At 47.9% G+C, this 283,680-nt stretch overlaps 4 protein-coding genes and 1 long non-coding RNA gene across 6 annotated transcripts; 2 read left to right on the forward strand and 3 right to left on the reverse strand.

Annotated features, from left to right (window-relative positions):
- The first annotated feature begins 11,216 nt into the window (after window positions 1-11,216).
- Window positions 11,217-139,403, forward strand: LOC122389299 (receptor-type tyrosine-protein phosphatase S-like). Its single transcript, XM_043381182.1, has 37 exons — window positions 11,217-11,468; window positions 16,783-16,888; window positions 17,007-17,100; window positions 18,198-18,408; window positions 19,082-19,252; window positions 27,273-27,383; window positions 27,800-27,908; window positions 29,617-29,759; window positions 30,283-30,414; window positions 30,773-30,916; window positions 33,089-33,226; window positions 34,201-34,437; window positions 34,746-34,883; window positions 36,637-36,704; window positions 37,038-37,263; window positions 37,475-37,593; window positions 37,791-37,980; window positions 38,556-38,670; window positions 48,054-48,256; window positions 48,504-48,748; window positions 68,689-68,830; window positions 71,435-71,617; window positions 74,006-74,376; window positions 76,102-76,303; window positions 76,937-77,012; window positions 77,689-77,747; window positions 88,659-88,789; window positions 89,451-89,625; window positions 99,101-99,177; window positions 103,576-103,848; window positions 104,170-104,297; window positions 114,562-114,932; window positions 115,156-115,358; window positions 118,083-118,205; window positions 118,437-118,588; window positions 132,587-132,722; window positions 138,561-139,403. The coding sequence occupies exons 1-37, from the start codon at window positions 11,384-11,386 to the stop codon at window positions 138,633-138,635; spliced, it is 5,862 nt and encodes a 1,953-aa protein (XP_043237117.1). The 5' UTR covers window positions 11,217-11,383; the 3' UTR covers window positions 138,636-139,403.
- LOC122389297 lies at window positions 81,875-85,765 on the reverse strand. The gene is made up of 3 exons (XR_006257954.1): window positions 85,694-85,765; window positions 82,991-83,087; window positions 81,875-81,943 (listed from the first exon to the last, which is right to left on the reverse strand). It is a non-coding gene; the product is annotated as an uncharacterized LOC122389297 (long non-coding RNA).
- A 9,846-nt stretch (window positions 139,404-149,249) lies between the features above and the next one.
- Window positions 149,250-236,059, forward strand: LOC122389298 (receptor-type tyrosine-protein phosphatase mu-like). 2 transcript variants are annotated; one of them, XM_043381179.1, is made up of 37 exons: window positions 149,250-149,494; window positions 155,310-155,415; window positions 155,536-155,629; window positions 156,716-156,926; window positions 157,525-157,692; window positions 169,572-169,682; window positions 170,090-170,198; window positions 170,497-170,639; window positions 171,040-171,171; window positions 171,686-171,829; window positions 191,423-191,560; window positions 192,536-192,736; window positions 193,045-193,182; window positions 194,943-195,010; window positions 195,353-195,578; window positions 195,785-195,903; window positions 196,084-196,273; window positions 198,001-198,115; window positions 202,466-202,668; window positions 202,916-203,160; window positions 214,572-214,644; window positions 215,341-215,523; window positions 216,096-216,466; window positions 216,806-217,007; window positions 217,180-217,255; window positions 219,440-219,498; window positions 224,176-224,264; window positions 224,659-224,833; window positions 228,519-228,595; window positions 228,902-229,174; window positions 229,484-229,611; window positions 229,911-230,281; window positions 230,499-230,701; window positions 230,861-230,983; window positions 231,215-231,366; window positions 233,944-234,079; window positions 234,948-236,059. In XM_043381179.1, exons 1-37 carry the CDS (start codon window positions 149,410-149,412, stop codon window positions 235,020-235,022), a joined length of 5,712 nt encoding a protein of 1,903 aa, XP_043237114.1. In that variant the 5' UTR covers window positions 149,250-149,409; the 3' UTR covers window positions 235,023-236,059. The 2 variants fall into 2 exon arrangements, with proteins under 2 accessions (XP_043237114.1, XP_043237115.1); XM_043381180.1 differs by having other exon boundaries at window positions 149,267-149,494; window positions 216,809-217,007.
- A 20,103-nt stretch (window positions 236,060-256,162) lies between these two features.
- On the reverse strand, window positions 256,163-260,318 carry LOC122389303 (2-hydroxy-3-oxopropionate reductase-like). The gene is made up of 7 exons (XM_043381185.1): window positions 259,849-260,318; window positions 259,136-259,288; window positions 258,348-258,481; window positions 257,926-258,057; window positions 257,647-257,764; window positions 257,069-257,250; window positions 256,163-256,681 (listed from the first exon to the last, which is right to left on the reverse strand). The coding sequence occupies exons 1-7, from the start codon at window positions 259,994-259,996 to the stop codon at window positions 256,463-256,465; spliced, it is 1,086 nt and encodes a 361-aa protein (XP_043237120.1). The 5' UTR covers window positions 259,997-260,318; the 3' UTR covers window positions 256,163-256,462.
- Window positions 260,319-265,661: 5,343 nt separating this feature from the next.
- LOC122389304 (gamma-butyrobetaine dioxygenase-like) lies at window positions 265,662-278,564 on the reverse strand. The gene is made up of 9 exons (XM_043381186.1): window positions 278,424-278,564; window positions 274,984-275,111; window positions 274,513-274,643; window positions 272,222-272,406; window positions 269,859-270,096; window positions 269,443-269,631; window positions 268,805-269,053; window positions 267,814-267,986; window positions 265,662-267,205 (listed from the first exon to the last, which is right to left on the reverse strand). Exons 2-9 carry the CDS (start codon window positions 275,102-275,104, stop codon window positions 267,121-267,123), a joined length of 1,371 nt encoding a protein of 456 aa, XP_043237121.1. The 5' UTR covers window positions 275,105-275,111; window positions 278,424-278,564; the 3' UTR covers window positions 265,662-267,120.
- Between the last annotated feature and the right edge of the window lie 5,116 nt (window positions 278,565-283,680).

The raw sequence follows: 283,680 nt of genomic DNA on the forward strand, positions 1-283,680 counted from the left end.
CATCCGGCTCTTGTTACGGCCGGGCCACCGCCCGGGCGTGAAAAATGAACCATTTATTCAGGCGAGTCCCTGACATTAGTGTAGGTTTAGCTGACCATGTACAGCCCTCAGCAGACTGCGTGGTAGGCAAGGCTATATAAACCAGGTAGAACGCTCCGGGAAAAAAGTTGGAAACAATAAATTAGTTGCGGCATTCCCTGATGACGCGAATGTGGGTCAGCGGCCGGCGGCCGGCCGCCGCTAACACTGTATGAGGAGGGATGCGCGGAACTTTTGCTTGTTGGTGATTGCGCTAGGCAGTTAAATGGTAATGTTAGGATATGTTTCGAAAGTAAATTGAACGACGCTTCGAACGCCGTCAATGAATTTGCGATACGACGACTATTTGTTTAGTTAGAGCCGGCGAACTTTTACCTTCCAACCGCGCGCGGAGGCGATATGGTGCCACACTGGCGGTTTTTACGATAGCTCAAAATTCTTTTGAGATAAAGAGATGAAATTTGACATGTCCTATCTTTTGATCAAGCTGGATCTTATGGTACAAGTCGAATATTTAAGGTAGGTCAGGTTGTTGACCTATGTTGTCGCTCGTGAGCCTCTGCACAGTCCAAAAACTACGCAATTTCTGAACACTCAGTGCCAAGAAATCCTTCATAGAAAGATGACACTTGGCAGAAAGAAGAGTTGTCGGTTTCTTACCGTTCGTATGTGTCGTGTTTTCACAAGAGTTTAGTAAGGTCAGGTCCGTCACGTGACCTCCCCTCATAACTCAATAGGTTTACTATCATAGAAGCGTTTATCAATCGCCGGAAATCTTAGCCAATCCCACTGGACACTGGATCCATACCCACATGGGGCCCTCCTGACTGGCCACTCCCTCTGAAATCCACAATAACATTGGGCTGCGGCCACGGTTATGTATTAATGCTTTTCACTAACAGAAATACAACTTCAACCAGCACAGTGCACGCCGCCACAACAGTCCGACCCACGTCCCTGATATCGACTAGCTCCCGGCCGGATGCACATACGCGGAGCCAATCAGTCCGAATGTGACCTGCAGCTTACAATTGCTGTGTCGCATGGCGCATGGCACAGGACGATTCCTTGCAGCTGTCGGCTGGAGTGGAGAAACAGCACGTTGCGACACACCGCGCCGGCGACAGAGCTCAGCAGGGCTGGTTGGAGGCTGGAGCCGGAGGTAAGGGCGGACACAGGCACAGACATTGCAGGACAAAGAACAGGATGTCAGTTAGGGATATAATTCAAGACGAATGATTCAAGACGGACTGAAATAATATACATTTTGCTCACTTGGATACCAACTTCAAACTTGACGTTTATGTATAGCACCATGGAAACAATGGGCACACAGGAAAGAAACAAAAGATGAGGCATGGATGAAGGAGAACCTGGATTGGAAACTAACAGCTGATTGCGTTCCCTTCGGTAAGTGCCCGAGGGCACGCGCGGCGGCAGCGGGAGCCGCGTCTACCGCGCATTCACTGGCGCCGCGTAAGCGTTCACCGGCGCCGCGGAAGACAAAAACACTAGAAATGGCCCTCTTTTTCAAGGTCGCCTGTATTCGGCCCTCGTGTACGACTTTTGTGCGGAACGGACAATAATAGTTTTGGTCTCATTCGATAGCCTGATCAATTTTGTCTGTCGTAAATAGCTTCTAAACCTAAAAATAAATCCGCATTGCGGTCTAACACCCGTTTCAAAACATGCCGCCCCGCGTCCACCATAGCGATACTTACCGAACGCTAGGTGGCAGGTCGATCGCCCGGAACGCTGCCCGTAATGTTGAAGGAATAGGAGTTTCCTATCCAGGTTCTTTCATCCATGGATGAGGGTTTTTTAACTCAAGGAAGTAAAACAGCCCGAAGTGCAGACAAGCACATACTTTTGGTAATAGCTATCAGCTGTCCTACTCCTCTTCTCCCTTCATCAACTACTGGACACATTTGAAGCATCATATATAGCACCAATGTCCATAACCAAAGCTTGCAAGTATGTTTTAACTTCTATGAAGCCAAGGGAAATGTGCCTACATTATGCATGTAAACTCAAAATTACACATGCATGACAAAGGAAGCTTATGTAAAGAGAATAGTTGACAAAAGCATCTCATGGTTAAAATTATTCAAAACTGCACACAGGGCAAACATAAAAAGCAGCAAGTGTACTGTTCTGTTATGCTAAGAAATAGTCCAAAACAAAATACAATCTTTTCATGTTTGAACTGGTTGTTCTTCTATGCCCCTTCATCCATATCTTGATTACAGATGGGCTGTTACTGTAGGCTGATGAAGTGACACTTGATTGCCTTTGTGCGAGTTTCAGTTGCAGCCTCCTTGGTACTGCACTGGAAAGCAGATTGAATTGAATGCCTCTGAAAGATAGGAATACAGGCAAAGTTAGCTGTAGTAGTGTCAATGATAATAGACATGACATTTTTGTCCTTTGACATACATTTTTTGAAGTACAAAAAGGTACAAAATAAATTGGTTTGTTTCAAGACACGCACACTGCACAAAGCCGCACAGACATTACACAGGCATATGAAATTGGTACACATAAAAATTGATGATTGAAAAGGTCAAAAATTGCAATAATAATTGAAGTAAAAGTTACAATCACAATCATTTGATTTAAAATGACTTGGCATAAGTCACAAGACGCAGCGCTTCTATTCTTTTATGCTTTCATTATCCTCCACATATCAACCAGCTTGATACCAGGCTGTGCAATAGTGTGTACATAACCCCATGTTGCCATTTTATTAGAGCAAGTGGGGTTACAACAACAATGCTAATGTCAAACCCACATCTGCAACCCGTACTGCAGTTTCAATCACCTTACAAGCACACCTTCTGGCAGTTTGATAGGCAGAATGGTCGTTACTACTTTCCCCTCATATTCAACACATATTCCCTTTATACAAATACAGTTTAGACCTGGTTATGGCAAGCACTTTCGAGAAAAGATATGATTAAAGTCCAAGACAAAGGTCGAGAGAAACAACACCAACATAAAACACCGACTATGTAGCACTAATACTGTCAAATTCATAAAAATATATACATGAGTCGATCAGAAATTCACTGTAGATTTCGAAAATGGTGTCAAATGCCACTCAAACACCCCCATTCGCATGTACGAAGCAATAAAACACTGACCTTCAATTCCGCGTGCCATTCTCCATAGGCCACTGTGTATTAAATAACCCGTTCACTGATAGCAAAAAAAGAGACCCACATATGACGCGTTTGCTACCAGCCAATCAGCGCTCGAGTTACCGTGCGCTGATTGGTGGAGAGGGCCGTCGTCAGCAGCTAATTATACGTTGTTTTCCTTGAACATGTACGTGAGCGCTGATGCTGCTCACGGGCTGTTGCCATTTTTCGTAATGCTGAAGGCACGGGAGCGAACCCCCCTGGTGGTAGGTATTCTTTTTTCGACAAAACCGATAATAACTCAAAGGCTATGTTATCAGTCGGTCGGAACTCACAACAAATAGTTGCGTCATGCTCCACTCCTTCGATTGGGTATGTCCCTAAACGAAGTATACGCCCTATGTGGCAACAAAATGCAAAAGTTTGTTTTGTGGGCCAATATAAATTTTTGGGTTTTGTTGCCAAACTGGATGGAAAATGAATGCGAAGATAATGCCAATCTACAGGGTGTCTCAAAAGTTCGTTGACACATTTCCCATGTCAATAAAGCATATAAGAACCGGCCAAAAATCTAAGGTTTTGGTGTCCGTGTGTACACTAGACAAATATGCATGCTTTGACAACTGATTCTGCTGCTAAATGCTGCTAAAACACAGATGCTTGTGATCGGTACCCCAGCGATGCTTCGCAATTTGCCGCCTGTCACGCTGACTTTCTGCTCTACCACCATTACAGAGTCAGAAACTGTTAAAAATATAAGTGACGATCGACCGTCACCTCAGCTTTGTGTCCCATGTAGACGGTGTGGCGCGGAAATGTACCGGGATGCTGACAGCGCTACTGCACGCTCGTCACGTTATACCGCGGTCAGCACTGAAGCCGATAGTTGAAGCCCTGGTTGTATCTGTGCTGCGGTACTGTCTGTCGGTGTACGGCTCGTGTGGTGAGGTGCAGTTAGGACGGCTGCAAAAAGTTATAAACTTTTGTGCACGCGTTGTGTCCGGTCGGCGACGACGTGATAGCGTGGCGGCTGTCATCAAGCAGCTGAGGTGGTTGACTGCCAAGGATTTGGTAACATACCACACAGTGAGTGCCGTCGAGCGTATCTTTGTGTCGGAGCAGCCGGAGTACCTCAAAGGTACGCTGGGGCAGCGGCCAGCGGGCTAGCCAGCGGCACCGGCACAACACTAGGCAGGCCAGCTACCTCACCCTCCCCTTCATTCGAACGGAGTCGGGAAGACGTAGATTGTGCTACCGAGGTGTTGCTCGTATGAACGAACTTGGAGTAGAACCAGGGACATTGTCGTACCGGGCGAACATCCGAAAGGTGCTGCTGTCTAAGCAACAGACATGAGCAATAGCATGTAGGTATGGGGGCGTGTGTGGGAATTATGCGTGCTGCACACTGTTCCTCGTTTTGTATCACACTATCATGACGTGGACATGTGAAAAGCCTCACTATTGAGAGGACCTTGTCTGAATATATCTGTAATCTGCAATCTGTAATTCGGAAGGTTGGAAACCAAACCCCTTGCTGTATCTCCAAAAATATTTGCCCATACCGATTTTCGTCGCTCCGTCAGCTGCCGGAGGCTGATAAAAGGTTACCAGCTTTCAAGCTCTTGTAGGGGAATCCCCTGCAGTTTCTGCGTCGGATTTAGGTTTGACGAGCTCCCCGGCAACATCCGCTTCTCCCTGAAAGCCGACAGCTTGCATCGACACCATCCGTGAGTATTTTGTAGGTCTTCTCTGGCGCTAACTCCTTCATGAATGACTGGCGCCGACCTCCCAAGCACCATTTTCCTTTTCAAAACAACCCCATTCCTGAACAAATGGGAAGTGCCAGGGGCAAATTTTTCGCAGCATATCGTAGCAGAATGTGTCGGCCATCTGTTTCTTAGACACATTTTGCAAATTTTGCAAATCCCGAACTCTCGTCATTCCCAATGCCAAGACCTTCGCTGGGTTCCGGAGTGTTTTCCTCAGGAGAGGTTCTGCTTTGTAAACGGCCAAAACCTGTCCATCGTGCGGTTTTGTCCGGATTTTGTGTGTAAAAGAAAGCTATTTGCTCTAGATCTGCCTCTTGAAACTTCGTTAGATAAAACTTTACATTAATTGACACTTTTGGAGGGTCACTTGTCCTCGGCATTGACGATTTTCGCATGATTTTCCCTCAAAATTTAGCGTTATAGATATTATAAACAATTTTAAATGATATTTTGTCTTTATTTTATGATGACCTGCAATTTTTGAAACTGGGTAAACTCTGTCTGTGAGCTTCTAGTCAGTTTTCAATAGTTATGACTGCATTTTCAGCTGCTTTCCGGAGCACGAGTCTGCTGCGGTACAAGGGTCGTTCAAAACGCTGTTAGGCTCGCATGGTTTTGTCCTTCAAAAATTTTAGCCACCGTTTTTATTAGATGACCATCATGTTGTACTCATCCTCGCCGACACTTTGCCATGTGTCATGTCCGACCTAACCATTCCCATTATTAGTCCTGAAGCAGAGAGTTTCTCAGCCGACCCGAGTATGCGACCTCCATTTTCATGCCTGATCCATGGTCAGAGGTGAACCCTTTTTGTGAGCTCATGAAGGGTCGAATGCGCTTGAAAACAATGAAGCAGCTTGAGGAAAGTTGTTACCAATGCCCATGCAAAATTTCGACTGTTAATTTCTTGTTGATTCAGAATTATTGACAAAAAAGCATGGCTGGTACCTGTAAACGAACTTTTGAGACACCCTGTAAGGTGCGGAGTCTCGCGCGCCTAATGTTACAATTTCCGAGTGACCAATAGTATAGTATTCGCGCTATTCTCGGTTTTGCCGAAAAAAAAGAATACCTACCACGCAGTTTGGAGAAGACTGTACATTGAGTCGTTACACGAAGTTCTTATGACGACATAGTTCATAGTTCATAGTTCATAGTTTATTCGTGGTTGCATCCACTGAGAAGTGGCTCTTCCAGCGCCCGAGTCACACATACAAGTCATAAGATATAAAACAGTGATGACATAAAATGAAGAGGAGAAACACGCGATAAGACATGGCACTCCGCGAACCTATCCTGCCTCCCGAAGCAGCAGAAGTCTCAGCTGTCGTTTGAAGGCAGGTCGCGACAGAGACTGCAGCTCATTGGGCAGTCTGTTAAATAGCGCACTGGCATGAGATAGACGCCTAGCACCAGAGCATGTCTTTGCACGTGGGCACTGTAACTGGCCAGACTGCCGAGTGTGATGGGGTGTCGACACATATGAGAGCATCGCTGCAATATCCGCTGGCAACTGGGTATCTAGCGCAGTCTTGATCAGACACAGCCTATGATAGCTGACGAGCTGCCTCGCTGAGAGCCACCCTAGCTGCCGAAGTACATCGGATACCCGATCATACTTGCGCCGACCACTAATGACACGTGCGCAGAAATTCAAGAGTTTCTGCACACGGTGCAACTGGGAATCATTGCATGAGCCATACACAGACACACAATAGCGTATTGAACTGACCACAAGAGCATTCACCTGATACGCGACAGTCCAAGAAGGCAGCACGTGTCTAGAGTGAGCTAAAGAGATGAGGATGCCAGTTGATTTCGCGACAAGGTGAGTGATGTGATCATCAAAACTCAGGCAGCGATCCATGGTAAGTCCGAGATTTTTCACAGTTTGACTTTCAGTGATGAACGATGAACCAAACTTAATCGTAACAGGTGGGATGCTTTGCAAAGTTCTTTTTGTGCCATGAACGATGAGCTGTGTCTTAGAATGGTTAATTTTCATCCTGTGAGAGCTGAACCAGTCAGCGAGACCACCAAGGTGATTCTCCATGGTAGCAATGAGCTCAGGTAAGTGGCTTTTTTTACCGCGTACAGCGATTTGCACGTCATCAGCGTACTGAATGATGGTTGCATCAGAAGCATGTAGAGCCAGGTCGTTGCAGAAAATTGAAAACAGAATTGGACCCAGAGCTGTACCCTGATACACACCCATCGTGATGGGCAGTGAATCGGAGCAGACCAGCTGGCCGTCCGCACCGCGATAGCCGATACTGCACCTGCTGACTGTGATCAGAAAGATACGATTCGAACCATGTGGTGTCAATGTTGTATAGCTTAAGCTTAGCGAGTAGGAGATCATGGTCAACTAAATCAAAGCCCTTCGACAGATCGCAAAGAACAACAAGTACGATCTCAGAAGCGTCCATAGCCGAAAGAATAAAATCTGACAGAACGGTGAGAGCTGTCTCAGTGGAGTGCAGCTTTCGGTAACCGTGTTGGGTAGCCGACCAAAGTCGATGTTCGTCAAAATATTCACTGAGTTGCAGATAAACAATGCGCTCAACGATCTTGGACACACCAGGAACGACAGTGATTGGTCTAAATTTAGTGACGTCTGTGAGGTCATCAGATTTGGGCAGAGGCGTAACGAGACCATGTTTCCATGCAGATGGCACGCAACCCGTGGTCAAACACGAATTGACAATATCGTGGAGAACGTGTCCTAAGCCATAAAAACATTTTTGGAACATGTGAACACTAATGCCATCAGTTCCGCAAGATTTAGAAGCATTTAAACTACCGAGTGTGTACATGAGAGACTCCAGTGAGACGGGACTGACGCTGAAAGAGCAGGTAAGTACCCGGGGCAGCAGCGACGGCACAGCACGACAGGGCGGAGGAACAGTTCGCGCAGTAGCCGGTCCAACATTCACAAAGTGGCTGTTCAGAGCGTTACAGCAGACTGCAGGAATGGCATGAGCACGTGAGTCACCACCTCCTATCACCGGCTTCAGGCATCGCCACATACTACCCCTCCCCGCCTCAGTAATGCGGCGGTGGATGTCATCACGACAGTCGCGTCTAATGGCTGCTTTAGTAAGGCGGTTGAGTTGTTTGTAACGAGCACGGTCGCAAGATGCTAGAGCTGCACGCCGTTCACTCATCAGCGCACGAGTAGCCTCAGACACCGGTGCGGCAGCAGGATTGCGCAATCTAACGCGACGGATAGGTGCGGTCAAATCCAGTAGGGAGGTGAACAAAGATGTGTGAACATAAGATGTGACCTTTTGCTATATTCTTCACCGTCATTTCTAACATCAGAACAAAGCCATCGTCATTCGCAATTACTTTCGATTCAAGACTACGGTCCACCCACCCAGCCAACGCTCTACTAGACAGTACTAGTAGTGCAGCTTCTCATCTGTAACGTGCCAATGGGATTGGATCAGTTGCTGCCTGTGGCGCACCATTTTGTCATGGTCGGCATAGCCCAAATCTCCCTCGCTTCCTCTCATTTCATTGCCATTGAATGGTTTGAGGTGACGACCGGCCTAGGCCAACAAAGAAAATTAGGTAAACAAATAGCATTACTGCCACTGACCCTTAACCCTCGCATGTGTAGGGGGGGGGGGGGTCGGATGGACCCCCCCCCCCATGGTTTTTCGCAAATAACTCGCGTAAAAAGCGGCCGATCGCAACGAAACTTTCAGTACCCTCGCATTGATCAATTTTACACCTACCCTGAAAATTTCATGACCCTGACCCAAATGACCTTTGACCTGTGACCTCTTTTCCGAGACCATGTTTGGCCGGAATCGCGATTTCGCGTATGTCGGCTCGCACTAGCCGCGTGTTTGCAAGCTTTTCGTGGTTTCAAACGTTCAAACATGTGATTTGATGTTACTCCCGTGTGTGTCAAGGTCATCTGAAGGTCAGGTCAGGTCATTGACCTTTGGTGACCTCGGGTGACCTCGGGTCACTTTTTCGAGTTTTACATGTTTCTAGGCTAGTTTTTGGAGCTGAATTCGAATTTAGCAACCATTTGAACATTTACGAAGTAGTTTTGGTGACTTTGTAACATGTTACGAAGCTGTCAGAGGCGGTTGACACGTACTACGAATACCCGTCACGACGCCTACTGGTTGACCTGACCTGACCTGACCCGACCTGGTCTAAATGCTTCAAGACATCATCTGTGATCAAAACTAACACGATATTCGTGATCAGCACCCCGAAAAACCCCTTAGCAGCCACACTTTACGACTTTCTAACAGGTCCCGATTTTCCCGACTTTGGGTCATTGACCTGACCTGGAAGGTCAACCAATGACCTAGGACCTTAAAATTGGGTATCATCGGCTTCCTCTCGTCACGGGCAACACGCTCGTTTTTTCCGCGAAGCTCTAGCTCGATCAGGGGCCAAACGGCAAGGGGGGGGTCCAACCGACCCCCCCCCCTACACATTAGAAGCTGGCAAACGCCGCACACATGCGAGGGTTAACCCTCGCCCGCACATGGGGGGGGGGGTTGCAACCCCTCCCCAGGTAGTTTTTCTGTTCTGCACTGAACATTTTTAAAGCTAGAAGCCTGATTTTTCGTATAGCTGCTACTGTCCTTTCTCAGCGTCCACTGAAAATGTCCAGTTTCTGTGGATTCTTTGGTTTCGGAGATATGATACCCGTCGTGGCACGTGCCACGTGAAAAGCCAAGGGTGTCCAAGCTGTTCTGCTGAAGTGGCGATTTTGAGAGGCCCATATCTCGGCCAAATCTCGGCAACCGCTGGGGCGATTGACTTGCGATATTTTTTGTAGGGTAGTTGCATCTCTTCTAGCAAAGATCGGGTACTCCTAATGCATGTGGGTCACCCCCACTGAACATGCAAAATGCAACAGAGGTGTCAAGTTTGTTCCCATTGCAATAACTCTGGGAATTACTGGGCCGATTTGATTTCGCTGAAACCTTGCATGAAGATAGGCACCCACCAGTCAATGCATTCTCATGTGTTATCGGTTAGGGTGCTACTGCACGTGCGCACATGCGGGGGCGCTTCCAGAATCCTGATCTCTAGAACGGCTGGGCCGATTGCGCTCAAATTTAGTATGCAGTTAGGCACCGGTTGGTATGGTGCCGTGCAAAAGTCACTTTGGACCCAGTTTACACGTGCGCACGTGCAGGGGCCGCTATTAGATCTCAGTAACGGCTGTGCCGATTGCCTCCAAATTCGGCACACCGCTAGTGATTGGTAGGGTGCTGTGCACAAGCCAGTAAGAAGCACCCTCTCACCCTTTCGCACGTGCAGGGTTCACTCTCTCGCTGCTCGTTCTTCGCCCTAAAGGCGTTTTACTGTGCACATAAATATTACTGGTTCATATCTCCAATACAATGTGCGCTAACCAGTTTTCACAGTAACTCAGCCAGCATTTCTGGTGCTGTGTTGAAGAGATGTTTACAATGAGGGTCAAACTTAAGGAAAACGAACTATAGTTTGTCTTTGGTGAACCTACGTGACCTTGTTTACATTGTACCTACTCTGCCTGGAAGTCTAAGAAAGCGTTCTGTGTGATCATTATGATCAATCTCAGTCCATTCTTCGCCAACTGGGCTCCAAATCCAGTAATGTAAAGACTTACAGCTTGTGCCCTTGCCATGACCTTGACCTGACCTGTGACCTAGCTAGGAAACGCTGGTTAGCTCTTCATCGGAGGCCACCTTCAAAAAGTCAAAATTTTATAGTTGATTTATCGACCAATTAAGTGGGTATTAGCTGGAGGACATCCGTCCAATAGCTCCTCGCCATGATTCTGTTCGGAGCCAGAGATTGGGGCCGAACAGCGCCGCCGATGTGTGGAGGTGCAGTGTTCCTCAGATTGAGTTGTACTGCGAGTGCAATAAGCAAAACAGGTCAAAGATGACTCCGGTGTCTTCGGTCGGAATTCACAGAGACTCAAACATGTTCAGAAGGCAGGCAATGAAGTAGAGTGTTGTTGAGACGGTACGGTAGGTTTTGTACTCAAAACGACGGCAGTCACAAATCACTGCTAACAGTCGCCACATGTAAGTACTAACATAAACGTCCTGCGGCGCGCACGCCTATCACACACCATGACACTGAGGAAAGCGGATGTGACTCGGCGGACCGAGCTATCAGAAAACTGGGATGTGGTGTGGAGCTAATGCAGCCCCGTCTCTGTCCCGACTATTACAAACCGAGAACACGGCTACGGATGCCACTATCTGAATCCGGTGGCAATGGTTCAGCGACGCTCAGTGCCGACTTTGGCAGTGAGGAGCCGGCCGGCCGGCCGTCTGTCCCGGCCCCAGGGCGGAGTGACCCGCAACTCGAGAGAGTCACTAACTACTGACTCCACGCCTCGAGGCGGAGCGACCCCGTGCACCGAGCCAGGACGGCCAGGCCCGCCCTGTGCCCGTGGCAATGGGCGGGACCTCGCCTCCGATGGCCACAGCCCTGTCTCGGGCCAGGCCACTGCTGCTGCTTCTTCTGATATTCGCCTGGACGGGTATGTGAGTCTGAAAGTAGGGCTGATAATTGCTCAGATGAATCGGGATGAATATGCACTTTGCAGCGCATGAAACACGTGTGCTATCGGTTTAAAACATAAATGCATTCTTTCTTTTTCCTTTTCCAAGGACTTTTCTCTTTTTATTAACTGCTTGGTTATACCATTCAAATATTTTTGGGTAGTTTCATAGTCACAGGATGAGAGGATAAGGGATACTTTGTGCGGATGTAATCAGCGGCTGGTGATCCACCGGACAGCGCTATGCTAAAGCTTTGATATAGCTTATATACTATCACGGCTTCGACTCCGAGTGAAATAAAAATGTTTCGGCTTCTCCAGCATGCAGTGTAAAATGCTTCAGATTCCAGCTCCGCCTCGGCATAGACTCGCTCTAATTTGAAAATAGTGAAACAATAACAATGCAAGCGCCAATACGGCTATCGCGGGTCGGAAACTGTTCCTTGTAAACCAACAAATGGCCGGAACCGAAGCAATAGAAAGTGAAAGACAACGCTCAAAATGTCATCGGTTCACGATATATTTCGGTGTGTTACCCCATTTTGATAATCTGAGATGGCTGTTTCATCGTCCTTGTTTAATCTGTATCATTTTCATGCAAAATAATTTGTTTGAGTTAAAATACTGGGCTCTTAACCCGCGCACCGACGGGGGAGGGGAGGGGGAGGGGCGGTCAAGTCAACCACCCCCTGAGGTTTTTCAAGAATAGCGGAAAAACCGCGTCACCACATGCCGCGAAATTTTGACTGCTTATTCTCTTATTAATTTTACACATGGTGTGCAAGTTTCAACCTCCTATCGTTCAAGGTCAGGTCACCAGGTCACTTCGAATGGCCCAGCCTCAAACCTTTTTTTTTGCAATTTTGTCGCCATGTCAGGGCTACATTAGATGATGGAGGCTTTTGAAAGTCGCAGGATGTAATGAGGTAATTAGTAGCTACAATTAGTATATCTCGGAATTTTGATATCGATGACCTAAGGTCAGGTCAATTTCTTGACCTCCCCATTTATATGTCAGTGGGGGAAAATCAATCCCCTGATTTTCCACTAAAACGCGTCGGAATGGCCCAAAATACCATAAATGACTTCAGATACGATCAACCTTGACTACCTTGAGGCCTGTTTTGCTATTGAGCGACTGTAAGGTCATGTGACGTCATCAAAGGTCACCAAAGTTTTTTGCTAATAACTCCTTACAAGAACGAGAAACAGCCACGCGGATGGTCTCATTATGTTCATCATAGCCCAAGACAGTGTGTTCATCTCGTCAAGGCGCATCGAATGATATACATGATGACCTTGAGGTCACGTGACCTGAGGTCAATCTTTGACCTTGACCTTTCGAGGTCAACACATACATATACCTATGTTTCGATGCGGATTGACAAGAGACTCACGACGGTGTCATTGGTTTGTTCCTAGCTTCGCTATTTCGAAAGTTATTCGAGAAAAACTCTCCTCATATCTAGCGCCGCCTTTTGACTTTTTGACCCCTGTGACGTCATCTTTGACCTGATCTGAAAATGACCTCAGTAAAAATTTACTGATCGTCGCTATCTTGCTTCGTTCTCGATATCTCAGGGGAGGGGGTGGTTAACCACCCCTCACGTCGGTTCTAAGTTGGCGCGCACCCCCGTCGGTGCGCGGTTAAGGGCGATTGCGGTAATGCCATGCTTTGCATCAAAATCGGCGGAACGTGACGTTACTCTGACGTAATTTCCTAGCGACCTTTAGTAGCTAAAGTGATGATGAAATAGCCTTTGCTCATACTCAATCAAAGATGACGAAAAACAAAATATATATAAAGAGACTGGACTATGTATATAAAGAGACTAAACAGTTTCTTTATATATATTTTGTTTTTCGTCATTTTTTGATTAAGTATGAGCAAAGGGTATTTCATCATCACTACAACTATAATACTAATAATGCTCATCACAGCCATCAATCACATATGTTCTTTAGTAGCTACCGTAAAGTGGGGCTATTTGCAGGGGCGTAGCCAAGGGGGGGCCCATAGGGGCCATGGCCCCCCCCCCCTGGAGCCCAAAAGGGCCCCCATCGCGGTGTCATAAGTACGGTTTTTTTCATTTTTTAAATATATTTTTTTAATTTATTTGGGCCCCCTCCAAAAAATAGTGGATGAAATCCGATGACTTTTTGGATTTTGAGGGGGTTTACCTTGGGCCCCTGTAAGTTTGGCCCCCTCCTGGAGGAAATCCTGGCTACGCCCCTGGCTATTTGAAACGGATTTCACAGTTTTTTTGCCTCTCCCTTCAAAACGGTTGATATCTCTTATAGCACGTAAATTGCAAAAACTTAGTTCTCCGTAACCGCTTTCAGATAGGTCCAGTTTAATTCAGTTAGTAACAACAAATAATGCTATATTTCTAATTGAAGCCTAAATAATAAAAATCGGTTTAAAATAGTCCCATAGTGTGAGACTATTTGAGCCAGTTTTAGTTGCAAGGAAGCAGAAGAAAATCGATCAAGCTAGGGATAATTCTTTTAACCCGGAAGTTGCTGGGGGTATTTCGCCACCCACCGTTTGCTGGGGGGGGGGGGGGGGCGTTAAACGCCCCCAGCCGATAACTCGAGAACCAATAGGCGCAGCGAAACGCACGAGGCGGCAAACGAAAGAACGCGACAAGACGCTTCAGATGAGTACTTTAAAGTTGAATTTTGAGGTCACAGGTGGGGTCAAGGTCAGGTCAAACACCTGAAATCGGGCTTTCAGTAGCATGGACTTCAGGACTTCGCAATTGGCGCCTCTTGTCATAAACTCTGTCAAAACGGTGCACAATCCATCATATAAGGCCTACAAGAGTGTCAGCTCCATGTAGAGGTCAGTCAAGCATTGGTCAGGGTCAAGGTCAGGTCAACCGGGTAGGCAAATATCCCCGAAAATCAAAACTGATATTCGCAGCCTGTGACACATGTTTTATGGGTAATTTGGGGCGTAGAACACGATGGTGACATTCATTTTATCATATGTGTACGTGTTTGGCTCAAAAAGTTAAATTTAAAAAATGCATGTATCATAGTGGTGAAGTAGTCACGAGAAATTGCCGAGATTCAGTTCAAGATTTTGGAACGATAATCAATAATCGAAGATAGCCATTTGATTGTTCATGGTATTGGCAGTCTAATGGCGTTTACGGCATGTCTGTATGTCTATTCTGTGATTTTATATGATTTTTTGAACATATGCCGTTTTCGGTCGAAAACTCAGAAATCATGACGTCACTAAAACCTCGATATCTCAAAAATTTTCCGATCAATTTTTTTTGAAACTTTGTCACAATAAACTCCAATCAATTCTCTACAGGTACCCAAAATTTGGCGCGCCTGCGGCGCGCCGTTTTTATGCTATGGCCCGGCGAAAAAAGTGGGGGCGTTTAACGCCCCCCCCCCAGCAAATCGCGGGTTAACCCTCGCCGGCAACCCCATCACCCGGAGGTTGATGCAACCCCCTAAGGGTTTTCACCAATAACTCACGTAAAAAGCGGCTGATTGCGACAAAGCTTTCAGTACCCTCGCATTGCTCAATTGTACACCTTTCCTGGATATTTCATGACCCTCACTCAAATGGCCTTTGACCTGTGACCTATTTTCCGAGACCATGTTTGGCCGGAATCGCGATTCGGCGTATGTCGGTTTGCCTTAGCCGCGCGTTTGCAAACTTTTCGTGGTTTCAAACGTTCAAGCATGCGGTATGATGTTGTTGTTGCTCCCATGCATTAGGGTGGGTGTCAAGGTCACCTGAAGGTCAGGTCAGGTCATTGACCTTTGATGACCTCGGCTCACTTTTTCGAGTTGTACATGTTTCTAGGCTAGTTTTTGGAGCTGAATTCGATTTTTGCAACCATTTGAACATTTACTTTGAACATTTACTTTACTTATGTCTTCATGAAAAATGTGCTTAGCCCAAAAGCAAAACAATAGTTACGATAGATGCAGTTGCAAAGTTTTTTTAACTTCAACCATGTTGAGCTGCAGGTAGGGCTGTTTTTGTATAACTTAACTTGTGTTTTTCTGTATTTCTCGTTCAATGTCAATTTTTTTTTTCTCAAAACTTTTCAACATTTTCAAAAAAAAAAAACTGTCCATGGATTGCATCGTTAAATTCAACATCACCGGTTTTAATTTTACAGCAACTTTACTAAACCACTACCGTAGGTACTGCCTCAAATAGCCCCACTTTACGGTACGCAATTTTCCTTTAGACTCAGGGTATTCAATTGATGTAGCCGAGGGTACTAAAAGTTACGCGTCTATACGTTTTTCAGTTTTAAAGATACGTATGATATGGAATAACGCTGTCTTTTGAATGTGTATCTTGAAATGGGAGGGAGGCTCTGCAGAGTCCCCACTCTCAGACATGCCCGGATCAACAAATGCAACCAATGACCAGCCAATACGAAGCAGAGTAAGTTTATTCAGCGCTTGGTTGAAACAAGACAGATCTACTTATATAAATCTCAACTGTCGTGCTAGCAGCCTGTACAGTAGGTATACCAGAGAGCATTGTGCAATAAAATTGCAGCCACTGTTTACTGTCAAACGCAAAACAAAGCACATCTACATGAGACAGAACAAACAAACCACACCTAAATATAAGAGTAAGTACATGTATCGGGTCATAGTGGGCGTCGTCCGCCTTGTCGCGGCGGTCCGCGGCGCTGGGTGCGGTCACCGCCGGATGGCTATCGGTGCTCGCTGTCACCCGGCCCGGGGGATCACCCAGCACCCCCGGCCGGACGCCGACCAAGCTACGTCGCTGTGCAGTGCTGTGCGCCAAACTGCGCGGGAAGGACCACTGATACCCCACCACAGCCTCCATACCCGTCCCCGACTGCTGCAGCCGGCTGCTCCAACTAACAGGGGCAGAATGTAGTGCTCAGTTGACGTGCACAAATTTATTACAATTCGGTCCGAGTGCAACTGGTGTTATTTCTCATGCTTTGACACATCGGGCATTGCGTGTATTGTACTTACAAATTGGTGACGTACAAATATTTGTGGCATCCTGACAGTCCTGATTGCGCTTCAGGAGCACGCAAAATATCGGAACAAGGACTATCAAGCAAGCAGGCGAGCGGTCTAAAAAAACAGCAAAAGATATACATCAATATACGAAAACTCTAAATACACGGGTTTGTTCTGTCTGACAAACTATACCGAGCATGGTTAAAACTGCCCTCGTAAGAAAATTTGATTGGCATTACTAGCGTGAGGCCGGAATGACGGCTCAGTAGGGGTGGAGCGGTCTGACACTGATCATTTATTTCAGATACCGGACAATGTCAGCGGACAATAAGAATCATTCAGGACAGGTCATCATGTCAGCTGACACCTCCTGAATGGAACACAACGATCACCACCGGCACCGAAATCAGGTAATGTGCCACTCCCATCGCCCTGAGACACGGCGCCGCCGTATGACTATAACTTACTCGTACAATGGCAGCTTTGGACCAAACTATACAGTCGCTGTCACGGATCGTATGTTGACAGGGCCACATGTGACAGACAGTGCACAAGTGATGCAGTGGAAAGGAATCAAAACTCCTTGGAAAGAAGTGTTCGAGGAACATATGTCTACAGCCTGGTAAAAAAGGGATGATTGTAATATAACCGTAAGAATATATTAGCCGTTTTCACTACGGGTTGTCTGGTGAATGCACTAAACTTGACCAAATCTGCACCAAATCTCTTATAACAAATATTTTCCAGATTCAGAATTTATTTCAGCCAAGTGTTTTTTCGAAAATAACGTCTGAGAATGTAAAAAAAAAACAGGCATTTAAGAAGCTAGTACACCCCTAACCGATAACTTCTAAGAACCACAATGAACCTAATTTGACCAAATCTGCATCACATCTGCACCAAACGTGTAACAAACGTTGCAGATAGCCGTCGTAAAAACGGCTATTGATAACCAAAATGGTCTGCATATTTGCTTTTTTCGTGAAAAAAAATCATGTTGAACAAGTTTGGATGACAAGAAGATAAATGTTTCATTATCTATGTCACGACACATGCACTCAGCCGGCCCATTTGGTGAGCTCAAAAAGAAATTTGTCGTGAAAAGTTTGGATATTTTAAGTAAAAAATGTTGCCGTGAATATCGCTTGAATATTCAGGCCGAATTACAAGTAGCTCACTGTTACTACAATGGTGGTGTTTTATGTCACACTGACGTCACGAAGAAGGCGCCTTGCAAAATCGAATAATATTCATTTACAATGTTTCGCCATAAGGTAGTCTTTTGTTGTAGACTGACAGCCAAATCCATAGAGATATACAACGGTTGGTAGGACGGTGTTGGCAGTGAGTGAAACATCGCTTTTGCAATGCAATGAGAAAAACACATGCATAATATATGCATGCGACCTCCCGCACACCGGCGCATCGTCACACATGCCAGTTTACCCCTCCCCTTTCCCCCTTCCACTTTCTCTAATTTTCTCTTATTCAGTTCTCAAAACATTTTCTGATTCCTCTATAGGTACCCCTATCATTGGCAAACTCTTGACACCTCATAAGAACTTGTATCTCAGTTCGGTCTTAATGTGTGTGAGTTATGAGCGTGCACACTGCACAGTGCACACGCCGTCCCTTCCATAGAGATGTCCCTTCGTGCAATGTAGCCGGTCCAATCGGACCGGCGCTGTGGACCGACCGCTGGTCCGCTGTGATCCGCAGGACTCTGACCTGTGTCTGGCCGCGATCCACGACGCTCGCCTGGCTTACCCGTCCCGATGGAGCCAAGAGTCCGCCAGAGTCCGTCTCAGAGTACTGCGGCACCAGGGTCCGTTCGTCCCCAGCTTCCGGCGCGGCATCATCACACCACGTCCGAAAAAAGTGACCAATGAAACGACATTGGGAGTAGAGTTCACCAGCAGCAAAGTCTCCGGTGAGTCGCCGGTGTCGAGAGGCGAGGATAAAGGTAGCAAGTACTTTCTGCAGGCCCAGCAGGTCATGTAGGTAGGTTGAAAATGGACGCGAAATTGATTACATTTTCGTACTGTCTTTATAGCTTTGGCGTAGTTAATCAAAATGAAATTTTAAAATACGCGTGTCAAGCTGACACCTAGGCCACGGCGGCCTTAGCTGTGGCGTTATTAGCTGAACATCTTGATGACAAGTGCGTTTCTATGCTAACAATTGTTTGTTTTTTGTGAATAACTATTTCGTTGAATAGATGTTTTTGGTTCAGCTACTATTTTTGTTTGTTATCATTCGTTTTGTTTTAAAACGCGCCCAATGACTGCAATTTTACAACTTATTCCGACAAGGTGCCCATAAAAATTTCGCATCATAAAACGTGTACATTCGGATTGCAGCCACGCTTAATCGTCTGATATGGACATGGTCCCTCTAACTGCATTTTGATATTTGTATGCCTATTTTACGTGCTGTTTCAAAACCTTTTCGATGGCAAATGACACTTTTCGTATACCACCATCACCAGAATCTTTAATAAGCAGGTCCCAAGAAATTCTGAAAAGACAGTTTTTTTTTGTATAATATGATAGTTATCAGACTATTTTAGTAGAAAATTGTCCATAATCTGATGTTCTTTTTAGAGCCTGTTCCGGAGATAACTGTGGTCTTCGACACCTTCCGGTTCCGTGAGAGAGACCCACAGCAAACAGTACAGTGCCACGTTCCGATGTCAGTGAATTCGTCCGACTTCCAACTGTTCAGACTTACCGGGTCTGTAATAACTTCAATGGAAAAAAGGAAACATGAAAATGGTAAGTTAAAAATGTAGAAACAATGCAAACTCATCTGTCATCTCTTAGTGCCTAGCAATTAGCATGGTTGATGCCGATGGTGTCAACAAGAGTGCCGTTGTGATCAGCGCTGTATAATTTATATGTGTTTGTCATGTACGGGTGTCCCAAAAGTTTCTTTACACCTATTTTTTATATTATTGGTCACTTTTAGAACAGAGAGAAACATGATATTGCTGTTGGCATGATGCTTAGTATGTCTCGAATAAGAGGGAACCCCTTTCACCGCGTCAGGCTATCTCAGAGATGGCACAGGGTTATCAATCCCGCACCCGCGCCCTGATGGGGGCCATTTTAGCCCCCTCCTGTGGTTTTTCTTAAATAGCGAGAAAACGGCGGCGCACAGCGCCGCCAAAAACCTTACCGGGCATCAATTTGACACCTTCACACAAAATTTCAAGTCACAGGTCACCTCGCGGGTCAGGAGTTATTGAAATCAAACTGAGGTCATGTTCGAGTAAAAATGAGCAAAAAACATGACATCTTGAAACGCTCACCAATTCTACAGTTAACAAGCAATTTTAAAGTTCTTTATGTGGTGGTGTAAAAAAAAGACGGCGCTACGAAATTGTTATCTCGGATTTTCGAAATTTTGGGATTTCAACCTCCCAAAAAAAATGATTTGTTTTTAGAAAAACTCCAAAAATTTCCATTTTTTTTCGAATTTCGAAAAAACCGGAATACATGTGATAGTCCCTGCGCTCTTCGATATACATACCAAATTTTAGATCGATACCTCTTTTTTTTGGCTATGTTATAGCGAAAAAACTGTTAAAAATTGATGATGTCAAACTTTTGAACTCGATTTTTAGCAATTCTAGACCATGTCGCGCAAAACGGAGACCACCATTGAATTACCCGTGACGAGCTGCATCGAATCAATATCCATTTTATGCAAAAATATCAACTTTAAAATTTGACCTTATTTGACCTGACCTTGACCTGAGCTTCGCCAAAACATAATCTCAACTGACCCCAAGGGCTGCCTGTCCCACATAATCACATTTGGCATATAAAATGGACCATAAAACATGCATCACATGATATTTTTAATTTGTGACCCTCAGTGACCTGACCTCTGTGACCTGATCTGGTATCAGTGACCTCAAGTAGCAAAATATGTGTTTGAAAAACGTTTCCGCATCGATGATTTTCAATGAAATGCATTTCACTCGATCTTACAACGCATTTCTTGAAATGCCTGTAAACGGTGAAATTTCGACCTTTGACCTGATCTGTGACGTCATCGGTTTGACCGGGGTCAATGAAATTGGAAGTGACCCAATTTCATTGACATGGTAGTTCCCCGTTGAGGCTATCCAACGCTGTTTGCCGCTTGTCGCTATGTTGCGTGGTTCTCGAGATCTTAGGGGGGGGGGGGGCAAAATGCCCCCCCCCCATCAGACCGCGTTGCTCGGCAGACCCCATCAGGGCGCGGGTTAATCGTAGCATGAAGGTACCGAGGAAGGTCACAATAGGAGAAGTATGCTGACTACTTCTAGTTTGGTCAATTGAGGGTGGTAAGGGACAGAGGCTAGTTGCAAAGACGTTTGATGTAAGTACATACTCCAAATCACGGTTAGTATTGGTGGAAACGACATTCTTGCACAATTAAACTTGAAAAGAAAATGTCGGTCCGGCCGGCCATCTGTGGTTGTAAATATCGTGAAAGTCGTTTCTTCGGAGGCTAAAGGCAAGCGGGGCTGCATTGTGCAAAAGTTTACAATGCGACTATCAGGGAAGGGATCACAAGTTTGCAGGCTATATGCATACAGGTTTTTATTATATTAATTGATTTTGGAACCAAACATATCGTCGCGTTTTTATCCCAAACCCCACATCTATCTCCCGTGAATTTCCCACAAGTTGGATAGAAACTTTCAAAAAAGTTACAGTTACTTAGTTTTTCTCAAAATTGTCTGTCGTGACAGATCAAGAATGCCAGAACAAGCTTTCGAACGCACATAATTAATGAGAATCGGACGATTGGAAACTTTTTAAAGGGGATCTTTTGTGGTTCCCGGAAATTCACGGTCGAGAACAGATGTGGGACTTGGAAAAAAACGTATCCATATGGCTCCATGAAAAAAAAAAAACAGAACATCACCAGCATTTGCAGATTGCAGGCCCTGCAAAATAGAGTAAAAGTGGACTTCTTACGAATAAAAATGGGTAATTTGGAATAATGATTCAGCATTGAAATATCACCATTAAACCTCGCCGGCACAGAAGGGTGGAGTTGATGCAACCCCCTAAGGTTTTTCGCAAATAACTCGCGTAAAAGCGGTTGATCGCAACGAAACTTTCAGTACCCTCGCGTTGATCAATTTTACACTAACCCTGAAAATTTCATGACCCTGACCCAAAAGACCTTTGACATGTGACCTATTTTCCGAGACCATGTTTGGCCAGAATCGCGATTCGGCTTATGTCGGCTCGCATTTGCCGCGCGTTTGCATTCGTTTCGTGGTTTTGGGCGTTCAACTATGTATGCGATTCGATGTTACTTCCATGTATAAGGGTGGATTTCAAGGACCCCTGAAGGTCAGGTCAGGTCATTGACTTTTGATGACCCCTGTCCACGTTTTCGAGTTTTACATGTTTCCAGGCTAGTTTTTGGAGCTGCATTCGAATTTAGCAGCCATTTCAACATTAACGAAGTAGTTTTGGTGCCTTTGTAACATGTTACGAAGCTGTCAGAGGCGGTTGACACGTACTACGAATACCCGGCAGGACCCCTACTGGTTAACCTGACCTGACTTGACCTGACCTGGCCTAAATGAATAAAGACATCATCTGTGATCAAAACTAACATGATATGCGTGATCAGCACCCCGAAAACCCATAGCAGACACATTTTACGACGTTCTATAAACAGGTCCCGAGTTTCCCGACTTGTGGGTCATTGACCTGACCTTAAAGGTCAACTGATGACCTAGGACCCTAAAATCGGGTATCATCCGCTTCCTCTTGTCACGGGTAGCACGCTCTTTTTCTGCGAAGCTCAAGCTCGATCAGGGAATAAACGCGAGGGGGTGTTCGTACCTTGTGCCGTCGAGGGACGCAAAATGGCCTGTGCCGGCAGGGATTATACAGGGTGCGCAAAAAGTTCTGGCCCATTTCTGTACTTCGATAAACGAATGCAATCGGAGTGAATATTATCAACGCTAACACCAAATATTGGGTTGCATTATCAAACCAGATACGTTCACTCACCTCATGCGCGATATAACCCCCTTATCGGCAATGACCTTCTCCACACGTAGGCGGAAAGACTTGCATGTCTTGATGATGTAGGTGGGGTCCTTCGTCTCCCACATCTTCACGATGTGTGCCTTCAGGGCCTCCAAATTAGGATGGGACACTCCCTGGACCTCATCCTGCAAAACGCTTTAGATGCTTTAGTCAAGGGGTTCAGGTCGGGTGACTGAGGGGGCAATATGTCATTAAGCCAACAATGGGCTTCTCCCCCGAGCTCCTCCGTTTGCTTGTGCTGGATGAAACTTGCGTTGTTTGCGGGTGTAGTATCCTGCTGGAAAACAAAATCGACTTTCGGATACGTCTTCAGGATCCATGGGATGACGTCACTGTCAAGCAGACGCTCATACATCGTCCCATTTATCTTCTAATTGGCGTTAATGAAGACGGTTGGGCACTTTTTGCCGCCCGAGCCGTGGGCTGTCCTGGATTGCCTGAGACACGCCAGTCACATTCTCAGAGTTTTGACTGGACGTGACCGGTCTGACCCGGGGGCATCCTCCAGGACCTCCCCTATTCGTATTTGGCTTTGATACGCGTAATTGTTCGCAGGGGGCTCCAAATTTCATCGCAACCTGCTCAACAGTCATGCCAAAGTCGGCCGCGCCGCGCGCGGGTATCCAACGACAATGTAACGTTTAGCCTGCCTCCATGATTGGCCGTTAATGGTCTGCTTTGTTCGACATCTGGCTGTGTAGCAGAATCATTGAAGATATTGCGTGCAGCCGAAAAGCAACCGTAGCACGCGTAGGAGCGCTTACTGTAAGAGGGCCAGAACTTTTTGCGCACCCTGTACTTACTGCTAATTGTTCAGTATTGTTAGACACATTTATTAAGTCTGATGGCCAATAGTTGCAAAGCAAAATGATAATTAAAATGATAATTAAAAATATATTTTAATTATCATTTTGGTTTGCGACTATTGGCCATCAGACTTTATAAACTTACTGCTAAGTTCAATGGTTATTAGATCAACTAGCGCGACTAAATGTCCTCCGTCCACGCAGTAAGGAGCTGAGCAATGGTGAATGGTAATGGTCTGGGGCGCAATTTACGCTGATGCGTTGGCAGAATTTCATAGCATGCCAGTAAAACAGGTTGTGAAGGCCCAAAAGAGCGTCTCTCAAGTACTGTGAAGGTCACATATTGCAGCGGTTAACCGTTTCCCAGAAAACATGCGTATCACCGAGAAAAAAAAATGTTTGAAAGCAGGTCAGAAAGGTCAGAATGCAGGTATATAGCAGGTCAGAAAGCAGGTATTTGGCAGCACTAGGCGTCATCAGGCACGGGCCAAAACGTGCCCAAAGCTGGCACAAACACCACCCACTTTCCTGGCTAATAGGACGAAGAGACATGGTTTAAGGACTTATCCTATTAACCCTCGCCCGCACATGCCATTTTCCCATCCTAGAACGCACATGGGGGGGGGGGTGGTTGCCATCCCCCCCGCGCCATTTCGTTCCTGTTGGAGATAGAGCTTAGCGGTAAAGACCAAAAAGATTCTTTGGGAAGAGACGAATCCAATGATACCCAGTTTTACCTTCTCAGGTCAGTCATTGACCTTCCAGGTCAGGTCAAACTAAAAAATGTTGCTGTTTTTGGTCACCGTTGGATATCAAGTGCGCTGCTTATCAAATACCGATGACGATGCTGTTTTCTGGTGCCAAGCCAGCTAGAACCTCTTTGTCACACTACCCGACCAGAATTTTGCTGCTGAGGTCATTTCAGGTCAAGTTAGGTCAAGGTCAATTATATGTGTTTGTATGTCTGTGTGTGTCTGTGTGTATACTGATGTGTGCACCGATGGTTTTTGGGTCCATATTACATGAAATCATGATCTGAGAAGCTTTTACCAAAAATGCAATCAAAAAACTTCACAAAAAGTAAATTTGGCTTGCCTAAAACGCAAATTACTTAGATGACCTAGGTTGACCTTGACCCTGACCTTGACCCCTGTACATCGTCGAACAACATGTTCCATGATAGGTGGGAGGTAAGACTGGCAAAAAAGGCCGAAATCAGGGTGTCAAAAGCTCACAAGGCCCATGGCAAACGCAAGATGTTGAGAATTGGCCATTTGGGTCATGACATGACCTCAAAAACAAGGTCATATCTCCGAAACCAAAAATCACAGAAACTTGAAATTTTCAGTGGACATCAAGAAAGGATAGAGGAGCAGCTATACGAAAAATCAGCCTTCTAGCTCTAAAAATGTTGAGTGCAGAGCAGAAAGACTACCTGGGGGGGTGGCAACCACCCCCCCCCCATGTGCGGGCGAGGGTTAAAATACATAACAAATGTACGGTTTATCTTGTAGCCTGCACGACCCGAATGATCTGGGAACCGGCGGCCAGCCTGGTTGAGCTTGCTGTTCGGCTAAAATTGAATCGTCGAGCATGTTTGTTAACCCGCGCCCCGTTGGGGTCCGCCGAGCAACTGTTGGGGGGGGGGGGCAATTCCCCCCCTAAGATCTCGAGAACCACGCAACATAGCGACAAGCGGCAAACGGCGTTGGATAGCCCCAACAGGGGACTACCCCATTTCAACCCGCGCACCGACGGGGGTCTGCGCCAACTTAGAACCGACGGGGGGGGGGGGGGCGGATGACCGCACCCCCTGAGATCTCGAGAACGAAGCAAGATAGCGACAAGCGGTAAACGGCATGGGGTACGCACGGACAAGGTCTACAATTTTTGTTGAGGTCATTTTCGAGTCAGGTCAAATATGACGTCACAGGACTCAGGAGTCAAAAAAGTCAAAATGGCGGCGCTAGATATGGAGAGAGTATTTTTCGAACAGCTTTCGAATTAGTCAAGATAGGAACAAACTAAGGACATCATCGTGATCCTCTTGTCAATCCGCATCAAATGATATATATGTTGACCTCGAAAGGTCAAGGTCAAAGGTTGACCTCAGGTTACGTGACCTCGAGGTCATCATGGATATCATTCGATGCGCCGTGACGAGCTGAGCACAATGAGACCATCCGCGCGGCTGTATCTTGTTACTGTACGAAGTTATTGGCAAAAACCCTTTGGTGACCTTTGATATGACGTCACATGACCTTACAGCTGCCCAACAGCAAAAAAGACCTCAAGGTAGTGAAGGTTGATTGTATATGAAGTCATGTATATGGGCCATTCCGCCCGTTGTAGTGGTACAAACAGGAGTTGATTTATGGGGAGGTCGAGAAATTGACCTGACCTTAGGTCATCGATATCAAAATTCCGAGATAAAAATTTTTTAGCTACTAATGACCTAATGACATCCTGAGACTTCCAAAGGCCTCCGACATCTACTGTAGCTCTGGCACGGTGACAAAGTTGCAAAAAAGTGACTTGAGGTTGGGTCATTCAAAGTAACCTGGTGACCTGACCTTAAAAGTTAAGAGGTTCAAACTTGCACACCCTGTGTAAAATTGATGAGAGAATAGTTGTATTAAAATTTGCGGCGCTACGCGCCGCGGTTTTCCCGCTATTTGTGAAAAACTCAGGAGGGGGGGGGGGGGGCGGATAACCGCCCCCCGGCGGTGCGTGGGTCAAGAAATGCGTTGTAAAATCGAGTAAAATGCATTTCATTGAAAATCATCGATGGAAAAATGTTCGTCAAACACATATTTTATTATTTGAGGTCACTGATACCAGATCAGGTCCCAGAGGTCAGGTCACTGCAGGGGTCACAATATGAAAATATCATGTAATGCATGTTTTATGGTCCAGTTTATATGCCTAATGCGATTATGTGGGTCAGGCAGCCTTTGGGGTCAGTTAAACCAATGTTCTGGTGAAGGTCAGGTCAAGGTCAGGTCAAGGTCAGGTCAAGGGCAGGTCAAATTAGACCAAATTTCAAAGTTGATAGTTTTGCATAAAATGGGTATTGATGCGATGCAGCTCGTCACGGGGAGTTCAATAATGGTCTTTGTTTTGCGCTACGTGGTCTAGAATTGCTAAAAATTGAGTTCAAAAATTTGACGTAATTAATTTTGAACAGTATTTTCGCTATAACTTGGCCAAAAAAGGAGGTATCGATCTAAAATTTGGTATGTATATAGAAAATTGCAGGAGCTTTCATATATATTCCGTTTTTCGAAATTCGGGAAAATGTTGGGATTTTTTGCGTTTTTCTAAAAAAAAAATCAAGTTTTTTATTTTGTGGGGTCAAAATCCCGATATTTGGAAAATCCGAGATAGCAGTTTTTTAGCGCCACTTTTTTGTCCACATGAACATATAAAGAACTTTGAAATTGCTTGGTAACAGTAGCTTTTGTAAGCGTTTCAAGATTTCATGTTTTTGCTCATTTTTGCTCGAGCATGACCTCAGTTTGACCTCAATAACTCCTGACCTAAGGTGACATATGACTTGAAATTTTAGGTGAGGGTGTCAAATTGATGCCCGGGAAGGTACATTCAGGAAAAACCAGGGGGGAATCGCCCCCCCCCCCCCTAGCGGGGCGAGAGTTAATTGGCTGTATTTTTATTATTATCATCATCTTTTTTGAAAACATACTTTCGTGTTTCATGGTATATGCTAAATTGAACGGTGCTTCTTGTGAGGTGTGGACACCAGTACACTTATACTGATTTTATTGGACATAAAAGAGTGAAAAAAATCTTTGGGGCACCCTGTAGATTCAATTTTCTTGCATCCCTTCATGGTTCATGTTCTGTTCAAGCACTGAGTTCCTTGGTGTACTTTTGAAAGTTAGAGATGTGTGTGTCGATAGAATCTCAAAGCAGTTTTCGAGAGGCTCCGGTGACATCCGGCCTCAGGGTGCTATGCTCCATACAAGATAAACTCTACTCGGATGTAACCGCTTTCAGCTACATTCAGAACCGTAAGTATCACTAAGCCAAGTTGAAAGCTACTGCTAATAGACGCATGACCGACATTTCAACGTTTTAAATATTTTTTTCGCTCAGCCAGTTATAGGTTTCTAAATGTTTTCCTGTTATGTTGGGCTAGTTAAAAACTTATGCCTAATGCTACCGCGCTGGGTGGGAATTTAAGCAAATAATGGGCTTAGTTTTCCACGTGGAGCATTGAGATTTTTGGAGCTATAAGAGGTCAACAACTTAAGCCGTCGGGTTGACAGAGGCTCAAAGCCAAAAGCTTCAGATTCTTGTGATGAGACTTTTAGATCTATCTTCTTAGCAAAAGCGAGAATAGAGGCATTTCTTCTATTATTTTCTATTGTTTCTTAAAACAGTGCTGACACCTACATATTTAAGACTGAAAACATACTTATTTCAGCCTTCTACTTGCCTACTCGTCTCACGTATCGTGCCAGTCGTGGTGACGGAATGGATATCAGAGTGGACTCCACAGTAATTTCAAACGTCGTTTGGTATAAGGACGGAAGGTAAGTAAATAATTAGTCGTGCTCCTGTTCCTTTGTGTTTTATGCATAACTTTTTTCATTTCGCTTCAGTCACCAGGTACTATCTATTCTATGCGTTGCCTGAAACAGTTCAGCTGAAAATAGCCAGTCCCGTAGCTTAGTTGGTAGAGCGTTGGACTCCGCGTGGTGAGAGCGCGCGTTCCCGGTTAAAAGAGTCCGGGTTCGAAGCGCGACGGGCGCTTGACATTTATGGGCCTCCTGACAGGTATGGTTGCGGTTGGTGGCAGGCTGTAGCCAGGCGAAGTCAGTGAGGGGACCGGCCATGCGCAGCTATGTGCGTACGTTAAACTTTGGACTCTAAATTCTGCCATAGAACTGGAATTGCGCATCGGAGGGTAGAGGGCAGGGTCACCGCAACAAGCTTCGCGTAGCGGTGGCGCTGCCCTTGTGAATCCTTCCCATCAAAAGGTTCGGACTAAATTTATAAAAGATAAGGCCTAACTTTTGCCTGTTTTGTTATGCCAGGTGTTTTCTCTATTATTTTGCAAGTTGTGTTTTATATTTACTTACTAACCCAAAGGCTATCCTGGAGGGTGGTGTCGCTATTGTAGATTAACCCGCGCCCTGATGGGGTCTGCCGAGCAACGCGGTCTGATGGGGGGGGGGGGCATTTTGGCCCCCCCCCCTAAGATCTCGAGAACCACGCAACATAGCGACAAGCGGCAAACGGCGTTGGATAGCCCCAATGGGGAACTGCCTTGTGACCAAATTTCATTGACCTCGGTCAAACCGATGACGTCACAGGTCAGGTCAAAGGTCGAATTTTCACCGTTTACAGACACTTCAAGAAATGCGTTGTAAAATCGAGTAAAATGCATGTCATTGAAAATCATCGATAGGGAATTGTCCATAAAACACATATTTTGCTATCTGAGGTCACTGATACCAGGTCAGGTCACAGACGTCAGGTCACTGAGGGTCAAAATATGAAAATATCTTGTGATGCATGTTTTATGGTCCATTTTACATGACAAATTCGATTATGTGGGTCAGGCAGCCTTTAGGGCCAGTTAAGGTTATGTTCTGGTGAAGGTCAGGTCAAGGTCAGGTCAAATAAGGTCAAATTTTAAACTTGATATTTTTGCATAAAATTGGTATCGATTCGATGCAGCTCGTCACGGGGAGTCTAATGGTGGTCTTTGTTTTGCGCTACGTAGTCCAGAATTGAATTAGAAGAGCAAAGGGACTATCATATATATTCCGGTTTTTTCGAAACTCTAAAATTTTTTGAAAAATTTTTGAGTTTTTCTAAAAAAAATCAATTTTTTCAATTTTTGGGGGTCAAAATCCCAAAATTTTGAAAATCCGAGATAGCAGTTTTGTAGCGCCGTCTTTTCTCTGCACGACCACATAAAGAACTTTAAAATTGCTTGTAAACTGTAGATTTTGGTGAGCGTTTCAAGATGTCATGTTTTTTGCTCATTTTTGCTCGAACATGACCTCAGTTGGACCTCAATAACTCCTGACCCAAGGTGACCTGTGACTTGAAATTTTGTGTGAAGGTGTCAAATTGATGCCCGGGAAGGTACTGAAAATTTGGCGGCGCTGCGCGCTGCTGTTTTCTCGCTATTCAAGAAAAACCACAGGGGGGGGGCTAAAATGGCCCCCCCATCAGGGCGCGGGTTACAAATGTCTTGCATCATACGTTGCTGTATCTACTTGTCCCCAGCCGAACCCAAAGGATCACCCAGAAGTCACGCAGCCCCGGCAGCTACATGATTGAGAACGCCGAACCAGCAGACTCTGGAGTTTATGAAGCGCGGAATGGAGGATCCGATATCGGCAGATCTTCGTTCTCCGTTATTGTGAGAGGTAAGCACTGCCATAGGCGGCGGAACGGGGAGGGTACCGGGGCACCGTGCCCCCCTTTGATTTTGGCATTTTAACATAAGCCCTATGGGCGTTGCATGGAAAGAATGGGACCAAAAGTCGGCAGTGCCCCCCCCCCCTTAATTGAAGGTGTTCCACCGCTACTGAGCACTGCGTGTGTGCGCTGTTGAATGCATGATCTAAACTCAACTATTGTATGTCCAGCCAACAATCTCAACTAAAAATGGTTGATGCACCTTCCCCTTATATTTATTGAGTCTTTTGAATAAGATGCAGGCTTGGTCCCCTCGACCCCCTTGAGCACACCAGACTCAAAATTCGTAGCTGATTTTTTCTTTAGTCATCTGTGAAAAAACAGCGAGATTTTTGCCCTCTCCCAAATGGTTGCGTGTTGATGGTCTCTGAAAACGCACATGTTAGAAACGTCATGAGAACCACGGATGCGTCCACTTTGGAACTGAGTTGGGTCCTGCGGCGGTCACACTCGGGGAATGTTTGCCTGCAGGCTGCCCGGCGGGCCGGTTTGGGCCCGAATGTCGGGACCGCTGTCCCTACTGTCTTCACGGCGGCCAGTGCCACGACGTGACCGGTCAGTGCGTCTGCCCGCCCGGCTTCTACGGCGACCGCTGCCAGATCAGTGAGTTTCGCACTCTCAGTGACACGACCCAGGTCAACCGGACGAAACGGCACTGGTAGTATTGATCTAATAGAGAATAGGGAAATATCAATAACCTTAATTTTACACGAATTCAATTGCGTTGCAACCCTAAAACAACGTTTACGAATCTACTTACTTTGTGAATGCACTTAAAAAAGAATGTCAGTCAATAACCAGACTTGACAGCGCCTTAGCAATTGTTGGAATATGCAAGGGCTTCCAAGAATTGCATTCGGAAGCTTTCTATTTCTGAATTGAAAGCATCAGTTTTTTTTTCTCTCAACATGAGACGTCGCGCTGAACCCCGAGGAGTCTTGATAGTGTTCTTCACCTTCAGGCTGTGACAGAGGCCGGTTCGGGGACAGCTGTTCGTCGCTGTGCTTCGGGTCGGATGGTGGCTGCAGCAAACAACTGCTGTGTGTGCCAGAGCCATACGGCTGCGGGTGCGCGGCCGGCTACAAGGATACCTTCTGTAGCAAGCGTGAGCGATTTGAGACACATGAGCACATAACACACCAACAGTTTAGATGCAATGCACTAGGTAAAGTTCAAAGAGTTAATGTTTTTCGTTTTCCTTTCTAGTTGTCTGGTACTACGTGCACATTTTGACCGTTCCAACATTTATCTGTAAAGTAATGTATAGACAAATAGATATATATTGAGTAGAAAAAAACGTACAGCACATGGGTGCACATGTGCTGTATGTTTTTTTTTCTACTTAATATATATCTATTTATCTGTAAGACGGTTGGACCGTTTGCGTTCAACGCTGATTTCAGGTTACCCATTAAATTAGTCTGGGGGAGGGGGAGAGTGATTAGGGCCAAAACTTACACTAAGTGCACGTGCAGAGTCCAAATTAAGTGACTATCCCACCTTACCATTAGTTTGGGGTCCCTGGCCTGCAATTACCAGCTTGGGCACTCACAACAGCGAGAAATGTTTTAATCCGGTGATATTTACTGTCAAAGTATGCAGTTTTCGGATCCTAAAGAACTAATGCATTTGAATACCCCTTAGACTTTGAGAATTCCTTGCAGTTGTGGCGATTTTTAAATCTTATACTTAAAACTTGGTATGCTGTGGTGCGGCCTTGCGCGCAACATCTGTCGCACTTTTAATATACCAAATTATTGCTTCCAAATGACGTCGGAACAGCGGAGGCCCCGAAAATTTTACAAAAAATAAAAGTCTAATATCTAAAAAAAAAACAGTGAATATTTTTCGTTTAAATTAGGTAGCTATTCATTTTGCTCTTTCTGAACCGCGGTACATCACTTTAACCCGCGCCGGGCTGGTGCTCTGAGATTCCGCGCCGGGCCGGGGGGGGGGGGTGTCTGAACACCCCCCTTCTAACTCGGCTCCTGGGCCACGTAGCGACACGCGGTAAGCGGCAATCGAAAGAACGTCTAAAATAAGGACGAAAACACTCCTGTTATTTTTTGGGTGAGGTCAAAGGTCAGGTCACCAGAGGTAAAATGTTGACTTTTTCAACATTTTGGAAACTGCCTACGGCTATCTCGGGAACCGATAGAGCTACAGCGCTGCAGAAAAGCGCATTCGATAGCCCTTTTACAGAACTTTCTGAGTAATGTTCACAGATTTGACCTCAGGTCAACGGTTTAGCCTCCAGAGGGCAATAACTCCAAAAATAGCCGTTTTTACGAAAAACGTTTTTTCGGCAATAACTTTTGACTCAAAAGAGCCATGACATTACTTTTGCCAGCATCGTGTTCCTCTCGTCGAGACGCGTCGTATGAAATATAATTTGACCTTGAAAGGTCAACTTGAAAATTTGACTTCAGGTCAAGGTCATGACATGACCGGAAAAGGTCATGTTGCATATCAGTTGATCCGCATCGTCGAGCCGAATACATCTAAGACGTTTTTATCGCTCTAGCATGCCTCTATTAGAAGTTATTAGTGAAAAACTGTTAGATACTATTCGTGACCTGAGATGACCTCGGGGACATAACGAGGGGTTACAGTTGCCAGTTTCCGGTTCAGTGTGTCAATTTTACCTGCATCCCGATGTTGGGAGTGGATTGGCGTTCGTGCAAAACAGACGCTTTTCAATTTTCTCCCATTGACTTATAACGGAGAGGCCGTTAAATTGACCTGACCTTGGGTCACCGATATCAAAATTCCGAGATCAACGTTTTATAGATACTCTTACTCCTACCAATCGCTGACAGTTTCAAGACAATCGCTCAGTCGGTGTAGCTATGACGAGCATTCTTTTTTTTCTGAGGTGAGGTCACTTGGCGTGACCTGGTGACCTGACCTTGAGTGACCTGGGTCTTAAATTTTTACAACACGTGCGGGTAAAATGCACAAACAAGAGTGCCGCCGTTTTTGAGATATTTGCGAAAAACCACAGGGGTTGTTCAAACACCTCTCGGCCCGGCGCCGGTTAACTTTTTTGAGGGTGGGAACTGGGAGAGTCCCTATTAAAGGCATCACACTGTAGGTATCCAAACGTGTCTTATTGTCTCCGGACGCATTATTTTTGTCTCTGGATGTGTCATTCCTGTTTCTGCGTGTGCTAAGATTGTCTCTGGGTGTGGCATTAAAGTCTCTAAATGCTTGTTGAACGCCTGTTCATATTCTGTTCATCATTTGTCAGTTCTGACGGCATCCGCCCCGTGTGCAGCCTGTGACAGGGGAACGTACGGGCCCGACTGCAACTCGCGCTGTGGCCGGTGTCGAGAAGGCAGCAGCTGCGACGGCGCCAGTGGCAAGTGTGAGAGCGGCTGTGAGGACGGCTTCGAGCCGCCGCTTTGTCTAGACTGTGAGTTCTTAGTCGGGACTGTGAGCGCTCCCCCTGGACTGTGAGTTCTTAGTCAGGACTGTGAGCGCTCCCCCTGGACTGTGAGTTCTTAGTCGGGACTGTGAGCTCTCCCCTGGACTGTGAGGTCTCGGTCTGGACTGTGAGTCCTCGGCGGATAGTACTTGGAAAGGCTGTGCGGCGAGGGAGTGCAGAGGTAGAGATTTTTCATAATCCCAGGGGATGCTTTTCCAGTGCCTGGTGAGTGGCAGCGTCGAATTCTTGCGTATTGAAGCACATATAGGCACGTTTTTCCAACAGCATCACTATCATCGCGACTTGCGCAAAGCAGTTTGTGTCTCAGGTGAAATGCCAGCAACCACTGGAGCATTATTACATGGTTACCTTTAAATTTCAGGGGATGCTCGAGCATTCCCCGTCCCCCCAAACCTTCAATTCTCCACCTCTGAGGGAGAATGCACAAAGTGGCATTTTATTGCCTTGATCAGGAAGTCTTGAAATTGTTTCCTGTGAACGATAATTTATCTTAGCATATAAAAAGCTTTGAAATGCACGGTAGATAACAGCCATGTTTCCACGACAGCAATCTGGTACACATTTGGTGCACATTGGGTGCAGATTGGGTGCAGATTTGGCCAAATTAGGTTCAGTGTGTCTCAGTAGCTGTCAGCTGGGGTTGCACTAATTGCTTATATGCCTGCTTTGTCATATTATCAGAAAGTATCATCGAAACACTAAAATAAATTCATAAAGAGATTTGCTGTAAAAGAGATTAGGGACATATTTGGTCAAATTAGGTGCACTCGCCGGATAGCCCGTCGTGAAAACGGCTATTAACTCCGATTAAGTGACCGTCCAAAAATTATGTTATGAAATTTCGTTTATTGGACCCGTGAAACTGGCTTGAAGTCACCAAGCTCACAATAACTTAATATATGTGACATTTATTTTGATTCGTTTGCTGCTTCTACGAGCAGATGCGGCCAACTGCATACCCAACCTTGCCGTTCCAGTGCCGCCGTGGTTCCGCGACCCACCGGCGCTGGTGAATGTCGGCTTTATCGACCTCAGCATCACCCACGCGGTGTGGAGGGAGGACTACGATAACGGGTACGGTACCGGCGCCTACAGCTACACCATCCAGTACCGCAGGAGCGACGGCAGCGCGGCGGTCTGGACGAACGGCCAGACGGAGTGGCGGTCCCCGGCTACCGGTCAGTAGTCAGTACCTTCACCGGCTGACCGGGAGTAGCCAAGAGACCCCGGCTGCGAGGGACTAGTTGGGTCACCCCAGATCCAAACAGGGACTACACCAATAACCAAACAGCTACCCGAAAACACTGGTCGATCGCCCTAGTTACTCCGGCTTCTGATCTGACAATGCTATGACCTCAAAAAGATCGTTCAATTATAATTGTATCTGGTTCCAACAACAATGCGTGGAGTTGCTGAACAGCCTAGGGAATTACTATAGGTGTTTGGCATGACTGTTTTCCGGACCGCATATTCGCGCTGTTTTCAGGTAACGTTACCCTGACAGCCAGTGGGCTCAAAGCCGAGACGGCGTACCAGGTCAGGATGGTGATCACGGATGTACAACGCGGCACCAGCACCAACGACACCAAGGTGCTCACCGTCAGCGTCACCACCGACTGTCAAAGTAAGAACTAGAGCCACATGGCTTGATAATAGCTGCACTTCAGAAGTAAGTACGAGAGTCGCATGACCTTGATAATAGCTGCACTTCAGAAGGCATTGACAAACTGACTAGGTTCCTCCTCGAAGCAGCCATTCTTGAAGTGAAGGAGTGTATGTACCTATCAGAAATCTGGTACACTAACTTATGTAACCCTGTTTTTTTCGCAAATATCTCAAAAAATGGCGATTCGCTATTTTTGACACACTTTATCACGCATACATCTTTTCTACACATGTTAAAATTGCAGACCTAGTTCGTTTAACCTGCGCCCCGCTGGGGGTCCTGGATTTCCACTCCTTGCTGGGGGGGGGGGGGGTGTTTGAACACCCACCTTCTAAATCGGCTCCTTGGCCACCTAGCGATACACGGAGGGTGGCGTTCGAAAGAGCGTCAAAAATAGTTACGTAATAATTTTTGTCACTTTTTTGGTCAGGTCAAAGATCAGGTCACCAGAGGTCATTGAAGGCAAAATTTCGCCGATTTTCAGGTCGAATGTCGACAACTTCCCAGAAGCCAAAGCATAGCTCGGGAACCAATAGAGATACAGCGCCGCGGAAAAGCGCATTCGACATTCCTACTACCGCCCTTTCTGAATATTTATCTCAGATTTGACCTAACGCCAACGGCTTTGCTTGCAGGGGACAATTATCTGTCAAAATAGCCGACTTTTTGGGAAACAGTTTTTCTGCAATAACTTTTGACTTCAGCCTTGCACGAGTTTACTTTTACCGGCATCGTGTTCCTCTTGGCAAGACGCATCGAATGAACTATAATTTGACCTTGAAAGGTCAACTTGAAAATTTGACCTCAGGTCAAGGCCATGATCTGACCGGAAAGGGTCAACTTGTATATCAGTCGTTCAGTATCGTCGAGCTGAACACATCCAAGGTATTTTCATCGCTCTAGCATGCCTCCATAAAAAGTTATTCGCGAAAAACTGTTAGATACCATTCTCGACGTGAGATGACCTCAAGGGCATAAACAGGGGGTCACGGATACCATTTTCATGTTTAGTGTGTCTAAGTTACTTGTAAGTCAGTGATCGGATGTGTTTATAATGACTTTCATCCAAAAAAGGCGTCTTTAAATTTTTCCCATTGACTTCTTACAATTGGGAGGTCGCAAAATTGGCCTGATCTTAGGTCATTGAATTCAAAATTCTGAGATAAACATTTTGTACATGCTGTTGCACTAAGCAATCACCGAAAATTCAAAACGATCAGTCACTCGGTGTAGCTATGGCAGACATCGAAACTTTTTTATGAGGTGAGGTCATTTCAAGTGACCTGGTGACCTGAGCTTGAATGACCTTAGTCTGATATTTTTACAACACGTGTAGAATTGATGTATAATAAGGTGTGCCAAAAACGGCGGTGTTCCCCGCCTCCTTCTTTTTGAGATATTCGCGAAGAACACAGGGTGTTCAAACTTCACCTTTCAAACATCACATTAACCTCAGCAGGGCTCCGGTTAATTTTATGAAATCATTACAGTGTTTTTATCGATGATTATGTCTGATAGTATGACAAAGAAGGCATACAAGCACTTAGCAGCATGGTAGCCGAGCGCTACGAAGAAACACACTGAACCTAATTTGACCAAATCTGCACCAAATCTGACCAAATTTGTACCAAATGTGTACCTACCAGATGGCCCTCGTGAAAACAGGTATTGTGGGAAAACTTGAAAGATTGATAATTCGGCCATTTTTCAGAGCCAGGCAAGATCAGTACACCAACTGCCACAGACGTCACCAGCATTTCGGCCAGCATAATTATCGAGGTACTTTTATAATCATTCCGTTTTTTTTTACCAGCACATTTTTATGCTTGGTAAAGATCTCACATCATTCATGAGTTCAACTCAGGTTTGATTATCAGATTTGGATCTATATGTGAGCACTCACTCCTTACAAGCATACATGGTATTGTCGTCGTGTAGTGCTGTCGCGATTCTTGAGTTTGAGAGGGACAGTGTGCCTCTTTAACGCTTACCTATAATCTTCAATAGCGCTTTGCTGTTACAGCCTTTGCTGTTGTATTTAGGGCCTTGGTATACAGCCTTCTATTAAACCAATTTTTTTGACGTTCCCTCCTTGAACGTGCTCATTTCTAGCGTCTGAGCAATGCAGAGGAGGCGTGTGCATACGAGCTACAATGGACGCTCAGCTCTGGGCCGGCGGAAGTGAATCGTGGTAGCGTCCGTCCTGGAGGCGGCATTAGGGAGACGGTACGGCTAGACAGACTGTACCCCTTCACCAGCTACACCCTTGTGGCGGTGGCGGAAAACAGAAAGGGAACAAGTTCCACGTCTTCAGTGACTTTTCAGACAAATGAAGCCCGTGAGTAAATTGTTTGCACTGCTCTTCGCCTTTGCACGGCATCCGTCTTTCAAAGATCATCGTTTCCGTTACGTTTAGCTTCTTGGTTTACTTACAGAATGAGCTAATTGCTGCCACTAATTTGATGTAGCGCTTATGAAGTATTTTTTTCTCTTTTTTTTTTTTACTAAAACATCCTTCTGATGGTCACGGTGATCGATCTATACCGCAGCTCCGTCCCAAGTGCTGGACCTGGAAGTAAAGCCAGGTGTATCTGGAAACCACGTCGCCACCTGGAAAGAACCGAAATGGCCCAATGGACGAATCCGGCAATACACTTTGATACTGACGGTGAAGTTCTGCATGCCTCGGAGACAAAATAGTCCAGAGAACATTTTAGCTGTCAAAAAAGGGCATGACTAGTGTAAATGAAGCCATATTTTCATATAAGGATTATAAACGGGAAGGTGAATGAAAAGTAAGGTTAATTAAATTGGACACTCTCGGCTCTCTTATCATGACTCAGAGTGTTTATGTTTTTTTTTCAGCACTTACAATATAAGGCATGTCCTGAACAAAGCAAGAAAGCGGTTGATGAGGAATTCACTCAGAATGTCACCGGTACAACCGCCCAGCTTCCAGCTCGAGTGCCGTTCTCGCGCTATGTCGTGACGGTGTCTGCCGTCACCATAGCCCCAGGAAGGTCGTTAGACGTGCGTTTCGAGAGTTCGCCCCAAGGTAAGAGCTAACACTTCTTGACGTCTCCGAATGTTTTGCATGTTAGACAAGTAAAGCCAGCACACAGCTTTATTACTATTTCAGCGTCAGCTACAGGCAGCTTTTGCCAAATTGTCATGGAACTCAGATTTGTTTTTCAACAGAAAAACACAATTCTAAAGAATAGTGTTTTAACTATTGACAACAAACTTTCGGCTACACCTTTTTCCTTCAGTTTGAAAAAAAAACTGGAGTTCGGTTTAAAAAAAGGATATTTACCTAATTCAAATTGAATGGCACGTGTTTCAAATTGAAGTATACCTTTTCCAAATTGAACTCAAACTTTTTCAAACTGAAGGAAAAAGGTGTAGAAGGGGTGCCTGGTGGCTGGTGTAATGTTGACATAGGCAGTAGGCACTGACTCGCAAACTCTGAATGCCGATGGCTGTATGTACATTGTACAAGTATTCAATATTTATTATAAGCTTTCTGGCTCACATGTATGTGGCAGTCAAAATGCTCTCTGAAACGTAAATGTTCGTTGCTTGTTGCATTCTCCTTTGCAGTCATTTTGTCACCCCTCGTTTTTGTTGTAGCTCCATCCAAGGGCCCATCCGGTGTAAGAGCAGTCAATGCAGACGAGACCAGCGTCAATGTACGCTGGAGCTTTCCGGACTGCACAGCATGGAATGACTATTACGCCAATATCAGGTGCGGTGAGAACTATTCAATGGCTAATACTCGAAACAAATGCTTACACTTGGGCCCAATGATGTAAATCCCTTAACCGGGCCTGGCCCAACTTCGCACCTGCGGCGGTCATCCACCCCCCTCCCCCGAGATATCAAAAACCAAGCAAGCTAGCGACAAGCGTTAAACGGCATGGGATATAGGAAAACTAGGTCTATAATTCTCTGTATAGGTTATCTTTAGATCAGATCAAGAATGACGTCACAGTTGAAAAAATAGGCAAAACTGCGGCGCTAGAGTTAAAAAGGTTTTTTTTTCCGCGAATAACTTTTGAATTAAGCAAGATAAGGAAAACTAATGGTACCATCGATATTCACTCGTCAATTTGCAATGAAATATATATTTTTGGCCTCGAAAGGATAAGTTCACAAAAGTTGACGCATGGTTACGTGACCTCTAGGTTGACTTGCATACTACGCGGAGTACGGTAATAACCTGCGGTTATTATTAGGGGAGAGAGAGCTTATTTCTTTATCTTTTAAAGAAGACTTAATATAAGAGAGATGGTAGTATCGTCTTGGTGTCATATCTGATCAAAGCGACCATCCTCCAATGTCCCAACTTACCCCGCGGGCGGGGTGAGTCGGGCCAGGGGTTGGGGCAAGTTAGTGCACTAGGAAAAACAGTTTATCTAAACACATTTGTATTCATGTTTCACATGAACAGTCATCGCTAATCCATGCGGGCATGTTTATCAACATTTAATGACAAAACGCAAAAGTTCGCAGTACCCCTGCGGCAAACAAAAACGCACACACGGAAAATGTGTATGACCAGCTTCAGATGCTTTTACAAAATGCACCACCAACCTCACTCATTCGCTCTCCGAGTAACAGTTTTGACAGATGAAGACTCTGCTGCCCCCTGTGCATAGCGTATGTGCCCAATCTTCACACTGCAAGCATTGCTCCCTCGACTTGCTTTTGACAAACTTGCCCAACCTGCCCCACATCAACCTGGCCCAACTAACCCCGAAGCGCCATTCTTATTTTGGAACCACGTACGTGACCAATTCACAATGATTTGGCGAAGAACGGTTGAGAGTGTACTCGTATCCAAAATGTCCGCAGGTCTCTCAGGCGTAGCGGATTGGCAACGTGTCCACTATCAATGACACTAGAAAAGAATGTTTTCAAAGCAAGGAAATCACTTTTGGTACCTGAAAACACATTTTTAGCGATTAGTAACAGCACTTACCTCAGGACGCGCCGACACCACGTTGACAAACAGACGGCGTTACAGTGCATGCGCAAAATAAGTTTGAACGCCAACAGCCGAGAAGTATTGGAAATATCCCTTCCGTCCCAACTTACCCCTGGCACCAACTAGCCCCGGTCTCCCCTACGCGTCTTAACCCTCGCACGACCAGGCCATTTCTCATAACACGAACGACCAGGGGGGGGGGGAGGTTGTTACGACCCCCCCTGGCGTTTCGAAACGGAAGGTCGTAGAGCTTAGCGGAAAAAACCAACGGATTGGTCTCAACGAGATCTCGCGATTGGTGGTATATTTTTTGGTCCTAGGTCAACATTTGACCTATTTTTGACCGGTCAAAGGTCAAATTTTCGGAAAAATAGACTTTTGTCAACTTTCGGCGGCGATTGCGGCAGAACGGTGGGAGATATCGACTTGAAACCTTCACTATCGTATTCCTTGATCAATTCTCTATCGTTTGGTATGTATTTCGTTTCCCTAGCTCTAAAAATGGCGCGTTGGGAGCGCCGGAAGTCGGCAAGGTCACAGTCGGCGGCAGAAATTCGAAAAATCAAAATTTAAATTTTTGAAATCTGATTGTATTTTTGGATTTGGGAGGTCCATTTGCTCCCTATAGAAGCTAATATTGCTGCATATTCCCATTGAGGTGACAAGAATTAGCAAAATAGTGGTTCGGGCGCTTTTCAAAAATAGTACCGGACGCTGTTCCTCTTGTGACGTCATAGCTCCGTGACCTGACCTGACCCGGTCAAATTTCTTATACCATATGATCGCCAATGCTTGCCCCAACATGCATGGGAAGTTTCATCACGATCCATCAACCGATGTCCGTACCACCGGCAGGAAACCTCGGGCGTTGGCACTCAGTTTGTGAAAATCCGGCCGGAGGCTGTACCTCTTATGACGTCATAACTCCGTGACCTGACATGACCCGATCAATTTTTTCGGCAAAAGATGCGCAAAGGCTGCCCCAGAGGGTATTGAAAATTTCAGCCCGCTACGACAAGCCGTTTAGCGTGCACTTCGAAAAACCTCAGGGGGGGGGGGGGTTGATACAACCCCCCCCCCCCTAGGCGTTCTAGGGTTAACAAGCTGAATACAATGAGAATGTTTGCATGGACGTGTCTCTTTTCTGTAAAGAGTTATTATACAGGGTGTCCGGAAAAAAGTTTACCCATGAAAACTTTAATACAATCCGCAATTTTATGAATATCTTTACAATTCTCTCACATCATCACACGACCATGAGAAGTTAATGCTGTAATTTTCAAGAAAAATGGTTTACCCGTGCCCCACTGGGGTCTGCGTATAACACGGCCTGGGGGGGGGGGTCTCTCCATAGCCCCCCCCCTCCTTTCTCCGAAACTACTGGGCCGATCGTCAAAATTCAAACGGCATCTGATAGCCCCGGAAAAACTGTCGAGCAAAATGTAATTTCATTGACCTCGAGGTCACCGATGACGTCACAGGCCAGGTCAAAGTAAACATTATAAGCATTTTGGCTTGTTCACATTTTGGGCTCTGGCCGCCGTCTTACAAGTCAGATCAGGCTAATTTTTGGTTTATACACTCATGAACAGATGCTCTAGATACCCTGAGGGTACCAAACTTGTACTTTTGATTTTCAGGTCAGGGTCAGATCATCACAGGTCACGGAAATATTATATCATGCGTCGGTCACGTGACACATGTTTTATGGTCCATTTAGGTCATGGATTTCGAATTTGTTGTCGTCTGTGTCATTTGAGGTCATTTTGAGTCGAATTTAGCTTAGGTCAGGTCACTTTCAGGTCAAAAAAAGGTCAAATTTTGAAGCTATAATTTTTCAACAAAAAAGGTATCTATTGGATGCAGTTTGAGCTCAGGAACACGATGGTGCTATTTATATGGGTATACTATGTCAAATACGTACTGTAAAAATGATTTGAAAAATTAATAATTGTAAATGTTTTGCAATAATGCGTATAACTTGGCCATTTTTTAGAATATTTAGCTAAAACTTGCTGGAGTTAGTCATAAGCATGCGTTCTATCACATATATTCCGGTTGTTATCGAAAAGTCAAAAAATTTTTGAAAAAAATATAAAAATATAAATTTTGAATTTTATTATATAAAATTTTCAAAATTTTCAAAATTTTGAAAATCCGAGATTGCAGTTTGATAGCGCAGTCTATTCTGAGTCCTCTCATGCAAAGAAATTGGATTTAGGTTAAAACTGAGCTCTTGGGAGCGATTGCCGTGGTTCAATGTTTTGCGTTGAAATCGGCCGAATATGACGTCACTCTGACGTCATTTCCGGCTGACCTATGATAGCTACGAAGTTCATATTTTGACACAAATGCAGCCGAAGGTACTGAAAGTTTGGCGTCGATACCTCAAGCGGTTTGAAAGTTATTGCAGAAAAACGGGAGGGGGCTATGAATAGCCCCCCCCCCCCGCCCCAGTGGGGCGCGGGTTAATGTGATTGGAATTGCATTACGAAAAAACACGTGGAAAACGCACGCCATAGTGTATCTGTTACAGGCAATGTGTGGAATCAGGCATTCTATAGAATGCCTGACCGACCAGGCATTCTATAGAATCCCTAGGTATTCTATGGAATGCCTGACCCACCAGGGATTCTATAGAATCCCTGAGCATTCTATAGAATGCCTGATTTTCAGGCATTCATAGAATGCCTAGGAAATACACGAATCTTTCCAACATATAAGTGTATGTTGTATAAGATTATGAGCAGAGACCGACACGTAACATTATTATTTTCTGCCAGGCTACCTTGCGGTCAGCTATTCATGTTCATTCAGTCAAATGTTCATTCAGTCCTTTATGTTCATTCAGTCAAATTTTCCGGTCAGGTATTCAATCTGACCTTATTAGGTCAAATTGTATCAGGATTTCATTCTGAGAGTACAGAGTATCTTAACGCTAGAAAGACGATGGTGGTAATGTCAATATCGGAAACGCCTTTGGAAGGTAAAAAAAGTACTCAGAAAAAAGTCTGACAAATCGCCCATTCTTGGAGGTGTTTGCCTTCTAAGGAATTGATTTAACCCGGCAGGCGGTGGGCCTACCAGCCACCTTCCGCGCGGTGGGGGGGGGGGGCACTTTTTTGCCCCCCCCCGTATCTCCAAAACTACTGGACGGATCCGGTAAATTCAAACGGCGTTCGGTAGCCCTGTCAAATTTGTCAAGGGAAACCAAATTTCATTGACCTCGGGGTCACCGATGACGTCACAGGTCAGGTCAAAGATAAAATGTTTTACCGTTCACGGGGCTTCTAGGGAAAGCGCTATAACACCGAGTAAAACGCATTTTGTCGAAAATCAGCGATAAGCCGTCTGTTGTCTAGTACATATGTTGCTATTAGAGGTCACTGGTCATACCAGGTCAGGTCACAGGTCAGGTCACCAAAGGTCACCAAGGGTCACCACATGAGCCCAACTTTATTAAGGTTATGCGATGCATGTTTTATGGCCAGTTTTTCATTTCCAACTCAATGGTGTTGGTTATAAGACCATCAGGTACGGTTTAGGTCACTTTCTGGTGGAGGTCAGGTCAAGGTCAGGTCAAAAAAAGGTCAAATTTCAAAGTTGATATTTTTGCATTAAATGGGTATCGATTCGATGCAGCTCGTCACGGGGAGTCTAATGGTGGTCTTTGTTTTGCGCTACGAGGTCTAGAATTGCTAAAAATTGAGTTTGAAAATTTGACGTCATCAATTTTGAACAGTTTTTTCGCTATAACTTGGCCAAAAAAAGAGGTATCGATCTCAAATTTGGTATGTAGATAGAAGGTGGGAGGGGCTATCACATATATTCCGGTTTTTTCGAAATTCAAAAAACTTTTTGGATTTTTGGGCTATTATATAAAAAATCTATTTTTTTATTTTTGGGGGTCAAAATCCAAAAATTCGAAAAACCGAAATAGCAGTTTTGTAGCCCTTTTAATTTCACACCTTTTATGTTTGACACATTTTTCTGTACCTCTAAAGCTGTAGGCCTGACAGCTCTTCCCGCGAAACCTTTTTTTGGGTCGAAAATGGCAAAAATGACGTCACTCTGACGTCATTAGCGGCCAACCTATCATAGCCTTTGGAAAAATTTTTGGTCACCATGTGCGCTAGCTGCTCCCGGGAGGGTACTGAAAGTTTGGTGACGATCGGCGCAGCGGTTCTCGAGATATATCGAAAAAACTAAAGGGGGGGGGCAAAAAAATGCCCCCCCCCCACCGCCTGGAAGGTTAAAGTCAAACTGGAGAAAACGGCTACGAGCCAAAAATGGACAAAATTGGCCTGACCTAAAAATGGCTTAGCTATTTGTTTTATATATGTCATCCTTTTAACATTGCCAAAGAAGCACTGGAGTAAAATTTCATAAGTTTGACGACCTTTCGAATACCACATGGCCCAGAAGTCAAGCTGGAAGGGGAGATCGAACAACACCTAATCCGGCTCTACGGCCGGGCCACCGCCCGGACGTGGATTAATGAACCATTTATTCAGGTTACTCCCTGACATTACAGTGTAGGTTGAGCTGTCCAGTGTCCATGTATATTGAGAGTCGTTACACGAAGTGCTTATGACGACATAAAATGTGACCTTTGGTGTATTTTTTACCTTCATTTCTAACATCAGAACAAAGCCATTGTCATTCGCAATCACTTTCGATTCAAGCCGTACGGTCCACCCTCCCAGCCAACACTCTTCTAATGCAGCTTCGTATCTGTAGCAGCATAATCCTCCGAGGGTAACCGTTTAAGCGACTGGTTGGCCTGTAGCTCTCCCGCGTGCCTTGCGCCGTGGCTCTCCCGCGTGCCAACGGGATTGGATCAGTTGCTGCTTGCGGCGCACCATTTGGTGGTCGGCATAGCCCAATTTCTCCCTCGCTTCCTCTCAACTCATTGCCCTGAAATGGTGTGAGGTGACGACCGGCCTAGGCCAGCAATGAAAATTAGGTAAACAAATAGCATTACTGCCACTGACCCCTAATTTTCGAAGTGTGTTTCGCACAATCAAAATACTTAGGCATTCAATAGAATGCCTGGGAGCTTTAGCCAGGCATTCTATAGAATGCCTAAGCAGTCAGGGATTTTACAGAATACCTAGGGATTCTATAGAATGTCTGGTCGGTCAGGCATTCTATAGAATGGTATGGTATTTTTGGCTTACGGGCCACCACAGGGTCCTGTATTTGGGCCCGGTGAAAGACTAGGCATTCTATATAATGCCTGATTCCACACATTGCCTGTAACATATCTACCTACTTGAAAAATTCAGCTGAGTACTACCAAAATTGGTAATTTTATTAAAGATTCTTTGGGAAAGCTTTTTCCGGACACCCTGTAATTTTTTCAGGATTCTGGCTCCAAGTATGTTTTTTAATAAGCTCGTGTTTTAGCGAGCAAAACAGGCAAAAACGGAACCTGAGAAAACCGAACGTCGACTAATTTCTTAACATGTGATTTTTCCCCGAATAATTTCCATCCGTGCGTTCTGGGACTAGATATTAGACCAGTATAACGCCTTTGGGGGCGACTAGCGGAGCGAGCGAGAGGGTGAGCCTCGCACGTGCGAAATTGCGAGGGGGTACCTCCAACTGACTTGTGCACGGCACCCTACTAACCGGTCTCTAGCGATGTGCCAAATTTGGGCACAATCGGCCCAGCCGTTCTCGAGATCTGGAAGCGGCACCCTGCACGTGCGCACGTGCAAAATGGGTCCCAACTGACTTATGCACGGCACCCTACTAACCCGTCCCTAACTGTGTACCAAATTTGAGCGCAATCGGTCCAGCCGTTCTCGAGATCTGGAAACGGCCCCTGCACGTGCGCACGTGCAGCAGCACCCCAACTCTGGCACATGAATATGCATTATGCAGTGCCTAGTGGGTGCCTACCTACATACCAACTTTCAGCGCAATCGGCCAAGTAGTTACCAATATATTGTAACAATTACAAAACTGACACCTCTTCGTTTTGCACGTGGCACGTGCATAAGGGGTCACCCACATGCATCGGGAATAGTCCAATACTTGGTAGAAGGAATGAAGCTACCCTACAAAAATTACCGCATGTAAATCGGTCAAGTGGTTGCTGAGATATAAGCCTCGCAAAAGCGTCCGCACGGCCGGCCGGCCGGCCGGCCGGCCGCTCATACTCAGAAATTTCCGTTAATCTAAGGAAAGACTACGCTCGCTTCGCTCGCTCCGTAATCAGTTTTTACTCCGAGACCCATAACCTCATAACTATCCGTGATAAACTCATTATTTCCATACTATCTCCTTCCTTGATTCTTCTGCTTTTTTGAGCAAAGTAACTTTTCCGCTACCTCTACCAGTTTTTCTTCTACGGTCTGCCGAATAGAACAATGTTTTTGATACAACTTACCCCATGGCTTGGGTGAGTTGTATCACATGGTGGGGTAATTTGTATCACCATTTCACGTTTCAGGGAGTGTGCTTGCTACTGGTTTTGAACATAACAACAACATTAAATGGGGTTAATACAATGTATATGCTCAAAGGCTTCACTTTTATTAGACCAAACTTGGGTCAATCCGAACGAAACATCGAAACGAACGAAACATCAACAGACTAGGTGCAAAAGTGGCCCGTTAACAGCAAAGAAGAAAAACATTGTGCCGAAATGGAACGAGTATTGACTAGCTACCTACAAACGCGAGACAGGGCTTAGCTTTCGCGATCAAAAGCAACATACCCATACATACATACATACATACATACATACATGTTACAACATACCCCACCCGGCTCTGATACAACATGTACCTCGCCGCCATCTTGGAAAAACATCCTCGTGCTCAAAAACAGCGGACAGCTGGAGAAATCCATTTTCACTCACGCAGCCTTAGAACCTACCCTCACCACCGCTACGGAGATCTTTCAAATTCATGCACATCTAAATGCCCAAAACACACATTTTCTTGCAACTTATTTTTTAGAATGACATTAAAACATAAAATCGCCTGTCACCTCGAGACGCGTCCACCCAGCCACACGACAGAACAGGGAAAGATGGCGCCCGGAAAACCTCGTCGGCTGGTCGTGTCACGAGCGTCATCTATTGGATAAGTTTGGCACAATTCACCCTGATACAACTTGGACATGATACTCCCCTACGCTCGCTTCGCTCGCTCCGTAAACAGTGGTGCCGTCATGCTGTCAAACTTGTATTGCAATGTGACGTATAAATACCATGGACGGAACCGCTTACTCAATTATAAAATCGGCAACAGTGAAAAAACAAAGTTTCCCCAAATTCGTTAACACTTTGTCCCACCGCGGTACGGACATTAGGTGCTGCTGCAACCAGTGACGTCATCAACGTATGCTATTTTTTTAAGACACAATTTCCGGGTACTTACCGTGCACAATTTGAAATCGATTTTTTTTTTCGGTAAGAAATTATTGGCCAGACGCTGAAGTTGCTACAACTCACGTGAGAGCTTCGGTAATGAACTTGGAGCCAGCGTCCCTTTGGAAAACGAACTATAGGAAACAAAACTTTGGTTACCTTTGATGAGGTCACATGGCTTTGCAGTTGACAAATAGCAGTTGGTCATTACTACTCGTTCCAGTGAAAAATGAGGCATGTGATTTTTCCCAATTGACAATTATAATAGAAAGGTTAAGAATTTATCCCTTTGGTCATCGGTATAAATGGTCCAAAATTTAAAAAAAATTGTCGGCATCTACCTATGGCCTCATTCATCCTGCAACTTTGAAAGAGCTCGGTCATGTACTGTACGTATGTACGGCTCTGACACGGTGACATACTTGTATAGAAGTCATTTGAGGTTGGGTCATTAAAAGTGACACTGTGACCTGACCTTTGAAAAAGGGAAGTTATAACTTGCACACAATATGTGAAATTGTAAAAGAAACAGTGACGCAAAATTTCACGGCGTTACGCGTCGCGTTTTCCCGCCATTTACGAGCAGTCTTAGGTGGATAACTGCCCCCCCCCCCGCAGGTACGCAGACTAATTACATATTGCTTCTGAGTGTCATGGTTAACTATTGTTCATTTCTGGATTTCTTTCAACATTATGATATTCATTTTTATAATAAGCTGAATTGGATAAATATATTGATCGATCCTAATGTTCACAGGGTTAACGTCCTCGTACTAGGTGCAAGTGCATGGAACATGAATACAAGGTATGATAAGGTCGGCAAAACGTCACAAACTGAAATCGAAATCATCGAGCTTACACCATACTCCAACTACTTTGCTCAAGTTTCGATGAACAACAGCGTTGGTGTCTCGCCAGATCCGCAGACGACACGCTTCTCTACACGACAGAGCAGTTACGGTGCGGTATAAGATGAGCTCGACAAAGCATCGCATTTTTACTGTGGTATGACGAGCTAGTACGTAACTGTATAATGCATGAAACAGAATGCAGGAAGAGTTACACTCCTGCAACCGTTTCTTCTATAAGCTTGTAAGGTCCCTTTTAAACGTCGGTACCACACCACCTTTACCTAACTGAGCCGACAGCCTACCCAAGCGCTTTGCCGCCTCCCCCTGCTGACGTCCGTCCGTGTTTGGTGGGTCAGGTCCGGATCGGCCAGCCAATTTCACCGTGCTCACCGTAACGTCCACCAGCCTCACGGTCGGGTGGGACAGGCCGTCGCCGCCGCTCTGCCGAATCACCGAGTACCGGGTCCGGTGTCACGGTGACGGCTGCCCCGCTCTGCTGACGGTGCCCGCCGACGGGCCCGGCTGCCGGACAGCCCACCTCGGACGTCAGTGCGGCGCCACAGTGACCGGGCTGAAGGAGGTCACTTCATACACTCTGGAGGTGGGTCCTTCAGTCGACCTCTTATGACGCCCTTCGATCCTTGCTCTGGCCATTGCCTTGACCTTCTGAACTTGAGGCACACCTTTGGTTATAGTCTATCCTATAGTTGTGACCTGGGCCTCGTTTCACAAAGCGATTCCGTAACTTACGCCGTTTTTTGATCTTGTATTGCAAGTGCATGTGAAGCGATGGCGATAGTTTGAATCGTTGAATTTATTTATCTTGCAAGGAAGAACAGAAGGCAGAAGGAGAAATGAATTTATCGCTTCACATGCGCTTGTAATACAAGCCCAAAAATTGACGTAAGTTACGGACTCGCTTTATGAAACGAGGCCCTGATCTTTGACCTAACTTTTGACGTAATCTTTGAACCCTGGCCTGATCTTCCCGAGCGCGGAGCCCCGTCACTCGGTCCATGATCAAGCCAGACTTTTGCGGAAAAAAGCGAGCATGTTGCCCGTGACGAGAGAAAGCCGATGATAGGTATCAAATTTAAGATCCTTGCTTATTAGCTGACTTTACAAGTCAGCTACAATGAGCTGGCTTTACAAGTCAGCTACAATGAGCTGACTTTACAAGTCAGCTCATGATTCATGGATTGACCAGTTCATGAATCATGAATCGCAATGTGTGGGGAAAAGTCGGCAAATTCCGGACTTGCTAGAACTTATCAGTCATGGATAAAAATTGAAATGCTCTTTTTTTTAGCCGAAAACACGCTCAAACATCAGGACAGGGGTGAACATGACACACTTAACCGGAAAATTGTGCACCTGTGACCCCTTTTATGCCCCTGAGGTCATCTCAGATCATTAAACGTCTCCAACACTTTTTGACAATAACTTTAGATAAATACATGCCGTAGAGCACTAAAAACACCATGCATGTGTTCAGCTCAATAATACGAACTGAATGAAATGCAACATGGACTTCCGTGACCTTGACCTGAGGTCAAATTTTTAAGTTGACTTTTTAAGGTCAACTTATAGTTCATTCGACGCATCTCGACGAGACAAATGCGTTGCTGGTAAAATCAGCTTGATATGTGCTTGGAGTAAGGGGGTGTTCAAACACCCGCCCCCCCTCCCCAGTAGGGCGCGGGTTAAAAGAGCTATCGAATGCGCTTTCCGCAGCGCGATAGCTCTTTTGGTTCCCGACCTATGCGATGGTTTGTGAAAAGTTGTCAAAATCGGGAACAAAAATTTGCGAAAATTTAACCTTGGTGACCTTCAGTGACCTCAGAGATAACGTGATAAAAAATGATCTATGTAATTCTGAAAGTTTTGAAGCGAGCTATCTGTTGCTTTTTACTGTGTCTTTCTAGCGCTCTTACTTTCTGAGATAATCTGGTGCGGCCGAAAAGGCCCCCACCTGGCCAAGTTGGCTGAGAGGCCCACCCGGGCGCGGGTTAAAGACGATGAAGGTATGCATGCATTAGGGTTAGGTCCGATCTTGTCAGGCTAGGTCAACCAGAAGGCGTCCCACCAGCTATCCATAGTAGGCGTGAACCACCACTGCAGCTCCGTTATAATTATGTTGCATAGGCGCCAAATCTAATTGTTAAATGTTCAAATCAGTTCCAAATTCGAAATAAGCTCCAAAAACTACTCTTAAACGTCGTAAAACTCGAACAAGTCGGTTGAGGTCACCAAGGGTCAGTGACCATGACCTGACCTTCAGGTGACAGTCAACAACTAAGCGTCTCACGGTTCGTCGGAAACTCATTTCATCCAGAGAAGAAACGAAATATACCATTCGAAAGCTGACGGTGAGCTGATCTCAAAAATGTATTTTTTTTATCGAAATCGTTCGATGGCCTTTTTTTTTAAAAAAAAAATGCGTTTTTGTAAAAACGTAATATTTTTTTATTCAACAAGCTATCCAGGACAGTCTTGAAATCACAGGAATGTTTTTTCGTTTTCCAGTGAAAGCTGAATACCAAAGGAACAATGTGCAGCAATAAAATGTTCTCAAATATTAATATGCGCCTCTCACAGCCGGCAACAAGGCGCAATCACACAGCTGAGCAATATCACGATGGATCAAGCTCAGCCACACAGAAGCGTGAAATGACCCTTATCGACTCGCAGACACGGCGCTAGGCCCGGCCACGGAAGAAACGTTCGAGTCTCGTCCTGCTAAACAAGTGTTATATTTGTTTGTTTAACGATCCATATCGCTATCAATGTTATTCAGGGTATATGTGAAGACAGTTTGTGGTAACCACGTGTGTCGCCGGCCGGCACGGGAGTTCCCGGCGCAGACCGATTCGCGCGCCGACTTGTGACGTCGCTACCCCGCCCCGGCGCTGGGGGGGGGGGCGGCCCAGGACGTGTCTGTTAGTGAACTTTGTCCCATCACGATGCGACCGCGTGCCTGCGGCCTGCGCTGCCGCAGTGCGTCGGCCAGTGACCAATCCGCGCTCCGATCCGCAGCCACGTGGTGTCCGAGTGCTTCTGCGCATGTCTGGGGCCCGGCCCGCTGCGCGGGCTCCCCCGGCCATTCTAGGCCGAGCTCTTGACCCGAGCAGACGCGTCACGTCTGGCTCCATTAGGCCCGTTCTGTCCGGGATTTAGAACTTGTAGATTAGGCAGGGCATATATGGCAAACTTGGATTTCCTTGGAAGTGACAGCCACTACTCGGTAACGATTTTCTCGCTCACAACTCGTTGGTTGTCGATTGTGGTTCCCAAGTTCTCCGCGACTCCACCACTCTGCTCTCTGCTCCCGGTGTACCGACGACCGGGGGGTCTGTTCATTTGGTGATAAATGATCTCGCTCAGGTGCCTGAGGCAGTGCGGCCCATCCTAGAGGATCACCCCGCTGTTCTCAGCCCTAACCAGCCGGATTACACAGACTCGCCAATCAAAACCACTCACTTCATCGACACCGGCAGCGCTCCACCCACGTTCGCCAGCCCACGCAAGCTGCCGCCCGACAAACTAACCGCAGCAAAGCAAGCACTCGATGTGCTGCTCAAAACAGGAGTGATTCGTCCGTCTAGGTCCCCGTGGGCCTCACCCATTCACATGGTTCCGAAGAGTACCCCTGGTGAGTGGCGTGTCACCGGTGATTACCGCGCGCTCAACGCCGTAACCAAACCGGATCGCTACCCACTGCCGCACATTCAGAGCCTCTCAACCAAGCTCCACAACGCTCAGTGGTTCAGCAAAATCGATCTGCTCCGTGCATATCACCAGGTGCCTATGAACCCCGCTGACTCAGAGAAGACGGCCGTCACCACGCCCTTCGGCTTGTACGAATACGCCTTCATTCCAATGGGGCTTCGCAACGCAGGTGCCACATTCCAGAGGGTCATGGACGGCATCTTCCGAGACGTGCCGTGCGTATTCGTCTATCTCGACGATATTCTGGTATTTTCCGAGAACCACGAGCAGCATGAGAAAGATCTGCGCCTCGTGTTCAGCAAGCTGGCTGAGCACAAGCTTCGCATCTCACTGGAGAAATGCGAGTTCATGAAGAAGTCACTCATTTTCCTCGGTCATGACGTCACCAGCACAGGTGTCACACCTCCCAAGGCCAGAGTGAAGGAGATTCTGGACCTCCCTCTACCGCATGACTCAGAGTCACTGCGTCGCTATCTGGGACTCATCGGCTTCTACCGGCGTATGATTCCGCGATTTGCCCATGTCACGTTCCACCTGACCGAACTGATTCGACTCAATCCAAAAAGCAAAGAACTGACGTGGACAGAGGAACAGGCTCAGGCGTTCAGTGACAGTAAAGCAGCGCTGGCTGGCGCCTGCACTCTTCCACACCCAGTGCCACACTGCGAGCAGTACGAGCTCGTTACTGACGCATCACAAGTCGCGGTGGGTGCCGCGCTCCATCAGATTGTGGACGGAGTACCCGTTCCCATTGGCTTCTTCTCACGGAAGCTCAGTCAGGCCCAACAGAAGTACGCCGCGTATGACAGAGAGCTACTCGCGGCTTATCTGGCCACACTCAATTTTCGTGACATGATCGAAGGCCGCCACGTTACCCTGCGAACAGATCACAAACCACTCGTGCGCGCTTTTCACAGCCCGCACACGGCTAAGTCTGACCGCCAACAGCGCCACTGGTGTGTCGTCACGGAATACATCACGGAGGTCTCGTACATTCGTGGCAGTGACAACGTGGTGGCGGACTGCCTCAGTCGCCCGGTAAATGCAGTGTCCCTCGATGCATGTGACCTCCATTTTATCGCGGCGGCTCAGAAGCAGGAAAAGGAGAGAGACGCCGACAGTGCCGATTCAGAGCACCAGGATTCCGAGTCAGGTCCAGAATCGCGCTCAAACCCGCAGGACACCTCCCGATTGGAGCCAGTAACACTGTCTGGCGACGTCACAGTCCTGTGTGAAAACACTGGACCACATCCACGCCCGTACGTACCAGAGGCATGCAGGCGCGCCGTGTTTGATCGTTTCCACGGCCTGTCACACCCGGGTAGGAAAGGCACCACCCGCCTCATCAGCTCACGCTATTTCTGGCGTGACATGCGCCGCGACATTGCTCGATGGGTGAAGGAGTGTGAAGCATGCCAGGAAGCCAAGGTGCACAGGCACACTCGTTCTCCGCCCGGTCGATTCGACGTGCCCTCACAGCGGTTCGAAACTGTACATATAGACATAGTCGGGCCGCTGCCACCGTCAGTACCCCACAGACACCCCTTCACCGCGCCATTCCGTTATTTGTTGACATGCATCGATCGCGCCACGCGGTGGGTCGAGGCCGTGCCGTTGGTCTCGATCACCGCGGAAAGTGTAGCCTCTGCTTTCATCGACACTTGGGTGTCCCGGTTCGGAGTGCCACTGCATGTAGTCACGGACCGCGGTTCCCAATTCGAATCAGAACTGTTTTCACACTTGTCTTCAATGATAGGTTTCCATCGCCTCCGAACCACTGCTTATCATCCGACATGTAATGGGATGGTGGAAAGAGTCCACCGAACGCTCAAAGCCGCCATCCGGGCGCGCAGGCAAGAGTGGCTGCGCGCGCTACCCGTCGTTTTGCTAGGTTTGAGAGCCATGCCAGCAGAGTCGGGTTTTTCGGCATTCACTGCCGTCACAGGCGCGCAGGTGCTGTTTCCCCGCTGCGCCGTCGAGAAGGTCCCCGTCGGGACAAAGTACGTCCAAGAACTGGCAAAACGTATGTCAGAAATCGATTTCGTCACACTCTCACAGGGCTCGAACCACGCCCGCACACCACCGACGCACGTGCCACCCGATCTCATGACATGCACACACGTGTGGGTACGCGTTGACCGCGTGCGGCACTCTCTGGAGTCCCCGTACCGCGGCCCCATGCGAGTCATCAGACGCAGCCCTTAAGTGTTCACGTTGGAGCTGCCGACTGGCGCCCACGACACTGTAAGCGTCGACAGACTCAAACCGGCACACATGCCGCCACCTGAGGACACGCTTGGTCCGAGCAGTACCGAGCCTACGGCTCCGGAGCAGCAGCCGTCACCGTCGACCTCGCTCGGGCCCCTCGCCACTGGGGCGCCCGACGAGCCGGCACAGACGCCGACGACTACGAGACCGTCCATCAAGAGGACTTCAAGACCTGGAGTGACGTCTTCCGCATCGCCGGACGAGGACGACAAGCCGTCCGCGGCTGCGCCGGTGCACACCCGCAGCGGCCGCCGCGTGCAGTTCCGGCCGCAACCGGACTTCCGATACTTTTAAGTGCGCTCGCGTACGTGCGTTCGAGGACGATCCTGATCGCGTGGCGCCGACAGTGAAGTGATAACTGCGTCGCGCGGTGTAGTGATTCTTGCGTCGCGCAGGACCGTGCAGTGACAATTGCGTTGCGCCGTACCGTGTAGTGATTATTGCGTCGCGCAGTGAAGTGTCGATCGCGTCGCGCACCGAGTGATGTGAAAAGTGATTGTTTTGGCTTATCGTGTATGCGCTCCGCGCTGAGGCGGTGAGTGCTGTGGTAACCACGTGTGTCGCCGGCCGGCACGGGAGTTCCCGGCGCAGACCGATTCGCGCGCCGACTTGTGACGTCGCTACCCCGCCCCGGCGCTGGGGGGGGGGGGGCGGCCCAGGACGTGTCTGTTAGTGAACTTTGTCCCATCACGATGCGACCGCGTGCCTGCGGCCTGCGCTGCCGCAGTGCGTCGGCCAGTGACCAATCCGCGCTCCGATCCGCAGCCACGTGGTGTCCGAGTGCTTCTGCGCATGTCTGGGGCCCGGCCCGCTGCGCGGGCTCCCCCGGCCATTCTAGGCCGAGCTCTTGACCCGAGCAGACGCGTCACGTCTGGCTCCATTAGGCCCGTTCTGTCCGGGATTTAGAACTTGTAGATTAGGCAGGGCATATCTGGCAAACTTGGATTCCATTCTCATCTTTTCGTCACTCCACTGCATGATTCGTTGTTTCGGTTTTTGCCTTCGTTTTGGAACTTAAAATATAACAACCCGCTCTTTTAATTAATTCTTTTACTTGGGGCCGTTTGGATCGAACTGATTAAATTTTTGGAACACGCACCAGGTTGATATTCTCCATTTCTGATTAACGTAAAATCCAGTCACTGATATGTGGTGAACTGCCCCACAGCACCACAAGTTCATCGTTCTGCTAGATTTACAACATGAACTTACATTTTCTTATATAGGATTTGCTCCGTCCCACTGCGCCTAAAGCCCGCGCAGGGAAAGTTAGCGGGGTTTCACTGTCAGAGGCCGTACCAGTGACAGCTGTTTGACCCTGCGGCCGGTCAGCAAGTTCCCAATAATGCTAAACGCTACGCACCTCCAGTGCAGCGCTGACTGGCTGGTTGTCGCGGGAGATGACGTCATAGCCTGACGGCCACGCTCATTGGCCTGCGGGTTATGTGACGTCACATCCATCAGCCAAGCAATAGTCAGAGGAGGTGGGGTCGGGGTCTATTCGCGTCTAGATACAGGTTAAGGAAACTTAAGACACCTTTCCGTGCTTCTATCCTCAGGATACAGAAATCCTTCTCCTCCACGCCGCAACCCCCTTCCGGGCTGGACAGGCAACTTTATCTCATGCGGGCTGCTCCCTTGGAGCGGCACGGCTGCTCCGGAGGGAGCGCACCCCGTAGCCGGGTGCAGTGAGTGCCTTGGGGCTGGGTGGCCTGTCCTCTGGACGGGCTCAGCCCCGGCGACTCACTAGGGTGCCTGCCCAGACCAATGTCTCCCCCTAAATCCTATCATCCTTCCGGCTCTGCAATGGTCTTGTCGACCGAAAGGGCCTAACCCAACAAAACAAACAAACAAGGAAACTTAAGAGGACAATATTCCAGTCTACGCACGAACCACACGCGGACCAAAAGCGCGAATTCAAGGGGGCTAATGCTGGCGTTTGTTAGGTGCGTTGACTCAATCTATCGTCTGGATGAAGATAGGCCCCTCTTGCACGGAGACTAATCCCGAATTCGCAGTCTCCTTGGACGAATATGTCTATAAACTTGGCAACGTATAAAGATTAAGATTCATATTCGATACTGATGGTCTGCGGAGTGCCGACCATTTAGAATCACTTGAAAACGATTTTGAATTGTGTCTCCGTGCAAGAGGGGCCTATCTTCCTCCAGACGATAGAGCGAGTCGGTGCGCTGGGTGTTGAATTTGACCGTGTTGTTGTTAGACCTGTTAGACTGTAATTTGTGTTGGATTTGTGGGTAGTGTTGTTTCTGCACCTGTGGTGCACGATGGAAAAGGATGTTTTTTTCGGAAAAAAAATGAATCTTCGGGCATATTGAACATCCACGTAAACTGCAAAGATTTGGCTTTGAGATGTGACGTCAAAACCCGAGAATCAGAAACTGGCTGGAAATTTGCTGTTCTTCTACCTCAACTTACCTAAACCCAGGGACACCGCCGAACGCGTATATTCGAATCCAGTATGAGTAGAGCATGGGTCCCGAAAAATTCTTCAGAAACTAGAGAAATTCTCGCGGGGCAAGACGACTGTCAAACTAGCAGCGAGCAGCGAGCAGCGAGTCCAGCAGCGAGAAACGGGCCATCCCGATTTAGCCTAAAATTTGCTCACAGAGCCTTCTCAGCACGCTGATTCCGAAAATCATGGTCTCTAGGGTAGGAATCTTTACCGTTCTCGAGATAGAACCCTCGAAAGTTTTCGACACCCATGACCGGGCCATCCCGATTTGGCTGAAAATTTGCTCACAGAACCTTCTCAGTACGCTGATTCCGAAAATCATGGTCTCTAGGGTGGGAATCTTTACCGGTCTCGAGATAGAACCCTCTAAAGCTCTTACCACCCATGACCGGGCCATCCCGATTTGGCTAAAAATTGGCTCACAGAGCCTTCTCAGCACGCTGATCCCGAAAATCATGGTCTCTAGGGTGGGAATCTTTACCGTTCTCGAGATAGAACCCTCTAAAGTTATCGGCACTAAAGACCGGGCCATCCCGATTTGACTGAAAATTGGCTCACAGAGCCAATTCTCAGCAAGCTGATTCCGAAAATCATGGTCCCTAGGGTGAGAATCTTTACCGTTCTCGAGATAGAACCCTCTAAATTTCTTACCACCCATGACCGGGCCATCCCGATTTGGCTGAAAATTTGCTCACAGATCCTTCTCAGTTCTCAGCACACTGATTCCGAAAATCATGGTCTCTAGGAGTAGGGTGGGAATCTTAACCCGCGCACCGACGGGGGTCTGCGCCAACTTAGTACCGACGGGGGGGGGGGGGGCGGATGACCGCCCCCCCTGAGATCTCGAGAACGAAGCAAGATAGCGACAAGCGGTAAACGGCATCGGATACGCACGGTCAAGATCTACAATTTTTACTAAGGTCATTTTCAGGTCAGGTCAAAGATGACGTCACAGGGGTCGAAAAAGTCAAAATGGCGGCGCTAAATATGGAGAGAGTTTTTCTCGAATAACTTTCGAATTAGTCAAGATAGGAACAAACTAAGGGCATCATCGTGATCCTCTCGTCATTCCGCATCGAATGATATATATGTTGACCTCGAAAGGTCAAGGTCAAAGGTTGACCTCAGGTCACGTGACCTCGAGGTCATCATGTATATCATTCGATGCGTCTTGACGAGCTGAACACAATGAGACCATCCACGCGTCTGTATCTTGTTCCTGTACGGAGTTATTGGCCAAAAACCTTTGGTGACCTTTGATGACGTCACATGACCTCACAGCTGCCCAACAGCAAAACAGACCTCAAGGTAGTGAAGGTTGATCGTATATGAAGTCATGTATGGTATATGGGGCCATTCCGACCCGTTTTAGTGGTAAAAACAAGGAGTTGATTTTTCCCCCATTGACTTATAATGGGGAGGTCGCGAAATTGACCTGACCTTAGGTCACCGATATCAAAATTCCGAGATATACAAATTGTAGCTACTAATGACCTCATAACATCCTGCGACTTTCAAAGGCCTCCGACATCTACTGTAGCTCTGGCACGGTGACAAAGTTGCAAAAAAGTGACTTGAGGTTGGGTCATTCAAAGTGACCTGGTGACCTGACCTTGAAAGGTAGGAGGTTCAAACTTGCACACCATGTGTAAAATTGATAAGTGAATAGTTATACCAAATTTCGCGGCGCTACGCGCCGCGGTTTTCCCGCTATTCGCGAAAAACCTCAGGGGGGGGGGCGGATATCCGCCCCCCCCCGTCGGTGCGCGGGTTAACCGTTCTCGAGATAGAAACCTCCAAAAAATCTTCGACACCCATGACCGGGCCATCCCGATTTGGCTGAAAATTGGCTCACAGAGCCTTCTCAGCACGCTGATTCCGAAAATCAAGGTCTTTAGAGTGGGAATCCTTACCGTTCTCGAGATAGAACCCTCTAAAATTCTTACCACCCATGACCGGGCCATCCCGATTTGGCTGAAAATTTGCTCACAGAGCCTTCTCAGCACGCTGATTCCGAAAATCATGGTCTCTAGGGTGGGAATCTTCACCGTTCTCGAGATAGAACGCTCTAAAGTTTTCGACACCAAAGACCGGGCCATCCCGATTTGGCTGAAAATTTGCTCACAGAGCCTTCTAAGCACGCTGATTCCGAAAATCATATAGTCTCTAGGGTGGGAATCTTAACTGTTCTCGAGATAGAACCCTCTAAAAGTTTTCGACACCCATGACCAGGCCATCCTGATTTGGTTGAAAATTTTCTCATAGAGCTTTCTCAGCACGCTGTGGCTGATTCCGAAAATCATGGTCTGTCAAATCGACCGGGCCATCCCAGTCAAATCGGGATGGGTCGGTCATGGGTGGTAAGAGCTTTAGAGGGTTCTATCTCGAGGACGGTAAAGATTCCCACCCTAGAGATTTTCGGAATCAGCGTGCTGAGAAGGCTCTGTGAGCAAATTTTCAGCCAAATCGGGATGGCCCGGTCATGGGTGGTAAGAACTTTAGAGGGTTCTATCTCGAGAACGGTAAAGAGTTCGACCCTAGAGACCACGATTTTCGGAATCAGCGTGCTGAGAAGGGTCTGTGAGCCAATTTTCAGCCAAATCGGGATGGCCCGCGGTCATGGGTGTCGAAAAATTTAGAGGTTTCTATCTCGAGAACGGTTAAGATTTCCACCCTAGAGACCATGATTTTCGAAATCAGCGTGCTGAGAAGGCTCTGCGTGAGCCAATTTTTAGCCAAATCGGGATGGCCCAGTCATGGGTGGTAAGAGCTTTAGAGGGTTCTATCTCGAGAACGGTAAAGATTCCCACCCTAGAGACCATGATTTTCAGAATCAGCGTGCTGAGAAGGCTCTGTGAGCAAAGTTTCAGCCAAATCGGGATGGCCCGGTCATGGGTGGTAAGAACTATAGAGGGTTCTATCTCGAGAACGGTAAAGATTCCCACTCTAGAGACCATGATTTTCGGAGTCAGCGTGCTGAGAAGGCTCTGTGAGCCAATTTTCAGCCAAATCGGGATGGCCCGGTCGCGAGTTACCTAAGCGTGGAACTGTACGTCGACGTGCCGGCCGGATGACGTCACACCACGGCCAGTGCCGGCGCGGCGGCAGACTGGCCGAGATTGGCATGGTCTTAACTTGGCGAAGTGGCATCGGACGCCAAACTTCTGCTGCAGCTAGTTAATCGCGTTTAATTTTAGCGCCTTGTATTTCTAATCATCATTCATGTGTATCAGCTATCAAGTCCTTCAAATACCTAATGTGTAGGTGCTTGTACCTATATTTAGTGTATGCTATGCTATGTGGATTGAGAATGGGGGGGGGGGGCACATCTGACACGCTGCTCAATGGATTCTGCTATTGCTTGGTTGATTATGGCTGTGTGTCTTCGCGCAAACCATTGAAAGGGAGGACGTCATTTTTAAAGGTTGTTAGGTGCACTCAAACGCATAGGCGTCGCCAGACATTTTCGGTTGGGGGGGCAAAATCAAGTTTTGTGTTAAATCTTGCCTTTCCCCAGCCGTTACTCACTCGTTTTACAAATCATTCGACGCGCAATGGTGCGAGGAATCCGATGGTGACAAAGTTTTCCTTCTAGCTATAGCATGTATTTTTTTTACAAAAAAAAATCAAAATTTTGAAATTTCTGGACAAAAACGACCGTTAAAATTACAGTGGCTGCGATTGCCGACGCACTGCAGAGGGCCCCTGTGCAGACTCTCGTCGCTCATGATCATTACCCAGAAGAAGGTGAAAAACGCTCCATTTGAATCGGATCACCTCGCTAAAACCTCCATTCACGCATGCATGCCGAGGTTTTACGTGAAATGCATAGGGCTTATCCCAGCCGCCGATTGTAGCTAAGAATTGGGCATTCGGCGGAGACTGAGAGAGAATGTCGGAAGTGTGAATCGGAAGTACATCATTCATCCTTGCTGCAGTGAGAAGAAGTGTTTTGTTCACTCGAGTGTGAACAAAAAGTTTCTGGTTTTTCGAGTGAAGGGAAGCGTTGCAAACGCGACCAAAAATATTTAACGGAACCTAAAGTTACGCACGGCATAGCGGCAAGGGATCCCTTAGAGATAGGTTGCGACTTCCAGGCCATTTCAGGCCACTCAGGGTCAGTGTGGACTCTCAGAAGCCTGCTTAGAATCCCGGAGATCGGCGTGGGTCACCCCAAATATTTACGTGTATGTGGTGCTTTAGGGCTTTCCGAGCCTAAGGTGGGCCCGGAAAGCCCTTTAGGGCACACGAGCTTTCAGAAGCTAGTGTGGGCAGCGCGCGCTAAGAGACTAGGCCCAGGGTGAGCCTAGAGCCCTCGAATAACAGTGTGAACCTTCGGTGTCTGTGTCGAATCCTTAAGGACCCTACGTTGGTAGGGACATAAGAAACATGTGTTGCGGCCCTCAGAGGGACACGTGAGTTGTGACCCCTCAGATGCCGGGTTGGGGTTAGTAAAGTCTGTCGCCTCAAAAGTTCGGCTGAACTATCATAGGCCAGTTGAGGTTTTCAGAAATTTTCGAAGGCATCCTCAAAGATTCGTGTGGCCCTTCAGAGGTCTACGTATGTATAATGTCCTCAAAGATCCCTGTATGGGCCCTCTAGAGAACATGGACACCAGTGGGACTCTCAGAGGCCGGTTTGGACCCTCCGAAAGCTTCTTAGAGCTCAGTGGAGCTCCTTAGGAGCCTGTGTCAAAAGCAGGCTCATGAGCCCTGCGGCACTTAACGGTACTTGTGCCTGTCGTAGACATTTGACGAGAGTTGAGAAAGGCCCGAAGATTTCGTGTCACGCTTTGAACGAAAATTATGTGTCAGCACTCCAAAATTTATGAAAATCAGCTACAAAATGTAATAAAGAACCAACTAGGAAGTAGGAACATGGCATGAATCATGGCATTGACATTTCCGAGTCTGGAGTCGGAGTCTTGAAGATTTTGGCGACTGCGACTCTGACTTTGGTTTGAACTGCACGCTCCAACAGAGTCTGACCTCACAGGCATTCTCAGAAAGGTACCCCCATTTTTCCCCGACTCCAAAATCTCATCGGATCTGTATCGATCTCAGGGGGTGCCCGGTCCGAAGTTGGGGGGGCAAGCTGCCCCGCTTGCCCCCCCGTGGCGACGCTAATGCTCAAACGTTTAACCCTATTCCTGGCGGGCTCCGCCGGGACAAGAAACTGGCGGGGGGGGGCCGATTCGGCCCCCCCCCCTGAGATCTCGAGAACGAAGCAAGATAGCGACAAGCGGTTAACGGCATCGGATACGCATGGACAAGGTCTACAATTTTTACTAAGGTCATTTTCAGGTCAGGTCAAAGATGACGTCACAGGGGTCGAAAAAGTCAAAATGGCGGCGCTAGATATGGAGAGAGTTTTTCTCGAATAACTTTCGAATTAGTCAAGATAGGAACAAACTAAGGGCATCATCGTGATCCTCTCGTCAATCCGCATCGAATGATATATATGTTGACCTCGAAAGGTCAAGGTCAAAGGTTGACCTCAGGTCACGTGACCTCGAGGTCATCATGTATATCATTCGATGCGTCTTGACGAGCTGAACACAATGAGACCATCCACGCGTCTGTATCTTGTTCCTGTACGGAGTTATTGGCCAAAAACCTTTGGTGAACTTTGATGACGTCACATGACCTCACAGCTGCCCAACAGCAAAACAGACCTCAAGGTAGTGAAGGTTGATCGTATATGAAGTCATGTATGGTATATGGGGCCATTCCGACCCGTTTTAGTGGTAAAAACAGGGAGTTGATTTTTCCCCCATTGACTTATAATGGGGAGGTCGCGAAGCTGACCTGACCTTAGGTCACCGATATCAAAATTCCGAGATATACAAATTGCACATACTGGTACCCTAACTAAAGCCTGAAGAGAAGAAATTGATCGGTCAAAAACTCTAGCTTTGGCGTGATTGCAAACTTTTCTGAGGTAGGGTCACCAAACCGCCTCTGGTGACCTGACCTGAGGTCAGATCAACTCAAAATTTTCAGACATGTTGCGTAGAAGCCTTTTAGGAAAAGTCAGAAAATTTGAGCTTCCTAGCTCAACGCGTTTGGGAGAAATAACCAAAAAACCTCAGGGGGGGGGGCTCCTGAGGCCCCCCCCCCCGCCAGGAATAGGGTTAAGGATAAGCAACTGCTGTCTGCTCATTGAATTTCTGGCGAGTGGTGGTGGAACGTTCTGTTCACAAATGAGTACCTACCTAGTACCTACCCAGTGGCAAATAACTGGGTCGCGGTCAATAGGCATGATTCACGAAGTCCCTAATCTTTTATTAGACTTAAGCCCTGAAAAGAGCAACATTTGCGCATTTTTGCGTTGTATCGGTTAGCAAATGAGAAAATCTGCATCTTCTCGACAGCCCTCTATTCAGCAAACCTTTTCCACATCGCATCACTCCCGAACATAATTTTCAAACATGGGTATCCTCCCTACGAGTTACAGCAAATGAATTCACTGGTGTTTCGGACTAATAAACAGGCGGCGCAGCACAGTGCCTCTTAAAATGAATTAGTGGCGAATGCACGATGCAGAGAAGAAATAGATTGAGCAGATGCCCAACCACACTGAATAAACAATTACAACTTAACATTACGCTTTACATTTTCATTAGTGCATTCATGGAAACAAACGACTTGCGACCCTTCCGCCTTACATAACTCGGCAGAATACCCAAAGAATGCCCAGTGGTTCGGCTAAACTACGCTGCATTTCTTCCAAGCCTAAGCATTTAACAATTAATTACTCAGCTATGCACAAGCACAGGCTTATAATTCACTGCTGAACTCCTTTCTCCCTATCATCTTTCGGCACCGTCAATCGCCATCTGAGCTGTCGACTGTCCAGCGAATAAACCGCCGTTCTCCAGTTCTCCGGCAGGGGCTTCCAAACTCAGGCGAACTCGCCGAAGTTTCGCGATTCAATGCACAGAATCTGTACAATTGAGTTTGAGAGCCTCTGGATTGGCTCGGCGCGCCTGCGCTGCGCCGTTGGTCCAGCCGAGTACGTGAGTGACGTCATGCTATAAGCGTCAGCCCCCGAAGTCACCAATCAGAGCCCTAGAATCGACGGGTGAGTAAATGCAGTTCCACACTTAGGTAACTCGCGGCCCGGTCATGGGTGTCGAAAACTTTAGAGGGTTCTATCTCGAGAACGGTAAAGATTCCCGCCCTAGAGACCATGATTTTCGGAATCAGCGTGATGAGAAGGCTCTGTGAGCAAATTTTCAGCTAAATCGGGATGGCCCGTTTCTCGCTGCTGGACTCGCTGCTAGTTTGACAGACGTCCTGCCCCGCGAGAATTTCTCTAGTTTCTGAAGAATTTTTTTTCGGGACCCATGCTCTACTCATACTGGATTCGAATATACGCCCGCCGAACACTTAAACGGATCAGCTACTGCTGTCAAACTCGCAATTGATGCGAGTGCATCTCGGTTGCCTACGTTGCAATAACGTAGCATCTCGATATTGGGTGTCACTTGTTAGGTCATTTGCTTTGTCAAACATCTATCTCGTGGATAAATCTAATAAGAGCATCAGTGCAGCGGACTTCGAGCCCTCCCATGGGCTGGGCCGTGCACATCTCGCCCCCCCCCCCCATCGGCCGTGCAGATCTCTCTGAGCCGCCTACTTTTTTTTTGCTCCGCCAGCCTAAAGCCAGTCTGGAGCCGGGGGTCATTACATCTGGCAATTTTGGCCAGGAACAAAGTTTTACGCTAAGCCGGTTTATGTGAACCCGGAAGCAATAGCAACGTGGGAGCCTATCCTTAGCGTGTGTGAGCAAATCTAATGGGGAAACTTACTTTTGCCGAAGTGCCGAAAAAGCCGGAATAAAAAACACAGATGAAGAAACGGTAACATTTATTCACATCACATATTCATACACCTGTGCAAGGTGTCAGTGTACTGGTGTGGGGTGTATTGGTCAGGGAAAAAGTCCTAAATAACAAAAAACCTGACGCCTATTGCAAAGGGGAAAACCCCGCGCTGAAGCCAAAGAGCGCGGGGAAAAACCCCTACAGTTGTTTAATCTAATGTGTAGGAGGGAAAAGGGAAGGGATAATGACGGCCCCGTGCTGGGGAGGGGCGCCCGGCGACCACAGGCGTACTAACACCTTGGCCGCCAGTCGGCGTTGGCTCTCAACGACTCCGCCTTAGCGGGTCGGAGAGCGCAATAGGGGGCCGCCAGTTACACATGCCAGTTACACAATGCAAGAAACATCAATGGCTAGAGCGCGAGCACACGATGCAATCAAAAGGAAAATGTAAATAAACGACCGGGATTTAGATTGCACAAGGAACTGGGCGCCGCGTTACTATCGCCCCCACGGCGCCCACTCATGCCCATGTTCGGGGTTCCTTTTGTCTCAGTGAGGTGGTTTTTATATGCTGTTAATAAGACGTGCCTCCTGAAGAAAGATAAAAAGCAAATCATGAAGCTCTGGATGATCGTCGCCAAGAATAGTTGACAAAGCCAGACTGAGGCCATGTGTGGTAATGTGTCTTATAATGTGTCTTCTGTGGTGCTGTAGGCGTGGGCAGTGGAGTATGAAGTGTTGTATTGTGTATCTTGGATGTGTAGGGCAATAGTGACATATTGGAGGTGGTACATGGTCGTATATGTGCGAGTGTGTAAGATACGTGCGTCCTATAGCCTCAGTCTGGCCAGCACGGTTTCTTGTTGTCTTGTAGGTTGATTTGAAGAAGAGAAATGGGAAATTGATGGTTTAATCGGATAGAGATGTGGATGTTTGATTGTGTCCCAGTCTCTTTGTCGAAGTTGCATAAAGGAGACGTAAATATGGTTGATGAAATCAATAACTGGAAGAGAAAGATGATTTCGAGACGAGAAGAGAAGTCCAGTTTTGGCAAGGTTATCTGCCCGTTCGTTACCTTAGAACCCCATATGTGCAGGGATCCAGAGGATTCTTACTTCTTTATTTTCTTTCTGTAGAGCAATCAGCTGCTTTTTTATTTTGTATACCAAAGGATGTGTTTCCGTTTTTCTTGTTGTCAAAGTCCTAACAGAGGAAGCCGAGTCTGTGCATATCACTGCTTTCTAAAAATGTTTGCTTGCAATATATTTAAGAGCTGAACTAATCGCTATCAATTCAGCGCTGAATATGCTGTGCTTTCACTCAATCAACCGCGAACTGGCACACCATTTACGAACCACGAACTTACACATGCCATCTCGCGGTGTGGCAACACATCAGTAGGACCGGATCAGATTTATTACTCCTTTTTCAAAAATCTGACTGAATCCGGTCTCAGGCCTCCAGAGCCGAGCGGGCGCCCATGCGCAATGCGCATGCCCCGGACGCGAGTGACGACACCGTGACGTCACCCGCCTGGGCTGTGCGTAGCATGTAGCACTATTGGGAATTTGCGACCGGTCAAAGGTTACCCTGCCCCACCGGGCGCTACCCCCACTCCAGGCCAGCTGAGGCCGGTACAACCTATGACAGCTTAGCGTGGTCAGCTTTCCTGATGCCTAGCTGAGTTGAGCAAATTAGACATAAACAAATGCAAATTCATACATGATGTGAAAGTGACAGAGCAATGAATCTTCCTCTCAGGTATCCTGAACAACTGAAGTACCGACTTGAATCGTTAAACTAACAAATATGGCGTCCGTTTCGCAAGGCGACAGCCGAACGTCTCTTCCGTGGCCGGTCAGACGGGCATAGCGCCGGGTCTGCGCGTCGATAAGGGTCATTTCACGCTTTTGTGTGGCTTACTTTGATCCATTATGACACTGAATTGTGTAATTGCGCCTTGTTGCCGGCTGTGAGAGACGCATATTAATATTTGAGAATATTTTTTCGCGACATATTGTTCTTTTGGCATTCAGCTTTCAATGGAAAGCGAAAAAACATGCCTATGATTTCAAGAATGTCCGAGACAGCTCGTTAACCCGCGCCCGGCTGGGGGTCCTGGATTTCCACGCCCTGCTGGGGGGGGGGGGTGTTTGAACACCCCCCCTTGTAACTCGGCTCCTGGGCCACGTAGCGATACGCGGAAGGCGGCGTTCGAAAGAGCGTAAAAAATAATGACGAAATCACTTCGGTCAATTTTTTGGTCAGGTCAAAGGTCAGGTCACCAGAGGTCATTGAAGGCAAAATTTCGCCGATTTCCAGGTCGAATGTCGAAAATTTCCAAGAACCCAACGCATAACTCGGGAACCAATAGAGCTACAGCGCCGCAGAAAAGCGCATTCGATAGCCCTATTAACGCCCTTTCTGAGTAATTCTCTCAGATTTGACCTAACGTCAACGGTTTTGCCTGCAGGGGGCAAAAACTGCAAAAATAGCCGATTTTTTCGGAAACAGTTTTTCTGCAATAACTTTTGACCCAAGCCTTGTACGAGCTTACTTTTACCGGCATCGTGTTCCTCTCGTCAATACGCATCGAATGAACTATAACTTGACCTTGAAAGGTCAACTTGAAAATTTGACCTCAGGTCAAGGTCATGACCTGACCGGAAAGGGTCATGTTGCATATCAGTCGATCCGTATCGTCGAGCTGAACACATCTAAGGCGTTTTCATCGCTCTAGCATGCCTCTATCAAAAGTTATTTGCGAAAAACTGTTAGATACCATTCGTGACCTAAGATGACCTCAGGGCATAAACAAGGGTCACGGACACCATTTTCATGTTCTGTGTGTCTAAACCACTTGTAATTCGGTGTTTGGGAGTGTTTATAATGTCTTTCCTCCAAAAGAGGCGCATTTCAATTTTCTCCCATTGACTTATAATGGGGAGGTCGCAAAATTGACCTGACCTTAGGTCACCGATATCAAAATTCTGAGATATACATTTTGTACATGCTATTGCTCTTAGCAATCGCTGAAAGTTTCAAAGCGATCGGTCACTCGGTGTAGCTATGACAGACATTGAAACTTTTTATGAGGTGAGGTCACTTCAAGTGACCTGGTGACCTGACCTTGAATGACCTTGGTCTGAAATTTTCACAACATGTGTAGAATTGATGTATGATAAGGTGTACCAAAAACGGCGGCGCTCCGCGCCGCCGTTTTTGAGATATTCGCGAAAAACCACAAGGGGGGGTGTTCAAACACCCCCCCCCCAGCAGGGCGCGGGTTAAATAAAAAACTAGCACGCTTTAACAAAAACGCAATTTTTGAAAAAGGCCATCGAACGATTTCGGTAAAAAACACATTTTTGGAATCAGCTCACCGTCAGCTTTCGAATGGTACATTTCGTTTTTTTTTGTGGATGAAATGACTTTCCGACGAACCGTGGTCTGGAAACGCACGAACAATGTGCGCCGACATACGCCGAATCACGATTCCGGCCTGGCATGGTCTTAGGAAACAGGCTACAGGTCAAAGGGTATTTGGTTGAAGATCATGCCATTTTCAGGGTAGGTATGTGTTGAAGTAATAAAATCAAGGTTACTGAAAATTTTGTTACAATCGGCCGCTTATTTCGCGAGTTATTGACAAAAACAAACTAGGGATCCATCTGCTCCCCTCCCTTATGTGCGAAGTTAATTTCACAGGTACTGCGGCACTTACTCGATAGGCGTTATCACAAGTGTATTCGCGGCCATTGGGGCGACGTAAGAAAAGAATAAAACAACTGGCCCCAAGAACTTTAAATTATCAGTTAGCATGCACCTTTTCCTTGATATGTAGAGAATTTACCATTAGTTGTTAGAGAAAATTGCATTTAAAATCTTCCATTTATGCTTTTTTTCATCGTTTGCACAGTATGTTCTTTTACTAAGCTAGAAACACTAATAAGAAATAGTTCCCGCATCATCAAGAACAATAGGGAAGGCTTGAAGTGAATACAATAATCTAAACGGTTTTGTAATCCATGTGAAGACACTTCTAAAATTGCCTGTAGAAATATTAAAGGCAAAAGTTCAACTTTTTCACAAGACGGATGGCTATAAACCTATTCAACGTGTGACAACTCAGCCGGTATTTCGTCGCCTACAGCCCAGCTTTCCCTAGTGACCGATAGAGGCGCTGCTATCGATGTCCGCCCGTGCCGCCTAACGTGACACATCTGAATGTTTATTCAAGGTTTCTGCATTCTGCGCTGACGTAAGAAGGGAAGGTTCTCCGTCGTCTGTGATTGGAAGAACACAAGAAGGAAGTGAAAGAGACACGTTCCTGTGCCACATTTCCCATCACATAACAGCTCCCAAGTCTCGTTTGAGCATCGGTATGTATATCCAATATCCATGGCATTTGTGACGATACAGGGTGGATTCAAAAGCTTTGTTGAAAAAATGGCATAATATATTTATCAAAATGCGTTATCTCTTCCATGTCACTAAAGTTCGTTTTTTCTAAGTTCGACCCTCACTGTAAACGTCTCTTTGAACACAGCACGAGAATTGCTAGCTGAATTACTGAGAAAACTCATTGGCGCACAATGATTTCGCAGACGATCAATTGTATCAAAATTATTTCTACCTGGCTCCTTTTTCCCCCACTTGCAGCTCGGTATTTGCAACCTCACAAGGATCGAGGTCTTGTCAGGAAGTGTAACTAAACTAATTAACCCGCGAGTTGCTGGGGGGGGGGGCGTTAAACGCCCCCACTTTTTTCGCCGGGCCATAGCATAAAAACGGCACGCCGCAGGCGCGCCAAATTTTGGGTACCTGTAGGGAATTAATTGAAGTTTATCGTGACAAAGTTTCAAAAAAAATCGGTTGGAAAATTTTTGAGATATCGAGATTTTAGTGACGTCATGATTTCTGAGTTTTCGACCAAAAACGGCATATGTTCAAAAAATCATATAAAATCACAGAATAGACATACAGACATGCCGTAAACGCCATTAGACTGCCAATACCATTATCAATCAAATGGCTATCTTCGATTATTGATTATCGTTCCGCATTTTCCATAATCTTGAACTGAATCTTGGCAATTTTTCGTGACTACTTCACGACCATGATTCATGCATTTCTTAAATTGAACTTTTTGAGCCAAACACGTACACATATGATAAAATGAATGTCACCATCGTGTTCTACGCCCCAAATTACACATAAAACATGTGTCACAGGCTGCGAATATCAGTTTTGATTTTCGGGGATATGTGCCTACCCGGTTGACCTGACCTTGACCCTGACCTATGATTGACTGACCCCTACATGGAGCTGACACTCTTGTAGGCTTTATATGATGGATTGTGCACCGTTTTGACAGAGTTTATGACGAGAGGTGCCCATTGCGAAGTCCTGAAGTCCATGCTACTGAAAGCCCGATTTCAGGTGTTTGACCTGACCTTGACCCGACCTGTGACCTCAAAGTTCAACTTTAAAGTACTCATCTGAAGCGTCTCGTCGCGCTCTTTCGTTTGCCGCCGCGTGCGTTTCGCTGCGCCTATTGGTTCTCGAGTTATCGGCTGGGGGCGTTTAACGCCCCCCCCCCCCCCAGCAAACGGTGGGTGGCGAAATACCCCAGCAACTGCCGGGTTAATAAATCGCACGGCGCTTAACGTAACAGTGTATCATCGGTGTTAGAAACTTATTTTGAAAATATTAGTTCATATCTCCAATACTAAGTGCGCTAACCAGTTTTCTCAGTAATTCAGCTAGCAATTCTCGTGCTGTTTCCAAAAAGATGTTTACAGTGAGGGTCGAACTTAAAAAAAAACGATCTATAATAACCAGTATAGCGCCTTATGGGGCGACTAACGGAGCGAGCGAGAGGGTGGGCCTTGCACGTGCGAAATTGCGAGGGGGTACCTCCAACTGACTTGTGCACGGCACCCTACTAACCGGTCTCTAGCGATGTGCCGAACTTGAGCACAATCGGCCCAGCCGTTCTCGTGATCTGGAAGCGGCACCCTGCACGTGCGCACGTGCAAAATGGGTCCCAACTGACTTGTGCACGGCACCCTACTAACTGCTCCGTAACCGTGTACCAAATTTGAGCGCAATCGGTCCAGCCGTTCTCGAGATCTGGAATCGACCCCTGCACGTGCGCACGTGCAGCAGCACCCCAACTCTGGCACATGGATATGCATTGCCTAGTGGGTGCCTACCTACATGCCAACTTTCAGCGCAATCGGCCAAGTAGTTACCGAGATATTGCAACAATTACAAAAGTGACACCTCTTCGTTTTGCACGTGGCACGTGCATAAGGGGTCACCTACATGCATCGGGAATAGTCCAATACTTGGTAGAAGGAATGAAGCTACCCTACAAAAATTACCGCGTGTAAATCGGTCAAGTGGTTGCTGAGATATAAGCGTCGCAAAACCGTGACCACGGCCGGCCGGCCGCTCATACTCAGAAATTTCCGTTAATCTATAAGGAAAGACTCCGCTCGCTTCGCTCGCTCCGTAATAATATTGAATGCATTGCATCTCCGATTCGTGCAGCATGCACCAATGCACTGATGCACTGAAAAATATCGGTAAAATTAGACTTATATCGGTAAAAACAGACCTTTGTATTGTACATATAGCAAGAAATGAGAGCCATACGTGGTATGTACAAGTGAGTTTATAATCGGAATAGATGCGTTGCACAATGCACATGCTGGACGTATTGCTGGTAAACAGGTTTATATTTGTCTTTATATTTGTAACTCACAGTGGGCTGATAACTGAAAAGGTGATAGCAGTTGATAGAGCGCATCATCTGTTAAGGAGTAATAGCTAATAGGACTGTATTATGATAGGGCTGGTTGAGTTTCTGCGATGTTGTGTGACTCTGCTCCTTCCGGTGTGTAGGCAGCCGCCTGTGCTACGTTGGTGACCTGGTGTCCGACCGGTGTGCTACCGTGCGTCTCTGCCGTGACCGCCAGGGCCCGGGCCGCCGGGCGACGTGAGACAGCAGGGTCTGCAGCTGACCGAGCTCCACGTTTTCTGGACTACGCCCGTGCAGAGGAACGGACGCATCCTGCGCTATCAGGTGAACGTCTCGGAGTCAGAGGACGGCACTCCCCTCCAGAGCCACGAGATCAAGATCGGCCGCGACGACGAACAAGGTGAGTAGGTACCGGCCGCAATTGTAACGCAGAGCACAAAAGAGGATCTCCACTCTCCAGGACCAGGTAGTGCAAGTATGGGCGGTTACCCTCGCCCAAAGACATGAGTGGAGGGGCACCAGTCCAATACATTGACCCGTGACCACCAACGATGTCTTTGCGAGCGCAAGCGGACGGAGAAATGCACGTTTGGCTCGACTAGCCGCAACAGCGGCGGTCGGGCCAACGACCTTTCTCTGGCTGTGAGCGAGCGCTATCCAGCGCCATCTACGCAGCCGGGTGCGGCGCGCGTCAGTGTGCGTCAGCTCGCGTCGACGAGCGCACGCGAGTGTTTTACCGCCGCCACCCCGCCACCGCCGCGTTACATGTCCCATTTCTCCATGTGAGTGTTTCCCTTGGCTTTGTATTGGTCTCGTGAGTCGTGTGTACGGCGGTTACCCTCGCCCAAAGACATGAGTGGAGGGGCACCAGTCCAATACATTGACCCGTGACCACCAACGATGTCTTTGCGAGCGCAAGCGGACGGAGAAAAGAGGATCTCCAGGACCAGGTAGTGCAAGTAAAATCTGAAAGCACTATGTACAGTCTGTCTTAAAAGTACCGCGCAAAGTGACGGTGGATCCATCGAGCCTGACTGAGGAAGGGCGTGCTAAATTTGGGTCACCGAAGCAATTGACATCCTCGTCCATTCCTTAGGTCAATTGGTCGGTGACTTTCAAATTAACCCGCGCCCTGCTGGGGGGGGGGGGGTGTTTGAACACCCCACCTTGTGGTTTTTCGCGAATATCTCAAAAACGGCGGCGCTCCGCGCCGCCGTTTTTGGTACACCTTATCATACATCAATTCTACACATGTTGTGAAAATTTCAGACCAAGGTCATTCCAGGTCAGGTCACCAGGTCACTTGAAGTGACCTCACCTCATAAAAAGTTTCAATGTCTGTCATAGCTACACCGAGTGACCGATCGCGTTGAAACTTTCAGCGATTGCTAAGAGCAATACCATGTACAAAATGTTTATCTCAGAATTTTGATATCGATGACCTAAGGTCAGGTCAATTTTGCGACCTCCCCATTATAAGTCAACGGGAGAAAATTGAAATGCGCCTCTTTTGGACGAAAGACATTATAAACACTCCCAAACACCGAATTACAAGTGGTTTAGACACACAGAACAGGAAAATGGTGTCCGTGACCCTTGTTTATGCCCTGAGGTCATCTTAGGTCACGAATGGTATCTAACAGTTTTTCGCAAATAGCTTTTGATAGAGGCATGCTAGAGCGATGAAAACGCCTTAGATGTGTTCAGCTCGACGATACGGATCGACTGATATGCAACATGACCCTTTCCGGTCAGGTCATGACCTTGACCTGAGGTCAAATTTTCAAGTTGACCTTTCAAGGTCAAGTTAGGTATAGTTCATTCGATGCGTCTTGACGAGAGGAACACGATGCCGGTAAAAGTAAGCTCGTACAAGGCTTGGGTCAAAAGTTATTGCAGAAAAACTGTTTCCGAAAAAAATCGGCTATTTTTGCAGTTTTTGCCCCCTGCAGGCAAAACCGTTGACGTTAGGTCAAATCTGAGAGGATTACTCAGAAAGGGCGTTAATAGGGCTATCGAATGCGCTTTTCCGTGGCGCTGTAGCTCTATTGGTTCCCGAGTTATGCGTTGGCTTCTTGGAAATTTTTGACATGCGACCTGGAAATCGGCGAAATTTTGCCTTCAATGACCTCTGGTGACCTGACCTTTGACCTGACCAAAAAATTGACCGAAGTGATTTCGTCATTATTTTTGACGCTCTTTCGAACGCCGCCTTCTGCGTATCGCTACGTGGCCCAGGAGCCGAGTTACAAGGGGGGGGGGTGTTCAAACACCCCCCCCCCCCAGCAGGGCGTGGAAATCCAGGACCCCCAGCCGGGCGCGGGTTAAAACAGACCCTTTCTCGGTCAGGCTTGATGGATCCACCGCCACTTTGCGCGGTACTTTTAAGACAGACTGTACAGTCTGTCTTAAAAGTACCGCGCAAAGTAACGGTGGATCCATCAAGCCTGACCGAGGAAGGGCCTGCTAAATTTGAATCACCGAAGCAATTCGCATCCTCGTCCATTCCCCAGGTCAATTGGTTCGGTGACTTTCAAATTATAGGAGGCCCTTCCTCGGGCAGGCTTGATGGATCCACCATCACTTTGCGCGGTACTTTTAAGACAGACTGTACAGCTGATGCGTAGATACCTTTTACTTTCAACACGCGAACATCTGCAGGAACATGGAATGAGGCCACAAATTCATCAGCTCAGGTCACCCTACGTAGTGCAAACGTGTCTCATGTACTCATCACGTACAATCCAGATTCTCGTGGTAAACCTCTAAGCCGCCTGCGACCCGGCAGCACGCCACCACAGCCTGCTGGTGGAGGGCCTGGAGGCGGGTCACCGCTACCTGGTCCGGGTGGCCGCCAGCACGGCCGTCGGACAGGGCAACAGCGCCGCCGCCTGGCTGGAGACGCGCGTGCCGCCGCCGCAGCTGCCGGCCTCGCCCGAGGTGCGGCATGACCTGGTGACGGACAGCACGGTGCAGCTGCGGCTGCCGTCGGCCGCCGGCGCCGGCGGGCCGCCCGTCTCGCGCTACTACGTCATCGTCTCGGAAAACCTGGATCTGGACGGCGCAGCGGTGGAGGCGTACCCTGCCGACGACCTGCCCAACGCCGAGGAGGCCAGTCGCAGGGGCATCAGCTTCTACGTGGCCGCTGTGGCTGATCCGGTAGGTGCCGGAAATGGGAACGGACAGCGGACGACTGATAGACTGTTACAGTACGAGATACCCACTCGTACCCGTAAATGTCTTGGTTGATTAGGATGAAATTGCATATCGGCATTATACTAGTAGAAAGCAACTATCTTGATGGCAGAAAAAATTTACCGTTTGACGTGCACACTGTCTGCAGGTTAAGTATGGGCCTGTGGTCATCACGCCAATTCATTCGCCTAATCATTGTTGAAAAAGATGCATTGCATGAATGTTGCTTGCAACTTTGTCTTTTGTGTCTTTTTGTCTTCGGTGTCTTTTATGCTGATCCACATATGACCAGTATAACGCCTTTTGGGGCGACCAACGGAGCGAGCGAGAGGGTGGGCCTCGGACGTGACAAATCGCGAGGGGGTACATACCTCCAACTGACTTGTGCACGGCACCCTACTAACCGGTCTCTAGCGATGTGCCAAATTTGAGCACAATCGGCCCAGCCGTTCTCGAGATCTGGAAGCGACACCCTGCAAGTGCGCACATGCAAAATGGGTCCCATCTGACTTTTGCACGGCACCCTACTAACTGGTCCCTAACCGTGTACCAAATTTGAGCGCCATCGGTCTAGCCGTTCTCGAGATCTGGAAACGACCTCTGCACGTGCGCACATGCAGCAGCACCCCAACTCTGGCACATGGATATGCATTGCCTAGTGGGTGCCTACCTACATGCCAACTTTCGGCGCAATCGGCCAAGTAGTTACCGAGATAATGCAACTATTGCAAAACTGACGCCTCTTCGTTTTGCACGTGGCACGTGCATAAGGGGTCACCCACATGCATCGGGAATAGTCCAATACTTGTAGAAGGAATGAAGCTACCCTACAAAAATTACCGCATGTAAATCGGTCAAGTGGTTGCTGAGATATAAGCGTCGCAAAATCGTGACCACGGCCGGCCGGCCGGCCGGCCGCTCATACTCAGAAATTTCCGTTATTCTACGTAAGACTCCGCTTGCTTCGCTCGCTCTGTAACCAGTATAACGCCTTTTGGGGCGACTAACGGAGCGAGCGAGAGGGTGGGCCTTGCACGTGCGAAATTGCGAGGGGGTACCTCCAACTGGCTTATGCACTGCACCCTACTAACCGGGCTCTAGCGATGTGCCAAATTTGAGCGCAATCGGCCCAGCCGTTCTCGAGATCTGGAAGCGACACCCTGCACGTGCGCACGTGCAAAATGGGTCCCGACTGACTTTTGCACGGCACCCTACTAGCCGGTCCCTAATTGTGTATCAAATTTGAGCGCAATCGGTCCAGCCATTCTCGAGATCTGGAATCGACCCCTGCACGTGCGCACGTGCAGCAGCACCCCAACTCTGGCACACAGATATGCAGTGCCTAGTGGGTGCCCACCTACATGTCAACTTTCAGCGCAATCGGCCAAGTAGTTTCCGAGATATTGCTACTATTACAAAACTGACACCTCTTCGTTTTGCACGTGGCACGTGCATAAGGGGTCACCCACATGCATCGGGAATAGTTCAATACTTGGTAGAAGGAATGAAGCTACCCTACAAAAATTACCGCATGTAAATCGGTCAAGTGGTTGCTGAGATATAAGCGTCGTTGAATCGTGACGTGACCACGGCCGGCCGGCCGGCCGGCCGCTCATACTCAGAAATAGTTCCGTTATTCTACGTAAGACTCCGCTCGCTTCGCTCGCTCCGTAATCACGATTTCTTTAGGAGCACGTGGATACAAACGGGACGTTCGTTATTGGCGATGGAAAGTACTACAACACTTCTGAGAAGTCCTATTACAACCAACCTCTGAAGACCGACCATACCTACCGGATCGGCATGGCGGCGCTATCCAGGCTGTCAGCCGACAACATGGGACTCAGTTTTAGAGCCGTGGACGAGCCTATCACCGTCCGAGCTCCAAATGGTAATATTTTGCACGAAGTGCCTCCAGTTCTGTTATTTAGAAGCTATGTAGCCCGTAGCTATGTAGTAGAAGCTATGAGTAGTAAAGTAATCTTGATGTAGCCTCTGAAAGCTGAGACTTATGTTATTTGCTTTCGTGAGATGATGTTTTTCGTACTCCAGCGTAGATGGGTAGCCATACGGCTTCCACGGTTGACAGTGATAACATCCGTCATCTTTTGCAAGCTCGTTAAAGATTTGGGCTGTACGGGGACTCGAACCCCGGGCCTTTGGATTAGCGCTCCAATGCTCTATCTCTGAGCTATACAGACCAAGACTTGGTCTGTATAGCTCAGAGGTAGAGCATTGGAGCGCTAATCCAAAGGCCCGGGGTTCGAGTCCCCGTACAGCCCAAATCTTTAACGAGCTTGCAAAAGATGACGGATGTTATCACTGTCAACCGTGGAAGCCGTATGGCTACCCATCTACGCTGGAGTACGAAAAACATCATCTCACGCTCTCAGTCCCAGCGGGTAAAAACAACACCTAAGAGTTATTTGCTTTCATTTCAAGCTATTCTCATGCAATTCCTTGCCTTCTTATAACAGTTCTATTTGTGTCACTTTTAATCGTGGTTTTATGTGTTCCTTTTCAGCGACCGGTACTATACTGGGCAGTCTTTTCGGTATCATGCTGATTCTGCTCATCGTGATCGGGGCTTTGGCATTCAGGTAAACTAGCAGCGACCAGGGTTGTATACGACTCAATCAATAGCAATCAATTCAATCACGACAAAGTTGGGAAACCAATCAAATCAATCAAGTCAGAGCAGTTTTCGGAATTTGATTCAATCGACTCAAACGCGACAATGAAAGGAATCAATCAACTCAATCAAACGACTCAAACTCAAACTCAAACTCATCAAACAGTTGTAATGACAAGCAGTTTTCAGTGTAGTTTTGTAATCTTTGATGTCATCAATTGGTGTCATTATTTTTCGTCAACTAAAACTTATTTGAACTTTCCATTCAATCGACTCAATCATACGAGTCACTCTAATTTTCGGGAATCAAATCATTCAACCAGTCGCTAAAGTCAAACGAGTCAGTCAGCCAGTCATCTCGAAAAGTCAATCGACTAAATCCAATCAACTCAAAATACACGTTGAAACAAATCAATCAATTCAATCGACTTGATTGGTATACAACCCTGGCAGCGACAGCGACTGTTTTGGTTTATCGAACTTCATTAGGCCTTTTGTAACGTGCACGCTTTTTTGGCAGTGTTTTGCTATCATCCGCCAACTAACGGCAGTTTTCCGTTATGTGTAAGTGAAGTAAGGTGAGAAATGCGCATTTTTTTCCAATTCTTGAGACATGATACAGCAACTTCCATTTTTTTTTTCAGAAGGTCCCTGCTGGCTCAAAAGGCAGCCACCGTTAACAATCACGAGGAAGGAAGCCCTTGTAAGTGCGTAAGCAAAACTAGAACATCAAATGCTTTGAAAATTGAACGGGTAATTGACTTATCGTGTATCGATAAAAGCTAAGTTTCAAATCAACCGAAATATAATCGCGTTGGGGAACTTTTTCGGCTGGGGCCTGGGGCCATTCGGCATGGGGGGCCCCAGTTTGCAAGTCGTGCCTCCTCCGTTCAAAATTCCTGTGCGCGCGCCTTTTGAGAGATATGCACCACCTATGCTCATTGGAAGCGCCCTTATCCTCATTGAAGGTCGCCCCCTTCACCAAGTGCACCCCCACAACCAAAAAAATATTGACACCGTTAGCGATGTAATTGCACAGTACATATCTGAGCACTTGAGGAAGGATAATTTAGTCCCTTTGCCGCTTAAATTACACGCATTAGCTTCTAAATGAACACCAAGAAGAAGGTAATAGAATACTGTTAGGAGGGTTGGGTGTTTTACTACACCATGATATAACGTTAACGGTGTTAAATTACCCTGAAGCTCTTTTTAAAAGTATGCTATTATCCTTAAGTTACCCCATTTACGCGGTTAAAAACACCGTGGAAGACCTTTTCAACAAATAGTACATATCTGAGCAGTTGAAGGAGTTTTTTTACACCCATGGTATATCTACGAAAACACACTTAATCTACTAAAAATATAGTTCTACGATTCTATTAATGCAACGTTTTTACTTTTATAAACCATATTATAGGTATTAAAACACGTGCATATTAAAATAATACCGTTGGTTAATCTTAATATTTCAAGGTATATAACATCCGTAGCTTCTTGCAAATGTCCAAACAAAGTGCCTCAACGAATACAAAACATGTTTATTCGCATGTTTAAACACTGGCGTCGTAAACCAAGTAAAACGAAACCGAAAATCACCATTTACGGCTAAGTTAGCATTTTTGCATCTCGCGATTGTATTGTATTGTATTGACACTTGAAAACTCATTCATCATAACATGGCTATTCTAGAGTTCGAGTCAGATGAAGGGACATGATGAACAATCATTCAAAAACTACACAGACGTACGAGTACACACACTTCCTAACACTTGTTGTCTAAAAGTGGCCCAGGTCCTTTTTTACATGTACCTTAAAAGCACCCGGTGTCTTTAGTAACGGCCGCTGGCAGCTCGTTAAAAGTAGACACAGCCCGGTAGCGAAATCGCCTCCTGCCGGACTCGGATCGTATGTGAGGGAGGGAGAGGTTCGCATCCTGCCGCGTGCTCCGCTCTCTCCTCTGCCCCACCGAGACCAGCCCTTCGGCAATGTCGAGAGGTTCGCCGGTCACCATAATACGCTTGAGAAGGCACAGAGTGTGGTACATTGCCAACTCGCGCGCTGGAAGCGAGGCTAGATCTGTGAGCGCATCACTTATATGGTTGTGCTTACCATAGAGATCTTATATACATAGAGATGACACGCCTATGTTAAAGGGACCCTCCCACCTTCAAAAAAGTTAATGAATTGGCATGAAAGTGATGTCGCTCGGTTCAGAAAGAGCAAAAACGAATATCTACCAAATTTCATCGAAAAATATTCACCGGTTTTCAAGATATTAGACTTTTACTTTTGTTTACTTTTTGGGATCTCCGCTGTTCCTAGCGACTTTATTTGAAAGTGCGGCATTTGTTGCGCGCAAAGCAGCATATACCACCGCGTGCTACAAAACGTTTTAGTCAAACATTTAACGGACGTTCGAAAGCCTGATGACGTCATCAGATTCCCGTAATGGTTAAGAGATAGGGACCACGCTGGTCCCACCCTGCAAGTAAAGGGAAGAAATTTCTTGAACACCATAAAGCTGCGGGGGTTGCGACCAGGATAAATGGTGGTTTCTGAGCCTGGCCGCAAACTTGGCTATCTCAACTCAAAACTAATGTTAAGGTGGGAGGGTCCCTTTAAAGCACTTGATTTCGTGGCGATTCAGTGAATCTTTTTAAGCACGAGGTCGACACCTCAAGTTGACCTCACCCGAACAAAAAGTATACCATTCGACGCGCCTGAGCGAGGCGAACACGATGATGCCAAAATCGCGGCTCTCCGACCGTTTTTTGCGAAGTTTTGAAAAACTGAACCCTTGCCTTGAATCGCCGCCCACTGCTTTGGGGGCGGCGACACATCGGTCTTCAGGATCACGGCACACATCAGGTAGCCGGCCAGACGGATGGCTGGGCGGTTGAACGACTGCGCAAACACTGTGAACGCGGCCCCCCACGTCAGCAGCTTGTTCACCTTTGCCGTTAGCTCCTTAAACTGCACTGCTGGCACGCCCTTTATGGCGTGGAAGTCGTCCACCACATGAGGCCGTGGCTGCGGCGCCGATGTGAACACAACTTGGTGCTCTTTAGCACGGTGCAGAGAAGATGGTCGATCGCATCGTCTGCGACGGAAAAATTTACCTTCAGAAATCAAGGCCACGAACTGCAAACTTTAATTTGGTACAGTATGCCTCTCGCAATTTTAACCCACGTCTTGCTGGGGGAGGGGGAGGGTGTTTGAACACCCCTTCTGTGGATTTTCGCGAATATCTAAAAAAAAACGGCGGCTCTCCGGGTCACCTAAAGTCAGGTCGCCAGGTCAAGCCAAGTGACCTCACTACTTAAAAAGTTATAAAGCCTACCATAGCTACACCTAAGTGACCGATTGCTTTGAAACTTGCAGCGATTGATAAGAGCAACAGTTTGTACAAAATGTATATCTTAGCATTTTGATGTCGATGGCCTAAGGTCAGGTGCATTTTACGACCTCTCAGTTAAAGGTAAGTAAATTGGAGACAATCGAAAGGCGCCTCTTTTGGACGTAAGTCATATTGGCCGTTTTCACGACGGGCTACCCGGCGAGTGCACCTAATTTGACCAAATCTGACCTAATTTGATTGACCTAATTTGACCAAAGGCATATAAGCAATTAGTGCAACCACACTTAACATGAAAATGGCACCCGTGACCCCGTTTTATGCCCCTGATGACATCTCAGGTCACGAATGGTATCTGACAGTTTTTCGCGAAGAAATTTTGATAGAGGCATAGAACGATGAAAACACCTTCGTTGTGTTCATCTCGACGAACGGATCAACTGATATGCAACCTGACCCTTATCGGTCAGGTCATGACCTTGAACTGAGGTCAAATTTTTAAGTTAACCTTTCAAGGTCACATAATAGTTTATTCAATGCGTCTTGACGAGAGAAACACGATTCCGGTAAAAGAAAGTTCGTGAAAGGCTTAAGTCAAAAGTTTTTGCTGAAAAACTTTCAGAAAAATATATCTATTTTGGCAGTTTTTACCCCTCCCCCGCATGCAAAACCACTGACGGCAGGTCAAATCTGAGAGAATTAATCAGAAAGAGCGTTAATGGGCTATCAAAGGCGCTTTTCTGTGGTTTTGTAGCTCTATTAGTTTCCGAGCTATGCGTTGATCTGATCAAAATTTGAATGTTGTCAAAATTTGAAAATTATCAAAATTTAACCTGGAAATCGGCGAACTTTTGCATTCAATGACCTCTGTTGACCTGACCTTTGACCTGACCAAAAAGGTGACCGAAATAATTTCTTCCTTATTTTTGACGTGCTTTCGAACGCCGCCTTCGCCGTATCGCTACATGGCCCAGGAGCTAAGTTAAAAGATGGGTTCAAACGTTTCCTCCCTCCCCCCCCCCCCCAGCAGGGCCTGGAAATCTAGGAACTCCCGCGGGGTGCGGGTTAGAAGATGCTTGTGAGCATAACATTAAAATATGTTTAGAGTAAATAGTGCTCGCATATATTACTTTGAAATTGACGATAAAAATGTGTTAATCATACTCAATGTCTATAGGTATTGAGTATCCACTGTAGTTTACTACAGTGGATATAACGATGAACTTCTATGATCTCTTATAAGAAGCACGAATGAAATTCCACATTTTTCTGCTCTTTTTTAAATACTTTCCGTGTAAGTGTATACGGGTATATCAAACTGTTAACGGGACGTTCATAAATACATGAGCTTTTGGTACCTATTCGGTTACGGTTCCAACATTCCCGGGTAAAATGTTGTTAACTTACCATCTGTGAGGCATCCAGCTGCTCTTTCACCTTCGCCATTGGCCACAATCGGGGCCATGGCTTCCCGGGAGAGTTCCAACTCGTTGGTGTCCTGCAAGTCGGCATTTTTTTATCCGACTCAGCTCTTTCCAGACCTGAAAACAAAGGATTAATGACGCATGCTGAAGGACGACTATACCAGTAAGACGCCATCGATATTCGCATGGCCGGCTTAAATTCTTCTACTTCTTACTGCAGCGTCTGAAAATTAACTGCCAATCCAGTTCCGTTATCGGTGGTCATGCAAATGCGATGTCACACAAGCACATCTGTTTTACAGTAGCATTAGTAACTCTCGCAATCCCTACCGTGCGGCGGACATGACCTTGGGGTTATGCATGCATTGTCGGTATAAGTACAGACTTGTGCCTCAGCCAAAAATCAAGATCCAAGATCCGCAAGATCCCATGCAATGCCAGGATTTCAGAATACTGGATCTCCTTGATCTCATTGAAAAATATAATATAATTTTAGGATCCAAGATCCCCTGGAACGCACGTATAAATAACACTTTAGGATTCCGGACCCCACGCGAGAACGAAATGCCAGAGTTCAAATTTCCTGGATCCAACGTAAATGTCATGTCTGTAGACATAAAATTAAGCGTTAAGTTTGAAGTTTAGGGCCAGCGAAGCAGGTTGTGCACAAAGACTTATTAAACAACCTTGTACGCCTCGCTAAATGCAAAGCATTTTGAAATTTAGCAAGAAAAATGTGTTCTCAGAGACTAAATGTAGGATACAAGATCCCCAGAATCAATCCACAGAGCAAAAATGTAAGATTCAAGATCGCCGGTATTCATCGACAAAAGAAACATGTTGGATCAAGGACCAGCAGGGTCTCCAAAAAGTATTGATGAATTTATAATCAGATAGAAGAACTGCGCTCTTGGCTCCTGTGGATCGGATCATTTTCGGATATTGGCCCTAGTCTGTCGGTAACAAGGGAAACAAAATACACATGAGGGCGGGTGCAAAATGACTCAAGATGAGCTTCAGAAAGAAAACTGACTCTGAGAGCCGGTGAAGGCGCGTCTGCAGTTGCATGCACCAAACCACCTGACTCTGACTGCATAGGATCGCTAATTTACAACGCATCAGACCATGTACAGTGATTCATGTTATCTATGACAATGTACCTACTTTGTTTTCATCGACGACGGATGGTGGCCATCGGGATTTTCCTCTTGACGATGAGGTGTCGCCTCTCTGAGAAAGTGGCCTCCATGGCACCGTCCAGCTGAGGAGATGAGAACATCATGATAGAATCAATTCGACCATGCCTGGTATCTAGATCTCACTCTTTGGGGGTGCAGGGGTGGGCTTTTAGAAGAAGCACTTGGGGTGCTCATTTTTAGAAGGATTCGGCCAAATGATTCAATTAGGGGAGAGTGGTGCAGGAGGCCCCCCCCTTAAGCTCAGTTGCTATTTTTAGACAACTGATAATATTTAAGAGCTAACGTGTGCATGCGCTGTGAGCATGCATCATTTTCCCATACATATTTGCATTCAAAATGAATCTAGGGGGTACACAAACCGTAAACTTTAACATTTTGGAAAAATTTGCAAAAGGGCCTCTTACACTATGGGTATGGTAAGACCCCCCGGGCGTTTAACAAGGCAAGTCGACTTGTAAAAGACGCTTTGCGAACACAGCTGCAAGGCCTTTTATTTCGAAAAACTAAGCAAATACGGTGTTATCGAAACCAAAAACACTTCCAAAGCGCTCGAACAACGCGAAAACTAGCACAACCAAACGCTGATGACCAACGAAAATTGTACCTATTACCTCTTAGAAAAGAAACAGAAAAAAGAAACAAAAACAAACTCCTTGAAAAAAGAATGCCACGCCTGCCGCAGGTGCAGGCGTTTTATCATCGGGGGCGTTTTTTTATCGGGAGGCGTTTTATCATCCTCGAAGGGAGGGCCTCTTAACCCTCGCCCGTAAACGGCGATCTGCCACCTTCGCCCATGCAGGGGGGGGGGGGTGCGACCCCCCCCCTTGGCGTTTGAAAACGGAGCGTCGTAGAGCTTAGCGGAAAAGACCAACGGATTGCTCTCGCCGAGATCTCGCGATTGGTGGTATATTTTTTGGTCCTAGGTCAACATTTGACCTACTTTTGACCTGTCAAAGGTCAAATTTTCGGAAAAATAAACTTTTTTCAACTTTCCGCGGCGATTGCGGCAAAACGGTGGGAGATATCGACTTGAAATCTTCACTATCGTGTTCCTTGATCAATTCTCTATCGTTTGGTATGTATTTCGTTTCCCTAGCTCTAAAAATGGCGCGTTGGGAGCGCCGGAAGTCGGCAAGGTCACAGTCGGCGGCAGAAATTCGAAAAATCAAAATTTAAATTTTTGAAATCTGATTGTATTTTTGGATTTGGAAGGTCCATTTGCTCCCTATAGAAGCTAATATTGCTGCATATTCCCATTGAGCTGACAAGAATTAGCAAACTAGTGGTTCGGGCGCTTTTCAAAAATAGTACCGGACGCTGTTCCTCTTGTGACGTCATAGCTCCGTGACCTGACCTGACCCGGTCAAGTTTCTTATACCATATGATAGCCAATACTTGCCCCAACATGCATGGGAAGTTTCATCACGATCCATCAACCGATGTCCGTACCACCGGCAGGAAACCTCGGGCGTTGGCACTCAGTTTGTGAAAATCCGGCCGGAGGCTGTTCCCTTTGTGACGTCATAACTCCGTGACCTGACATGACCCGGTCAAATTTTTTTTTATCAAAAGATGCGCAAGGTTTGCCCCATAAGGTACCCAAAATTTGGCGGCGCTGCGCGCCGCCGTTTTTGCACTATTTCCGAAAAACCTCAGGGGGGGGGTTGCACCACCCCCCCCCCTACATGGGCGAGGGTTAAAAAAATGCAGTGTTCTAACGTCACAATATTTATGGTTTATGAGACATTTGCAGCGCACCAGAACAGGGTCTATTCTGAAGCTAACATGTGACAATTTCGATGAGATAAGATTGTATTTGATAGCCATTGTTTTTTCAGATATATAAGGGTGATAAAGATGCATATGTCTAGCAAGTAAAGGGGCAAAAACAGAAAAAGACTTACCAAAAGTCGCTGCGACGCACCTGATGCCTCAGGTTTCGTGAGTTGTTGTTTCAAGAGGGCTTCTGCTTTACAAGAACATTAAAAAATAAATAACATTATTGGTTTGGTAAAAAAAGCGATGGGGCCTCTTACCAACCCTGGGCGTCTTACACGGATCTCCCCTACAAGTCGTTTATTACAAAAATACTAGATGAACTACGAGGAAGATGAAAAACATGATGAAAAGCTGACCTAGCCTTACCTTATAACCTACTAACTAGACCTTACAACCTAAATAGGTACCTACAATCTACCAGCCTACATCTTACAACATACAACCTTCCACTGCCTACCACTCGAACTTCATTTGCACATATACCACCTATCCTAACCTATAGATGTTTGCACCAGGGTTTGAGCATTAAGGGCTGGCAGAAATAGATGCTACAGGCAAAGGCTTAAAGAAAATACTTGATGTTTTTAATTATTCTGTTAGGCTTCACGCTGGCAAAGCTGCCCGTAGAATAACATGTTAGGTTTCACTGTAGGGGCATGTTGAGCATGACTGAAATGATATTCCACATTTTGATGGATATTATGAACCCCTCAAAAAGGCTTTCATGTTATAGACAATACATAACTAGGAGGGTCAACCAACCCACAGGACAACCCAAGGTATCAGTAGTGTTGTGTGAGTGCACATGTAGGTACATTTTCAATGAAAATATGCATTTTGCACTTAAACATACCTACAGGCAATAAAATGCGTAACATTTAACACTCACCAGTCGCTCCAGCCTCCAATTCACTGCGTCCGCCGCGTCCCGTGCTGCACTTCCGTCACAAACATGCAAGATGGCGTCATGGCGGTAATATTAACGCGTAAGGCTTGTGTAAAGCAGCTCATGGATAATTCACGGTTGAACATATTTACCGGCGCATCATTGGTTTCCTTAAGCTGCGTTTGAAGAGTTAATGATTTCAAACTGGTTTTTGAACTCATTACTCACGAACAATGAGTTAGCAAGAATCCCTGTCCTCTTTTTCATGAGTTCTTAAACCCAAACGTTTAGTTTCACTAACTCACGGGTCGTGAGTACATTCCTTACTCGCCTTACATGAGTTTGCGAGACTCAACAGGGAGTTTTGATACCAATGTTTTGTGCGTCATGAGTCAGGCAACTCATAGGGAGAAGGTCATGCATTTGGGCAATTGAGTTTTCAAAACGAGTAAACTTTTACTCTTGAGTGTTAACGCTCCACGCATGAGTTACTCATCCAAATATACTCATGAATGGCGAGTCAAATATGAATTACTCTCCCCTCATGAGTAGATTTGTTTTCAGTGAAGGCATTCTTCTGGTCCAATGCACAACATTTTATGCTTGAGTCTCAGAGACACTCCCAAAGCGTCAGAATTTTGGCAGATGGTCCATCCAGTATTGATCCTGCTATTCGCACCATTTTTGTCCACCATTTTCACTGGGTGGCCTTTGCCCACCCAGTGAAAATTCGTTATCCGAGGCCCTGGCAATCGGAGGTCGTGACCGGGCGACCTTGGAGTGTTGCGCGGCTGGAGGTCAATAATAGTGACCCCAGGTGAATGGACGGCGATGGCGCGGCCGGAGGTCATGACCAGTGACCTCGGGAGAGTAGCCGGCCGGCCATGGCATGGCAGGCGGTCATGGGGTGACGGCGGGCGTACGATGAAATGGCTGAAGAAGGCCATAAACGGTGGCCTTAGGCAAGAGGTCGATTGGCATGGGGCGGTGCCTGGGTCATGAGTCGGACCACAGGTGTGTGGGCAGCTGAAGGTTATAAACAACCACGAGTGGTGACATCTGGGGACCTCAGGTGAGTACACAACCGAGGTTTTGGCGGCGCGTTGCCCAACGAGAGGTCACGACACGAGTGATGACCTAAGGTGAGTACTGTAGTCAGCCAAGGTCATAAGTGGCACCTCGGGTGTGTGGCGCGGCCAAAAGGTAGCAAACGGTGACCCAAGAGTGAGTCAGCCGGCGTGTGGGCGCCCAAAAAGGTCATGACCGGTGACGTTAGACGCGTGGCGCGTCGGTTGGTCATGTGCAGTGACCATACATATGTGTGAGTTTGACCGCCGACCTCAGGGGAGTGGCGCGGTGGAAGGTGATGAGCGGTGACCCGATACGTGCGTTCGGCGGGCGTGTGGCGCGTACATACATACAGGGGTCACTAGTAGTGCTCTTAGGCGCGTAGCCGGCTGAGGTCAGGACAGGTGACCTCAGGTGCATTACGCCGCTGAAGGTAAGGTGAAGGCGTCGTGAGATGAGACTTTTTTATTTCTTTCAGCTGGCGAGCGGGGCGGCCGGGGGTCATGACTTGCGACCACAGTGGGGGCGCAGCGGTGGCATGAACACCCTACCCTACCCGTCAGTCGGCTGGGGGGTCATGAGTGGTGAGCTCGGCGAGCGGCCGGCTGTCGACGGCGAGGCCGAAGATCACGACGATGATCAAGGCGTTAGTTTTCTTGGCTGGGGAGCTGGAGTTGGCCCGGCCTCGGAACAGGGGAGAATTCTGAATTACGAGTGGGGACCTCAGGTGAGTAGTCGGTCAGCGATGGCGCGGACGGAGGTGACAGGTGATGATCCCAGGCGGATGAAGCGGATGGGGTCACGGGACCCTAGTCGTGAGTTCTGCCGCCGATGGCACGGCTGGAGGCGTGAGCGGTGACCTCAGGTAGGTATGTATAGCGGTTGGGGTCGCGAGAGGCCTACTATGGATGCGCTTTGACGGAGGGGCGTGGCGACGGTCATGACCGATGACTTCAGATGGGCGACACGCCGGTACTTCCGGTGGATTGCGGGTTCCTCCGAATTGGCGGGTTTGGCGGCGGTTCTCTCGAGAGAACTACATCAGCCAACTATGTGAACGTGATGCCCGCGTGCAGAACGGACCGCGGACGTCAACAGCCACCTTAGCGGCGGAGAGGCTAAGGCCGGGGAGCGACACACGGCAAAGGGAGGGAGGGAGTGGGGTTGGAGGGGGGGGGGGGTAAATTAAGTGGAGATACGACACGGGGAGGGAGGGGGCGGCGCAGGACGCGGGGCGGGAGGGCAGGAGGCCGGCGCGCGGGTGTCAGTCGGCACAGGGCTGCGTGCGCGTCAACACACGCAGCAGTGATTTTTTATTAGCCAACTAGTTTTTTTTTTCTCGTCTAAGGGGGCACCGTTGTGAACCCGCGGCGGTGTGGTTCTCTCGACAGAACTCGTCAGCGGGGGATCGACCTTACATCAGCCAACTATGTGAACGTGATGCCCGTGCAGAACGGATCGCGAACGTCAACTTCTCATAAAGCCAGGAACCGTCGGGGCAGCTTGTCTTCCCTAAATTGGCTTTCGTGGGTCACAAAGGAAAACTGAGTGGAAGAAAACATTTAGATAGAAAAAATCCCCCTGTTTACCTGGCTTGACAGCTCATGTGGAAGATTTCTTCTTCCAGGTTACCAAAAGGTAGTTCCTTGGCTCAGATGAGACGGAATATCTCACTTTTTGCAAATGTTTTCGTTTCGTTTTTTTTTTCGTTGAAAAGGCCAAGGTGTGAAAAATAAGTCGCCAAAAACCGGTGAGAAAACTAGATTTGGGGGTACCCTATCTTCTAGAAAGTATCAGGTGTGCCCCCCTCCCAAGCTTGAAAGTAGTTCCCGCGCCACTGCTATTATTTCAACGATCCACATGCTAATGTTGATGATATTTTGGTTAACACCTACTCCAGCACAAGTGCCAATGGAAGAGCTCCACTCCAATCCGGGTGGAGAGGAATGCAACGAGGACCACCTCTACGAATGCATCACGGATCCGGATGGAGAGGAGGGAGACGAGAATTACACCTACGAATATATGGCGGTGCGTTGGATTTTGCGCATTTCAAAATGCTCGCGCGTGCGTGCGTGCGTGCGTGCGTGCGTGCGTGCGTGCGTGCGTGCGTGCGTGCGTGCGTGCGTGCGTGCGTGCGTGCGTGCGTGCGTTCGTGCGTGCGTGCGTGCGTGCGTGCGTGCGTGCGTGCGTGCGTGCATGCGTGCGTGCGTGTGTCTGTGTGTCTGTGTGTGGTGTGTGTGCGTGCGTGCGTGCGTGCGTGCGTGCGTGCGTGTGTGTGCGTTTGGAGAAGGGAGGGAGGGAGGGAGGGAGGGAGGGAGGGAGGGGGAGGGGAGAGGGAGAGGGAGAGGGAGAGGGAGAGGGAGAGGGAGAGGGAGAGGGAGAGGGAGAGGGAGAGGGAGAGGGAGAGGGAGAGGGAGAGGGAGAGGGAGAGGGAGAGGGAGAGAGAGAGAGAGAGAGAGAGAGAGAGAGAGAGAGAGAGAGAGAGAGAGAGAGAGAGAGAGAGAGAGAGAGAGAGAGAGAGAGAGAGAGAGAGAGAGAGAGAGAGAGAGAGAGAGAGAGAGAGTGACCAAATTGGCAACTTTTACTTACGTACCTATACCTAAGTTGAAGGACATGCCATGTTTAGAATACCCGTTCAGCCGGTGTAACTCTTACCGATTCTCTGCTGTACTTGTTTTCGCCACCGCAGCCGCAGTTCCTGAACAAGTCGCGGGTTCGCTTGTCGGAGCTGGTGGCAGTCGCTCGGAACACGGATCTGCTACAGTCGCAGTTCGCAAGCCTGCCGCTGGGTCTAACACAGCCCTGCCTCTACGGCAGTCTGCCGCAGAACCGGGCCAAGAACAGATACTGCAACCTGCTGCCGTGTGAGTGGGCCTGAGAGTCACCGTGGCCGGCGAGTGGGTCTTACGACAGTTTTTTTTTTGCGAATGGTTCATTAAGCGTTGAAGGTATTAAGGATTTCTTTTTTTTTGTGCAAAATATCAGATTTTTGTTTCAGTGTTATGTAGAGAGGAAGGTACTTGATGCCCCAATCCGAGGCCATTTATCCCAAATTTGCCTAATTTTCAAATGGTGGCTACTAAAAGTTGAAGCCTGCCTGCCATCCAACAACCTCTAGCGTACGAGTTTCAGGTGCTTGGATAATTTCACTGTGAGGTTGATATGTTTTTTTTTCTTGGGGGCTCTGATTTGTTAGTTTTTCAGTTTTGTTAATTTTAGTTTATTTTTATGATTGTCCATTTTGTTCAAAGATGATGTATTCATCCATTTACCCTCGCACGACTTGGGAGGGGAGGGGGGGGGGGTCTACAGAGCCTCCCTTCTAGTTCTCTGCAATATCTTCTAAACCGCTGATCATCACGAAACTTGCAGTATCTTTTGGCTGCATCAATTTAACGCCTAGTGTGCAAATAAAATTTCGTAGCAATCATAGGTCGATCGGAAATGACGTCATAGTGACGTCAAGTTTGGCCGATTTTGATGCAAAACATCGAACTGCGGCAATCGCTCTCAAGCAGTGGCGGTCGCAGGGGGGGGGGGGCATCAGGGCCATGGCTCCCCCAAAGGCAAATCAGGGGGCCATCATATCATTTGCCCCCCCCCCCCAAAAAAAAAAAACAACCGATGGGCCCCCATGGGCATATGGGGCCCAGGCCCGTATTCGATTGTCACGAGGCTCGGGAAAACCCACGCCAGCTATTAACAGCTCCCATACCGGTCTTTGTGGGTCCTACACTGACCTCTTATGGCCCTTCAGTAGCGGCCAAGCGCCCACAATTTGACCGCTGAGGACCCACATTGACCTCTGAGGGCACTCCACTGGCCTTTGAGGGCCCCTAAACCGGCCTCAGGGGCCCAACCAGCGGCTGAGGGCCTCACGCCGGCCTCTAATGGCCTCATTTCTGTCTTAACCCGCGCCCAGATGGGGTCTGCCGAGCAACGCGGTCTGATGGGGGGGGGGGCCATTTTGGCCCCCCCCCCCTCAGATCTCGAGAACCACGCAACATAGCGACAAGCGGTAAACGGTGTTGGATAGCCCCAGCGGGGAACTACCTTGTGACCCAATTTCATTGACCTCGGTCAAACCGATGACGTCACAGGTCAGGTCAAAGGTCGAATTTTCACCGTTTACAGGCATTTCAAGAAATGCGTTGTAAAATCGAGTAAAATGCATTTCATTGAAAATCATCGATGGAGAAATGTTCTTCAAACACATATTTTGCTATCTGAGGTCACTGATACCAGGTCAGGTCACAGAGGTCAGGTCACTGGGGGGGTCACAATATGAAAGTGTCGTGTGATACATGTTTTATGGTCCATTTTACATGACAAATGCGATTATGTGGGTCAGACAGACTTTAGGGCCAGCTTAGGTCACGTTTTGGTCAAGGTCAGGTCAAGGTCAGGTCAAGGTCAGGTCAAATTAGGTCAAATTTCAAAGTTTTTATTTTTGCATAAAATGGATATCGATTCGATGCAGCTCGTCACGGGGAGTTCAATGGTGGTCTCTGTTTTGCGTTACGAGGTCTAGAATTGCTAAAAATTAAGTTCAAAAATTTGACGTCATCAATTTTTAACAGTTTTTTCGCTATAACTTGGCCAAAAAAGAGGTATCGATCTAAAATTTGGTATGTATATCGAAGAGCGCAGGGACTATCACATATCTTCCGGTTTTTTCGAAATTCGAAAATATTTTGGAATTTTTTTGAGTTTTTCTAAAAAAAATCAATTTTTTTGATTTTTGGGGGTCAAAATCCCAAAATTTCGAAAATCCGAGATAGCAGTTTTGTAGCGCCGTCTTTTCTCTACACAACCACATAAAGAACTTTAAAATTGCTTGTTAACTGTAGAATTGGTGAGCGTTTCAAGATGTCATGTTTTTTGCTCATTTTTGCTCGAACATGACCTCAGTTTGACCTCAATAACTCCTGACCTGAGGTGACCTGTGACTTGAAATTTTGTGTGAAGGTGTCAAATTGATGCCCGGTAAGGAACCCAAAATTTGGCGGCGCTGCGCGCCGCCGTTTTTTCGCTATTTAAGAAAAAACACAGGGGGGGCCAAAATGGCCCCCCCCCATCAGGGCGCGGGTTAAGACTAGCCTTAAGTTAACCCGCGACCGCCTGGGGGGGGGGGGTCGGATCCGACCCCCTCCGTTTTTCTCGAATAACTCATGAACCGCTTCCGCTATCAACTTTAAAGGGACCCTCCCACCTTCAAAAAAGTTTATGAATTGGCATGAAAGTGATGTCGCTCGGTTCAGAAAGAGCGAAAACGAATATCTACCAAACTTCACCGAAAAATATTCACCGGTTTTCAAGATATTAGACTTTTACTTTTGTTTACTTTTTGGGATCTCCGCTGTTCCTAGCGACTTTATTTGGAAGCAATATTTTGGCAGCTGAAAGTGCGGCACTTGTTGCGCGCAAAGCAGCATATACCACCGCGTGCTACAAAACGTTTTAGTCAAACATTTAAAAATCGTTAGATATCTGCGCTGACGTCACACATTCAGAGGGGTATTCCTATGCATTAGCCCCTCTGAATCAAAAGCTGCAATTTTGAAATTCAATATTTCCGATTTAAGGCATTTCTCGATGTTGTGAGTGCCGAAACCGGTAATTGTGAGCCAGGGACCCCATTTTGGCTATCTCAACTCAAATCTAATGTTAAGGTGGGAGGGTCCCTTTAAACTTGGCGTACCTTCTCCCTCATCAATTTGACGTCTCCTGTGTAATTTTTAGGATTTTCCCCAAAACTTTTTGAGATATATTGATTTTAGTAATGTAACTACATGGCGTTTTCAGTCAAAAAGTGGTAAATGTTTAAAAAATCGCAAAAAATCAAGGTTTAAAGCAAATTGCAAATTAGGGACATGAATAGACGCAGCTCAACGGTTTCTTTAAAATGGTTATCTCGGATTTTTTTAAATAAAATGCGTTTTTACCCCTACAAATTAAAAAAAAACTATATTTTTTGGAAAACAGCTTATAAAATCCAAAATGTTCAGATTTTCCAATAATCCGGAATATATGTTATAGAGCTCCATTAGAACATTAGATGTCCCAAATTTCAACTTTCTATCTTGATTTTTCACCCCCAATTGTAAAAAATAGCTCCAACATGCATAGGGCATGGTGACGTCAGAAGCATTTTCGTGAATCAGAGGCACTTCTGAACATTCCATGTAAAAACAAATGGCACCACTAGATTCCTGGGACAAAAATCGCATAGAAAAGTGCATTTTTATGTCAAAAATAAAAAGTTGAAACTTGACTTTTTACTTAGCCCTTGTTTAGTTATGTATAGTATAAACGATTTTTTATGTTTTCAATGCACACTTATCTACAGAACAGTGACTTGGGGTCACATATAACCATTACCATCGGATTCGGCGTGAAAAATAAGCCATAAAACATGTGTCGCACGCCCATGTAGCAGAAAGTGAAAACCGTGACCTTTCGTGACCTGACCTGACCTTGACCCGTACTTAGTATGACCCCAAAACGCACATGGTACCTTCACTAGGTCTTTGAGGTTATTTTTGGTGAGTTTCGAGCAGCAGCTATCGATTCCGCTGTCCTGCCAGTCACTATCATGATGACCCCAATCATGCAAAACCCTAGAATTTGACCTTTGACCTGATTTTGACCCAAAAGTTGACCTCAATCCTAAAATCTTAAGAGTGCTTTGGGAAGGTCTTGTAGAGACCTTTCGAACGCCGCCTCGCGGGGCTCGATACGACCATTGGTTCTCGAGATAACAGGGGGGGGGGGTCGGATCCGACCCCCCCAGGCTGTCGTGGGTACGGAAATAGCCCAGGCGGTGCCGGGTTAAGTGCCTCTGGGGGCCCCGCACTGGATTCTGAAGACCCGATGTCGGTCTCTAAGAGCCCGGATTGGCCTCTGAGGGCCCATCTTGGCCTTTAAGGGCCCTCCACTGGTCCCTGGGGTCCAACGCCGGCCTATGCCGGTCTTTTAGGGCATGGGCGTAGGAACGGCTGGAACATTGTGGGTGCATGGGTGCAGAAATCCAGCCATGACCGGTGTGAAGCGGAGGGAGGGGGGTAGAGAGCGACACCCGAGCGAAGGCTCGTTACAAGCTTTGAGGGTGTACCATGTCGAAAAGGTACCGATAAGTGCATTTGGAAGCATTAACCCCCGCCGGACCTTTTGGTTTTCTACATACGCGACGGCCGAGTGGGGGGGGGGGGGGTATGCCCCCTCGCCGTTTCGCCCCTGGTGGAGCTAGCGCGTCGCGGAAAAAACGAGCGTATGCGCCGTTATGAGACGCAGAGATTGATACTCGAGTTTAAGGTCCTTTGTCAACCGCTGGCCTTTGAGGTCAGGTCAAGTGCCCCAAGGTACGGTTCAGTTTTTGGTGAATAACTTCGCAAAAACGGCCCCAGAACCGCGATTTTGGCATCATCGTGTTCGGCTCGCTCAGGCGCATCGAATGATGTACTTTTTGCTTGGGTGAGGTCACCTTAGGGTGTTCACCTCAGGTCACGGTCAGGTCATGGCGCCCCCAGGTCACGAAATTGGTCGAAGGAGGTCGTGTTGCATATCAATCGATTTGGCAGGTCTTCCTGAGTCCATTGGGAGCTTTCCCAACTCGCTAGCTCAATTTGATCGGGAGTTATTGACGAAAAACTAATATGACAATGATGACGTCATAAAATGACGTCACGCAAGGTCAGCATTGCAAAAGTGACGCATCTAACCTTGCAAGGAGTGCATCAAATCACGATTCTGTGTGTGAGTTAGTTGGAGATCGTTCCTGGCGCCAGAATAGCAGTTTTAATTTTTCCCCATTGACTTATAGGTAATGGTGAGGTCACGAAAATGACCTGACCTCATATGACCTTTAGGAAAATCTGAGATATACAAGTTGTGAGACTTGTAATGGATACTGGATCCTTCAAGTTTCATTTCTCTGTGAAAGCTCCTCTGGCAGTGAGGGCGTTGCGAAGTTGCGACATCTGAAGACCGTGCAGATATTCACTTACCTATGACGTCATAGGTCAGTGACCTTACCTGACCTGAAAACCTGCGGCTGGTTTCAAAAGATCCGGCTTGAATCAAATGTCAGGTTTGCCAAGTTTCAGCTCTCTATCGCCAGCGTGTTCAGAGCTATCGCGAAAAAGCCCTATGGGGGGGCAGCACCCGCCCCCCCCCCTCGGCCGGCGAGGGTTAACCCTCGCATGTGTAGGGGGTCGGATGTACCCTCTCATGGTTTTTCGCAAATAACTCGCGCAAAAAGCGGCCGATCGCGACGAAACTTTAACTATGTATCCTCGAGTTGATCAGTTTTACACCTACTCTGACCTGTGACCTGATTCTCGAGACCATGTTCGGCCGGAATCACGATTTGGCGTATGTCAGCTCACTTTATCCGCGCGTCTCCAGCCTTTTTGTGATTGTAGACGTCCAAACATGTGAAATGATGTTCGTCCCATGCATCATGGTGGGTGTGAAGGTCACCTGTAGGTCAGGTCAGGTCATTGACCTAATTGATGACCTCGGTTCACTTTTTCGAGTTTTACATGATTCTTAGGTAGTCTTTCGGGCTGATTTCGAATTTAGCATCCGTTTGAACATTTACGAAGTAGTTTTGGTGCCTTCGTAGCATGCTACGACGCCGTCAGTGGCAGTTGACACCTACTATAGATAGCATAGCCGGTAGGACGCCTAATGGTTGACCTGACCTGACCTGACCTGGCCTGGCCTGGCCTAAATGTATGAAGACATCATCTGTGATTAAAACTAACATGATATTCGTGATCAGCACCCCGAAAAACCCGATAACATCTTAACTTTACGCAGTTCTAGCAGGTCCCGATTTTCCCGACATTTGGAACATTGACCTGACCTGAAAGGTCACCTAATGACCTAGCCCTCGCATGTGTAGGGGGGGGGGGATCGGATGGACCCCCATGGATTTTCGCGAATAACTCGCGTAAAAAGCGGCCGATCGCGACGACACTTTCAGTAACCTCGAGTTGATCAATTTTAAACCTACTCTGAAAATTTCATGACCCTGACCCAAGTGACCTTTGACCTGTGACCTATTTCTCGAACCCATGTTTGGCCGGAATCGCGATTCGGCGTATGTCAGCTCACATAAGTCGCGCGTTTGCAAGCTTCTCGTGGTTTCAAACGTTCAAACATGTGATTTGATGATGCTCCCATGCATTTGGGTGGATGTCAAGGTCACCTGAAGGTAAGGTCAGGTCATTGACCTTTGGTAACCTCGGTTCACTTTTTTTAGCTTTACATGTTTCAAGGCTAGTTTTTGGAGCTGAATTCGAATTTAGAAACTATTTGAACATTAACCCTATTAGTGGCAGGCTCCTGGCTACCCCATATTAGTGGCAGGGGGGGGGGGGCTGTTTACGACCCCCCCTTGATATCTCGAGATCTAACCGGCCGATTTTCAAAATTCAAACGACATTCGATTTGGCTCAACGAGATCTACATTTCTAAAAAAAAAATAAAAAATGTCAATAGGGGGGTAGAGGGGGGTAAAAACGGGCAAATTGCAGATACATTTTAGACTGTTTATCACGGCCAGGTTTCTGAACCAATCTTAACGCAACTTTTGCCGATCGATAGAGAATGAACCAGGAATTCACATGGATCCTAAAAATATGCATTTTCAAAAATCATAGGCGGATACAGAACATTGAGATTGGGGGTACACAAAAAGTATAGTAAATAAGGCTTTTGTTGGTACTGTTTCTAAAAAGGGTGGCAATGGTCTTGTTATGTTACAATTTTCTTATGAGAGAACGACTAAAATTGTATTGGTCATGCATAGGCGGTGTCAGGGCACCTATGTTGGGAGGTGAAAAATAACCCCCCTTTTTGGACGCCTGGATCCGCCTATTATAGCAAAAACGTGTCAAAAGAGGATGCACAATAACTTTGTATATGTTATCACATGATACCTTTCATTCACTGTTCGTAAAACTGGTGCAGCATCGTGATCTTCGCCCAAATGACTCGCTTCACGAATAGGACCCCCAATTCCCAGTGCTCTGGAGCCGCCCCTGGTAAAGTTATGAACTTGAAATTTTCAGGGAATGTGCCCAATTTAGTTTTAGGAAAAGTCAGAAAATTTCAGCATCGTAGCTTTAGCGGTTTCGGAGATATTCCCGAAAAACCTGAGGGGTGGATAAAAACAACCCCCCTGCCACTAATAGGGTTAACGAAGTAGTTCTGGTGCCTTCGTAACATGCTACGAAGCTGCCAGAGGCGGTTGACACGTACTACGAATACCCGTCACAACCCCTACTGGTTGACCTGACCTGACCTCACCCGACCTGGTCTAAATGCTTAAAGACATCATCTGTGATCAAAACTAACACCATATTCCTGATCAGCACCCCGAAAAACCCCTAAGCAGCCACACTCTACGACTTTCTAACAGGTCCCGATTTTCCCGACTTTGGGTCATTGACCTGACCGGGAAGGTCAACCAATGACCTAGGACCTTGGTATCATCTGGGTAAAAAAACTGAAAACTGGGTATCATCGGCCTCCTCTCGTCACGGGCAACACGCTCGTTTTTTCCGTGAAGCTCTAGCTTAATCAGGGGCCAAACGGCAAGGGGGGGGGGGAGGGTCCAACCAACCCCCTACACATTAGAAGCTGGCAAACGCCGCACATATGCGAGGGTTAATGTCAGCGTTTTTGACAAATTTGATTTGTCAGTAGCAACATAATTTAACCTTTGCTTTCAAGAAAAGCAATTTAACCCGCGCCCCGTAGGGGAGGCCGAAACGGCCCCGCCTGTCCTTTTCCGTCGACATCTCCTAAACGGCTGGAGATATCGCCAGCAAACTTTCAGGACCCTTCCGGGCATCAATGGTACACATTGTGACCAAAAATTTTTCCAGAGGATATGATAGGTTGGCCACAAATGACAGAATGACATCATGTTCAGTCATTTTCGACCGAAAAAGACCTTCGCGAGAAGACCTGTCAGGCCTACAGCTTTGAAGAAACAGAAAATGATTAAAACTTATAAGGTGTAGAATTGACAGGGCTACAAAACTGCGATCTCGAATTTTTAACATTTTTGCGTTTTGACCCCAAAAAATAAAAAAAACATCTTTTATATTTGCCAAAAAATCCAAAAAGTTTTTTGAGTTTTGGAAAACCGAAATATAAGTATGTGATAGTACCTACCGTCTTCTATCTACATACCAAATTGCAGATCGATCCCTCTTTTTTTGGCCAAGTTATAGCGAAAAAAACTGTTCAAAAATGATGACGTCAAATTTTCAAACTCAATTTTTGGCAATTCTAGACCTCGTATAGCAAAACAAAGACCATTATTAGACTCCCCGTGACAAGGTGCATCGAAGCAATACCCATTTTATGCAAAAATATCAACTTTAAAATTTAACTTAATTTGACCTGACCTTGACCTGACCTTCACCAAAACGTGACTTAGACTGGCCCCAAGGGCTGCCTGACCCACATAATCGCATTTGTCATGTAAAATGGACCATAAAACATGCATCACACGACACTTTCATATTGTGACCCCCGGTGACCTGACCTCGCTGTGACCTGACCTGGTATCAGTGACCTCAGATAGCAAAGTATGTGTTTGACGGACAATGTACCATCGATAGTTTTCAATGAATTACCAATTTACTCGATTTCACAACACATTTCTTGAAATGCTTGTGAACGGTGAAAATCCGACCTTTGACCTGACCTGTGACGTCATCGGTTTGACCTAGGTCAATGGAATTTGGTCACAAGGTAGTTCCTCGCTGGGGCTATCGAACGCCGTTTGAATTTTGAAAATCGGCCGGTAAATTTCAGAGATCTTAGGGGGGGGGGGGCCGAAACGCCCCCCCCCCCTACGGGTGGTAGAGTCCGCCGATAGCCCTACGGGGCGCGGGTTAAGTATGTAACATTATTTCTCAGAAAATAGAGAAATGTCTTATTTTTACTCATCCAACGGTAGGCACTGCAAAAATCATGTTGAAGGGTGTTTACAAGTCCACGATCATCCTCAAACCTGGAAACTCTTGTATAATGAAAAATGGGAAAATTGCATTTTAGTGTTCTGTTATTTGAGTTTGTCATCAAGGAATAACAATTAGTCAAGGGGGCTCTAAGTTTCCGATGGGGGGCTCAATTTACCACGGGGGGGGGGGGGCTAAAGCCCCCCAAAGAGATATAAAGTTACGCCCCTGGTGACACCTGATGCGGTACGCACTACGCAGTGATTGGCTTGGAGGCAAGGCTCTAAAAAAGGAAGGGGGTCTAAGTGCTCACTGCTCTGGCTGTGTCTTTGACGTGATTAATGTGTATGGACAGACGACAGCAGCCGTGTGAAACTGAAAAAACTGGAAGCGAATGAGTTCTCAGATTACATCAACGCCAATTTCGTCGACGTAAGTAAGGAATTTTGACGTTAGCTTAGCGACTTCCTTTTGGAATCATTTGATTCTCACACGACGCATGGGCAACGTAAAGATAATTTTTATAGAAAATCACTGTTAAAATGACCAACCCATCTTATAGAACCCTACCACCTTCAAAAAAGTTAAAATGAATTGGCATTAAAGTGATGTCCCTTGGTTCAGAAAGATCAAAAATGAATATCCGCCAAATTTCACCGAAAAATATTCGCTGGTTTTCAAGTCATCAGACGTTTACTTTTGTTTACTTTTTGGGACCTCCGCTGTTCCTACGACGTCATTTGGAAGCATTAATTTGGCATCGTTAAAGTGCGGCAGATGTTGCGCGCTATGTAACATAGACCACCACGTGTTACCAAACGTTTTAGTAAAAGATCTAAAAAATTTATTTCTGCGCTGACGTCACACATTCAGAGGCAACTTTATGCACGTCATTCAGAGGGGGCATTCAAATACATTAACCCCTCTGAATCAAAGTGCTGCATCTTTGAGATCAACCATTTTCAATTTAAAGCATTTTTCGATGCTGTGAGTACCCAAACCGGTAATTGTAGGCCAGAGAATGGGTAGCTCAACAAAGAACTAATGTTACTTGGTCACTTTAACATTAGTTTTGAGTTGAGATAGCCCAATTCGCGGCCCAATAAGGTCCCTGGCTTGCAATTACAGGTTTGGGCACTCACAACATCTAGAAATGCTTTAATGCGGACATATTTAAATTTAAAGCAGTGTTCGCCATGGGCCGGGCCAGCCCAATGGGCCATGGGCTGGGCTGGGCTACGGGCTGGGCTGGGCCCTCAAATATGAAGGATCGATGGGCTCTGGATGGGCTGGGCCAAGAACTGTAAACTGGAGTCAGGGGTTCGCAACTGAGACAAAAGCTATAACTACATAGCTTATTACTGTACAAGACTAAAAACGAGTTAATAAAGCATGCATGCAATGTGCATTGTGCAATGTGCATGCTGCTCGCAAAGGATTGTTTCTTTGCTTCCTATGGGTACCTGTATGCTGTCAATAATTTTTAAACCATTCATTTTTGAGGGACTGGGCCGGGCTGGGCTTTGACTCTTTTGCCATGAATGGGCTCGGGCTGGGCCGGGCTGTGAACCCATGGGCTTGGGTATCAGCCTGGGCTGGGCTGGACTGGGATTTTGCGGCCCGTGGCGAACACTGATTCAAAGTCTGCAGTTTTCGGATACTAGGGGGCTAATGGATTTGAATGCAACCTTAGACTTTGTGACGTCAGCGCAGATCTAGCAATTTTTATGTCTTATACTAAAACCTTGGTAAAAGACAACTGCTGCCGTTTATTTCAATGTGTAAAGATATATCATAGATGCAGTTTTTACCCCCAAAAAAGTTATCATCATGGCGTCAGCATTCTCTCGTGAAGCCACCTAGTAGGTATTTATCTCCTTGGTATATACTGTCCTGCGCGCAACATCTGTCGCACTTTTAAGATACCAAATTATTTCTTCTAAATGACGTCATAGAAACAGCGCAGGACCCCTCCCTAAAAAATAAAAGTATAATATCTCAAAGACCGCTGAATATTTTTTTCGGTGAAGTTTGGTAGATATTCATTTCCGCTCTTTCTGAACCACGGTGCATCACTTCTTTGACAATGCATTAACTTTTATAAAGGTGGGATGGTCCCTTTAATTAATTTTTGTAATTTGTATCGTCGGTGGAAGGTAAGAACGGAAATCCTATACCAGTCGGGGGAGGTTTGGTCAATCGTTGTCATTTTTAGCACATGCCTTTTTTGGCAACCATGTGCCAAAAATGACAACGTTATCAGCTATTTTTGGCAACGATGAAGCCGATCATTCCTCAGCGAGGAAATCACGATTTTGGAAATACAAGTACTGATTTTGGAAACGAAGTGCTGCCTCCTGGTGCAAGAAGAAGAAACCAGCTTTAATATGGCCGCTGTTTGTATGATACAACGTTGAAGTATAGGTACCCTTTTTTGTGGCCTGACGTTGGAACTTCAATTTGCAGATCCGAAAATGATCAATATTGATCGAAAACATAATTTTGATGAAACAATGAATATGTTAAGTTGAAAGAGGAGGCGATTTCATCCAGATGCGGTGGTTTACTTATTGAAATTATTTTTGCTTATGACGACCGCCATGTAATGACGGATGAGTGGTGGGCACTCGTAACTTGACCGGGACTTCGATAACAATAATTCGATAACCTCTTTCGAGGTCAGCGACTTCGATAACGATAACTCGATAACCAAATCGGTCACTTCGATAACGCGATAACGATAACGATAACTTCAAAAAAGAATGAAAAGCGAAAGGATAAAATATTTGAAAGAAATAAGCTTCTAATGAATATTTAACCCATTCGCTCATACAACACCATTACAGGGTGTCCCAAAATTAATATCACACCCTCCCACAACCTTTGTTTTGCCTTCTACTGCGCAATATCAATATAATTTCACCGGCACTGGCCCCCAGACCATATTGGCTACATTCTAATCACGTGACCTTCGAATTTTTGTGACCCTGACCGGTCAAGGGGTGTACGGACTACGGAGGTCATTTCCGGGGCAGTACCCAGTGCGCGCGAACCAGTTGTCCAGGATGGCGAAACTGCAGAGCAAATCGTCCCGCAGCGGGGCAGTCGGCATGGCTGCCGGTGGCATGACCCACGGCCAGGTCGCCGAGGTACTGGGCATGAGTTGTCGCACGATTTGGCGCTGGTTATCACGCGACAGAAGCGGATAGACGCCTGGGAACAAGCTAGGTCGCGGCAGGAAGACTTCCGCCAGCCGGGTATAGCGCAGATCGTCATCGCGAAGTGCGGAGCTAAAGACGGGCTTATCCACAAGGAAACTGGCAAGGAGGCTGATTGCCAACGGTCATCTAGTCTCCAAGTCGACAATCCATCGGTACTGGAGGATGACTCTGAAGCTGAAGCCCACCAAGTCACGTTTTAGCCGAAAACTTCTGCTGAACATGTCCAGGGCCATCTTTCAACAAGTCGGTGCCCTGGCTCATCGAGCTAGAACGACGAAGGACTGGTACAGATCGAACTTCCCAGCATTCTGGGAGAAGGACAAATGGCCGGTGAATAGCCCCGACCTGTCGCCGATAGAAAATCTTTGGGCGATCGTCCTGTAAGAGATGAGCAAAACGGCGCCAGGATAACCTGAACGCACGCTGACCAGGAACGTTCGATCTGTCTGGCCCAAGGTCAGTATACAGAAGCTAGACATGTTGATGTCTGATGCCCCGGACCGCCTATGCTTGCCCGCATCAGGGAGAAGGTGGGATGCATGTGTAAGAAAAGCGCGCCTCTCATGTTTGTTATTTTCATGAAATTGACACTGGAAAGGTGTGACATTATTTTTGGGACACCCTGTATTACCCAGCTGCTTACACAAAAAGGAGGGCTTTGAACAGTGAAAATATTACTTTTCTGGTATAAACAAACAAACAAGCGTGCAAATAAAAATTTGAACGTCTTTGGCGACAGAGCTTGTTGCGCCGAAAGACATTCCAAATAGCATTTTTTTTCAGTGCTCAATCTACAAAACTGCTATCTCAGTTCAAAACCCCATGTTGAAGGTGAACTATTCCCTTTAATACGCTCGCGTCTATTTGATGAAGTTGTCGTTATCGATTGACCAAAACGGGGAGTTCAATAACGCTACTTCGATAACGATAATCAATAACGATTAACATGAAAAAACGTTATCGTCGATAACGACTTCGATAATCGTTATCGATGGGAGTTATCGAAGTGCCCACCACTGTGACGGATGATGCGCGGCCGTTATAAGCAAAAATAATTTCAAGAAGTTAACCACCGCACGACGCATCTGGATAAAATTGCCTCTTCTCTCAACTTAATACATTATTTTTTTTTTTCATCAACAACATGTTTTTGATCAATATCGATCATTTTCGGATGCTTCAATTTTAGGTTCCAACTTCAGGCCACAAAACAAACTACCATACAAACAACGGGCATGTTAAAGCTGGCTTCTTCTTGTACCAGGTGACAGCACTTATTTTCGAAAATCAGTGCTTATCTTTACAAAATCTTGATTTCCTTGCTGAGGAGTGAAATCGGCTTCATCGTTGTCAAAAATAGCAGAATCGTTGTCATTTTTGGTACGTGTGACAAAAATAGCATGTGCTAAAAATGACAACGATTGACCAAACCTCCCCCGACTGATACAGCTTCGTTGGATACCTACCCAGATAATTGAAGAACATGCCATCACACCATGTTGGTCTTTGGGCATTTGCTAAGCATGTTGATGCACTAAGTCTAATACTAAGACGTTTATCATTCTTAAACCGGTTTTCTAAGGCAGAACACGTGTTCTCCTCTCTGCAGGGCTACGAACGGCCAGGAGCGTATATCGCCACGCAGGGACCCAAGCCGGAGACCATTTTCGATTTCTGGCGGATGCTCTGGGAAAAGAAGGTGGCCAGAGTGGTAATGCTCACCAACCTTGTGGAGGGAGACAAGAAGAAATGCGACCTCTACTGGCCGGAGGAGAGGCCGCTACTGCTTCTGAACCTGAAGGTGGAGAAGGAGAGCAGTCGCATGTCCAACGACTACACCGTGCGGACGTTCGTCATGGTCCGAGGCCGGGAGAGGAGAACGGTGAGACAAGCCAGCAGTGGTGAGAGCGGTCGGTAGTGGGCTATTGGTCATGAACGGTCCTTTTCTCTGCAGACCTGACCCACAGATGATAATCACAGCTCTTCGGAACCCTGGTTGTCGAGCTAATGCTGAACAGTGGCTCTATAACAATAACATGCCAACAGTAACGGGCCACCTGGGGCGGATCCGAACAGTGTTTCAGTCCAGTTTCAGCCCGTTGTGCAAGGCCCTCCACTGTGTATGGGCTGCCGCACGTTTTGTGGCTAGCGGAGCCTTCTTGTGGCCCATTGAGTGTGACTGACAGTCCGGGACCCGTCTCAGGTGACTCAGCTGCACTACACCGCCTGGCCGGACCACAGCGTGCCCCTCTATCCGTCCTCGCTGGCCCGCTTCATCCGCGAGCTGGACGCCGTTCCCGACGGAGAAGGACCCACGGTCGTCCACTGCAGGTGGGTTTGCTTAGTGTGTGAGATCAGAGGAGTTAAATAATGTTGGTAACGTTTGTTCTTCATTGCCAGTAAGACACCCTTTGCGGCGACAAACGAGCGAGCACAGGAGCCAGCTCCGCGCGTGCGGAAGTGCGGGAGGTGCAGGGTGTCCCATAAGTTCGTTCTCACCTTATATTTGCATGTAAAACAGAGTATATTGCGTTTTGATATGTTTATGACTCCTCAATGTGCTCCCCATTTCATAGGCAAACACATGAATACATGCTGCGGCATGCCAACCGGCATGTTTGGCAGCATTGCAGGTCTAGCCGGGGGGATCCAGGGCGTCGCAAGTCCATCTACGACACGTCGCAAGTTACGACACATATGCCGTCGCAAGTTGTGTCGTAGCGGAAAAAGAGGGATTTTGAGGAAAGAGGGGTTTGTCGGAGGATACGACAGAACGTAGCTGCGACGAGGCTTAAATACCCGCTTTACTCGAGAATTTAAAAGGCTACACGATCAGCTGATCCCGTAGTAAACGTCAGTAAGGTCGAAAACTCTATCACGCATAAAGGAGCATTAGCCTTTCTGGTTTGCGAGCTTATGAGACAGCAAGGTCAAGCATGTTCTCTGATTCTGAAGCTTTGTATTAACTGGGTGACTTGTGGTTGCTAACGCTCACGTGATTTGCCATAAAATTTGGGATCGATCACAGGAGATTCGTGGCTATAGGGCATCTAGAATCGATGCTTTAGAAAAAATGAGTTCCGAGAGTTTGGGGTCACAGAGAGGTAAGAAATTTGTAGATATAGGTCACAATTGGAGGTTACAGAGGTCATCTGGGACACGTCAGGTCACAGAGGTCAACTTGGGGTCATCACAGAGCTCAATTGGAGACCACGGAGGTAATCTGAGACACGTCAGGTCACAGAGGGCAACTTGGGGGCACGTCAGGTCACAGACGTCAACCTAGGGTCATCACAGAGCTCAATTGGAGGTCACGGAGGTCATCTGGGACACATCAAGTCACAGAGGTCAACTTGGGGTCATCACAGAGCTCAATTGAAGGTCATTGGGGCCATCTGGGACACGTCAGGTCACAGAGGTCAGCTTCGTGCCATCAGAGAGGTCACTTAGAGGTCACAGAGGTCATATGGGACACGTCAGGTCACAGAGGTCAACTAAAGGTCATCAGAGAGCTTAATTGGAGGTCATCTGGGACACGTCAGGTCACAGAGGTCAGCTTGGAGTCATTAGAGAGCTCAATTGGAGGTCACGGAGGTCATCTGGGACACGTCAGGTAACAGAGGTCAACTTGGGGTCATCACAGAGCTCTATTGGAGGTCATGAGGGTCATCTGAGACACGTCAGGTCACAGAGGTCAGCTTCGTGCCATCAGAGAGGTCACTTAGAGGTCACAGAGGTCATATGGGACACGTCAGGTCACAGAGGTCAACTAAAGGTCATCAGAGAGCTCAATTGGAGGTCATCTGGGACACGTCAGGTCACAGAGGTCAGCTTGGAGTCATTAGAGAGCAGCTCAATTGGAGGTCACGGAGGTCATTTGCGACACGTCAGGTCACAAAGGTCATGTTGGGGTCATCACATAGCTCTATTGGAGGTCATAGGGGTCATCTGGGACACGTCAGGTCACAGAGGTCAGCTTGGAGTCATCAGAGAGCTCAATAGGATGTCACGGAGGTCATCTGGGACAGGTCAGGTCAAAAAGGTCAACTTGGGGTCATCGCACAGCTCATTGGAGGTCATCGGGGTCAGCTGGGACACGTCGTTTTTGGAATTGGGAGAATATTTTGGGGGATGCCCCTTGCAACGTCCAAGACCGCCTTTCTGGATTCGCCAGTAGTTGCTGGAATGGTGTAAGGCTACTTCATATCCCCGAATACCCCAATAAATGTGAATATACCATATTATGCACCATTTTCAACACTCTCGCTGGCACGGATTGAGGCCTCATAGACGACCCGTCAGTTCAAGCTCTATAACTCGCGTTAGCGTCAACGGATTGCAACCAAATTTTCAGGATCTAAAGTTTAAACAATTTTACACCTACCATGTAAATTTCGTGACCATGACCCGAATGACCTGTGACCTGTGACCTCTTCCTCAAGGCAATGACCTGTGACCTCTTCCTCAAGGCAAGGTCTACTTGCGACACAACTTACGACTGCTATTTCAAATTCGTAAGTTGTGTCGCAAATCAGGCTATTTGCGATAGACTTTACTACTTAAGTAACGCTACTCATCGATTGATCCCTTCAAAAACGACTTACTACACAACTTGCGACACGTCGCAGCTACGACGAGGCTTACGACGCTCTGGATCCCCCCTAAGTTGGCCCAGAATGACTTGACATGCGCCGTGAGCTCCTCGAAGCTGGAACAGCGGTTTGCTTCGACGAGCCTCGATTTTAACCCGCGCCCCAGTGGCGGTCTCAGCCAACTTCGCCCTAGTGGGGGGGGGGGGGCATATTATGTAACCACCCACCTCTAACTCAAAAACTAAGAGGGCTAGGAAGACGCGGTAAAAAGCAGTCGATAGCTCTCAATGCGTACGTTTGAAAGTACTTAGGTCATTTTCATCTTAGAACAATATTGGGGTCACTGGAGGTCATCAAAGGTCAAAATTTGCCAAATGTCATTATATTTCTCAGAAAACATGCATTTATCTCAGGAACTATGATAGCTAGAAAAACGAATGGCAAAGCAATCGATAGCTTTTAAACTCCTCTTATGAAAAGGCCATCATCAAAATTGACCTCAGGTCAACGGTTTAGCCTCCAGGGGGCAAAAACTCTAAAAATAGCTGTTTTTACGAAAAGTGTTTTTCGACAATAACTTTCGACTAAAAAAAGCCACGACATTTCTATTGCCAGAATCGTGTTCCTCTTGCCGAGACGCGTCGAATGAACTATAATTTGACCTTGAAAGGTCAACTTGAAAATTTGACCTCAGGTCAAGGTCATGACCTGACCGGAAAAAGGTCATGTTGCATATCAGTCGATGCGTCTCGGTAAGTCAAACACAATGAAGCCATCCCCAGCGTTCTATCTCTTTCCAATCGAGAGTTATTGGCAAAAATCTGTTTGTAGCCTCAAATGACCTCGGATGACCTTTCTAGAGGCTATGAGCAAAAATGACACCTTGGTCATCACGGGTGGTCCAAATCATTGTGATTCTGAAATATTTGGACTGTTCCTATGCGTACACACGGATCTAGAGACATTTTCATTTTTCTCCATTGCCTTATAATGGTAAGGTCACGACACCGACCTGACCTTAGGTCACAGATATAAAAAATCCGAGATATAAAAATTGTAGGCGTCTATAACATCATGCAATCCACCAAGTTTGAAACCTTTCTGACAAAAACTGCAGGCTGGACATGATCGCAAACTTTTTTTTAGGCTTGGTCAGTTAACTTGACCTGGTGACCTGACCTGACATGACCTGGGGTCAAAAATTTCACACATTGTCCAAAATTGATGTAACAAAAGCTACCTGAAGCGGCGCGGCGCTACGCGCCGCGGTTTTTTATTTACACGCAAAAAACGCGACAGGGTGGTAACATATGCCCCCCCCCCCACTGGGGCGAAGGTTAACCCGCGCGGGGCTGGGGTCTCCAGCCGAACGCGCGGGGCTGGGGGGGGGGGTAAATTTTACCCCCCCCTGTTATCTCCCGAACTAACGGTCCGATTTGGAAAATTCAAACGCCAATCGAAAGCTCTCATCACGAACTACTAAAAACATGTATTTAATTTAAAGTTTGAGGTCAAGGTCAAGGTCAGGTCAAGGGTACAAATTGCAAGATTCTACAGTATCGGCCTTGCACCGTAGTTGCCGAAGAATGGAGTCATGGACTGAGACTGATCGCCCAAAACGTGTTCTTAGGCTACCAAGACAATATTCGTTGCATACAATATCATTCAGAGGTCAAGGTCAAGGTCAGGTCAGGTCAGGTCAGGTCACCAAAAAACAAAATATAGAAAAGGGCATGTGCGACACATGTTTATGGGTCATTTTACTCATAGAATTCAATAGGCACACTCAATAAGTGATATGGACCACCTCTGGATGAATTTCAGGTCGAGGTCAGGTCAAGGTCAGGTCAAGTGAGGTCAAATTTTTAAGTTGGTTTTTAAGGCCTAAAAAGGTGTCTATCTGATGCAGTTTTTCACGGCAAATCGAATGGTGCTATTTTTGTTTCCGTACGAGGTCTAGAACTTCCAAAAAAGTCATTTTTCAAAAAATTTGTGTGTCGTGACGTCATAAAATTTTGAATAACTCCCACATTTTTGAACCGATTTTTCTAAAATTTGGTATGTAGGTGCACATAGACCACTTCTCTGATATATATTCCGGTTTTTTCGATAGACTAAAAATTTTGGATTTTATAATGATTTTCCCAAAAAAGTCAGTTTTTTGAAAAAAAATTAGGCCAAAATCCAAAATTTTCAAAAAACCGAGATAGCCATTTGATAGAGAAAGTAAAATTACGTATAACCTTTTTTGTTACGTCTTGATTCCTTTAAAAATGAAGATGTTAGCGGCGTTTGAACTTTTGCCGTTTTTTGAGGCGAAAATGACGAACATGACGTCACTAAAACGTCAATTTCTCAAAAATTTTCCGACGGATTTCGCTCAAATTTTCAGGGAACGTGTCAAATTGATGTAAGAAAAGGTACTGAAAGTTTGGCGGCGCTGCGCGCCGCCGTTTTTTAGATATCGCAAAAATTCGCGAGGGGGGGTAAAATTTACCCCCCCCCCAGCCCCGCGCGGGTTAATATTCCCAACACATTTTTATGAAATTTGGATCCGATGAGTTGCCTGGGATGTGATCTTGCCACAGACGCCTATCACAGCCTCCTGGCACTGCTTTTAACCCGCGCACCGACGAGGGTCTGCACTCTGCGCCAACTTAGAACCGACGGGGGGGGGGGCGGCGCCCCCTGAGATGTCGAGAACGAAGCAAGATAGCGACAAGCGGTAAACGGCATGGGATACGCATGGACAAGGTCTAGAATTTTTACTAGGTCATTTTAAGGTCAGGTCAAAGATGACGTCACAGGGGTCAAAAAGTCAAAATGGCGGCGCTAGATATGGAGAGTTTTTTCTCGAATAATTTCGAACTAGTCACGATAGGAACAACCTAAGGGCATCATCGTGATCCTCTCGTTAATCCGCATCGAATGATATATATGTTGACCTCGAAAGGTCAGGGTCAAAGGTTGACCTCAGGTCACGTGACCTTGATGTCATCATGTATATCATTCGATGCGCCTTGACGAGTTGAACATAATGAGACCATCCGCGCGGCTGTATCTTGTTCCTGTACGGAGTTATTGGCAAAAAAAAACTTTGGTGACCTTTGATGATGTCACATGACCTTACAGCTGCCCAACAGCAAAACAGACCTCAAGGTTGTGAAGGTTGATCGTATATGAGGTCATGTACCTATGGTTTATGGGGCCATTCCGACCCGTTTTAGTGGTAAAAACAGGGAGTTGATGTTTCCTCTTTGACTTATAATGGGGAGGTCGAGAAATTGACCTGACCTTAGGTCATCGATATCAAAATTCCGAGATATCAAAATTGTAGCTACTAATGACCTTATAACATCCTGCGACTTTCAAAGGTCTCCGACATCTACTGTAGCTCTGGCACGGTGACAAAGTTGAAAAAGAGTGACTTGAGGTTGGGTCATTCAACGTGACCTGGTGACCTGACCTTAGAAGTTAGGAGGTTCAAACTTGCACACCATGTGTAAAATTAATGAGAGAATAGTCGTACTAAATTTCCTGGCGCTACGCGCCGCGGTTTTTCCGCTATCTACGAAAAACCTCAGTGGGACGGATATCCGCCCCCCCCCCCCGTCGGTGCGCGGGTTAAGCTTTGCTTGACCTGTGCAGTGTGCACTGAACTGATGCACTGTCTTGCTTGAAGATGGGCTTACGACCTCCCGGATGCCATTTTCTCCCCCCAAAATGTGTTCATACTTTCGGTTCGAGTTAGGCTACATAGAAGGCTGAAACTGATATAAATGGGAAAGGCAATGGGAAGTGTTGTTTTTATATTAAAATTGGTTACACATGTGTTTCGGGAATAATCCCTTGATCACACCATATAAAAGTAGCTATATCCAAATACAATCGAGGTCGAACGGGGTCGAAACAATCCTCGATTGTATTTGGATATAGCTACTTTTATATGGTGTGATCAAGGGATTATTCCCGAAACACATGTGTAACCAATTTTAACCCTAGAACGCCTAGGGGGGGGGTTGTATCAACCCCCCCTGAGGTTTTTTCGAAGTGCACGCTAAACGGCTTGTCGTAGCGGGCTGAAATTTTCAGTACCCTCTGAGGCAACCTTTGCGCATCTTTTGCCGAAAAAATTGATCGGGTCATGTCAGGTCACGGAGTTATGACGTCATAAGAGGTACAGCCTCCGGCCGACAGTTACCAAACGTGTGCGCCGAATCCCTAGGTTTTCTGCCGGTGATACCCACATTGTTTGATGGATCATGATGAAACTTCCCATGCATGTTGGGGCAAGCATTGGCTATCGTGTGGTGCAAGAAAATTGACCGGGTCAGGTCAGGTCACGGAGTTATGACGTCATAAGAGGTACAGCCTCCGGCCGGATTTTCACGAAGTGTGTACCGAGTCCCGAGGTTTTCTGCTGATGCTATCCACATTGTTGGAAGTTGGAAATACACTTTTCTGAGTCGTTACCTACAGTATTTATAGCGGAGCAGTGGTCAACAGCCGACGAATCGGGATAAACACCGGAGGGTGATGTGACACCATATCACTCATCAGCAATAGGCCTCTTACTTTTATAGGGTAAATACACCAAAAACACCATATATGATGCAGAATTGAGTGGGGAATACGTTGTTGAAGGTTTGAAGTTAATATCTCTCACCGTGTTGCCGCAATCGTTGCGCAAAGTTGAAAAAGTTTGATTTTTTCGGAAAATTTGACCTTTGACCGGTCATAAGTAGGTCAAATGTTGACCTAGGACCAAAAAATATACCACCAATCGCGAGATCTCGTTGAGAGCAATCCGTTGGTTTTTTCCGCTAAGCTCTACGACCTTCCTTTTCGAAACGCCGGGGGGGGGGGTCGTAACAACCCCCCCCTGGTCGTTCGTGTTATGAGAAATGGCCTGGTCGTGCGAGGGTTAATATAAAAACAACACGTTCCCATTGCCTTTCCCATTTATATCAATACGTCTATGTAATAATAATAAAGGCTGAAACTCCTCCTAGATCTTCTTGGAGAAGCATTCTGCGTCCCAGCACTGATTCTGGAGTATCAATGGCGCAACCTGATCAGCGTCTGGGACGCATACCTATTACCCCACATTACCGTGACCCTGGCCTTTTGCATAGGAATAAAGCGGGATGACACGAAGGCCTTTTCCGTCGCCCATATGGGACCGTTTTGGGGTTTGGACGGGTGTTTTATCTCGAACACGGACTAGGTAGTCCAGATGACCACATTGATGTCATCGGCCCTCCATTTTTTTTAGCCTCAAGCATAACGAAACAAATGTTTGGCCATTTTAAGACATTTCCGACTGTTTTGCGTCCTCCGTTAAGTTTAAGCCCAACTGACCGTGAGTTATATACCCCAAAATAATACTATTGGACAGCTGGTAATCCATCCTGAAAAGCCTGCTTACCAACTTTCTAACGCTAGGACCTTTTTGACGGCCACTTCAGCGTCACACAGTTTTGGCCACATGGCTCACTCCTGAGAGCTGACAAAAAAGAGCATAAACTTGCAGCGATTGACTACCGAAAAATCATCGGGGTCACATGCTGACTGTGCGTCCAGTTAGCGACAGACATTGGCTACGGACTGGATGGCCTCAGTCACCCTCAACCGTCGCGAATGGCCCACGTACGGACTAAATACCGAGACGTACCCGTATCGGAGACCTCTATGTTGCGGCCACAGGAATTGAACTCTCTAGCATTTTTTTTTTTCTAGACGAATTAGTTACCGTGGAGCATATTCACAGTTGCCATGGCAACCCCAAAAAACTCAGTTACCAAATAAATTAAGCGTGACTTTAAATAAGAGAGCCTCTAAAAGAAAAATTTAGGTGAGAAGGAACTTATGGGACACCCTGTACTTCCAAGTATCGCCACGCACTTTGAGAATGTGGATCGCTCATGATTGTTCAATACAGTACGATACAATACAAGTTCCAACTGACTTGTGACGACGCCTTCTATAGAGACGCCACACAAAAAAAAAATTGACTCATCATGTTTTTTCTATTTATGAGGGACACCAGTTGACCTGAGGTCTTAAAATTTGGTACCAATGGCCGCGTCTCGAACGGAGCACACGCTTGTTTTTCCGCGAGGCTCCAACTCCATTAGAGACGAAACGGCGATGGGGTCGTACCCCCCCCCCCCATCGGCCGGGGCATATGTATCTACAGCCCTCTGCAGACTGCGTGGTAGATATTCTTTTTTCGACAAAACCGATGATAACTCAAAAGGCTAAGTTATCATTCGGTCGGATCTCATTGCATATCCCTCGCCGGCCGAGGGGGGGGCGGGTGCCGCCCCCCCCATAGGGTTTTTTCGCGATAGCTCCGAACACGCTGGCGATAGAGAGCTGAAACTTGGCATACCTGACCTTTGATCCAAGCCGCATCTTTTGACACCAACCGCATTTTTGGGTCAGGTCAGGTCACTGACCTATGACGTCATAAGTGAACCTCTGCACGGTCTTCAGATGTCGCAACTTCGCAACGCCCTCACTGCCAGAGGAGATGTCACAGGGAAATGAAACTTGCAGGATCTAGTATCCATTATGAGTCCCACAACTTGTATATCTCGGATTTTTCCTAAAGGTCATATGAGGTCAGGTCATTTTCGTGACCTCACCATTATAAGTCAATGGGGAAAAATTCAAATTGCTATTCTGGCGCCGGGAACGATCTCCAACTATCTCAAGCACACAGAATCGTGATTTGATGCACTCCTTGCAAGGTTAGATGCGTCACTTTTACAATGTTGACCTTGCGTGACGTCATTTATGACGTCATCAAGGTCATATTAGTTTTTCGTCAATAACTCTTGATCAAATTGAGCTAGCGAGTCGGGAAAGCCACCAATGGACTCAGGAAGACCTGCCGAATCGAATGATATGCGATATGACCTCTTTCGACCAACTTCGTGACCTGGGGGTGCTGACCTGACCTTGACCTGAGGTCAACACCCCAAGTTGACCTGACCCGGACAAAAAGTATATCATTCGACGCACCTGAGCGAGACGAACACGATGCTGCCAAAATCGGCGCTCTGCGGCCGTTTTTTGCGAAATTATTCACCAAAAACTGAACCGTACCTTGGGGCACTTGACCTGACCTCAGAGGTCACCGGTTGACCTAGGACCTTAAAATCGGGTACCAATCTCTGCGTCTCGTAACGGCGCACACGCTCGTTTTTTCCGCGACGCGCTAGCTCCACCAGGGGCGAAACGGCGAGGGGGGGGGGTCGTACCCGCCCCCCCCTCGGCCGGCGCGTATGTAGAAAACCAATAGGTCCGGCGAGGGATATATATAGATGCACTATCCTCCACTCCTTCGATTGGTTCTTTTCTATCACTGTACAAAGTATACGCCTAGTGTAGCAACAAAATGCAAAAGCTTGTTTTGGGGGCAGATATAAACTTTTGTGTGTTGTTGCCAAACTAGATGGAAAATGTATACCACAATAGGCCCAATCTAAGGTGCGGAGTCTCGAGCGTCTTGCTGTTACGATGTCCGAGTGACCGTTAGCATAGAATTTGCGTTATTCTCGGTTTTGTCGAAAAAAAAAGAATGCCTACGACGCCGTTTGCAGAGGGCTGTACTAAGAAAACCAATAATTCCGAAATGCTTGGTCTACTCTGTAAAACAGCCGCAAGTGAAACGGGCCGTGGATGCTGTGATATAGGCCTCGAGGAAGCGTGACTTTGGCTGATATTGATAAATTTCTATGTTACGAGAGTTGGCTTTTCTCGCTTCGCTCGCTCGCTCGTAATAATCATGGTGCACACTTTCTTTGGCTAATGTGGTCTCTAGAAATCCATGCCGTCGTGTAATAACCGACATGAGCGAATGAACTGCTAGAGGTTTATAAGGCAGTTGTTTCCTGTTCAGCTGATGGCCTATCATGTCTGTCTTATGTGCTGTTATACCCGGTGACGACATGCCTGACGCCGTGGGCCATCGCCCTTTTCCTTTTTGGTAATAGCGCTGGCGTGGCACAAACCGGCACGATGATTCTGATCGACGCTCTGCATAAGATGGGCCGCTGCGAGCAGGCGGTGGACGTGTACCGGCAGCTGACGGTGGTGCGCCAGCAGCGGGCCAACCTGTGCGCCAGCCTGGCCCAGTACCAGCTGGTGCACCAGGTTCTCGTCGAGCTGCTCGTGTCGCCGTCGGCGTCAGTGCCGGCCGCCCAGCTGGCCGTCCGGCTGCCGCAGCTCAAATCGGTGGCAGACGGTCCGTCTCAGCTGGAGCAGCAGCTCAGCTTCCTGGCATCCAACCCGCCGCCGGCCTCGTACGCCAGTGCACGCGCCGAGAACCTCGAGGGCAAGAACCGCTCGCCGGAAATTCTGCCAGGTGAGCGGTCTGTCATGCGTTCGGTAATAAAGCGACACGTGTTCACAGCGAACACGTTATAATTCGCCGCTTTCCAAAAGTGCGATCGCATATTTCAAGTAGGTTGTCAAGCGCATTGTCGAACAAACACTCTGTACTTATGGTTTCATATTCTGACTCCCCCCTCCCCCCTCCAAAAAAAGATAATACCATCCTCTGACTGAACCCCAAATGCTGCCGGCAGAGGACAAGAGTCGCGTCTTCCTCCATAGCTGCGGTCTGCGCGACAACTACGTCAACGCTGTCTTTGTGCAAGGCTTCAAGAAGCCGGACGCGTTCATTGCCACGGAGGCGCCTCTGCCGAAGCGACGCCACGTCTTCTGGAACATGGTGGTGGAGAAGCAGTCGCAGACGGTGGTGGTCATGAACGATCTGGAGCCTGATGACGTGAGTGGCTACAAGAAGCCATGCATTACTGTCGACATGCCGAGTTTCACTAGGGGTGTAACCACCTACATTAGCGGACAGTGCGGAAAGTCCGCACCATTTTTTTTTTTACGGGCGCCGAAGGCGCCCCCCCCCCCTCCGTCCCCTTTTCAGTATCTATACATTTGCCGCAGGCGGCGCACCACCCCTCCTTTATGGGCGCCCGTTTTTTTTTTTTGCATATGGGCGCCACTCCTACACTATACGCCTCACAGGTTCCCCTCTTTCGAATGCATGCGCCCCCTTTTTGCATGCAGGCGCTCCTGAGTTTCACAGGCGCCCCGCTTTCAGGACACCTTCAGAAATCATGTGCCATGGTGTCCTCAGAGACCATCACTGGTTGGCCTTTAAAAGTCACCGGTTTGTGGCCGTCAGATGCGCAGGTGTGGGACCCTCAGCGATGCCGGTGTTGGGCCCTCAGAGCCGCCGATATAGGGCGTTAAAAGGCACTGGTGTGGGATCCTCCGGGGTGCCAGTGTGGGGCTATCACAGTCGCTGGTGAGGGCCCTTACAGGCGCCGTTGTGAGGGCGCTCAAACACTAGTTAAGGGCCATCACAGGCGTGTGTGTGGCCTTTAGAGCTGCTGTTGCAACATGCAAACCATTCATATGCCGACAAGGTCGGTGGTGCATTCAGGGGCTCTGTAGGGTCCTTAAGAGACCGGCATGGTACTCTGAGGCCCGCTGAGGCCTAGTGAGTCCCCAGCGTAGGGGCCTCAGAATTGCTGATGTAGGAAGCGCTGGTGTATGCCATTGCTCTCAGAGTTTTGTGTATAGGCCTTCAGAGACGCCGGTGAGGGCCCTCACAGTCACCGTTATGGGGCACTCAGAGAAACTGATGTGAGGTCACCACAGACGGGCGTGGGATCCTTAGAGCTACTGGTCCCTAATTGGTCGGCAAGGGTCCTCAGTGCCTGGTAAGAGACCCTGGCTCAGATCCTGGCAAGGGGCCTCCAGAGGCCGCCAAGGGCCCTCAGTAGCCGGCATGGAGCCCTTATGGAGATTAGCGTGGCTACTTAGGAGCCCATGAGGTGCTCTTGCGAGCCTTGTGGGGCCCTTCTAGTTTAAATATGGCCGGCGTGGACCCTCAGCAGTCAGCGGCGTCACATGTCACATGGGGTCCGGGGCCCTTGAAATTGATGGGGGAACGTCCCCTGGCCCCCTAGCTACTCCACTGCCCGCTTTCCTATGAAGGATTGAGGCGCCCCTCCTTCGCACCTCGTTTCCCTTATAGGCGATGGCTCCCCTGCGAAGGATGGCGCCCCCTGAAATGATGGGGCCCCTTATGAGCCTTAACCCTCGCATGTGTGCGGCGTTTGCCAGCTTCTAATGTGTAGGGGGGGGGGGGGTCGGTTGGACCCCCCCCCTTGCCGTTTGGCCCCTGATCGAGCTAGAGCTTCGCGGAAAAAACGAGCGTGTTGCCCGTGACGAGAGGAAGCCGATGATACCCAATTTTAAGGTCCTAGGTCATTGGTTGACCTTGCAGGTCAGGTCAATGACCCCAAAGGCGAGAAAATCGGGACCTGTTAGAAAGTCGTAATGTGTGGCTGCTAAGGGGTTTTTCGGGGTGCTGATCACGAATATCGTGTTAGTTTTGATCACAGATGATGTCTTGAAGCATTTAGACCAGGTCGGGTCAGGTCAGGTCAGGTCAACCAGTAGGCGTCGTGACGGGTATTCGTAGTACGTGTCAACCGCCTCTGACAGCTTCGTAACATGTTACGAAGTCACCAAAACTACTTCGTAAATGTTCAAATGGTTGCTAAATTCGAATTCAGCTCCAAAAACTAGCCTAGAAACATGTAAAACTCGAAAAAGTGACCCGAGGTCACCCGAGGTCACCAAAGGTCAATGACCTGACCTGACCTTCAGGTGACCTTGACACACACGGGAGTAACATCAAATCACATGTTTGAACGTTTGAAACCACGAAAAGCTTGCAAACACGCGGCTAGTGCGAGCCGACATACGCGAAATCGCGATTCCGGCCAAACATGGTCTCGGAAAAGAGGTCACAGGTCAAAGGTCATTTGGGTCAGGGTCATGAAATTTTCAGGGTAGGTGTCAAATTGATCAATGCGAGGGTACTGAAAGTTTCGTTGCGATCGGCCGCTTTTTACGCGAGTTATTCGCGAAAAACCATGGGGGGGGTCCATCCGACCCCCCCCCCCTACACATGCGAGGGTTAAGGCATCTTTTTTTTCTAGTGTGGTTACGCCCCTGAGTTTCACAACGTAACTGCTGCCTTGGTACGCGATGCTCTGAGCTTTTCAACGATTGACTTCATGAGCCAGCCGAGTCCCATCCGACTGATGTTATTGCAGATGAGCATCGTGGCGAGACGCGGATACTTTGCCGCGTAGAAATGTTTTGTAAGCAATGAGATTCGATACCTAGTACGGCTCTCGCGGGCTTATGCGGTAATTTTTGCATTTCTGACTGTAGGTATCTCAGCAACTAATCGATATATACGATGAAGCCATTTTAGAAGATCATGGCAGCTATATGTATGAATAAATCGATCGCATCTTCAACCCTAAAAACTTTAGACGAAGAAGATATAGCCGGAATTTTACTAAATTTCATTGGGGAAACCCTACCGCTAAAACCCGCGAGACCCGTACGTTTTCATTTCGCCTTGACACAATCATGTGCTGAAACTAACGGCGCTGGTCGGGGTTGTCAGGTATTTTGGCCGACCACGGAGGAGCCTATCACGTTCGGTACCGTTGTGATTCAGCTGAGGAGCCGAATTGTCGAGCCAGTGGAGACGCTCGACCTCACCCTGAACGTCTATGTCAACGGAAAGGTAGGTGCCAGACTTGATTAAAGTCTGTCCCCTGCCGGTAGTCAGGTAACGCCTTAGCCTCCAGGCATGGCAGTCGGGTCACTCGCCATACCTAAACCTGTGACAGGCTACGACCAACAGGCAATTCTGTGATTGTGGTCCTGTAGCTCACTCAGAATGACCCCGTGACTGTGATTGTGAGTTGTGACACTTTCAGACTGTCACTCTGCGTTACTGTGACTGTGGCCACAGATGGAGACCTCCCAGGAGGTGCGTCTGTTCCTTCTGCCGTTCGGTGACCCGGCCGGAAGTCTGCCCTCGGCTGAACAGCTGGTGGTCCTGCACTCCGCCTACGAGCGGTCTCTGCCACACAGCTACGGAGGCGTCACCACCGTGGTCTGTAGGTACGTACATACGGGCGCAGTTGCCAACACCGTCATTCTACCTGCAGAGTATTTTGTTGCGATTTGCTGTAACAGATATGACACAGTGCACTGTGTCACTGCAGTGATGCGCTGAACAGACTGGTGTGGAAATGAGTTTAGTACGTTTTGTGACGGCACAACTGGCGTAACCACTAACCAGTAAAGTGATAGAATTTGCGGTGGAAGAACAGGCGTAGCAGTGAGAAAGTTTTGCGGCGGCAGCTGGCATGACCAGTGTGATACTGAGCACGTTTAGTGACGGCATGACCGGTGTAGCATGGAGTACCGAGCACGTTTGGTAGTGTCAATACTTAGCCATTTTCACGACGTGCTCATTTCGAATGCACCTAATTTGACCAAATCTGCAGCAAATCTTTTTTTTTTAATGCTCTCGCCAGCAAGTATTCGTCGCCAACGTTGCCACGGATTCAAAGCAACGGAGCACGGAGCCACGGAGCAAATCTTTTTTACTGGAAATATCTTCATATCATGAATGATGAATTTATTTCATTGTTCTGATAAGAAATAACGTCTGATAATTTGAAAAAATCAGGCCCAGGCATAGGCCAGGGCCTCGTCTAATAATTTTCACTGGGGGGCAGAGACTGAAGGAGCCAAACCTAGGGTACCCCAAAAACCTGTTTTCTCACCGGTTTTAGGCCACTTGTTTTTCGTCACAGCCCTGACACCATGATTAAAAAAAAAAAAAAACAGGCAGTCCGAGCCATGCATTATACCCCGCGCCTCGCTAGGGGAAAGGGTCCCGGATTTTCGTGATCATCCAAAGTCCAAAACCGTTGCAGATATCGCCACGAAGATTGGGGTACCTTATCCTACATCAATTTGACAAGGACTGCGCAAGTTCCATCGAAATGCTTTTTTTTAAAGAAAATTACGTTTTTGTGACATTTTTTTTGACAAGCCATTTTTGTTTTCGGTCTAAGCCGTCTAAATGTTTATAAATTCACAAAAATTACATTTTTGAAGTAAACCCCTCGAAAAAAGCCACGAAGTGTGTATATTGAAGCGCGCTACAAAGCACCTATCTCGGATTTTCAACACTTTGAGTTTTTGACTCCAAAATTTTCGAAAGCTTCTTTTTTTTGGAAAAACCTATAAAAAAGTTTTTTTTTGCATTTTCGATAACCGGAATAATTGTTATAAAGACCAGTATTTGCTATCCTCATACCAATTTTTGATGCAATCCGTCAGTTTTTGGTCACAGAATGGCCGAAAAACCGCAAAAACTACACATGACAAAATTTTTTATTGGAAATTTTGAAAGTTCTACATCACCTACAACAATGAAAATACCACCGATCGATTCGCCATCAAAAACTAAATCAGAGAGACACCAATTATGTTTGAAAAGATCAATTTCAAAATTTGACCTAGTTTGACCTGACTTGACCTGACCTAGCCCTCGCCCGCACATGGGGGGCGAGGTGGTTGCCACCCCCCCAGGTAGTCTTTCTGCTCTGCACTCGAAATTTTTAAAGCTAGAAGGCTGATTTTTCGTATAGCTGCTCCTCTATCCTTTCTTGATGTCCACTGAAAATTTCAAGTTTCTGTAATTTTTGGTTTCGGAGAAATGACCTTGTTTTTCAGGTCATGTCATGACCCAAATGGCCAATTCTCAACATCTTGCGTTTGCTATGGGCCTTGTGAGCTTTTGCACCTTGATTTCGGCCTTTTTGCCAGTCTTACCTCCCACCTATCATGGAACATGTTGTTCGACGATGTACAGGTGTCAAGGTCAGGGTCAAGGTCAACCTAGGTCATCTAAGATAATTGCGTTTTAGGCAAGCTGAATTTACTTTTGTGAAGTTTTTTTTACTGCATTTTTGGTAGGTCACTATAAGGTCAAGTTATAGTTCATTCGATGCGTCTTGACGAGAAGAACACGATGCCGGTAAAAGTAAGCTCGTACAAGGCTTGGGTCAAAAGTTATTGCAGAAAAACTGTTTCCGAAAAAAATCGGCTATTTTTGCAGTTTTTGCCCTCTGCAGGCAAAACCGTTGACGTTAGGTCAAATCTGAGAAGATTACTCAGAAAGGGCGTTAATAGGGCTATCGAATGCGCTTTTCCGCGGCGCTGTAGCTCTATTGGTTCCCGAGTTATGCGTTGGCTTCTTGGAAATTGTCGACATTCGACCTGGAAATCGGCGAAATTTTGCCTTCAATGACCTGTGGTGACCTGACCTTTGACCTGACCAAAAATTGACCGAAGTGATTTCCTCATTATTTTTAACGCTCTTTCGAACGCCGCCTTCCGCGTATCGTGGCCCAGGAGCCGAGTTAGAAGGGGGGGGGGTGTTCAAACACCCCCCTCCCCCTCCAGCAGGGCGTGGAAATCCAGGACCCCCAGCCGGGCGCGGGTTAAAATTGAGTATCATCGGCTTGCTCTCTGTTCTGGTCCGGGCCTCGCCTGTCAGCCTCCCTTCTTACCGGCTCGATCCGGTACGGGCGGCCGTGCGCTGCGTCACCCCATCTGACATCATGGTGTGCTCACCTGTGATTGGTTGTGAGTAGGTGGCGTGACCTGATCACCCCACCTGCCGATGTATGTATGTCAGCTCTGATTGGTTTGCGAGTGGAGTGCGTGCCAATGTGTGTTGTGAAGCGGAATGTGAGGGCAGTTCTGTTTTGGTGTCCACGGTGGCAATGCAGCTTTACCAGCTACTCCAGCTTCTGAACCTCACATGGAGCAGCCGACATGTGCGGACCTGCCACAGTGAGCCGAAGCAGTACCAGAGGACCTGACTGGTAGATCAGCGACTGCATGGCGTACAACTTACGTTCCAGTTCCAAGATGGATAATACCAGCGAACAAGAAGAGGACAGCTCGGCACGACCATGGCTAGCTCAGCTTCAGCAACAGCTTCAACTGCAGCTACAGCAACAGCACGAGCATCATCAACGAGACATCGAACTCCTTCGCCAGGAGCTACAGGAGCACCGTTCTATGGCTATTGCAGCTGACCGGAAGCCAGCGCCAACAGCGGTGGAACCCGAGGTCATCACGCGGTCAGCTGAAGCCAACGGCGCTGTTGAGCTGCCGACTCCTGCCGTTTCGGGGCACTCAGTGGAGGCATCCAGGACACCAGCACCTGGCGAGGCTAGCAGCCAGACACCACCTTTATTACTACCAGGCCCTGCTGCCGCATCATCTCCTGTAGCATCTCCTGCAGCTTCAGCCTCTGCACTGCTCCGATCAGACAACATGGTCAGGCGACCACCGGTAGCACCTCCTGCAAAGCTATCATCTTCCGCCAGTCTTCGTGAGTTTCGTCTATGGAGGCCGTCCTGGGATGATAACTATCGCCTTGGAAGCATCTTCACGCTTGGTCAGGCAGACCAACTCGCCTACCTGAGAGGTTGTTTCACCGAGGACATGCGCGCCACCAGTCTGCACGCGGTCGGCATCTGCCTCCACCTGGACGATGTCAACTCGTCCCTGGACAAGATTGAACAGTATCTGCGTGTTCAGCACAATGTAGCCATCGAGCGTGTGAAGTTTGAAGAACGTCAGCAAGATGAAGGAGAATCTTTGGACTCATTATTGATTGCAATCAAGGAACTGGCAGCGGATGCTGAGCTGTGTCCCTCCTGTGTGGATGAACGAGTCACCACGCGGATCATGTCGGGAATCCGTGACAAAGACACACGCCGCAAGCTGCTGGCTCTTCGGCCTTTCCCGTCACTGCTAAACGCAATCGACATCTGCCGGTCTGAGGAGGCCTCCAGGGCCAACAACGAGATATTGCAAGACATCAGTCAGAGTCATCACAATATCAGCCGAGTGTCACGTCAAAGCCAGCGGAGCCCAGCACGGGAACAGCCGTGCGAGGGCTGTGGTCGCACAGGACACCTCAGGAGAGCCTGCCCAGCTGCATACCAGACCTGCTACTCCTGCGGCATCAAGGGCCACCTGGCGGTGGTGTGTCGCAGGCGTCAACAGGGTCACCAACCATTCTGAGGGCCAGCGCTCCCGTAGAAAGCAGCGCCACCCGCCCCAGGCCTCGATTCCGCAAGTGGTCGTCAGCAGCCTGCACAGAAGTTTCCACGCACCGAAGATCGATGTCCAGCTCCATCTTCCGTCTGGGACTTCTCTCGGTACTGTGAATGCCACGCCTGATTCCGGTGCCGAAATCACGGTGATGAGCGCCGAAACAGCTCGTCTTCTCGGAGTGACGACGGATACTCTGTCACCTCCACCCACTCATCCAGATCTCTGCTGCCAATGGCCAACCAATGTGCTTCATCGGCACTTTCGACAGCTTCATCAGCCTTCAAGACAAAACGGCCCGGGACACCGTGTACGTCTTTCCCGAGTCCCGTGGGATGCTCTTGGCCTGGTATACCGCTAAGGCATTGGGTATTCTTCCTGCCCACTACCCTGAGCCGGCGAAGCAGCCGTCTGGCATTCACAGAGTCGCAGCATCCCCAACAGATGGAGCAAACAGTTCGCCATCGGCAGCTTCGAAGTCCAAGAACATGCTGCGCAGTACACTGCGGCAAGATTTGATCCAGGAATACCGCGATGTCTTCACGGATGACAGCGAGGGCTCACTCCAACCGATGTCTGGTGAACCCATGGTCATCCGTGTCACAGAGGATGCAGAGCCGTTTGCGGTCCGCTCAGCTCGCCCAGTCCCCTTCGCCTGGAGGGACGAGGTCAAAGCACAGCTGGACCAAATGGTCCTACAGGGCATCATCGCACCACTCGGTGCAGAGCCTGCTGACTGGTGTCATCCCCTCGTACTGGTTGCAAAGGCATCTGGTGTCCGCATCTGCATCGACCTTACCAAGTTGAACAAGATCGTCAAGCGGCCACTCCATCCACTCGTCACGCCTCGAGAAGCCGTCTCACAAGTGCCCACTGAAGCGAAGTTCTCGATTCTAGATGCGACGTCTGGCTACTGGCAACTACCACTGCACCCGGACAGCCAGCACCTGACCACCTTGATGACTCCCTGGGGTCGCTTCAAGTTCCTCCGAGCTCCCATGTGTCTTATCTCGACTGGGGACGAGTACTGCTGGCGAGGAGACCTCGCTCTCCAAGGTCTCGACAATTTCGTCAGGGTAGTCGATGACATCATGATATACAGCAAGATGTTGGAAGAACATGAGCACCATTTTCGAGCTCTTCTCGACCGTTGTCGTGAGAATGGCATCACCCTTAACGAGAAGAAGTTTAGTTGTGCTGAAGAAGAAGTCTCCTTCCGCGGATTCAAGCTCTCATCTGCCGGAAAGCAGGTTCAGCACGACAAGGTCGCTGCTATCACAGACTTCCCACCACCCACTAACCTCACAGAACTGCGATCCTTCATGGGTCTCTTCCAGCAGCTGGGTGATTTCTCCAAAGACATCTCGGCAACGGCTGAACCTCTTCGCAGCCTTCTGAAGCCAAGCAACAGCTTCATCTGGACTCCAGACCACCAAGCATCCTTCGACGCGGTGAAAGCGGCTCTGTCGTCACCACATGTGCTGGCACACTTCGGACCCTACTCTGCCAACGATGCTTCAAACTGACGCTGCAAGACGGAAGGGCCTGGGTTACGCTCTTCTGCAGCAGCATGGCGATCACTGGCGGATGGTGCAGTGTGGATCCAGATTTCTCTCCGACACAGAATCGCGGTACGCGACAGTAGAGCTGGAGCTTCTGGCGGTCGTCTGGGCACTGAAGAAGTGCCGCGTCGTTCTACAAGGACTGCTGCCGCTCTTCGAGGTCCTGGTCGATCATCGACCACTTCTACCTATACTCAACGACTTAACACTGGATGTCATCGAGAACTCGCGCCTGCAGAGGCTGAAAGAGAAGACATCCCTCTTCAACTTCACCACGAAGTGGATACACAGGAAAGAGCACGTGATCCCAGACGCTCTCGCGTGCCCCTGTTGCCGAGCCCACTGCTGAAGATGTCCAGCTGGCTCAGGCCGTGAAGAGCCATGTTCACCAAGTGTGCACGAGCACAGTGCAAGAAATATCCGACCTGTCCGATGATCATCTGTCTGATCTACGCCTGGAGGAACTCCTCGAAGTTGCCAGCTCGGACAACCAGTACCAACTACTTCTGCAGGCCATCGCCGAGGGCTTCCCCGCATCCAAGGAGCTCCTACCTCATTCTCTTCTTCCATTCTGGAGCATCCATCAGGAGCTATCCGTCCACAATGGTCTGATCCTTAAAGGCTCTCGCCTTGTTATCCCCACAGCATCACGGAAGAAGACGCTCGAAGCACTGTACGCCTCCCATCAAGGAATAGACAGAACCAAACGCAGAGCTCGTCAGACTGTATGGTGGCCAGGAATCAACAGCGACATCATCAACATCGTCAATTTCTGTGCTGCTTGTCAAGAGCGTCGACCGAGTCTGCCACCAGACCCTATGGCGACAGAACCACCTCCATCTCCGTCTTCGAAGATGTGTCGTCCGACATTTTCACTCTGGCAGGGCGAGACTTCTTGGTTTACGTGGACAGACTTTCCATCTGGCCTGTCATCTTCCAGTTCCCGCGTGGAGACACCACCAGCCGACAAGTCATCCAGTCGCTTCGAGAGGCGTTTGTCACGCTCGGCGTCCCAGTGAGACTCCGGACGGACGGTGGTCCCCAATTCAAGAGTCGAGATGTCGCAGCCTTCCTCAAGCGCTGGGGAGTGGTGCACGTCATGTCAACACCACGCTATGCCCAGTCGAACGGACATGCTGAAGCAGCGGTGAAGACGGTCAAACATCTCATCGCCAAGACAACCACCAACGGGTCCATTGACGACGAGCGACTTCATCGAGGTCTCCTTGAGCTGAGGAACACACCTGGTGCATGTGTACGCTCTCCGGCACAGATCGTCTTCGGCCATCCAATCCGATCGTGGGTCCCAGCACATCGGAGCGCGCTCGCTCCAGAATGGCAGTTGCAGGCTGAGGTGTGTGATGCCAAGGCTGCTCAGGACCGCCTCAATAGGGAGCAGCACTACAACAACTCCTCTCGTCAGCTGATGCCATTTAACCCGCGAGTTGCTGGGGGGGGGCGTTAAACGCCCCCACTTTTTTTCGCCGGGCCATAGCATAAAAATGGCGCGCCGCAGGCGCGCCAAATTTTGGGTACCTGTAGGGAATTGATTGAAGATTATTATGACAAAGTTTCAAAAAAAAAATCGGTCGGAAAATTTTTGAGATATCGAGGTTTTAGTGACGTCATGATTTCTGAGTTTTCGACAAAAAACGGCATATGTTCAAAAAATCATATAAAATCACAGAATAGACATACAGACATGCCGTAAACGCCATTAGAATGCCAATACCATAAACAATCAAATGGCTATCTTCGATTATTGATGATCTTTCCGCATTTTCCAAAATCTTGAACTGAATCTTGACAATTTCTCGTGACTTCTTCACGACCATGATACATGAATTTCTTAAATTGAACTTTTTGAGCCAAACACGTACACATATGATAAAATGAATGTGACCATCGTGTTCTACGGCCCAAATTACCCATAAAACATGTGTCATAGGCTGCGAATAACAGTTTTGATTTTCGGGGATACGTGCCTACCCGGTTGACCTGACCTTGACCCTGACCTATGCTTGACTGACCCCTACATGAAACTGACACTCTTGTAGGCCTTATATGATGGATTGTGCACCGTTTTGACAGAGTTTCTGACGAGAGGCGCCCATTGCGAAGTCCTGAAGTCCATGCTACTGACAGCCCGATTTCAGGTGTTTGACCTGACCTTGACCCGACCTGTGACCTCAAAATTCAACTTTAAAGAACTCATCTGAAGCGTCTCGTCGCGTTCTTTCGTTTGCCGCCTCGTGCGTTTCGCTGCGTCTATTGGTTCTCGAGTTATCGGCTGGGGGCGTTAAACGCCCCCCCCCCCCCCCCCAGCAAACGGTGGGTGGCGAAATACCCCAGCAACTGCCGGGTTAAGATCGGTGCCGATGTCCGCCTTCAGGATCCTATCAGCAAGCGATGGGATAAGGTGGGCGTCGTCGTCGGTGTGGGATACAGGCGCGACTACCACGTCAAACTACCCAGTGGTCAAGTCATGTGGAGGAACAGACGATTCCTCCGCGCATCACACCAGCCACCTGCAGAGGACGAGTCCTCGTTGGAGGAAGGAGAGCCTTCAGACTCTTCTGTCACCGTTCCAGAGCGACGGGTGCGGTTTCAGCTGCCCCCTGCGCGCCGGAGGCGCAGCTCACGGCAGCGACGTCTTCCAGACAGGCTCGGCTACCGCGACTAACTTCCTGATGGAAGTTCCGCGAAGGGGGAGATGTTCTGGTCCGGGCCTCGCCTGTCAGCCTCCCTTCTTACCAGCTCGATCCTGTACGGGTGGCCGGGCGCTGGGTCACCTCACCTGACATCATGGTGTCCGCCAGCTACAAGAACAGCGATCGGGCGGCGAGGGTTTGCGTACCGAGCAGCCTCGCTTTTAAACTCTATGCCCAGTGACGTGACACGGCTCGAGCCAGCGGCTTTTAAACCGGCAGCGAAACGTTTCTTTTATTTGGAGTGATTGTGCGTGCGTGTGTGTGCTGTTTCGGTGGATGATTGTTGTTTGCCGTGTACCTTTCGACTTCCCCAACCGTTTTATTCACTGACAATTGACACGTAATAGCCACCGTGTTGTGGAGTGTCTGCTGACGTAAATATATAAATATAAATCTGCAATAACTGCATAACGGTGAACCAAATGTGTACCAGATAGCCGTCGTGAAAACGGCTAATGTTAATGTGACAGTTAGTACTGAGCACGTTTTTTGGTGTCAGTGTTAATGTGACAGTGAGTACCGAGCACGTTTCTCAGCGGCAGGACCGGTGTGACAGTGAGTACTGAACATTTTTTGTGATGTCAGGACCGGTGTGATAGTGAGTACCGAGCACGTTTGGTGGTGTCAGTGTTAACCCGTCGGCTGCTGAGGGGAGGGGCATATACCGGGTGGCCCAGAAAAAACGTTCCGAACTTTGGAGGCCTATATATCAAATTCGAGTGCAAATAACGAGACAAAATTTTCAGCAAGTTTGCGTCATTTCTTTGCGCATTGGTATGCCAAATTATAACACTATACCATAATTTTCAAGCTATAGTCTGTTCCATATCAAGCTTGCAGTCGGATTTTCTTCGGCAGATCGCTACTCCGCTCAAGAATTTGCGTCTTATAATGTAAGAGCTGTATATACAGAAATCACGCACTGCTTTAAGCAGGGCACTTCGGCTGCAAACTTGAAACGGAACCACGGAACAGAGTATAGCAACCTTGAGTTGAATTAAGCAACACGTTTTTTTTTTTGCCGATGTCAAACGATAGTGATGATTGGGTTAGGCGCCCCATGTTATAAAAAAAAAAGAATAGAAAAATAGAGCATGTGAATGAAACCAACACGTATGTTCTTATTTTAAATATTTGTGTCTTACTTATGTGCCAAATATTCAAATACTGAGCCAAAATGGTGCTCATGGATGCCATTCGTTTTAACACCAAATCATGATTCGAGCAGGAGTGGCACGGTGCATGGATTACTGCTGATTACCCTCCTTTCAGTAGATCAAACAGTAAATCGACCGGATAAGGAAAACAAACTAAAACAGACTAGTTCCTGTGCCAGAAGACCACATCATATTTTATGAAAAACAACATTGCCAGCAGATGACAAAAAAGAAAACTGGTTGAAAAGCTACCTTTTCCCAGGAATGTCAGCCAGGAAAGCATTTGAGCCACAACTAACTTCTTCCGATGCCGCTGGCACAGAGCCATCGTGGTTGCCTGAGGGAATGTGTCATCCTGAGACCCGAACCATCAATGAGACTAGCTGCCAGTAGCAGTCATGGCTCTAGGCCGCGGTGCCGCGGGGTGAAAGTGACCCGTTCACTCACATTTTTGAGTAAACATCGGAGCAAAAAAGTAATTTTTGCATGGCATGCTTGAAACACAAACCGTTTAAAAAGTAATTTACCGAACACCATGAAAATCACACCCTTTACTGAAAATGTGTGCCACATTGACTATTCGAAGTTTCAATGTTGTATCGTTATCACTTTCTGAGAAATATAGATTTAAAGTTGGGAACGTTTTTTCTGGGCCACCCGGTAGTTGCCCCCCTCTTTACTTCTGCGACGATATCGTTGCAACACGAAGATATAGAAAAGTGAAACTTCGGACACAGCTTGTTTAATATCTAGCCGAGGTTGTGAGCAAATTTGGTGTTAATGTCATTTGAAATGACGTCAAAGTGACGTCAGAAGTCAAATTATAGATTTGTGACTCTTAGTTTCCTCACGATATATCCGATATATGGGACCGAATATAAAGGACCGATCAGAAACTAGATGGAAGTGTACTTAGATGCATCCTGTTGCTATTTAAAGTGACCATCCCACCTTATCATTAGTTTTGAGTTGAGATAGCCAAATTGGTGGCCATGGCCTGCAAATACCGGTTTGGGCACTCACAACATCGAAAAATGCTTGAATTCGGAGATATGGAATTTCAAACTTGCAGTTTTTGGATTCTGGGGCATTCCACGATAGATCGACCAAAGCCGTACACCCTCATATTTTATTTTTTGCTTAAAATTGGTCTAATGGGTTGTTATGGGCGGGGAAGCCAGCTGTGCCAAGGATTTTTTTTCGAACAACGGTTTCCGAGATAAAGCCTCAGGCAATTCCTGGAGGTCACGCTGCAACCCTATGTTTGGCGGCTTATAACTCAGAAACTATTGATTTTCTATGGTAAAAACTTAATATGGTTCAACTCGCAATCAACCAGCAAACGTTTTGGCTATCTCGGATTTTCGATTTTTGAAAATTTTGATCACGTGATATCTTGATCTTTTTTCAAAGAGTGACCTTGATATTTTCCCAACTGAAAGTCGCAATTTTGTCTGATGACGATTAAAGCCTTATCAATTGTCATTCATATGCGACAATAAAAAAGTGGCTTTCGGCCTGCATTGACCTGAGATCAGGTCATTTTTTGACTTGTCCTTTATAAGTCAATGGCAGAAATATCGGCTACCACCGAAACGCATCTGACCGGTTCAAACACTTTTGAATCATGTTGAGTTAGGCTATTATTGATGGCACTGGTGCAGCTTTGTATCAGTGACCCGCTGAAAGGTCATCCGAGGTCACGCGTTGAACACACAATAATTTTCCGTTTTTGGCTGTACCTTTTGATCTAATAAAGAAAGAGACGTAGAATAGGCACCAATCCGTTTGCTTTCACCTAGCGCCAGTTCGTTTTGAATTTCGATACCGATGACCTGAGGTCAGGTCAATTTCTTGACCACCCCATTATAAGTCAATTGGGGGAAAATCAGCTCCCTTATTTTTACACTAAAACGCGTCAGAATTGCCTAATATACCATGAGTGACTCCATATGCGACTAACTTTGACTACCTTGAGACCTTTTTTGCTCTTGGTCAACTGTGACGTTGCTCTTGGGTCATGTGACGTCATTAAAGGTCACCAGAAGTTTTTTTGCTAATAACTCCTTACAGGTTTGAGATACAGCTGCGCGGATAGGCCCATTGTGTTCAGCTCGTCAAGGCCCATCGAATGATATATATGATGACCTTAAGGTCACGTGACCTAAGGTCAACTTTTGACCTTGACCTTTCGAGGTCAACATACACATGTTTCGATGCGGATCGACGAGAGGATCACGATGGTGCTATTAGTTTGTTCCTAGCTGGGATACTTCGAATGTTATTCGAGAAAAACTTCATATATATTTAGTGCCGCCATTTAGACTTTCTTTTTACCCCTGTGACGTCATCTTTGACCTGACCTGAAAATGACCTGGGTAAAAATTGTAGACCTTATCCATGTGTCCCCTGTGCCGTTTACGCCTTGTCGCTATCTTGCTTTGTTCTCGAGATCTCGCTGTCGCTCCCGCTCGTAAGAATGGGAAGGTCATAAAAATTACCTGACTTAAGGTCAACGCAGGCCGAAAGCCATTCTTTTTATTATCGCATATGAATGACAATTGATAAGGCTTTAATCGTCATCAGACAAAATTGCGACTTTCAGTTGGGAAAATATCAAGGTCACTCTTTGAAAAATATCAAGATATCACGTGATCAAAATTTTCAAAAATCGAAAATCCGAGATAGCCAAAACGTTTGTTGGTTGATTGCGAGTTGAACCATATCAAGTTTTACTATAGAAAACCAATAGTTTCTGAGTTATAAGCCGCCAAAAATAGGGCTGCAGCGTGACCTCCAGGAAGTGCCCGAGGCTATATCTCACTAACCGTTGTTCGAAGAAAAAAAAACCTTGCCACAGCTGGGTTCCCCGCCCATCACAACCCATTAGACCAATTTTAAGCAAAAAATAAAATATGCGGGTGTAAATTTTAAGTTTTTTTGGTCGATCTATCGTGTGGGCTAATGAATTGTAATGCCCCCTTAGAATTTGTGACGTCAGCGGAGATCTAACGATTTAAAATCTTAGACTAAAGCCATCGTTAACACGTGGTGGTAGGTATACACTGCTTTGCGCGCAGCGTCTGCTGCACTTTGAGGCTGCCAAATTATTGCTTCCAAATAAGTTGCGAGGAACAGCGGAGATCCCAAAAAGTAACTAAAGTAAAAGCCTAATATCTTGAACACCAGTGAATATTTTTCGGTGAAATTTGGTAGATATTCATTTTTGATCGTTCCGAACCAAGGAACATCATTTTTATGGCAATTCATTAACTTTTTTGAAGGTGGGAGAGTCCCTTTAAGTATTTAGTTCATTTACAGTTGAGTTGCATGCTTAGCGACATCAGAAACGCTCCATGTCGGAAAATGACAAAACTTTATGACGTCATTGTGACGTCATCTTAGGTGCTACAACCACCAAACTTTCCTCAACACTGCCTAGGTATTCATTTGAAGCTATGCCGAGTTTCAAGTTCGTAGCTCATCAGGTTTCGGAGATATTCCACAAAACGTAAGGGGGGAACATTATGCCCCCCAAGCGGCTCGTGGGGTAACCCGCGCGGGGCTGGGGTCTCCAGCCGAACGCGTGGGGCTGCGGGGGGGGGGTAAATTTTACCCCCCCCCCCCCTGTTATCTCCCGAACTAATGGTCCGATTGGGAAAATTCAAACGCCAATCGAAAGATCTCATCATAAACAGCTAAAAACATGTACTTAATTTAAAGTTTGAGGTCAAGGTCAAGGTCAGGTCAAGTGAGGTCAAATTTTGAAGTTGGTTGTTAAGGCCTAAAAAGGTCTCTATCTGATGCAGTTTTTCACGGCGAATCGAATGATGCTATTTTTGCTTCCGTACAAGGTCTAGAACTTCCAAAAAATTTACTTTTCAAAAAATTGTTTGTCGTGACGTCATAAAATTTTGAATAACTTCCACATTTATGAACCGATTTTTCTCAAAATTGGTATGTAGGTGCACATATACCACTTCTCTGACATATATTCCGTTTTTTTCGATACACGCAAAATTTTGGATTTTTTAATTATTTTCTAAAAAAATCAGTTTTTTGAAAAAAATGGGCCAAAATCCAAAATTTTCAAAAAGTCGAGATAGCCATTTGATAGACAAAGTCGAATCACGTATAACCTTTTTGTTACGTTTTGATTCCTTTAAAAATGAAGATGTTAGCGGCGTTTGAAATTGTGCCGTTTTTGAGGCGAAAATGGCGAACATGACGTCACTAAAACGTCATTTTCTCCAAAAAAAAAATCCGTAGGATTTCGCTCAAATTTTCAGGGAACGTGTCAAATTGATGTAAAAAAAGGTACTGAAAGTTTGGCGGCGCTGCGTGCCACCGTTTTTGAGATATTGCAAAAATTTGCGAGGGGGTAAAATTTACCCCCCAAGCCCCGCGCGGGGTAATGTGACAGTGAGTAGGTACTGACCATGTTTTTGGGGGGTCAGTGGTGACAGTGAGTACCGAGCACGTATGTCGGCGGCAGGACCGGTGTGACAGTGAGTACTGAGCATTTTTTTGTGGTGTCAGGACCGGTGTGACCGGCTGCGGCCTGTTCATCGCCTCCTCGTTCGTCATGGACCAGCTGGCGGAGGAGCAGGAGATTGACGTGGCGATGGCCGTCTCCACGGTGCGCAAGAGCCGGCCGCAGTTCATCAGGACGCTGGTTAGTGCTCCTAGGGCCTTAATGAAGCCTGATTGGCCACAAGCTTCCTAAATCATTGGATGTTGATTTTTTTTTCAAATGCAGCATCACGGCTTGACATGGCGAACCACTGAACTCTTTGATGTGGAAAGCGCATCGGCCGCCAGATGGTGTCCAACGGTGCCGCCATATTGCGCACACCAGGAACCGGCCGCCGCCTGTGTTGGGGAATCGGGAATTCGGGACCTCGATTTAGGTTTGCGGCCGCTGCATCCGTTACGTTCAAGTTACGAAGACGCGGAACCCGGCATCTTACGCAGAATTGAGTGGAAAACACGATCAAATCTTCTAAAATCCTCAGTTACATGGAGCTTATACGTGAATCACTCGCCGGACCATCGTCTTTCCCCATTCGCCCCGGTTGATGGAGTTGATTGAACCCACTTCGCCAACGCGCCGCTAACTCAACTAGTATTTCGCGGTAAAGTGGTCGTATGCGCCGTTACAAGGAAGAGTGACTGTTATAAATCCACTTTTAAGGTCTCAGGTCAGGTCTCAGGTCAACCGGTGACACCGTAACGTCTGAGGTCAGGTCAAGTGACCTAAGGCACGAGGTCAGTTTTTGGTAAATAACTTCACCAAAAGCAGCTACAGAGCCGCGATTTTGGCATCAGCGTGTTCGCCTAGCTCAGGCGTGTCGAGTGGTATACTTTTTGTTCGGGTAAGGTCAATTTAAGGTGTTGACCCCGTCTCAAGGTCGGGTCAGACCCCTCAGGTCACGAAGCTGTTCGAATAAGGTCCTGTAGCATATCGTTCGATTTAGCAGGTAGAGAGCTGAAACATGGCATACCTGAACTTTGATTCAAGGCGGACCTTGTGACTTCAACCGCATTTTCAGGTCAGGTCAGGTCACTGACCTATGACGTCATAAGTGAACCTCTCCCCGGTCTCAAAATGTAGCAAATTCGTAACGCACTCAGTGCCAGAGAACTAGGGGTATAAGTTTTTCTTCAATAACTCCCGATCATATTGAGCTAGCAAATTGGAAAAGCCACAAATGGACTCAGAAAGACCTGCCGAATCGAATGCTATGCAACATGACCTAACTCGATCAGCTTCGTGACCTGAGAGCTCTGACCTGACCTTGTCACGAGGTCAATACCTTAAATTGACCTTACCCGAACAAAAAGTATACCACTCGACGCGCCTGAGCTAGGCGAACACGCTGATGCTAAAATGGCGTTTTTTTTTTTTTTTGGTGAAGTTATTTACCAAAACCTGAGCCCGTGTCTTAGGCCACTTGAGCTGACCTCAGAGGACACCGGTTGACCTTATACCTTTAACCCTCGCATGTGTAGGGGGGGGGGGTCGGATGGACCCCCCCATGTTTTTTCGCGAATAACTCGCGTAAAAAGCGGCCGATCGCGACGAAACTTTCAGTGTTCTCGCATTGATCAATTTGACACCTACCCTGAAAATTTCATGACCCTGACCCAAATGACCTTTGACCTGTGACCTCTTTTCCGAGACCATGTTTGGCCGGAATCGCGATTCGGCGTACGTCGGCTCGCATTAGCCGCGCGTTTGCAAGCTTTTCGTGGTTTCAAACGTTCAAACATGTGATTTGATGTTGCTCCCATGCATTAGGGTGGGTGTCAAGGTCACCTGAAGGTCAGGTCAGGTCATTGACCTTTGGTGACCTCGGGTGACCTCGGTTCACTTTTTCGAGTTTTACATGTTTCTAGGCTAGTTTTTGGAGCTGAATTCGAATTTAGCAGCCATTTGAACATTTACGAAGTAGTTTTGGTGCCTTCGTAACATGTTACGAAGCTGTCAGAGGCGGTTGACACGTACTACGAATACCCGTCACGACGCCTACTGATTGACCTGACCTGACCTGACCCGACCTGGTCTAAATGCTTAAAGACATCATCTGTGATAAAAACTAACACAATTTTCGTGATCAGCACCCCGAAAAACCCCTTAGCAGCCACACTTTACGACTTTCTAATAGGTCCCGATTTTCCCGACTTTGGGTCATTGACCTGACCTGGAAGGTCAACCAATGACCTAGGACCTTAAAATTGGGTATCATCGGCTTCCTCTCGTCACGGGCAACACGCTCGTTTTTTCCGCGAAGCTCTAGCTCGATCAGGGGCCAAACGGCAAGGGGGGTCCAACCGACCCCCCCCCCGGTCGCCCCCCCTACACATTAGAAGCTGGAAAACGCCGCACACATGCGAGGGTTAACACTCGCAGTGGAAGGGGGGATTTCGCCCACCCCTCCTGTTTCTCGCCAATAACTCGCGCTGTAAGCGTAATATTAATGTGAAGTTTTGGCTACCTGTCGAGAATTGAATTGAGGATCTTTTCGTGTGAGAAATAAGAAAATCGTTTCACAACTTTTCTAGTAATAGCGGTGTAAAGTCAAACATCCTGCCGCCGCGGCTGTGGGAGGGCGCGGCGGCCGGCGCTAGCCGTTGCCTGAATTGTAGACTGTGCCGGGGCGGGATGGTTCCGTCTTTACATCGCGCTCCTTACCGCTGATTATATTCGATTCGCGTCAAATTTTGTGAGAAGACTAAGAAATGTACGGGCAACCTTATGGTAAAATAATTTTGAAAATCGGCCGGTTAAGACTTGAGTTATGAGTGTATAAACACAAAATTGTGATTGCCGCGTTTTCCGCGTCGGCCGATCCCGCTTCAGCCGGCGACATCTTACCATTAGCAGGCTTCTAACTACCATATTTAATGTTAGATTAACTATAAATTCACCATACATACTCAGTACTCACAAATGTATGTTCTTTCGTATGGTGAAAGAAAAAGAAAATCGGCCGGTAACTTTTTGAGTTATTGGCGTGTAAACGCAAACAAGTTGCTCATATAGAAGATTGGACCACATTTGACCTACTTTGACCTTGAAGATATTGACCTACTATAGGGTCATGAAATTCACACACAACAGTGATCCCCAGGGCCTTCACCTACCCTCCAAATTTCGTTTTCTAACTAGCTCTAGTGGGAGCTGAGATCTTAGGGGGGGGGGGGCAACATCCGCCCCCCCCCCTTCCACTGGGCGTAGTACTCGCAACCCTTCCACTGCGCGTGTTAAAGTGGATTCCTACCAGTCATTCTGCCTTGTAATGGCGCATACCACCACTTTACCGCTAAATTCTAGTTGAATTAGCGGCGCATTAGTGAGATGGGTTCAATCAACCCCCTCGGCCGGGGCAAATGTAGAAAGACGATGGTCCGACGAGTGATAAACACATAAGTTCCCTGTATCTGAGGAATTCTGAAGATTTGATCGTGTTCCCCACTCAATTCCGCGTAAGATGCCGGGTCCCGTGTCTTCGTAACTTGAACGTAACGGATGCGGCGGCCGCAAACGTAAATCGAGGTCCCGAATTCCTTATTCCCCAACACAGGCGGCGGCCGGTTCTTGGTGTGCGCAATATGGGCGCCACCGTTGGACACTACGGCCAATAGGGTTGAAGCGGCAGTACTATCCTGTGTGGCAAACACTCAAATTTGTTGCGACTGGTATTTTGAATTATAATGCTGTTAAGTTCACAAAGTCCGATCAGCTCATAACATTGTTGTGTTTTGCCTCTCTCCTATAGCCAAAACTACTGTTTCTATTGTCGAAATTGCAAAAGGCATTTGAAATTGAAAACCTTCGACAGCCATTCCAAGGCCATTTTTGACGATTTTGAGCTAAACCCTTTTTGAGTAAATCATCGGTATATGGTAACATAAATATGTTCTATCACACATGGTATGTACTTTCACAAGGTCAAAAACTTGAAGGCCATAATTTAAAAAGTATATAAATTTTTTTAGATATATGTGCAACTCACAAAACATTCAGCCACTGTAGAAAATCAGAGATAGCAGTTTGATAGGCCTGGGTAATGTATATATTCTGTGTCCTTTCATGCAAGTAAATTGGTACTAGCTCAAAAGCTAGGTTCTTGAGAGCGATTGCCGTAGATCAATGTTTTGAATAAAACAGCTCGAACATAACGTCACTGTGACGTCCTTCTCGGCCATTTTATGGTACTTTGCATTATACTTAACCCGCGCCCCACTGGGCGGGGGGGGGGCTATTCATAGCCCCCTTCCGTTTTTCTGCAATAACTTCCAAACCGCTTGACGTATCGACCCCAAACTTTTAGTACCTTCGGCTGCATCAATTTGACACCTTCACTACGTTTCCATGACACGTCTAAATCGATTTAGCGAAATTTCACGTGCGTTTTTCTCGGAAACTATTTACCTTATGCAAAAAAATGAGCGTATATATGGTTATTGGTTTTAGCTAGCACCTAATCCTATATTTACATTGTAAAATTATGCCTAAATGCTATGATGGAGCAAATCCATTTTTCAAAATCGGCTTAGCTTGTGCCATGGAAACGTAGCCCTTGTGTCAAAACATAAGCTTCGTAGCTACCATAGGTTGTCCGGAAATGATGTCAGAGTGACGTCATGTTCGGCCGATTTCGACGCAAAACATTGAACCACGGCAATCGCTCCCAAGAGCTCAGTTTTTAAGCTAGATAGATCCAATTTCTTTGCATGAGAGGACTCAAAATAGACTGCGCTATCAAACTGCCATCTCGGATTTTCGAAAGTTGGAAAATTTTGAAAATTATATATAATAGAATTCAAAATTTATATTTTTATATTTATTTAAAAACTTTTTGACTTTCCGAAAAAAAGGAATAAATGTGATAGAACACATGCTTATGGCTTGCAATAGCAGGTTTTATCTAAATAACTTCAAATATGGCCAAGTTATACGCATTATTGCAAAAAATTCACAATTATAAATTTTTCAAGTCAATTTTTTTTTTTCAGTATGTTTTTGACATCGTACACCAATATAAATAGCACCATCGAGTTCCTGAGCTCAAACTGCATCCAAAAGACACCTTTTTTGTTGAAAAATTGTAACTTCTAAATTTGACCTTTTTGACCTTAAAGTGACCTGACCTAAGCTAAATTCAACTCAAAATGACCTCAAATGACACAAACGACATCAAATTAGAAATCTATGGCTTAAATGGACCATAAAAAATGTGTCACGTGACCGACGCATCATAAAATATTTCCGTGACCTGTAATGACCTGACCCCGACCTGAAAATCAAGTACAAGTTTTGTACCCTCAGGGTATCTAAAGCATTTGTTCACGAGTGTGTAAACCAAAAATGAGCCTAATCTGCCTAATCTGACTTGTAAGACGGCGGCCAGAGCCCAAAATGTGAACAAGCCAAAATGCTAATTATTTTTACTTTGACCTGACCTGTGACGTCATTGCTGACCTTGAAGTGAATGAAATTAGGTTTGTCTCGACAGGTTTTGCGGGGCTATCAGACGCCGTTTGAATTTTGACGATCGGTTCAGTAGTTTCGGAGTTAGGGGGTGGCTATGAAGAGCCCCCCCCCCCCCCCAGTAGGGCGTGTTATACGCAGACCCCAGTGGGGCGCGGGTTAAAACCTTAACTTTTTATAAAAAGCATTGTTAACAGCTACGAAGTTTTCTTTTGACGCAAGGAGTCAAATTGATGCAGCGAAGGTTACGAAAAGTTTCGTGTCGATACGTCCGGTGGTTTGGAAGATATTGCAGAAAAACGGGGGGCGCTCTGAAGAGTCCCCCTTACAGTCATGCGCGGGACGCGGCCCGGGTTAGGGTTTGGTATCGGAAAATGAAGTTTTATTCTAATAACGGTTACGCCCAGCACACATTTTCTCATTATCACACGAATTCAATGGAGCTGATTTGGTGCTGCCCCACTCCCAACCGAGACTCTAAGGTGACATTTGACATTGAACCTGTGGTGATTTCAGAAACAGTACGAACTCTGCTACGACGCGGCTCTGGCGTGGCTGAAGACCTTCGACATGTACTCAAACTTCCAGTAAATCTGCCGTCGATCGTTAAGGTGTCACGTGACGGGCTCTATTTCTTGAGCGAGAGCAATTCTTCACATGTTGTAGATGGTTAGAGATATTGTGCTATACTGAAACTACGGTCGGCAGTTTCCATACACCTTGGGGCTGACTCAGCGGGGAGTTGGACATTCGTGCTGCCTGTTGGGTTTACTAAAAACGCCTTTAGCTAGTCTGCCTTAGTGATGTATGTAAAAATCGATGTGGTTATTCCCTTAGACGTGGCGAAGAACCGCTAACTTAGTCCGTCATTGTGACTCGTCCCTTTGGCATATTGGAATATCGTACGCCTAGTCTGCCTTAGTGATGTGACTTACTTAGTGGGATCATATCAGACTGTTTCACCTTGTCGTTTTCAGTGACGGCAGTTACGCCCCTAAGTGACCTGTTACGCCCTGTGACCTGGGCCATGTCGGGTTTTGTGTATGCCGGCTTTGTTGCTTATGCCAGTGCCATGACACTTGTCAGTTCTGTCTTTTTTAGCCTTGGCTGATGCAGTCATCATTTGCGGTCAGTGCTTATAGTGGACTTTAAGATTTCTGGACAGTTTTTATTTCTGAGAAGATTTTTGCACCGTTAGACACAGTTATCATTAGGTTATGCTGCATGTGTTTTATTAGATAGCTAGCATGCTTAATAGCTTGTTCTTAGAGTGGTATTGTGATACTGGTGACTGGTACTGCCTATAGAGGCAGTATTGGTGTTGATATCAACGTTTGCCTAATATAATCCTCGCATGTGTGCGGCGTTTGCCAGCTTCTAATGTGTAGGGGGGGGGGTCGGATGGACCCCCCTTGCCGTTTGGCCCCTGATCGAGCTAGAGCTTCGCGGAAAAAACGAGCGTGTTTTCCGTGACGAGAGGAAGCCGATGATACCCGATTTTAAGGTCCTAGGTCATTGGTTGACCTTCCAGGTCAGGTCAACGACCCAAAGTCGGGAAAATCGGGACCTGTTAGAGAGTCGTTAAGTGTGACTGCTAAGGGGTTTTCGGTGTGCTGATCATGAATATTGTGTAAGTTTTGATCACAGATGATGTCTTCAAGCATTTAGACCAGGTCGGGTCAGGTCAGGTCAGGTCAACCAGTAGGCGTCGTGACGGGTACTCGTAGTACGTGCCTCTGACAGCTTCGTAACATGTTACGAAGGCACCAAAACTACTTCGTAAATGTTCAAATGGTTGGTAAATTCGAATTCAGCTAAAAAAAAAAAAACTAGCCTAGAAACATGTACGTACAGCTCGAAAAAGTGAACCGAGGTCACCAAAGGTCAATGACCTGACCTGACCTTCAGGTGACCTTGATATCCGCCCAAATGCATGGGAGCAGCATCAAATCTCATGTTTGAGCGTTTGAAACCACGAGAAACTTGCAAACGCGCGGCTAATGCGAGCCGACATACGCGGAATCGCGATTCCGGCCAAACATGGTCTCGGAAAAGAGGTCACAGGTCAAAGGTCATTTTGATCAGGGTCATGACGTTTTTAGGGTAGGTTCAAAAGTGATTAACGCGAGGGTTCTAGAAGTTTCGTCGCGATCGACCGCTTTTTACGCGAGTTATTCGCGAAAAACCGAGGGGGGTCCGTTCGACCCCCTATACGGGCTAGGGTTAACGCTAGAAAAACGATGGTGGTAATGTCAATATCGGAAACGCCTGTGGTAAGAAATTAACCCGCGCCCCGTTGGGCTCTGCCGAGCAACGCGCCCTGTTGGAGGGGGGGGGGCAATTTGCCCCCCCCCTAAGATCTCGAGAACCACGCAACCTAGCGACAAGCGGCAAACGGTGTTGGATAGCCCTATCAGGGAACTACCTTGTGACCCAATTTTATTGACCTAGGTCAAATCGATGACGTCACAGGTCAGGTCAAAGGTCGAATTTTCACCGTTTACAGGCATTTCAAGAAATGCGTTGTAAAATCGAGTAAAATGCATTTCATTGAAAATCATCGATGGGGAAATGTTCTTCAAACACATATTTTGCTATTTGAGGTCACTGATACCAGGTCAGGTCACTGAGGTCAGGTCACTAGGGGGTCACAATATGAAAGTGTCGTGTGATACATGTTTGTCCATTTCACATGGTCCATTTTACATGACAAATGCGATTATGTGGGTCATGCAGCCTTTGGGGCCAGCGTATAGGTCACGTTTTGGTCAAGGTCAGGTCAAGGTCAGGTCAAGGTCAGGTCAAGGTCAGGTGAAGGTCAGGTCAACTTAGGTCAAATTTCAAAGTTGATATTTTTGCATAAAATGGGTATCGAATCGATGCAGCTCGTCACGGGGAGTTCAATAATGGTTTTGGTTTTGCCCTACGTGGTCTAGAATCGCTAAAAATTGAGTTTAAAAATTTGACGTAATCATTTTTGAAGTTTTTTTTCGCTATAACTTGGCCAAAAAACGAGATATGGATCTGAAATCTGGTATACATATATAGAAGAGCGCAGGGAATACCACATATATTCTGTTTTTTTTCGAAATTTGGAAATTTTTTGGATTTTTTTTCTTCAGTTTTTCTTTAAAAAAATCAATTTTTTGAATTTTTAGGGGTCAAAAAACCCAAAATTTTGACAATCCGAGGGAGCAGTTTTGTAGCGCCGCTTTTTGTCTACTACACCATATAAAGAACTTTGAAATTGCTTGATAATTGTAGATTTGGTGAGCGTTTCAAGATTGCATGTTTTTTGCTCATTTTTGCTCGAACATGACCTCAGTTTGACCTCAATAACTCCTGACCTGAGGTGACCTAAGACTTGAAATTTGGTGTGAAGGTGTCAAATTGATGCTCGGGACGGTGCTAAAAATTTGGCGGCGCTGCGCGCCGCCGTTTTCCTGCTATTCAGGAAAAACCACAGGGGAGGGGGGCAAATTGCCCCCCCCCCAACGGGGCGAGGGTTAAGACAGAAAAAGTCTTCGTCCATTTTTTTAGGTTTTTGCCCTCTAAGGCATCGTTTTAAGGTCAAACTGGAGACAACAGCTACGAGCCAAAAATTGCCAAAAATTTGCCTGACCTAAAAATGGTTTAGCTATTTGTTTTAGATTTGGCATCCTTTCGAACATTGCCAAAGCATTACTGGAGTACAATTTCATAATTTTGACGACCTTTCGAACACCGCATGGCCCAGAAGTCAAGCTGGAAGGGGAGATCGAACAACACATCCGGCTCTTGTTACGGCCGGGCCACCGCCCGGGCGTGAAAAAATGAACCATTTATTCAGGTGAGTCCCTGAAATTAGAGTGTAGGTTGAGCTGTCCATGTACAGCCCTCAGCAGACTGTGTGGTAGGTATTCTTTTTTCGACAAAACCGATAATAACTCAAAGGCTATGTTATCAGTCGGTCGGAACTCACAACAAATAGGTAGTTGCGCCATGCTCCACTCCTTCGATTGGGTATGCCCCCAAACGAAGTATACCTACGCCCTATGTGGCAACAAAATGCAAAAGTTTGTTTTGTGGGCCAATATAAATTTTTGGGTTTTGTTGCCAAACTGGATGGAAAATGAATGCGATGACAATGCCAATCTAAGGTGCGGAGTCTCGCGCGTCTAATGTTACAATTTCCGAGTGACCAATAGCATAGTATTCACGCTATTCTGGGTTTTGCCGAAAAAAGAATACCTACCACGCAGTTTGGAGAAGGCTGTACATTGAGTCGTTACACGAAGTTCTTATGACGACATAAGATGTGACCTTTTGCTATATCATTCACCGTCATTTACGTACAGTCCGATAGTTACTGCAAAAAGGACTAATCAATTACCAAAAAGGAAATTGTGTAAGGCCGAAAAGACGTGCAAAAAAGGTTATATCCTAGATAAGTGATAACTACAAGTCTCAATGATTGTGTTTTGCATTCTGCAATATTCCCGTGTAAGTGCATCTTTCAAGCATCCAACACATTATAAAATTAAAAAATAATAATGGAACATTTATTAACACTTCATATCATCTGCATGAAAAACAAATGTAAATATATACACAAACAAACGCACGGAAAATAACGAAAGGTCGCTCATATACCTGCACACTCGCAGTGACCGACGATTAACGCGAGATCGACTGGGGGAGGCGGGGGGGGGGGTCGTTGAACCGACGTTCCGTTCATGGCCATAAGTTCGACCTCATCCACGACCAGACGGCGTTTAGTGATAGACGGAACCGGAGACCCCGTGTTGTTGTCGTAGTTGTCCTCCATTGTAAGTGGTAGTCGACGGAAGAACTGACCAGGCCCCATGCCTGGAGCAAAAAAAAAAAACTGGATCAGTTCCAAGATTTTTTTTCTGTTGGGAGCTATTTTCGCAAACAACACAACTTTCCTTCAGACCAAGAAGCGCGATTTGCCAAAGTCGGAATATGAAGCACTTAAACAATATAAGATAATGTCAAAAGATACAACGTGTCAGACTCACCAAAGTCGATCAACGTCGGTGTCGGTGGCATGTGTCGGTGGCAAATGCTCATGTACCACCCGGCCCCGGAGCACTTCACTTCACTTCACTGCACTGCTGCACTGCACTTCCCTCCACCTCACTGCCTCCCGGAGCAGGGGCACGCACTCCCATGCCACGCACGACGGATTCCACCGATAATAGCTGATTTAAGCTATCATTCCAGAGCTATCACTCGGTGGCATGTGCCCGGAGCACTTCACTTCACTTCATTTCCCTTCATATACCGGAGCACGTGCACACACTCCCACCACGACCAACGGACTCCACTAAAATGGCGCAACACGTGGCCGGAAACAGCTGGCACGCGCATGCGCATATCGCTCTGCGCCGTCAAAACGTGCTAAAGGGCTGGTGATAAGACTCCCAGAGATTTGTAAAGCAGGGCTTAGCTACTTTCTTTGGCGCCAATTTCAAATTTGTTTCCTCTGTAAACATGTCCGGTTCTATTGTGATACTAACGTAAGCACCATATTCAGCATTACCAACTTCTAAAACACTTAAAATGGTTCTAATTAGAAATCCAGCTTGAAAGAGCACTCACTGATGGACTGGGTACTAGCAGAAGTAGACGTTAAGCTCAGTAGAAGAATAGGTGATCTAAACTTATAATATTTGATGGGAATGTTAGCTATCATTAGCACAGTATTAGCACCATGCTTCTTTGTAAATACGTCGTAGGGTTCTTTTGACGCTAAAAGGTGCTACGAATAGCAGCCGTTAGTACCCCAAATGCTAAACTTTTTTTACAGTGTAGGGAGCAGTGCAACCGCTGATGTGACTTACGGTGTGGTACAGGGCAGCACTCTGGGCCCGATCATGTACAACCTCCTGACCAACGACTTACCATGTCACCTGTCGAACCAGGCATCCATTGTGTCTTACGCCGACGACTCTCAAATCATACACAGTGCACGGCCCACACCCTCGGACCTAGCTCAGCTGCGTTTCACTGTGGAAGCTGATCTGTCACATCTCTCCGCGTGGTTCACTTCGAACGGACTCAAAGCCAATCCCTCTAAAACAGAGCTGATTCTTTTCGGAACCGCGCCGTCGCTGAAAAAGGCGACAGGCTTCTCGAGTTCATTTGACGGACTAAGCCTGCAGCCAGCACAACACATCAAAATCCTCGGCGTGGTTCTTGACTCGGAACTGAGTATGCGCCCACAAGTCAGCAACGTAACGAGACGGTGCTACAACAGTCTCTTAACTATCAGCAAACTCAGAGACACTCTTCCGCGGAAAACACTGGTACGCCTAATTCAGTCGCTCGCTTTCACTCATATCACTTACTGTTGGCCGGCCTGGGCTCCACCGACACAGCAGCAGCGCCACCGCATAGACAAGGCCATCAACTTCGCTACCCGCATCGTGACCAGAAAGCATCGACACGAACGCATCTCAGCCGCCAGACGAGAGTTAGGGTGGCTGCAGTTCGATGCTGTGATCGATTATCGTGACTCCGTGCTGATGCATTCCATTGTACAGTCTGTCTTAAAAGTACCGCGCAAAGTGACGGTGGATCCATCGAGCCTGACTGAGGAAGGGCCTGCTAAATTTGGGTCACCGAAGCAATTGACATCCTCGTCCATTCCCTAGGTCAATTGGTCGGTGACTTTCAAATTAAAGCAGACCCTTTCTCGGTCAGGCTTGATGGATCCACCGCCACTTTGCGCGGTACACCAGACTGTACACCGGGACCAGGGGCCGCAGCGTCTGAAGGACTTTGTCTCGTACCGAGCCGACATATCTGAGCGAGAGACGCGTGCATCCAGTGCTGGGCTATTGCCTATTGGAGACTCGCCGCTGCCGCCTCGAAGCGACTAGAATGTCTGTGCCCGATCGAGCTGTTCGCACATGGAACCGGCTACCCGTCGCTGTCCGCGGAAGCACCGCCTGCGCATTTAAAAGAAATGTAAAACGTGCTCTGTTGGAGACCACCTAGCGTGCCAACTGTCTAGCAGCTCTCGTTGTACTCGTGTCTTGTATCTTTTACTCGTCTTTTAACCCGCGCCCGGCTGGGGGTCCTGGATTTCCACGCCCTGCTGGGGGAAGGGGTGTTTGAACACCCCCCCTTCTAACTCGGCTCTTGGGCCACGTAGCGATACGCGGAAGGCGGCGTTCGAAAGAGCGTCAAAAATAATGAGGAAATCACTTCGGTCAATTTTTTGGTCAGGTCAAAGGTCAGGTCACCAGAGGTCATTGAAGGCAAAATTTCGCCGATTTCCAGGTCGACTGTCGACAATTTCCAAGAAGCCAACGCATAACTCGGGAACCAATAGAGCTACAGCGCGGCGGAAAAGCGCATTCGATAGCCCTATTAACGCCCTTTCTGAGTAATTCTCTCAGATTTGACCTAACGTCAACGGTTTTGCCTGCAGGGGGCAAAAACTGCAAAAATAGCCGATTTTTTCGGAAACAGTTTTTCTGCAATAACTTTTGACCCAAGCCTTGTACGAGCTTACTTTTACCGGCATCGTGTTCCTCTCGTCAAGACGCATCGAATGAACTATAACTTGACCTTGAAAGGTCAACTTGAAAATTTGACCTCAGGTCAAGGTCATGACCTGACCGGAAAGGGTCATGTTGCATATCAGTCGATCCGTATCATCGAGCTGAACACATCTAAGGCGTTTTCATCGCTCTAGCATGTCTCTATCAAAAGTTATTTGCGAAAAACTATTAGATACCATTCGTGACCTAAGATGACCTCAGGGCATAAACAGGGGTCACGGACACCATTTTCATGTTCAGTGTGTCTAAACCACTTGTAATTCAGTGTTTGGGAGTGTTTATAATGTCTTCCCTCCAAAAGAGGCGCATTTCAATTTTCTCCCATTGACTTATAATGGGGAGGTCGCAAAATTGACCTGACCTTAGGTCATCGATATCAAAATTCTGAGATATACATTTTGTACATGCTAATGCTCTTAGCAATCGCTGAAAGTTTCAAAGCGATCGGTCACTCGGTGTAGCTATGACAGACATTGAAACTTTTTATGAGGTGAGGTCACTTCAAGTGACCTGGTGACCTGACCTTGAATGACCTTGGTCTGAAATTTTCACAACATGTGTAGAATTGATGTATGATAAGGTGTACCAAAAACGGCGGCGCGCCGTTTTTGAGATATTCGCGAAAAACCACAAGGGGGGGTGTTCAAACACCCCCCCCCCCCCCCAGCAGGGCGCGGGTTAGGGTTAGGCTATGGGTTAGGCTATGGCACACAATGTATGACGCTGTGGCGTAAAAGCCAAATCGTATGGATGCCACAAAGATTTGCAATAAATAAATAAATAAATTTCTAACATCAGAACAAAGCCATCGTCATTCGCAATTACTTTCGATTCAAGACTACGGTCCACCCACCCAGCCAACGCTCTACTAGACAGTACTAGTAATGCAGCTTCTCATCTGTAATAGCATAATCCTCCGAGGGTAACCGTTTGAGCGACTGGTTGGCCTGTCCCTTGCGCCGTGGCTCTCCCGTGCCAATGGGATTGGATCAGTTGCTGCCTGTGGCGCACCATTTGGTGGTCGGCATAGCCCAAATCTCCCTCGCTTAGCTCTCATCTCATTGCCATTGAATGGTTTGAGGTGACGACCGGCCTAGGCCAACAAAGAAAATTAGGTAAACAAATAGCATTACTGCCACTGACCCTTAACCCTCGCCCGCACATGGGGGGGGGGGGTTGCAACCCCTCCCCAGGTAGTTTTTCTGTTCTGCACTGAACATTTTTAAAGCTAGAAGCCTGATTTTTCGTATAGCTGTTTCTCTGTCCTTTCTCAGCGTCCACTGAAAATGTCCAGTTTCTGTGGTTTCTTTGGTTTCAGAGATATGATACCCGTCGTGGCACGTGCCACGTTAAAAGCCAAGGGTGTCCAAGCTGTTCTGCTGAAGTGGCGATTTTGAGAGGCCCATATCTCGGCCAAATCTCGGCAACCGCTGGGGCGATTGACTTGCGATATTTTTGTAGGGTAGTTGCATCTCTTCTAGCAAAGATCGGGTACTCCTGATGCATGTGGGTCACCCCCACTGAACATGCAAAATGTAACAGAGGTGTCAAGTTTGTTCCATTGCAATAACTCTGGGAATTACTGGGCCGATTTGATTTCGCTGAAACCTTGCATGAAGATAGGCACCCACCAGTCAATGCATTCTCATGTGTTATCGGTTAGGGTGCTACTGCACGTGCGCACATGCGGGGGCGCTTCCAGAATCCAGATCTCGAGAACGGCTGGGCCGATTGCGCTCAAATTTAGTATGCAGTTAGGCACCGGTTGGTATGGGGCCGTGCAAAAGTCACTTTGGACCCAGTTTACACGTGCGCACGTGTAGGGGCCGCTATTAGATCTCAGGAACGGCTGTGCCGATTGCCTCCAAATTCGGCACACCGCTAGTGATTGGTAGGGTGCCGTGCACAAGCCAGTAAGAAGCACCCTCTTACCCTTTCGCACGTACAGGGTTCACTCTCTCGCTCGCTCGTTCTTCGCCCTAAAGGCGTTTTACTGTGCACATAAATATTACTGGTTCATATCTCCAATACAATGTGCGCTAACCAGTTTTCACAGTAATTCAACCGGCAATTCTGGTGCTGTGTTGAAGAGATGTTTACAATGAGGGTCAAACGTAAGGAAAACGAACTATATATATCAGGGTATATAGAACAACGGGTACACCAACGACGCGGAAAGCGCCCATTTTACCTGGATGAGTTACATGGAAGGTAATATATTTTTTGAATATGGAATAAATAGAGTATTCCATTCTGACGAGTAAAGCCAAATTCATAAAGCAGTTATTTTTAAATTATATGAACCAGAAATAGCATACTAACCATAGTTTAAAACTTAGCATAAAGTTAGTTGAAAAGCCTATAGTTGATACTAAGATGGAAGGAATCTATGGAAGGCGGAAATGGCGCAGCTGTTTCATTCTTCAAATGTGTTCGCAAGCAGGAGTTACGTGATGCTAGCGGCATCTATTTATGTAATCGGGGACGCTCATTGGCTGATCGAGTCCGTGAGCAGTATCGCTAACTTACGCTAGTACAGGGCTGAGGCAATGTGCGCATGCGCAGGAACTAGTGCTCTCATGGAGGGGCTTTTGGTACCTCGGGCAGCGCCCAATGCTTTTTGTACCTGTTATGGCCTCCGCATCGAAAAACGCTAGATAAAAAGGTTGTAGAGGAAGCTTGAGGCTACCTTTCCCCACAATAATATTGGCACTTTATCCTTTAGCTTACGTGTGGGGCTCGCTTGAAAAAGGTCGATTTAACATGGAAACCCTATGGGGTAGTAGTTTTTGAGCGCCCATTTGGCCTAATGCTACCAACTGTTACTGGCTACCCCTGATATATATTGTCTTTGGTGAACTGACTTGACCTTGTTTACATTGTATGTACCTACTCTGCCTTGGAAGTCTAAGAACGCGTTCTGTGTGATCATTATGATCAATATCAGTCCATTTTTCGCCAACTGGGCTCCAAATCCAGTAATGTAAAGACTTACAGCTTGTGCCCTTGCCATGACCTTGACCTGACCTGTGACCTAGCTAGGAAACGCTGGTTAGCTCTTCATCGGAGGCCATCTTCAAAAAGTCAAAATTTTATAGTTGATTTATCGACCAATTAAGTCGGTCTGGAGGACATCCGTCCAATATCTCCTCGCCATGATTCTGTTCGGAGCCAGAGATTGGGGCCGAGCAGCGCTGCCGATGTGTGGAGTTGCAGTGTTCCTCAGATTGAGTTGTACTGCGAGTGCAATAAGCAAAACAGGTCAAAGATGACTCCGGTGTCTTCCGTCGGAATTCACAGAGACTCAAACATGTTCAGAAGGCAGGCAATGAAGTAGAGTGTTGTTGAGACGGTACGGTAGGTTTTGTACTAAAAACGACGGCAGTCACAAATCACTGCTAACAGTAGCCACATGTAAGTACTAACATAAACGTCCTGCTGCGCGCACGCCTATCACACACCATGACAATGAGGAAAGCGGATGTGACTCGGCGGACCGAGCTATCAGAAAACTGGGATGTGGTGTGTAGCTAATGCAGCCCCGTCTCTGTCCCGACAATTACAAACCGAGGATACGGCAACGGAAGCCACTATCTGAATCCGGTGACAATGGTGCGGCGACGCTCAGTGCCGACCGTGGCAGTGAGGAGCCGGCCGGCCGGCCGTCTGTCCCGGCCCCAGGGCGGAGTGACCCGCAACTCGAGAGAGTGTCACTACTGACTCCACGTCTCGAGGCGGAGCGACCCCGTGCACCGAGCCAGGACGGCCAGGCCCGACCTGTGCCCGTGGCAATGGGCGGGACCTCGCCTCCGATGGCCACAGCCCTGTCTCGGGCCAGGCCACTGCTGCTGCTTCTTCTGATATTCGCCTGGACGGGTATGTGAGTCTGAAAGTAGGGCTGATAATTGCTCAGATGAATCGGGATGAATATGCATTATGCAGCGCATGAAACACGTGTGCTATCGATTTAAAACATAAATGCATTCTTTCTTTTTCCTTTTCCAAGGACTAATTTCTCTTTTTATTAAGTGCTTGGTTATGTCATTTAAATATTTTTGGGTAGTTTCATAGTCACAGGATGAGAGGATAAGGGATACTTTGTGCGGATGTAATCAGCGGCTGGTGATCCACCGGATAGCGCTTTGCTAAAGCTTTGACATACTCGTAGCTTACATATACGTGTATACTATCACGGCTTCGACTCCGAGTGAAATACAAATGTTTCGGCTTCTCCAGCATGCAGTGTAAAATGCTTCAGATTCCAGCTCCGCCTCGGCATAGACTCGCTCTTTGAAAATAGTGAAACAATAACAATGCAAGCGCCAATACGGCTATCGCGGGTCGGAAACTGTTCCTTGTAAACCAACAAATGGCCGGAACCGAAGCAGTAGAAAGTGAAAGACAACGCTCAAAATGTCATCGGTTCACGATATATTTCGGTGTATGGGGTAGCTACATTTTGATAATCTGAGATGGCTGTTTCATCGTCCTGTTTAATCTGTATCATTTTCATGCAAAATAATTTGTTTGAGTTAAAATACTGGGCTCTTAACCCGCGCACCGACGGGGGAGGGGAGGGGGAGGGGCGGTCAAGTCAACCACCCCCTGAGGTTTTTCAAGAATAGCGGAAAAACCGCGGCACCACATGCCGCGAAATTTTGACTGCTTATTCTCTTATTAATTTTACACATGGTGTGCAAGTTTCAACCTCCTATCGTTCAAGGTCAGGTCACCAGGTCACTTCGAATGGCCCAGCCTCAAACCATTTTTTTTTTTTGCAGTTTTGTCGCCATGTCAGGGCTACATTAGATGATGGAGGCTTTTGAAAGTCGCAGGATGTAATGAGGTAATTAGTAGCTACAATTTGTATATCTCGGAATTTTGATATCGATGACCTAAGGTCAGGTCAATTTCTTGACCTCCCCATTATAAGTCAGTGGGGGAAAATCAATCCCCTGATTTTCCACTAAAATGCGTCGGAATGGCCCAAAATACCATAAATGACTTCAGATACGATCAACCTTGACTACCTTGAGGCCTGTTTTGCTATTGAGCGACTGTAAGGTCATGTGACGTCATCAAAGGTCACCAACATTTTTTTTGCTAATAACTCCTTACAAGAACGAGAAACAGCCACGTGGATGGTCTCATTATGTTCATCATAGCCCAAGACAGTATGTTCATCTCGTCAAGGCGCATCGAATGATATACATGATGACCTTGAGGTCACGTGACCTGAGGTCAATCTTTGACCTCGACCTTTCGAGGTCAACACATACATATATGTTTCGATGCGGATTGAAAAGAGACTCACGACGGTGTCATTGGTTTGTTCCTAGCTTCGCTATTACGAAAGCTATTCGAGAAAAACTCTCCTCATATCTAGCGCCGCCTTTTGACTTTTTGACCCCTGTGACGTCATCTTTGACCTGATCTGAAAATGACCTCGGTAAAAATTTACTGATCGTCGCTATCTTGCTTCGTTCTCGATATCTCAGGGGAGGGGGTGGTCAACCACCCCTCCCGTCGGTTCAAAGTAGGCGCGCACCCCCGTCGGTGCGCGGTTAAGAGCGATTGCGGTAATGCCATGCTTTGCATCAAAATCGGCGGAACGTGACGTTACTCTGACGTAATTTCCCAGCGACCTTTAGTAGCTAAAGTAATGATGAAATAGCCTTTGCTCATACTTAATCGAAAAATGACGAAAAACAAAATATATATAAAGAGACTGGACTATCTATATAAGGAGACTAAACAGTTTCTTTATATATATTTTGTTTTTCGTCATTTTTCGATTAAGTATGAGCAAAGGGTATTTCATCATCACTACAACTATAATACCTACTAATAATGCTCATCACAGCCATCAATCACATATGTTCTTTAGTAGCTACCGTAAAGTGGGGCTATTTGAAACGGATTTCACAGTTTTTTTTGCCTCTCCCTTCAAAACGGTTGATATCTCTTATAGCACGTAAACTGCAAAAACGTAGTTCTCCGTAACCGCTTTCAGATAGGTCCAGTTTAATTCAGTTAGTAACAACAAATAAAGCTTTATTTCTAATTGAAGCCTAAATAATAAAATCGGTTTAAAATAGCCCCATAGTGTGAGACTATTTGAGCCAGTTTTAGTTGCAAGGAAGCAGAAGAAAATCGATCAAGCTAGGGATAATTCTTTTAACCCTCGCCGGCAATCCCATCACCCGAAGGTTGATGCAACCCCTAAGGTTTTTCACCAATAACTCGCGTAAAAAGCGGCTGATTGCGACAAAACTTTCAGTACCCTCGCATTGCTCAATTGTACACCTTTCCTGAATATTTCATGACCCTCACCCCAAATGACCTTTGACCTGTGACCTATTTTCCGAGACCATGTTTGGTGGTTTGCCTTAGCCGCGCGTTTGCAAGCTTTTCGTGGTTTCAAACGCTGAAGCATGCGGTATGATGTTACTCCCATGCATTAGGGTGGGTGTCAAGGTCACCTGAAGGTCAGGTCAGGTCATTGACCTTTGGTGACCTCGGTTCACTTTTTTCGAGTTGTACATGTTTCTAGGCTAGTTTTTGGAGCTGAATTCGATTTTAGCAACCATTTGAACATTTACTTTGAACATTTACTTTACTTATGTCTTCATTTTTTTGTTTTTTTTTCCATATGTTTATTACATATATCCGAGAACACGGGTTACGAAATCGTCACACCGGTGTCCCCCAAACACGAACATACAGACATACACCATGTGAGACACAGCTTTCCACGCTTAGTCCCCTGTATGTACAGCTGGCAAGACGGGAGATAAGTAGCGGCATCGAGCACGGCAAACAACCCCCTCAACCCCACATGAGCATCAACATGACGTTGCGGTGTGCACCCGCCACATTTCATCTGCATTTTGACTGGGCGGCGGCCGAGCTATAAAAGTATAGCTCGTCACCACCACGCGACGTGGTGTGGCCCGCCTGCCATCAGCCACCGTGGGCCATCAGCCACCGCCCGCGCCGCCCGAGGGCTGTTCACGGGCCCTAGGGCTGTTCACGGGCCCTGTGTGCGGTCGGACCGCACACAGCCTCCAAGCTCCGCCCACTGCGTCCCTACGTCAGCCTTCCGTCACCGCACACAGCGACCGCTGTGGCCGGTCGGGACCGGCCACAGCGGACCGTCCACCGCACGCAGCCGTGACGTCAGAGCCGCCTACCCATCCCCTACCCCCACGCCTGCTGGACGCACCGCACACACCGCACGCAGCAGTGTGCGGTGCCCGTGAACACCCCTCCTGTGTGCGGTCGGACCGCACACAGCCTCGAAGCTCCGCCCACTTCGTCCCTACGTCAGCCTTCCGTCACCGCACACAGCGATCGCTGTGGCCGGTCGGGACTGGCCACAGCGGTCCGTCCACCGCACGCAGCCGTGACGTCAGAGCCGCCTACCCATCCCCTACCCCCACGCCTGCTGGACGCACCGCACACACCGCACGCAGCAGTGTGCGGTGCCCGTGAACACCCCTCCGGCGAAGGGGTATCGCGGGCGGCGCCCCCTATCCACCGGCCGGGCGTGCGAGCCGTCGACTTGTAGGGCCGGCGCGGCGCCCCGCACGCCCGGCCGGCCGACCGGCCCTAGTCAAAGAGGCCGGTCCCGGGTTGGCCCGGATGGGTCATGGGAGCGGTGGCTGATTTTTTGTTTGTACCTAGAACAGGAATCCCACTACATACACTCCTCCCCCCTCCAATCCTGAGCCCATGTCTGTCCATTGCACAATCAAGTATGTACTACTCGTACACAAGGCTTCCCACAGTAACCCAAAAGTTTCATCGAACCTTTTTCTTCCCCCTCTGCGTGCTACGATGCATTTCTCAACTGATATATACTTTGCAAGATACAAAGAAAACCGCTGTACGCTTTGCTCTTCACCAGACCATCGACATTGCCATATAAATTGTTTTCCTAATAGTACACACACGCGTAAGGGGGCTGCCGTCCATTTTCCTTTTCCAGTTAAGTTACCTAAAAGGATATCTTCTGGTGTGAAATTTTTCGGTAAAACAAGCGTATGTTTCAGTCTGATCCAAAATTTCTTTGCGTCCTTACAACCCCAAAAAACATGATATATATCTTCGTTGGGCTCAAAGCAACGATCACACATGCTACACTCTTTTATTTTCATCCAATTAAGTACTCTATTGGTAGGCAATATTCGATGCAGGATACGCAGTTGCAACCATTTCAGTTTAAAATCTTGTGTACTTTTATATAGTATCTTATAGGCTGATGGCCAAGAGCTTTGCACTTATGTCTACTTATGTCTTCATGAAAAATGTGCTTAGCCCAAAAACAAAACAATAGTTACGATAGATGCAGCTGCAAAGTTTTTTTTTTAACTTCAACCATGTTAAGCTGCAGGTAGGGCTGTTTTTGTATAACTTAACTTGTGTTTTTTCTGTATTTCTCGTTCAATGTCAATTTTTTTCTCAAAACTTTTCAACATTTTCAAAAAAAAAACTGTCCATGGATATCATCGTTAAATTCAACATCACCGGTTTTAATTTTACATCAACTTTACTAAACCACTACCGTAGGTACTGTCTCAAATAGCCCCACTTTACGGTACGCAATTTTCCTTTAGACTCAGGGTATTCAATTGATGTAGCCGAGGGTACTAAAAGTTACGCGTCTATACGTTTTTCAGTTTTAAAGATACGTATGATATGGAATAACGCTGTCTTTTGAATGTGTATCTTGAAATGGGAGGGAGGCTCTGCAGAGTCCCCACTCTCAGACATGCCCAGATCAACAAATGCAACCAATGACCAGCCAATACAAAGCAGAGTAAGTTCATTCAGCGCTTAGTTGAAACGAGACAGATCTACTTATATAAATCTCAACTATCGTGCTAGCAGCCTGTACAGTAAGTATACCAGAGAGCATTGTGCAATAAAATTGCAGCCACTGTTTACTGTCAAACGCAAAACAAAGCACATCTACATGAGACAGAACAAACAAACCACACCTAAATATAAGAGTAAGTACATGTATCGGGTCATAGTGAGCGTCGTCCGCCTTGTCGCGGCGGTCCGCGGCGCTAGGTGCGGTCACTGCCGGATGGCTATCGGTGCTCGCTGTCACCCGGCCCGGGGATCACCCAACTGACCCCCGGCCGGACGCCGACCAAGCTACGTCGCTGTGCAGTGTTGTGCGCCAAACCGCGCGGGAAGGACCACTGATACCCCACCACAGCCTCCATATCCGTCCCCGACTGCTGCAGCCGGCTGCTCCAACTGGCGGGGGCAGAATGTAGCGTTCAGTTGACGTGCACAAATTTATTATAATTCGGTCCGAGTGCAACTGGTGTCATTTCTCATGTTTTGACACATCGGGCATTGTGTGCATTGTACGAATTGGTGACGTAGGTACAAATAAATAAAACATTTGCATGGCATCCTGACTGCGCTTCAGGAGCGCGCAGAATATCATAACAGGGACTATTAAGCAAGCAGGCGAGCGGTATAAGAAAACAGCAAAAGATTTACATCAAGATACGAAAAATCTAAATACACGTGTTTGTTCTGACAAACTATACCAAGCATGGTTAAAACTCTCCTCGTAAAAAATCTTTGATTGACATCACTAGCGTGAGGCATGCCGGAATGACGGCTCAGTAGGGGTGAAGCGGTCTGACACTGATAATTTATTTGGCAGATACCGGACAATGTCAGCGGACAATAGGAATCATTCAGGACAGGTCATCATGTCAGCTGACACCTCCTGGATGGAACACAACGATCACCACCGGCACCGAAATCAGGTACTGTGTGCCACTCCCATCGCCCTGAGACACGGCGCCACCGTATGACTATAACTTACTCGTACAATGGCAGCGTTGAACTTAACTATACAGTCGCTGTCACGGATTGTATGTTGACAGGGCCACATGTGACAGACAGTGCACAAGTGATGCAGTGGAAAGGAATCAAAACCCCTTTGATAGAAGTGTTCGAGGAACATATGTCTACAGCCTGGTAAGAAAGGGATGATTGTAATATAACCGTAAGAATATATTAGCCGTTTTCACTACGGGTTGTCTGGCGAATGCACTAAACTGACCAAATCTGCACCAAATCCCTTTTATAACAAATATTTTCCAGATTATGAATTTATTTCAGCCAAGTGTTTTATTCGAAAATAACGTCTGATAATGTGAAAAAAAAAACAGGTATTTAAGAAGCTAGTACACCCCTAACCGATAACTTCTAAGAACCACAGTGAGCCTAATTTGACCAAATCTGCATCACATCTGCGCCAAACGTGTAAAAATGTTGGAGATAGCCGTCGTGAAAACGGCTATTGATAACCAAAATGATCTGCATATTTGCTTTTTTCGTGAAAAAAATCATGTTGAACAAATTTGGATGACAAGAAGATAAATGTTTCATTATCTATGGATACGACACATGCACTCAGCCGGCCCATTTGGTGAGCTCAAAAACAAGTTTGTCGTGAAAAGTTTGGATATTTTAAGTAAAAAATGTTGCCGTGAATATCGCTTGAATATTCAGGCCGAATTACAAATAGCTCACTGTTACTACAATGGTAGTGTTTTATGTCATGACTGACGTCACGAAGAAGGCGCCTTGCAAAATCGAATAATATTCATTTACAATGTTTCGACATAAGGTATAGTCTTTTGTTGTAGACTGACAACCAAATCCATAGAGATATACAACGGTTGGTAGGACGGTGTTGGCAGTGAGTGACTCATCGCTTTTGCAATGCAATGAGAAAAACACATGCATAATATATGCATGCGACCTCCCGCACACCGGCGCACCGGCACACATACCAGTTTTCTCCTCCCCTTATGCCCCCTTCCACTTTCTCTAATTTTCTCTTATTCTGTTCTCAAAACATTTTCTGATTCCTCTATACCCCTATCACTGGCAAACTCTTGACACCTTTAACACTTTCATAAGAACTTGTATCTCAGTTCGGTCTTCATGTGTGTGAATTATGAGCGTGCACAGTGCACACGCCGTCCCTTCGTGGTATGTAGCCGGTCCAATCGGACCGGTGCTGTGGACCGACCGTTGGACCGCTGTGATCCGCAGGACTCTGACCTGTGTCTGGCCGCCATCCACGACGCTCGCCTGGCTTACCCGTCCCAATGGAGCCAAGAGTCCGCCAGAGTCCGGCTCAGAGTACTGCAGCACCAGGGTCCGTTCGTACCCAGCTTCCGGCGCGGCATCATCACACCACGTCCGGAAAGACTCAGCAGTGAAGAGAGATTGGGAGTAGAGTTCACCAGCAACAAAGTCTCTGGTGAGTTGCCATGCGAGAGGCGACGGTAAAGGTAGAAGGCGCATTCTCGGCCAAGCATTTTACGTAAGTTAAAAATTGGCACGATTACGAATATCATGACAGTTGCATAAACGCCTTTAGGCATTTATGACGTATTTGATAACAAAATGAAACTCGTGTCAAAACTTACATATCTATGCCACGGTGGTCTCAGGTGTGACGTTATGTAGCTGAGCATCTTGATGGCAAGTGTCGTTTCTATGCTTACAATTGTTTTTTGTTAATTATTGTTTTGTTTAGTTGATAATGCTGGTTGAGCTGGTGTTGTTTGTTGTTATTTTGATTTATTTTAGACGCGCCCAATGACTGACACTTCTCTCGGCTCATTCGAACAGGGCGCCCATAATAGTTTTGCATCATGCAACCTGTACACTCGAATGGTAACCACGCGTCATTGTTTAATATGAACATGGTCCCTAACTTTATTTTGACATTGCATGTCTATCCTTAAGTTGCTTTAAAACTTTCTCGATAGCAAATGAGACTCTTTTACACATCATCAAAATGTTCGAGAAGCAGTGTACTTGAAGAGTTCTTATCCTGACGTTTTTTTTTTTAGAGCCTGTTCCGGAGATAACTGTGGTCTTCGACTTCCGGTTCCGTGAGGGAGACCCACAGCAAACAGTACAGTGCCACGTTCCGATGTCATTTAATTCGTCCGACTTCCAACTGTTCAGACTTACCGGGTCTGTAATAACTTCAATGGAAAAAAGGAAACATGAAAATGGTAAGTTTAGCATGGTTGATCCCGATGGTGTCAACAAGAGTGCCTTTGTGATCATCGCTGTATACTTTAATTGTTTGTCATATACAGATTACAGGGTGTCCCATAAGTTTCTTTACACCTTTTTTATATTATTGGTCATTAATGCCACTTTGAGAACAGGGAGAAACAAGATATTGCTATTGGCATAATGCTAAGTATGTCTCGAATAAGAGGGAACCCTTTTCACCGCGTCAAGCTATCTCAGAGATGGCCCAGGGTGGTCAATCCCGCACCCATTTTTAATCGTAGCATGAAGGTACCGAGGAAGGTCACAATAGGAGAAGCATGCTGACTACTTGGAATTTGGTCGTTTGAGGGTGGTAAGGGACAGAGGCTAGTTGTAAAGACGTTTGATGTACTTACATACTCCGAATCACGGTTATTATTGGTGGAAACGACATTCTCGCACAATTAAACTTGAAAAGAAAATGTCGGTCCGACCGGCCATCTGTGGTTGTAAATATCGCGAAAGTCGTTTGCTCGCAGGCTAAAGGCAAGCGGGGCTGCAGTGTGCGTACATTTACAATGCGACTATCAGTGAAGGGATCACAAGTATGAAGGCTATATACATACGAATTTCGATGATATTGATTGATTTTGGAACCACACATATCGTCGCGTTTTTTTCCCAAACCCCACATCTGTTCTCCCATAAATTTCCCACAAGTTGGATAGAAACTTTCAAAAAAGTTACTGTCACTCGGTTTTTCTCAAGGTGGTCTGTCGTGGCAGATCAAGCAATGCCATGAGAACAAGCTTTCGAACGCACATAATTAAATAGAATCGGACGATTGGAAACTTTTTAACCCGCGAGTTGCTGGGGGGGGCGTTAAACGCCCCCACTTTTTTCGCCGGGCCATAGCATAAAAACGGCGCGCCGCAGGCGCGCCAAATTTTGGGTACCTGTAGGGAATTAAGTGAAGTTTATTGTGACAAAGTTTCAAAAAAAAATCGGTAGGAAAATTTTGTGAGATATCGAGGTTTTAGTGACGTCATGATTTCTGAGTTTTCGACCAAAAACGGCATATGTTCAAAAAATCATATAAAATCACAGAATAGACATTCAGACATGCCGTAAACGCCATTAGACTGCCAATACCATGAACAATGAAATGGCTATCTTCGATTATTGATTATCGTTCCGCATTTTCCAAAATATTGCACTGAATCTTGGCAATTTCTCGTGACTACTTCACGACCATGATACATGCATTACTTAAATTGAACTTTTTTGCCAAACACGTACACATATAATAAAATGAATGTCACCATCGTGTTCTACGCCCCAAATTACCCATAAAACATGTGTCACAGGCTGCGAATATCAGTTTTTATTTTCGGGGATATGTGCCTGCCCGGTTGACCTGACCTTGACCCTGACCTATGCTTGACTGACCCCTGCATGGAGCTGACACTCTTGTAGGCCTTCTATGATGGATTGTGCACCGTTTTGACAGAGTATGACGAGAGGCGCCCATTGCGAAGTCTTTAAGTCCATGCTACTGAAAGCCCGATTTCAGGCGTTTTACCTGACCTTGACCTGACCTGTGACCTCAAAATTCAACTTTAAAGTACTCATCTGAAGCGTCTTGTCGCGTTCTTTCGTTTGCCGCCTCGTGCGTTTCGCTGCGCCTATTGGTTCTCGAGTTATCGGCTGGGGGGCGTTTAACGCCCCCCCTCCCCCCCCCCCCCAGCAAACGGTGGGTGGCGAAATTCCCCAGCAACTGCCGGGTTAACCCGGCACCGCCTGGGCTATTTCCGTACCCACATCAGCCTGGGGGGGTCGGATCCGAACCCACCCCCCTGTTATCTCGAGAACCAATGGTCGTATCGAGCCCCGCGAGGCGGCGTTCGAAAGGTCTCTACGAGACCTTCCCAAAGCACTCTTAAGATTTTAAGATTGAGGTCAACTTTCGGGTCAAGGTCAGGTCAAAGGTCAAATTCAGGGGTTTTGCATGATTAGGCTTACGGACAGCGGAATCGATAGCTGCTGCTAGAAACTCACCACAAATGACCTCAAAGACCTAGTGAAGGTACCATGTGCGTATAGGGGTCATACTAAGTACGGGTCAAGGTCAGGTCAGGTCACGAAAGGTCACGGTTTTCACTTTCTGCTACATGGGCGTGCGACACATGTTTTATGGCTTATTTTTCACGCCAAATCCGATGGTAATGGTTATATGTGACCCCAAGTCACTGTGCTGGTGATAAGTGTGCATTGAAAGCATAAAAAATCGTTTATACCATACATAACTAAACGAGGGCTAAGAAAAAAAGTCAATTTTTCAACTTTTTATTTTTGACATAAAATGCACTTTTCTAGACGAGCTATGTCCCAGGAATCTAGTGGTGCCATTTGTTTTCACATGCGATGTTCAGAAGTGCCTCTAATTCGCGAAAATGCTTATGACGTCACCATGCCCTATGCATGTTGGAGCTATTTTTTACAATTTGGGGGTCAAAAATCAAGATAAAAAGTTGAAATTTGGGACATCTAATGTTCTAATAGAGCTCTATAACATATATTCCGGTTTTTTGGAAATTCTCAAAATTTTGGATTTTATTAGCTGTTTTCCCAAAAATATAGTTTTTTGAATTTTTAGGGGTGAAAAACGCATTTTATGGAAAATCAGAGATAGCCATTTTAAAGAACTCGTTGAGGCTGCGTCTTTTCATGTCCTTAATTTGCAATTTGCTTAAAACCTCGATTTTTGGCGATTTTTTAAACATTTACCATTTTTTGACTGAAAACGCCATGTAGTTACATCACTAAAATCGATATATCTCAGAAATTTTTGAAAAATTTTTTCTTAAAAATTGCACAGGAGACGTCAAATTGATGGGGGAGAAGCTATACGAAGTTTCAAGTTGATAGCGCAAGCGGTTCATGAGTTATTCAAGAAAAACGGAGGGGGGGTCGGATCCGACCCCCCCAGGCGGTCGCGGGTTAAAGGGGATCTTTTGTGGTCCCCGGAAATTCACGGTCGAGAACAGAAGTGGGACTTGGAAAAAACGTATCCATATGGCCCCATAAAAAACAGAACATCACCAGCATTTGCAGATTGCAGGCCCTGCAAAATAAGTAAAAGTGGATTTCTTACGAATAAAAATGGGTAGGGGAAGCGGGGGTAACACCGCCACTGTGGGAAACACCGCCACCCCATCTGGCGGCGAAAGTATAAAATGTGAAGTGTAAAAATCCGTTATTTCCTTTTGACCGCACGAAGGTAAGCGTCTTCTGATTTGTGTTCCGGTGTTTCAGTGTAATCGAAGCTCAATGTGGGCATTTAAAGAAAAATGCACATTCTCTTATAAAAATTCGATGAGTTGGGAGCACTTTTGAATGTCTTTAAGTAGAGACTCATTTTGATTTACTTGATTACATCGAAAAATAACTGATCGGCTTTGTCCAGTAAGATAAGTTTGCTTGAACCGTGTAGTACATTCTTACCGCTGGCGATTTTTGCTTGTGATCACTTATTGGGGAACACCGCCACCCCGTGGCGGTGTTACCCCAATTGAGGTTGCGGTGTTTCCTGTTTGTAGCGTGATAAGTGATGAAACTCCAAAGACACGCTTTATTTATGTTCGTAGATGTTCCTAAGTCGGGAATAAGCAGCTTATTTGATTTTTTACTTTATATTTGTCATGCATCCCGACCAAGCACTTGCCAGCTGTATAAAACTGGCAAACAGCTGATGAACCTATACCTATTTAGGTGTCCATTACCGATTATTTGCGAAAATTACCACTTACCGACAGGAAACTCATCGCACACGATCTCTGAACAATTAAAAGCTTTCGTAGGAATGGGTTGGGTTAACATCAACACCGGTGGCGGGGTTACCCACACAATTTGTAGGCAGCAAATAGGTATGCAATTTAGGGTGTATCGTCGAATTTTGATTTTTTTTTAAATCGTCTTCACTACTAAATTTTATTGGTCCCTGGCATGTTTGAAGCCGTAGGATACCAATCAAAAAAATATGGGACGAAAACCTAGCCTGCTGCGAGCGGTTGAACGGAAGCCTGTCGGGGCGGCGCCAGGCGTTGAAGTCTCCCCGTTAGTTACGCGCACACTAGCACCACGCGGCGGCTGGAGCCAGTGGCGCGGGAACTTCTTCCAGACTGGGGGGGCTGAACCATAATAGAAATCAACCTAGGGTACCCCCAAATCTAGTTTTCTCACCGGTTTTAGGCCACTTATTTTTCAGACCTTGGCCTTTTCAACAACAAAAAAAAAAACGAAAATATTTTCAAAAAGTGAGGTATTCCGTCTCAGCTGAGTGAAGAAACTACCGTTTTGGCAACCTGGAGTAAAGGTTTTAATCTGCCAAATGAGTTGCCGAGCCAGTGAAATAGGTGGATTTTTCACTTACATGCTTTCTTCCTTTGTGACCCACAACCCCTAATTTGGGGAGGACAAGCTGCCCGACGGTTCCTGGCCTCATGAAACGTTGTGGGGCACCGCCCCCACGGCCGCAGAGTTGTGGGGGCAAGCTTCCCCCACTGCCCCCTCCCCCGGTTCCCACGCCTATGTATGAATCTATGAAATTATGTTAGTAGATTTCCGATTTCGATTCCTCCAGCTGGGGGGGCTCAAATACATTACGAGCCCCCCCAGCCGAAAAGCTGGGGGGGCTCAGCCCCCCCTAGCCCCCCCCCCCGGTTCCCGCGCCACTGGCTGGAGCCGTGCCGCCGCGTTCCCGGTCAGCCGTGTTTTAGCGTTCACTGACGGGTCGAGGTGATTATTCTAAGCTTTCCTAAGAAGCTTTCTGCCCCACAGCTCATTATTGAGCAAGAATATCGCACAAACTGCATAGAACATTGACATGCAGGTTGTCGGCACATAGGAGAAGGGGGATGTTTTGGTTAATGCCTCCTTTAATAGGAAGAGATTGTGGAAGAACAACACATTTCTTTTGGAAATTACTCATCCTCCTTCCTACGTGCCTGCTTTAGTAATCGAAGTACCCCTATTGACTCTACGTTCTTGATTCGGCTGTCGATTTTATGCATGGAATTCCGCTATATTATATTTTCTCGCTCAATGTCCCCTGAGCTATATTGAGGCGTCACGGGACAGCAATGCTCAGCTCACAACTGCAGAGAAAAAGTCAATGTGGTCATGCGTTTTGTATGCCAAAATGTGTGAGCCTTGGCGTGTACCAGCAGCCGTTGTCACCATTGTAATTTTTACGACTTTATTTTTATAAGGATGCAATTGCCCACTTCCCAGACTGGGTTCCCAGACTGGGTTTGGAGATATAGTTTTACAGAAACATTTAGGAATGTCTGTAATGTAAGTTAAAAGCTAATACCGAAAGGAATCCACATATTTTCGAATTTCCTGTTTGCTGTATTGCTTAGTAAATGCCAGACGTCATGATGGCATGGTTGCGATTGATGGTATGCCGGATGGCCAGGGTACGAACTCACGGTAAGTCAGCTTGGCCGGCAGGCATCAACAGGCACAATAGTCTTACACTGATATCGTCACCCTCAGTTATTCGTCACCATTCAGCAGCAGGCCCAGAGCTTCGGGCTTTGAACCGTAAGGCACAGGTGTAGGAGCAAGACATTGTGCCGATTCGAAGGGCTGGAAGGGCAGCATCGCGGGGGCTGGAATGCGCCTGAGCGGCTGAGACCATCCCATTGGGACGGGGGTGTTCTGGGTGCACTCAGCCGCTCATGCTGGGAAATGCATCCAATGGAGCTCTACCCCATCCCCACCCGTTTCGAATGATTAGGCTGACCTTTAGTCTAGAACAAAGAAGGATGGTGGTTGGCTGGTCCCGAGGATAGAAAGGACAGGTAATGACATCATATAATGAATCGAAGACGGCCCCGGCCCGATCCTCTGATAGAGGCTCATCAACACGTATCTCGTTGTGGACCATTTCGTTTTCCTCCACCGTGGTGTTTGCACCGACCTCAACGGGTTGGAAGATTACGATGTTCAGAAACCATTAAGGTCGTAATTGTATATTCGTTGAGTTAGGTTAGCCTTTCCATTCCATGAAGACTACTTTATAATTATTGGATGATAGGATGAGGTTTTGACTGTGTTGAACCTGTCCTACCTGTTCAGTGAACGAATATACAACGAATATACAATTACGATCTTAATGGTTTCTGAACATCGTTACCTTCCAACCCGTTCAGGTCGGTGCAAAAACTACGGTGGAGGAAAACGAAATGGTCCACAACGGGATACGTGTTGAACCCCTATCAGAGGATCGGACCGGGGCCGTCTTCGATTCATTATATGATGTCATTACCTGTCCTTTGTATCTATCCTCGGGACCAGCCAACAGTCATCCTGCCTTGTTCTAGACTAAAGGTCACCCTAATCATTCGAAACGGGGGGATGGGGGGAGAGCTCCATTGGATGCATTTCCCAGCATGAGCGGCTGAGTGCACTCAGAACACCCCCGTCCCAATGGGATGGTCTCAGCCGCTCAGGCGCATTCCAGCCCCCGCGATGCTGCCCTTCCAGCCCTTCGAATCGGCGCAATGTCTTGCTCCTACACCTGTACCTTACGTTTCAAAGCCCGAAGCTCTGGGCCTGCTGCTGAATGGTGACGAATAACTGAGGGTGACGATATCAGTGTAAGACTATTGTGCCTGTTGATGCCTGCCAGCCAAGCTGACTTACCGTGAGTTCGTACCCTGACCATCCGACATACCATCAATCGCAACCATGCCATCATGACGTCTGGCATGACGTAAGCAATACAGCATACAGGAAATCGAAAATATGTGGATTCCTTTCGGTATTCGCTTTAACCCGCGCCCGGCTGGGGGTCCTGGATTTCCACGCCCTGCTGGGGGGGGGGGGTGTTTGAACACCCCCCCTTCTAACTCGGCTCCTGGGCCACGTAGCGATACGCGGAAGGCGGCGTTCGAAAGAGCGTCAAAAATAATGACGAAATCACTTCGGTCAATTTTTTGGTCAGGTCAAAGGTCAGGTCACCAGAGGTCATTGAAGGCAAAATTTCGCCGATTTCCAGGTCGAATGTCGAAAATTTCCAAGAAGCCAACGCATAACTCGGGAACCAATAGAGCTACAGCGCCGCGGAAAAGCGCATTCGATAGCCCTATTAACCCGCGAGTTGCTGGGGGGGGGGCGTTAAACGCCCCCACTTTTTTCGCCGGGCCATAGCATAAAAACGGCGCGCCGCAGGCGCGCCAAATTTTGGGTACCTGTAGGGAATTGATTGAAGTTTATTGTGACAAAGTTTCAAAAAAATCGGTCGGAAAATTTTTGAGATATCGAGGTTTTAGTGACGTCATGATTTTTGAATTTTCGACCAAAAATGGCGTATGTTCAAAAAATCATATAAAATCACAGAATAGACATACAGACATGCCGTAAACGCCATTAGACTGCCAATACCATGAACAATCAAATGGCTATCTTCGATTGTTGATTATCGTTCCGCATTTTCCAAAATCTTCAACTGAATCTTGACAATTTCTCGTGACTACTTCACGACTATGATACATGCATTTCTTAAATTAAACTTTTTTAGCCAAACACGTACACATATGATAAAATGAATGTCACCATCGTGTTCTACGCCCCAAATTACCCATAAAACATGTGTCACGGGCTGCGAATATCAGTTTTGATTTTCGGGGATATGTGCCTACCCGGTTGACCTGACCTTGACCCTGACCTATGCTTGACTGACCCCTACATGGAGCTGACACTCTTGTAGGCCTTATACGATGGATTGTGCACCATTTTGACAGAGTTTATGACGAGAGGCGCCCATTGCGAAGTCCTGAAGTCCATGCTACTGAAAGGCCGATTTCAGGTGTTTGACCTGACCTTGACCCGACCTGTGACCTCAAAACTCAATTTTAAAGTACTCATCTGAAGCGTCTCGTCGCGCTCTTTCGTTTGCCGCCTCGTGCGTTTCGCTGCGCCTATTGGTTCTCGAGTTATCGGCTGGGGGCGTTTAACGCCCCCCCCCCCCAGCAAACGGTGGGTGGCGAAATACCCCAGCAACTGCCGGGTTAACGCCCTTTCTGAATAATTCTCTCAGATTTGACCTAACGTCAACGGTTTCGCCTGCAGGGGGCAAAAACTGCAAAAATAGCCGATTTTTTTCGGAAACAGTTTTTCTGCAATAACTTTTGACCCAAGCCTTGTACGAGCTTACTTTTACCGGCATCGTGTTCCTCTCGTCAAGACGCATCGAATGAACTATAACTTGACCTTGAAAGGTCAAGTTGAAAATTTGACCTCAGGTCAAGGTCATGACCTGACCGGAAAGGGTCATGCTGCATATCAGTCGATCCGTATCGTCGAGCTGAACACATCTAAGGTGTTTTCATCGCTCTAGCATGCCTCTATCAAAAGTTATTTGCGAAAAACTGTTAGATACCATTCATGACCTAAGATGACCTCAGGGCATAAACAGGGGTCACGGACACCATTTTCATGTTCAGTGTGTCTAAACCACTTGTAATTCAGTGTTTGGGAGTGTTTATAATGTCTTTCGTCCAAAAGAGACGCATTTCAATTTTCTCCTATTGACTTATAATGGGGAGGTCGCAAAATTGACCTGACCTTAGGTCATCGATATCAAAATTCTGAGATATACATTTTGTACATGCTATTGCTCTTAGCAATCGCTGAAAGTTTCAAAGCGATCGGTCACTCGGTGTAGCTATGACAGACATTGAAACTTTTTATGAGGTGAGGTCACTTCAAGTGACCTGGTGACCTGACCTTGAATGACCTTGGTCTGAAATTTTCACAACATGTGTAGAATTGATGCATGATAAGGTGTACCAAAAACGGCGGCGCTCCGCGCCGCCGTTTTTGAGATATTCGCGAAAAACCACAAGGGGGGGTGTTCAAACACCCCCCCCAGCAGGGCGCGGGTTAACTTACATTACAGACATTCCCAAATGTTTCTGTAAAACTATAATATCTCCAAACCCAGTCTGGGAACTAGGAAGTGGAAAATTGCATCCTTATAAAGATAAAGTCGTGAAAATTACAATGGTGACAACTGCTGCTGGTACACACCAAGGCTCACACATTTTGGCATACAAAACGCATGGCCACATTGACTTTTTCTCTGCGGTCGTGTGCTGAGCATTGCTGTCCCGTGACGCCTCAATATAGCTCAGGAGACATTTAGCGAGAAAATATAATATAGCGGAATTCCATGCATAAAATCCACAGCCGAATCAAGAACGTAGAGTCAATAGGGGTACTTCGATTACTAAAGCAGGCACGTAGGAAGAAGGAGGATGAGTAATTTCCAAAAGAAATGTGTTGTTCTTCCACAATCTCTTCCTATTAAAGGAGGCATTAACCAAAGCATCCCCTTCTCCGATGTGCCGACAACCTGCATGTCAATGTTCTATGCAGTTTGTGCGATATTCTTGCTCAATAATGAGCTGCAATAATGTGCAATAATGAGCTTGCTCAATAATGAGAAAGCTTCTTAGGAAAGCTTAGAATAATCACCTCGACCCGTCAGTGAACGCTAAAACACGGCTGACCGGGAACGCGGCGGCACGGCGCCAGCCGCCGCGTGGTGCTAGTGTGCGCGTAACTAACGGGGAGACTTCAACGCCTGGCGCCGCCCCGACAGGCTTCCGTTCAACCGCTCGCAGCAGGCTAGGTTTTCGTCCCAGATTTTTTTGACTGGTATCCTACGGCTTCAAACATGCCAGGGACCAATAAAATTTAGTAGTGAACACGATTTAAAAAAATCAAAATTCGACGATACACCCTAGATGCAAGGTATTTTTAAACGTCGTGATACATGAAAACCTTTTAGGAGCATGCAAAATAAGTACCTAAAACACGTGAGAAAATGTTTAAATATTGTAACCAAAACAATAACTACCAAGAGACTTCACACATATTCTCTCATTTTGGCGAAAAGCTTAGGGGGGCGGTGTTACCCCCGCTTCCCCTAATTTGGAATGATGAATCAGCATTGAAATATCACCATTAAACCTCGCCGGCACAGTTGATGCAAACTCCCTAAAGTTTTTCGCAAATAAATTGCGTAAAAGCGGCCGATCGCAACGAAACTTTCAGTACCCTCGCGTTGATCAATTTTACACCAACCCTGAATATTTCATGACCCTGACCCAAAAGACCTTTGACATGTGACCTATTTTCCGAGACCATGTTTGGCCGGAATCGCGATTCGGCTTGTCGGTTCGCAGCCGCGCGTTTGTATTCTTTTCGTGGTTTTAAACGTTCAACTATGTGATTTGATGTTGCTTCCATGTATTAGGGTGGATGTCAAGGTCACCTGAACTCTGAGGTCAGGTCAGGTCATTGACCGTTGATGACCTCTGTCCACTTTTTCGAGTTTTACATGTTTCCAGGCTAGTTTTGGGAGCTGAATTCGAATTTAGCAGCCATGTGAACATTTACGAAGTAGTTTTGGTGCTTTTGTAACATGTTACGAAGCTGTCAGAGGCGGTTGACACGTACTACGAATACCCGGCAGGACCCCCACTGGTTAATCTGACCTGACCTGTCCCGACCTGGCCTAAATGCATAAAGACATCATCTGTGATCAAAACTAACATGATAATCGTGATCAGCACCCCGAAAAATCCAAAGCATATACACTTTACGACGTTCTAACAGGTTCTAACTTTACGACGTTCTAACAGGTTCTAACTTTACGTTCTAACTTTACGACGTTCTATTTCCCGACTTTTGGGTCATTGACCTGACCTAAAAGATCAACTGATGACCTAGGACCTTAAAATCGGGTATCATCCGCTGCCTCTTGTCACGGGCAGCACGCTCGTTTTTTTTCTGCGAAGCTCAAGCTCGATCAGGGAATAAACGCGAGGGGTGTTCGTACCTTGTGCCGTCGAAGGACGCAAAATGACCTGTGCCGGCGAGGGTTATACTGACTGCTAATTGTTCAGTATTGTTAGACACATTTATAAAGTCTGATGGCCAATAGTTGCAAAGCAAAATGATAATTGAAATAATATTAAAAAATTATTTAGATTTTAATTATCATTTTGGTTTGCGACTATTGGCCATCATATTTTATAAACTTACTGCTAAGTTCAATGGTTATTAGGCCAAATAGCGCGACTAATGTCCTCCGTCCACGCAGTAAGGAACTGAGCAATGGTGAATGGTGATAGCCTGGGGCGCAAGTTACGCTGATGCGTTGACAGAACTTCATAGCATGCCAGTAAAACAGGTTGTGAAGGCCCAAAAGAGCGTCTCACTCAAATACTGTGAAGGTCACACATTGCAGCGGTTAACCGTTTCCCAGAAAACATGCGTATCACCGAGAAAAAATGTTTGAAAGCAGGTCAGAGGCCCTATTTGGCGGCACTAGGCGTCATCAGGCACGGCCAAAACGTGGCCAAAACTGGCACAAACACCACTTTCCTGGCTACTAGGACGAAGAGACATGGTTTAAGGACTAACCCGGCCTATTAAAATACATAACAAATGTACGGTTTATCTTGTAGCCTGCACGACCCGAATGATCTGAGAACCGGCGGCCAGCCTGGTTGAGCTTGCGGGTCGGCTAAAATTGAATCGTCGAGCATTTTTGTTAATTGGCTCTATTGTTATTATTATTTTTTTTTTTGAAAACCTACTTTCGTGTTTTATGGTAAATGCTAAATTGAACGGCGCTTCTTGTGAGGTGTGAACACCAGTACACTTATAGATTTTATTGGACGTAAAAGAATGTAAACAACTTTTGGGACACCCTGTAGATTCAGTTTTCTCGCATTCCTTCATGGTTCATGTTCTGTTCAGGCACTGAGTTTCTTGGTGTACTTTTGAAAGTTAGAGATGTGTGTGTCGATAGAATCTCAAAGCAGTTTTCGAGAGGCTCGGGTGGTATCCGGCAACAGGGTGCTATGCTCCATACAAGATAAACTCTACTCGGATGTAACCGCTTTCAGCTACATAGTGAACCGTAAGTATCACTAAGCCATGTTGAAAGCTACTGCTAATAGACGCATGACCGACATTGCAACGTTTTAAACATTTTTACGCTCAGCCAATTATAGGTTTCCAAATATTTTCCTGTTATGTTTGGCTAGCTAAAAACGTATGCCAAATGCTACCGCGCTGGGTGGGAAATTAAGCAAAGAATGGGCTTAGTTTTTCACGCGGAGCATTGAGATTCTTGGAGCTATAAGAGGTCACCCAAGCCGTCGGGTTGACAGAGGCTCAAAGCCAAAAGCTTCAGATTCTCGTGATTAGACTTTTAGATCTCTCTTCCCAGCAAAAGCGAGAATAGGGGCATTTCTTCTATTATTTTCTATTGTCTCTTAAAACAGTGCTGATACCTATTTATGACTGAAAACATACTTATTTCAGCCTTCTACTTGCCTACTCGTCTCACGTATCGTGCCAGTCGTGGTGACGGAATAGATATCAGAGTGGACTCCACAGTAACTTCAAACATCGTTTGGTATAAGGACGGAAGGTGAGTAAACAATTAGTCGTGCTCCTGTTCCTTTGTGCTTTATGCATAGTTTTCGCTTCAGTCACCAGGCACTATCTATTCTGTGCGTTTCCTGCAAGAGTTGAGCTGAAAATAGGGTCTAACTTTGGCCTGTTTTGTAATGCCAGGTGTTTTCTCTATTCTTTTGCAAATTGTTTTTTTATATTTATTTACAAACCCAAAGGCTAATAACGACAAGCTCTGGATGGTGGTGCCGCTATTGTAGGTGAGTACACATGTCTTGCATCATACCTTGCTGTATTTAACTACTTGTCCCCAGCCCAACCCAAAGGATCACCCAAAAGTCACACAGCCCCGGCAGCTACATGATTGAGAGCGCCGAACCAGCAGACTCTGGAGTTTACGAAGCGCGGAACAAAGGGTCCGATAGCGGCAGATCTTCGTTCTCCGTTCTTGTGAGAGGTAAGCACTGCGTGTGTGCGCTGATGAATGCATGATCTAAGTTCAACTATTGTATATCCAGCCAACAATCTCAACTAAAAATGGTTGATGCACCTTCCTCTTGTATTTATTGACATTTGACAGTCTTTTGAATAAGGTGCCGGCTTGGTCCCCTCATGGGCCCCTTGAGCACACCAGACTCAAAATTCGTAGCTGATTTTTTTAGTTATCTGCAAAAAAAAAACACGGAAGGTTTTTGCCCTCTCCCAAATGGTTGCGTGTTGATGGTCCCTGAAAAACGCACATGTTAGAAACGTCATGAGAACCACGGATGCGTCCACTTGGGAACTTGGGAGCTTGCGTCCCTCAGCAGCTGAGTTGGGTCCTGCGACGGTCACACTCGGGACATGTTTGCCTGCAGACTGCCCGGCGGGCCGGTTTGGGCCCGACTGTCGGGACCGCTGTCCCTACTGTCTTCACGGCGGCCAGTGCCACGACGTGACCGGTCAGTGCGTCTGCCCGCCCGGCTTCTACGGCGACCGCTGCCAGATCAGTGAGTTTCGCACTCTCAGTGACACGACTCAGGTCGACCGGACGAAACGGCACTGGTAGTATTGATCTAATAGAGAATAGATAAATATAACCTTAATTTTACACGAATTCATTCGCGTTATAGGTAACCCTAAAACAACGTTTACGAATCTATTGACTTTGAAAACGCAATTAAAGGAATGTCATTAAACAGACTTGAAAGAGCCTTAGGCCGGATTCGCAGTCTCCCGGACGACGAAGGTTCTACGTCGTCCGGCCAATGGCGTTTAGCTCCGGCGGGGGCTTGGCTGCGGTCCTCAAACGGGATTGGCCAGACGACGTAGAATCTTCGTCGTCCGGGACACTGCGAACTGCGAACACACCCTTAGCAGCTGTAGGAATTTATACATAGGGCTTCCAAAAATTTCATTCGAAAGTCTCTTATTTCTGAATTGCGAGCATCAGTTTTTTCCTCAACGTGAGACGTCGCGCTGAACCCCGCGGAACCTTACATTGATAGTGTTCTGTGCCTTCAGGCTGTGACAGAGGCCGGTTCGGGGACAGCTGTTCGTCGCTGTGCTTCGGGTCGGACGGTAGCTGCAGCAAACAACTGCTGTGTGTGCCAGAGCCATACGGCTGCGGGTGCGCGGCCGGCTACAAGGATACCTTCTGTAGCAAGCGTGAGCGATTTGAGACACATGAGCACATAACACACCAACAGTTTAGATGCAATGCACTAGGTAAAGTTAAAAGAGTTGATGTTTTTGTTTTTCTTTCTAGTTGTCTGGTACTACGTGCACATTTTGACCGTTCCAACATTTATCTGTAAGGTAATGTATAGACAAATAGATATATATTGAGTTAAAAAAATATACAGCACATGGGTGTACATGTGCTGTATGTTTTTTTCTACTCAATATATATCTATTTATCTGTAGGACGGTTAGACCGTTTGCGTTCAACGCTGATTTCAGGTTACCCATTTGTCTGGGGAAGGGGGAGAGTGATTAGGGCCATAACTTACACTAAGTGCACGTGCAGAGTTAAACTTACTGACATCCATTCCCAATCAGTGTATCTTCTGTTTTTCCCACCTTTTGTGTGGATCACTGCTAGTTTGCATAGTGTCATATGCAAATAGATCCATATGAACATATTCCACCTCTCCTTAATGACAAAGTCATTGATCCATTCAAAAATATCGGCCCATCAGGGCTCTCGTTTCAACATCAGAGGTTTGAGCAGCTCAGAAATGATTGTAAACATGTTGTATCCTCCAGTCCTGGATCATTCTTACATAAGCACAGCACTGAACTCCTCATCTTACATGTTAACACCAGATCTATCTTAACTAATGATAAGTTCGAGGAATTCCAAACTTTCCTCTACACTACAGGTAAACATTGCAGCATCATTTGCTTATCAGAAACTTGGCTGGACTCAAGCACCGAACAATATAGACATCTAGATGGCTACACATCTATATTCAACAGTCGCCAAGATAGAACTGGTGGAGGAGTAGCACTATATGTATGCAATGAATGCATAAATTCAACATCTCTCATGCAGCATATCAACATAGCTGGGGCTGAAGCTACATTTGTAGAATGTACTCTGCAGTCCATTAAGTTCATAATTGGGGTAGTGTATAGACCACCAAGAGTTAATTCAACACTATTTATAGAAAAAATGACAGTGGTATTAGAAGAAATTGGTCATACCTCAAAAAATGTTATAATTGCAGGGGATTTTAACTTTGACCTTTTTCACACATCAACAGAATCCTCTGTTGAGAGCTTTTTTAACATGTTTACTTCTCACGGCTATTTCCCTTGTATCTCAAGAACTACGAGGCTGGCTGCTGAAAGTGCTTCTCTCCTTGATAATTTCTTTTCCAACAATCTTGACATAATAGAAAGATCAGGTATTATCATAAGTGATATATCCGATCACTTTCCTATCCTTGTTGGTCTCACTCTTAAAAATGACAGACATAATCTTACAAAACAGACTGTTACCTCATTTAATTATCACAAGATACATGATTTACGATCTTACTTGCAGACGGAACTGTGTAGCACGCTACATCTTGAACATTTAACGTAGTATCTTTTCGGCACGGCTCGGTCCGGCAGTCCCTCTCCCTCGCAGTCATGCCACACGCCTAGCCTCGCTTTCCCACACCCAGTTCCCCCCCCCCCCCAGTTCCCTTAATCTATCACTGTCCGCACAGAATGGGCAGCCGTTAAACTCCCATTAAGACGCGCGCTTTTGGAGACAGCTACCGCAGGATGAACGATTCGAATCCCAACAAGTAACAGCTGGATCAGTAACACTGTCAACAGCTCGTGGACCCACGCCGAGGACAGATAACGGCTGGGAGCGCTGGATCAGCAAGATACGTCATCAGATCATGGAGCAGTGTAAATGATGGATGCCGGCTGGAGCACACAGCCTCCTTTGTCGGGGTACAACAACCCAGGGTGAGTGACCCGGCAGAACGCCTTGAAGGTGACCTGCACAGCAGCTGCAAGCAATGACCTGTAGTTCCAGATTTCGCCACTGAATAGAAGAGGCAGCACGCTACGGCCACACCACGCAACCACAAGGCCTGGCGGGCAAAGGTCAGCAGCGAAGCGGGGGGTGCTAGCCAGCTGACGATGGGGACACGCCCAAGGTACTAGTTGCCAGAGCTACCGCCAACCGAAGGGGGCAGCACTATCCAGACGCGAGAAAGGTTGATAACAAAGGATGTATGATTCTGGGAGATAAAACCATTTTGACGGAAGATCGGACGGAGGGGTAGCTCCTAAAGTAAACAGCCAATACAGTAGCCGCGGGAGAAATGACTGACAAATATGGGGCTTGTGGCAAATGCAGGCTTGAATTCCAAGGGCTAGAGTCACCGTCAGGTTAATAGCAAAATACAACCAAGAAAATGGAGCAGCCGGCCATGAACAATGTCTGCAAATCCCAAGCCTGGAGACTAAGCAAGAGGACGTCGGGAAAACAGTTATACCAGCTCAGCGCAACGGTCGTATCGGAAACAGCAATACGGAGTACACCGATTCGCCAAAATCTAAGATGAAGGCTAAGATACGAAGTGTCGTCTCCTGAGTACATTGTAAGTGGCTGGAACAAAGAAACGCTGTTGAGGCTAACTAAAGCTGTTATGGGATTCAACCCAATTCAAGCAAACAACGACGAGCTATATGGAAGGTGATAAGATGTTTAGCTACCGAGGTATTTGGATAACCAGAGGAAAAGAAGGCTGCTGCGGGCAGGTACGCAGTCGATATAAGAATGAAAGTGGTTGAGGATAAAGAAACGGCACGACAGAGCTAATTCACACTTTTATCAATGTTCTTATATCCTACACATCGATGAACCGACTGGTAAAACTCCCAATATGAAGATGGTGAGCGGCCAAGTGAAAACGCACGGGAGTAACAAAGACACCCTGGGTGCAATGACTCCGAGGTCGGCTCAGGGCGTGGCAGCCCCTCGAGCTATAAAAGGTGCGCGATTCACCCCGGGGGACAGTCTGCAGCCGGAGCCGGAGACGCCATCTGGAGGCCGCCGTCGGTCCGGGGTCACCCGCGAGAAGCCTCTTCAGTTCGACCGACCAGAGCCGGAGGACAACCGCCGACGCTTGTGACCACACTGAGAAGCGGAAGCGCAGAGAAACTCCAGAATGTGAGTGTTGTTGAAAAGTCTGCTCAATCCCTGATCCTTGCCCCCCCCCCCCTCTGCCCAGCTTGCCGTGCCGTGACGACTGCCAAACATTTTCGGTTGCCATAAAATGCACTCTCAATTGGAATTGGAAAACTTAAATTACTTTGAACTTATTGGTCCAGACACCCTAGTAGCATATTAGGATCTGAATTTCGAGGTCATGTCAGAGCCGCCAGCAAATACGTTATTGTCAGTTGGAGCCGGTATGTTTCGCGATTAGACCGAGAACGAGATGCTAAAATTTGAATAAGCAGGTCAGTGTCACGAACGCTGGAATTATTGACACGTTGCGCGTCAGCATTGAATATGCCCTTGTGTTTGGCCAAACTGGTTCGTTCATTTATTATCGGCGGTAGTCAGGTGCGATTAAGATTTGAGGTTGGGAAGTTTGTGAAATTAAGGGTGTAGATTCATGCTGTACTCATAAAGAGTTGCATTGCGGAATCATTGGTGATATTACTGTAGGAATTAATTGTGAAGTCAAAATCAATTATAGAACAGGTGAATACGGTGAAATAGGAATATAATGTTTTAAGGCGGCGACTGATTCATGCGATCGATCTACGAATATGGCTATGAGTTATGATTTTCGACAGATACGAATGCTTGAGCTTACGGCGGAATTTCTTCTGTTACTTAGGTGCAGAGTTGAGAGTAGTGGTCTGAGGTCGACGGTTTGACATTTTTGCGACTTTTAGCTGGTCCTTGTACTTTGCGTCATTGAAATTGCGAAATGTCGAGTAATAGGTAGATGTAGAATTGTTTGTGGTTAGAACTAATATGCGACTAATATAGGTACCGATCGTTGTGCTTCTATAGAATAAATACTAGAAGAGTTGTTCTTTGTTGGGAAACGATTAAATGGGAAAGAAGTTATTTAAAGAAAACTTACGTAGAACGGAACCGATGAGATGTCGAACGGGGAGATATTGCAGCGATATTTTACCAGATTCACACTCACTGACACATCCGGTGAATCTACCCGGCTAGAAGAGAAAACACGCACGAACACTGTACCGCGAGTGTTGACGCGCCCATAACGGCGTGACTGTGACTGACGGTGTCGACGCGGCGCCGGCCGGCGGCCGTGGCATTCGTCGTCCCCGACGCGGGCGTTGAGCCGCCAGAGGGCGCGAGGAGCAGCCACAACAGGGGCAGTGGGTTAGCCGTAATTGGGGCGCGTGCGGTCTGTGAAGGTCATCGTATAGAAACATGGTTAGTTGTGGAAAGTTGCAACGGGATAAGAACGTAAACAGTTAATGCATAATTTTAAATATGACATGCTATATGATATCTAGGACTGCAGTTCGTTTGATGTGCATTGGTTACTGCTAATAGGATGATTTGAATTAGATTTTCTATGAAGGCTAGGGATCCCTATGACAATGTTCTGGCACTCTATAAAGATAATTTGTATAGGTAACTAGTAGCCCATCAGAAGCTATCGAACGAGTTTCAAGGAGTCATTTCCGTTTGAGCATTCAGTAATTCACTATGATACGGTGGATCACAACCAGACGGCAGATCGGTGCGTTCTAATTGGTTCTAGATCATCTGATTAAATCAAGAGCGGTTCAAGGTCTACTAGGATTGTATACGAGAACTGATGGTTGGATTCACGTGTGCAGCAGAATTAGGACTTGAAATTACTATTAGGTTTGGACAAATAATGCGTTTCTGTTATTCGCGTTCTTGTGAGTTAGCGCCAATAATTACCCCACCAATATTGGCACAGGGCATTGTGAGGCACAGACGGCTTGTTTGCCCGTCTCCTATGGCGTAACGTTTACCAGCATGACTGTATGAGACACAGATGCACTTCTCTAAACCCACGTCCAGACCGGAATGTTAAGAGGGACACACCGTCACGTACGCAGGGCATATACACGTTTTCCGCCAGTGGTACCGGCCACTGTTAATTTTCCCGCTTAGGTAACACTGGGTGAGAAGGCAGTGAGAGGTTTCTACGGCAGGGGGAAGGGGAAGATTGGCACAGTGCAGTGGAGAGTAAGTTATGCCAAAGGCAAGAAGCCGAGGGTCAGGGGTGAGTCACCCAAAGGGCGGATAAGGCGAGCCGTAGTGTCCCGGATAAGTCCTCATACTTATTTCGTAAAGGTACTCTAATCGGTACTGGACAGCCTCAGGGGAGGGAAGCATGTACTCCAGGACACGTAAGGCCTTGAAGAGTAAATCCCATGGTTAAGGATAGTTCCAGGATATGAACTAGGGTCCCTGGGTCGTGAACGGGAATGTTGCACGCGGACCGGAAGAGGGCATAGGTAATCTCTCCCGGTAGAGAGATAAGTCGGATATAAATCGTGTATGTGTGTACCATAAGTCTATCGGACGTGTAGTGAATCCCATAAAATAGCAGGGTGGATATTTGTGCATAATTATTCTGGACGGCCCTGCGATTAGTATCTTTGTCGCCGGTTAGCGGAGCATGCATATGGATTTCGGAAAGAGACATTTATCTCGCCTGGGAGATCGCTATTAGTCAGGCACCTAACACCATCGGAGGGAATTCGAGGGGCGCTAAATAAATTTGGGGTGAATATATGACGAACGAACGTAGAGAGAGGATGAGAGTGAGAATGGTAAAGGATGAATCTTAGGATAAGGCCGATGGGAGTTTAGCGAAGCTCAGTTAGGACAGTCAAACTAATTAATCTCGAGGGCAACTTAAACTAGCAACGCTAATACGAATTAAGTGGGCAATTTTCTTAATGGGGAGGCCAGTGATATAGGAATAGGTGACTGGACGAATGATCACATTCAATTTATCAACGTAATTACCACCATATGTTTGGCAGTGGTTATCGGGACTTCGAATGCCCTGTCCTTCACCTACCCAACTGTGCCGCGAACCCAGCTGATCGGACCCCTCTATCCCTAATCCGAGCAGTGAAGAAGCATCTCGTGCATCATGGTCTATACAATGAACAGAATCATCAAGCCTCTAAATTAAAAAGCATCTTCCATCAGATGTATTTGTATGCAAGGAGGATCTATACCTACATCTCTCCCAGGTGGACGTCATCTCAAGATCTTTCTCAGGATCTAATCTCCATCTCAGGATCTCATCTCCCTCTCGGGATCTCTTCAACGACTCTCAAGCTCCCCTGTATCACAGCTTTACTATCGAGATCATTACGCAGCAATATGTTCTCTCTCTCTGCAACAATCCGCCGAACAATAGTGGACCGCGGTGCTGGGTCAACCGCAACGATGCAGCAGTGTTTACTCCGCCCCTTCTCTTAATTCCCTTGCTACAAATGGCGCCCAAAACGTGGGGATTTGATAATTCTCAAATTGTGAAGCTGGTAGACTGGCACAAGCCGCCGAACCCGAAGTTGATGAATTGAAAGTCAACCGTATGGAGAAGAAGAAGAAGTTGAAGAATAGAGCAGGTGTTCGAAATACTGGCAGCAGTGGAAATGAGCGTGCTGCAGGGGTCGACATGAAAGTAAAGGATGAGCTAAAGAAAACTATGTGAAGATGAAGCCTATGATGGCGGCTGATGAGAGGAAGTGGTTTTACGAATACTGAAAAGGACATAGAAGAAGTTGTTGAAGATAAGATAAGGAAATGAAGCTGTCTCATGAAACAATGGATCAGACTAATACAGAAGTCAGGCCAAAACTGAAACTTGACAATTGTTTTCATCAGCATATCAATTCTTCTACGCTCTGCTGTACAACAAGGACAAGTGAAGGTCAGCTACTGTGTTGTAAAGAAGATCGAACTTTTCTCGAAAATTGATGAACAAGAGAACAGGCAATATCAGAAACAGAAGAGGAAGAAGAACAGGCGGAATTCTCGGGTTTTACTCGATCAAAATCAAACACGGTCGTCTTCACCAAACAGCCAAGGCGATGATCAAGCTGGTGACCAAGGAGATGGTACCAGGATGCTACCAGACCACTGCCAAGCGTTCAGTTCAGATGGGCTGCCGCAGAGATCACCCACCTGGGCTGCCGAAAAGGTTGTCACCTGGTCCGCCGAAAGGTCGCTACCTGAACTGCCACGGAGGATGCATTGTCATCCCGTGCTGCCTCGGATGTCAACCACCTGAGCTGCCTCGGAAGTCGCCTACCTGAGCTACCACGGAGACTGTCACCGGGTCTGCCACGAGGGTCACCTACCTGGGCTGCCATGGAGGTCGCCCACCTGAGCTGCCACAGAGCCTGCCACCCGGGCGGCAACGGAGGTCGCGGCAGGGCCGGCCATGGAGGTCACCTACCCGGACTGCCACGGAGGTCATCCGCCTGAGCTGCCACGTAGGCTGCCCACGCGGGCCGCCGTGCAAGCTGCCCACCCGGGCTGCCATGGAGCCCGCCGTCCGGGCTGCTGTGGAAGCTTCCCACCCTGGCTGCCGTGGAGGCCGCCCCACCCAGGCTGCCATGGCAGGCTGCCACCCGGGCTGCCGTGAAGGCTGCCCACCCGGGCTGCCATGGAGGCTGCTACCCGAACTGCTGTGGAGGCCGCCCACCTGGGCTGCCACAGAGATCTTCACCCTCCTGAGAAGCCGCTTACCGGACGGCCACCGACGACATCGGGCTAACCAAAGTGGTTGGTGCCCGTGACCCGGATCTGGTGAACGACAAACTGAGGTGGGGACGAGGAACAACAGGTGCGTGTGTGTACTGTACTAGGTATACGATGTCATGTTGTAGGCGTTGCTGAAGATCAGATGATTGTGTAGATTTAGATGAGTAAGGGGTGTGACTTTTTCGTATGAGTTGCGAGGACGCAACTAGGGTTGTTTGGGCTGAAGATGTAGCACGCTACATCTTGAACATTTAACGTAGTATCTTTTCGGCACGGCTCGGTCCGGCAGTCCCTCTCCCTCGCAGTCATGCCACACGCCTAGCCTCGCTTTCCCACACCCAGTTCCCCCCCCCCCCCAGTTCCCTTAATCTATCACTGTCCGCACAGAATGGGCAGCCGTTAAACTCCCATTAAGACGCGCGCTTTTGGAGACAGCTACCGCAGGATGAACGATTCGAATCCCAACAAGTAACAGCTGGATCAGTAACACTGTCAACAGCTCGTGGACCCACGCCGAGGACAGATAACGGCTGGGAGCGCTGGATCAGCAAGATACGTCATCAGATCATGGAGCAGTGTAAATGATGGATGCCGGCTGGAGCACACAGCCTCCTTTGTCGGGGTACAACAACCCAGGGTGAGTGACCCGGCAGAACGCCTTGAAGGTGACCTGCACAGCAGCTGCAAGCAATGACCTGTAGTTCCAGATTTCGCCACTGAATAGAAGAGGCAGCACGCTACGGCCACACCACGCAACCACAAGGCCTGGCGGGCAAAGGTCAGCAGCGAAGCGGGGGGTGCTAGCCAGCTGACGATGGGGACACGCCCAAGGTACTAGTTGCCAGAGCTACCGCCAACCGAAGGGGGCAGCACTATCCAGACGCGAGAAAGGTTGATAACAAAGGATGTATGATTCTGGGAGATAAAACCATTTTGACGGAAGATCGGACGGAGGGGTAGCTCCTAAAGTAAACAGCCAATACAGTAGCCGCGGGAGAAATGACTGACAAATATGGGGCTTGTGGCAAATGCAGGCTTGAATTCCAAGGGCTAGAGTCACCGTCAGGTTAATAGCAAAATACAACCAAGAAAATGGAGCAGCCGGCCATGAACAATGTCTGCAAATCCCAAGCCTGGAGACTAAGCAAGAGGACGTCGGGAAAACAGTTATACCAGCTCAGCGCAACGGTCGTATCGGAAACAGCAATACGGAGTACACCGATTCGCCAAAATCTAAGATGAAGGCTAAGATACGAAGTGTCGTCTCCTGAGTACATTGTAAGTGGCTGGAACAAAGAAACGCTGTTGAGGCTAACTAAAGCTGTTATGGGATTCAACCCAATTCAAGCAAACAACGACGAGCTATATGGAAGGTGATAAGATGTTTAGCTACCGAGGTATTTGGATAACCAGAGGAAAAGAAGGCTGCTGCGGGCAGGTACGCAGTCGATATAAGAATGAAAGTGGTTGAGGATAAAGAAACGGCACGACAGAGCTAATTCACACTTTTATCAATGTTCTTATATCCTACACATCGATGAACCGACTGGTAAAACTCCCAATATGAAGATGGTGAGCGGCCAAGTGAAAACGCACGGGAGTAACAAAGACACCCTGGGTGCAATGACTCCGAGGTCGGCTCAGGGCGTGGCAGCCCCTCGAGCTATAAAAGGTGCGCGATTCACCCCGGGGGACAGTCTGCAGCCGGAGCCGGAGACGCCATCTGGAGGCCGCCGTCGGTCCGGGGTCACCCGCGAGAAGCCTCTTCAGTTCGACCGACCAGAGCCGGAGGACAACCGCCGACGCTTGTGACCACACTGAGAAGCGGAAGCGCAGAGAAACTCCAGAATGTGAGTGTTGTTGAAAAGTCTGCTCAATCCCTGATCCTTGCCCCCCCCCCTCTGCCCAGCTTGCCGTGCCGTGACGACTGCCAAACATTTTCGGTTGCCATAAAATGCACTCTCAATTGGAATTGGAAAACTTAAATTACTTTGAACTTATTGGTCCAGACACCCTAGTAGCATATTAGGATCTGAATTTCGAGGTCATGTCAGAGCCGCCAGCAAATACGTTATTGTCAGTTGGAGCCGGTATGTTTCGCGATTAGACCGAGAACGAGATGCTAAAATTTGAATAAGCAGGTCAGTGTCACGAACGCTGGAATTATTGACACGTTGCGCGTCAGCATTGAATATGCCCTTGTGTTTGGCCAAACTGGTTCGTTCATTTATTATCGGCGGTAGTCAGGTGCGATTAAGATTTGAGGTTGGGAAGTTTGTGAAATTAAGGGTGTAGATTCATGCTGTACTCATAAAGAGTTGCATTGCGGAATCATTGGTGATATTACTGTAGGAATTAATTGTGAAGTCAAAATCAATTATAGAACAGGTGAATACGGTGAAATAGGAATATAATGTTTTAAGGCGGCGACTGATTCATGCGATCGATCTACGAATATGGCTATGAGTTATGATTTTCGACAGATACGAATGCTTGAGCTTACGGCGGAATTTCTTCTGTTACTTAGGTGCAGAGTTGAGAGTAGTGGTCTGAGGTCGACGGTTTGACATTTTTGCGACTTTTAGCTGGTCCTTGTACTTTGCGTCATTGAAATTGCGAAATGTCGAGTAATAGGTAGATGTAGAATTGTTTGTGGTTAGAACTAATATGCGACTAATATAGGTACCGATCGTTGTGCTTCTATAGAATAAATACTAGAAGAGTTGTTCTTTGTTGGGAAACGATTAAATGGGAAAGAAGTTATTTAAAGAAAACTTACGTAGAACGGAACCGATGAGATGTCGAACGGGGAGATATTGCAGCGATATTTTACCAGATTCACACTCACTGACACATCCGGTGAATCTACCCGGCTAGAAGAGAAAACACGCACGAACACTGTACCGCGAGTGTTGACGCGCCCATAACGGCGTGACTGTGACTGACGGTGTCGACGCGGCGCCGGCCGGCGGCCGTGGCATTCGTCGTCCCCGACGCGGGCGTTGAGCCGCCAGAGGGCGCGAGGAGCAGCCACAACAGGGGCAGTGGGTTAGCCGTAATTGGGGCGCGTGCGGTCTGTGAAGGTCATCGTATAGAAACATGGTTAGTTGTGGAAAGTTGCAACGGGATAAGAACGTAAACAGTTAATGCATAATTTTAAATATGACATGCTATATGATATCTAGGACTGCAGTTCGTTTGATGTGCATTGGTTACTGCTAATAGGATGATTTGAATTAGATTTTCTATGAAGGCTAGGGATCCCTATGACAATGTTCTGGCACTCTATAAAGATAATTTGTATAGGTAACTAGTAGCCCATCAGAAGCTATCGAACGAGTTTCAAGGAGTCATTTCCGTTTGAGCATTCAGTAATTCACTATGATACGGTGGATCACAACCAGACGGCAGATCGGTGCGTTCTAATTGGTTCTAGATCATCTGATTAAATCAAGAGCGGTTCAAGGTCTACTAGGATTGTATACGAGAACTGATGGTTGGATTCACGTGTGCAGCAGAATTAGGACTTGAAATTACTATTAGGTTTGGACAAATAATGCGTTTCTGTTATTCGCGTTCTTGTGAGTTAGCGCCAATAATTACCCCACCAATATTGGCACAGGGCATTGTGAGGCACAGACGGCTTGTTTGCCCGTCTCCTATGGCGTAACGTTTACCAGCATGACTGTATGAGACACAGATGCACTTCTCTAAACCCACGTCCAGACCGGAATGTTAAGAGGGACACACCGTCACGTACGCAGGGCATATACACGTTTTCCGCCAGTGGTACCGGCCACTGTTAATTTTCCCGCTTAGGTAACACTGGGTGAGAAGGCAGTGAGAGGTTTCTACGGCAGGGGGAAGGGGAAGATTGGCACAGTGCAGTGGAGAGTAAGTTATGCCAAAGGCAAGAAGCCGAGGGTCAGGGGTGAGTCACCCAAAGGGCGGATAAGGCGAGCCGTAGTGTCCCGGATAAGTCCTCATACTTATTTCGTAAAGGTACTCTAATCGGTACTGGACAGCCTCAGGGGAGGGAAGCATGTACTCCAGGACACGTAAGGCCTTGAAGAGTAAATCCCATGGTTAAGGATAGTTCCAGGATATGAACTAGGGTCCCTGGGTCGTGAACGGGAATGTTGCACGCGGACCGGAAGAGGGCATAGGTAATCTCTCCCGGTAGAGAGATAAGTCGGATATAAATCGTGTATGTGTGTACCATAAGTCTATCGGACGTGTAGTGAATCCCATAAAATAGCAGGGTGGATATTTGTGCATAATTATTCTGGACGGCCCTGCGATTAGTATCTTTGTCGCCGGTTAGCGGAGCATGCATATGGATTTCGGAAAGAGACATTTATCTCGCCTGGGAGATCGCTATTAGTCAGGCACCTAACACCATCGGAGGGAATTCGAGGGGCGCTAAATAAATTTGGGGTGAATATATGACGAACGAACGTAGAGAGAGGATGAGAGTGAGAATGGTAAAGGATGAATCTTAGGATAAGGCCGATGGGAGTTTAGCGAAGCTCAGTTAGGACAGTCAAACTAATTAATCTCGAGGGCAACTTAAACTAGCAACGCTAATACGAATTAAGTGGGCAATTTTCTTAATGGGGAGGCCAGTGATATAGGAATAGGTGACTGGACGAATGATCACATTCAATTTATCAACGTAATTACCACCATATGTTTGGCAGTGGTTATCGGGACTTCGAATGCCCTGTCCTTCACCTACCCAACTGTGCCGCAAACCCAGCTGATCGGACCCCTCTATCCCTAATCCGAGCAGTGAAGAAGCATCTCGTGCATCATGGTCTATACAATGAACAGAATCATCAAGCCTCTAAATTAAAAAGCATCTTCCATCAGATGTATTTGTATGCAAGGAGGATCTATACCTACATCTCTCCCAGGTGGACGTCATCTCAAGATCTTTCTCAGGATCTAATCTCCATCTCAGGATCTCATCTCCCTCTCGGGATCTCTTCAACGACTCTCAAGCTCCCCTGTATCACAGCTTTACTATCGAGATCATTACGCAGCAATATGTTCTCTCTCTCTGCAACAATCCGCCGAACAATAGTGGACCGCGGTGCTGGGTCAACCGCAACGATGCAGCAGTGTTTACTCCGCCCCTTCTCTTAATTCCCTTGCTACAACTGACAGACTTCTTTCAGGAAACAAATGCAGAGAATGCGTGTAAAATTTTAATTGATGCGTATACGTCCGGGATTGCTAGGTACAGTAGTACCTATACACCTTCCCGCAAAAGTACGCCAATTAAGCCATGGATCACTCCTGGCCTACTCGCTTCAATTAATAAGAAAAATGAGCTGTTTCGTATCAAGTGCAAACATCCTACTACTAGTACTTATAACATAAGCAGTTATAAGAAATATAAGAACATGTTCACTAAAGTTTTACGGAATGCTAAAAAGATTTACTACCAAACTGCACTGCATGACTGTGGTCCTAAAGAAACCTGGCGAATACTTAATGAAATGACTAAAGGCAACGCGCCTGAAGGAAAAATATCTACCGCTTTTAAGATTGACAATGATATTGTCAAAGATCCAGAAAAGATTGCTAAATCTTTCAACTCGTACTTCTCACAGGTTGGAAAACAACTGGAGGAACTGATTCCCCCTAGTCATATCGACCCATTGGGAAGCTTTCCTAGTGAAATAGGAAATACACTATCATCTTTCACAGATACAAATGAAGTAGAACTTGAAGAAATCGTAAAAGGTACGAAAAATGTTGGCGCTGGGATCGACGGTATCAATGCACGCATATTTAAAGCAACTTTTCGTGTAATACGTAGACACCTTGTATATCTTATGAATCTTTGTTTACGACAAAATGTATTCCCTCTGCCCCTGAAAAGAGCTGTTATAAAGCCGATTTATAAATCCGGAGACAAACAGAGCTTTAACAATTATAGACCTATAAGTATACTGCCTTTTATCTCGAAGATACTGGAAAAACTGGTCTTTAATCGGCTCGATACTTTTTTTAACTTCAACGATACGTTATCTAAGTATCAGTTCGGTTTTAGGAGTAATAGAAGCACTTATATGCCTCTAATTTTGGTTCAGGAGAAGGTAAGCCAAGCTTTTGAGGCAGGCAATGTTGTATGTGGCCTATATCTTGATCTACGAAAAGCGTTTGACACGGTGGACCAAAATGTTTTACTAAAAAAACTATATGCTTATGGTATACGTGGAGATGCGCATAAAATGATGACTTCGTATTTGCAGGATCGTGCCCAATGCACACAAATAGATCATGTCCGATCTAGCTTCCTCCCAGTAGACATAGGCGTGCCACAGGGCTCCATTTTAGGACCTCTCCTTTTTCTTATATACATTAATGACTTTCCCACTATATCTGTCGATTTTACTGCGTATCTTTACGCAGATGACACGGCAATTTTTATAGAAGGCAAAGATGAAAACCATCTTCAAAGCATCATCAATGTCACCATGCCTAAAATCACAGACTGGTTTAAATCAAACAGTCTTTCACTAAACACTGACAAAACAGTTTGCCAATTGTATAATATTTCTAAAAGTGATATAAGTGTATCTGTTTCTCTCTCTGGTGTTAATCTCATCTGCGGCTGGCAGATGCGATGCGGCTCCCCCTGGATGGCGTCTTACTCTTGGGGGCCGCTCGGCTGTCGGCAGCGGCATCCTGACCCCTTGGGGCTGCTCGACTGCCAGCGGCGGCGGGCCTCCGCCTGCTGGGGAGTGCGGCGGCCTAGGACACACTACCCGTAGTCTGGATGGTATGCGACTACCGGCCCCCTGGTGCCGCTACGAGGAACAATGACGTTGCGCCTCTCAAACTAGGATTGGCCTGGGCCGGGCGTGACGGCCGGTCGAGTTCGGTGTCCGGTCGGCTGCGCCCGACCGGACCATTTGACTGTCGACGACGGGCCTACGCCGTCAGGGATAACATCGGGACTGGGCTATTGCGCCTGGACGTTGAACCGCTGGCCGCGGCCAGGATGGCGTGTGGTTGCGGGCGCTCATGGGCCACAATGATGGAATTTGTGTTGCGGCTGTCTCTGGTCCTGGACACGGGCCGATAACGGGTGTGATATCTGGTGCGTTCGGCTGTCTGAGGTGGTGGGCCTCGGCCTGTTGGGGGCTGAGATAGCCTTGTGGCGGGCCGAGCGATGGCGCCCAGATGTGGACCACCGACTGCGCTGGTTGTCATATTGATTGATTGATTGGCACCGACAAGCATTCCCTTACAAACCTTTAACACTAACTGTCCTCACTCTAACAATACTAACTTGCGAATCCTTTTCCAGCCATTCCTGCTTGGCGGTGCCACCGATCGGTGTATACCTACACGTGTGTTTGTATATGCACATTATCAGTTATTCGATGATTACCTAATACAATACCGGTGACTCCGGACATGCAAAAAAAAAAAATATCAAGTTCGTTAAAACTGTGAAATATTTGGGTATGTATGTGGATGATGATATGAGATGGAAATCCCATATTACTTATCTTGCTCATACGTTAGGTCGTAACGTAGGCTTGATAAGTCGAGTTAGGCATTTTCTTTTGCCTAAGCAGCTCATACTTTTGTACAATGCACTGTTCCAACCATATATTAACTACTGTTGTATGCTTTTTAGCAATACACATTTAACTTATATTGAGAAGCTTGAAAAACTACAAAAGCGTGTAGTAAGAATGATTGATGGACAAGACAGATTTGCCCACACTGCACCCATTTTTAAGAAGCTGAAGATCCTTCGTCTGAGAGACGTGGGCAAGCTACAAATGATGCTATTGATGCATAAAAAGTTGAATGGTACTTTGCCCACGCCTCTTGACGAACTTTTTACTGTTTTTGAACCGCTCCGAACCACCCGTTCACTTCATCACTTCCAGGAAACATTTACACACAAATTATACTGTACGCACACAGTACGTTGGGCTGGACCCAGGCTTTGGAACCAAGTTATGGGGCCAAAGTTCCCAAACCTACGAGACGTTCCAACCTCCAAGAGACATATCAAAGGTCTCTTAAAACAATTTTTCTTTGATTCTTACTGAACTGACACAATTGATCACGCATTTTATATTACAATAACTTTATACATTTTCATGCTGTCACAGTTCACCCCCGCACTGTTTTTGTCTGTATATTTGTATACAATGTGATATAATGAAGGAGACCCATAATGCCACTGCGTGTTTACAATAACATAGGTATTATGCATATATACCTAAACCAGAGCGAGAGGTGGTCTACTTCGATGAATCGTTATCTCACTATGTCATCATTGTATTTTGACCTCTTTAATATTTGTGCTTTCCATTTTTTTTCTTTAGTTACGCTACCGTGTATGTATTTTCCTTATATCTTTTTCGTGGAGTCACTCATGTATGTGTTGTGTTCGCATTCTCGAATTCATGTTTGTAACAACATGATATATTTCGACCGCTTATAAACTACGTAACAATACGTAACACTTCAAATAACGCCCTGACGTTTGCCCGCTGATTTGAGTTCGCTGAGCAACAAGCTTGCTTAGCTCGGCGGCTCTTTTCAGTGGGCATTTGACTCTGCCGAACCCAGACCAGATACTGTCCCCCCCCCGCAAAAATGTGTGAATGCGCTGCACGATTAACCTAACTAACCGATGGAATGACTGATCCTTTGGCTTATTCTTAAATGGGAAGGTGTAGTGGTCAGTCAAGCTACATTTAGCCTTGACTTCTTTGCTTCTCTTTTAAGCCATATACCATACTATCAAGGGCCTTACCGCGCTTATTCCAGCTTTGATTTTGTTTTCTTCATTCTCCTAGCAGGGAGTGTCGCGACTTGATGTATTATGTTTCGGGGTGGTGTTAACGTAAGGTTCTATGTGTCGCGCGGGTCAGTGGGTGGATACTCCTGGTCGTCTATTCATGGGCGGCGGCTTAGAAAAAAAAAGTCCAATTTAAGTGACTATCCCACCTTACCATTAGGCTGGGGTCCCTGGCCTGCAATTACCAGCTTGGGCACTCACAACATCGAGAAATGTTTTACTCCGGTAATATCCCGCGCCCTGCTGGCGGGGGGGGGGGTGTTTGAACACCCCCCCCCCCCCAGCAGAAACCCCCCCCCCACAAAAACGGCGGCGCTCCGCGCCGCCGTTTTTGGTACACCTTATCATACATCAATTCTACACATGTTGTGAAAATTTCAGACCAAGGTCATTCAAGGTCAGGTCACCAGGTCACTTGAAGTGACCTCACCTCATAAAAAGTTTCAATGTCTGTCATAGCTACACCGAGTGACCGATCGCTTTGAAACTTTCAGCGATTGCTAAGAGTAATAGCATGTACAAAATGTTTATCTCAGAATTTTGATATCGATGACCTAAGGTCAGGTCAATTTTGCGACCTCCCCATTATAAGTCAATGGGAGAAAATTGAAATGCGCCTCTTTTGGAAGAAAGACATTATAAACACTCCCAGACACCGAATTACATGTGGTTTAGACACACTGAACATGAAAATGGTGTCCGTGACCCTTGTTTATGCCCTGAGGTCATCTTAGGTCACGAATGGTATCTTACAGTTTTTTTGCAAATAACTTTTGATAGAGGCATGCTAGAGCGATGAAAACGCCTTAGATGTGTTCAGCTCGACGATACGGATCGACTGATATGCAACATGACCCTTTCCGGCCAGGTCATGACCTTGACCTGAGGTCAAATTTTCAAGTTGACCTTTCAAGGTCAAGGTATAGTTCATTCGATGCGTCTTGACAAGAGGAACACGATGCCTGTAAAAGTAATCTCGTACAGGGCTTGGGTCAAAAGATATTGCAGAAAAACTGTTGCCGCAAAAATTGGCTACTTTTTGCAGTTTTTGCCCCCTGCACTCTGCAGGCAAAACCGTTGACGTTAAGTCAAATCTGAGAGAATTACTGAGAAAGAGCGTTAATAGGGCTATCGAATGCGCTTTTCCGCGGCGTTGTAGCTCTATTGGTTCCCGAGTTATGCGTTGGCTTCTTGGAAATTTTCGACATTCGACCTGGAAATCGGCGAAATTTTGCCTTCAATGACCTTTGGTGACCTGACCTTTGACCTGACCAAAAAATTGACAAAAGTGATTTCGTCATTATTTTTGACGCTCTTTCGAATGCCGCCTTCCGCGTATCGCTACGTGGCCCAGGAGCCGAGTTACAAGGGGGGCGGTGTTTAAACACACTCCCCCCCCCAGCAGGGCGTGGAAATCCAGGACCCCCAGCCGGGCGCGGGATATTTACTGTCAAATTATGCAGTTTTCGGATCCTAAGGAACTAATGCATTTGAATACCCCCTTAGACTTTGAGACTTCCTTGCAGTTGTAGCGATTTTTAAATCTTATACTTAAAACTTGGTATGCTGTGGTGGTACATACGGCCTTGCGCGCAACATCTGTCGCACTTTTAATATACCAAACTATTGCTTCCAAATGACGTCGGAACAGCGGAGGCCCCGAAAATTTACAGAAAATAAAAGTCTAATATCTAAAAAAAAAACAGTGAATATTTTTCGTTTAAATTAGATAGCTATTCATTTTGCTCTTTCTGAACCACGGTACATCACTTTAATGCCAATTCATTAACCCGCGCCGGGCCGGTGCTCCGCGACTTCCGCGCCGGGCCGGGGGGGGGGGGGTCTGAACATCCCCATTCTCGGCTCCTGGGCCACGTAGCGACACGTGGTAAGTGGTATTCGAAAGAACGTCCAAAACAAAGACGAGAACACTTCGGTCATTTTTTAGATCAGGTCAAAGGTCAGGTCACCAGAGTCCAGAGGTCACGAAAGGTAAATTGTTGGATATTTCAACATTTTGGAAACTGCCAACGGCTAACTCGGGAACCGATAGAGCTAGGTACAGCGCCGCGGAAAAGCGCATTCGATTGCTCTTTTAACGCTCTTTCGCAAATATGTCCTCAAATTTGACCTCAGGTCAACGGTTCAGCCTCCAGAGGGCAAAAACTCCGGAAATATCCGAAAAGTGTTTTCGGCAATAATTTATGACTCAAAAGAGCTACATTTCTTTTGACAGCATCGTTTTCCTCTCGTCGAATGCACTATAATTTGACCTTGAAAGGTCAACTTGAAAATTTGACCTCAGGTCAAGGTCATGACCTGACCGGGGAAGGTTATGTTGCATGTCAGTCGATCCGCATTGTCGAGCCGAATACATCTAAGGTGTTTTTATCGCTCTAGCATGCCTCTATTAGAAGTTATTAGTGAAAAACTGTTAGATACTATTCGTGACCTGAGATGACCTCGGGAACATAACGAGGGGTCACAGTTGCCATTTTCCGGTTCAGTGTGTCAATTTTACCTGCATCCCAATGTTGGGAGTGGATTGGCGCTCGTGCAAAACAGACGCTTTTCAATTTTCTCCCATTGACTTATAACGGAGAGGCCGCAAAATTGACCTGACCTTAGGTCACCGATATCAAAATTCCGAGATCAACGTTTTATAGATACTCTTACTCCTATCAATCGCTGACAGTTTCAAGGCAATCGTTCAGTCGGTGTAGCTATGACACTTGGCGTGACCTGGTGACCTGACCTTGAGTGACCTGGGTCTTAAATTTTCACAACACGTGCGGGTAAAATGCATGAACAGTTGTGCCAAAAGCAGCGGCGCTCTGTGCCACCGTTTTTTGAGATATTTGCGAAAAACCACAGGGGTTGTTCAGACACCTCCCGGCCCGGCGCGGGTTAACTTTTTTGAGGGTGGGAACTGGGAGAGTCCCTATTAAAGGCATCACACTGTAGGTATCCAAACGTGTCTTATTGTCTCCGGACGCATTATTTTTGTCTCTCGATGTGTCACCTGTTTCTGCGTGTGCTAAGATTGTCTCTGAGTGTGGCATTAAAGTCTCTAAATGCTTGTTGAACGCCTGTTCATATCCTGTTCATCATTTGTCAGTTCTGACGGCATCCGCCCCGTGTGCAGCCTGCGACAGGGGAACGTACGGGCCCGACTGCAACTCGCGCTGCGGCCGGTGTCGAGAAGGCAGCAGCTGCGACGGCGCCAGTGGCAAGTGTGAGAGCGGCTGTGAGGACGGCTTCGAGCCGCCGCTCTGTCTGGACTGTGAGTTCTTAGTCAGGACTGTGAGCGCTCCCCCTGGACTGTGAGTTCTTAGTCGGGACTGTGAGCTCTCCCCTGGACTGTGAGTTCTCGGTGTGGACTGTGAGTCCTCGGCGGATAGTACTTGGAAAGGCTGTGCGGCGAGGGAGTGCAGAGGTAGAGATTTGTCATAATCCCAGGGGATGCTTTTCCAGTGCCTGGTGAGTGGCAGCGTCGAATTCCTGCGTATTGAAGGACATATAGGCACGTTTTTCCAACAGCATCACTATCATCGCGACTTGCGCAAAGCAGTTTGTGTCTCAGGTGAAATGCCAGCAACCACTGGAGCATCATTACATGGTTACCTTTAAATTTCAGGGGATGTTCGAGCATTCCCCGTCCCCCCAAACCTCTAATTCTCCAGCTCTGAGGGAGAATGCACAAAGTGGCATTTTATTGCCTTGATCAGGAAGTCTTGAAATTGTTTCCTGTGAACGATAATTTAGCTTAGCATATAAAAAGCTTTGAAATGCACGGTAGATAACAGCCATGTTTCCACGACGGCAATCTGGTACACATTTGGTGCACATTTGGTGCAGATTGGGTGCAGATTTGGCCAAATTAGGTTCAGTGTGTCTCAGTAGCTGTCAGCTAGGGTTGCACTAATTGCTTATATGCCTGCTTTGTCATATTATCAGATAGTATCATAGATTAAAACACTAAAATAAATTCATAGAGATATTTGCTGTAAAAGAGATTAGGTACAGATTTGGTCAAATTTCGTGCACTCGCCGGATAGCCCGTCGTGAAAACGGCTATTAACTCCGATTAAGTGACCGTCTAAAAAATTATGTTATGAAATTTGGTTTATTGGACCCGTGAAACTGGCTTGAAGTCACCAAGCTCACAATAACTTAATATATGTGACATTTATTTTGATTCGTTTGCTGCTTCTACGAGCAGATGCGGCCAATTGCATACCCAACCTTGCCGTTCCAGTGCCGCCGTGGTTCCGCGACCCACCGGCGCTGGTGAATGTCGGCTTCACCGACCTCAGCATCACCCATGCGGTGTGGAGGGAGGACTACGATAACGGGTACGGTACCGGCGCCTACAGCTACACCATCCAGTACCGCAGGAGCGACGGCAGCGCGGCGGTCTGGACGAACGGCCAGACGGAGTGGCGGTCCCCGGCTACCGGTCAGTAGTCAGCACCTTCACCGGCTGACCGGGAGTAGCCAAGAGACCCCGGCTGCAAGGGACTAGTTGGGTCACCCCAGGTCCAAACAGGGACCACACGATTAACCAAACAGCTACCCGAAAACAATGGTCGATCGCCCTAGTTAATCCGGCTTCTGATCTGACAATGCTATGACCCCAAAAAGATCGTTCAATTATAATTGTATCTGGTTCCAACAACAATGCGTGGAGTTGCTGAACAGCCTAGGGAATTACTAAAGGTGTTTGGCATGACTGTTTTCCGGACCGCATATTCGCGCTGTTTTCAGGTAACGTTACCCTGACAGCCAGTGGGCTCAAAGCCGAGACAGCGTACCAGGTCAGGATGGTGATCACGGATGAAGAACGCGGCACCAGCACCAACGACACCAAGGTGCTCACCGTCAACGTCACCACCGACTGTCAAAGTAAGTACTAGAGCCGCATGGCTTGATAATAGCTGCACTTCAGAAGTAAGTACGAGAGTCACATGACCTTGATAATAGCTGCACTTCAGAAAGCATTGACAAAATGACTAGGTTCCCCTCAAAGCAGCCATTCTTGAAGTAAAGGAGTGTACGTACCATAAATCTGGTACACTAACTTATGTAACCCTGTTTAGTTTTTTTCGCAAATATCTCAAAAAATGGTGATTCGCTAATCGCTATTTTTGACACACTTAATCACGCACACATCTTTTCTACACATGTTAAAATTGCAGACCTAGTTCGTTTAACCTGCGCCTCGCTGGGGGTCCTGGATTTCCACGCCTTGCTGGAGGGGGGGGGGTGTTTGAACACCCACCTTCTAAATCGGCTCCTGGGCCACCTAGCGATACACGGAAAGTGGCGTTCGAAAGAGCGTCAAAAATAGTGACGTAATATTTTTTTCTCACTTTTTTGGTCAGGTCAAACGTCAGGTCACCAGAGGTCATTGAAGGCAAAATTTCGCCGATTTTCAGGTCGAATGTCGACAACTTCCAAGAAGCCAAAGCATAGCTCGGGAACCAATAGAGATGCAGCGCCACGGAAAAGCGCATTCGACATTCCTATTACCGCCCTTTCTGAATATTTATCTCAGATTTGACCTAACGCCAACGGCTTTGCTTGCAGGGGACAAAAACTGCCAAAATAGCCGACTTTTTTGGGAAACAGATTTTCTGCAATAACTTTTGACTTCAGCCTTGCACGAGTTTACTTTTACCGGCATCGTGTTCCTCTTGGTAAGACGCATCGAATGAACTATAATTTGACCTTGAAAGGTCAACTTGAAAATTTGACCTCAGGTCAAGGTCATGATCTGACCGGAAAGGGTCAACTTGTATATCAGTCGATCAGTATCGTCGAGCTGAACACATCCAAGGTATTTTCATCGCTCTAGCATGCCTCCATAAAAAGTTATTCGCGAAAAACTGTTAGATACCATTCTCGACCTGAGATGATCTCAGGGGCATAAACAGGGGGTCACGGATACCATTTTCATGTTTAGTGTGTCTAAGTTAGTTGTAAGTCAGTGCTCGGGAGTGTTTATAATGACTTTCATCCAAAAAAGCGTCTTCAAGTTTTTCCCATTGACTTCTTACAATCGGGAGGTCGCAAAATTGGCCTGATCTTAGGTCATCGAATATTAAAATTCTGAGATAAACATTTTGTACATGCTGTTGCACTAAGCAATCACCGAAAATTCAAAACGATCAGTCACTCGGTGTAGCTATGGCAGACATCGAAACTTTTTATGAGGTGAGGTCATTTCAAGTGACCTGGTGACCTGAGCTTAAATGACCTTAGTCTGATATTTTTACAACACGTGCAGAATTGATGTATAATAAGGTGTGCCAAAAACGGCGGTGTTCCCCGCCTCCTTCTTTTTGAGATATTTGCGAAGAACACAGGGTGTTCACACTTCACCTTTCAAACATTACATTAACCCCAGCAGGGCGCGGGTTAATTTTATGACATCATTACAGTGTTTTTGTCGATGATAATGTCTGATAGTATGACAAAGAAGGCATACAAGCACTTGGCAGCATGGTAGCCGAGCGCTACGAAGAAACACACTGAACCTAATTTGACCAAATCTGCACCAAATCTGACCAAATTTGTACCAAATGTGTACCTACCAGATGGCCGTCGTGAAAACAGGTATTGTGGGAAAACTTGAAAGATTGATAATTCGGCTATTTTTTCAGAGCCAGGCAAGATCAGTACACCAACTGCCACAGACGTCACCAGCATTTCGGCCAGCATAATTATCGAGGTACTTTTATAATCATTCCGTTTTTTTTTTACCAGCGCATTTTTATGCTTGGTAAAGATCTCACATCATTTCTAAAGCTGACACGAGTTCGACTCAGGTTTGATTATCAGATTTGGATCTACATGTGAGCGCTCACTCCTACAAGCATACATGGTATTGTCGTCGTGTAGTGCTGTCGCGATTCTTGAGTTTGAGAGGGACAGTGTGCCTCTTTAACGCTTACCTATAATCTTCAATAGCGCTTTTCTGTTACAGCCTTTGCTGTTGTATTTAGGGCCTTGGTTACAGCCTTCTATTAAATCAATTTTTTGACGTTCCCTCCTTGAACGTGCTCATTTCTAGCGTCTGAGCAATGCAGAGGAGGCGTGTGCATACGAGCTACAATGGACGCTCAGCCCTGTGTCGGCGGGAATGAGTCGTGGTAGCGTCCGTCCTGGAGGCGGCATTAGGGAGACGGTACGGCTAGACAGACTGTACCCCTTCACCAGCTACACCCTTGTGGCGGTGGCGGAAAACAGAAAGGGAACAAGTTCCACGTCTTCAGTGACTTTTCAGACAAATGAAGCCCGTGAGTTAACTGTGTGCACTGTTCTTCGCCTTTGCACGGCATCCGTCTTTCAAAAGTCATCGTTTCCGTTGCGCGTAACTTCTTGATTTGCTTACACTTACAGCATGAGGTCCCTTCTTCCACCAATTTGACGTAGCTTATATGAAGCAAATTCTATCATACTAAAACATCCTTCTTATGGTCACGGTGATCGATCTATACCGCAGCTCCGTCCCAAGTGCTGGACCTGGAAGTAAAGCCAGATGAATCTGGAAACCACGTCGCCACCTGGAAAGAACCGAAACGGCCCAATGGACAAATCCGGCAATACACTGTGATACTGACGGTGAGATTGTCCATGCCCCGAAGACCAAAATAGTCCAGAGAACATTTTAGCTGTCAAAAGAAGGCAGGTGTTGTATCAATGAAGCCATATTTTCATGTAAATGTTATAAACGGGAAGGTGAAGGGATAAGGTGGTTAAATTACACGCCTTCTTACCTCTCACAGTGTTGATGTTTTTCAGCATTTACAATATTTAGCATGTCAGGGACAAGCAAGGAAAGCGGACAATGAGGACTTCACTCAGAATGTCACCAGTACATCCGCGCGGCTTCCAGCTCTAGTGCCGTTTTCTCGCTACGTCGTGACGGTTTCTGCTGTCACCATAGCCCCAGGAGTGTCGTCAGCTGTGCATTTTGATAGTCCGCTCCGAGGTAAGAACAAACGCCTTTCGTTTCCGAATGATTTTACACGCGTAGAAAATTGGCAGGCACACAACTCCATTTCTCTTTCAGCATGAACTATAAGAAGGGGTGCCTGCCGCCTGGTGACTGGTAAAATGGTGACTTATGTAGGTAGGGGAGACCCGGGAGGTATGGGCCGGTTTTGTTAAAAGGCAATTTTCTTCCAGTGGACAGTGGCTAGACCTGGTTTGTCACTCTGTGTACCTGAAATTGCCTTTCGCCTGTAAAGTGTGCCTGATATTAGACATCTCGGATCAACTATTTTGTCTCGAGATAATTTTAAATAAATCATGCGCTTTTTCGATCAATCAAACACCAAGAGGTATGGGCCATGGCCCTGGAGGTATGGGCCGGTGCCATGTTTCGTATTCTTCCCTCGATATTGAGATAATACGTGTAGCTGGGCTCTACCTTGAGCTCTCTTACAGCCCAGGTACCGCGCAAGCGGCCAACAGCTTACTTCATGGAGGTCACTTGGGCACATATGTATTTTGGTAAACTCTAATCATGTTCCATGAAATAAGACAAATTATATTTTTCTGTTCGAATGCAATTTGTACTTAAATTTTCGACCTTGTGCGACAAAAATAAAACTTATTGAAGAGGATATTCAATGAAAACATCATTTCATTGATTTAGGGGTGGGTGGCCCGAACCTCCCGGTTAGGACGCCAGAATGCGCGTAGCATCTCAGCTCATAATCTTGCAAGAAAGCTTCAAATTGTCTATCCAGTCATACTTTGCATGCTTTAATTTTTATGTTAGCGATGGCCTAACATAATAAAACGAGATTGGTGCGGGAGGTCGTTGGATCAAAGCTGACCTCTGGCAGCGTTTTCCTCGGCCGGCTCCTAGGAGATGGCATGGTAACTGGGAAGTGTTCGCTCGGTCGTGGGGATTACCGCTGTGCCAGCCAGCGCCCCCCGGCCGGGCCAGGAACACGGGCCTGATCCGCCTTTAAACAGATCCTTCGGTCCGGTGACATGTCCCGAGGGCACGGCCTCGCTTCATGTCCCGGAGCAGCCCTCTGACCTGCCGGGCCCGAGAAATCGGGATAGCCCCAGAGTGCGCACCAGTGCGGTGCCACCTGGGGTGCGTGACAGGAAGCGTGCGGTCAAGGCTGTCGCGCGTAGCGGGTGCCGAAAACGGTAATTTCGTACCACTGCCGTGTATATAGTGTACGTACTAACCAAGTATGAAGGTGTGCCACTAACGACAAAAGCCCGGGTCGGGCACAAAAAAAAATATTAAAGAAAAGCCTGGTTCAAATTTATCACGAATTTTCTGTATGTACTTACCGTGTTTTACTCGAAGAGGACACAAGCGCATTATCACCGCTCATTGCCGAAGAAGACTGCAAGGAAAATTTTGGAAATCACGTGGGTTGTGTAACGAAATGGCTGCTACCAGTTTACGTGGTCAAATGTGTAAAAATTCGCAGCACTTCTTCAAAACTGCTATGGCCCATACCTCCCGGGGGCCATACCTCCCGGGTCTCCCCTATACCCACACGCAGGCTATTCGTATTACCCTGATGACCTTATATAAAAATATTGAATAAGAGCTCAACATTAATTAACTTTAGGAATTTACGCTCACATCTATTTGGCTGTCAAAATGATCTATTGAAACGTAAGTGTTCATTGGGTGCTGTTTTTCACTTTGCAGTCATTTGCTCACACATTGTTTTGTTGTAGCTCCGTCCGAGGGTCCGGCCGATATAGCAGCGTTCGATCTGGACGAGACCGGGGTCAATCTGCGCTGGAGCTTTCCAGACTGCACAACATGGAATGACAATTACACCAATATCAGGTGCGGCGAGAACTAGTAAACTGCTTATACTAGAAATAAATGCCTACACGTGGGCCCAATGTGGTATAAATCCCTTAACCCTCGCCGGCACAGGGGGGGGGGTTGATGCTACCCCCCTATGGTTTTTCGCGAATACTCGCGTAAAAAGCGGCCGATCGCGACGAAACTATCAGTACCCTCGCATTGATCAATTTTACACCTACCCTGACAATTTCATGACCCTGACCCAAATGACCTTTGACCTGTGACCTCTTTTCCGAGACCATGTTTGGCCGGAATCGCGATTCGGCGTACCTATGTCGGCTCGCATTAGCCGCGCGTTTGCAAGCTTTTCGTGGTTTCAAACGTTCAAACATGTGATTTGATGGTGCTTCCATACATTAGAGTGGGTGTCAAGGTCACCTGAAGGTCAGGTCAGGTCATTGACCTTTGGTGACCTCGGTTCACTTTTTCGAGTTTTACATGTTTCTAGGCTAGTTTTTGGAGCTGAATTCGAATTTAGCAACCATTTGAACATTTACGAAGTAGTTTTGGTGCCTTCGTAGCATGTTACGAAGCTGTCCGAGGCGGTTGACACGTACTACGAATACCCGTCACAACCCCTACCGGTTGACCTGACCTGACCTGACCCGACCTGGTCTAAATGCTTAAAGACATCATGTCTGATCAAAACTAACACGATATTCGTGATCAGCACCCCGGAAAACCACATAGCAGCCACACTTTACGACTTTCTAACAGGTCCCGATTTTCCCGGTTTTCGGGTCATTGACCACACTCGATAACCTAGGACCACGCGCACTGCAGGGGGGGGGGGGCTGAACCCCCCTCTGGTTTTTTCGCTGTAACTCAAAAACCAGTGAAGCTACCACTTTGAAACTTTGTATAGCTGTTCATCAAACAATTTTACATCACCTCTGAAAAAATTAGTGTTAGGTCATGCAAGGTCAGGTCACCAGGTCACGATAAGTGACCTCACCTCATAAAAAGTTTGACGCTGTGCTACATCCACACCATTTGACTGAATGCTATCAAACTTTCAGAAACATATTAGGAGACCAGAAGGAACATTTTGTATATTTTGAAATTTTATTTCTTTGACCTTAGGTCAGGTCACTTTTTGGGGCCCGGCATGCAATTTCGGACATAACTCGAGAAGTATGGGACATAGAAACGTCATTCTTTCACCATCCCGCTTATTTTATCAAGACGCGTCGATCAAAATGCAACTTGACCTAGTTTGGTCAATGTTTGACCTAACATGACCTCGATCTCAGGTCACCTGAGGTCACCAACGGTTTTTCTTCTATAACTTTTAATTGATTAGAGAACGACTCCGTTCGACGTTTATCGTCCTCCATTTCACCTCTGCGCACCCCATGTCTACGAAAAGAGCAGTGCTAAACTCAAAAGTCCAGCGAGCCATGCGGGTGTCATCGGATCTACAAACAATGGAGCGTAGCCTCAACGCTATTACGACATTATTCAGGGAAAACGGCTATCCAGACAGTATGATTAGGAGCACTATCAAAAATAACAGAAATAACAGTCACAAACAAACACATAAAGAAAAACGCAACACAGCACAGCACAACTCACAAGTCTACATGAGGCTACCGTACATTAACGAGACAATAGTCCGCCGCGTCAATCATTTTGACCCCAGGTCATGTCAGGTCAGGTCACCAGTTCAAGTTAACTGACCAGGCCTAAAAAAGTTTGCAGTCATGTCCAGCCTGCAGTGTTTGTCAGAAAGGTTTTAACTTGGTGGATTGCATGATGTTATGGGCGCCTACAATTTGTATATCTCGGATTTTTTATATCCGTGACCTAAGGTCAGGTCAGTGGCGTGACCTTACCATTATGTATAAGTCAATGGAGAAAAATTGAAATGCCTCTAGATTCGTGTGTACGCATAGGAACAGTCCAAATATTTCAGAATCACAATGATTTGGACCATCCGTGACGACCAAGGTGTCTTTTTTGCTGATAGCCTCTAGGAAGGTCATCCGAGGTCATTTGAGGCTACAAACAGATTTTTGCCAATAACTCTCGATTGGAAAGAGATAGGACGCTGGGGATGACCTCATTGTGTTTGCCTTGTTGAGACGCATCGAATGATATGCAACATGACCTTTTCCGGTCAGGTCATGACCTTGACCTGAGGTCAAATTTTTAAGTTGACCTTTCAAGGTCAAATTATAGTTTATTCGACGCGTCTCGACAAGAGGAACACGAATCTGGCAATAGAAATGTCATGGCTTTTTCTAGTCAAAAGTAATTGTCGAAAAACACTTTGCGAAAAACAGCTATTTTTTAGTTTTTGCCCTCTGGAAGCTAAACCGTTGACCAGAGGTCAATTTTGATGATTACCTTATCAAAAGAAGAGTTTAAAAGCTATCGATTGCTTTTCCATGCGTTTTTCTAGCTGTCATAGTTCCTGAGATAAATGCATGTTTTCTGAGAAATATAATGACATTTGGCAAATTTTGACCTTTGATGACCTCCAGTGACCCCAATATTGCTCTAAGGTGAAAAATGACCGAAATACTTTCAAACGTACGCATTGAGAGCTATCGACTGCTTTTTACCGCGTCTTTCTAGCCCTCTTAGTTTTTGAGTTAGAGGTGGGTGGTAACATATGCCCCCCCCCCGCTAGGGCGATGTTGGCTGAGACCGCCACTGGGGCGCGGGTTAAAATTTACTTAAAAATTAAGAAAAACTTTAAGTACACTTAAGCAAGCTAAGAAGTATATCATTGGACGCGCCTTGACGTGCTGAGTTCACTGGTGCTTTTCTTTTTCTCTATCTTAATTAGATCAAAATTTATAAACGAAAACTTTTGACCTGTTTTTAGCGAAATTTTTGCATTTATACCCCCAAAACCCCCCTACATATTGACCTAGAGCAACCAAATTTGCACAGGGGCGAGAAATTCAGGGGGCCCACCTACCTACCAAATTTGGTGTTTCTTGGTGCCATAGGAGCCAATCGCGAGAGGGAGGTTCCCTGCCAGACCGTGCTAAAAATGCCCTGCCAGGGCGAGGGTTAACCCTCGCCGGCCGAGGGGGGGGGGGGGGCGGTGCCGCCCCCCATAGGGTTTTTTCGCGATAGCTCCAAACACGCTGGCGATAGAGAGCTGAAATTTGGCATACCTGATCTTTGATTCAAGCCGGATCTTTTGACACCAACCGCATTTTTGGGTCAGGTCAGGTCACTGACCTATGACGTCATAAGTGAACCTCTGCACGGTCTTCAGATGTCGCAACTTCGCAACGCCCTCACTGCCAGAGGAGATGTCACAGGGATGTGAAACTTGCAGGATCTAGTATCCATTATGAGTCTCACAACTTGTATATCTCGGATGTTTCCTAAAGGTCATATGAGGTCAGGTCAGTTTCGTGACCTCACCATCATAAGTCAATGGGGAAAAATGAAAACCGCTTTTCTGGCACCGGGAACGATCTCCAACTATCTCAAGCACACAGAATCGTGATTTGATGCACTCCTTGCAAGGTTAGATGCGTCACTTTTGCAATGTTGATCTTGCGTGACGTCATTTATGACGTCATCAAGGTCATATCAGTTTTTCGTCAATAACTCTTGATCAAATTGAGCTAGCGAGTCGGAAAAGCCACCACTGGACTCAGAAAGACCTGCCGAATCGAATGATGTGCGACATGACCTCTTTCGACCCACTTTGTGACCTGGGGGTGCTGACCTGGCCTTGACGTGAGGTCAACACCCTAAGTTGACCTGACCCGAACAAAAAGTATATTATTCGATGCGCCTGAGCGAGGCGAACACGATGCTGCCAAAATCGCGGCTCTGCGGCCGTTTTTTGCGAAGTTATTCACCAAAAACTGAATCGTGCCTTAGGGCACTTGACCTGACCTCAGAGGTCACCGATTGACCTAGGACTTTAAAATCGAGTATCAATCTCTGCGTCTCGTAACGGCGCACACGCTCGTTTATTTCCGCGACGCGCTAGCTCCACCAGGGGCGAAACGGCGAGGGGGGTCGTACCCGCCCCCCCCCCCCCCCCCGCCCCCCCCCCCCCTCGGCCGGCGCGTATGTACATAGAAAACCAATACCAAACAATTTGTGAAATTGTTAAAGCAACATTGACGCAAAAGTTCACGGCGCTACGCGTCGCGTTTTTTTTTTTTTGCCATTTATGAGCAGCCTCAGGCAGATACTCCCCGCAGGTCATACGCGGGCTAATTACATATTGCTTTTGAGTGTCATGGTTAACTATTGTTCATTTCTGGATCGTTTCAACATTACGATATTCATTTTTATAATGCTACTGACTTGGATGAATGCATTACTCGATCCTAATGTTCACAGGGTTAACGTCCTTGTACTAAGTGCAAGTGCATGGAACATGAATACAAGGTATGATAAGGTCGGCAAAACGTCACAAACTGAAATCGAAATCATCGAGCTTACACCATACTCCAGCTACTTTGCTCAAGTTTCGATGAACAACAGCGTTGGTGTCTCGCCAGATCCGCAGACGATACGCTTCTCTACACGACAGAGCAGTTACGGTGCGGTATAAGATGAGCTCGACAAAGCATCGCATTTTTACTGTGGTATGACGAGCTAGTACGTAACTGTATAATGCATGAAACAGAATGCAGGAAGAGTTACACTCCTGCAACCGTTTCTTCTATAAGCTTGTAAGGTCCCTTTTAAACGTCGGTACCACACCACCTTTACCTAACTGAGCCGACAGCCTACCCAAGCGCTTTGCCGCCTCCCCCTGCTGACGTCCGTCCGTGTTTGGTGGGTCAGGTCCGGATCGGCCAGCCAATTTCACCGTGCTCACCGTCACGTCCACCAGCCTCACGGTCGGGTGGGACAGGCCGTCGCCGCCGCTCTGCCGAATCACCGAGTACCGGGTCCGGTGTCACGGTGACGGCTGCCCCGCTCTGCTGACGGTGCCCGCCGACGGGCCCGGCTGCCGGACAGCCCACCTCGGACGTCAGTGCGGCCCCACAGTGACCGGGCTGAAGGAGGTCACTTCATACACTCTGGAGGTGGGTGGGTCCTTCAGTCGACCTCTTATGACGCCCTTCGATCCTTGCTCTGGCCATTGCCTTGACCTTCTGAAGTTGAGGCACACCTTTGGTTATACCTAATCTATCCATAGTTGTGACCTGATCTTTGACCTAACTTTTGACGTAATCTTTGAACCCTGGCCTGATCTTCCCGATCGCGGAGCCCCGTCACTCGGTCCATGATCAAGCCAGACTTTTGCGGAAAAAAGCGAGCATGTTGCCCGTGACGAGAGAAAGTTGATGATAGGTATCCAATTTAACCCTCGCCCGTATTGGTGTTTTTCCAGCCGCGAACGTATAAGGGGGGGGGGTCCGTTGGACCCCCCCCCCCTTGCCGTTTCGCCCCCATGATCAAGCTAGAGCTTCGCGGAAAAAACGAGCGTGTTGCCCGTGACGAGAGGAAGCCGATGATACCCAATTTTAAGGTCCTAGGTCATTGGTTGACCTTGCAGGTCAGGTCAATGACCCCAAAGGCGGGAAAATCGGGACCTGTTAGAACGTCGTAAAGTGTGGCTGCTATGGGGTTTTCGGGGTGCAGATCACGAATATCATGTTAGTTTTGATCACCGATGATGTCTTCGTGTATTTAGGCCAGGTCGGGTCAGGTCAGGTCAGGTCAACCAGTAAGGGTATTCGTAGTAGGTGGCAACCGCCTCTGACAGCTTCGTAACATGTTACGAAGGCATCAAAACTACTTCGTAAATGTTCATATGGTTGCTAAATTCGAATTCAGCTCCAAAAACTGGCCTAGAAACATGTAAAACTCGAAAAAGTGAACCAAGGTCACCAAAGGTCAATGACCTGACCTGACCTTCAGGTGACCTTGACACCCACCCTAATGCATGGGGGCAACATCATATCACATGTTTGAACGCTTGAAACCACGAAAAGACTGCAAACGCGCGGCTAATGCGAGCCGACATACGCCGAATCGCGATTCCAGCCAAACATGGTCTCGAAAAGTAGGTCACAGGTCAAAGGTCATTTTGGTCAGGGTCATGAAATTTTCAGGGTAGGTGTGAAATTGATGAACGCGAGGGTACTGAAAGTTTCGTCGCGATCGGCCGCTTTTTACGCGAGTTATTCGCGAAAAACCATGGGGGGGGTCCGTTCGACCCCCCCCCCCCCCCTATACGGGCGAGGGTTAAGATCCTTGCTTATTAGCTGACTTTACAAGTCAGCTACAATGAGTTGGCTTTACAAGTCAGCTACAATGAGCTGACTTTACAAATCAGCTCATGATTCATGGATTGACCAGTTCATGAATCATGAATCGCAATGTGTGGGGAAAAGTCGGCAAATTCGGGACTTGCTAGAACTTATAAGTCATGGATAAAAATTGAAATGCTCTTTTTTAGCCGAAAACACGCTCAAACATCAGGACAGGGGTGAACATGACACACTTAAAGGTAGTGTGCCACCTTTGAAAGATTTCCCATTTTATTTTTCCTAGGATAAGAAGCTTCTGTTTTTACCTAATATCGCAAAACAAAAATCAAAAATGGGCCTGGAATAGTGCCTTTTTCGCCTAAAAGTTTTTCGGTTTTTAGATATGTATAACAACTGTAGTGGGCTCACCTGCAAACAGGCGTCGGGCAACAATCGCGAATGCGGCGCACTTGTGACAATAAGCAAAGGTCATTATAGTGTTACGACCATACGACGTACGGGAATGAGTTATCAGCTGTCTAATCGTAGACAACACAATGTCGAGCCTTAAACTGTAAGCCCGTATTGTATTGTTTCTTTTATTTGGCTGTCGAACATTATTTATGGTTTGAAATATGATTTTATGTAAAATAATTGATATGAAAAAGCCGTCTTATAAGTTATGACCCCATTTCACCACACGCAAGTGGCAGAAATGACAATGATCAGCTGACGCATTTTTCTTGGCCGAAGTCAGAGCGCGCGGCCCGACGCACCACGCGTATTTGAAAATTCCGACCTCGACGAGCATCAGAAGCCACCTAACAGGCGTGTTCGAAACCGCAGGAGATGATGATGAACGGGTTTATCGAAACTTGATTGGATGAGCATATCGGTAATAGCGATTTCAGTGTGTGCATTTATTGTTCATAGTGGTGTGAAATGTGGTTGGGGTACGACCGACAACCCGTCGGGGCGAATTTCGCACTGGGGTACTCAAAATTTGAAGAATTTAAGACGTTTCCATGAGTTTTGAAGGTATGGATAAGTTCTAAAAATCCGGTTCTCCTTATCTGGGCCATTAACTCCATACGGTCTAAGAAAGCTGGCACACTACCTTTAACCCGCGAGTTGCTGGGGGGGGGGGGCGTTAAACGCCCCCACTTTTTTCGCCGGGCCATAGCATAAAAACGGCGCGCCGCAGGCGCGCCAAATTTTGGATACCTGTAGGGAATTGATTGAAGTCTATTGTGACAAACTTTTAAAAAAATCGGTCGGAAAAAATTTGAGATAACGAGGTTTTAGTGACGTCATGATTTCTGAGTTTTCGACCAAAAAGGCATATGTTCAAAAAATCATATAAAATCACAGAATAGACATACAGACATGCCGTAAACGGCATTAAACTGCCAATACCATGAACAATCAAATGGCTATCTTCGATTATTGATTATCGTTTCGCATTTGCCAAAATCTTGATCTGAATCTTGGCAATTTCTCGTGACTACTTCACGACCATGATACATACATTTCTTAAATTGAGCTTTTTTAGCCAAACACGTACACATATGGTAAAATGAATGTCACCATCGTGTTCTACGCCCCAAATTACCCATAAAACATGTGTCACAGGCTGCGAATATCAGTTTTGATTTTCGGGTATGTGTGCCTGCCCGGTTGACCTGACCTTGACCCTGACCTATGCTTGACTGACCCCTACATGGAGCTGACACTCTTGTAGACCTTATATGATGGATTGTGCACCGTTTTGACAGAGTTTATGACGAGAGGCGCCCTTTGCGAAGTCCTGAAGTCCATGCTACTGAAAGCCCGATTTCAGGTGTTTGACCTGACCTTGACCTGACCTGTGACCTCAAAATTCAACTTTAAAGTACTCATCTGAAGCGTCTCGTCGCGTTCTGTCGTTTGCCGCCTCGTGCGTTTCGCTGCGCCTATTGGTTCTCGAGTTATCGGCTGGGGGCGTTTAACGCCCCCCCCCCCCAGCAAACGGTGGGTGGCGAAATACCCCAGCAACTGCCGGGTTAACCGGAAAATTGTGCACCTGTGACCCCTTTATGCCCCTGAGGTCATCTCAGATCATTAAACGTCTCCAACACTTTTTGACAACCAGTAAAACGCCTTATGGGCGAAGAACGAGCGAGCGAGATAGTGAGCTCTGCACGTGCGGAACGGCGAGAGGGTACTTCCAACGGACTCAGCAAAGCACTCTTCTAACCGGTCGCTAGCGGTGTGCCAAATTTGAACGCAATCGGCCCAGCCGTTCCTGAGATCTGGAAGCGGCATTCTGCACGTGCGCACGTGCAAACGGGGTCCAAAATGACTTTTGCACGGCACCCTTCTAACCGGTCCCCAACCGTGCACCAAATTTGAGCGCAATCGGCCCAGCCGTTCTCGAGATCTGGAAACGCCCCCTGCACGTGCGCACGTGCAGTAGCACCCTAACCGCAACACATGGGAATGCATTGCCTCGTGGGTGCCTACCCGTATGCTAAGTTTCAGCGAAATCGCCCCAGTAATTACCGAGTTACTGAAGTGGGAACAAATTTGGCACCTCTTCTTTTTGTATTTTGCACGTGCAGTGGGGGTCACTCACATAGATCAAGAGTATCCGACCTTTGGTAGCAGGGATGCAGCTACCCTATAAAAATTACCGCAAGACAATCGCTCAAGCCGCTGCTGAGATATGGGCCTCTCAAAATCATTACTTTTGCAAAACTGCCTGAACAGGTGGCACTTAAAAATCAATTTTTGATTTTAAATGCGTGCGGGTGGTGTTCCAGTTCCTTTCCCGTAAAAAATAAGGGACGCAAATTTTTATGGGAAAATATTGATGTTTAGAGGTCGCGAATCAAGGTCAAAATTCGGATTTTGGTGGCAGATTTCAATATAATTAAAATCGTTTCTGACTTTCCTATTACGCTGTAATCGGGATGATAATGAGGCATTTCCTAGTCATTTTCATATTATAAAAAATATCATTCATTTCAATATCAAATATCATAATCATTTTCATATTATAAAAAAGATGACTGATGTCATCACTGTCAACCGTGGAAGCCGTATGGCTACCCATCTACGCTGGAGTACGAAAAACATCATCTCACTCATTTTCATATTGTTTATTGATATTTCATGCAGCTTCGGTCACACCAGAACGCTGGTCTATGTACTCCACTACTCAAGTTCCTCCTCTTTAGTAGATTATTGGCGCCTCATTGGAGGGAGGGGTATCATGGGCAACAGTCACCCATATCACTTTGTAGCCTGGTTAGCAATTTCAGTCGATCTTCGTGTGTCAGGTTAGCGTTTTCTGTGATCTTTTCAACGGCATGGAGGAAGAAATGGCGCTAATCTTTGTCTTTCATGAGCGCCAGTCCTACATCAGCGCCATGCCGCGGCTGGTGAAGTCATTCACCACCCGCAGCTCCCGGACTACACGAGCTGCGGTTTGGTAGCTGCTGTCCTTCCAGTGGCCTTGGTCATTGATGATGAGCCCCGCGTCCAGGTCGTGGATCCTTGAGAGCTTTTTGAAAGAAGATGTGAGGAAGCTCACCAAGGTCTCGGTCGCGAGAGCGGCGTTCATAGTGTCCACTAAGGACTTATGGGGAGGGTCCTCCCTCTCCTACAAGTCTATTGCCCGCACCATGTCTTGATTGAGCCCGAGGGTCGGGGTCTAAAAGCTCCAGAGTCACCAGGCAGCCGATCACTCAAGTACTACACGTGACGGCCGAAGACCGGGACTGTCGCCTTCGACAGCTCCTTGTCGGGGTAGGTGCAGAACGAGTTCACGAAGGTCAAGTCCAGAGCCGGCGCAGTGGCAATAGAGTCCCAAACCATGCGGCGGCGGCGGCGGCAAACTTGCAGGCAACGGACAGCGCACAGCGTTTGATGACCTGGGCCTCGGCCGCCGTCAGCCGGAGCCGCTCCCTGAAGAGGAAGGCATCCACAGTGCAGATGGTCTTTGCCATCCACCTAACTCAGCGGAGTACTCTGAGGCGGAGAAACGGATGCCGTGCTTGGAACTCCACCGAGAGCAATTACGCAGAGCTTCAGAAGTTTTCGGTAGTCTTCCCGGAGCTAGGCATAGTCCAGCGATGGAAGCGATGGAAGCTGACCAGCAGCTCGTCCCACTCCGGAACGTCGTCGACGGCGAACGCCACCGGTGTGATCCTGTCAATGAAGTATGAACTCCCACCCGCCTTTGAACCTCTTAAACAGCCGGATGTAGAGGCCGCTCGAGATTCTAGGGCAGGTGGAGAAGGCCTTCTCTAGGTCCAGCTCTTACACGTGGTGCCGGCAGGCCAGCTGAAGGACGGGCCGATCCAGCTTCTGCTCGATAAGGGCTAAAGTACCGTTCACCAGCATGCTGTTCGCTGTTGTGGCGTCGAAGCAAAACGCCGCAGTTCCGCTTCTCCAGCTCCTAGTCCCCCAGAGCTGTGAGCATGGGCTCCTGTGCTTGGATGGAGGGGAGGTTGGGAACGGCGAGGAGCTTGGCCACCCCAATCCCTCCCCCCATCACCAGGACCTAGAGTCGGTCGACGCTCCTTCTCTCGCGGTTCAGGATTCGCGGTTCAGCCGGAGTCGTATCTTAAGTTCCATGCCGCAGTTGATAACAGGCTCACGTGTTCTTCACACATTACGGTTGGGCAGTTTGGCCCGGTCGAAGCCAGTTCACTGTTAGAGACGTCCGCTCGCCCGCATGCGCTTGGGAGTGTGCGTCGACGTTTCTCTCTCATGGTAGCCATCGTCAAAGACGTTCCCTCCGTGTGTGCGCCGCAACGACCGGGTAAGTCTGTTGCTGGCACTGACACTAGAGTCGGAAGAACCGCCCACGGAAGAACATCCCGAAAGCACAATAAACCAGTGCAGCTCAATGCACACTCTCGCCTCTGCTTTCGCCCGCCGACGATAGGCTGACTCCAACTTCTTCACATTCTCTTCGACAGAAAAGGAGCATGTCTCAAGAACCGATAGAACCGTGGGGCTCGTCCTCCCTTTGGAACAAGGGAGACCGGTCACTCCTCACACTAATCAGAGGATATATATGATGGATAATCAGAGGATATATGGAGGATATGACCTCCACTGTGAGAAGGCACCGGTCGCAGGCCAAAACAGGCCTGACATGGGTAAAACAGCCCAGATCAGACCTGTCTTGGCCTGACCTGGACTGGCTACGATCGGCCGGAAGTGATGGGATAAACAATTGTTATACAAATAAAGGTCAAAATACGTCGGAAATGACGCTTAATGACCACATATGTCATTCCAAATAGGTTTAAAGCAGTTTCCAAAAAGTTGACTTTCCCCAAAAAAATGTCAACTTTGACCTCAATTCGCGACCCCTAAATATCAATATTTTTCAAAATCATTTTGCACACATTATTTTTTACGGGAATGGAACCAGAAAACTACCCGCACGCCTAAAAATCGGAAAACATAAAATTCACCCTATTGCTAAGTGCCACCCTACTGAACACCCTTGACTTTTCACGTGGCACGTGCCACGACGGTCACTGAGATGCATCAAAAATAGTCAATTACGGGGTAGAAGGGATGGGGCTACCCAGCAAAAAAGACCGCAGGCCAATCGGTCCAGCGGTTGCTGAGATATAAGCCTCTCAAAAGCGTTACAGGCCGGGCCGGGCCGGGCCGGGCCGCTCATACTGAGATTTTTCCGTTATATTGAAAAGACTTCGCTTCGCTCGCTGCGCTCGCTCGCTCGTAATAACTTTAGATAAAAACATGCCGTAGAGCACTGAAAACACCATGCATGTGTTCAGCTCAATAATACGAATTGAATGAAATGCAGCATGGCCCTTTCCGTGACCTTGACCTGAGGTCAAATTTTTAAGTTGACTTTTTAAGGCCAACTTATAGTTCATTCGACGCATCTCGACGAGACAAATGCGTTGCTGGTAAAATCAGCTTGATATGCGCTTGGAGTAAAAAGTTATACAAAAACTTTTCCGCAAAAACGTCAAATTTTGATAGTTTTTGCCCTCTGGAGACTAAACCTTGACTTAAAGTCAAATGTGAGAGCAATACTAAGAAAGCCATTTAAAAGAGCTATCGAATGCGCTTTCCGCAGCGCGATAGCTCTGTTGGTTCCTGACCTATGCGATGGTTTGTGAAAAGTTGTCAAAATCGGGAACAAAAATTTGCGAAAACTTAACCTTGGTGACCTTCAGTGACCTCAGCGATAAAGTGATAAAAAATGATCTATGTAATTCTGAAAGTTTTGTAGTGAGCTATCTGTTGCTTTCTACTGTGTCTTTCTAGCTCTCTTACTTTCCGAGATAATCTGGTGCGGCCAAAAAGGCCCCCACCATGGCGAAGTTGGCTGAGAGGCCCACCCGGGCGCGGGTTAAAGACGATGAAGGTATGCATGCATTAGGGTTAGGTCCGATCTTGTCAGGCTAGGTCAACCAGAAGGCGTCCCACCAGCTATCCATAGTAGGCGTAAACCACCACTGCAGCTCCGTTATAATTATGTTGCATAGGCGCCAAAACTAATTGTTAAATGTTCAAATCAGTTCCAAATTCGAAATAAGCTCCAAAAACTACTCTTAAACGTCGTAAACTCGAAAAAGTCGGTTGAGGTCACCAAAGTTCAGTGACCATGACCTGACCTTCAGGTGACAGTCAACAACTAAGCGTCTCACGGTTCGTCGGAAACTCATTTCATCCAGAGAAGAAACGAAATATACCATTCAAAAGCTGACGGTGAGCTGATCTAAAAAAATGTATTTTTTTATCGAAATCGTTCGATGGCCTTTTTCAAAACTTGCGTTTTTGTAAAAACGTAATATCTTTTATTCAACAAGCTGTCCAGGACAGTCTTGAAATCACAGGAATGTTTTTTTCGTTTTCCAGTGAAAGCTGAATACCAAAGGAACAATGTGCAACAATAAAATGTTCTCAAATATTAATATGCGCCTCTCACAGCCGGCAACAAGGCGCAATCACACATCTGAGCAATATCACGATGGATCAAGCTCAGCCACACAGAAGCGTGAAATGACCCTTATCGACTCGCAGACCCGGCGCTAGGCCCGTCTGACCGGCCACGGAAGAAACGTTCGAGTCTCGTCCTGCTAAACAAGTGTTACCTACATTTGTTTGTTTAACGATCCATATCGCTATCAAAATTATTCAGGATATATGTGAAGACAGTTCATTGTTCTGCTAGATTTACAACATGCTTTAACTTACATTTTCTTATATAGGTTTTGCTCCGTCCCGCTGCGCCTAAAGCCCGCGCAGGGAAAGTTAGCTGGGTTTCACTGTCAGAGGCCGTACCAGTGACAGCTGTTTGGCCCTGCGACCGGTCAAAGGTTACCCTGCCCCACCGGGCGCTACCCCCACTCTAGGCCAGCTGAGGCCGGTACAACCTATGACAGCTCAGCGCGGTCAGCTTTCCTGATGCCTAGCTGAGTTGAGCAAATTAGACATAAACAAATGCAAATTCATACATGATGTGAAAGTGACAGAGCAATGAATCTTCCTCTCAGGTGTCCTGAACAACTGAAGTACCGACTTGAATCGTTAAACTAACACATATTGATATGGCGTCCGTTTCGCAAGGCGACAGCCGAACGTCTCTTCCGTGGCCCGTCAGACGGGCCTAGCGCCGGGTGTGCGCGTCGATAAGGGTCATTTCACGCTTTTGTGTGGCTTACTTTGATCCATTATGACACTGAATTGTGTAATTGCGCCTTGTTGCCGGCTGTGAGAGACGCATATTAACCCGCGCACCGACGGGGGTCTGGGCCAACTTCGTACCGACGGGGGGGGGGGCGGATGACCGCCCCCCCTGAGATCTCGAGAACGAAGCAAGATAGCGACAAGCGGTAAACGGCATCGGATACGCACGGTCAAGATCTACAATTTTTACTAAGGTCATTTTCAGGTCAGGTCAAAGATGACGTCACAGGGGTCGAAAAAGTCAAAATGGCGGCGCTGGATATGGAGAGAGTTTTTCTCGAATAACTTTCGAATTAGTCAAGATAGGAACAAACTAAGGGCAGCATCGTGATCCTCTCGTCAATCCGCATCGAATGGTATATATGTTGACCTCGAAAGGTCAAGGTCAAAGGTTGACCTCAGGTCACGTGACCTCGAGGTCATCATATATATCATTCGATGCGTCTTGACGAGCTGAACACAATGAGACCATCCACGCGTCTGTATCTTGTTCCTGTACGGAGTTATTGGCCAAAAACCTTTGGTGACCTTTGATGACGTCACATGACCTCACAGCTGCCCAACAGCAAAACAGACCTCAAGGTAGTGAAGGTTGATCGTATATGAAGTCATGTATGGTATATGGGGCCATTCCGACCCGTTTTAGTGGTAAAAACAGGGAGTTAATTTTTCCCCCATTGACTTATAATGGGGAGGTCGCGAAATTGACCTGACCTTAGGTCACCGATATCAAAATTCCGAGATAAACAAATTGTAGCTACTAATGACCTTATAACATCCTGCGACTTTCAAAGGCCTCCGACATCTACTGTAGCTCTGGCACGGTGACAAAGTTGCAAAAAAGTGACTTGAGGTTGGGTCATTCAAAGTGACCTGGTGACCTGACCTTGAAAGGTAGGAGGTTCAAACTTGCACACCATGTGTAAAATTGATGAGGGAATAGTCATACCAAATTTCGCGGCGCTACGCGCCGCGGTTTTTCCGCTATTCGCGAAAAACCTCAGGGGGGGCGGATATCCGCCCCCCCCCCCGTCGGTGCGCGGGTTAACCCTCGCATGTGTAGGGGCGGGGTCGGATGGACCCCCCCCATGGTTTTTCGCGAATAACTCGCGTAAAAAGCGGCCGATCGCGACGAAACTTTCAGTACCCTCGCATTGATCAATTTTACACCTACCCTGAAAATTTCATGACCCTGACCTAAATGACCTTTGACCTGTGACCTCTTTTCCGAGACCATGTTTGGCCGGAATCGCGATTTCGCGTATGTCGGCTGACGGCTCGCACTAGCCGCGTGTTTGCAAGCTTTTCGTGGTTTCAAACGTTCAAACATGTGATTTGATGTTACTCCCGTGTGTGTCAAGGTCACCTGAAGGTCAGGTCAGGTCATTGACCTTTGGTGACCTCGGGTGACCTCGGTTCACTTTTTCGAGTTTTACATGTTTCTAGGCTAGTTTTTGGAGCTGAATTCGAATTTAGCAACCATTTGAACATTTACGAAGCAGTTTTGGTGACTTCGTAACATGTTACGAAGCTGTCAGAGGCGGTTGACACGTACTACGAATACCCGTCACGACGCCTACTGGTTGACCTGACCTGACCTGACCCGACCTGGTCTAAATGCTTCAAGACATCATCTGTGATCAAAACTAACACGATATTCGTGATCAGCACCCCGAAAACCCCTTAGCAGCCACGCTTTACGACTTTCTAACAGGTCCCGATTTTCCCGACTTTGGGTCATTGACCTGACCTGGAAGGTCAACCAATGACCTAGGACCTTAAAATTGGGTATCATCGGCTTCCTCTCGTCACGGGCAACACGCTCGTTTTTTTTCGCGAAGCTCTAGCTCGATCAGGGGCCAAACGGCAAGGAGGGGGTCCAACCGACCCCCCCCCCCCCTACACATTAGAAGCTGGCAAACGCCGCACACATGCGAGGGTTAATATTTGAGAATATCTTTTCGCGACATATTGTTCTTTTTGCATTCAGCTTTCACTGGAAAACGAAAAAAAAAACATGCCTATGATTTCAAGAATGTCCTAGACAGCTCGTTGAATAAAAAACTAGCACGCTTTAACAAAAACGCAATTTTTTTAAAAAGACCATCGAACAATTTCGGTAAAAAACACATTTTTGAATCAGATCACCGTCAGCTTTCGAATGGTACATTTCGTTTCTTTTGTGGATGAAATGACTTTCCGACGAACCGTGGTCTGGAAACGCACGAACAATGTGCGCCGACATACGCCGAATCGCGATTCCGGCCTGGCATGGTCTTAGGAAACAGGCTACAGGTCAAAGGGTATTTGGTTGAGGATCATGCCATTTTCAGGGTAGGTATGTGTTAAATTAATAAAATCAAGGTTACTGAAAATTTTGTTACAATCGGCCGCTTATTTCGCGAGTTATTGACAAAAACAAACTAGGGGTCCATCTGCTCCCCTCCCTTATGTGCGAAGTTAATTTCACAGGTACTGCGGCACTTACTGACACATCTGTATGTTTATTCAAGGTTTCTGCATTCTGCGCTGACGTAAGAAGGGAAGGTTCTCCGTCGTCTGTGATTGGAAAAACAGAAGAAGGAAGTGAGTGAGACACGTTCCTGTGCCACATTTCCCATCACAGTAACAGCTCCCAAGTCTCGTTTGAACATCGGTGTGTATATCCAATATCCATGACATTTGTGACGATACAGGGTAGATTCAAAAGCTTTGTTGAAAAAATGGCATAATATATTTATCAAAATGCGTTATCTCTTCCATGTCACTAATAATAACATTGAATGCATTGCATCTCCGACTCGTCCAGCATGCACCAGTGCACTGATGCACTGAAAAAATATCGATAGAATTAGACTTATATCGGTGAAAACAGACCTTTGTACATATAGCAAGAAATGAGAGCCATACGTGGTATGTACAAGTGAGTTTATAATCGGGATAGATGCGTGGACAATGCACATGCTGGACGATATTGCTGGTAAACAGGTATGTGTCTTTATATTTGTAACTCACAGTGGGCTGATAACTGAAAAGGTGATAGCAGTTGATAGAGCGCATCATCATCTGAATGAATGAATGAATGAATGAATGAATGAATGAATGAATGAATGAATCTGTTTAGGAGTAATAGCTAATAGGACTGTATTATGATAGGGCTGGTTGAGTTTCTGCGATGTTGTGTGACTCTGCTCCTTCCGGTGTGTAGGCAGCCGCCTGTGCTACGTTGGTGACCTGGTGTCCGACCGGTGTGCTACCGTGCGTCTCTGCCGTGACCGCCAGGGCCCGGGCCACCGGGCGACGTGAGACAGCAGGGTCTGCAGCTGACCGAGCTCCACGTTCGCTGGACTACGCCCGTCCAGAGGAACGGACGCATCCTGCGCTATCAGGTGAACGTCTCGGAGTCAGAGGACGGCCCCCCGCTGCACCGCCAAGTGATCGAAGTTGACCCTGAAGAGGACCATGGTGAGCCCGCGGCCGCTATGGCATTTATAGATGTCAATCGGATACCAACTTTTTTGTATACCGATACCAGAGCGATATCAGCTTAGTATTTGGTATTTTAATCCTAATGTTATCGGTATTTTGTCGGTATTATGAATTCTCATTAGAGTAAAAGAGCCAGTTAATTTGGTAAAAAGTTGGCATTTCTTTCACCTTTCCAAGCTGGTTCGGTTTTTGGCATTTTCCCATAGTTTTGGTTGAAATTTGTTTGGTATCGGTATCCGATTTTCTGTGATCGACGTCACTAATGGCCCCGCAGAGTCAAAAACAGGATCTCCAGGGCCCTATAATGTCTGGAAGTGTAAGTGAAATCTAAGAACACTATACAGCTGATGCGTAGCTACCTTTTCACTGTCTACACGCGAACATCTCACCAGGAACATGGGATGGAGCCACAAAGTCATCGGGCCTTACGTAGTACACACGTTCACAACGTACTTGTACATACATACTCATACGTGTCCATGTGCTCACGTACAATCCAGATGCCCATGGTATGCCTAGGTATCTCTAAGCCGCCTGCGACCCGGCAGCACGCCAGCACAGCCTGCTGGTGGAGGGCCTGGAGGCGGGTCACCGCTACCTGGTCCGGGTAGCCGCCAGCACGGCCGTCGGACAGGGCAACAGCACCGCCGCCTGGCTGGAGACGCGCGTGCCGCCGCCGCAGCTGCCGGCCTCGCCCGAGGTGCAGCATGACCTGGTGACGGACAGCACGGTGCAGCTGCGCCTGCCGTCGGCCGCCGGCGCCGGCGGGCCGCCCGTCTCGCGCTACTACGTCATCGTCTCGGAAGACCTGGATCTGGACGGCGCAGCGGTGGAGGCGTACCCGGCCGACGACCTGCCAAACGCCGAGGAGGCCAGTCGCAGGGGCATCAGCTTCTACGTGGCCGCTGTGGCTGATCCGGTAGGTGCCGGAAATGGGAACACGGACAGCGGGCGACTGACAGACTGTTACAGTCAAGTTTGCTATGCGAGTACTCGTACTCGTAAATGTCTTGGTTGATTAGGATGAAATAGGATATCAGCATTATAGAAAGCAATTATCTTGATGGCAGAAAAATTTACCGTTTGACGTGCAGACTGTCTGCAGGTTTTAAAGATGGACCTGAGGTCATCACGCCAATTTATTGGCCTAATCATTGTTGAAAAAAATGATTTGCTGGAATGTTGCAACTTTGTCTCTCGTGTCTTTTTGTTTTCTGTGTCTTTTATGCTGATCTACATATGATCACGATTTCTTTAGGAGCACGTGGATACAAACGGGACGTTCGTTATTGGCGATGGAAAGTACTACAACACTTCTGAGAAGTCCTATTACAACCAACCTCTGAAGACCGACCATGCCTACCGGATCGGCATGGCGGCGCTATCCAGGCTGTCAGCCGACAACATGGGACTCAGTTTTAGAGCCGTGGACGAGCCTATCACCGTCCGAGCTCCAAATGGTAATAATGTGCACGAAAAGCCTCCAGTTCTGTTATTTAGGGGCTATGTAGCCTCTGAAAGCTGAGACTTTTGTCATTTGCTTTGATTTGAAGCTATCCTCATGCAATTCCTTGCCTTCTATAACAGTTCTATTTGTGTCACATTTACTCGTGGAGTTGTGTTCCTTTTCAGCAACCGGTACTATACTGGGCAGTCTGTTCGGTATAATGCTGATTCTGCTCATCGTGATCGGGGCTTTGGCATTCAGGTAAACTAGAAGCGACAGCGACTGTTCTGGTTTATCTGGTTTACTGTACGTACACGTTTTTTGTAGTGTTTTGCTATTATCCGCCAACTAACGGTAATTATCTGTCATGCATAAGCAAAATAGGTGAGAGTGGGGTGGGTTGTATCAGTTTTTACTCCGAGACCCATAACCTCGTAACTATTCGTGATAAACTCATTATTTCCATACTATCTCCTTCCTTGATTCTTCTGCTTTTTTGTGCAAAGCAACTTTTCCGCTACCTCTACCAGCTTTTCTTCTACGGTCTGTCGAATAGAACAATGTTTTTGATCTTGCCCCATGGCTTGGGTGAGTTGTATCACATGGTGGGGTAATTTGTATCACTAGGTATTTCACGTTTCAGGGAGTGTGCTTGCTACTGGTTTTGAACATAACAACAACATTAAATGGGTTTAATACAATGTATATGCTCAAAGGCTTCACTTTTATTAGACCAAACTTAGGTCAATGCAATCCGAACGAAACATCGAAACGAACGAAACATCAACAGACTAGATGCAAAAGTGGCCCGTTAAGAGCAAAGAAGCCAACACATTGTGCCGAAATGGAACGAGTATTGACTAGCTACCTACAAACGCGAGACAGGGCTTAGCTTTCGCGATCAAAAGCAACATACCCATACATACATACATGTTACAACATACCCCACCCGGCTCTGATACAACATGTTCCTCGCCACCATCTTGGAAAAAACATCCTCGTACTCAAAAACAGCGGACAGCTGGAGAAATCCATTTTCACTAACGCGGCCTTAGAACCTACCCTCACCACCGCTACGGAGATCTGTCAAATTCGTGCACATCTAAATGCCCAAAACACATTTTCTTGCAACTCATTTTTTTTTTAGAATGACATTAACCCTCGCCGGCCGAGGGGGGGGGGCGGGTGCCGCCCCCCCATAGGGTTTTTTCGCGATAGCTCCGAACACGCTGGCGATAGAGAGCTGAAACTTGGCATACCTGACCTTTGATCCAAGCCGCATCTTTTGACACCAACCGCATTTTTGGGTCAGGTCAGGTCACTGACCTATGACGTCATAAGTGAACCTCTGCACGGTCTTCAGATGTCGCAACTTCGCAACGCCCTCACTGCCAGAGGAGATGTCATAGGGAAATGAAACTTGCAGGATCTAGTATCCATTATGAGTCTCACAACTTGTATATCTCGGATTTTTCCTAAAGGTCATATGAGGTCAGGTCATTTTCGTGACCTCACCATTATAAGTCAATGGGGGAAAATGAAAATTGCTATTCTGGCGCCGGGAACGATCTCCAACTATCTCAAGCACACAGAATCGTGATTTGATGCACTCCTTGCAAGGTTAGATGCGTCACTTTTGCAATGTTGACCTTCCGTGACGTCATTTATGACGTCATCAAGGTCATATTAGTTTTTCGTCAATAACTCTTGATCAAATTGAGCTAGCGACTCGAGAAAGCCACCAATGAACTCAGGAAGACCTGCCGAATCGAATGATATGCGACATGACCTCTTTCGACCAACTTCGTGACCTTGGGGTGCTGACCTGACCTTGACCTGAGGTCAACACCCCAAGTTGACCTGACCCGGACAAAAAGTATATCATTCGACGCGCCTGAGCGAGGCGAACACGATGCTGCCAAAATCGCGGCTCTGCGGCCGTTTTTTGCGAAGTTATTCACCAAAAACTGAACCGTACCCTGGGGCACTTGACCTGACCTCAGAGGTCACCGGTTGACCTAGGACCTTAAAATCGGGTACCAATCTCTGCGTCTCGTAACGGCGCACACGCTCGTTTTTTCCGCGACGCGCTAGCTCCACCAGGGGCGAAATGGCGAGGGGGGGTCGTACCCGCCCCCCCCCCCCTCGGCCGGCGCGTATGTAGAAAACCAATAGGTCCGGCGAGGGTTAAAAAAAAAACATAAAATCGGCTCTCACCTCGAGACGCGTCCACCCAGCCACACGACAGCACAGGGAAAGATGGCGCCCGGAAAACCTCGTTGGCTGGTCGTGTCACGAGCGCTATCTATTGGATAAGTTTGGCACAATTCGCCCTGATACAACTTGGACATGATACAACTCTCCCCGCTCCGCTCTCCCCTACTGTGAGGAATAGGTATGTATTTAACCATTTCTTGGGACATGATACCAGCTGTCATTTTTCAGAAGGCGCATACTGGCTCAAAAGGCCGCCACCCCTAACATTCAGGCGGACGGAAGTCCTGGTAAGTGTTCTTGTAAGATTGTAAATGCGCCCTGCACAATGCTGGCTCTTCGCTGTTTGTGTATTTTTTCCTTTTGCTTGCTTACTTTTCATTTATTTTTCTTATTTGCTGACGTAAAAAACTGAAGCTCCTATTGACCCTCGGCCCGGCAGGGGAGGGGGTCGATACGCCCCCCCCCCCTGAGGTTTTTCTTGCGATGGGCGCCGAACTATTAGTCGGATCGTGCTAAAAAAAAAATCATAGCCTCTAGGGCATCCTATGTGCAACTTTTGGTAAAAAAATATATACTCGGGTCATGTCAGGTCACCGAGCTATAACGTCATAATAGGTACAGCCTCCGACCGTTTTCGACGAAATCGTACAGTCCACAGCAGAAGTAATGTGGGGTTTCAGTCATGGGTATATTCTGCTTCTGAAGCATAGGAGCGATTAGCCAGACTACAATGAAACTTTGAATGTAGCTTATATGTATCGTCACCCTTGCAGCTGCAACTTTAGCTATTGACATCTTCTTTTCGATCACTCCGCATTTAACAATCGCCAGTCAAAGCTAACCGTTGAGATTGGTAAAACCCTACATTACTTTAGCGGTGGGCTGTACATTCCGCGTAACTGGATGTGATTTCATCAACAAGAACGAAACTATGCCGTGTGATGTACATATGTCAGATTTTGATATAGGACATGAATCTTTACATTGAAAAGTGTCCTTTCTAAGGTCAATCAAGGTCAATGACCTCGCATGTTCGCACGCTGACATCCGTGATATGAGCTGTGTTTAGTGGGTTTCTTGAGGCCCTGAATCCGAATATGTGGCTCAATTTTAACTTAATTAAGCGCCTTCAAACTGTTCGTCGACCTTAACAAGGTCAACCCAGTAGTGGATAAGGCGTCCGTCTCCTAACTCAGTGGCAGCGAGTTCGCGGCCGGGAAGCTCCATGTCGTTTGACCCGCCAGCTGGCAACTGGCGAGAGAGGATCACGCTAGACCCGGGAGCACCGTGCCGCCATCTACCTGCGGCACGTTAAACTTTCGATCTAACCCCGCGTTCGATGTCTCTCGGACGGCGAAGATTCTACGCCGTCCGGCCAATCACGTTCCAGAACTGCAGCCGAGCCCCCGCTGACCTTGGACGGGATTGTATGTATGTATGTATGTATGTATTGACGTTAACAGGGCAATCCACAATAGTTTGTGGCTATTACAGCCCAAAGTCACATGATGGTGGGTAAAAACATGCAGGTGAGAGAAATCACAGTCACACAATACGAAAAAAGCACTCGCGTTACACACTTGGTACTCAGGGGCACCTTACAATCTTTATTGCAACTGATCCGATTTTCAAAATTCAAGCGACATTCGATTGGCCGGACGACATAGAATCTTCGTCGTCCGAGAGACATCGAACGCGAGGTAAATTACTGGTGAACCGGGCGCGGGCAGGGCAAGGCGGGGTGGCGGGTCTGTGCAGTGTCATTCGCAACAAGCACTGCTTAGCGGAGCACGCGGGCCCCATAGCCACCCACCCTTTCATCCATTCGGACAAAATTGCTATAAAAATGAACTAAATTTACCCGCGCATGACTGGGGTATATTTCATAACGCGAATTACTAAGCTAGGGCTCTACATAGTTCCTTCTCCTTTCTCCGAAGCAACTGATCCGATTTTCAAAATTCAAGCGACATTCGATAGTCTAAAAAAGTGATCAAGGGCATCGTAATTTGTTTGACCTAGAACTAAGCGATGACGTCACATATCAAGTTTCAACTAAAATTATAGGCATGTCTTCTCTGCGGGCTCTGGCCGCCGCCAAATAATCCACACCAAGCTCATATTTGGTTTACGAGCTCATAAATGTATACCTAGGTACTTATACCTACCTATTTCGTGTTACAGTCAAAACCCTTGTATATTTAACCTTCGCCGGAGCTATTGGCTTTCTACATACGCACCGGCCGAGGGGGGGGGGGTAAGGGTAAGACCCCCTCGCCGTTTCGCCCCATAATTGAACTAGAGCGTCGCGGAAAAGCGAGCGTGTGCACCGCTACGAGACGCAGCGATTGATGCCCGATTTTAACCCGCGCACCGACGGGGGTCCGCGCCAACTTAGAATCGAGGCCCCCCCCCCCCCCCCCCGAGATCTCGAGAACGAAGCAAGATAACGTCAACGACAAGCGGTACTGGGCATGGGCCGGGGTACGCACGGACAAGGTCTGCAATTTTTACAAGTTATTTTCAGGTCAAGTCCAAAATGACGTCAAAGAGGTCAAAAAAGTCAAAATGGCGGCGCTGGAAATTAACCCGCGCCCTGCTGGGGGGGGGTGTTTGAACACCCCCCCCCCTTGTGGTTTTTCGCGAATATCTCAAAAACGGCGGCGCGGAGCGCCGCCGTTTTTGGTACACCTTATCATACATCAATTCTACACATGTTGTGAAAATTTCAGACCAAGGTCATTCAAGGTCAGGTCACCAGGTCGCTTGAAGTGACCTCACCTCATAAAAACTTTCAATGTCTGTCATAGCTACACCGAGTGACCGATCGCTTTGAAACTTTCAGCGATTGCTAAGAGCAATAGCATGTACAAAATGTATATCTCAGAATTTTGATATCGATGACCTAAGGTCAGGTCAATTTTGCGACCTCCCCATTATAAGTCAATGGGAGAAAATTGAAATGCGCCTCTTTTGGATGAAAGACATTATAAACACTCCCAAACACCGAATTACAAGTGGTTTAGACACACTGAACTTAAAAATAGTGTCCGTGACCCTTGTTTATGCCCTGAGGTCATCTTAGGTCACGAATGGTATCTAACAGTTTTTCGCAAATAACTTTTGATGGAGGCATGCTAGAGCGATGAAAACGCCTTAGATGTGTTCAGCTCGACGATACGGATCGACTGATATGCAACATGACCCTTTCCGGTCAGGTCATGACCTTGACCTGAGGTCAAATTTTCAAGTTGACCTTTTAAGGTCAAGTTATAGTTCATTCGATGCGTCTTGACGAGAGGAACACGATGCCGGTAAAAGTAAGCTCGTACAAGGCTTGGGTCAAAAGTTATTGCAGAAAAACTGTTTTCAAAAAAATCGGCTATTTTTGCAGTTTTTGCCCCCTGCAGGCAAAACCGTTGACGTTAGGTCAAATCTGAGAGAATTACTCAGAAAGGGCGTTAATAGGGCTATCGAATGCGCTTTTCCGCGGCGCTGTAGCTTTATTGGTTCCCGAGTTATGCGTTGGCTTCTTGGAAATTTTCGACATTCGACCTGGAAATCGGCGAAATTTTGCCTTCAATGACCTCTGGTGACCTGACCTTTGACCTGACCAAAAAATTGACTGAAGTGATTTCGTCATTATTTTTTACGCTCTTTCGAACGCCGCCTTCCGCGTATCGCTACGTGGCCCAGGAGCCGAGTTACAAGGGGGGGGGTGTTCAAACACCCCCCCCCCCAGCAGGGCGTGGAAATCCAGGACCCCCAGCAGGGCGCGGGTTAAGATAGTTTGCTCGAATAACTTTCGCCGTAGCCAAGCTAGGAACAAACTAATGGTACCATTGTGATTTGTGATCCTAAAGGGCATCATTGTTCCTGTACGGAGTTATTGGCAAAAAACCGCTGGTGACATTTGATGACGTCACATGACCTTACAGCTGCCCAACAGCTGAGCAGACCTCAAGGTAGTGAAGGTTGATCGTATGTGAAGTCATGTATATGGCATATGGTGCCATTCTGACCCGTTTTAGTGGTAAAAACAGGGAGTTGATTTTTCCCCTATTGACTTATAATGGGGAGGTTGAGAAATTGACCTGACCTTAGGTCACCGATATCAAAATTCAAAGATAAACAAATTGTAGCTACTAATGACCTTATAATAACATCCTGCGACTTTCAAAGGCCTCCGACATCTACTGTAGTTCTGGCACGGTGACAAAGTTGCAAAGAAGTGACTTGAGGTTGGGTCATTCAAAGTAACCCGGTGACCTCACCTTAAAAGTTAGGAAGTTCAAACTTGCACACCATATGTAAAATTGATGAGAGAATAGTCGTAGCGAATTTCGCGGCGCTACGCGCCGCGGTTTTCCCGCTATTCACGAAAAACCTCAGGGGAGCGGATATCCGCCCCCCCTCGTCGGTGCGCGTGTTAATCGATGATGCTCTCTGATAATACGACAAAGCAGGCATATAAGCAATTACTAAGTAGTGTAACTAACTAGTAGTGTAAGTAGTGTAACACTAGCTGATAGCTACTAAGAGACACACTGAACCTGATTTGACCAAATCTGCACCTGATCTGCACCAGATGTGCACCAAATGTGTACCAGATGGCCGTCGTGAAAACGGCTATTACTCCTTTTTGACAGAAGACGTCAAACTGATGAAGCCGAGGGAACTAAAAGTGTGTCGATACGTATAGCGGTTCTGAATATATCGCAAACAACTGGAAGACTCTGTATGTAGAGCCTCCCAGTCATGCGCGGGTCTAGGGTGCAAACTCTGTTCTGGCGACTAGCAAAGGAAACTAAAAGCGCTCAAACATGCTGGTATAATTAGGGAGATGGTTGATGACCGCAAAACAAAAACAATTACCATGTAACGCCCGCTGATATGATTGGAACGATGATACGATCCTGATACTATAATTATAATTTATAATGCTGACGATATTATGTCCACAGCCACCCCAGCACAAGTGCCAATGGAAGAGCTGTACACCAATCCGGCTGAAGAAAGTGCAGAGGAGGAAAGCACCTACGAAAACCTCACGGTGTGTCTGGATTTTAAATTTCTAATTAGAGAAAGAGGTAGAGAGAGAAAGGGAGAGAGAGTGATAGAGAGAAAGAGAGAGAGAGAGAGAGAGCGAGAGAGAGAGAGAGGGGAGGGAGAGTGCAATATTTACTTTCTTCCATCAGCGACTCAACTTGTACAGTAGGTCTACAAAATAAGACCCCGCCGTAAGCGGGTCACCAGTGGGCAGTTAGCGCCTGAGCTATACTCAGGCGCCACCTGCCCGCATACGCAGAGGACTTATTTTGTAGACCTACTGTACTACCTAAAGGTAGGGTATATACCTATCATTTTAATGCTTTATGATGTTTAAAATACTGGTTTTGCCGGTGAAACCCTCGCTGATTCTGCGGTGCTTGTTTCCACCACCGCAGTCGCTGTTCCTGAACAAGTCGCGGGTTCGCTTGTCGGAGCTGGTGGCGGTCGCTCGGAACACGGACCTGCTACAGTCGCAGTTCGCAAGCCTGCCGCTGGGTCTGACACAGCCCTGCCTCTACGGCCGCAAGCCGCAGAACCGGGCCAAGAACAGATACGGCAACCTCATGCCGTGTGAGTGGGCCTGAGAGTCACCATGGTCGCTCATTAAAAAAGAAAAAGGCGAATCGTATCAGTTAAAGTGAATTTTGGCATGATTACCTCAGGGCATCAGCTGAAATTCAGCATTTCATGTAATAGGCATTACGTGGGTTGCAGGCAAACACTAAAACCTTCGTATAAAAAAAAACAGGCTGAGACCAGGCAGTCGCTGAAATATGGTTGAAATTAACCAAGTACACTCGTTGCCTAGTCATTACATAAATGTCCAAGCTACTACCCGCACTTTTTTTGGCAATTAACGCAGAGGTGCGAGTTCTCGCGCGCCTTTTTGGTATCCAAATCTCACTGCTGGAACGGGATGATGGTGTGTGATGCCAGATATTGAACTCGGGGGCGAGATGACGGGCTCAAATCTCGTCTTCCAAATTCATTTCTAACTCAAACATTATCTTACCCATTCTAACCCAGCCTATCACCTAAAGCCTAATTTCACCTACATACCATGTAAGATATGCATGACGTGTTTTGTGTTAACGTGTTATGGATTACGTGCTATGTGTTAACGACCAACGTGTTATGTGAGAAACCTAACCAAACCAAGGGGCTTGGTTAGTTTGGTTTAGTTAGGTGGTGTTCGTTTTGTGCCCAGCCAGAAACCTTTGAATACGAAAAAGGTGTGGGAACTAGTATATCTGCGGCTACAAAAACTGCTATAGTTCGTTTTTTTTTTCAAAAGGACGCTGGCTCAAAGCATGTTTTTCGAACAAGCACGTGTTTTAGCCTCCAAAACGAGCAAAAACTGAACCTGAGAAAATCGAACGTCGACTAATTTTAACATGTAACTTCTTCCCGATAATTTCCATAAGTGCGTTTTGGAACCAGATATGGGAACAGTAGTGACGTCATGCTGTCGAACATGTATTGCAATGTAACGTATAACTATCATGGACGGAACCGCTTAATCGATTATGCTCGGCAACAGTGAAAAACTAAGTTTCACCCAAATTCGTTGACACTTGTCCCACTGCACGGACATTTGGGTGCCTGCTGCCACCAGTGACATCATCATAGTATGTTCATTTTAAAGAAACAATTTCCACCTAATTACCGTGCACAATTTGAAATCGATTATTTTTTCGGTAAGAAATTCTTGGCCAGACACTGAAGCTGCCAAAACTCACGTGAGAGCTACGATATTGCACTTTGAGCCAGCGTCCTTTCATAGGCGGTCCCAGGGGGGGGGGCCACGGGGGCCATGGCCCCCCCTTTGGTGCTGAAAGGTGGGGCCATACTATCTTTTGGCCCCACCTTTCAGATCGAACAAAAGTCCTAGAAAATCTTTTCGTATGTTTCATTTTCTTTCTTGCACCATCAAAGAACGTAAATTTCACTCATGAGTGGGCTCAGTTTCGCATTCTGTCAATTTGGCGGTCAGCGTCGCTGGCACCGGTTCACGAGTATGGCCGGATCTTACACGGAATATCAGCGTGGATTTACTTGAGGCTCTCGTAGGCCCAGCAATGGCTGGCATGAGACCCTCTTCGGCAGTGGCGGGTGGGCCCTGCTAAAGGAGATTGGCTCTAAGACACTAAAGTAAGACCTCATGGGTTGGTGCTGTGCACCTCAGAAGCCCGGTGGTGACGCCGTATGCCGGCTTGGTTTCGTGGGATTGGCGTGGGACCTCCGGGGCCTGCATAGAGTTTGCGTGAGCTAGTATGTAATCTCAGAGGCATGTGTGTAATGTGTACACAGTGGCGGTCGCGGGGGGGGGGGGGGGGGGGGGCTAACAGCCAATGGGCCCCCATATAGGTGTATGGGGCCCTGGCAATTATTCGATCGTCACGAGGCTCAAAAAACCCACGCCCAGCTATTAATATAGCTCCCACACCGGTCTTTGAGCGTCTTACACTGACCTCTGAGGGAACTTCAGTGGCGTTCAAGCGCCCACGTTGACCGCTAAGAGCCTACATCAACCTCTGAGGCCCCACATCTGGTCTATGAGGGGCCCTAACCGGCCTCAGGGGCCCCAACCGGCGTCTGAGGGTCTCACACCGGTCTCTGGTGGCCTTATTTCTGTCTCTGGTGTTCCAAGACGAACCTTTAGGTGCCAATGAGGGCCCCGCACTGGCTGCTGAAGACCCGATGCCGGCCTCTAAGGGCCTGCATTGGCCTCTGAGGAGGGCCCATCTTGGCCTTTGAGGGCCCTCTGCTGGCCTCTGGGGTCCAACGACGGCTCATGCCGGTCTTTTAGGGCCCCACGCTGACCTCTGAGGGCCCATGTTGGCCTGTAATGAGTAAGGACCCACATTAGCCTCTGAGAGCCCAACTCGGTCTCTGATGGTCTCAAACTACTGGCCTTTGTAGTTTGCAGGCCCTGTACTGGTCTCTTAGGGCCTAAAACTGGCCTCTACGTGAAAACATACATGGGAGGGTTTCTGAAGATCAGAGGGCTCACGCAGTCTCCGGCACAGCCTTACGTTGGTCCTGATCGAGATTACTTTACGTCCTGATGGTCCCGCGCAGATTCCCTCATATTTCGACGTCGGGACCCCATGAGCCGGTGTGGGTCCTGGGGCTGGCAGAGACTGATGAAGTCCTTAGGGCTCAGGGCCAGTCTTTTTAGCAGTAGGACTAGGCAGGTTGAGTAAGCCCCAATAGAGCCGTTGCGAAGCCCCGCGGAGTCACGCGCGGCCCTCAGATGCCAATTTTGAAAGCTCGGAACCTGTGGGGGTCTCCAGAGGTCGGTGTACCTACGCTCTCCCGCCGCCACACAACTAGGTACCTATATGGGTAAATGTCATAGTCTGAAAATGCTCTCTGGGTTTCACATGCTTGTTCAAAGCAAGAGGTATCTGTACTTTTCGGAATTGTTTTATAGTGGTAAGGTCATGAATCCGCGTGCCTGACCTTCCAGTATACCTAATAGGTATACTGGAATACCTATGCTACACCGATCCGCGTCATGGTGCAGTGGCCCGACCGGTGGAAGCACCGTGGGACGGGAAATGGAACTGGTGATTTTGCCTTAAATTGAGCTTAAATATTTCACGTAAGAATGAGATGGACGAAGCATAAGTAATGCCAACTGCGCGGCGCCTCGTGGACGTAAAAAAATAGCCGATCAGCCCCCCCCCCCCTCCGGTGACGGATAAATGTTATGTCCCGCGAGTGTGACTTTGGCCCCCCCTTTTGCTAGCGGCTGCGACCGCCAGTGCGTCCTTTTGAAAAAAAACGAACTATAGTCATCACTTGGGCATTTCAGGTATAGCCTAGGCAACGAGTGTACTCAGTTAATTACGACCATATTTCAGTGACTATCCGACTCCGCCTGGCATTTCATGAATGCCTAAAATTTTCAGACATTCGCTGTAAGCGCGTATTTTTACAATATTTGTAGTATTTTGCGGCATCCCACGTAATGCCTACATTTTAGGTATGAAATGACGGATTTTAGCCAACGCTTATAGGTCTTATGCAAATTTAATGACTGCTTTTTGTAAATTAGTCATCGATTTCCTATCGCTAATAAGCAGCCGGCCGACCGGCCGGCTTCGAAAACGGACTTTGATGATGTGGTGCTGCAGAATACGCCACGCGGTGATATGATAGAGGTGGGCACTGGGCAAGGCTCATAAACAACTAAGTCGAATACCTATTCCGGCTGTATCTTACATTCATTAGCTGTGTTCTTTGGCAGATGACAACAGCCGAGTGAAACTGGAAAAACTGGAAATGGATGAGTGCTCGGATTACATCAACGCTAATTATGTCGACGTAAGCGTATGCAATTGTCAAGTTTTTTTTCGACGTAAGCTTCAGGCTTTCATCCAAATTCTGTATCTTGTCTCATTTCCTTATGTTCATTATCGTAACATGTACCCATGTATAGTCGTTGGGGGAAGAACAACAATTTTAAGCTCCGCCTGGGGTACTGTCTTGCCAGAAAAAACATGTTATAACACCATGTTTGTGTTCATGTTGGCGCCTCTGCTACGCATGCTCATGCACCAATAATAATACATCTAAATCACTCTTATAGCGTCATTTTCTAAGGCAGAACACGTGTTCTCCTCTCTGCAGGGCTACGAACGGCCAGGAGCGTACATTGCCACGCAGGGACCCAAGCCGGAGACCATTTTCGATTTCTGGCGGATGCTCTGGGAAAAGAAGGTGGCCAGAGTGGTAATGCTCACCAACCTTGTGGAGGGAGACAAGAAGAAATGCGACCTCTACTGGCCGGAGGAGAGGCCGCTTTTGCTTCTGAACCTGAAGGTGGAGAAGGAGAGCAGTCGCATGTCCAACGACTACACCGTGCGGACGTTCGTCATGGTTCGAGGCCGGGAGAGGAGAACGGTGAGTCAGGCCAAGCAGCGTGGCTGGTGAGAGCTGGTGGGTAGGGCTGGTGGTCGTGAGCACTGCAAATCCTTGTCTCTGCAGTCCTGACTCACAGATCATGCTCAAAGCTGCCAGTGCAACCTTGTCACCGAGCTGATATGAACAGTGCCTCTATAATATGATTGCAATGAAAAACCACTTGAGCAGATCCGAACAGTGTTTCAGTCCAGTTTCAACCCGTTGGGTATGGGCTGCCGCACGTTTTGTGGCTAGCGGAGCCTTGACGTATCCCACTGTGTGTGACTGAGTGTCCGGGACCCGTCTCAGGTGACTCAGCTGCACTATACCGCCTGGCCGGACCACAGCGTGCCCCTCTATCCGTCCTCGCTGGCCCGCTTCATCCGCGAGCTAGACGCCGTTCCCGATGGAGAAGGACCCACGGTCGTCCACTGCAGGTGCGGTGGCGGCTGTCGCCCTCTGAGATAAATAGAGGTCGTTTTTAATTACGGTGGCAAGCATTTTGGTACATACTATTATTATTTAATTTATCATTAATTAGTATATAACATTGATCATTATTAATGATTATTAATTTATATATAAGTAAGTATTCTTGGCTGATGTTGCCTCTGAAAACTATGCTGTCGCGTAATGATCGTGCTCACCATGCGTTGATGTACGTCAACTGGGCTGTATCGTTCTGCCTGGCAACGGCGCCTGTCTGATGCACGGGCCGCGTTTTTTTTTTGTATAGCGCTGGCGTGGGGCGAACTGGGACAGTGATTCTGATCGACGCTCTGCACAAGATGGGCCGCTGCGAGCAGGCGGTGGACGTGTACCGGCAGCTGACGGTGGTGCGCCAGCAGCGGGCCAACCTGTGCGCCAGCCTGGCCCAGTACCAGCTGGTGCACCAGGTCCTCGTCGAGCTGCTCGTGTCGCCGTCGGCAGCGGTGCCGGCCGCCCAGCTGGCCGTCCGGCTGCCGCAGCTTAAATCGGTGGCAGACGGTCCGTCTCAGCTGGAGCAGCAGCTCAGCTTCCTGGCATCCAACCCGCCGCCGGCCTCGTACGCCAGTGCGCGCGCCGAGAACCTCGAGGGCAAGAACCGCTCGCCGGAAATTCTGCCAGGTGAGCGGTCTGTCATGCGTTCGGCAAGAAAGCGACACGTGTTCACAGCGAACCCGTTACAATTCGCTGCTTTCCCAAAAGTACGATCGCATATTTCAAGTAGCTTGTCAAGTGCATCGTCGAACAAACACTCTGTACTTACGGTTTCATACTCTGGCTCCCCCCTCCAAAAAAAGATAATACCATCCCCTGACTGAGCACCAAATGCTGCCGGCAGAGGACAAGAGTCGCGTCTTCCTCCATAGCTGCGGTCTGCGCGACAACTACGTCAACGCTGTCTTTGTGCAGGGCTTCAAGAAGCCGGACGCGTTCATTGCCACGGAAGCGCCTCTGCCGAAGCGACGCCACGTCTTCTGGAACATGGTGGTGGAGAAGCAGTCGCAGACGGTGGTGGTCATGAACGACCTGGAGCCTGATGACGTGAGTGGCTACAAGAAGCCATGCATTACTGTCGACATGTCGAGTTTCACCAATTTCATTGGGGAAACCTTACCGCTAAAACCCGCGAGACCCGTACGTTTTCATTTCGCCTTGCCACAATCATGTGCTGAAATTCACGGCGCTGGTCGGGGTTGTCAGGTATTTTGGCCGACCACGGAGGAGCCTATCACGTTCGGTACCGTTGTGATTCAGCTGAGGAGCCGGATCGTCGAGCCAGTGGAGACGCTCGACCTCACCCTGAACGTCTATGTCAACGGAAAGGTAGGTGCCAGACTTTATTAGCCCGGTAATCAAGTCTGGCATAATACGAGTAGAGTGTGTCCCCTGCAGGCAGTCGGGTCACTCGCCATACCTAAACCCGTGACAGGCTACGACTGACAGGCAGTTCTGTGACTGTGGTCCTGTAACTCACTCAGAATGACCCCGTGACTGTGATTGTGAGTTGTGACAGTTTCAGACTGTGACTCTGCGATACTGTGACTGTGGCCACAGATGGAGACCTCCCAGGAGGTGCGTCTGTTCCTTCTGCCGTTCGGGGACCCGGCCGGCAGTCTGCCCTCGGCTGAACAGCTGGTGGTCCTGCACTCCGCCTACGAGCGGTCTCTGCCACACAGCTACGGTGGCGTCACCACCGTGGTCTGTAGGTACGTACGGACGCAATGATATGTATATCAACTATGCTGTGAAGTTTCACATGTCACGATCGTCACAAACGTCTTTCCACAGCTAATATAAAACAAAAGATAGTCTAAACAGACGTAACCTTACCTGCAGCCTATAGTTTCTGCTTGCGGCATAGGTGTATGAGGCATATATGATTTTAGGGGTATATGAATGACCCACGGACGCAGTCGAGAACACCGTGAATACGGGCACTCGCAGAGGTACTGCGCCAGAATCTTACCCCGCGCACCGACGGGGGGGGGGGGCGGATATCCGCCCCCCCTGAGGTTTTTCGCGAATAGCGGGAAAACCGCGGCACGTAGCGCCGCGAAATTTGGTACGACTATTCTCTCATCAATTTTACACATGGTGTGCAAGTTTGAACCTCCTAACTATTAAGGTCAGGTCACCAGGTCACTTTGAATGACCCAACCTCAAGTCACTTTTTTGCAACTTTGTCACCGTGCCAGAGCTACAGTAGATGTCGGAGACCGTTGAAAGTCGCAGGATGTTATTAGGTCATTAGTAGCTACAATTTGCATATCTCGGAATTTTGATATCGGTGACCTAAGGTCAGGTCAATTTCTCGACCTCCCCGTTATAAGTCAATGGGGGAAAAATCAACTCCCTGTTTTTACCACTAAAACGGGTCGGAATGGCCCCATAAACCATACATGACCTCATATACGATCAACCTTCACTACCTTGAGGTCTGTTTTGCTGTTGGGCAGCTGTAAGGTCATGTGACGTCATCAAAGGTCACCAGCGGTTTTTTGACAATAACTCCGTACAGGAACAAGATACAGCCGCGCGGATGGTCTCATTGTGTTCAGCTCGTCAAGGCGCATCGAATGATATACATGATGACCTCGAGGTCACGTGACCTGAGGTCAACCTTTGATCTTGACCTTTCGAGGTCAACATATATATATCATTCGATGCGGATTGACGAGAGGATCACGATGCTGCCCTTAGTCTGTTCCTATATTGACTACTTCGAAAGTTATTCGAGAAAAACTCTCTCCACACCTAGCGCCGCCATTTTGACTTTTTTGACCCCTGTGACGTCATCTTTGACCTTACCTAAAAGTGACCTTAGTTAAAATTGTAGACCTTGTCCGTGCGTATCCCTTGCCGTTTACCGCTTGTCGCTATCTTGCTTCGTTCTCGAGATCTCAGGGAGGGGGGGGGGGCGGTCATCCGCCCGCGCCGGCCGAGGGGGGGGGGGGGCGGGTACGACCCCCCCTCGCCGTTTCGCCCCTGGTGGAGCTAGCGCGTCGCGGAAAAAACGAGCGTGTGCGCCGTTACGAGACGCAGAGATTGGTACCCCATTTTAAGGTCCTAGGTCAACCGGTGACCTCTGAGGTCAGGTCAAGCGCCCCAAGGTACGGTTCAGTTTTTGGTGAATAACTTCGAAATAAACGGCTGCAGAGCCGCGATTTGGCAGCGCCGTGTTCGCCTCGCTCAGGCGCGTCGAATGATATACTTTTTGTCCGGGTCAGGTCAACTTGGGGTGTTGACCTCAGGTCAAGGTCAGGTCAGCACCCCCAGGTCAGTCACGAAGTTGGTCGAAAGAGGTCATGTCGCATGTCATTCGATTCGGCAGGTCTCCCTGAGTCCATTGGTGGCTTTCGCGACTCGCTAGCTCAACTTGATCAAGAGTTATTGACGAAAAACTAATATGAACTTGATGACGTCATAAATGACGTCACGCAAGGTCAACATTGCAAAAGTGACGCATCTAACCTTTTAAGGAGTGCATCAAATCACGATTCTGTGTGCTTGAGCTAGTTGGAGATCGTTCCCGGCGCCAGAATAGCAGTTTTTATTTTTCCCCATTGACTTATAATGGTGAGGTCACGAAAATGACCTGACCTCATATGACCTTTAGGAAAAATCCGAGATATTCAAGTTATGAGACTCATAATGGATACTAGATCCTGCAAGTTTCATTTCCCTGTGACATCTCCTCTGGCAGTGAGGGCGTTGCGAAGTTGCGACATCTAAAGACCGTGCAGAGGTTCACTTATGACGTCATAGGTCAGTGACCTGACCTGACCCAAAAATGCGGTTGGTGTCAAAAAATCCGGCTTGAATCAAAAATCAGGTATGCCAAGTTTCAGCTCTTTATCGCCAGCGTGTTCGGAGCTATCGCGAAAAGCCCTATGGGGGGGGGCGGCACCCCCCCCCCCCCCGCCCCGGCCGGCGAGGGTTAATCACCAGTCTGCTGAGGTGTAATGTTGCAGAGATCGTGCTTCGAAATATACTTTCAATGAAATGATTGCTCGGAAAGTTTTATGGATATCATTTTGTTGGAGCTGGACTTTATTTGTCCCTTGATGTTTTGTATTATTGTGCCGCAATTATTCGTTGTAAGTCCGCGGCACAGTCAATATGTTTTGACGCGGAAGGATTGGTGTGATAGTGAATTCATTTTAGAGTGGTGCTGACCTGGCAGACCAGTGCAGTGGAGCAGACCTCGCGGACCAGTGAGCACATTTTTCGGCGGCAGGATCGGTGTGACAGTGAGTATACTGAACATTTTTTTTTTGTGTCAGGAGCGGTGTGACCGGCTGCGGCCTATTCATCGCCTCCTCGTTCGTCATGGACCAGCTGGCGGAGGAGCAGGAGATTGACGTGGTGATGGCCGTCTCCACGGTGCGCAAGAGCCGGCCGCAGTTCATCGGGACGCTGGTTAGTGGGCGGCTGATGGTGGCCAGGAGTATAAGGTAGCTGATGTGTGATAGCCGCAGGGTGGTCAGAAGAATTTAGGGAAAAATTGAAAGAAGGTCACCATTTCTCTCTGACGCAAGCAATGCTTACATATTTACAGGCGAGGATAGTCTCAAACTGCTCTGCCTTAGATATTCATAATCTTGTTTTGAAGGAGGCAACTATTTTTTACATTTGATATTTCCTAACAATCTCCTGAAGCAAAGTACCTACATTACCGATATATTACCCAATTACCTATTACCGATGATGCTATAACAAAAGTCGACGCTAAAAGTTTGATCGTCCAAGATCCTAAATAGCTAAATGCCAGTTTTTCAAGATGTAGCTTTCATCACATTTTTTTGATACTGTTTATCGAATTTAGAAAGTTGTAGCAACTAACATTGCGAATTATTATGCTGCTTATTCAAAATATGCTCACAAAGCCCAATGAGCTCATCCATCACCTCAAAATCACAAATTCGGTACCTAGGTGTTTGGATTAGTGTTATTAGCTCTTAAAATATACGTAAAATATATGGTTGTTATCAACCACAGGTAGTTTGGAAATAGAAACCAAGCTAAATATCTAGCACCGACCGAATTTGTAATGGTTATTCGGTATTTTCTTATTGATGGTATTTTTACCATACAGACGGTTTCAAGTTTAAGTGTTAAGTCAACTCAAATGAGGTCAAAGCGCATCGACTCTAATAACGGTTTTGCCTGGTACATATTTCCAAATTAGGTGCGAGATCAATGAGACTGCAATTAATGATGCATATATCAACGTTATTTCCCCTAACATTACTGCGCCCATGTGACCTGGAACCGGTGGTGCTTTCAGAAACAATTTGAGCTCTGCTACGACGCGGCTCTGGCGTGGCTGAAGGCTTTCGATATATACTCAAACTTCCAGTGAAAGTCCCTTTTACCGTCAGTATCTACGAGACAAAGGACACTTTGAGCATACGCAAGTCTTTAAAGTTCGAATATCACAATATCCTAGCCTAGCCCATTTAAAGTGGCAAATCTAGCCCATATAAACTAGCAAATGGGCTAGAATATTGTGATATACTAATATAGCGGTTTGTAGTGCCAAATGTTTGTGCTCCTTGAGACCAACTCAGTATAGAGGCGCGCACTCCTGTGGCCTGATGGGGTCACTTGGAATCGCCCCACTAGTCTGTCAAAGTGGCGTGAGAAGTGATATGAACTTGTGACGTGGCGGAGGGACGCTCTACCTAGTCGGCCATTGTGATGCTATTGACTTTGTGGATGACCGTTCCACTTAGTCTTCTTGTGCTATGTGCCTCGCCCTTGTAACCTGGTAGGGTTATGTCGGACTATGCGTACCTATATCGGTTTTAGTGATAGGTGCCAGTGTGCCATGACACTTGGCATGGTTTTAGCTTTGGCTGGTGCAGTTGAATCACTCGCAGTAGCGTTAGAGTTAGACACTGTTTGGGCTTATGAACATTTATGCATGCAATTATCATAACTGCTTCTGTTTCAGTATCTACTATCTAGATAGTAAATATATGCATTTTCCCTGTTTTAGAGTAAGTAGCAATGCAGTGATGGATGTTGCATTTACGCAGAGGAAGTATTGGTGTTGAAATTGACCCATATAACCGTGCCCTTTGCCGCTTTCCCTCGTGCTCCGTTCATCGAGGTGGCAAACGATATATTACTGAGGCATTCAAGCGGAGCTAGCTTTGTCGCATATGCATTCCATGGCAGATGGTCATGATATTGTTGCTTGACATAGATTAGTATCCGGTTCTGATAATACATTATATAAGCAGCCGTACTGCGTTTGCAAGGGCATAGCTTTCAATGCTTCGATACAAGTCAAGCGCCAATGTGAATTACTTTCTCATAATCGTAGCCAGCTTCTGTAATTTTTAGAAAAATAAGGTGCCCAGATATTGACTAAATGTGTCGTACATGCCTGTTTTGTCAACTACAAATCGTAATCTAAATCTATATGAACCCACCGGTGTGTAAGAAAAGAGATGTGATGAATGTTTTTTACGTTGATAATCGCTCGTGCTGAGGCATCACAATGACGTGATATGCTTATATTGCTTATGTTAATTGTTGCTCGCGCATATCATAATGTTCAGATTATCCGAGAAAACGATAAAAAATGACTTATTCTCAAGGACCAAAATAAACGAATTTTATGCAGTTGATGTTCCGTTTGTACTGTGTAGCTTACACTATGTTTTACATACATTAGACTATTTGACGTCATTTTGCGTCATCATCAGGTCACCTGACCGGCAAACAACACCGACATCTGTGGACGATTCTTTAATTGTTTATATTCCACGACTAGCAGAATGTTAAGGGCTGGAAGCTGTCGCGGCTTGAAAACGTGGCCGTATGTGGGATCGACTGAAAACTCGCAAACGATAAAGTTGGCAAAATCGATAGAAAAAGTAAGAACCTAATTATAAAAAAACAATAGTAGCGAAAAACTGATAACGGGGAAGTAACTTCAGGCCAGCACGGGTGCCGGATAGGTCGGTTGGTGTCATGATTTTTAGCGCTAAAACCCTAGCTGGGTGTGTCAGTTTAGCGGTTTTAACTGGGGAGTGGGGTGTCTTTTTTGCGCTGGAGCTCTAAGTGGGTGTGTCACAATCTGACTGCAAATTTGGGACCAATTGGCAGTGGCGGCGGAACACCCTCAAGCAAGGGGGGGGGGGCACTGCCGACTTTTGGTCCCATTCTTTCCATGCAACGCCGATAGGGTTGATGCTAAAATGCCAAAATCAAAGGGGGGCACGGTGTCCCGGTGTCCTCCCCGTTCCGCCGCCTATGCCAATTGGCACTAAATGATGAGGTGAGAAAACTCGTTTGTAGGAGTGACGCATGTCCGTGTTTAACCGCCGCAGACTAAGCATTGGCTGATTTTATCGTCGCACTGCTCGCCGACGACCGGCTGGACAAAAGTGGGGACACGGTGGTGCCGGAGCCCTCTGCTACCGCGAGCTGGCCGGTCGAAATTACAACGTAACGGAGGTAGTTGTCACGCGGTTCCATCTCCTTTAGCGTAACTCTGCCAGCTAGAAGTACATACATAAGCGCATTGTCTGCGATACAATCTATTTCGTTATACCTGATGCCAGTTGACATTAGGTTTACACACAAGTGCGCACAACGAACGTGCAAACTTGGAATAGCTACATAATAAGGTATGCTATAGTGCTTATGAGCCTAACACACTGGCTCAAGTCCAAGAAATATTGGATATGGTGCTGAAGTCATACCCTGGATGCTCGAGGTGGCGAACGATGGGTTCGGGAGAGTTGCAGCAATATGGGCGGTAAGAAACTGTACGAGACTGATCACCCAGTTTTATGTGATTCCACAATCAAGGTATGCAAGAAGGCAAATAAGAATTTCGCAACACGTTTGGAACAATAGGAAGTGGAACAATAAAACGATGGGAGTTTCACTGATAAAAGCACGTGAAACATGTATTAAAATCAACACTAGGTTGACCTCTTGATCCCATATCCCACGACAGAAGAAAGGATGCGCAGCTCTTGGACCTCTTGAACAAGGTTACACCAAAGTTTCTGGTCACCAAGCAAATGCTTGGTGGTGTCTCATTGCAGCTGACGACTTGGTTTTTTAATTAGCATCTACGTTTAAATTTAAGCTATGGTGTGCCTATTTATAAATATTTGATAGACCGTTACTGAAGAACGTGTTATACCTACGATTAAAATGAGGTCCTAGGCTAAGATTGCGTAGCTATAGCTGATATATTCAGATAAGATGGATGGTGTACAAGCTTTATCCAGTCTTTTGCACTGCTCCGCGCGTGTGCGAGATGCTGTATTCTTCATACCAGGCACAGAACACCCAAGCAACCCATACAGCATTCAGGTAACGTCTAACCGCTCGCTCTGCCGAGTCACATCGGAACACTGGATGCTCTACCCGGGAGGATTTCTTCACGTGCGAGCAGACGGCATCAGTGAGAAGCTCAATGCCTGGGAGTGGGTGCGCGAGGCAGGCGTGTACTCCCGCCTGGTGAACCTCAACTTTTTCCGCACCCTTCGTCTGCGCAAGGCATTTGGCGCTTGGCTCTCGTCAGCGCGCGCTCATGCGTTTAGCCGCAGCCGACGGCGAGTCGGAGAGGCGTTGCGTTTTCAGCCACCCTACCTGAGCGTTTTGACGACTGGACTGGCCCATCTTCGACTGGCGCTCGATAGTATGAGGGTCACACCCGCTGATTTGCCAGAGGGCGTGTTCTCTGTGGAGGCTCTAGCGACTACCGTGCACGAGATGTCAGAGGTGGCGACGCGTCAGTCGCGGTTGGCCATTCATCTGACGCTGGATCACGTGCACCAGCTGTGCCGACAGTTGGTGAGTGACCTGGAGCGAGCCTGGAGGCACCTGCACCAGGAGCACTGTCCCAGTACGTACGACAGTCCGGTGCTGGGCACTGCCCGCGGCCGCGTGGCGCACCTGCGTAGTCGAGTGGCGCGCTGTCGCCGCCTGGAGTCGCTGCTGCCGGTGTTTCTACGGCTGTTGGCCAGTCTAGCGCTGGCCCACGCCAGCGCCAGTCTGTGCTCTCTGCTGGAGCCGCTGACCAGCCGTCTGACGGCCGAGCGGAGGTCGCTGCTGATGATCAAGGCAGAGGTGGCGCAGCCGGCGGCCGGCGGCGGCGGCGAGGAGGCTGGCACAGCGCGGCCGCAGCTGCTGATCCGCCCGGACCGGGCGCAAGCGGAGTCCAGGCTGCGAGAGATGACCAGGGACGCCGCCTGCATGCTGAAACTGGGCGCAGAGAGAGCCCTGCAGCCGCGCCTGGAAGGCTGGGCTATGCGGCAGCCCGACACGTTCCGCAGCCCCCTGGCGAGCGAGCGGGTGAACGCCCATGAGGTGAGGTTCATTCACGTACTGCGTGATGCAACTTGGGGGTCCGTTGAACAGCAAACATCCCTGATCACACTCCTGACATCTGCCATGGCTCAAGATTTTGCTATTGTTAATGACTTTATCGAGAATAACGTCTGGATTCTTGAGACTTTTCACCACTGCGGGGTGGACAATTCGCGCTCCAGCAAGCTTCCATCACGGCTCACGGACGTCATCACCGAGCTGAAACAGCTTATCGCATGGCACAGCCAGCTGGACGTGCTGCCACCGCAGCTGTGTGCCGGCCTGCTGCAAGTGTCGCTGGCGGAGGTCAGGCGCAAGCTGACTGAGAGTGTGCAGCGACGAGCCGCCTGGCTGCTGACGGTGGTAACCGACGCTCTGGACGGAGCTCGGGCAGACATGCGGAAGGTTATGAAGGAAGTACCGGCTGAGTTTGATGGTGGTGGCGCACAGCTCTCTCGCTGGTTTTATCGCATCACTAGCCTGATTCGAAACACTTGGAGCCGGTTCGAGCCGGTGGGCATAGCTCTTCGCTGCTCCATGCTTCTGAAACACGCCAACTGGCAGGAGGGCCACGGCACTGCGGCGCTGTTGGAAAAGCTGGATGAATCCAACAAGCAAATGACAGACGACTGGAGTGCCTATCTGAACGCACTGTACAGTCGGCATAGCGCTCTGCTCGCTGAGCTGGACAAGCGCATCCCGCACGCCTATAGATTCCACGAGAGTGCTCTGAGCGCAGCCGAGTCAGTACGGCACCAGGCTGACCAGCTACCACGCTGGCTTGGACACTCAGACGTCATCATGAAAGCTCTCATCCCCGGCTTTGATCCGTCGATGGCCGTGCGACTGGACAAACGGATCGGCCAGCTACTGGAGGACGTTGCGCGACTGACGCAGCTAATGGCGCAGTTGGACCGTGTCATGGAAGAAGTGGACGAAGCAGAGCGCGTCATTCGACTGCTCTTTCATCGACACGTGGAGTCGAGGCCGGCGCGGCGCACCTACCGGCGTGTCTCGGAAAAGGTGGGCGTCTGGACGTCTCTTCGTGACCTGCTGGCGCTAGCACGTCTCTGGTTGATGGACATGCGTAACAGTGAGCTGCGCAACCTGCTCACCGCGGACCTGAATGCCTGGCATCAGAGAAGGCGTCACTTTATATCGGACGTGGCCGCCGAGCGGCAGTCAGTCCGCTTCTGGCGGGATCGGATGGAGGAGGTGCGCCGCTTGGTGGTGATGATGGAGGCAGTTCAAGGAGAGGGCACCGGCAGCGACAACTGGTCGCCGATCGTCGGTAGGATGCGCTATCTCATGGCCGAACGGGAGCGAGCTGCAGAAGCAGCTACCCTGAAGTCTGAAGCTCAAAGTGGCAAAGATGCTATCGACAGGCAGCATCAACTTGAACAAAGTCATGCCAATGATCAGCAGGACCCAGTTACAAAGAGGAATGAAAAGGCTGAGACAGAAACTAAAAGTGAGCGGAAGGAAGACATGAACGAAGCAGAAAAAGAGCCAGACGAAGAAACAGCCGAGGAAGAGAAGCACCAAGAGACACTGACACGTCACGTCAGCGTCATTTACGAGCAAGTGAGCCGCACGCAGAAGATATTCTCTGCCAAGGAACTGGTGCAAACAATGGACGCTAAACTGGACGCCATGACGTTCACCATGCAGCGCTACGTGCCAGATTTCATCGTCCCGAACGGTCTGCTGATGGACGATGCAGTGTACACGATCAGCGAGGGTGCTTCATTCGAGACGGAGGTGATGTTCCAGATGTCTGCGCTACGGGCGGTGACCGACTGGAACCTAACCAGCGCCTGGTGGCGGCCCGTGCTGGCCACCAACGAGCACTGGGAGCGGGCCGCGCTCCTGGTGCGCCGTTTGGTCGGTCTGCAGCGTCACTGGGTGCGCCTGCACCAGCTGGTGGCCACAGACGTGGTGGACACGCCGCCGGCGTTCGCCAAACTGTCCTCCATCTTCTGCGGCCTGACGAGCCGGCTGCAGCAGGAGCCTCGGCTGTGCGCCCACGATTTCAGTGAGCTCTTGGAGGAACTGCGCTTGGCCGACTCGATAGTCTCTGAGTGTCTGACAGAGGCCGGTCCGTATGTAGAGCAGGTGGTGCGCGGACAAAAACGGTGGTCGGCTGACCAGGGCGTGCCAACCGTTCTTCCTGGCGATATGGAGCGACAGCTACGCGTCCAGGCCGAGCAGGAGGGATTCGTACTATCCAGCGAGCAGCTGGACTGGCTGGTGTCCCTTCACGAACACCTAACCGAACACAGAGTGGCCGTGGTCACTGGTGAGCCGGGGTCAGGCAAGTCGACTCTCCTGGGTCTGCTTCGAGCCGCTAAACAGCAGATTCTTGCAGGATCAATAGACGATGTATACCTAAGCAACGGTGCAGCGCGCGTCATCGAGCGCGTGCTGGTGGGGCCGCGCCGCCTGGAGCGACTGGTGGTATCAGCGCGTCTGATGGGCACTCTGCCTATGGTCGAGGAGTGGCTCATCATCGACCACGACTGGCCGTCTGTCGAGGAGGTGCTGGTCGCCTTGACACCAGTCGTGGAGCAGAACCACAACCTGGTGCTGGTGCTGGAGACGACTGACCTGCACCAGCTGGGACCGCGCGACCGCTCTGTGTCCTGGTTCTCGCTCTCCCCGCACAAACTGACATGGAGGATGATAATGAGTGCGTGGTTCGAGCAGGTGGCTAAGACAACCCTGTACCGGTACGAGCTAGAGACACTGAAGTCTCTCACAGAACAACTTTTTCCGGACATGATAGCGTTTCTGAGCCGACACAGCACGACGCTGAGCCGCGGGAGCACTGGGGAACAGCTGGCGTCGGGTTACCTGGGCGGTCACCAGGTCACCATGTTCCGGCAGCTGTTTACCGCTCTGATGTCCGGCTACGATGCCCACCTGATCCGTAACACAGCCGATACTCGACGCGTCCTGCGGCGCGTCGCCTCGCTGGCGTTTGTGTGGGCGTTCGGCGGTGCTCTGGAGAGACGTCACCGCGCCCTGTTCGCCTCCACCGCGCGCCAGCTGATGGCCTCAGCCGAGCTCGACTTTCCAGCTGAGGGCTGTGTGATGGAGCACGCCCTCGACAAACGGGCCAACTGGTGCCGCTGGCCCGCCGTCGCTGGAGGTCACGTTACAACTGGCGGCCGCCAGTGGCACGTGCCGGTACCGCAGCAAGGCAGTGTCGCCTCGCTGGCCGTGCGTCTGCTGCGGTGCGGCGTGCACGTCCTGTTGCTAGGACCGCGCGGCGCCGGCAAGACGCAGCTGCTGCGCCACGAGATCGCGCCGCGCTTCCAGACGGTATCTTTGGACCACGCACCTTACGCGTCAGCGCCGACAGCGCGCCGCTACCTGCAGACGCTGTGCCGACGGGTGCACACGGCGATGCCGCGACCGGCTATAGTCGTTGATGATCTTCACTATGCCACTGACGAACCGGGTGGCGCGGGTCTACAGCACCTGCTGCGCGAACACTGCCGACTGCACGGGTTCCGCTCCGGCGCCGACTTCGAGTTCCGCTCGACGGGCGTGCTGCCGGTGTTTGCCACCGCGCTGGACGTGCCGCCACCGGCCGTAGCAGAGACGACGCACTCGTTGGCGGCGGTTGCCATCGACGCCAGGCTGCGTCGGGACTGCTTCGTGCTGACGCTGCCGACACCGGACGCCTCCCTGGTGGCCGCAGTGTTTGGCCCCGTGGTGCAGCACGGCATCTGGAAGCAACTGCCGGCTGGTGTGGCTAGCACGGAAGCTCTTTTCACGCAGTGCTGGGTGGAGGCTACCTGCCGCATTTTTGTCTGGTTGCAGACTGCGCTGCCGGTGAACGCGGGCAGACCTAGTCGCGCCTTCAGTCTACATCACGTTGCACGCTGCGTCCGACTGGCTCTGGATAGTGCCAACCGACTGCTGCAGGCCGAACTCGCTGAGACCGGCGGGACCGACGATGGTGGAGGCAGTGACGACAGAATCAGCAGCAGCAGCAACAGCAGCAGTAGTGGCAGCAGTGATGGCAGCAGGTTTGGCAGCAGCAGCGGCGACGGCAGCGGCAGCAATAGTGACGCGTCTGGGCATACAAATGGCGGAGAGCCTATGTGGAAGCTGGCGTTGAGAGTGCTTCCGGAGTCGTGGGAGCACGCGGTTGCCAGTGTGTTTCAGCATCGCTTAGAGAATGCCGCTGACCGCGCCATGTTTGTGGACGAGACCAGTCGCACCCTCATAGACATGAGGAAGTTCGTGGACAAGTACGAAGGAGAGCGCACAGCGAAGGAGAATAAGCATAAGCGTGACAAAGAGCAAGAGAGAGGTTTTGGCAGTATGGTTCACTTGCATGCATCACAAAACTCTGTGAAAACGGCGAAGGCACGTTGTCGAAAATCAGCTCGAGATGGGGATACCGTGGTACGTAAAGATGTCACAAGTACAGTTAGTGTAACGCTCAATGATCCCTCTTCTCCCAAAAACCGTGGGGTAAACAGAAAAAGAACAAGCTCGGCTAAACGCTCAGTGCGTGGGAATAGCATGTGGGTGAAAATGAAGGTAGGTAAAAATGAAAGAAGCGATAAGCAGAAGGCTGTAGCCGAGTATCAATCTACAAAACCCTTCTCCAGCCCGCGAGGAGCAGAGTCACGCAGAAGATCCACGAGTATTGGACAAACATACAAGTCATTTGTTCGAACGAACCACTACAGCATAGGCACTGTTGTTTCGCTTGAACGGGAAAGGTTAAACCAACAGCGCTACGGGTCGGTGGTCTATCAACGACCGAAGTCGCGCTACGTCGACTTCAGCTCGTTTGCCAGACAGCACAGCAGAGCGTCAAGTGACATTTCTTCAGGCAGCAGTAGTAAACGCCAGAAGCAGACCCAACCCGAAACCAGGGAGAGAGTAACGTTGCCTGAAAATCAACAGCCTCTACGCTTTGAGGACGATCTCAATCTTGAGGAGGCGACGCGGCTCTGGCATACGCTGGCCTCATGTCTGATTCAGCAGCGGTTTGGAGCGTCCATGGGAGAGGCTGAGATAGGAACACTGGAAGGTCTCCTCAACTTCGTGATGGCTCGGTTCGCCGCCCAGTACCCGGACCGGCTGCCGGGCGCTCTTCCACCGGCTGTGCTCCGTCTGCTGCTGACTCTGATGGAGGCGCTGTCTGCCGGCGGCGGCTGCTCACTGCTGCTGCGTGGCCGGCGCACACCCGGCCTGCGGACGGCCGTCCAGCTGGCCTGCTTCGTCACCCAGCAGCGCCTGGTTGACCTGCGGCCGCACGTGGCTGACCCGACAGAGGCGGTGCCGGTTCTTTGTCGCTGCGTGCTGTCGGCCATGTTTGGTGACGGCCACCAGTGTCTGTACGTCACCGAGTCGTCGGCGGCGCTGCAGCTGGTGCATGCGGTGGTGACAGCGCGCCTGCCACTTCAGTTGCTCGCCAGCGACGAGTGGCAAGCTGAGGCCGATCGGCTCGGCTTCGGTCAACGTATCCGCCACCTAGAGAAGCGCGGTACGCTGCTGACAGTAGCCGGTGACACCATCGCGCGTCGGCTGCACGTGGTAGTGTCCTGCTCCGTGGAGGATGGTGCCAGAGACAGCCACTTCCCTGAGCTGTGCATGCAGGCGCGCTGGCCGTCCTTTTTCCGCGCTACCGTGCTCAGCCTGCCGGACTGGCCGGCGGCCGACTATGCTAAGGTGGCGCGCCGCTACATCGGATCGCTGGACAGTCGACTGGCAGGAGCAGCCGTATCCGAACTCCTCGTCGCACTTCACCTGGCTCCCGGCAGCCAGGCGCAGGCGCATACCAACTCCCTGTCACTGCTGTACCAGCTCTGCGAGGCGTTCGTGGTGACTTTCGTGCTTCTGCACAGAGACGTTATTACTCGTCTGGAGCAGCTAGTGCAAGAGGTTACGCAACTAGAGGCCGTCCGACGGGCCTGTACCGAGCTCGGTGACCAAGTAGTCGTCATGCAGCGGGCGGCGTCCGCACTCCAAGAGGAGTGGGCTGTTCGAAAGCAGCATCTGGCTGACGTGGACTCACACGTGCAAAACGTGCAGGCGACTGTGAACGACCTGTCGCAGCGTCATACCGCCGTCACCTACCGACTGTATCAGCAGCACGAGCTGTTGGACCAGTTGCAGCCTAAGGTCGAAGAGATACGCAACAAAATGCATGCCATTGCGTCCCTTGTCGACTTCGGCGCGGCGTTTGCGGAGATATGTGCCTTTGAAGAGCCTCCGGAGGCAGTGTTGGTCGTATTCCAGTGTCTGTGTGTTCTGCTGGATAAAGAGCCCATCTGGGAGACAGCCCCGCGGCTTCTGCTGGCTGCCGGTCTGCCGCGGGTGTGCCGGATCATATCAATAGACATTGTCACTGAGGATCACCTGGACCGGCTAGAGCAGCTGCTGTGTGATCCGTCCGGGGACCAGCTGCGTCCCCAGCTGCAGGAACAGTGTGCGCCTGCCGTTGACCTGCTGGACTGGCTGCTGCAGCTTACGGTCGGCGGTCGCTGCTACCAGCAGATGGCCTCGGCGGCGGCCCAGTCCAGCCGCCTCTCTGAGGAGTACGTGCGGCTGCAGACTGCATTGCTTGGCAGTCGACAGCAGGCCGGAAAACTGCAGCAGCTATACAGCGCAGCTGCCGAGCAGCTACAGCGGGCGAGCGACCTGCTGCAGACGGCCCGACGACGGGTACGACATGCCGAGCAGCGGCGCGACTGGCTCGCCCGGCTGGAGGTCGAGTTGTGGCGGCCGGACGCCGCGCCAGACGGCTCCCGCTCCGTTGGCTGTCGACTCAGCGAGAGACTCAGCCGGCTGGCGGAGGTGTGTCGTCACCTGCCTGCCACGGCCGCCGTTCTGGCCGCAGCAGCCACCTTCTGGAGCGGCGGAGGCGTCGAGACCTGCCGACTTCAGCCCTGGCTGCGGCTGTTGTCGTGTCAGCGGGCGGAGGGTTGCGATTGTCCAGAGGTTAAGCTGCTCCTGCCCTCTCTGCCGGCGAGCCTGCTGGTCGGCCTGCCGGAACAGCTGCGCGGTCAGCTGTCTGGCTGTCCGCCGTGGTTCAGCCGCCACCCGCTGACCACGGACGCGGACGAGTTTGTGCGCCGCAGCCTGCTGCCCACCTGGTACAGCGACCGGCCCGAGTCGGCTGCCGGCGAACGCGGTAGTCGTCTCTCGGTGCTGCGGCTCAGTGTGGCGCTGCGCCGACCATCCGTGAAGCTTATTGTCGTCTCCGACCCTGAAGCCCAGCTGGAGCACGGCCTGCGCCATCTCGATCACCAGCTGCCGACTGTCACTCAAGAAGAGCTGCTGCGGCGGGTGTCGCGAGGTAAACCGACGGAGGAGGGAAGGGACAAGGCGGCTATGTCCACAGACGATGGGCGTTTAGAGGACGCCTGGCATAGTGACCAGCATCACCACTCAGTCTTAGGCAGCCTGTTGTCGGGAAAGGCAGAAGACACCGGTCTTGACCCATCAGCGAAGGAGAGTCAATCCTTCATTGTGCTCAGTGAAGAGAGTCAGACTACAGTGCTGGGCAAGACAACGGTTGTGAGCGTTGAGGACTCAGCCAACATCAGCACTGACTCGTTGTTTGCGTTCGTAGCTGCGAACGACCGACGCCTAGTTGTTCGCTGCCCTGGAGACGCGGCCGAGCTGGTGAACCGACTTCTGCGTGCCTGTCGCGGCCAGCAGCACCTGGTCACCCACTTAGACTTGTTTCCGAGCAGTGAGACTGTGTCGGCTCTGATCGGGCCGTTGGTGGTGCGTCTGATCCGACCACAGGTGCACCGCGACCAGCGTACCTATCAGGACGACCTGCGCTACTGGCGGGCGCGCCGAGCCGCAGCGCAGCGCCGTCTTCTCGCCCAGTGGCCAGAGCTGCTGGGACTGCTGGAGCAGCTGCTGCGTGCCGGAAGAACCCCGCTACCGTCCCTGGAGAAGACAGCCCGTCCTGCTGCTGGCCCCACGGCGGCGGCCGTGCTGGCGGCAGCTGCGCCGCGACTCCAGCGGCCGCAGCTAGAACGTCCCACCCTGCGGCCATCCGTGGTGCAGCTCAACGATGGGGAGACCGGCGGCAGATCGATGACTGACGTGACGTTGATGGCCGCCCCTGCCGAGCCGACACCGCGGCAGGAGCCCGGGTCGGAACTGTGTGACACCGCGCAACTATCGGCCGAGCTGAAACGACGCCGTCGCGAGACGCGGGCGTCGCTGGAGCTCGCACGCACGTGGCGCGACCGGTTGGAGAGACTCGAGCGTAACCAAAGGCTGGCGGAGCGTCGCGCATCCCGAGCACCCAAGCCAACGGCCAGTGCGAAACTAAGTCAGCTCAGCACCGGTCCGCCATCGCAGTTAACGCTTGGTTACAAGGTGCCATCTGTGGAAGATTTGGCGCACCGGCAACCGAACCAAGACTCAACAAAGGCCGTTGAACTGACGGAAAGTGTGATTTCGTATGCCGAAACGTCGGATGGACCCCGCGTGTCGTTTAAAATAGATGACGGTGTCTCTCGTTCTGGCACCCAAAGCAAGGCTGATGTCCACACTGGGTCTGAGGATGGAGCATCCACCAAGGAGAGATCTAAAGCAACTGATGGTTCCTTTAGCGCTGACCATCAGCGAAAGAAGTCGGTCGCCTCGGGTGTGATCAATGCCAGTAGAGCACACACCGGTGGTGGGGCTGAGAGCCCATCGGAGGGTCGGCGGCGGAGACTCGGATTCACTGTAGGCTCTTTGGTGCCCGACAGCTCAGGGAGCGTGTCCTCGCTGTTGCCGGGCGGTCGGCGGGCGCGCAGCGGCAGTGCCTCCACCCGCCGCGAGAGCAGAGCGCACCATCGGCGGCGCTCTTCCCGACGGCAGAGCTCGGCGCCCACCCCTCGCGGACGCCCGTCGATGCCGCTATTCACTGCGGCAGCCGATGGTGAGCCGGTGCCGTCAACGGGACAGCCGGCCGGCGCCCGCCGCCGGCTGGCTTCGCTGCGCCAGTGTGAGAGCTCTCTGCTGCAGATGGTGGCGGAAGTGGACTCACTGGACGCCGGCGCGGCCAACTGCCGCTACCAGCTGGCGCTGCTCGTTGAACAGCGCGCGCCACTGCAGCCCGTGGTGGCTTTCTTCTCCGGGCTGTACACGGCCGTGGCCGCGCTGCGCCTGCAGACTGAACGGCTCTCCCTGGAGCTGTTCGCCGGCTGGCTGGCACTCTCCCTGCGAGCGCGCGCCGCTGCCAAACTGGAGGACCGCAAATCGGCCGACTACTTTCGCCTGCTGGGCGCGTCAGACGTGCTGCCGCGACTGCTGGAGCGGCTGCCGGACGGCTGGCGGTACGTGTACCTGGTGCTGGCCGCGCTGCTGGCCGCTGGCTGGACGGACGAGGCGCGGCTGCGGCTGCTGGTGCACGGCCCGGCCAGCAGCGACGGCTGGCACCAGCGCTGGCTCCCGGCGTGCCCGAGCTGGGCGACCGAGCGCCAGTGGCTGGCCTTGGGCGCGCTCAGCCGCCAGGTGCCCGCAGTGCGCCGGCTGGTGGCTGCTCTGAAGGCCGGAGACGACGCTGGCTGGCAGGCGCGTCTAGCGGCGGGCCCTGACGTCCTGGACCGCGGGGGACTGGCCGCCGGCGACTGGGCGCTCGTCTGGCGCGCGCTGCAGCCGGGGGTCATGCCGGCTGTGATCGGACAGCTCATCAACTGTGCACTGGGACCGGCTGCACCGCTCGCGCTGGCCGAGCTCGGGGTTGAGGCCAGCGAGGTCAATCAAGCGCTGGGTCAACTGAGTCACTGTGCTCCAGCCGTCGCCTACTCGGGCCTGTCACAGAGACTGGTGGAGAAGTTGATCACCTACGTGCGCCAGCTGCTTGCTCTTCTGCGTCGGGAGCGGCGTGACGAACCCCTACCACTGGCCAACGAGACGCCGCCGGCGAACGTGGACTGCCCGTGGGCGCGCTACTTGGCCCAAGAGCGATGTCTGGCGCGCTCCCAGGTGTGCCGCGTGCATGACGAGCTGGTGGAGGTACGCCGCCTTCTGTCAGCCCGTCTGGCACCCACCAGTCGGCTGGAGGCGCTGGTGACCTGTCTGGCTGAGCGCTCCACGCCGGCGCAGTGGGTGCCAGCCGGCGGCTCGGCGCCCGGCCGGCTGCCGCTGCTGCTGCGCCACCTGCTGGCCGTAGGCCGGCACGTTCAGCAGCTGGTCGAGAGCACGCCGCGTCTGTGGGCTGAGCTGCCGGCCGAGCCGATGACGCTGCGGCTGGGCCAGCTGCCGCGGCCTGCCCAATGTCTGCCTAGCCTGAGGGAAGCTGTCGCCGCGCGGCTCTGCGTGCCCACTCACCGCGTGGCCGTGACTGTCGTGGACGAGCAGCACCCGGCGCCGGCACGTGCCGTCCACGTGCGGCTGGACATGCGGCACGTGCACAGCGAGCAGCGGGCACAGCTGGAGGAGCTGGCTGTCGGCTGGCGGCGCCGGCCGCGCGCCGAGCACGTCCTGCTGGCGCTCTGTGCCGTCACCGAGCCAGACGATGGTGACGGGCCGCTGGCGCACCATCAGGAGAGCGCGGCTCCGCTGCTGTCGCCCCCCAGCCGGAGGTCCAGAGCCGGCTCTGTCGTCGACCCCACGATGAAGAAGTTTGTGGAACAGGTGCGGCTCTCCGTTGGATAATGGTGACAGGTGGAGATTTCGAGCTTCACTTGCCTTCTATACGGTTGGTGATCGGCGTTAAAACTGTGTAGGTATGTGGTTTACATATCTGTGTTGCTCCGAATACGCTCAAATAAAGCGCTCTAACGTCGCCTATTACTACTGCATTGATATCCCCGACTTACTTTTTGCTTGCCTTCATGGGATAAGCTGGGAAGTTTGCAGTCGGAGAAAAACAATGAAAAATAACTATCACACATGCATGTTCAGAAGCCTCTATCGGCTCCAGCGACCTGTCATTGACCTTAGCAATAAGCGCAATTCGCAAACGACCTAACAGCTACAACATTGTGCGCAACTGCCTGGCCAAGTGGAACAGATACGAGTGACTATAATAATGCGACTAATTCTGGCCAATTTGATCCGACAAATCCTGACCAATCATCAAAAATTAGGTTTAGTGTTTGGCGAATTGCATACGAAAAATGATCGTAGGGCAAATGTTATATTTTTAAAAGGTTTACACGCTTAACTAGTCAAGGCTTTGTAAAAATGATCCATCTAATAACAGTAGGTACAATGATCAAGAGGTTACCACTAACCTTCGCCCCAGTGGGGGGGGGGCATATGTTACCACCCTGTCGCGTTCTTTGCGTGTGAATAGAAAACCGCGCCAGCACCTTTTTGCACATCAATTTGAGACAATGTGTGAAATTTTTGACCCCAGGTCATGTCAGGTCAGGTCACCAGAGGCCAGTTTCACCAATAAAATACAGACGGCTGCGATTATTTTTTGATAAAACGATAGTCTCAAAATGTCATTTACTGCTGAAAATACTAATCGCTGACTTGAAAAATGTAATAACTTAGCTTTCAAGTGCTATATTATTTGGTCAGTAACTAATTTTGCCACCGGTAAATAGGATTTATAGACTATCGTTTTGTCAAAAAATAATCGCAGCCGTCTGTTTTTTATTGGTGAAACTGGCCTCAGGTCAAGTTAACTGACCAAGCCTAAAAAAGTTTGCAATAATGTTCAGCCTGCAGTGTTTGTCAGAGAGGCTTTAAACTTGGTGGATTGCATGATTACGAGCGAGCGAGCGCAGCGAGCGAAGCGAAGTCTTTTCAATATAACGGAAAAATCTCAGTATGAGCGGCCCGGCCCGGCCCGGCCCGGCCCGGCCCGGCCTGTTACGCTTTTGAGAGGCTTATATCTCAGCAACCGCTGGACCAATTGGCCTGCGGTCTTTTTTGCTGGGTAGCCCAATCCCTTCTACCCCGTAATTGACTACTTTTGATACATCTCAGTGACCGTCGTGGCACGTGCCACGTGAAAAGTCAAGGGTGTTCAAGCAGTTTTGCAAAAGTAGTGATTTTGAGAGGCCCATATCTCAGCAGCGGCTTGGGCGATTGTCTTGCGGTAAGTTTTATAGGGTAGCTGCATCTCTTCTACCAAAGGTCGGATACTCTTAAGGGGCCCTGACACTTGCACGATTTTGTGACACGAATCAAATCGTGCCCGTGCGCATACTAGTCGCAAACTGACGTGAAGTGTGCGTTAGCTCGTCGTGACTTCGTGCCATGTCGGGGCGAGAAGTTTGAAATGTTCAAAGTTTTGGTCACGACAAAATATCGCGACCGGATCGTGAACTATGCGCAAACTGTTCGTGAACTCGTCGTGAACTCGTCGGGACGGTGCGGGAAGTGCGTAAACTATGCGCAAACTATGCGAAAAGTATTCGTGAACTCGTCGTACCAGCCCGTGCCAATGTGTGGATCTCGGCTTGCTTCGCAGCGCGAAATTTGGGATTGTTGGGTGTTTTTCCCTAGTCGATTGGACGCTTAGATGGGAAGTTATGACGGAAATTGTATTTAACAGGTCATTTCAGATCAAAGAGGTCAAGCTAGGTCACACGGGCTCAGGTTAGGTCACAGAGGTCAAATTAGGTCACACGGTATCAGGTTAGGTCACAGAGGTCACCATGAAGTCACGATAGGTCACGCCAGGTCACAGAGGTCAGCCAAGGTCACGATAGGTCAATCCAGGTCAAACTGGTCACATTGTCCTGACCGTAGTCAGGACATTTGTGTCACTGGAGCTCACGATGGGTCAGGCCAGGACACGGGGAAATTGGTAAATGGGAGGTCCCATTTATATACATGGCATGCCCAAGTCGGCACAAATTGCGCAAACTTGTCGTGCCAATGCGGCAAGTGCGTAAACTATGCGCAAACTATGCGGAAAGTATGCGTGAACTCGTCGTACCAGTCCGTGTCAATGTGGACACTGATGGTCACGCATTCGTGAATTATTCGTGAAATCGTCCTGAGCTGGTCGTGCACTAGTCGTGAACAGTGCGGGAGCCACCCCAGTTCGTGCACGAAAATGGCACGGCTTGCCACGACAAAATCGTGACCAAAAGTCGCGCAAGTGTCAAGGCACCTTTAATCTATGTGAGTGACCCTCACTGCACGTTCAAAATACAAAAAGAAGAGGTGCAAATTTTGTTCCCATTTCAGTAACTCGGTAGTTACAGGGGCGATTTCGCTGAAACTTGGCACACAGGTAGGCACCCACCAGGCCCGCAATGCATTCCCATGTGTTGCGGTTAGGGTGCTACTGCACGTGCGCACGTTCAGGGGGCGTTTCCAGATCTCGAGAACGGTTGGGCCAATTGCGCTCAAATTTGGTACACGGTTGGGGACCGGTTGGTAGGGTGCCGTGCAAAAGTCATTTTGGACCCCGTTTGCACGTGCGCACGTGCAGAATGCCGCTTCCAGATCTTAGGAACGGCTGGGCCGATTGCGTTCAAATTTGGCACACCACTAGCGACCAGTTATAACGGTGCTTTGCACAAGCCCGTTGGAAGTACCCTCTCGCCCTTCCGCACGTGCAGGGCTCACAATCTCGCTCGCTCTTTCTTCGCCCAAAAGGCGTTTTACTGGTGTTATGGGTGCCTACTGCCTACAATTTGTATATCTCGGATTTTTTGATATGCGTGACCTAAGGTCAGGTCAGTGGCGTGATCTTTCCATTACAAGTCAATGGAGAAAAACGAAAATGCATCTAAATCCGTGTGTACGCATAGGAACAGTTCAAATAGTTCATAATCACAATGATTTGGACCATCCGTGACGACCAAGGTGTCTTTTTTGCTGATAGCCTCTAGAAAGGTCATCCGAGGTCATTTGAGGCTACAAACAGCTTTTTGCCAATAACTCTCGATTGGAAAGAGATAGAACGCTGGGGTTGGCCTCATTGCGTTTGTCTTGCCGAGACGCATCGACTGATATCAACATGACCTTTTCCGGTCAGGTCATGACCTTGACCTGAGGTCAAATTTTGAAGTTGACCTTTCAAGGTCAAATTATAGTTCATTAGACGCGTCTCGGCGAGAGGAACACGATTCTGGCAAAAGAATTGTCCTAGCTTTTTTTAGTCAAAAGTTATCGTCGAAAAACACTTTTCGTAAAAACAGCTATTTTTGGAGTTTTTGCCCTCTGGAGGCTAAACCGTTGACCTGAGGTCATTTTTGATGATGACCTTATCAAAAGAAGAGTTCAAAAGCTATCGATTACTCTTCCCAGCGCTCTTCTAGCTATTATAGTCCCTGAGATAATGGCATGTTTTCAGAAAAATATAATGACAATTCGGAAATTTTGACCTTTGATGATCTCTGGTGACCCCAATATTGCTCTAAGATGGAAAATGAATGAAATACATTCAAACGTACGCATCGAGAGCTATCGACTGCTTTTTACCGCGTCTTTCTAGCCCTCTTAGTTTTTGAGTTAGAGGTGGGTGGTAACATATGCCCCCCCCCCCCTCCCCACTAGGCGAAGTTGGCTGAGACCGCCACTGGGGCGCGGGTTAAAAAGGTTGCCTGCGAGACGCAAATGATGATAAAGAAGATAGGCATTCGCTTGCTTATTATTCATTTGACGATGATGATCTTGAACAGTAAATACCTATCGTTCGTTGTTTAATGCGCATCAGCTGTGAAGTCATTTTGCATCCGTTCAACAAGATAATGACGTGGCATTCCTTTAAACGTTTATTCATGGTTGTTCGCGCAGAATAATCTCTGCTAGTTTCTCAAAAGGTTCAGAGGACCTTTATGTTATGCGGAGACAGCGATCAGTGATCACGCACACACAATACCAACACCAACATAAATGAATAGATGAATGATCTGCAACGCCACGCATCATGACGCAGTGAACAGTTTCGGTACAAGCCGCTTCACTTGCCTTCATCGGCATTCTATCCGTCAATCATCTTAATGTTTGCTTTTAACAACAGCTTACCTGAAAATATTTTGTTTTTTCCTTACTTGCATAGATCAATACGAGTTCCTTTTTGGTTCACTTCGACGCAGCTGTTTTCATTTATTCCACTTTGCGAAGACGGGTGGTCCTTCCTTCTGCACGTCCTCTCTTCCATTCAACGAAACCAATGTTCCATCGTTCTTGACGATCACGAGTGTTGGGATACCTTGAACACTATATTTTGACTTTAGTTCTTTGCCTACTTCACTGTTGAAAGGCAGTGCAAGCCAATTCCCATGTGATTCATTGATATATTCCTTCATGGAGTCTTCTGACTGATCGGAAGATACGAACACTATTTCGAATTCAGCACCGTCTTCAACCAGCTCATTGTAGAAATCCAGAAGGAGAGGTGTAAACATTCTGCATGGTGGACACCAATGAGCCGAAAAATAATATCCGATGATTTTCTTCGATGCTAAGCCTTCGTTAGCAGTTATTTCCTCACCAGTTTTCTTAAGTAATTTTGAGCTTTCAAGCATATCCATAACAGTATGACGGCTTGAATGGCTCGTAACAACTCTATCAGCACCCTTTCCACAACATAGCAAAGAGCACATTCTTTTTGAACAAACACGCTATTTTTACGTGGTCATGTATTCAAAAACAGACGCTCGTGCTTCATATTTAGGGAAGCCCACAGATGCAAGGGCGCATAATGCGTACTTACGTACGTACCACGTAGGCAAGACACCAAATAACCCTGTCAAAATAACTTTATGAATTTGTCGTTCAGAAGTGCATGTGTGAATTAAATGTCATTATGATGACGGGGCATGATTTACCCCAATAAACGGTTCCAGACTAAGCTGGCCTGAAGCTTATATGCATGTTTGCTGTCTTGCAGCGCAATTTTCTCAACACAAGAAACAGTTGTGTCCGGAAGAGTGGCACTGAAGTCAATGACCTTTTTTCTAGCCGGTATTGAAGTGTTACGGTAAATTTATTCTTTTGATTTCAAACATAAGGTAAAGATAGGTAAGCATATTTAAATATGCACTTTATGTAGCTCAATGTCCTTTTTCTTTTAACCCGCGCCCCGTTGGGCTCTGCCGAGCAACGCGCCCCGTTGGGGGGGGGGGGCATTTTGGCCCCCCCCCCTAAGATCTCGAGAACCACGCAACCTAGCGACAAGCGGCAAACGGTGTTGGATAGCCCTATCAGGGAACTACCTTGTGACCCAATTTTATTGACCTAGGTCAAACCGATGACGTCACAGGTCAGGTCAAAGGTCCAATTTTCACCGTTTACAGGCATTTCAAGAAATGCGTTGTCAAATCGAGTAAAATGCATTTCATTGAAAATCATTGATGGGGAAATGTTCTTCAAACACATATTTTGCTATTTGAGGTCACTGATACCAGGTCAGGTCACAGAGGTCAGGTCACTGAGGGGTCACAATATGAAAGAGTCGTGTGATGCATGTTTTATGGTCCATTTTACATGACAAATGCGATTATGTGGGTCAGGCAGCCTTTGGGGCCAGCTTAGGTCACGTTTTGGTCAAGGTCAGGTCAAGGTCAGGTCAAGGTCAGGTCAAATTAGGTCAAATTTTAAAGTTGATATTTTTGCATAAAATGGGTATCGAATCGATGCAGCTCGTCACGGGGGGTTCAATGGTGGTCTTTGTTTTGCCGTACGTGGTCTAGAATCGCTAAAAATTGAGTTAAAAAATTTGACGTCATCATTTTTGAACAGTTTCTTTTCGCTATAACTTGGCCAAAAAACGAGATATCGATCTGAAATTTGGTATGTATATAGAAGAGCACAGGGACCATCACGTATATTCCGGTTTTTCGAAATTCGGAAAGTTTTTTGATTTTTTTTTTCAGTTTTTCTTTAAAAAATCAATTTTTTGAATTTTTTAGGGTCAAAAACCCAAAATTTTGAAAATCCGAGACAACAGTTTTGTAGCGGCGCTTTTTGTCTACCAGATCATATAAAGAACTTTGAAATTGCTTGATAACTGTAGATTTGGTGAGCGTTTCAAGATTGCATGTTTTTTGCTCATTTTTGCTCGAACATGACCTCAGTTTAACCTCAATAACTCCTGACCTAAGGTGACCTAAGACTTGAAATTTTGTGTGAAGGTGTCAAATTGATGCCCAGGAAGGTACTGAAAATTTGGCGGCGCTGCGCGCCGCCGTTTTCTTGCTATTCAGGAAAAACCACATGGGGGGCCAAAATGGCCTCCCCCCAACGGGGCGAGGGTTAATGAACACCAAACACAATCGAAATTAAGTTGCCCTGAATATCCGAATCCGAGCCATGCCTCGCTGTGGTTTTCAGCCGAATGAGAGGGCCTAGCTCCATCTGCCTAATCCTGCCATCTGCCTAGCTTTTCAACGGATGATCGTAGATTTAGAGCCATTGTTTTTGAATGGATGCTAGTGCTGGATCTACAATCTCGGTGGATCTCACGACAATCCGCCCGGATCATCACCCAGCTTCTTATCATCCTCTGGATCATCGCGCCCCCTCCAGATAATCGCGTGCCATCCCTCCGGATCATCACTCCCCATCTGTCTGGATGTCGCGGTGCTGCGGGACCACGCTGCCGTCGATGATGCGATTCTCGTAGCTCCAGTTCTCGAAGCCGGGAGAGCGCAGCAGCTCCCCGCAGCTCTCTTCGTAGAGCCGCTGGCCCGAGTAGCAGGCCGCCTCGGCACCGTACTGATACATGGCCTGGTTGGAGATTTGCTGCACCAGCCCGTGTAGCGGGATGGGAACCTGTGACAGACGTCACACATTCGCAAGTTAGCGTAAATGGCATCAGCAGGATATCGCAATAGCTACTCACACCCTATATTGACTCGGGTAGCGGGCTATCAGGGAATTCGTAATGCTTAATCCTCAGTCTTTGAGTTACTTTCCCCAGTGTGAATACATTCGCCTGCCGGCCTTCACCAAAAGGGAACGTACGAGTACCTATATATGGGTCTTTCAACCTGAAGGTCCTGAAGGACTGCCTGATGTAAGATCATTTGAATTTAATTGACGCCACAAAGATCAATATTGCTCTCAACGGCTCGCTGGCTGGTCTCGCCGCGCTCGAATGGGCAACTTTGCACCGGTGAATATAGTTCAATGTTACTGCCAGGTGATCGTGCTGCTGACCTTGTGCTGCTTGGCGATCTGGTATCCGAGGTCGAGGTCCTTGCAGTGCAGGTCGATGGTAAAGGTGGGGTCGTAGTCACCGCGCAACAGGGACGGCGCCGACGTCTCCCACGTGAAGCTGTTGCCGCAGCCGGCGCGGATCGCGTTCCAGAACTGGTGCAGGTCCAGGCCGGACTTCTTGGCTGGTCGGCAAGGCGGTCGGGTGCGTTTTTATTGGACGGAAAATGGGCATGCATCATGCCACTTAAATATTTTCCGTTGTCTCTTTACAACGCCTGTTGTCTCTACATGAAGTGAAAACATCCGGTAACGTTAAATAGGTGCACCTGTCATGGATAATAGTGGATGAGAGCTTTGGCTTGTTTACCGATAAATTAGGTATTCATCAAATAAAAGATTATAACTATGCCTAATTGCGTTCCTGCTTGGACGCAGCCTGATCCCCTTATTGACGAGTATATTCTCTCATACTATTTTAGCCTTCCAGCAATCATTTTTTCTTGTATACAGCCAGCCAGATGACCTTTATACCTATCAACGATTTATTTCTTACCGCACGCCATCATACATCATCTCACCTATCATCATGGCCTCCGCTGTCGCGATGGCATTCAGCATGCACAGCATGTTTGACACGACCTTGGTGATGAGCGCCGACCCGACTGGTCCCAGGTACACCAGGTTAGTGTAGCTCGCCTGCGGGCCAAACACACAGTTGCGGTGTCACTGGAGAATCTTTGGTCGCCCGGCTCAGGTATGTAACGTGTACACAATCGGGCTCATCGTGAACAGTAGTATGGATGGTACGCCTTTCGTCCTCTCACCGAGAGAAACGTAACCCATCCCAATTCTCTCACCGATAGTATCGGTGAGACGAGCTCGACGACGGCCTTGTCGCCGCCCAGGTAGGTGACCATGGTGCCCGTCTTCAGCGCCGAGAGGCCGCCGGTGATGGGCGCTTCCACCATCTCCACCTGCTTGCCCTTCAGCTGGAGGAACACACAGCGCGACTTCAGTCGCATCAGCAGCAAGCCGCTACATGCCCTCTGCCCGTCGGGCATCATATCGTTTAGTCTAACATTTAGCTTTGAACATCCAGGGCCCGTATTCGGGACAGCATTGCTCGTAAGTACCGAATCAGGGTACCGAATCAGAGTCCTGCTACATGGTGTCCTATGCCATGATCTACCATAAGCCGTCCTAATCTCATCAGTTGGCTCCGCCTGCTGTCTCAGCCCTCTTGATAGTTATTCAGGAAAAGTTTTTTTTTTCCATATACCTCCTTGTGGTAGCGCATGGTGGCCTGGTAATCGGTGGTCGAGTGGTCGATCCACACGGTTCCCGGCCGGAACCCTGCCAGAAGACCGTCCGGGCCGACGTACGACTGCTCCACGTGCTCCGGCTTCGGCAGACCTGCGCGAGCGGAACGGGGCGGCAGCTGAACAGAACAGTACGGTCACTGGTGAATAGAACAGGACGGCAGCTGAACAGAACAGGACGGCAGCTGAACAGAACAGGACGGCAGCTGAACAAAAAGAAGGGTTGCTGCGAGCAGAACAGGATGTCAATGTCCGTCGCGTGAATAGAGCTACTGAGCGAATAAAACAGATCAGTATCGAGTGAATAGATTGATCTTTGAGTAACACAACACTGAACAGCGCAAAACGGTAGCTGAGCGAAAGGGATACTGCCCAGTGCCCACTCGGCGTTGACTTCGCCAAAAGCATAGGAATGGGAGGTCCCTGAAAGATACGAGTAGTCTGAAGTGCTGAGCTGGTAACATTTATACATAGAGTAACTGTCCAGCGAATACCGCGCTGTCGCAATTGTTGCTATGCTAAACAGTAATCCAAGGCCATATATAGTAATCACGGCGTTGTGCCTTACGAGCTTACGACCATTCCAGGCCAGGCCATTTATCCCGGTACGAATATGTATGCATGACGGCTCAGCTCAGGATGACCGACGGCTCAGAAGATCTCATGACTGTCTGGTGGGGTATCATCTGGGTACCTATTCTCTAGCATTAGGCCCCAACTCCGGGTGAACCCAGCAGTAGGTACTCACATGTAATGACGACATCGGCCTTTTGCGCCACCTGGCGGGAGCTGTCGGCCACCGCCACCCGATCTGCTAGCGCTGACATCCGCGCGCCGTCTGTGTCGAACATGGCCAAGACGGTGTATCCAGAGCGCAGAAGATTCCTCACAACGGCGTCACCTGAGGGGAGGGGGCGGGGGCAGCGTTAGCACGTGTGATACCTAGGGGGGGACGAAGTGCGTCTGTTCAATGAAACAAAAACCATGAGCAATTTCCTGAAATTGCGTACTGTTATGCGACGTCTAGTCAGTCTCATCTCTTTCTTTACGGTAGGATAAAATGAAAGTGAGTTTATTACTCCGCTGAATCTTATACTAACTGCTCATTGTTTAAAACATGAGACAAAAATAAAGCAGCATGCACACATAAATAATTGTTTTCCATAGGCATAGATAACATGAATCATGTTATCTATGCCGTGGTTATAATAAAATGAAGTCGTTAAGCCTACATCAACGGCGAATAATCGTAATAGAAAGTTGAAATTTGAAAAAAACTCCTACAAAACATTTGAGTTTGAGCTTCAAGATTATACCTACCTACGCGTCATCTAGCATAAAAAACCCAACAATAGCTTACGAGCAGCAAACAATAGAATAGAGGTATCTATTCAGACTTACCACTAAATCGCAAAGCAGCGCCCCAGGGGCCTTTTGCCTACGACCTGTTCATATACTTGCCGACGTTTCCAATGCCGATGACCCCGATCGGCGTCTCTTTGGTGACGGAGCTGAGCAATCGCCACTGGACTCCATGGTGGTGCGTCTGGCAGAGATCTGGCAGCACCTTCCTCAGACCAGAGGTCAGACGAAGCCCGGCGCGCAGCATAGCGTCCTGGTGATCCGCCGAGACTGGTAGAAGGTGTGGGAGAAGTGGCAACAGCTGACAGCTGCTGGACACTGGTAGATGCTAGAAGCTACCGCGATGAGAGCTGCTGAAAGGAGCTGCAGCCGTCTGATGGTGAGCCGGTTCTACTGGATGACGCGTCTTTTCACTGGGAGCGCGCTGAAACGGTGTAGACTCGAACCGCACAGAGATTCAACCGTCTCCACGCGGTATAAAAGCACTGTGTGGTGAACTGAGCGGCAGTCGACAACAGCCGAGAAGACTGGCACTCAAGGCCGACAGGGGCCACATGGTACTGCTCAACTTGCTGGCTGTCATTACAAACAGACTCCTAAGCATACCCACGAACACTGCCCATGTTTAGACTGTTTTGATGGCCTCTCGATGGCGAGTAAGTTTGATATACCTAACCTCACTCGTTCGTTCGGACCCACACCAGACCGGGAGGCTGCTTGTCAAGCTCAATGAGCGCTCAATGAGCGCCCCCTTCCGTTTTTTTCGCGTTTGTAAAAAAAAATCGAGGCTTCGCGCCGCCGAAAAAAGGAACGTGAAAAGAGCTATCGAATGCGCTTTTCCGCGGCGCTATTAATTATATTCGTTTCCAAGTTATGTGTCGATTCGCTAAAAGAAAAAGTTGAAATAGGCAATATACTTAACCTATGATGAATCCTTTGACCTGACCTTTGACTTGACCTAACGAATGGCTTGTCTACTTTCTCCGTGATTTTTTTTGACACTTTCGAATGCCGCTTACCGCGTGTCGTTACGTGTGGCCCAGGAGCGCTGAGTAAGAAGGGGAGCTGTGCAGCGTGCAACCTCCCACGGCCTTGCCCGGTTGGCAGTCGTGCCTTATTGAGGAATAAGCACAGCTCCCATGTTCTCTCGTGTTCGTCAGTGGCAACAATGGCAAAGCACTGTTTGAAACCAATGCTAGCAAAACATTCATTATTCATGTCACGATTAGGTATTTTATTATGGTTTTCAAGTAAATGTTTGACTTTTTAGTCTCAACCAACTGAAACTGCTTTTATTTCAACATAATTCACAAAATTTGCAAGCGTAAAACATACCTACCTGATGAAGCTGTATACACGACATCTTCACCTTCTAATAATCCATATTCGCTTCCTCATACCACGCTGATAAAAAAATATCGGATAAAGAGAACGACAAAATAGAGATGCGTAACTATTGGTAATAAAATGCATACCAATTTACTCTCAATTTAACCCGGCGGCCGCTGGGCCTCCGCGCCACCCGCCGGCCGCTGGGGGGGGCATATAGTTGCCCCCCCTTTACTTCTGCGACGATATCGTCGCAACGCGAAGAGATAGAGAAGCGAAACTTTGCACACATCTTCCTGAATACCTAGCCGAGGTTGTGTCCAAATTTGGTGTCGATCCCATTTGAAATGACGTCACAGTGACGTCATAAGTGAAATTATAGATTTGCGACTCTCATATTCCTCACGATACATCAGATATATGGGACCGAATATAAAGGGTCGATTATTGGTCAGAAACTAGATGGAAGTGTAAATAGTTAGATGTTTTAGGATGACAGCAGGTGCTGTCTAGTTCATTTACAGTTGAGTTTCATGCTCAGCGTCATCAGAAACGGTCCATGTCGGAAAACGACAAAACTTTATGACGTCACTGTGACATCTTAGGTGCTACAACCACCAAACTTTCCTCAAACATTGCCTAGGTATTCATTTGAAGCTATGCCAAGTTTCACGGTCGTAGCTCATCAGGTTTTGGAGATATTTCACAAAACGTAAAGGGGGGGCAACTTTATGCCCCCCCCCAGCGGCTCGTGGGTTAAACTTCTCGCTCCCCATTTCACTTCATGCGCGATCAGAGTTAAACGGGCACTGCAGACAGTCTCCATTAAAAAAAAGACTCCACTCCAGACATGCATCCATTGTATTCATGACACAGCCAATTCACTTCAAAGATAAGAGAATTTACTGAATTGCATACCTCCTTGCTGCACATTACAGCTGTTCGCGCTGGTCAATAGATAACCAGCGCACTTTCAAATGGAATAAACGATTGAGGAGTTATTGGTTTACAATCTACGTATCTACGTGGTTACATGGCCGCACTGCAAACCATCAAGTTTCGACATTTAGGGCCTGGCAGCAATGAAGGTCGGTCATTCACATAATGTTATAAACTTAAGGTGGATATTTTACCTAGACCACATTAAATTTGCACACCTAATTATATCAAGATTGATCAATTAATGCAGTCTTTACCTGTTCTATTAAATGCGTGATTTGAGTGTAACGAAAAAAACGGAATCATAAATAGATATACATTAACTCGCGCATTACTGGGGCATTTTCCATAACGCGAGTGACTGGGGGGGGGGGGAGGGAGGGGGGCTCTCCTATCTCCGAAAGCCCTCCTCCTAGCTCCGAAACTACTGAGCCGATCGTCAAAATTCAAACGGCGTCTGATAGCCCTGGAAAACTGTCGTACGGAACCTATTTTCATTAACCTCGAGGTCACCGATGACGTCACAGGTCAGGTCAAAATAAAAATTATCAGCATTTCTGCTTGTTCACAGTTTAGGATCTGACCGCCGGCTGACAGGTCCGATCAGGCTCATTTTTGTTTAGGCACTCCTTGCTATATGCCTTAGTTACCCTGAGGGCACCTAACTTTTACTTCGAATCTTTCAGGTCAAGACCAGGTCATCCTAGGCCACGGAAATTGTATGTACTGTATCGACAGTCGGCACCTTACGCATGTTTTATGGTCCATTGTACTCATAGATTTTGAAAACAAGGTCGTCTGTGTCATTTGAGGTCATTTTTGGCTGTACCTACCTATCAGGTCACTTCAGACCTCAGAGAAGGCCCAATTTTGAAAATGATTTTTTTTAACACAAATGTGCCCATCAGATGCAGTTTGAGCTCAGCTGCTCAGGAATGCGACAAAGCCATTTATTTTGCTGTATGATGTCAGAATAGTACTGAAAAAATAGTTTTCAAAAATATATAATTGTAAAATTTTGACAAAATTGCAAATAACTTGGCTATTTATGAAGATATTGGACAGGATCGCCGCAACTCGGCCCACCGATCCTGTGCCGAGCGAGACAGCAATTTCATAGCTACCTGTACTTAACCCTATTCCTGGCGGGGGGGGGCCTCAGGAGCCCCCCCCTGAGGTTTTTTGGTTATATCTCCCAAACGCGTTGAGCTAGGAGGCTCAAATTTTCTGACTTTTCCTAAAAGGCTTCTACGCAACATGTCTGAAAATTTTGAGTTGATCTGACCTCAGGTCAGGTCACCAGAGGCGGTTTGGTGACGCTACCTCAGAAAAGTTTGCAATCACGCCAGAGCTAGAGTTTTTGACCGATCAATTTCTTCTCTTCAGGGTTTAGTTAGGGTACCAATATGTGCAATTTGTATATCTCGGAATTTTGATATCGGTGACCTAAGGTCAGGTCAATTTCGCGACCTCCCCATTATAAGTCAATGGGGGAAAAATCAACTCCCTGTTTTTACCACTAAAACGGGTCGGAATGGCCCCATATACCATACATGACTTCATATACGATCAACCTTCACTACCTTGAGGTCTGTTTTGCTGTTGGGCAGCTGTGAGGTCATGTGACGTCATCAAAGGTCACCAAAGGTTTTTGGCCAATAACTCCGTACAGGAACAAGATACAGACGCGTGGATGATCTCATTGTGTTCAGCTCGTCAAGACGCATCGAATGATATACATGATGACCTCGAGGTCACGTGACCTGAGGTCAACCTTTGACCTTGACCTTTCGAGGTCAACATATATATCATTCGATGCGGATTGACGAGAGGATCACGATGATGCCCTTAGTTTGTTCCTATCTTGACTAATTCGAAAGTTATTCGAGAAAAACTCTCTCCATATCTAGTGCCGCCATTTTGACTTTTTCGACCCCTGTGACGTCATCTTTGACCTGACCTGAAAATGCCCTTGGTAAAAATTGTAGATCTTGGCCGTGCGTATCCGATGCCGTTTACCGCTTGTCGCTATCTTGCTTCGTTCTCGAGATCTCAGGGGGGGCCGAATCGGCCCCCCCCGCCAGTTTCTTGTCCCGGCGGAGCCCGCCAGGAATAGGGTTAAGTCCACTGATGCAAATAAATTGGATCTAACTTTAAAACTGAGCTCTTGAGAGGGTTTGTCGTAATTCATTATTTTGCATCAAATCGGCCGACATGACGCCTTTCTAACGTCATTTCCGGTCAAACTATGGTAGTAAGAAAGTTGAAATTTTTATACAAGGTGTCAAATTAATGCCGCTGAGGATACCTCAAGTTTCGTGTTGATCCCTGGAACGGTTTAGAAGATATTGTCGAAAAACGGGAGGCCGGCTATGTAGAGCCTCCGCCCCTACTCATGCGCGAGTTAACCCTATTCCTGGCGGGGGGGGCCTCAGGAGCCCCCCCCTGAGGTTTTTTGGTTATTTCTCCCAAACGCTTTGAGCTAGGAAGCTCAAATTTTCTGACTTTTTCTTAAAGGCTTTTACGCAACATTTCTGAAAATTTTGAGTTGATCTGATCTCAGGTCAGGTCACCAGAGGCGGTTTGGTGACCCTACTTCAGAAAAGTTTGCAATCACGCCAGAGCTAGAGTTTTTGACCGATCAATTTCTTCTCTTCAGGCTTTAGTTAGGGTACCAGTATGTGCAATTTGTATATCTCAGAATTTTCATATCTGTGACCTGAGGTCAGGCCAGACTCGTGACCTTTACATTGCAAGCCTATGGGAAAATATTGAAACGCCTCCTGCTTCGTGTAAACGAGTCAAAACCACCCAATTCTTTCAGTATTATGGAAGATTATCTCATCGGTGATGATCCTGGTGCCGCTAATTGACAGGGGCACCGGCAAAGGTCATCTGAGGTCATGTGACGTCATAAATCGTTTTTCTGTCAATAAATCACGACATGATGGTGCTAAAGACTTGTAAGTGGTACCAAACTGCTCGCCTGGTCAAGGCGCGTCGTTTGGTATGCAGCATGACCATACCCCACAACCCCATTGATGAATGACCTGACCTTGACCTCAGGTCAAATTTCAAATTGACCTGTGAAGGTCATCTCATACTTATTTCGCATCGCCTCGGCGAGAGCAGCAAAAAATGTATTGGTTTTATGTCTCTATGTTTCTTAGTTTAAAAGTTATATAGGTAACTAATTCCAAAACATTTTATCGTTGATGACCTCTGGTGACCTCAATATTGACCTGACCTGAAAATGTTTTATGTAAAAGTTGTAGATCTTTAAACGACCTATCAAACGCCGTTCGCCGTTTGTCGCTGCAATATGTAGTTTTTTAGATCTGAAGGGGGGGGCCGAATCGCCCCCCCCCCCCACCAGTTTCTTGTCCCGGCGGAGCCCGCCAGGAATAGGGTTAACTGCAGTCGGTGCTTTATAATTATATCTGCGTTTTATTTATTAGTGCGAATGACGAAGTGAATAGCTCAAATCAAAAGTGAAATATACACGACGCTCTCGAAAAAGCTTGCCTACCGGACTAAACAAGCTGTTAATTGGACTACCAATACACCGGTCATATTTTAACTTACGAGTACCTACATATCGATGTGTGTTTTCCCCCACTCGCTCTATTCTTTTACTTACGAGCATAACTTTTCTTTACAAAAGTGAAGTTGATCTTTGTATTAGTGTTGGCAAATTTTCAACTTTGATTAATCACCATATCCAGAGGATCAAATCAGACCTCTCACGCTGTTCTTAGCGGCCGGAGAGTGTAAAGCAGCCGGCTGAGCGATGATCGAATCCGGATGGCTGTGTCTACTTATCCTCATGTCCGACTGCTTCCATCACCGCACCTGTGTTTTCCGGGTTGCAAAATATTGTGGAAAAACGTTTATGACGCATGCTTCAATTTCTTTAGCTCTGCTAATATTGCCACTACCACGCATTTATTTATCATTCACATTTGGAATGCAATTCAAAAGACTGATGAAATCCTTAAGTTGCGACCATAAACACTGCCGAAACTGAGCTTGCTTGGGATGTTCTATGTCACGTATTCTGACCACTTGCGAGTTCTAGGCGTTTGAACTAGCATTATTTATGGGATTTGCAGCATGATATCCAGGCACTCATGTTTGGTCCGATGTTCAATGTTTATCGTTTTATTTACGGGTTTGCTGTAAGTAGTATCAGTTCCTGAGTGGATAACTGTTTCGTAAAGATCATGCAGGTTTGTGGTGCTACTCGATCGTGTAGCTGAACTTCAATTTATATTGCTGGGATGCGCTTCGTATAAAACACCCCACATTAGGACTGAACTATACCTAAAGAGTAAAGGCAATGTGCATCATATCGCGCACCATTTGCGTCTCTTGACTTATTGAAATCATAATTCTAACAGTCACCGACTTCCTTGGGTATATCTTCGAGTGTAGCATCTTTCTCTTTCATTCCTATTTAACTAGAGACTCTTATCCAGAGAAAGAATAGGTACCATCTGCCCCGTGAGATTATGTACCTCATATTTATGTTCACGTCTCACGGAGACGACGCAGCCTTCTCTCTCTGCCTGCCACGGCAAAGTGAAAGAAGGGCGGGGAAGCAGGCATTTCTGTACGATCAATAGACGACGGCAAAGCGAAGTGTCGAATGCAAGATACAGATGCAGACCGCGAAAGTTGGTTAAGAGGACCACCGGAAGAACGCTATCTGCTTTGCATACCACACCATCCCTAAATCTTGACCGGGGTAGAATCCCTCTAACCCAGTCACAGTCCTGCCACTCAATCTACCAACCACATTCAGCAAGTCGCCAACTCGCTACAGCGCAATAAACAGAAGCTTCTTCAAGACAGCCCCTTTCAGAAATACAATGCGGTTAGCGTGCAATGGACGCTGTGGAGTCTTGGTGTCCAGCGATCTTGCACGACGCCCTTTCTGTCCTCCGCTAGCACTGCCCTGCCCCCCCCCCCCGCCCTAGTCAGCTCCTTCTTCAGCCAGCTGTTCCCTTAGCTAGCTTCTTCTTCTTTCCCCGCAGCTAGCTCTACTTCTTCTTCAGCCTTTCTTCTCCTCCTTCGGTCGACACAGCCCGGCGTTTGAGCGCCCTACAGCAGCGGAGGCCGCTGCGAGAGCATCTGGTCGTACTTGGAAAACGCCTCGTCAATGTCCACGTAGCAGCCGCGCAGGTGTCTGTCGAACGAGCCCGCTGTCAGAGACGAGCGAACAGGGGCCTACACAGTCTGAGCAATGACACATGTTAACCGCTTCCCTTGGGACAGTAGAATCAGGGGTGGAGAATTGTGCCTAGTTGGGGTAGCACGAGCCTTCCCAATTCCACGCCGGCTGCGCCGGCTTGGCTTTGGAGCCGCACCAGACGGCGGAGGTCAAGGTCACCGCTAGGGCGGCGGCGGATTTGCTGCGCCCGTGCAACCCCAACTCGGCATATTTCTCCACCCCTGAGTAGAATCGATTGTTATCAGCCCCTTATATCGACGGCATGCGACTTAGCAAATCCTATAAATCAATCAATTCAGCGAACAATTAATCTTACTTCAGCACAGCGACTGCTTCTGATCTCACAAAAAAGAAATTCATTTGCAAAATTGCATGCAAAAACACGAATGAGCAAGAGCATGACATTAAAATTCCTGTTCTTTACAGCATAATGCAACAGCATCAACCTTCCCAACCCTCCATCGCTGCCAGCCGCCGTTTCCTCCAATCCCCTCTCTGAGCCCGATGGCGGCGACCTTAGTCCCAGTCCTCCATCGCTGCCACCCCGCCCTACCGGTACCGACCTCTCCACCTTGTTGGGATCGTAGCTGCCCCGGCCGTGCATCACGCGCCGGTTGTTGAAGGCCACCACGTCTCCCGGCTGGAGATGGAACGTCAGCTGCTGTGACTCCTGGCGCATCCGCTCCGAGAACAGCTTGTAGGCGTGGTAGAACGGCACCACGACGTGGTCAGGAGCCTGCAACATCGACACAAACTCGCTACAATCTCAGGGAGACTGGCTAACATGGCAAGGTGACCGGAAGCTGCGACATGGGAGCTCAACTTGCCACGGTTTGGTGTGTTGAGCACGGAGATAGTTTAAAGTTGATGCTCCGGTCATCTAAAAAAAAAATAAATATACATGGCCGATAAACAAGCAACTTTTTGAAGTTATATCCCTGCCCTGGCGTTTACAGATGTGGAGTTGATAAACGTACAACTTTTTCTATTCACATCCTCGCTCCAAATATTTCCAGACGAGTCCAAAGTACAAAGGGCGCGACACCTCGGTCGCAGTTGTCTGAAGGTGAATCCGGGGACACTGCGATGGAGTAGTTTTCCGCTGGCCTCCTCCAGGCGGCTCGCTATATGGGTCACGTGTGTCCAGCTGACAAATGCCAGCTCGGCCAATTGTGGGCGGTCGTATACCGCTATCGCCGGCCTTTCCAGTGCCAGCAGGCGCCCACTGCATCACAGGCGTGTTTACTGGTATCTAAACACCGCACGGCTGTCTCGGCCAGGCGCACGGTGACAAAAACAAACAGGGGCCACCAGCTGCGAGACAAGGGTATTGCGACGTTCAACTATCAAACTGATAAATCTGTGTTTGTGTTCCAAGTAGTTCTGCGCTTATCTCATTCTGAACGATGATTTGGCAGAAAAATCAACTAGAGAGTTTAGGTCTACCTAGATGATTGAAACAACTGCAAGCTGCTCTAATTACTTACGAGCTTGCGTGTGGCGCAAGCTGATACAATACTTTCTCAAATACAGGTGATCATCATCGGGCGTTACCTGAAGCGGTCCCATGGTGCGGTTGTTGTAGTGAATCTCGGTGACGTCTCCCTCGGAGTCGGTGACGATGATGGGCACCATGTTGCCGTACCGCTGGCCCTTGTTCTTGATGCTGAAGAGGATCGGCGTCGAGGTGAGGATGTGGTAGGCCGAGGGCTCGTTGTCCTCCATCCACTTGGCCACCCGGAAGCCGTCGACGAAGAACGACTGGCCGCCCGGGTCGCGTCCCAGCTTGTCCGGGTGCTCCGCCTGGTGATGGGTGGCTGGGGTTAATTAGACGGCGACCCAATACGGATGAGACCTAATTGGTTGTTGGCTGCGTCGATATTAGATGAATCAATGTTCCTGGCTACCGGAGTATTACATTTATCGACTCATGGTTTGCTGATGGCCCCTAACTGCGCCCTAAAATGATGATACCTCTGAGCAAGAGGTTCAGATGTTCAGCTTCAGAGGCTCAGCTTCAGATGTTCAGGCGTCGGGGAGCTTGAAAACGCATGATAGCCATGAACGTTAACGAGCCGAACATGACAAAGCCATGGTAAGAACATATCAAGGCGTGCATCAACTCTTGTCTCCATCATCGTAGTCTCCAGTGTCCACCGTGTTTTCGGCGCTTCTGACCCACCACTGCTGACCTTGAGGCAGTGCAGCAGCTGCATGCCAGGCGAGTTCTCTCGGTAGTTCATGTCTGTGTGCAGCTGCAGGCGCAGCCCCGTCTGGAACAGGTGCACCCCGGGAGTCGGGTCGATCCGCACGCTCCAGGTCACGCCGTACTGCGTCTCTTTGATGTAGGCGAAACGTCCGACCACTTCCTTTAGTTGATCCTGCCGGATAGAGCGAGGAGTGTCACTGTACGAAACGACAAAGATGGCTGTCCTGAAACTCCTCACGTCTTCGGTCCCAACGTCAACGGTCCCTTGCGGAGAACATCCTAGCCGAAACATATGCAGTCGTTTGACATAGGTCAACGTGGGCTTCCCGACGCCACGAATTGCACCACCTGAGCGGCACGCGCTGTGGCCTCGCTCCTGCAGGTGGCGTCGTCACTCACCGGGTCTGTCGGCACGTTCCTCAGCATGGCGAAGCCGAACTTGTAGAACATGTCGAGCCACTCGAACAGCGCGTCGTCCGACTCGATGAACTCCTGATAGTCGACCTCTGGCAGTCGCTTCTGGATGATGTAGCGGTTCCAGAGGGTGAGCGGCGGCCGCGGCCAGGCACCATCCTCCTCCAGGGTGGCGGGCGCCGTGAACGTGTCGTGCATGAAGCACTGGCCGTACCGGTACAGCCTGAAGGAATGTTGCAGTCATTGGGTGCTAAGCAGTGGCGGATCCAAGGGGGGGGGGTCACATGGGTCATGGCCCCCCTTGAGGCCCGGGGGCCCAAAGACCTGCCAGGGGCACCACCGGCCTATCAGGGGTATCACAGTCCTGACAGGGGCACCACAGGACCGCCAGGGGCACCACCGGCCTAGCAGGGACACCACGGGCCTGGTGCCCCTGGGCCCTGACAGGACTGTAACGCCCCTGACAAGCCTGAAGTGTCCCCGGCAGGCACGTGGTGCCCCTGACAGGCCTGAGGCGCCCCTGCAAGGCCGGTGGTGCCCCTGGCAGGCCTGTGGTGTCCATGGCAGGCCTGTGGTGCCCTTGCTAGGCCTCTGGTGCCCCTGACAGGCTTGTAATGCCCCTGGAAAGACTGTGGTGCCCCTGGGCCCTGACAAGCCTGAGGTGCCCCTGACAGGCCAGTGGTGCCCTTGCTAGGCCTGTGGTGTCCCTGGCAGGCCTCTGGTGCCCCTGACAGGCTTGCGGTGCCCTTGGAAGGACTGTGGTGTCCCTGGGCCATGAGCAAGCCTGAGGTGCCCCTGACAGGACCGTGGTGCCCTTGTTAGGCCTGTGGTGCCCCTGGCAGGCCTCTGGTGCCCTTGCTAGGCCGCTGGTGCCCCTGGCAGGCCTCTGGTGCCATTGCTAGGCCGCTGGTACCCCTGCGCCCGGAGAAGACTGGTGCCCCTGAAAAGTCTGAAGTGCCCCTGACAGGCCCAAGGTGCCTCTGCGAGGCCGGTGGTGCCCCTGGCAGACCTCTGGTGCCCCTGGCAGGTCTGTGGCGCCCCTGGCAGACCTGTGTTGACTGATGCCCCTGCTAGGTCGCTGGTGCCCCTCACAGACCGGTGGTGCCCCTGGGCCTTGACAAGCCTGAGATGCCTGGCTATGACAGGCTCGTGGTGCCCCTGATAGACCAGTGGTGCCCTTGCTAGGCCTGTAGTGCCCCTGGCAGACCTCTGGTGCCCCTGCTACCCCTGCGCCCGGAGAGGACTATGGTGCCCCTGAAAAGCCTGAAGTGCCTCTCGACAGGCCCGTGGTGCCCCTGGGCCCTGACAGGCCCAAGTTACCCCTGCGAGGTCGGTGGTGCTCCTGGCAGGCCTCTGGTGCCCCTGGCAGGCCTGTGTTGACTGGTGCCCCTGCTAGGCCGCTGGTGCCCCTCACAGGCCTGCGGTGCCCCTGGAAGGACTGTGGTGCCCCTGCCCCTAGGGGTGCTCATGGGCCCAACAGGCCCGTTGTGCCCCTGACAGGCCTGTCGTGTATGCTTGCTAGACCTGTGGTGCCCCTGCTTCCTGGCAGGCCTGTGGTGCCCCTGGCGGGCCTGTGGCGCCCCTACAAGGCCGTAGGTGCCCCTGACAGGTTTGTGGTGTCCCTGGAAGGACTTTGGTGCCCCTGACAAGCCTGAAGTGTCAAGGACAGACCCTTTAGACGCCAGGGTCAAGTTCGTCGGACTGACAACGATTTGCTTACCTGATAACGTTCCTGGTAAGTACTCACTACTCAGCGTCCACAACATATATACACATAGTAGGTACATTCATATATACTTGCTTACAATTGGTAAATGTGGTTGTGGCTAAGAGTTAAGATACTGACTAAAAATAAAAAATTTAAAAGAAAAAACTGAAAATGGGGGCACCACCAAAATGAAGTGGACGAAATCCGTTGAGTTTTTAATTTTGGGTATAGGTAGGGGCACCACTTCGATTCATGACCCTCCCCTTGGAGTTTTCCTGGATCCGCCCCTGGTGCTAAGGGGAGTGGGACGGGGGGGCGTTGTATTGTCGCTGCCGAGCACACCGGTACATGGCCTGGGCCGGGAAGCGATATTGAACAACGCCGGTAAATGCACGCGCGAGAAACTGTCTCAAGGGTAAGACCAATACTTAAAGTATATATGCTTCTACTTAATCGTGGCGTTTCAAGGCTTGTAGTGTGGAAGATGAGCAAAATCTAGTCACATGCTGGGCTCAAGCCGACTATATAATAATAAGAGTAATTCATTGAGGACCGCAGGGGTAAATTTTGCAAGATATCCATTATCCAATGCCCAAAGGAACCGGTCACTTCACCGCACGTGCCACCCATGGCGACCCACCAGTCGTTGGTGAATGTGGACACGTGCTCCTCGCCACCGTGGGACTGCCATGTGATGACCAGGTCGCCACGATCGTTGATCTGCAGAGCCTTCGGTTTGATCTTGGGGTCGAGTGCAGGCGTGTCGAGCAGCTTCTGACGCGTGTCGACGTCCACACACAACGGACACTTGCAGTTGTCCCGCAGCTGGAGCGGAAACACAGAGACAGCTGCGGTCAGACTTCGGCAAATTCTCGAACATCAAGTACTATATACCTAGTCTAGTAACTTCGAACAAAGTACAGTAATGAGCTGACAAATAAGTCTTAGCGGCGCCAAAGTGTGCTTGCTTATCGACGACAGGCTCGTCATGGACTTCATCTTCAATAGTCTCATAATAGCATATGGATGATGAAGAGCGTCTAATTTTTGTCAGATTACACTCGTAAAATCAAAAATGGTTGTCCGGTGATGGTTGAATGGCTTCAAGGGGGATTAGGGGCTTCGTCCCTGGCTCCATTGCTCTGCTCTGGACTCTGACAGCCAGTGCTCAGGCCCCACCCTACTGAGTCCACATCCGGGTTTGAATCGCTCCGTCGTTCGATACATGCAGATAGCTACTTTCAAGATAGTCTGTGGTTGGTGTGGGCATCTCCGCTAGCTGAAGCCATTGAGTGAACCGCGCAACACGATAGGCTTGGCTTCTAAAGTCCCTACTCCTGGGATTTTCCCAACCAGCGGCGAAAGTCGCAGCCCGGGCAGCGAGATCCGCTTAGTTTGGTTGCTGGGCTCGCTAGGCCGTCAATTCAAAACACTCGAACTTCGTTTGTAAAAATGTCAAAAACACATACATAATAGACAAAGCTGTAACGACCATGAAATGAAGGAATCTGTAGAATTATTTCGCCCAATGGTAAAACACGTGGGGGACCTAGCCAAAAGTTAAACAAAACTGGGTATATTATATTCTGTGCATCCGATGACGACAGAGCAAATAAATCCAACTAAAATACGTGACTACCCTGTTCCTGAGATATACTACTTCGTGATTGGGACAAAAGTATTGGAACCGAAGCTTGATAGATGGTTTCTCTGTACCTAATATATTTGCCTGCTGGGTGCGAAGATTTTGGCTGATGTCAATGAAGCGTTTTTGAAGATAAACGCCTAGAAGTTACGAGTCTGTGCAATTCAGAAATCGTTTGAAAGGCAGTAGGCACCGTTTAGCACTACGCACTACTGTATTAGTGTATCTGGCTGGTTCAACACAACAGCAAAGTTAGAGCTACATGCATAATAAACAGGTTAAGAAACCGACGAGAACTTGCCACGTTTAATGCAAGGCCTGGGCGGCATACAATATACCATATGTACAATGAACAATATCGTAGACCTCCACGCAAACAAACGTTATTCCTTTATCGTAGCAACATTGTCCCTATGCGCAGCTCGGGGAGTTTGTTGAACCCGCGATCGTTGACAGTCTCCGGGTGGCCGGTCCGCCCAGGAAGCAGTGACTTCAACTGACCACTCGCCGTTAATTCACTCCGCTTATTTGTGTTGTAAGACTAGCGTAAAGCCCTACCACTCGCTTCCAGAGTAGTTATGAGTCAGCACTTTGTGCGCGCGTCTCTCTCTCTCTCTCTCTCTCTCTCTCTCTCTCTCTCTCTCTCTCTCTCTCTCTCTCTCTGTCTCTCTGTCTCTCTGTCTCTCTGTCTCTCTGTCTCTCTGTCTCTCTGTCTCTCTGTCTCTCTGTCTCTCTGTCTCTCTGTCTCTCTGTCTCTCTGTCTCTCTGTCTCTCTGTCTCTCTGTCTCTCTGTCTCTCTGTCTCTCTGTCTCTCTGTCTCTCTGTCTCTCTGTCTCTCTGTCTCTCTGTCTCTCTGTCTCTCTGTCTCTCTGTCTCTCTGTCTCTCTGTCTCTCTGTCTCTCTGTCTCTCTGTCTCTCTGTCTCTCTGTCTCTCTGTCTCTCTGTCTCTCTGTCTCTCTGTCTCTCTGTCTCTCTGTCTCTCTGTCTCTCTGTCTCTCTCTCTCTCTCTCTCTCTCTCTCTCTCTCTCTCTCTCTCTCTCTCTCTCTCTGTCTCTCTCTCTCTCTCTCTCTCTCTCTCTCTCTCTCTCTCTCTCTCTCTCTCTCTCTCTCTCTCCCCTCTTTAAAATCCAACATGCAGCAGTCTAGTTAGCTTGTACCTATTAGAGATAATGATATTACTGAGCTAAGATCTTTGGGAGGAGATCATTCTTCATATCTACGAAGCCATTTTGAGGACTGTTTTATCGTTAGTGTACAGAAGGTGAATATCCCGTGTTGCGACTCACCCAGATATATTTGAACTCTGCGGTCTTGTTGTCGTCGAATATGACTTTCGCGGTCTGATGGCAGGCAGGGACGGCAGATACTATCCGGGGAATCTGCTGCAGATACTCTCTCCCGGCCAGCGAACTCTTGGCTGAAACCAACAGCACATAGTACACTGTTAATCATTTTATTATCCATGAATTATAAATGGTTATTTAGCTGCTTATATGTCAATGAGCAAACATTGTTCAGGAAATAAAAGTCATCAAAATAATTGAGTTATTATACATTATCTTATGCATATCACCGCCGATCCAATAGGTGTTATATGATTAAAGCCGATGAATACGGCGAAGCACGATTAATTTACCTTCAACACGGAAAACATTCATTTACTGTTTTTTTTTATTCAGTCTCGTATAAAAAGCAAGGTCGAATGTGAACTATCGACCTTTAGTTTTCCGAAAGATGCCTGATGAAACGACACTTACGTCTGACTTGCTGGACTAGTAGAGATTTAGAACTGTTGCTTAGCGACCCGCTCTGGGTCGTAACCGCGAGACGACAACCACGGGATATGGCCGCCGCCAGTACCGATCTGAGTGACGCCATCTTGGCTCTGAGAACAGACGACAGAGGCTTTATGAAGAGCAAGTACACAGCAAAATTGGAGTCTGGTTACGGGGAGAGGGTCGTGAAAGGGGACGCCAAGTGAGATATCAGTCATAAAGTTGTCTCCTCATTGCTTCGATAAGACGGTAGTCATCTGCAGTCATGCCAGTTTGTCCATAGTCATCCGTGTTGACTGAGCGTTCAGCTGTGCTATTCAGTCAATCATGCTGACTGAGCGGTCATTGGTGTGCCTCCGTTCCGTTTATCCGTGCTGACAGAATTGTGCCCACTGCCCACTGCCCAGGCTACTCAGATGACAGCCTGCGCAGCTGGGCTGTCTCTCTGCCGTCTCTGAGTCGGTCGCTGACCCAGCACCCACCGCGTCAAAGGTCGCTCGTTGAGAGGGCGCAGACGCAGTGCAAGGCCCTATGATGTAAACTATGAGCCTGCTGATGCTCCATGACAGTGACACACCCAGTCAGCTGAGCACAAAACTAGCCAGCTGGCGAACATACCTGGTTTTTGTCACCGGCACCATGACTTCGAGGAAAGTGGCGGAGAAATTAAAAAAGTTAGCAAGAAGCGCAATGAAACTAACACCTTCTAGTGCATGGTTCCCGATCGCATAAACATGATTGGTATCTACAATTGTGGCCTGCACATTTGCTTCGATATTTGTGTAAGATGCGTACCAGATCAACCCAGAGGCATTGATCGCATTACGACTGACACATCGGAGTAAATACGGACATTTCTGGTAGTTCCAGCTGCGTAGAGCAGTGCGCATTTGCTCGTCCGTGTACCGGTTACTCATCCGGGGGCCCGACCCGACCCAATCAAGGCGCAAATGTGTGAATAACACTTCACCATAGTGTCACGCCAAGGGGACGTTAGGAGCTGGGGAAATGAAGTGTGCGGTCATAAGTGAACGTTAAATTCAGCCTAATGGGATGGAATGGTTATTAGAACGTCATTGCATCGGTAGCGCAGAAAAAAAAAACGTTTATGCGAACAAAACATGTGCGTTAGGGAATGGATCAAAATACAATCGAACATAGGGCAGCAGCCTATTTTTCATCGAACCTCAGCTTCCCACAGTAAGAACTGGGATGCTCCAGTCACTCCCGAACACTAACTACCGCAGTGTCGTATTTCTGGACGGTGGAAGATGTCCAAAGATCGATAGGACTAGCGACCGACCCGCTCACGATGACGAGGGACATCTGGTCAATACCACATCACGTGACTTTGGAACATCTGGTCAATATACTCGTAGGTCACGTGACTGGTCACGTGAACCCTCAGCTGCGCCGCAATGATCCGGTATATTTCCACGGGCATCTCGAAAGCACTTATGAGACAAATTAGAGCCGGGAGGCAGATCCGTTTACTGCTGAGTTTACGAGGCTGCCTAGTAAAAAGATTGCTTTGATAAACACCAAGAAGAGAAGTGTGTCATGTAGCCGACGGGCGACCAGTGCTTGTCTGCTGCAGTATTCCGACACGAGAATGTCATATCCAAAAGCTAAATATTAAATAGGTTAGATAACGCATTCATTGCAATGCAATGATGTTAGACAAAATATGTCAACCGGCAATTAGTTCTTTGAAACACTTATACTGAAGTAACACCAATTTCAAAGTTATTTAGTGATCGGTATTTACATTCTGGTAGGTAGGCCCCCTCGTGCATCTTAGCGTCCCTCGCCGCTCCTTACAGCTCCAGCCGGTTACGGAGTTCCAGACGGTTACGGAGCTCCAGTCGGTTACGGAGCTCCAGTCGGTTACGGAGCTCCAGACGGTTACGGAGCTCCAGTCAGTAGCTCCAGCCGGTTACAGAGCTCCAGCCTGTTACGGAGCTCCAGACGGTTACGGAGCTCCAGCCTGTTACAGCGGTTACAGAGGTCCAGCCGGTTACGGAGCTCCAGCCGGGTACGCATCTCCACTCCAGACGGCGCAGCGTCCGGGTGGGTGCTCGGCATCAATGTCCAATGTCTATCCAAGTATATCCAGCGACAGGGCCACAGCGCAACACAACTACGATTGGATCACAAGCTGCGCTATTGTGCAAAGGTCAACTGCATCCTTCGATGGGTAAATACCCAAGCTATAAGCCACATGGTTCGTATAGTGGATTACCGAGCACGTATTTTACCGAATGCCTACCCAGCTATACACTTTGTGCTGCGGGTTGCATACTAGATATGTCAATCGGATACCAACTTTTTGGTATACCGAATCGATACCAAACCGATACCAACTTCGTATTTGGTATTTCAATCCTAATGTGTTTGGTATTTTGTTGGTATCATGAATCCTCACTTATGTATGAGAGGCTAAGAAATTGGTAGTTGGGAAAGCATTCTGTCTATGCTGCGGGATACGTGTCGTTTATTACGCCGAGAATGTACTTGCTGCATGTTGCCGTTGGATACGTATTCTGTACCTCGATCGGTTCGTGTTAGGTGACGCCGGGTGGGTAACTATGGTCGGCTGTCTGGTGTGTAATGCACAATACCTACTGCGCCGCCGCCGCGGGCCCATGAGTTTAAGCAGAAACAAAGACAGATATAAGAAAAAACAGCAGTGGCCGTCAAGAAGTAAAACTAGAAACAGGGCTAACATTCCAGAATGGTTGAAGTAGAACGGTTCTTATGGCGAGCATCTTTTTATCCTACACTTGGGAAGACCTCGTTTCAAGAAATATAAGAGGTCTGGGTTTTGATTTTGGTCATTAAATTGAATTGGGAGGTCTACTAGTGTGTCAGCTAATGACAATATGACTTCAAAAGGGACTGATTGGCTTTGACCCTTCCCAAGCAGGACTCCGTTTTTTTTTTTTTCGTAAGGCTCTAGCTCAATCAAGGTTCGAATGGCTCGTGCGCAGGGCCGGGACGAAGCCGGGGTGCCGAAGCTCTAATTGAGCCTATATACAAGCTTCGGTGCCCCGAACTCGGTCATGGAAGCCTTTATGATAAAGGTTTTCACAACGCTGTAGCACAGGATCTGAACCACGAGTGAAGAGATAGATGTATAGCAATCGTGCGCTGCCTTCGGACACTTTCCTCCAGATATTGAATTAAATAATTAGCGGAGAGTAGCCTGTTACGCTTTTCTTTTCTCAGTGCACCTGGAAAGCTCATTGAACCGTTGTCTGGCAGTCTCGGTTAGAACGTCACAAATCGATAACAAAGGTGACCCGGTGGGCAGAATCGATAGCACACATGCAAGGTGTTTATAAACGACGCCTCGCTACAGAGGGTGACACACACGTAGGTACAAAATTAACCCGCTGACCACTGATTCGTCGGGTACTCACTATGCCGGGGTATGGCTACAGCAGCCGGCCTCGCACACGGTCGGGAGCGTCCTCCACGTATAGCCTCCGGCGCCTCGCCCCAACGACGACTGCGCGCCCGGAGTACGCGCCCCCTCCACCCGGCCGCCAACCGCGCCTCTGACGTCTCACAGCGCCAGCTGACCGGCCGGTGACGTCACACAGCGCCGGCTGACCTGACGGGGACGTCATACAGCGCTGGCTGACCTGACGGTGACGTCATACAGCGCCGGCTGATCGGCCGGTAACGTCATACAGCGCTGGCTGACCTGACGGTGACGTCACAGGACACTGTCTGATCGGCCCTATGGCCGGACCGGACGATTACACTGATCCGGTGGCGTCCCAAAAGTCCCCACACTGCAGCGACGGTGAAACAGTAGAGGTCGCCAAATTATCATGACCCTGGGTCGCAGCTCGAGGTCGAAAAGCTTGACATCATGCAATGATGTCAAGGCCGTCGTGGGGCCCTCAGACGCCAGTGTGGGCCTTTGGAGCTTGCGTTGGGTCTTAGAAACCATCGTGAGGGCCCAGAGAGGTCGTCGTCAGGGCTCTCAGCCCCTCAGGGACCGTCCTGGGGTCCTCAGAAGTTGTTGTGAGGGCCTTTAGAAGCCTTCGAGAGGATCATCAGAGATCGTCATGAGGGTCCTTGGCCATATTGAGGGTTTTCATGGGCCCTCAGATACCTTTGCAGGGCTCTCAGAGGCCTTGGTAAGACCGCTAGAGGCCATCGTTGTTAGAGCCCTCAATAGGCCGTTGCAGAGCCCTCAGATGCCAGCATAGCCCCTGCAGCCTGGTTGTGTTGAGGCCCTCAGAGGCCGTCGCTGGGCCGTCTGAAGCCAAATGGGCCCTCAGACTTGAGTTGGGTCTAGGGCCGTCACAAGGGCCCTCAGAGAACGTCGTAGAGGCCCTTAGAGGCCAGTGGGGCCCCTGGAGTCCTGTGGGACCCTCAGAGGTCGTCATGAGGGCCCTTAGTGGTCGTTAAATTGGTGTGGCTGAGCGTCGATGGCATGGGCGGATCCAGGAAATCCAGAGGAAGGGCGAAGGTGGTTACATAAATGGCGTCTCTTACCTTTGTGTGGGTAAAGAAATCAGTGCGCTAGGTATCTCATGGGGATCTCACGAGGAATAGCATGACCCCGCGAGCCCATCCCTTGATCCGCCACTGCGGAACGAAGCATCAATAGAGAGCATCAAAGGAGCATCAATGTGGTGTATAGAGAGCATCAAATCAGCATCAATGGGGTATATAGAGAGCATCAATGGGGTATGTAGAGAGCATCAAAGGAGCATCAATGGGGTATATAGAGAGCATCAAAGGAGCATCAATGGGGTTTATAGCAAGCATCAAAGGAGCATCAATGGGGTATATAGATAGCATCAAAGGAGCATAGATCGGGTTTAGACAGAACATCCGAACTATGCTAGGGGGCATCAACGGGGCATAGAGGAGAATCAGGGGGGAATACACTAGGCATTTCGTTAGAATAATGGAGGCATAACCAGATAATCATTTTGATTCCACTTAGCCATCCAACAGGCATATTAGGGTAATAATGTTGGGATATTGGGGGTATCTAAGGCCAAAAAGGTGCTACTTGAAGTATATTACGGGAATAATTGGGGTTTCGTTTTAGACCATTCTCCTAATATCACCCCCCCGGAATCATTTTAGTTTTCAGTGTAGGCCCCAGGGGACAGAGTTCGTCGTGAGAGCCCTCAGAGATCAACGTAAGGACACGATGGACAAGGACAAGGACACGATGTATATCCTTTTCGCCTGACATCATTTACCTTTATCATACCTGTCGCCCACGATGCGGCCGGTTTTCGTCCCCCGACGCACTAGGGCGCTGAGCCTGGACCGGCTGGATGCGGATCGACGCGGCGGGCGACAGGTATCCCAGTTACTGTAGCACTTGGGCGCTGCCGCTGCTGCGGTCACGGGCTGCTGTCCCGTTTGCCTCGTCGTTTCGGCGTGCTCCCGCCCCGGGTGTCCCCGATCCCGGCAGCATCTGTCGCCTGCCTTCCGTGGGACCTTGGCTCTAACCGCTTTGATCAAGTCGCGAACCTCTATTTATATCTGCCTGAGCGCGATGTGTGTATAAGATTGTGTACAGAATGTGTGTGTTCATGTATCCCTGACCAGGGTAAGACACGCACGTGGGGAAGCGTTGGTGTCGATGCTGCGGTAAACTGCATTGTGTGAATGCCGCCGTTATAGCGTTTTTTTTTTTTTCTAGAGCCCGATCAGCGCGATAAGTTATATCAGTATTGTTACCGTTGGTACATATGTTTTACGTTTGTGTAAATAAACGTTCAAGAGAGAGAAAAAAAAGAGATCATCGTAAGGGCCCTCAGAGGCCATCATAGGGGCCCTCAGAGGTCAGCGTGGCCCCTGGAGTCTCCTTGGGGCCCTGGAGTCTCTGTGGGACCCTCAGCGGTCGTCATGAGGGCCATTAGTGGCCGTTGTAGGGCCCCAGGGGACAAAGCCCTCAGGTGGGAGCCCTCAGAGATCGTCATAAAAGGGCCCTCTGAGGCCGTCGTGGGGGCCCTCAGATGCCGCGTGGAGCACCAAACGCGGCTCGGGAAACTTCTAACCGGTGTGGGGGCCCCAAAGACTAGCATGGGGCGCTCCTGACCATAATTGGACATCCCGGATGCTTCCCCATCAGTGTTCGTTTCCCGATCACTGGTTTTCAGGAGAAATGTATTGGATGGTGCGACGGGCCCCTTGTACGGATTTTGGAGGTGCAAAAAGATATGTATGCACCCCCATGTTTTTCGATGGGGGTGCAGGCCCACGGCCTCCTCTAACATGTTAACTGGGGGGGCGCGCCAGTGATGCCGCTTGCCCCCCCCCCAGTGGAGCTGAAATCGCGTCACTGGGGGGGGGGGGGGGGGGGCACGCAGTTAATTAAGCAAATCACGTAGAAAAACGAGGAAATTTCACTGTAAGCTTACCAAACAAACAATCCAGACGATCTCCATGATCACCACGTTACTAATTTTAGTTTCCTTATATCGTAGGTTTCTTATCTACAGGTTTTTTTACAGATCCACCTAGGTTGAGCCGCGGAATGAGGTCAGACATTGCAGATTTTATAATCGAACGCCGACTGAAGTCTGAACGGGGCATCACTTTGAGAAGGAAACAGCCCGAACGGTCGCCCTCTATAGTCTCGGTCAAGCGCTTACGGTTCAACACGGAGTAAGTATTATGTCTTTTTTCGTGAGACGGGTTTATTCTTGAAGAGTAATTTTTTACGGTCAATTAAGAGTGCGGCTGAGCTTTATAGCACGATATAAAAGTTTTTTGTTCCATAGTTTGGGACTAGCAGCTATAAGGCCTCTCACTTATTGAGGGTATGATAGACCCCACCCCTAGTTTTTTTTCGCGAATAACTCGCGTAAAAATTGGCCCAGCGTGGCAAACGTTTTAGTACGTATTCTCCTGCACTGAAAACAATTTAACCCAAGGCCGGCGAGTAAACCGGTGTTTCGCGGGTACCCCTATCCGCAACCATTTTTAACCACCCTCCCAGAAGTACAGTAATGTCCCATTGCAGTGTAGTCGTCCCTGCTCTCAGCGGACATGTTCGCTGAGAGCGGTTATATCCGCTCAGAGCAAGTACGACTACACCGCAATGGGATCTAACACTACTCCTGGGAGGGTGGTTAAAAATGGTTGCGGATATGGGGTACCCGTGAAACACCGCTTTACTCGCCGGCCTTGGGTTAAATTGTTTTCAGTTTGATTACTTCAATTCTACACATTTCCTGAAATTGTAATTACCCTGTTCCCTGATTTTCATTCTCATTGACATGTGGCCTGTTTCTTGTGAGTTGTGCCATTTTCAGGCAAGTAGCTTTTTAGGATGGTTAGCTGTTTTCAGGCATGTAGCTGTTGTTTTCCAGCGTTTGGGAAATCGATACCTAAGCCCTCACACTTTCTGCGGTCGGTTCAAGATTCCTTACGCACTGCTGTGCCGTTTAATACTTTTTAATAAAGGCATTTTGCTTCATTTTCGGAAAGCCGGAAATTGCCGTCGATTTCGGACGCTGTGGGGGATATTTACGCCAAATGTCACCCTGCTCGTGCCGGTCTGGATCCACCGGTATAGGGTCAGATGGCCTACTATTTCTTTATTTTTTTCTCAAAATAAAAATAAAAATCATGGCATCAGGGCTCGGACGAAAAATAAGTGGCCTAAATCCGATGAGAAAACGGATTTGGGAGTACCCTAGTTTGGCTTCTGAGCCTCTGCCCCCCCCCCCCCCCAGTGAAAATTCCTTAGAGGAGGCACTGGGTGCAGCTGCACCCCCTGCACCCCCTATTCCGCCGCCACTGACGCTCACAAAAGCTACAGTTATCAAACAATTCCAAAGTTCTTTATATGGTCATGTAGATAAAAGGCGGCGCTACAAAACTGCTAACTCGGATTTTCAAAATTTTGGATTTAGACCCTAAAAATTCAAAAAATTGATTTTTTTTACAAAAACGCGAAAAACCCAAAAATTTTCAGGATATCGAAAAAACGGAATATATGTGATAGTCCCTAGATTGATACCTCCTTTTTTGGCTAAGTTATAGCAAAAGAACGTTAAAAAATGATGACGTCAACTTTTCAAACTCAATTTTTGGCAATTTTAGACCACGTAGGGGAAAACAAAGACCAGCATTAGACTCCCCGTGACGAGCTGCATCGAATCGATACCCATATTATGCAAAATATTAACTTTGAAAGTTTACCTAATTTGACCTGACCTTGACCTGACCTTGACCTGACCTTGACCTGACCTTGACCTGACCTTGACCTGACCTTGACCTGACCTTACCAGAACATAATCTAACCTGACCCCAAAGGCTGCCTGACCCATATAATCGTATTTGGCATATACAAAGGACCATAAAGCATGCGTCACATGATATTTTCATATTGTAATCCTCAGTGACCTGACCTCTGTGACCTGACCCGGTACCAGTGACCTCAAAAGCAGAATATGTGTTTGAAGAACATTTCGCCACCGATGATTTTCAATGAAATGCATTTTACTCGATTTTACAACGCACTTCTTGAGATGCCTGTAAACGGTGAAAATTCGACATTTGACCTCACCTAGCCGTCATCGGTTTGACCTAAGTCAATGAAATTGGGTCACAAGGTATACCTGGTAGGGCTATCCAACACCGTTTGCCGCTTGTTGCTATCTTGCGTGGTTCTCGAGATCTTAAGGG

The sequence above is a fragment of the Amphibalanus amphitrite genome, unplaced genomic scaffold (assembly GCF_019059575.1).
Source record: "Amphibalanus amphitrite isolate SeventyFive unplaced genomic scaffold, NRLGWU_Aamphi_draft 000353F_arrow, whole genome shotgun sequence".
In the NCBI taxonomy this organism is placed as follows: Eukaryota; Metazoa; Arthropoda; class Thecostraca; order Balanomorpha; family Balanidae; genus Amphibalanus; species Amphibalanus amphitrite.

Coding starts and splice junctions, on each gene's coding strand:
- LOC122389299 (XM_043381182.1), top strand. CDS start 11,384: ATGGGCGGGACCTCGCCTCCGATGGCCACAGCCCTGTCTCGGGCCAGG. Junction 19,253..27,272: donor AAAAAGGAAACATGAAAATG/GTAAGTTAAAAA, acceptor GTGTGTCGATAG/AATCTCAAAGCAGTTTTCGA. Junction 77,013..77,688: donor ATCGGGGCTTTGGCATTCAG/GTAAACTAGCAG, acceptor TTTTTTTTTCAG/AAGGTCCCTGCTGGCTCAAA.
- LOC122389298 (XM_043381179.1), top strand. CDS start 149,410: ATGGGCGGGACCTCGCCTCCGATGGCCACAGCCCTGTCTCGGGCCAGG. Junction 195,011..195,352: donor CGGCCAGCATAATTATCGAG/GTACTTTTATAA, acceptor GCTCATTTCTAG/CGTCTGAGCAATGCAGAGGA. Junction 234,080..234,947: donor CGCAGTTCATCGGGACGCTG/GTTAGTGGGCGG, acceptor TGGTGCTTTCAG/AAACAATTTGAGCTCTGCTA.
- LOC122389303 (XM_043381185.1), bottom strand. CDS start 259,996: ATGCTGCGCGCCGGGCTTCGTCTGACCTCTGGTCTGAGGAAGGTGCTG. Junction 258,482..259,135: donor GGCCGATGTCGTCATTACAT/GTGAGTACCTAC, acceptor CCGCTCGCGCAG/GTCTGCCGAAGCCGGAGCAC. Junction 256,682..257,068: donor AGATCGCCAAGCAGCACAAG/GTCAGCAGCACG, acceptor CGTCTGTCACAG/GTTCCCATCCCGCTACACGG.
- LOC122389304 (XM_043381186.1), bottom strand. CDS start 275,104: ATGGCGTCACTCAGATCGGTACTGGCGGCGGCCATATCCCGTGGTTGT. Junction 272,407..274,512: donor CAGAGTTCAAATATATCTGG/GTGAGTCGCAAC, acceptor TTTCCGCTCCAG/CTGCGGGACAACTGCAAGTG. Junction 267,206..267,813: donor GATCCCAACAAGGTGGAGAG/GTCGGTACCGGT, acceptor CTCGTTCGACAG/ACACCTGCGCGGCTGCTACG.